This window comes from Falco biarmicus, chromosome 4, assembly GCF_023638135.1.
Source record: "Falco biarmicus isolate bFalBia1 chromosome 4, bFalBia1.pri, whole genome shotgun sequence".
Lineage (NCBI taxonomy): Eukaryota > Metazoa > Chordata > Aves > Falconiformes > Falconidae > Falco > Falco biarmicus.
This window is the reverse complement of record NC_079291.1, coordinates 15,545,666-15,797,865: the sequence shown is the minus strand read 5'-3', so window position 1 is coordinate 15,797,865 and position 252,200 is coordinate 15,545,666. Positions and strand designations below refer to the sequence as shown.

General features: G+C 43.8%; 7 protein-coding genes and 1 long non-coding RNA gene across 24 annotated transcripts; 2 read left to right on the top strand and 6 right to left on the bottom strand.

The window, feature by feature from the left end:
- Positions 1-12,483: 12,483 nt before the first annotated feature.
- Positions 12,484-20,759, bottom strand: CLEC3B (C-type lectin domain family 3 member B). Its single transcript, XM_056338283.1, has 3 exons — positions 20,476-20,759; positions 15,777-15,875; positions 12,484-14,461 (listed from the first exon to the last, which is right to left on the bottom strand). Exons 1-3 carry the CDS (start codon positions 20,579-20,581, stop codon positions 14,061-14,063), a joined length of 606 nt encoding a protein of 201 aa, XP_056194258.1. The 5' UTR covers positions 20,582-20,759; the 3' UTR covers positions 12,484-14,060.
- Positions 20,760-31,475: 10,716 nt separating this feature from the next.
- On the bottom strand, positions 31,476-52,307 carry EXOSC7 (exosome component 7). The gene is made up of 8 exons (XM_056338276.1): positions 52,164-52,307; positions 51,034-51,135; positions 50,514-50,608; positions 45,042-45,207; positions 40,540-40,610; positions 35,814-35,937; positions 34,710-34,865; positions 31,476-31,611 (listed from the first exon to the last, which is right to left on the bottom strand). The coding sequence occupies exons 1-8, from the start codon at positions 52,218-52,220 to the stop codon at positions 31,507-31,509; spliced, it is 876 nt and encodes a 291-aa protein (XP_056194251.1). The 5' UTR covers positions 52,221-52,307; the 3' UTR covers positions 31,476-31,506.
- A 127-nt stretch (positions 52,308-52,434) lies between these two features.
- Positions 52,435-89,050, top strand: ZDHHC3 (zinc finger DHHC-type palmitoyltransferase 3). Of its 5 annotated transcripts, none has more exons than XM_056338279.1 (7): positions 52,435-52,626; positions 66,146-66,475; positions 69,155-69,279; positions 72,456-72,552; positions 74,385-74,466; positions 76,290-76,420; positions 85,015-89,050. In XM_056338279.1, the coding sequence occupies exons 2-7, from the start codon at positions 66,170-66,172 to the stop codon at positions 85,255-85,257; spliced, it is 984 nt and encodes a 327-aa protein (XP_056194254.1). In that variant the 5' UTR covers positions 52,435-52,626; positions 66,146-66,169; the 3' UTR covers positions 85,258-89,050. The 5 variants fall into 5 exon arrangements, with proteins under 5 accessions (XP_056194254.1, XP_056194253.1, XP_056194252.1 ...); XM_056338278.1 differs by lacking the exon at positions 52,435-52,626 and adding an exon at positions 54,286-54,430; XM_056338277.1 differs by lacking the exon at positions 52,435-52,626 and adding an exon at positions 54,463-54,645.
- Positions 52,959-54,138, bottom strand: LOC130149042 (uncharacterized). 2 transcript variants are annotated; one of them, XR_008821760.1, is made up of 3 exons: positions 53,593-54,103; positions 53,306-53,503; positions 52,959-53,196 (listed from the first exon to the last, which is right to left on the bottom strand). It is a non-coding gene; the product is annotated as an uncharacterized LOC130149042 (long non-coding RNA). The 2 variants fall into 2 exon arrangements; XR_008821759.1 differs by having other exon boundaries at positions 53,306-54,138.
- Positions 89,051-90,006: 956 nt separating the features above from the next.
- TGM4 (transglutaminase 4) lies at positions 90,007-112,153 on the bottom strand. 2 transcript variants are annotated; one of them, XM_056334771.1, is made up of 17 exons: positions 111,839-112,153; positions 108,903-109,614; positions 107,157-107,281; positions 104,788-104,987; positions 99,385-99,564; positions 99,142-99,248; positions 98,681-98,810; positions 97,944-98,062; positions 96,387-96,494; positions 95,655-95,829; positions 95,011-95,149; positions 94,647-94,750; positions 94,113-94,364; positions 93,142-93,492; positions 91,305-91,474; positions 90,668-90,804; positions 90,007-90,148 (listed from the first exon to the last, which is right to left on the bottom strand). In XM_056334771.1, exons 3-17 carry the CDS (start codon positions 107,159-107,161, stop codon positions 90,007-90,009), a joined length of 2,319 nt encoding a protein of 772 aa, XP_056190746.1. In that variant the 5' UTR covers positions 107,162-107,281; positions 108,903-109,614; positions 111,839-112,153. The 2 variants fall into 2 exon arrangements, with proteins under 2 accessions (XP_056190746.1, XP_056190747.1); XM_056334772.1 differs by lacking the exon at positions 111,839-112,153 and adding an exon at positions 110,495-111,780.
- A 3,829-nt stretch (positions 112,154-115,982) lies between these two features.
- LOC130147518 (uncharacterized) lies at positions 115,983-123,430 on the bottom strand. The gene is made up of 3 exons (XM_056334773.1): positions 123,148-123,430; positions 118,064-118,210; positions 115,983-117,217 (listed from the first exon to the last, which is right to left on the bottom strand). The coding sequence occupies exons 1-3, from the start codon at positions 123,419-123,421 to the stop codon at positions 116,991-116,993; spliced, it is 648 nt and encodes a 215-aa protein (XP_056190748.1). The 5' UTR covers positions 123,422-123,430; the 3' UTR covers positions 115,983-116,990.
- Positions 123,431-123,978: 548 nt separating this feature from the next.
- KIF15 (kinesin family member 15) lies at positions 123,979-163,640 on the bottom strand. Its single transcript, XM_056334770.1, has 35 exons — positions 163,518-163,640; positions 161,781-161,820; positions 160,286-160,469; positions 159,149-159,225; positions 158,424-158,461; positions 156,818-156,915; positions 156,253-156,432; positions 155,356-155,565; positions 155,148-155,273; positions 153,630-153,752; positions 152,795-152,918; positions 151,083-151,174; positions 148,315-148,524; positions 147,045-147,222; positions 146,475-146,616; positions 144,072-144,213; positions 143,552-143,749; positions 142,556-142,663; positions 141,619-141,724; positions 140,912-141,077; positions 139,380-139,530; positions 138,307-138,392; positions 137,807-137,882; positions 137,452-137,538; positions 136,391-136,495; positions 135,442-135,564; positions 133,850-133,996; positions 132,758-132,862; positions 132,302-132,466; positions 131,747-131,853; positions 128,465-128,537; positions 127,872-127,909; positions 126,064-126,229; positions 125,472-125,603; positions 123,979-125,189 (listed from the first exon to the last, which is right to left on the bottom strand). The coding sequence occupies exons 1-35, from the start codon at positions 163,534-163,536 to the stop codon at positions 125,127-125,129; spliced, it is 4,185 nt and encodes a 1,394-aa protein (XP_056190745.1). The 5' UTR covers positions 163,537-163,640; the 3' UTR covers positions 123,979-125,126.
- Positions 163,641-163,831: 191 nt separating this feature from the next.
- Positions 163,832-231,319, top strand: KIAA1143 (KIAA1143 ortholog). 11 transcript variants are annotated; one of them, XR_008821327.1, is made up of 7 exons: positions 163,832-163,991; positions 165,852-166,011; positions 173,590-173,672; positions 226,506-226,618; positions 226,726-226,882; positions 227,088-227,144; positions 230,369-231,319. XR_008821327.1 is itself a non-coding variant. In XM_056335385.1 (6 exons), exons 1-5 carry the CDS (start codon positions 163,884-163,886, stop codon positions 227,113-227,115), a joined length of 492 nt encoding a protein of 163 aa, XP_056191360.1. In that variant the 5' UTR covers positions 163,832-163,883; the 3' UTR covers positions 227,116-227,144; positions 230,369-231,319. The 11 variants fall into 11 exon arrangements, 10 of the variants coding, with proteins under 10 accessions (XP_056191360.1, XP_056191359.1, XP_056191365.1 ...); XM_056335385.1 differs by lacking the exon at positions 226,726-226,882; XM_056335384.1 differs by lacking the exons at positions 227,088-227,144; positions 230,369-231,319 and having other exon boundaries at positions 226,726-226,926.
- The last annotated feature ends 20,881 nt before the right edge of the window (positions 231,320-252,200 follow it).

Sequence of the window (252,200 nt, the reverse complement as noted above, 5' to 3'; positions counted from 1 at the left end):
TGTTCTAAATTAAAGTGTATGGAATCAGTAAATACTGACTGTTTTCTTGGTTTATTTGGGGGGGGGGGCAAGTTTTAATGCACATAGAAAATGTTTGAAATCCTCACTATGGAGGATCCATGTAATTGCTGGCAATGGATCCTAGGCTAAATTAGTTGGATCTACTCTTGGAAGGCATAGGAAGCTCAGCAAGGATTGGCGAGTCCCTGGGCCTCTCCAAAACTGCCACTTAATATGAATGTAAATGAAAGTACTTAGCATTTGAATCTTTGCTGAGATTGTGCCATCCTGGAGTAGTTCCTATGCAGTGGTCTTTATCTAAAAATTTAAGTTTCTAAGTCTGGTTAACCCTTGATTGCAAGGTGGGGGTCCATAGGCAGACAGCAGTGCAGAAACTCCTGGCCCAAATGAAATTTGCTTTTGAAGAGCAAAGAAAAGTGCGGAGTTTCACTGCCCAGAGCAGCAAAGCTGAAAAGATACTTCTTAGGCTTGAATCGATGAGGTTTGTAAAATCTTGATCTATCAAAACACTCAGCAATTGTTTCATTTTTAAGCACGTATGCGAATAGTCTAGTACAATTTCCAGATAAATCAAGAGTCAAGTTACTAGTCTTGGAATTAGAGCAAAAATTGTAGAGCAGCAGTAAGAAATGAAAAAGTTGGTTTTGTTGTTGTTGACACCAGAGTAATACTGAGACTCTAACTCCTTGACCCTGGATGGTGGTGCTGGAACTCCTGTTACTCTGAAGAAACTATCCAGGGATACCTGTGAGTGTGACAGAATACATTTAAGTACGTGCATGTTGTTGGGCAGGGAGGAAGCAAAATGCTGAAATAAGCCTCATCCATGTGCACATATTCACCAGCCAGCTTCTAATTGTGGGCTGCAGCGTGCACAAAGATGGGAGCAAATCTGTCTCCCCAAAAACTTTGGAGCTGGAAACTAAAAAAAAAAATAATAATTAAACCCCAAACTAATTATAGGATTCATTCCTTTTATTATAAATGGCTTTCTACATCTGACTTGGTGATTGATTTATCTTTCCTAAAGTATAGCTTCCCAGCAATTAAATAAGCATGGGTTACCTAATTTTCTTTGAGGAATTCTGATGTGGAAAACTGATCCAGCCTGCAGGGGCAGTCCTTCTACAGAGACTCAGAAACTTCTGGCATGTTGTTCCATCAACGTAAATGAAGCATGGAAAATGGTTTTAATTAGCAGCACCCCTAACATATGAAAGAGGGTGTTTGTGGTTTGGGCTGTATCCATCTCCTGTATGAAAGAATTGGTATGCTGCTGCACACTAGTCAGGCTTTATGCTTCTGGGCAAGGTGAGTTGTCAAAAACTGAAGGAACTGCTTTGTTTCTTGCTACATTTGTGTCTGAGTGTGTATTTTGTATCAAGATAAATACACATGTCTATATATAACTGCTACAGTCACTCTTAGCCGTCGGAGTGCCATGACATGTCCTGTCGCAGATGCTCTAATAGAGCAACACTCCATCAGCACACACCTTTTTAGACATGAGGCTAGAAAAACAGTCTCACTTTCTGAAAGGTGTTTTCTCAGAAGAAAATTGAGGGGAAACGTTCTGGTGATGTCCTGTCATCTTTGCAGCAAACTATTTTATTTTTTTCTAACTGGAAATTATTTGATTTCAGAAAGTGTTAATTAGAAGAAACAAAATGTTTCATGTAAAATATGTGCTTCCCTTGTTATTATTATTTTTTATTTCATTGTCAGCATAAAGCTGAACTTTGATGTTGCTCAGTGAAGAGGGTGCCTGTCCCACGCAGGTGCAGGTCTGCGCTGGAGGGAATGGTGGTCCGCCGGAGGGCGAGGGGAGTGCCACCTGCCTCTCCTCCCATCAGAGGGAAGAAACAGCGAAGGCGAGCGCAGGAGGGTTAAAGTTTGCTAGATGTGACTGGCTTGAAGGGAGCTGAGCCCTAGCAAGCAGAAAGCCGGCATTTACAGATCTCCTGGATGTATTTTAATTTATTCTGGAAGCTTTTTGTTCTGAGGGTTTTGGGTTTTTTTTCTGGTGTGGTGTTTGGGTGGGTTTTTGTTTGAGTTTGTTTATGGGTGGAGGGTTTTCCAGCTATAGGAAACAAGAGCAGGCTCGTGAAGTGTGCAGAGTTTCAGGGTACATCAGGGTCCCTACAACAACTTTGACCTACCTGCTGTTTTCCCCAGCAAGGGTTAAACACTATTTTTTACCGCAGTGCTTGCACAGCCACAGCCCCTCCGTGCTTGGCTCAATTACACCTAGCTGCTTGGCTTTGAAACCAATTTCCCCCGGAGGCAGGCAGGTCCCAGCACGTCTCCATCAGCCAGCAAGGGCATCGCTGCTGCTGTTGCTGTTGCATGTGACTTTTTCCTCCAGAAATGCAGAATTTCTGAGTGGCCTTAGGCCTCCTGGCAGACCAGGGGTGTTGGAGCTCTCCCACAGGCTTTTCCCGTTCAGACTGACCTTTTCTATGATATTTATCAAAGGCCTTTGGAGTGCTCATGTCTGAATGTTACTCGAGGCCATCACTGGTGCCTGCTGAGGCAGGAAGGGCTGCGTCCTCCAGTGGGGTGGGGTGGGTGAATACTGGGAGAGGTGGGGGGATGCTTCCATTTCAGGGGGTACCTCCTCAAACGCAACAGGGACAGGTGTGGGTGTTCCTTTTTCTCGTGAGCCCTGGGCATGTTTTGCCTGCAGGTGATATTAGGATATCCTGAACCTTTGCCACTTGCCATTATGGGAGAAGTATCCCTGCCTTTGATCTTTATTTAGAGGGCTAAAAAATGAGACAGCCTGCCCACACAGACAGCTTCTTCCCTACATGAGATTAATTGCCACAAAGCATCTGTTAAGTACGTGTGAATAAATCTAGTTTTCTGCACAGAAGGACCTGGCCTTAAATGAAGTATGAACTGCGGGCTCCTGAGCCCATTGTTTTAGCACCTGCTTCAAATTCATCATTGGAAATGCTTTTTATTTAAAAGTTTGTTTGGCTTTTTAAAAAAAAAAATTAAGCAAATTAATGATGCATTTCTCCTCTCAAAACATTACTTTTATTTAATTGCTGGATTCTGGAAAAAGCAACCCAAACTCAAATACACACAGATGTTGTTCTGTAACATATGGTTAACAATAAAGGCAAAAAATGATTGCTCTACAGTTTAAGATGCTAGGTAGAGTTTTGTTCATACTAAACGCCACATTTGCACTTCAGGGCATGATTGCGTGAAGCTTTCAACTTGCAAGACCTGCACATCCACTGGTGCCTTCTCACCCTGTAGGAACTATCAGATTTATGCTACTTAGATAAGTGACATGACTTCCAATGTTCTTAAAAGTGAGGGCTTTAAAGATAAATGCTGGGATAAATGTTTTCGTATAAGAATAATCATCTTAGATGCAAACCCAAAAGCTTGAATCCTTATAGATTTCATGTTTCCATAGTGAAACAAAACTTCTACTTTCTGCCAAATCAAATCTGTTTAGATACTTGGTAATTACTTTCGCAGCTTAATGCTTTGCCAATGCAAAATCTTGAAAAGTTTCCTATGTATGTTTTCCCTTCATTTGTTTCCTTAAGTTAATGAGTGTTTATTTAATAAGTGGTAAACCCTAAAAAGTAAGCAAAAGCATGATGAAATCTTCTAGTATGATTGTTCAGTGAACACTTTAGCTTTGTCTTCTAGAGCAATTAAATAAAAAAGGCAGCAAGCAATTAGATCTTCCTCTTTAATTTCTTTGCTTTGGGTTAACAGGAGAACAAGTTTCTAAATATCTTAAACCAGCCTAGCAAAGCATACAGGTTCATGCAGATGTCTAATATTCCAGAAGACAATTTAATATTTTTCCCAGCTAGTGAAACATTTGAGGAAAATGGGCAATTTATTATGTACTGGTGTATTCTAACATCTGATTTTTGGCTGATCAGTTCTGCAGATCAAACTCCTACACATTTTCCCTAGGTTTTTGTAGCCACCTGTCTGGGTTAAAGGACAAGACACAGCTTCAGCTGAAAGGAGGTGCTGGATTTCTGTGACGTTTCCCGTTGCTGCTCATGGGACGTGAGTCTTAAGGAGTCTGTGCCCGGGTTATAGCTGGGGAGGTGACACTGCTGGAAGTGAGACAACTCAGCCTGGAGAGGCTGAACTATTTGTCAATGAAGTTGCTCCAGGCACCACTGAAGAGCAGATTTTTTTGCCTTAACCCCCTTTCTGGGCTTATACTGCTGTATTTTCATGTCTTGTCTTCCTTTCTCCCCACACTGCCAAACAGCCAAATTCAAGATAGAATTGTCCAGAAACCATTTCTTTGGTGAATGCTCTCTATGAGATGTACAGCCAGCAGCCGCTGCTGGAGTGAAATACTTTTAACCTCTGTGTACTACATATTTCTTACCCTAGCCACACTTGAACCTGCTTGGGTTACAGCAAAGCTGCTGGGTGAGATTTGCTAGTATGGCTGCCACAAAGCTGCTTCAGTGCTGAATGAGGTGGCAGTACCTGACATAGTTGGTTTACGTCTCAAATAGCTGGAGAAGTACTTGGGAAAACGTTAATATATGTAGGAAAACCTCACATTATTCTGGGAACTATTACTCCTCTTGTCATGAACGACCTCTCATATGAGTAATACCTAACTAGACACCAAATTAGATGGAAGTGTGCAGAACAATAAGCCAGGTCCACGGACAAGGCAAAGAATGACGTCGCTACCAATAACCTCTTTTCAAGATATGCTTTATAAAATCTGTAATAGTTTCACTAACATTTACCATAGTAAAAATGTCTCCACCCATTCACACCTTGCTTTAGGTGATGTGATGACTCCATGACTTTCTGCTACTGAGGAACAAAACAGAGCAGCCGTTCCCCTCCCACTTACCTCGAAGTAAATAAGATGATGAGAATAATGCCTTCCTTTGCTCTTGAAGGCTCAGATACTAATTTTAAATTTAATCATTAGAGTGAAGCTTATTGCTTATTCTGAGATTAGATGCTTTCCTGTATGTTTCCTTTTGGGGTAATTTCACCTCATTTTGGTATATCTTATTGTCAACAATTCATAATGTATGCTAAACTTCGCATTGTCTCACGTCATCGTTGTGAGGATGCAGACTCAAGGGGCACCCAGTTTGCTGTGGCAGGAGCTGTGAATGACACTTTTTTTTTTTTCTTCTTTTTTTTTCTTTTTTTTATTCCTGGAAAAATCAACCAGTGTCCCACAGGTGCAGTGGGCAGGCAGGCTGTGCAAAGCTTTTGGGAGTGACAAGAATGGAGCATGCTGCCCCTGGGTGTTCCCAAACCACAAGCTGCTTCTGGTGGTGTTAGCTGAAGTTAGTACCTCTCTGACTACCAAGTCTCCCCTCCTAGCCATGATGTTTAGTTACATCGCTATTCTGCCTAACCTTTGCCAGCACAATATCTTTAGATGACTTTATACAACAGTAGGAATGTGAGATACTAACTTTGTCAACATTGATAGTGGACTCCGGGTTTTGGCTGAGAAACTGATCACATCTAGGTCACAGCCCAGGAATGGGAGGGAGGGGGGAGAGAAGAGGAGCTCTCCTGCACAGCGGGAGAGCGTGTTTCTGCCTTGGTGCTTGTTTCATCTTTCTCTGCAAAGCTGCTGCTGTAATAGCATTTGCTGTGGCTAGTGCTGCTGTTATGCTTGCAGTAAATGTACTAACCCTACTATGAAATAACTGGTACAGCTAATGCATGATGATATAATGGATGAAGAGTGTTGAATTGAGATTTCCAGGTGACCTTAATTTTCACATCCTCCTTTTTTTTTTTCTATCAAGATCCAGAGCTTTACAGCCTTAATGTCTCTTATTTTGTGTGTGTGTGTTGTCTTTCACTGTGCAGAATTCAAACCTGAGGTCCCATAACTGCAATGTCTGTGATACTCAGGTGCCCTCTGCGCCATGAATGATCACAGCCCTAACACAGACATTTCTGGGCGCATGTGGCGCCAGGGTGCTTGATGCCCAGGAGCCTTGTCTTGCCCCAACCTGTGCCTCTAAACCAGCTCCCCATGGCGAAGTTCGCACCGCCTGGTTACCTTTCCCAATGAATAAAGCAGTATCGTGTCTCTGGGGTGTGGCTGTGGCAAAAGGCTGGAACATAGGTGTTATGACCCTGGTAGTCTTCTCAGTTTTCCCTCTCCTTTGACAAAGCTGGATTTTCCCTGCAGCTCTGCTAAGAGCAGCTGGGGAGCGAGTCGATGGGAACTTGTACATGAGATGAGCAGGGGTGAGAGGGGCTGGCTGCTGTGGTGCTGGCCTGTTTTATCTGCCTGGGAAGGCTTGAATTTAACAGAGAACTGGGTTCCTGGACCAGGTATGGCTTAAGACCGCAGGTATGTGTAATTCCTCATTGCTCCTGTTAGCTGAACTCCTAGTGCTGCACTTGTATACCTCAACGCTACACTGAATATCCCAGCTTGCTCTGTGCCGTGGGGATGCAGCTGGAGAAGTAGCTGAATTGTTGCAAAATACAATGTGTGCAGGTAAGTGCTAACATGCCGCAGTTTCCGTGGATGGATAACGGATACGCAGGCTAGAGAACTGTCAGATTATGTGGCGGAGGTTTTTTTAACAGACAATTTTTATGCAACTTCCAAGTCCCCGTGCCTGGAGCAACCAACTTTAATTCCCAACCAACTTTAATTCCCAAGGAGTGTGAATTCAGGGCAATGGGAAAGGGGAAGAAGAGCAGGAAAAGGGAAGGATGTCAGGAAAGGAGCAGTGTCTTCTGCCCTCCGCAGGGGAAGGTGAGAAGGTGGGTGATCACAAGGCAGTATCTCAGCACCATGAGCTCTGTCTCACCTGATGCATCTAGTTCCTGATACTCAAGGCTGTGATTTTTCATGGACTTCCAGGATCATCCAGGCTCCCTGTTAGGACATGAATCAAAGGCTGAACCTTTGGTTTTGGATGCATGCACTGCTCACTGCAGTTTGTCCTCCGGGGCTGTCTGCTCTTTTTAATGGGCATTTATCACCTAATAAAAGTCATGAGGTGGTTTTATATCTGGCTGTGGACACTACCTACAACTGCGGTTCCAGCAGGCTTGAAAATAGGCTACCTGTGTAGGCTGGCATAACAATTCCTGTGAATGTTCAAAAGATGGAAAAATTCTCAGTAATGGTTATTTTTATTTGGTTTTAGGCTTTCCACATTTTATATGTAAGGTGGTTGTTTTTTTTTTCTCCAGTAGCATGCTTTCAGAATTGCTTATTTTTTTCTAGCGATACGCTACAATTACTCGCTGTGTTCACATCCCTTTTTGGTGCACACATTTTAATTTAGGGATTTAAAAAGCGTTGATTGTTGTTCTGCTTCATTTTTTAAGGCAGGTTCTGTTTCCAGGCTGTCAGTCGCTTGCTGTAGGTACATAGCACCCCACCCACACAGCTCCTTCCAGGCCCTCGCTCTTCAAAGGAGCCAATTGTTTAACTGTGTTTATAACCAGTGCTATTTCTGGAGCATTTCCCAAAAGTTGACTCGTTTAAGGTCTGCCCGCTTGAGGGTTTGGCTTGCTGCTCTGATACATTATAGAACAAAGTGCAAGAGCCAGCCTCCATGCATATGCGTGGCAGCATCTCTGTGCTGGTGCATGGGCAGGCGGGACCTGTGGCATCACCCGTCTCCTGGGGTTTGGGTCCCCTGTGTCAATGTGGCTCAGCACTCAGGGGGTTTGGGTTTGAATGCAAGCCTTTTCAGAGACAGAGCAGTGTCCACACTGCACGTGAATCCGGATGAAATTCAAGCTGCCCATGGAGCACCCTGCTCTAACAGTAAAGCAAATCTGACCCTGTGGTTGAGCTGATTCACAACTGCATCTAACCACTTGTGAATTATGTTTGGACTGATCATTTAATATAAAAATACATTTCGTTTGCTTTTGGTTGAATAGCTGTATGAAGTTTCAGCTCTTCTGATCATACTTGGCAGAGCAGCAAAACCTAGTATCTAGAGCTGTGGCAACATTATGGAGAGAAATCCCATCCCATGAGAGGTTATTTTATTGTCTTTCTTGATAACCTTCCTCTGTAGGAAGGCTTTTATACAACAGCCTTTTTTTTTTATACAACATCAGGTCGGTCTCCCCCTGAAATGCCTGGTTTTCTCCTGTGACTGTAGAAGAGGAACCAGTTATGTAGGTAGGAACACTTGCTCGGTGTCTGTGTAGACTGGCTGAGGTTGTCAGGGAGCTCTGCAGATCCCCTGGTTCCACCCCATGCTCAGAGCAAGGTCCCGTGGAGCAGGTTGTCCAGGGCCATGTCCAACCAGCTTTTGAGTATCTCCAAGGGTGGACACTCCACAGCCTCTCTGGGCAACTTGTGCCAGGGTCTGACCACCCTCACAGAGAAAGAGGGTTCTCTACCATCTCTGGAGGTGTTTAAAAAACGCGTAGATGCAGTGCTTAGGGACATAGTTTGGTGGTGGGCTTGGCAATCCTGCATTAACGGTTGGACTTGATGATCTCAAAGGTCTTTTCCAACCTGAATGATTCTATCAGTCTCTTTAAGCAGAATTTCCTGTATTTCAGTTGGTGCCCATGGCTCTGTCTTCCCTACCCACCCACATCAGGCACTTAAACGTGTTGGTAAGACCCCTGAGCCTTCCCTCCTCCAGGCTGAGCAGCCTCAGCTCTCACAAGCTCCTCATACAGCAGCTGCCCCAGTCCCTTCACTATTGGTGTGGCCCTTTGCTGCGCTCACTCCAGTAAGCCTGTGTCCCCCCTGGACTGGGGAGCCCACAACCAGACCTGGAGCTCCAGATGTGGCCTCGTTGATCCTGAGAAACAGGGTACAACACTGAATGCCAGGGACCTGGCTTTGGGGATCCCTGTCAATGGGTGGGATAGAAATAAGGTTACTGATAGTGCAGTGGGAAATTAAGCTGGCCGGGGGGCATTTCTGCAAAGCAGTGGGTGCTGTAGGTTTTATTTCCCCTTTTGTATTTTCCTTTCTATAAGGTGTAGTGCTTCCCAAACAGTGTTTCCTAAACAGAGCTTCTTGGGACGCGCTCTTCATTGCCAGCCTGCAAGGTTGGCAAGCCGCTTGCGCGTTTTGCTCTCTTCAGCAAGTGCAGGGTCAGCTTTCCAACAGGGCTGGAGCGAAAGTGAGTATTTTCTGCGATTAGTTGATGGCCTCACCCCATGGCAGCACGGCTGTTTGTGGGGTTTTGTTTCCTCCCTGGGGTGAGGCTGGACGCTGAGGGCACAGCGCAGGTGAGCAAGCACCAGGTGCTGGGTGGCAGCACCCGTGGCCTGAGCCCCAGCACACGTGTGCGGGCGGGAGGCTGCAGCGAGGTGATGCAGCCGCTGACCTGTTTGCACGGGGCAGGACGGGGCGGTGAGGCTGCTGGCTGCTGGTCGCAGCTCAGATGTTTGGTTTTAGCTGTATTTGCAACAGTTCCTAGCAGTCACCTTTAGACTCCCTCCAGGTACTTCTATACTGGAGATAAAGGGGGTAAACCACTGTTTTTTCACTCTGTACACCACAGGCTGATATTCTTTCATCCCCTGTTTTATCTTCTACCCCCTACGAGATGATTTTTATACTCTCCATCAGCATAGTGACCCCCAGCTGTTTTATACTTACGCTCCCAGTGGCTGTCTGGCTGACCCTTGTTTGTTGATCGTCACAGATCTGTGTTTCTTCTCCACCTATGGTGGCTTGTGAGCTGGGAAAATGTATCTTTATACTTATTCTAGCATTTACCTCCCTTTATTTTTTTTAATACCAAATCCTACATAGATGGCTTTAGTATATTTTAACTCATTTAATTTAGTTTTCATTTTATTTGCAAGAGGTGGGACTGAGAGGTCAGGTACTGAATGAGGTTCACTGCTTATGGAGAAGCGGGACCAAACAATAGAGCCTACAGGAACAGCAAGGCTCAGCGCTGGGGCAGAAGTTCTTCCCTTTTGCGGGGCGTCCTACCGGTGGTCTCATCCCACAGCTGGAGGTGGGAAGTGCCTTCCCCACGTGGCAGGCAGGAGCAGAGGTTTGGGGGCTGTTCCTTGCAAAAGATGACAGGGAGAGGGCACAGCTGATGTGGTGAGAGCCTTGGGTCTGAGTAACCCCCAGGCTGCGTGGCTGGGCATGAAGGGCAGAGGTGTGGGGTTGGGTTGCTTGTTCTGAGTGTGAATCTTCACCCTCTGGCTGCTTGGGGTCCTTTTCCCACGTCACCAAACTCTTGCTATGAATTCACCCAGAACTGCTAAGGACCGAGTCCCACAAAAGCATTCAGGGCTCAAAACAAGCTTTTGACTTGTGACTTCCAAATTCTTACCCACTTTGCCTACCTGGCCCTTTTACTGGTGGAAGCCAAAAGCAACATGGCTGCTGGCCAGGGTGCTGGGTTGTGGTCGTAGTGTGCTGTTCTGGCCCTTGCTGGGAGGGATACTTCAGAAATGTGTTACCCATTTTCTGGTTAACCATTTTACTTTTAACTATTTAGTCTTTGCCGGTACTTCAGGACCTTGGTGAACTGGGGTTGGGGAAATCGGTTGGGTAGATTAGCATAGCTCTGTTGAAGTCAGCTGTGGACAGCATAGCGCTGGGGTAATTCTGTGTGCTCCCCTAGTAACTTTTGTTTATATAAATGTATGCACGTTTCATGCTTCATCTTTCCTCTGCTGTGTTACAGAGCCTCAGGCAGCTGAGCAGCGCCATCAGTAGCACGGGACCTTACATACACAACATCTCCTATTTTAATGACATGAGGTTTGCTGGAGACTGCAGGCATCGCAGTACATTGGTTCAGATGTGATCGCTTCCACATTTCTTTTTCTTGGGGAAGAGCTGAGGTTTCTTTCCATTAGTCTGCATGCCTTCGGTTGTGACCACGCTTTGCGGACAGCAGATGTTGCTCTCTGGCTTGAGTGCCAAAAAGATTTAACGGAAGATCAAAGAAGTGATGCTTGTCCCAGCTCCCAGCAGATGGACCACATCTGCTCTGGGCAGTTCCCATTGAGCCTGTCTGGAGTGGGGACAGACAGTGTCCCCTGTTCAACCCCTGCACCCCATCATTCACTGTGAGCACAAAACATGGGGTTGGCCACAAACAAACAAAAGAATGCTGTGGTAAGCAAGGGTGAGGTATCTTCTAGAATTTCTTTTTCTTTGGCTTTTAAAACAAAATTCGTAATCCATAATGCATAGTAAGAAACAGCATGTAGAATAATACTAAACTCATAAATGCAACCCTGGAACTGCAAGGTCAGTTTTGGCATCCTGGATCCAACAACTACAGCAGGAGCAAAGCCACCCTTTCCTGTGCTCCTCCCAGCTTTAGAAGAGCAAAACATCTATGAAGAATGGTGCTGGCAGGAGTGTAGCTATGTGAAAACAGAGAGCAAGAGAGATACGAGCAAGAAATCTGCTGAGAGCAACTTGTTATTCTCTAGATTTTGACAGATTGAGTCTTCAATGTCCTCTCTGGGAATATCCTTTGGCATCCATCTCCACGGCTGTTTTTCAGACTCACACTCCATGCAGAGATGGTCCCGCTACAGCACCCGCGTCTTCCCCAAAGCTCAGCATTGCCAGGGTCCGTGGCTTTCACATTGCCCCTCTTTAGTTCCCATAGAAGCCCTCTGTTCACTTCTCTGACCACACATTTGTGTTTTAAGACCTTGTGGTTTATGACCAGTCAGGATCAAAGGCAGCAACACTTCCAGCTTTGTATCTCAAAATGTGGAGGGATCATGTGCCAAGGGAACTAGAGGGTTTATATTGAGACAAGCTGGCTTGTAGGGTGTAACTGTGACCTACAGCAAAGAGCTTTGGAAACCTTCAGGATCAGCGACCAGAGTAAAGTTCAGCAAAGGGCTGTCATCTTGTGCAAGAGCAACCTAATTTCACATGCAGTTCTGCAGCAGCTGAAACCTCCCAGACGTGTGTGGAGCACTGTCTTCTTCATGTATGATCTTCTTTCCTTTGTGGGGTGATGAGGAGGAGGAGAGAGAAGTCGTCGCCAACTCAGTGGGGGAAGGAGAGGGATGCTTGGAGATGCTGCAGCTCGGCTTGTTGCAGAGGAGGTGGGAGGCAGCCTGGGAAGCGCTGGCTCTGTGCTGGGACCTGAGGTGCCACCTCCCCCGGCACTGCTACTGCTGCCAAACGGGGGTGAGGGAAGGACTTTTCTTCTGAGCTGGCATGTATCGCAGAGTGACATTTCCTAGCAGCAAGGGGAGGAAGGAAATCTTATTTTCCTATAAAAGGATTCCCTGCCTGTATCCCACATGTGGCATGTGACTGGGATGATAACAGCAAGGGGGGGGTGGGGGATGGGGGGAATCCTATAAACCATATCATAGGGCGGGATAAAGCTCTCGCTTTCTGCTTTTCCCCTCTGCCTTTGATATCTCTGACCTTCTGACAGATCCCTGAAGCTGCTCTGAAGAGAAATGCAAGGAGAAGAAAGCACTCCAATCACATTGACGCAACACCATTCCTTCAGCAAGCTATATATATTTCTTTATTTTATAGTCATTTGAACAGCGGAGAGTTTGGCAATAGTGACAGCCTCGGAAGTGTGCACTCTGCAGGTGTGTGTATGTGCGTGTGTGTGTTTCGAACCTTCCAGCTTGGCTCCCACTCGATGTCTTAGAAGACCCACCGTTACTGTTTTTAAACAAAGCAGCAAATCGAGATACCTCTCCCATGGGCTCCTCAAGAGCATCATGTCCCGAGACCCCCAACCTGGCAGCGCAGGGGACGTGACCCCAACTGGAGGGGCTACTTCCAGGCACTGGACTGCAAAGAACCGCTGATACCTTTCAGCCAACAGCCAGCAAAGCTTCGTTAAGCTGTTGGGGGACCCTGCACTGTTTTCCCATCGTTGCTGTTTATTTCACTTTTTTTTTGTTTCTTTAACCCTTTCCCCAGCAAAAAATTACTGAGGCCAGACCTTCAGCAGGGCATGACTTTATCAGCACAAACAGTACTCGGCAGGTTTGTGTTTGATGAGGACTGTGCCTGGACCAACAAGGACCGGACTATTTCAGCTGGGTTTCCATCACTGCAACAGGTCAGGTGATTCCTAAAGCTGCTGAAATAAGTTGTTCTGGGGTTCATTTTCAATGCACAGTTGTTTTTTATATGGCAGCATATTCCCTAATAGCATTATGTTTCTGTTATTGATATAATATTTTCATCTTCTGTTTCCCAGAATATATTTGACTGACTATGCTGTCGCTGCTTCCCTCATAATGCTGGAGCATAGACCAAGTTTCCGATGGGATTTTTTCTAAATAGCTGGCAGCAGGTCCCGCTCTCCCACTGAAATCAGTGAAACTGGCTTCTGGCAGATGAGAAAAGGACCAGCAAGTGGGGAACACTTCTGGAAAGACACTTGCCTTTTCAGTAAGTTGACCCATGCCTGTTACTTGCTAATTCATTCATGCATATAACAAAACTAGTCGAACAACCCTTTGAGCAGCTGGTAGTTGGCCAATAAGCCCAATTGTGTATCTCAAAGCAAAGCAGGAGTAACTCCCCCTGCTCATGGAGGCAGGACCTTGATCCACAGGGAGCCTGAATCGGGGCACTGTGAGGAACAAGGAGCTCCCATGGATTGCTGCCAGGGCTTATGGGGAAGCAAAACAGAAGAAAGCAAGAACTAGCTGCGCTGGTGTCCCAGCAAAGCTCAGCAAGATGGGAAAGGACATTGCAGAGCAACAGCCCTGGGGGGCAGGCAAGGCGGCTCTCTGCCAGGCTGGACTGCTGTACTGGTTCTTTGCTGAAACAACCGACCTGTCCTAATAAATTCCCTGTGTAAAAAATATGTATTTATAAATCACGCCTTAGTAAGAACGATGCAGCTGCTAACAGGGTTGGATGTGGCCAAACACAATGCTCTAATGCTCTCTAATCCGACACCGAGCCGTGACGACTCTCTCTGCAAAGAGTGACTCTACTTGAACGTGTGTGCGTGTGTGCATACGTACATGTACACATACTTATAGCTTTATCATCCTGCTGCCCAGGGGGGAGCCCCGGGTGGCAGGCGGGCAGGGGGGAGCCCCTGCTGCTACACAATCATGAACTGGCAGACGTAGGGCAGCTGGTCTTTGCACCTCTTGTCAAACCACTTGCCGACGGCAGCCCCTGACAAAGCTGCGCAGTTTTCCAACTTGCCTCCGTCGGGCTGGGTGGTGATTTCAGTCTCCCAGTTCTTGTAGCGGATGGGGCCACCCGTCATGTCGACCCACTTGCCCTCCGCCGCCATGTCATTGAGGCCCAGCCAGATCTCTGCCTCCGAGCCGATGCTCTTGCGCATGTAGTCGTAGAGAGCATCGTTCTCCTCCCCACTCTGCGGGGTGCTGAGCGTGCCGCCCTGCGAAATGCAGTTTTCGCTGGCCTCGTGGTACGACTTGGTCTCCGAAAATGCGAGAAAGCATTTGAGGTGAATTTTGGTGCCTTTCAGGCAGACTGAGAGGTTACCACATGAACAGAACAAAAAGACAGAAAGGGAATTGGTTTTAAAAATGGTGCCTGGGAAGAAGCGGCAGCCACAAACGTGGCGGCCAAACAACAGTTTTCACTGCTTAGGCTGCGCAGCAACCCTCGGCTGTGAGGGGGTCCCGGGGGCCCTCTCCCTCCTGCATCTCCTCCCCATCTGCAAACCGATGGGAAAAATGGACCTCGGGGTGCCCCTGCCCCCCTCCTGGGCTCTGCCACCACTGGAGCAGAGGCACAGCCTGGTTCTCCTGCCCCTTCCCCTGGCCTTGCTCTTCTCTCACGGGTTTGTGGGAGGCAAAGGTGGTGATGGGCACTGCCCAGTGTTGGAGTATTTGGGGGGAAAATCTGCAATGCCAATTCAATCATCTTAATTACGCAGGATGAAAAAAACCCACCTTTTTTTAATAAGCTTTGATCAGAAGTGTTATGCTTGCATAGCTCGAGGTCTTCAGCGGAAATTTCTACTTGCCTCTGACTTTATTGTTAAGAATGGCAATATTTTTTTTTCTTTTAAGCTCTAAATCTTGAGAATGCAGGGTACTGTAGCCAAACAATAACTAATCAGAGCCATGTATTAATATCCAAACCAATTACATCTCAGTGAATGTGAGTTTGGAACTAAAGCCTTGATTTTGCTTTTAAGTGTTCCTTTTCTTTCAAGGAAAAAAATCTCCTTAACTTGCATTTTCATCTCATTTCTGTTTCACGTTCTGCAAATCTCTCTCCCATCAACATCGGTGGAGTTTGCACAGAATAACTGTGGAGCCTGGCTAGAAGATGGACATTTTGGGACCATCCTCTATATGTGTTCAGTGAAGCGTGGTGGGACCGACCTCCAGTGAAGTTCCTTGGGCAACAGCATGGTACGTATAAGAGACCAGGTCACCATTTCACTGGGGACCGGACAAAAGCGTAAGCTACATTTGACTAAAGCACAGACTAATCCATTACCCATACTTCCAACTCATAAATGAAAATTAACATCTGGCTTAGCGTCATAGCACTATCCATAGCTTTACAAAAGGGAAGCTCTAGCACATAAAAGGGGGGAGGGCACGTGCTGCACAACTCAAGTCATTAACTGCTCAAGGGGTTTCACCTGCTTGGAGGAATTGCAATGACCCCGCACTTTGCTTTGATTCCCCCAGCTGCTCTCCCCATGATGGACTCCTTGTTGCAGGGCACTTGGGCATCTCTTGTCGGAACGTGTGGAGAGATAGTAGCCGCTTTATAAGCAGCTCCTCTCTCAAAGCAAAAGCCATGCTGCCTTCAGTGAGTCCTTTACCTGTCTGGAGTGCTTGCTTTTCCTTCAGTAGAGCAACCTCCTGAGAGATGTTGTCAATCATGTCCTTCAGGTCTTCAATCATTTTGAGGCTCACACCATCTGTTGGAGGAATCAAGGGAGGAGCATAAACATTGGTTGCATCCCCAGGGGACACAACCAAAGCTGTTCTTATCAGCAGAACTCCCCATTTCTCTGCCCTCAAAGAAAGACAAACAAAATGAATCCACAAAGTCAACACCTGTTGACTGTCACACACCCATCAGAGTGAGTGCTCACCAGCCTGGTTCCACTGTCAACACAGGGTTCCCAGTTTGGGTTTCGGGTCTTTGCACCCTGTGGGGATTTGTGCTGCAGGGGGTCTCCCCTTGGGCTGCTGCTGCAGTGCTGGGGTGGTGGTCACACATATGAATGTTGCAAGGGGCTCGTCTCTGGAGCCCTTATGTAGGGCACTCACCTGGGGTGGTGCTGCACTGGGGTCAAGCTCCCAAAATGCAGAACACCATCTGATGCTGCTCTGCCTGAGCCGGAGTCCTGCCACACACAAGTGTTTTGTGGGGAACTTCAAGCTGCTGATGAATAGGATTTTTTTTTTCAATTCCTCAAAAACACGCCCTCCCTCTCTCTACTCACAGCACACCTTCCTAGCTTCCCTTCAACACCCTAACGCACGATTTTCTCTGTATGTACTCCTTGCTGTGCCCCTGTCTGTGCTGGCAGGAAAGCGCTTTTCTCGCCAGGCTGATGCTCAGCAGGAAGTGCTGGAGTACCTCCACTAGGTCTGCCCTGCACCACCAGCCACCCCAGCCCTCAGCCCACCAACCACGCCATCCCTCAGGCCATCACAGCTGCCTCCATCTCCCCTCTGCCTTCAGCATCCCCAGTGCAGGTACCCAAAACCTGCTCTCCTGCCATGAGAAGACACCTTTTTGGCTGGGGAGTTGGTTAAGCCAGCTATTAAAGTCCGTGTCTTGCTAGGTGTGTTGCCTCTACAATGGCTCCAACCAGCTATTCATTGGTACTTGGATTTTTCCTGTCTAGAACTAGAAGGACCCTTATGTCTTGGAGACGGTAGGAGATCGAACATTGAGGCATTTGTACTCATTACGCTATCTCTACTGCTCCTATTGCTTTACCTTGCCTGGCATAAGCATCTGGTAGTCCTCACAGGGTGAAAGGGGACAATTTGTCCACGAAGGCAGTAGGATGGGCTTCCTCAAGGGTCAAGGAGATGAGGAGCCAAGGCACCAGACCAGGCAAATGGAGAAGTAGCTTGGATGCTGACCAGTCCAAAGATTACATGGTGCCCTGATTATAAAAAGCCTGAGGAACCAGGAGGAGGGCATTAAGCTGCTTTGCTCATTGCTCAATTAACTTTAATGGGCCCACTTAACACCGAGGCACTAGTTGTTTTGCTGCCTTTGATGAAAACACTTTGTGGGAAACAGCTAATTAATGCCCTTTGTTTTCCACGGAGCTTGTCTGGCAGCAGAAGGGATGTCACTTAGGTTTAAGTAACATCCAAGGGCCACAGCGCTGCCAATTAGTCTTGCTGGGGCAGCTCCTTACCTCGTTCCAGCAGAGTTTGCTGGTGGGTTCCCATCTGGAGGGTCCCTGCCACACAAGGTGACACACCTCCTGAATAACTGCCTAAGGGCCCTGTCCCTTTTCACCACCTCATTCCCAAATCCCGGGCCACAGCATGTTCCTACAGCAGCGCATTCAGTGGGGTGTCCCAGGGAGAACTGGGAGCAGTGGATTTGCACTTCGGCTACAAAGCCAGTACCGCGGCTGCATCAAACAGGAGTTGAGTTTTCTATGTTATTGCCAGAGGGTTTTGCCTCTGTGCTGTCTCTTCCTCAAGGCTTGCCTCCCACAGCCCATGATCGTGGCTACTTATAGCTTGGGTTTCCTGTGCCTGAAGCCAGCGTGGCAGCTGCCAGTGTCGCTCGCGGGAGCTGGAGCGGGTCCTTGGGTGTCTGAGTGTCAGCACTGGGGTTAAGCGTGGGCAGAGACAAGATGAAAAGAAGACTCACAGAAGGATGTGAGTCGCAACAGTCTCTTGGTTTGAAAGCCTAGCCAGTAACATATTGGACGCTGCAAATGGGAGCTCTTGCCTGGTTTTCCTTACTCTAATCATATGCTGAATAACAAACACAGCCCTCTGTACTTCTTTTTGATTATTTAACTACCCCTATATGAAATTTGGATCTATATCTGGGTTGCTTAGCTCAGCTAAGCATCATCTGTTTTATTCCCACCTGAATGGGTTTCTGTCCCCCAGCAGGGTGAGCATCGCTCTGGTTCACAGTATTGGCCATCAGTAGTTCTTGTAACACAAGGCATTTCCACAGATGTCCCAGACAGAGGTCAGGTCCCATATTGCAGTCTGTCCCTGGATCAGAGGAGGGGACCGAATGCACCTGCGGTGGCTTTGTATCACTGTAAGTGTTCACAGGCATCTTCAGGGAAGTGCCATTATACTGAAGTTTTGGGTGGCATCAGGGGTGGAGCCCAAATCAGTCCCTATCCGATGATTTAAGCATCCGGGCTCTGATTTCCATCTCCAATTACCTTAAAAATACACGTGAGTGCTATGCAAAGATGCCCCTAGCACTCCAATGTGACCAAGGGGAGCCCCCCCTGCCCCCCCCCCCCCCCCCAGCTGGGAGGTGCTATCACCTGCCTTCCCTGGACACCCTTCTTAACAAGACTGCTGGAATCCCACCTGTCCCCCAAGACATTGGGGTTCAGGGAGAGTTTGCTGAACTGCTGCATCTGGAAAAATCACTGGAGAGCAATTTGGGGGTGAAAAAACCCAACAGCAGGCAAAGTGAATGTGCTGTCTCAGCATTTCCTAAATGTTGTGGTTTGGCTTTTTCATGTTGAAACAGCACCATTTTTGTTCTGAAGCAGATCCAAATGTAAGCAATAATTACAAAAAAAAGAAGAGAAAAAAAACCAAACAAAAAAAAAGTAAAAAAAACAAAAAGAGAGGAAAAGCTTGGCTTGAATCATTGCTTTCTTTTCTAACATCTGTGGTTTGGCTGAACAGATTAAAAAAAAATAAATCCAGCCAAACACCCCAACCCTCCAGTGGCTTCACCCTGCCCGACCCTCCCGGGTGAAAGGCAGGGGGTGAGCTGGGATGGGGTTGGGGATGGGACAGGACCGGACCATCCTGTCATCGCTCAGGGCAGGAGCAGCTGAGCCCTGGCCCCTGCAGCAGGTGGGCAGGCAGGCTTGGATGTGGCCAGGGGCTGGGGGGTGAAGAGGAGCCTGGCAGGGCAGTTGTAGTGCTTTCCTCCCCCCTTCCCCACCCCCTGGCATTAACCAAGAAACGATGGAAGTTTCCAGTAAAGGCAGGGCAGCTGACCTGCCACGGGGCTGGATGCATCTGGCCAAAAAATGCCAAGTTTGTTTTTTTTTTTTCTCCTTTTCCCCACAGAAAACTTGACCTCTCCTTTGCAAAGCAACTCCTAAGCTCTCAGTAAAAATTGCCACCAGCTGTTGCAGATGGCTTGATTTTTCAGGATACCTCTCCTCAAATGTTTTTAAATCAGAGCCCAATTTTCCTGTCAAAAAGGTGAATTTTCTCCCACCTTCTTGTGACCAATCAGTTACAAACAGCAGCTGCAGTGATACAGAGAGGAAAATAAGATTTCTCTGAGAAACTGATCTCTCTCTTAGTACCTCCAGTAAGTGCAATGCATGTGTACCCTAAATGCACCCAGGGGTGTGTTTTTTTCTCTAGAAAACAGCCACAGACTAAGGATATGGAATAAGCAGCTATGCCATGATTTCATAGAAAGATCTAATGGGAGAAAAAGGAAAAATTTCTCAAGGATGGGATCCAATGAAAACAGACACCGGGTGAGCATAGAGAGCAGCCCGGCCAAGCAAATTCCTGGGATGCTTCTTCACTCTCTGCTTCATTCCAAGCAGGAAAGCGCCTGCCAGAAGCAGTCTAAGCCCATGCAAGTGCAGTCGGACACACCGGGCAGGTGGGCTCACACGCCGCCGGGCTGCAACACAAGCTGCTTCCCGACCTGCCTGCTCCTATAATTAAGGTGCATTCAGTCAGAAAGAGAAAGGCTGGGGCAGCAGCAAAAAAGAAGAAAAAATAAAAAAAACCCAACACCACCAGGGAAAAGAAAACTTAGGCATCTTTTTGTGTGCATTGCCCTCTGATAAGCCTGAGTAGTTGGAGCCTGCGTACAGCTTGACATACACCCGGGGCAAGCCTTTTAAAATGAAGATCGATGTTGGTATTTAATGGGTTATATATTATCTGCCTACTCTTGTCTCCAAATCTACAACAGTTGTCAGTCATCTGCCACTTGCTTCTGTAAAGTTAACGAGGAGGGGTAGGGGGTCATAGAAATGGAGATTTTAGTAGAGGAAAAGTGCGGGGCAAACCTTAGAGGTAACACGGAAAATGCGGTGCCCTCTGAAATTCTGACCAAGATGCTCCATCAGATTTATCGAAGGTACAACTCCCCAAAAAGCATTTCAGTACCCTCACTGCTTTACAGAAGGGCCACACAGTCATTCCCACGGGGCGGTGGTGGGGGAAAGACACTTCATTAGGTTTTAAGATGCCTTTTACAGTTTCATTAAAGCGCTGTTAAATGCCCAAAGGACCAGGCTAATTGCATCCCCCGCAAGGTTTCCTTGTGGGGAAGGTGCCGCCGCTTCTTACCTTTCTTGGAAGCCCCAGGTTTTTGCCGGACTTTGGCAGTTTGCTGGCTGGAGACCTGGGCGAGGGAGAGGATGCAGAGGAGCAGGCAGGCTCCCCGGAGCGCCATGCCGCTGCCGTCGGTGCCGAGCGGAGGTGGAGTGGCTCTGCCCTGCCCGCACAGCCGGCTTCGCACCGCCTGGGATCGCGAATGGCTGTCCCAGAAAGCCGCCCGCTGAGCCCCGGCCAGCGGCAGCCGCCCGGCCCGGGGGGGGCTCCGGCGGCTCCAGCCAAGGCTGAAAACATCCCAGCGGGTTTGCGTTTCTTAGCACACTGATTGTTTTTGTGCGTTTTTTTTTTCTTTAAAAAAAAAAAAAAAAAAAAAGGGAATGAAAGCCTGCTAAGCTAAACATGAGGAAAGGCTGTGAATACAGCTGGAATGATTTCCTAAGTTTCTTTAGCAAAATGCCGTGAGTTTGATCTTGTGTGTCACTGATGGCATCGACACCACAAGGTGTGAAACAGCGTTTGGGCGGCTGAGAGAACAGAAAGGGGCCAGGTGCCCGGGCAGCCCCTCGGCAGGGCTGCCCGCAGGGGATGCTGCCAGCCCCAACAGAGGCAGTGCGGGGGGGACTGAGCAGCCCACTCCTTGCCATGGCACAACTGCATGGAGATGTCTGGTTTGTTCCCACTGCAAGGGGCTGCTGTAATCCCCTCAGCCTGAGCGCAGCCACAGGGGCAAAGGGCTTTTTTTTTTCTAGGGTAGTCCTTGCTCATGGAGTAGGACAGCACTTACCCCTCAGAAAAGCAATTCTACCACGGCCTTGGGGGGGTTGTCCTGCCATCAGTGCTTCTCCATAAGAGATGAGACTGGCGCCTCATTGTCTGCCTCTTCCCATCTCTGTATGAGGTCCCCTCTGGAGGGTGACTCCTGCTGCGGGGACCCCTGTTTCCCTCCTCCCTGCGGGGATGGGAGGCAGGTGCTGGGCAGCTCTGCCTGAGGGCAGCTTCCAACACAATAGGTTTGGATCTCTATTTTTGGAGACAGTCCCCCCCAGAAAGGGGGTTGCTGTGCACAGCTGCCCTGTGGTGTGCACGGCTGTGCCTTTGCTCTCTCCCAGCAACCAAATTTATATTGCAGGATAAGGCTTTGGCCTATGCCCATGTGGGGCAGCTTGGTGGCACTCCCCCTCAGCTGTGGGACCTACCTGGGGCTGGGAGGCAGCAGGGGATGACCTGGTGTTCACCTCCCTTTTCCTTGCACCCTGGGGACAGGGTGGCTTCCAGCCCTGGCTCCAGTCGCCAGTTCTGGGGCAGTTCCAGTGTAAATCGCTCTCCACACAGTGATTCCCATCCTCAGGGTGGAAAACATCTGCATTGGCCATACCGTCCTGTACCCCTGTAGCAATTTTGCAAGGACAGGGGTGGTCAGTGCTGTGGGGCTACTTGGCAGCAGCATCACACTGAGACCTTGGAGGCATCTGGGTGGCACCTTCCAGGGGAGCGAGACTCCTTTGGTGGCAAACACATCCCCACCACCAGACCATGCAGCGGCTTCATGTGCTTTTCATTTTCCAAACCTGCTTTTGGTTCTGTAGTACAGGAAACTAAACAACAGCTCCAGAGGTTTTAAGCAAACCAGAGAGCTGCTCATCATGTTGCTCTTTAACCCTTTCCATTGCCCTGGCTGGCAGCTGGAGGCATTTTGAGTCTGCCTAACCCCACCAGCAGTGAGGAGATCTCAGTTTCTACAACTTTGTTCCAAAAATGATCTGAAAAGGGACAGTGTTTTGGCAGGTCTGGGCAAAAGCAGGGACGAAGAAACCTGGGCGGATGTTTGATCCGCTGCTGCAGATGCCCCGCTAAGAGAAAGGCGGCTCCATCTCCACGCAAAGTGCATTGCATCTGCCTGGCACTGGACCACTTCCCTTCCTCCCCTGGCAGTAGTCACACTTGTGAGAATCAAAACCTAGAGGTGCACTGTGCACTTAGGAAACCCGGCATGCACCAGGGACAATAATCCAAAGTATCTTGTAGCCAGGTGCTGTGGCTTAACCCCAGCAAGCAACTAAATACCATGCAGCCGCTTATTCACTCCCTCACCTCCTCCAGTGGGATGGGGAAGAGAATCTCGAAAAAAACCCCAAAGGTAAAATCTATGGGTTGAAATAAGAACAGTTTAATAAACATACTACTACTACGAATAATAGTAAGAGACAGCAAGATGAGAAAGAGAAATAAAACTCAAGGAAAAAAAATAATCCAACCAAACCAGGTGATGCACAATACAGTTGCTCACCACCCGCTGCCCGGCCAGTCCCAGCAGCAGTCCTGCCCCCCACAACTAAGTCCCCCCAGTTATATACCAAGCATGACATTCTGTGGTATGGAATACTCCTTTGGTCAGCTGGGGTCAGCTGTCCGGGCTGTGTCCCCTCCCAACTCCTTGTGCACCCCCAGCCTCCTCGCTGGCAGGGCCTGGGAAAGTCCTTGACATAATGCAAACACCGCTGTTAGCAACAACTAAACACATCCATGTGTTATCAGCATTATTCTCATTCTAAATCCAAGACGCAGCACTGCACCAGCTACTAGGAAGAAAATTAACTCCGTCCCAGCTGGAACCAGACTACCAGGTCTGTCAAAGTACAGACATTTCATAAGACACAGCGGCTCTGAAAAGCTGGTTGACGCTTCACACCCACCACCTTGGACCAGGCTGAGTATGTGAGGGGTCCTCCCCAGGGCCACCTGAGTGGTTAGGTGACCAAAAATGCTTAGAGATTTGGGTCTTCACTCAGTTTTGGGAACGTTCAGGCTTCTAAGTACCCTTAGAGCTGTAACAGAGAGCTGGGATGAGCTGCACTCGGGACAGGGGGAACAAGTTCCACAAAGAGCCGTTCTCCTTGAGGGCCCCTTGCAGGGTCCCAGCCTGACTTCTTGGAGCAGCCAGGCTGCGCTGAGCAACACTGCAGCCTAAACCAAGGCCACTGCCTGGTGTTTTGGGTGCTGGTCGTTCAGCAGCTGCAACGCAAGTGGGTGAGCCTTTCCTGCAAGAGGGACAGGAACAATCTCAGCAAGCGGAGAAAATTCACGCAGAGAAAGGAGAGAAGGATGGGCATTTTGTAGAACAAAGTGCTCTTGACATTGGCCATTAACCTTAAATCTTTTCTGAAAAATTAAGGCAAGATGCCACCCAGCACAATGTGAACCACTGGAGTTGTGGGAGCATAAAAAGTCCGAGATAAACAGGGGTGTGGCTGGAAAAACAGCTGCCCTTGATTTAGTTTGGCCACAACCGTTTCCCTGCCTTCACTTGTACTGATTAAGGAAAACCCTGCCCTTATAATCCTACCTGAATAGAGCTCCTTTGGAGTCCACGCTCATGAAGCCAAGGAGGAACGGGTTTGATTCTCACTCCCCTTTACCACACACATGTAACCCCGCTCAAATTTAAGCCAGAGAATATGTATTTTGGGGATTTGCTGTTCTTCCGCCTGGACTATCCCAAAATGTAATGAAGCCCAGGAGATGCCAGACAGCTGCATACACATACATCCTCCCTTCTCTTGACACTTGAGTAGCACTTACCTATCCAAAGTACTTTTGGTAACTCGTCACCTCCCAGTTTTCCTTGGCTCCAGATTTGCTTGCCAGCCTTTACTTTGATTCAAGTCCTGCTACGCTGGGGAAAAAAACCCAGAATGTTCCCTTTGCTGCTGCGTGTGAAACGGGTGGCTCTGGTGTGGAGTCTGCCAGCAATCCCTAACCACAGGTGTCTGGGACCTGCCAGTGCATTGCATTTCTCCAGTTCCCCAGCCGAAATGAGAAGGGCTGGGTGGCTTTCCATTAGCGCTTGAAGAACAGGTCTGCAACCAAAGGGACCTCTCCCTGTGCCAGCCAGCAGGTCCTGTGCTGGATGCCACCGTTGTTTTTCTTGAAAGAGAGAAAAAATGAAGAGAAGTAGACTCAAAAAACTTGTCTCGCTGTAACACCTATTCACAGGGAGCTTTACTCCAATTCTGCCCTATGTAGACTGAAAGAAAACCAATCCTTGACACTTTAAAAGCTCTTAAACCCCTGCAAACCCACCTGACAGAAGCAAGCTGAAGTCTTGCTGCAATGAGCCCAGAAGGGGATGCTACAGGGAACGGGCACCTAAAAGCTGGAAGACTCCTGCCGGTCCCCAGCCCGGGCTCCTGCTGAAGCCCCAGGCTGCGGTTCCAGTTAAGTCACAGGACTATGGGTGGTCCCTTTGAAGGTGGCTCTTTGGGCAGACACCACGCTTTCGAGATCCCGATGATTCACACTTCTTATGTAAGGGAGGCGTGGGAGGTGGGAAGAGGTAAGCCTTTCTATTAGATGAACTAACAGAACTGGAAGACAGCAGCAAGGTTTTGGCAACGCGGCCCCTTCCTTCCCCTTCAGGGCTGGAAGAGAAGCAGCAAACATGAGAGCTGAGGAGAACCAGCTGGGAGGCTCGTGGCACATGTAGCCCATCGGAGAGAAAGGGAGCAGGCAGCGGGGGAAAGACAGCAACAGCTAATTCATGGAAGGGTTAATGAGAAGTAGACAGACTGTAATTGTGCCAAGAAACTAGGGCTTTGTCCATGATCTTTTTAAATCTGTGTAATTGTGGATTTTACCTCCCAGCGAAAGCACTTCACTCCCTGGTTTCAAGCCTGGTCTCCTTGTCAGACATGAAGTAGCTCCTCATAGCTATAAGGAAAATTGTTTGAGATAAAAAAACCAAAAAAAGAGGGCAGAAGAACCTATGCTTATGGAAACTGTCCCAGGGCCGCAGGGAAGCAGTCAGAAAAGTTTACGTGGCTTTGGGAAACCCAGTAAGCAGGCTGTGATGCTGAATTTGGAAGGCTTTCAGTTAGCAAAACAGTGGCTGGAATAAGCCCATGAAAGGAAGCTGGATGCTCCTGGCAACGATGCAGACCTGCGATTTCATCCCCAGCCAGGCAAGGAAATGGGCAGCAAGATCAGAGGCTATTTTGATTCAGCTCCTAGGAAATGAGCAGGTATCGCCAAGTGAAGAAATGAAGCAGCACTGCTGCACAATGGCTGGAAAGTGGAAGGGTGGACTAGATAACAGCATTCACACAGTTATTATCAAGATCAGCAGTTACCAGACCTGGCTTTTCAAGGCTGCTACCAGTTCAAAGGCAGGCCACCACGATGCTGAAACGATGCTTGCTTTTTGCCTGCAGCCCCCATCCTCTGGCAAGGCTCCTGCCTCCTCTGCTGGCACTGACAGCAGGAGAGCAAAGGGGAGGCCCAAAGGCATCTTTACATGGGGGGTCATGCAGCCTCAGCCACACCACAGTAACCTTGAAGAAGAATGGGAGAGGAACAGCAGCGGACAGTAAAACATGCTGCAAGGAAGTGCAGCTAACAGAAGAAAATTTCTTCTATTAATTAGCCACTGCCCAAACTTGTGATGGCATCATTCCCGGTTTCCACCAGCATAAACACCACCACAACAGGTTAAAATGAAAAGAGCCAGAGATGCGGATCATTGTTTCTGAGACCAACCGAGAAGAAATGCAATAATAGTTCAGGAAAGGGTGGTATTCATAAGGACAATGATGGGGAAATCCAAGGAGTCAGCACTCTGCCAAAACGTTATCCCCAGCACCAACTTTAGGAAATGGGCTCTGAGCCTAAGCAGGGAGCCTTCCCATCACATCCCATGGGAAGCACGGCTCACATCACTACCCTACATTCACCAGTGGTCTATGGGACTGAAGGATCTGTGCTAAATGAGATCCTTTGGCCTTAAACTGGACCCAAACGTGGGGAACTTGAACTCAGGTGCTATCAACTGCTTAAAATCCTCCTCTTTCCAAAAGGAGCTGCCCCAAAGGACTCGTCCTCCCTTCTGTTTGGAGCATGCGGCTCCTGTGGGCGAGGGGTAAATCTGGCTGTTTTCGCTACTTCGCTTTTCTGCCCATCATCTGTGTCCCGAAGTCCAACCAGCCAAAGGAAAACTGTAGTCAAGTGTCTAAATCTAACACCAAAACTGGAGAAATTCCTAATTGTGTAGGTTTGCCAAGCAGGCTGCACAAAACCGCCTGTCTCGGCACCAGCTCAAGTGAAGTCACCGTTGAAATCGCAGTCAGTATTTTAGAACTGGCAAGCAGATGGCAGTTCTGCCAGCTTATGATCTTGTTGCATGTCATTCTCACCTTTGAGAGACAGGTTTGCTTTCATCTGGCTGTGGATGCTGAATTATGGATTGTAAGAGAATTTCAAGGTCAGTCTCATGAATTCCTGAATTTTTTTAAATTTAGAGAAAAGTCTGTGTGATCAGACAGCAGGAAGGAAGCAATCCATGCCCTTGAAAAGCCTCATCAGATGCAAGCTAGTCTCTCGCTGGGGAAAAGAAAAGGGGCTGGAGTCAAAGCAAGACTTTTCAACCCATAGGTTTCCAACGCTGCAAATAGCAAAACTTACCGTTTGCCAAAACACAGGAAGAATGTGTAGTGAAAGTGCTCCTCTGGAAGGGCAGGCCTGCAGGCTGGTGGCTCCAAGGACCTCCAACACCCGAGCGCAACTGGCTTGGCTGCAGTCCCCACCATGCCAGCTGAGTGGAAGAGGGCCCCTGTACTTCAGAAAGCGGCTGAGATTTAATTTCCTTTTTCCCCTCGGAAGGTATTAGCTAAGGGGCTGCAGTAACCATGATCTTCTCCATCTAAATCAGACAGATCAAATCTCACCTACAAATGATGTGATGTGAAAACTCAGGTGTGCTTGTGCTGCTGCTACTACCCTCATCTTGAGAACAGAATGGCAACAGAGATGTTCACAGAGCTTTTAAGATAACCACAGCCTTATTCAAGTGCTCCAGTCGATGAAACTGAGGCTGAAACCGTCACCAGGGAGTCATTAACAGCAGCACCTTTGAGATCCTAACATCATTTTGCAGGAACAGCAAAAAGGTTTTTATTACTGAACAGTTAGAAATGCAGCTGATCCACGGGGAAAACCGAGGAACCGCAGTCTCTCTGTGGGGAGATGGGCACCAAAGTGCCCTGCTGTGGCTGAGCACTGACACTGGGAGTCTGAGACTTCACAGACAGAGTGAGGGACCAGGCACCTCAAGTGCCAGCCTGAAACCAGTCCCTGGCTGCCGCCTCCCTGCCAGCAGGGAGCAGGCAGGTGACACCTGCCTCTGCCAGGCACAGCTAACAGGCGCATCCCATTTTGCGCGAGAAGGAACAGCGTCCTAGGAGATGAGAGGCTGGGGAGCTGGGAGGAACAGCAGAGGCTGACAGCTAAGAGCTTCAGTCCCACTTGCAGACCTGCTCTTGCACTTTACTCAAGTGTGTTAAAGGAAAGGTGGGAACAAGGCTCTGGGGTAAGGACTGGAGAGCCCAGGTCTCACCGGTCACAGAGTCTCTTCTTGCCCCCTCTCGGTCGCAGTGGCTGCTTGCTACAGGCAAAGTAAACCAGCGCCACAGCAGGGCTGGAGAACATCCTGCTGCTCAAGGAAGCAGTGGCGTCTGCAGAAGCTTAAAAGAAAAGCTGGAGGCAGCTGTAGTAGAAGGTGGTAAATCCCAATTAATTCCTGTTTACAGAAAAAATGCAGAAAATCCGTATTATCTACATCAAATCAAGGCATTAAGACCCCTCGAAGAGACTTGAATGCTTCAGTCTCACGGGAACCATGGGCAAGCTCTGGCTCACACTAACTTGTCTTTACAACAGGCTGTGCTGAAGCAAGTTTTCACAAAGCCTGACTGCAAGTGGCACTGCCCTCTCCTCCCCATTGCCCCCCTGTCCCAGGCAGAACAAGCTCCCCTCTCCTCCCCAAACTACGTAACTGCAATACTGAACTGCTACTAGTTGGAAAACATTTGCTGATGGGATTCCTGGGCTTGGTAAATCTGCTGCGCATCAGCCTGAGGGCAAACACAGATCTGGAGGAACATGAGAAGCAAACCAGCCTGGTCCACCAACCTACAGCCTAGCCCTCCTCCCTCAGGGGGACTGTCCCTGTCAAACAGACCTCTAAGCTGGGGTACACGGGGAAGGAGGAAAAAAAAACCCAACCGTAAATTGCAGCTGGGTGCTTTTTAAGCAACACAAATAGAAGCTCAGCACGACTTGCTAGACTCCTCATCTCTAGTACACAGCTTTCAGCCTCTCGACACTCCCAGCAGAAGCAATTAATTTCTGGGACAAACAGAGAGCTATCCCGCTCCACAGATGTTTCCTCTTAGTTCTACTGGACTGGAGTCAATGAGAACGTGGCAATATCTGCACAGCAACACATGGAACTTTCCACCAGCCCAGATGGGAACAGGAGTAGTCTCAGATGAAGCCTCCATTAAAAAATCTAACTGCTATTTTTGTTTGGGATGGAAGGGAGGGGTTAAAGAAAGCTAAAAAAAAAAAAAAAATAGAAATGGGCAGCACAGCTCTTAACATGCCTGAGAACCACAGCCTCAAAGATTTCTTGGCAGATGTATCAAGTGGAAGAGCTGTAGGCCCTTTTACCCTTGTCGGAGCTTTGTTTATCCATTTGGGACATAAGCTGGTAGCAGCAAACCTCCAGGGGGAGCGGAGACCAACTAACAGCTGTATAATACTTTTGGCCAGGCTCATTATTTATATTTCAGGGGTAGAAGCATCCCCAGTCTGAACTAGGGTCACAATGCAGGCCCAATGCTTTTCCATGCCAACAGATGGGAGGTAGCAAGTGTGGAAGCAACAGGACCGCTTGAAAACTCCCAATTCATTCTGTGCCTGCTTACACACCTGCAGCAGACCTGGGGGGAGGACACGCATGGTTAGAGGAGGCACTGCAGATACTTGCACCACGTTAATTACAGTCATGCTTGCAGGAAGTGCTTGATATCAAGTACTTTGGGACTGAGGTAGCCATTTCTGTATACACAGCTGCTCCACAGGTTGCTCTGTGCTGGCAGCAGACACAGGTGCTCAGGTACCAAGAGTTTGCTTTTTAGGTATCTTGAGCATATACCCTGGATCTCAGATGGGGTAAATATTTGCCATCGTTACTAAAAAGTAAAGGGCAGGCACATATATTTACCTCCACAGAGGTGTCAGTTAAACCTGAAACACACTGAGGTACAGTCCCCCACTCCCCACCCCCACCATTTAAATTGGTAACAATCAATTTAATACGAAAAGAATCTGAAGAGGGGACAAGAAGCATCTTAAATGATGTAACTTGCAAGATGCTTGGAGAACCTTCAGCTGGAAGGCTATGTAGAAACATGCTGTTACTACCATGTTACAAAATTCACCCTGTAAGTAAGTCTGGGCAGCCTTTTTGGTATCCAACCCCAAATCTGTAACAAAACAGGCAACAGCTATTCAGACAATGGCTGTGGTTTAAGACTTGAGATTTAGATTAACCATTTTCTGAAACATTAAAGGATACATGACCAAACAAAAACTGCCTGTGGTAAGTTTAAGGTACTGTAAATGTTCCTCCCTTCCTTTTTAGTTTTTTTTCTACTTTCTTACAAGTAGCTTTGCATGGCAAGAAATGGATCACAGCTACTATAAAGCTGATGTCAGGTTAGTCTTTGCCTCACATAGAATAACTCTACTGGAGTGATTAAAAAGAGTATGTGTAACCATTGTCACTTCTTGGCTGTATTACTACGTACCACTATTGCAACTTAACTAAGCCATTACTTAAGAATACTGAAAAAATCCCACCTCTTCAGAACAGACATTTTGGGTAAGTTTTGTGGGACAATTTATTTATATATATTTATTTAACCTGCCTGCTCATTTTAGTAGTGGCTACACATATCTTAAATACACAGTAGTATTGCAGTCACCTTGAACAACTATATGAATGAGCTCTAGGAAAAGGGCTGAAGAGACTTGGGGACCTTAAGTACACCATATATTTTAATGTGATCATGATTATTAGTTTGAGCCATAATATGTTTTAACCTATAGCTACAACTCTCCTTCAGCAAGTCTTCCCCTTCTCCCCATCAGCACGTTCCAGTCAAAATAACGTTCTTAATCTGATGCCAGGAAATTAAAACAGGAAATTCAGAAAATGCTGCCTGAGTAAGAGCTAAAAAATTCCTGGATTATTGTACTAACTTTTGCCATATTTGTTCCAAACAATGTTTCTAATACTTGCCGCAGAAAAATCAACTTCTTGAAAATCAGCTTTTTCCTCTGACTTCTTCCATCTGTTGTCTCTTCCTACCCTGCCAAACAAACAGCTCTAACTGTCTGCTGGGCCAGCCAGTTGGTGTAAGGAGGGAATCCACTGCTTTGAAGACCTGGTGATACAACTTCATTGCATACCTTATCTGTCATCTTCTGTCTTTCCCTATAAAGGATCATTTCTGACAAGTAATATGCTTTTCCAGCTGAAGTATCAAACTCTTAAAAATTAACTTATTTTCCCTTCTACCTTAGCCACAGTGAGAGGTTTTGGCAAGGTTACTATTGTACCTGCTGGCAAAAGGGATAGGCAGAACACTAGAAAGCAAAGAAATCCTGGCTTAAAATATGAAATAGAAACTTGGGACTATGTTGTATTTATAGTAAAATCTAACCATATTTCATTCAAAGAAAAGTAAGGTAATTTGAAGCAAGGCTTCCACCAAGTGCTGTTCTCATCTGGCTGGTGAACAACAACAGAAAAATGTTAAGAGGCCCAAAACCTGGCTTGTGTTGTACGGAGGACAACCCCATATATGCTTTATAACACCGTAGCTGGTCTGCAGAAGTGCAACACATGCAAACAGAATTAAGTGGAACCTACACCAGTCACTCAGGAAAAGAGACTCAAGCACTTCCCAGGCAATTGCACCAATTGGTGCTGGTGTGCTTCCTGGGTGTGGACGATTACCCATATGGAAAGCATCTCAAATTTGCTTATTTGCATTTAACTGTAGGTTTCTTTAAAATTTTAAGACATTTTAAAGGCCTCTTAGCCAGAAGGATAAAGGTACTGGAACAAAACCCATCCTTTTCCTATATACAAACTGACAAGATTGCACAATCAATTAGAAACAGGTTTGATCATTTAATAAAAACTCATCCTAGAAATCCAACTTTCTGCCGTGAGGTCCCCAAGCTCTCTTCTTCATCCAAAATCTTCTGAAGGGCTATGTGCAAAGACTTGCCTACTCTTTTTCCTGTCTGCAATGAAAAGAAAAAAACCCAAATTTGTGACATATGCTTATTAAGAGGAAAACAACTGTCACAGAACACTTCCTTTTGACAAATATTTTCCCTTTAATGGTTCATATACACCAGCTGGTATAATAAAAATATGATTTTAATTAAGAAAAATAATGGTGCTCAAAGTTCCATTTTAATTTGATTAAGTTTTGGAAAAATGTACACATAAAAGGCAGTGCTCCCATTCATCAGAGAAGTACTCCATGATCATTATACTAGATCTGTGCACCACTGAATCACCCAGGAATTCTAATTAAACTCACATCAGGCACAAGCATACATCCAAATTAGCCAGCACATGCAATAAGAAACAATATGCTAGCTGCCAGAGGACAAGAGACACCTGACCAGCAAAGCAGCCTACTAATCCAAAGTTCATTAAACTCTTCTGAATGTGCTCAGAATCAGCGGAGTTAATTTAGACCAGCTCAACACCCTGTCATGTCACCAGAGAAGCCCAGAACACACACTGCCTGTCTATGTGCAGATTCTTCACTATGATATGCAATTCTGTACTGTCCAAGCATCTTAACGGAGTTAACAGAAGGTTTTATTTACAGAAACAAACTCCAGCAGTGGAAAACCACCAGGATTAGTTCCGACACCAGTGTCCACTCTTCCTACATGCACAACTGTACTGTGGGAAACTACAGAACAGGGAAACACTGGGCAACGCTGAAATGAAGATCTTAAGGCAGTGGTGCCTGTTACAGCTTTCCCAGGGTTTCTCTAAACAAACTGAAATATTGACTCCACATAGAGATTAAGAGAGCCCACCTATCCCTAAAAAGCCAAAGACAGATTACATTAAACTGAGTTTATTAGCTGCTGATCTATGCAACAAAGTCTATGCATGCCATACAGTTGACCACAAAGCTCTCTCATCTGTTGATGACAACTGCCACCACTGTGGCCACACAAACCTTAAAATAAGGCACGTTTCTAATCGAAGAACCAGGTGACAGGATATAGCCTGTAGTACCAAAAGAAATCTGGGAAGAGCGTTGATGCAGCAGGGTAGCTGTCAGCCCTAGACACTGTGAGTCATACTAAATAAAGCGGGGCATGCACAAGAACTGTTACAGCTCTGCACTGGGACGAAGATCACAGCAGCAGTCCAGAGTCCTGACAGGTGATACACTTCGTGCATTCTTCTCAAACGTAGGCCAACACCACGTTAAAGGAAACAGGAACTGTGCAGAGCTTTGGTATTGACACAACACTGCCACCACCTTACTCTTGCTTGCCTCTCTTATGGGACTGGATCATAAGCTCAGTAAAAAAAGCCTAACGCTGGCAGCTTCCCGAAACTTCCCCATGAAGCTGCCTTCCTAAGAGATATGTTCTAGAACATATACAACATATGTCCTAGAACGTATATGTCCTAGATATGTTCTCTACCAGGCAGGGAGAGCTGAACACTCTCTGACCTGCAGCCAAATCATTGGGGAACAAAGGCGTCAAGCAAGGGTTATGCAGCTCCTCCACTGGACGTTCCCAGGTCTTTTTGTTTTACTTGGTATCCTAACCAGGCTGCTGAGTTTAAGGCAGGGTCAAACAGATAATCTCTGACCTTCCAGAAAACATCTTGGTTTCTTCTGATCAGCTTTATCCCTCACTCCTTCAAACTGCTTACCATCCAGGAGGGGAGACTTCTTCCAAAGCAAGTGAGAGACAGCCCAACTCACTGGGTGATCCACTTAAGCTTTTAACTCCTTGCACCAACAAATTCACTAAAGCTCTGAAGCAGAGTAAGACAGTTTCAAGATTTCCCATGGTTACCTGCCATACGCATCTGTGATTAGTGTTTAGATGAGCATTACACAATCCCAAGCACAGCTTTTGAGGGTAGGCTATACAACGGAACTCAGAAGTTCATTTCCTATTTAGAGTTCTATGTAGATGTAACCAATGATCAAAATAGAGACTCCGATCAAAGCTTTGTGCAGATAATTTGCATGAAGGCCAGCTTCTACCACAAACCTGTATCTGACATAAGGACCCATCTCGTCATAACAGCCCCAGAAGCAAAATCTCAAGTCTTCTATGACATTTAATTAGAATTGGACTCAAAATCCATCAAGGAAGATACATCACATGTCCATAAGAAATTTGGTTTCTTTAGGATGCTGTAACACCTCTCTACCCACACTAAGGGGGATAAATGACATCTCCGAATGCAAATAAAAAACCCACTGGTACCACCAAGATTAGCACTCTGGATTGACATCATGAAACAGTGAAGTGCCATATATACTCAGCACGTAATTTCCACTTGAGACCAACTGTCTTCAAACTTGGCTCCAATTTCTGCGTTCCTCACTACAGCTGTGCTGAAATTAGTTCTGGATCTCTAGGAAACTGAGCCAGTTTGAAGTATTTAATTGTCATTCTGAGTCCAAGTTCAGAATCCATTTCTCTCTCATGCTCAAGGCCAAACCCAGGCATGAGAATTTATACTGGAGAACAGATTTAAGAAGAGCCTGAAGAAGGGTTTAAAAAAGAATTCTTATGTGGATGTGAACAACATCCAGATACTAGTATTTTCATGAAGTAGGGGCAGATCAGAAACCCAATAAAGGAGCAAAGAAAACCAACAGCAAAATGAGAACAGTAAACTTATCACAAAACAAATGAGTTGTGCTAGAAGAGAACACCTTGCACTAGCAATTCCAACCACCACCTTTACCTCTACAGGGACATTACCATGTTAGAAGTTTTGCTCTTTCAGTCTTTAAGGTTAACAATGAGAGAGGGAAGATATTCTTTAAAAATACTCTCAAAGTTTATCAACTTAGGTTTTGTAGTCTTACAGCCATGAAGTACTTGACTGAAACAAACGTGAGCACCATACACTTCAGACATCTAGAAGTTCTAGATAAAATCCATTCATATAGATTCTGTTTCAAAGGAACTGTGATGTTCAGTGAGTCCCTTGTGCACCTAATCAAAGCGCCAAGATCTCTGCTCTTAAAGTCCTTACTGCAGCTTTTCATATACCCAAGTTCCAGTTCATCCAGTATCACCCAAGACAGTAACTGCTCAGAACTCCTTACCTCCATCATTTCAAAAATACTCTCAGGATCCAGGCTGCCTTTCCCCATTTTCTTCATAGAAGTGAGGGCGCCTTTACTGGTCACAGAAATAAGCAGGCTGGCCAAAGAGCAGGCTTCTTCCTGAAGGGTAGCATCTACCACATGCCTATATCCAATCTGTAAGTTAGTGACAAAATGACATATTAATTTGCAGTTGTCTAAGCTCTTTATTAAGAAGTTAAACTGTGAGTGGCAGCTCTGTTAGTTATCTACGGCCTCCCATCCTAATATCGTGTGCCCTTTGGTAGTGGTCAGAGACCGACTTGACAGCACAGTATCTGAACAGCCTCTGACCCCAAACTGCGTGTACATACAAAACAGAGATGAGATAAGCATGTGACTATTCATACTGTTTTCCCCTCTGACCATCCTTCCATCTATATGAAACCCCATATTCCCCTGTTTCCCCCCTAACTCCAAGCATGGAATTTCCTCCCTCCTAGGTGAAAATTACACATCCTGAGACTCAGGTGAGCCCTCACTTCAGTGACGGCCTTTCTACTGTTTATGCAACTTGCTTAAAAGAAGTGTCAGACAAATTTTCAGGTAACTAAGCAAATCACTAACGCTTGCAATGAAAAATGCAGCATCCAGCAAATTAACTGTTAGCTGTGTGCTATATACAGAAAAGGAAAAAAAAACCTGTTTGAAAGGGAAGGACAGTATTGCACCATGAAAACAAGAGTTCTGTCCCCAGCAACAAATACTCGTGTAGTAGCTCACACACCCTCTGCGCCTCACAACAATGACCGTTTGTTTTAACATACTGAAGTATCTGCTGCTCTGGATGTTGAGCAAGGAGTAGATGAAAAATAATAAACAACTCTTCTGCATGCAAGAAGATGCATTTTAAGAATGCCTTAAGTAGAAACCTGCAAGTCAGAGGTGGAAAATAGAAACCCTTATTTGGTAAAAGTTCTTAATTAGGAGATCAAAGTTGAACAAGTACATACATTGTAGATGCTGACTATTTCTGTAGCACAAATTCCATCTCTAAGATAAAAAAATAAACATCAGGTGGAGCTGAAGTCTCTAGGTAGAAGGTCAGAAATCTGTCAGGCTTACTTTGCTTAGTGTGATGATGCAGGGCACATCATCCACATTAAGTCGAATACAATCATAAGGGTCATCAGACAGCTCAATCTCTTTAGAGCCTTCCTCATCCTCCAGAACACGCACTTTGGGTATTCTGTGGAAACAAAATGTGTGAAATCATTGCCAGAACAAATAACAAATACAGTTGTCATACAGTCTCAACTCCAGAAAGTACCCTTTCCTCTAAATAAGGCTAAATGTTTAGAAAGAAATCCAGAATGTTATCGAAGTATTAACAACTCACTGAGACTAGGAAGAAAACATTCTAAGCTGGAAGATACTTAGGATAAGTTCATCATATGTACATCATTCAGACAGTTAGAATTTGAACTGGTTTTTACACTAACATATTGGGAGATTCTTTTGGAATGTGCATAAATCAATTCTGAACAATTCTTTGTACACCTGCCTGGATGTACACGACAGAAATTACCAAGACTCCTTTTGCAGTGTGGTTGCCAACCTTGCAAACAACAGCAGAAGTTGTCAGAATCACAGCAACTGCATGTGACATCAGTAGCAAATACAGGTAGTAAAGCCATTCAGGGAAGAATGACACTAAGAAGATTTGGGTTAGAGGGAAAGAAGACATTAGTAAAATCCTTTTTCTTTAGCAAGATATTCTCGTTCTTTAAGAAGCCAGAAGACTCTACTCCTCTAAGGACAGATATCCAAAAGCAACAACCAGGGATAAAAACCCAGGCAGAAATCCAAGAAATGCTTTCTCCTCAATTGTGAGTGATGAGCTCTCTCACAAATGAGCTAGACAGTCTCCTTATCAGCGGTACATATACTGTACTTGTGAGCGCCATTTAACGGGAGTTTTACAGGATGATTTAATGCCGTTTTCTTAGCATAATGAATGAAGTAATTTAAAACAATTTAGTAGAAGACGGTATCTCCAAGCTGCCAGGAATGTCAGCATCTTATAAACGCTCATTTATCCAGGTGCCCATTAGCATGGCGTACCAACTGAGAGACTTTGCTTCACTGGCCAGTAAAACCCAGACACAGCTCAGCCATACTGCTCTCACTTTTACACATTTGCACTTGAAAACATAAAATATTTCAAGACATCCCTAGAAAGTTAACTTCAGTAACCACGTGGAGTGCAACCACAATCTGGTTTTAGATTAGTACTCTTACAGCAGCATTGCATTTCATAACTAGACTCTGGAGGTTACATTCTTTTACGCATTCTGTACCAAATCTCTTTTAAAGAGGAGGAGATAGGGACTGATTTAGTGAACATTTATCCCAACAACACAAAGTGATTTTTGCTGTTCCCTGGAAGAGTACTTTAGTTAGCTGTGGCTAAGAGTCCTAGACGCAAGTACTTCAAAACAGCTAACCCTGCTTCAATGAGAACAAGCTCCCTACAAGAACACTGGCCTGAGCCAAGCCAGAACTGAAACTTTCAGTAGGCAGAACAACTGCGATGTGTACTTTTTCCTGAAATGAAACTCAAAATGCTTTGCAACTCACTAGAAATACATCAAAGCCTATTTTCAAGTTAAAAACATTCTATTAAAAATTGATGGAATTAAATCACAAGGTGACTAATGCTCAAGCTACACAGGACAACGGACAATAGCCTAGACAAGAAGCATCTATGCCAGAGCAGTGTTTAAAAAACAGGAAGATCTTCAAGAAAATCTGTGAGATTAGGCAATTTTTTACCCCATCCTAAAATAGCTATGAAACCAGAGTAATGTTTGGTCTGCAAGAAAAAGCTGCCAGAATTAATACCCGAAAACTGCTTGCAAGGAGCAGTTTTGGCCAAGAACAGATGAGGGAGGTACAGATTAGAACAACTGCAGAGGCAAAAAGACAGCTGAACAGACACAAGCATCATAGTTGCATAAAAAGAGGATATTTACACACAAAAACTAGTCAACAAGAGAGTAGCACAAAACATTTCCAGAAAACTGGAGATTTCCTCTCCAGGCTTGTGAAGATTTATCTGAAGAGCTAGCTTACATGTTTACTTTGCAACTTTTATTTTTCTATTTTGATTCCTGCAGCTAATCAGGGCAGAAATCTGCCAGTACAGCAGTACTTGGTCACATAAAAAGCAATGCTCTTTTCTGTGTGCTGCAGACCCAGATTTGCAGACAACTGCAAAACCAGTTCTACCCTTGCAAGCAGGTATCAGTTCTGCCTCTGCCATGCTGCCCAGGAAAAAAACCACATCTGCAAGGCTACTGTGTTATAATAAACCCCGTAGCTTTTGTAACTTGCCCAGTTTCTGTTGCCTCAGTTGCAAGCAGGCACATTCCACAGGATCAAGTTTAATGCCAAGCCCTGGCACAGCTGCTACTTGCACATTTCGCAGTTATCTACCTCCATTATGGTCAAATCCAGCCTTTAAACACCTTAGAGACACAGTTAAGAAAGTTTGACATTGGCTATCTTTTGCACATGATCTTGATACAGTTTTTAGAACACAATGAACAATACAAAACTCCAAGGATCCAAATGTTCCCCCTAAAACAGTTGTATTGTCATTGTTCCATGCCTGAAGGGGATACAATGAGTCAGGTCAGCATACAAAGGCTTTAAATCCCGTAATTCTTGCACAAAATTCCTTAAGTTATGATTTTGGATTTACTTAGCCCTGAAGAAAAATGTGTCCATAGCTATTGTAAAAATGGTTAGAACAAGATTTTAAGGATGAAGTTGAGGTTCTCAAATGCCTATCTGAATATCTAAGAATCTGTAGCTGCAAATTAAAAATAGCAGCTTGAGCTCGCTGCTCTTTGTTCCAAGGCTGCAATCAAAGCTTACAAAGATCACAGCACTTATAAAAAAACCTTGGTTGTAAACAGATTATGAAAGGCAAGTAAGACTCAAAGAGGGACACACATGTCAAGCAAAGTTCAGAACACTTACTCTGAAGTGATCTTCAAACTGACATCTTGCTTGGACAACAAAATTTTATGGAGAGAGGGCAGCTACTCTAAACAACCTTGTGTCAATCCAGGGAAAACTTAGTAGGTACCAAGGGAAAGGGAGAGGAATAGTGAATGAGGACTACAGGTTTTCACTTTGAATTTCACCTCTTGACTTTCTAAGCTTGTATGAGATCAGACATATTAGTATTCTCCACCCAAATCAACAGACAGGGTTTTTACAGGTTAAAAATCAATAGGCTCTGCATCATGTCATACTGTACCACATTTTGATTTGATATCTGACTTTCACAAGACTGTGGATGCTTGCCCACAGATTAAAGATTATATGAAGGATACAGCTGTCAAAAGAATAAAAATAAAGCAGAATCATTAAAAAAATTACACCCTCCACGTGGCCCATGTTCCCAAAGGAACAGATTTCCTTTTATTTATTTGTTTTAACCACTTTTTATAGGATTTTCTCTCTATTCAGAACTAGAATTCTGAATAAAGAAATAAGAAAAAAAAGACCTACTTATCTTGTAAATAAAGTACGTGCCTTGGATCTGCAAAACAACTCACAGGGGAGCAACTGTTTCAACCATACAACTTTTGCATCCTGGAAGCTCGCACACAGAGACGTAGGCATTTCTTCCCTTTAGCGTACTGTCAAGTCTTTTGTGAGCCATTACACTTGTGCCAGTATTTCTTAATGCTACAAAAACCAATCTACTGTTAAAAGTTACTGTTGAGAACCTGATTAACACAGGAAATTTCTCAGCAGCATGTACAAGCTGCAGTCTCAGATGGATTCTCCCCTTATCTCCTTTTAAAGTTTTTATAACCTGATACACTGCCTGTCTTCAAAAGTGCATTTTACTCTTCTTCTTGCATGTACTTTTTCAGCTCTAGTACTGTGCGCTGATTCCCTGATGAATAAGCCAGAACCATAACAGTGATTTTAGTAGATCTCTAACCTACAGCTGAAGAGCAATTTGAGATTAATTTTTAAAACATTTATGCCTGAGCCTAACTTTTGCACCTCTTCTAGCTACTTTTGCTACGTTAAGTTTTATAACAAAGCCATTCACTAGGTCCTTTCTCAAGGGTGCTACAAAGCTCTGTATTCCCTTTTACCTATAGCTAAAGAAGATAAAAGCATTACAAAAGATATTATTGAATGTTATCGTTAAAACAAACACAGAGCACTTGCAGCATGCGTTCTACTAGATTTTGTTCTTTGATTCTTTGAATTAAAAATCATGGGGCAAAGTTCTTTTGAAGACACATAATTTCCCACTCCCCACAATCTCTCACTACCGTTTATTCCTCGTAGTTTTAAACAGAACTTTAGACCAACAGTTAATGAGAAAGAACATCAGAAGTGGGAAACTGGGGCTAGTTACAAAGCAGTAGTCACGCTGACAGAGTGCTTCTTATTCAGGAGCACTGCATACCAGTAAACACTTTTTATTTTAAACCCACAAGGCCTCCAACTACTTGCAACAAAACCATATGGTTAAGACAATTTTTTTCTGGATCTGGGCTACAGAACAGAAGTTATATTGTGAGCCTGATTGTGCATATAATGCAATACAACACTTAATTATTAAAAACTGAATTAAAGTAACATTAGTTCATGTTACTTACATGCAAATGGACTGCCTTGTATCTGAATGCAAGTTGCCTTAGGTATTTCTTATTTAAATAATTAAGCATTAAAAATGCTTAGCTCACAGAGGATACCTTCTCTTCCACTTCCGATGCCTTTTCACTCCTGTAAAATGAGATCTGTGCTTTACCTTGTGTTAAAGAGAGCTGCCTTCACTGCGATAGAGATTGCATCAAAGAGGTTCCCACCACATTCCAATAACTGGGGAGGAAAAAAAGAATCTCTTTAAAAGAAAATAAGGCTAGTGCCTTTAAACCAAGTCTTTATTTTACTTAAACCTACTTGAAAAGGCACAAAATTAAGAACCAGAACAGGTTTTTTAAAAACAAAGTTGTCTCCAAAGCCTATCTATGAAAAGAAACAACAGATAGGAAATTAAGATTCCAGCCAACTGTATTATACATGCAAAATAAAAGAGTTAACACACTTCATAATAAAGTTGATAATACAATTTAACGATAGAAGCTGAAATGAAACCACCGCCGTTATTACTCTTCTTGTGACAAGGCTCTGAACTAGACTATGAACAGAATATTTTTTTATGAACTCACCACATTCATTCCTCAATGTTAAATCAAGCCAATCCATTTTCTATACTTTATTTTAAAAAGGAGTCTCTTTTGAATATTTTAAAAAGGTGTCTCTTTTGAACATCAGCTGGACAAACCCAATTGGTACAATTGTTTTCAAAGCTGCAAAGCAAATTGTCACCCAGAACATGATATGAAAAGGTAGTTATGGGAGGTATAACTACGAAGGTACATTGTGATTTATTCTCTATTCTTTATGGAAAAGGAGTCATCATCGGGTCTGTCTTGTAGCTGAAAAAGATCTAAGGGAATTCTGATGTCAAAGTCTACTTGATAACACTATCATTTGAATTAAAGTGTGTGGAGGAAATCTAACTTAGTTTCTTCCCATGAAGATTAGAAGAACAGTCAAAGAGAACAGCAGCACCGCACGTAGATAAAAAGGACTCCCATAACCACCAATACCTTCTCTAGGCTGACAGACAACTCAGACACGTATTTGGCCATAGTTTAGTGTTAATTCTCTGACAAGCTCTGCTCTCAGCTGCCAGTACTATTCTCTGAACACAAACATCCCCGGCAAGCATTTGAAACTACTTCAGCAAGAACATATGGATGCTTCTCCATTACATCAATGTATGATGAGAGCAAAACAAGTTTTGCAACACTGATTGCATTCATTGTTCTTCAAAATCTATTTAAAAATGAGATAAACTCCCACACTGGGAGCAATTCGTAAATCAGATACTCTGGAAAGACAGTTTATTTTGATGAAGACTGACTGAATTGTATAAAAAGAATGACCAAAGTTGGGATAGAAAGCTAAATACAAAGGTGATCAGATTATTTCTTTGCAAACAGCTGCTGGATACAGAGGTTAACTTGCTGCTTTCAGTCATATCGGATTTTACTGGATAACACAATAAGCCCCACAGTATCTCTGTTATTAAAACACAATAATGTGATGTGCCTGTACTGTTGCTAGGCTTATGTTCTGGCTGCTGTTCTAAAGCCTTATCTGTATTAGTGGCACCTAAAGGCGAGGAACACAACCTGCATCAAGCACAGTACAACAATTCCTCCACAAAGAAATGAACGCTCTTCTCAGCTGAAGCACCTTGTACTGAGATCCCCCCTGATTTTATTTTTTTTCTTGTTAAGGACTAAGGAAGTTTGCACAGCTCTGAGCTACGGGAAGCAAAGGAGTCTTTAGAAAAGTCTGCTTTTAATTTACTGATATGCAAATGAAAAAGTTATCAGGAGTGGGAAAAGAGAAAATATTGCAGACCTTGCCTTATTTGAAGAAATTTTTCCTCCAAAAGGACAAATTTCTAATGCTTTATTTCCAAACGGGGTAGGGCTGGCAGATGGGGGTGGATAGAGAAGATGAGGAAATCCTCTGAGGGATGCTCAGTAGTGAATTGCTAAAATTTCAACAGAATCTAATGCACACACCCACACCCCCCAACACACAATGTACTGTGATCGGGTGGGGAATGAAAAGAGATTGCACACTATGATCTCCTTGCTCAGCACGGCAGGCTGCTGAGGCAAATTATATGGAGAAGGGTATACATGTATCAAGAACACCCCCAAAAATGTCTAAAAGCTCATTTCTGACATCCATGACTTAGAATAGAAAAGAAATAGAGGGAAACAGAATGGGTGAAAACAGGATTATGATTTTGCAGTACCATGTATCTCCACAAGCTCCTCTTCTAATGTGCAATGCCACTATTATTGAGAAAGAATGCATATATTTTGAAATCGATGTATGTCCATATGTCTGCATCTTTGTGGCATGTATACTTGAAGTTATTTTCTTTCCAGTCTGACTGTACACAACTATAGCACCTCCCAAGTACACTGACCACTAGAAAATACTTAAGAGATTTTTTAATTGATAAAGCTGTATGACTATGTAAAATATACTGTTTCCTCTTTTAAGGTTGCCCATCTCAAATTTTGTTTATACACAGATGCTGAATATAGATGCTTTGATCAAAGTGTGCATGGCTAAATTACATGGCGATGGAGTATCTCCAGGTTCATAACATTTTTTCTGGCTTTTGTCTTTTGGAATGAGAGACTTGAAAGCAGGTATCCTCCCACTTGACCACAAGGCACCAGTATTTTCACTTACAACAGATTTAAGGCTTATTTTCCCTCTAACTTAACTATGCAACACAAACACCACTGAACAATTTCCAGGAATACTGAAGGAAAACATCATCCAAAGGACTCTCAGTAAGCATTGTTATTATATTTAGAATCTGCCTCCTTCAAATGATGAATAATAGGACTTGTACCTTATATTAGCACAAGTGTCATGCTTCCACTATGTACTATGAAAATAGAGTTCTATAGGAATGATTCAGCAAGAGCAACTTCAGGAAAATCTATAGGCATCAAGCACCTACACCAAGTATAAACTAGCACATGTGATATACATGTCTTCTATTTAGAGAAATAAACAGTACAAATACCTCAAAAAAGTGAAAATACAGAGGCCTGGGTTGGAAAAAAAAAGGGGTGGACAGAATAAGAGACAAATGTTAACAGGATCTTGTTCTAACTGTACTGAGAGGCTCTTCAATGGCTCACACACAAAATCCTGCAGAATATGAGATTAAAAAGACTCATCAAGTTTAGAGTCTTAAATATGAACCTAGCACACATTCTTTATTGGCATTGTAAACAAAGCTAAATGTAAAATTAATCACATATCATAAGTCTTGACACTCATAATTCTGATACAACTAGTAGCATAAAGATGTCAAGGCTGGTTTTCTCTGTAGCTGTGGACAATCAACACATTTGTCCAGGAAGAATCAAATAATGACCAGTTATACCTCATATGAAAGCTATACAGAACTGTTTCTGCAGCAGTCAGCTTTACAAAAATCTTCGTTTATGCAGTGTTTATACAGTGTTAAGTGGTAGATTGCTTAAATAAGCACAGCATTTAATATTCTATACCTCTGCTTGTAATTACCTAGGAACTAAAGGCCCTGGTGTGATTTCACAGAACTAGCTCTTCATTCTCATTTAAACTATGCCAAGCTCCATTTAAACTACGCCTTGGTGACTAGGACTGTTAAAGCACTCAGCAGGGGTACAGATTTGATCATTTTGTATGCGGCCTAAGTCATGGTATGTACCATATCTACTATAATTAGGCTAATGCTACTGCTTTTTAAACACCTAATGGACTAATTTTCACATTTGTTTAGGTCTTAGTCTAAATGTTCCTGTTTTGTTTAACAAAACCCTGTTTTGGGGAGGTTTTTTTGGCAATACAGCTTAATATTTTGCAAACCATTTCATAGACAGTGGATTCCTGTGAGCAAGATCCCTCAACATATTTTCAGTTACAAATTTGACAAATAGAAACTCAACTTTGGACTAAAAAGAATTCGAAATAATGCTCAGGAGAGTCTGACTTGCAGAATTCTATTAAATTCCCATGACAGAGTGCTCTAAATGTAGCATAGTTCGGAAATTGAGCTGCTGCATGCATGAGATTTATATGCATAAAATTCAGGTTTCATTTTTTAATGGGAACAAATACTCAGTTTTTCTTCTACATTCAAGACATGTATACAACTTTCATAAAAAAGTGCCTAGGCCAAATGTAACTTCTGCCAGAGAAGTTTCTATTTTACTTTACTGAATTAGTATTGATAACAGTGCAAAGAGGTAGACAGGATGGATTATTATGTTAGGGCTAACATATACCCATACTAACTTACATTCATTAGAATGATACATTTGCTGTTACATCTAGCTTGGAAAAAAGTTTAGCCTTCTTTAGTGGCAGATTCCTTGCCAGTATAAGACCACTGATTTTTAACTGAGACAGATTTTGAGTGTTTTATTAGCTCTGCAGTGGAGCAGTGCCATCAAGAAGAGTCGACAAGGAGCAAACTGGAAATAGCAAGTAACTGTTATAGGTAGATTCAGAAGAAAATGGCCATTCACGCTGTGAAGCATTATATGACATTATGAGAAGCTTTTTTCATATGAAAATTCACATGGTTATGCTAAGTCTGTCAGCACCTTTAAAAACCTCCTTGAATCCTTGTTTCATTTCCTTACTTACCAATACGTCAACATAGAGAACCCAGCAGTGCTCTCTGGGATTAATACAAAGTGATTTCAAGTCTACACTGCTCTCACTGCTAAATACTCTGTAGAGTGTATTTGCTATCTCTGTGCCAAGTTCTTCTCCTCCCCGGCCTTCAAATTCAGGAGTAGCATTTGCAGAACTAGATAAAGAAAGAAAAAATACTTTCACTTCTGAAGCAGCCAATAGCCAAAGAAAATTTCTTAAATATAAAGCATTAGAAATATCTAAGGATTTATTTGTACAAGAATAAGCATCCTATCTGTAAGGAAATTATTTCCAATTTGCACAAGAAAACGTCTTGATACAGATAATACACCAACACTTTGCGACAAACTCTGATATTAATTAAAGACCACTATCTTCAGTCCCCAAGTTACAATACCAAAGTTGGTGAATTCTTAGGGATTATTTCTTAAGCACTGTCATCTTCTACCACCTCACTGCTTTCAAAAATCAAGTGAGAGAAATCTGTACTAAGCTCAGAACAGCTAACAAGGCAACCTGTTAAGAGTTGAATGTTTAATTAATAAGGGGGGGGGTTTAAGAAGAGAAAGATGTGATGATATGACAAGTAGAATATGCATTTATTTTTTAAAAAATTGACATGAATGCCTCACCTTAATGGGTAATTTCTTTACTGAGTGTACCCTCCGCTATCAAGCCATTTACAGGCAGCAGCTCATTATTTTCAGCAACTGCAGCTTATGGAGAGAAGCAACTAAAGAACATTTTTTCCAGAAGGGATCTGACAAAAGCACATGGTCTTCACTTCCTTGATTCCAACACAACAAACTTTGTTTATGAGCAGTCATGCAAGAAAGTCCTTGGGTGCTGTAGTGTCGTACACAGCTAAGAACAGAATTCTAACAACAAAACAGGCCTACAAAAAACCAGCCAACCACACACACACAAAACCAACCAACAAACAAAAAACTCCCACCTCTAAGTCACAACACAATACAGCACAAACATCCAAAGACGCATATACAGCAAAATAACAAATATACTGAACCCAACCTCTGGTTTATAGAGAAGGCAAGAGCATTCTCAAGCTGTGGACCTGTGGCACACATAGTGGATCTCGTTTTTGAATAAACTGGTCAGACCTCCCCCAAATTAATTTCTCCTTACAGAACACAGGAAAGGAGGCAACTCCATAGAAGTAGTTTTGATATGTTCAAAATCTACAATAGCAAAGCTTTGCATTCTCGTGGCTGGGCACCTTCCGGTGCAGATTTCTCATGTATGTTTTGTGTTTATATAACGAACAAAAACCTTAGCTCTTCCAACAGGCACACTGCAGGAATACAAACATACAGCAGAAAACAAAGTCTTGAAATATAATCCCTTCACCTTTAAAACAACAACTGAAGAGTTAATGACTTAAACCAAGTGAGCTGTATCAACAAGACTGCAGAGCCCATAAGCTTACACATAATTACTTATTATTATTATTACTTGTAAGAATTACCTCACAGTAATTCTCCAAACTTACTCTTTTGCAGAACTGATAAAAACTCAGAATGTCAGGAAGAGCTACAGAATTTTACAAAAGTTTTTTTTTGCTGCTACTATAAACAGACAACACTATACATGCTTTAAAAAAAATAAATTACTGCCAATCAAGCACTGACATATGCTTCCAGACTACATGCGCCACATGAATAAGCACCGCAAGTGTGACACACTATATTATTCACAGTTGCATTAACAATGGACAACAATTTTATAAGATAGGACCATATCTAAGTATAATTTAATTCTGGAAATATGCTGAATCGGGTCTTCAGGTTGTATTAAACAAGCGCTTATCCATGGAAGCAGCTTTTATGCAAGTTAAGTAAATCACTCTGTTTCAAATGTTCTGTTTAGTTACACAAGCGCTACGATTGCTCTGGTAAGTTGAAAAGAATTCTACAAACCTCAATCTATACCATATTATTCCTATACAGAAGGTTTCATCAAATGTTGTCTTTTTTAATTATAAATGGATGATTTGACAGTGAACAGAAAGAATGTAAGACTCAATACCATTGCAAGTCTCACTGCATCTTAATTCCATTATTATTTTAACACTTCAGTTCCTTGCAATCAAAGTAGTAAAGTTAGCAGGGTACTATTATAATAACTATATGGTAAATACTGCCACCTAATGCTCACAGACTACTGCAGTAATTTACACTGGGTATAATTTGAAAAGGGGTTGCCTAGCACATTAGTAAGAGAAAACGCCAAAAAACCCTTCTTTTATGGAGCACAGAAAGAACTTGGTAGTGGCCAGGTGGAGCACAGAATTTCTACTCCCAAACAGAAAGGTTCTGAAAGTCTTTAAAGTCACATTTGTGTCACATGGTCTAACAATCAAGACTCCTCCTAAGGCATAATGATACTTCTACCACAGATCTCAAAACCCTTGCTGTTACTAGTCAAAACCTTTCTCTCACTGTAGTTAAGTACTTCTCATCTATTTCTCAGGCCATTAATATACCATAATCTACAATGTAAGTAGTCATAGCAGAAATAAAATAGTTAATTAAACAAAAGCTTACAGCCATTTCCCTGGTATACAAAGACTTCATAACACAGAAGATACTCTTCACTTAAAGCTGTATTTACTTCAAGTAACCAATACCAGATTTCTATTCTTGCACCAAAAGAAACATGTAACCATTTAAAACAAGACGACAGATTTAATGTTTCAGAATCAGCGTAAGTTAGTCACCAAACTATTATTCCACTCTACCAGAAGGCAGCCAGAAAGCATCACGTTTATGATGTATCAGGACTGCCAAGGCAGCCCCAGAAATAGATCTGAATTCAGGTCCAGATGCTGTCTAAGCATATTAATATGATTATGGTGATATTTAAGGTCATGACCCTACAAAGAATTGGGCTAACAAGGGTTTGGTCTACTCAAACTGGTAACTCTACTAACATGGGGTTACTGATTCAGGTCTTTGCCTGGTCAGGCATGTCACCACACCTCCCATCAAAAAGAACATCTCCTTACAGAGTTTGAAACTTTCACTCAAGCATCAGCTGGTATTTGGATCTGAAAACTGATCTTGATCCCATCCATTACAAACAATGCATCTTTAATGGAGGAAGTACCCTAAAAAAACCTGTAAAGACATTTTATTATGTCAGAACTCATTAGTTTGCCTCTGCATAGAACAGTTGCCATGATAATAGGTTTATGGTAGGAGAGAGAGAAGGGGAGAAAGGCTCCTCTCCTGCAGCCACCAGTCAAGTGATACCTTCAGTGACTGCACTGAAACTTGTTTGAAATTAATATTTTTCCCCGCAAAACACAATGGAACAATATCTGAGGATCACCTAAAGGCATGCTGATGTGGCTGTTCTGCAATACTGTCATCTCTCATGATTTGAATAATTGCCTTTCATCTATAAATTTAAGATCCTATCTGATCCAGACTCCCATGCAGGGATCACAAATAGGCCCACTTTCCCAGCTGGAACAAAATCATGTCTGGCCTTCAAAGTGGAGGAACAGATGGTCAGACTTGGACAAATACATTCCTTGCTTCCCTAAATCCACAGACAAAATTTAATGCACTCAAATTCAGATGCCTGCTTTTTGTGCGTGTTATTTCTTACACTTTGAAAATGATAAATCTTTGCCTCAGTCAAAAAACAAACACACCCCTAACAAGTCAGTATTAGAACAGCCCTAAAACATGAGAAAAGCAAGACACCACAGGCTTTCAACATCAACAGCCAGAATGACTCTTCTCCAGTGCTGGTAAGTGACGTAAGGACATCACATAGGACATGGATTTGTTCTGTGATAATTAATTTCTAGTATCACAAATAAGTGCCCCAAAAATCATCTCTTCCAGAGACACACATTAAAGCCTGTCTCAAAATGGGACTAAATGTGCTTCTCAAGATTTTAGGTTAATGACTCCGACCAGAGTGAAGAGAAATGGAATTTTGGAGAAGAGAACTATATACATGATCCAGCAAGCGATTATTTTCAGCAGTACAAGAAACCACAGAGGTTTCAGGAAACAAGCAAATTACGATAGCAAACACTGCAGTCTGAGTTTTTATTACTAGTTTCAACAATATAAAAGCCAAGTAGAACATACAGCAACTTCACCAGGAGATGCAAGGCATCAAACCACGCTCATTTACTACCACCCAGTGGCAGCCTGCAAAAGCATCAGAGTACTGACTCGCAGCCTCTCATTTCCCTTTACACAGAACAAGCTGCCTCCACTTCACATTATGTCTTTGGGATCTTTCTGGAGGCTAGGGGTCACCTTGGACAATACATTACTGCACATCTACTCCCATCTCAGTTAGAAAATACAACCTAACATGAATCTAATGAGTTGGAGTTTTTCTAATGGTTATTTACACATGAAAGAAGTGTCACAGAACTGCAAATTCCCACAGACCACTTCTTTCAGTAAGGAAATGTCCCTGCTGTCAGTAGATTTTCTTTATATAGAAACAACCAGAACAAAGCGGGCACTATTTAGGATATTTCACGCATGAGTTTCATAAAGCAGTCAAGCTCTAATGCCCTCTAATGGCAGGACCATATTTGAGAGTATTGTCTCTTCCTGTCTGACATTTTTTGAACAGTAATCATAGACAAACCACTAATTCACAGGTGAGCCCTTCTCTCTACAAACCGTTAGGTTTCCACAGTTAACTAGTACATCGTGATGTACAGAGGCAGTCTTAGATAAAGCTGCATAATGTGGCAGAGCTAAAAACGTTAAGGCACACATAGCCAGTTAGGTCAGAAAGATTATCAGATATACACCTCCTACTTAGCAGCTCTCATACCTTAGCTTTACTAATGATATATTGGTTTAATGTCCGAGTAGCAACATTTTTTATTTTTAATAAAAATAAAAAAAGTCACATGCAAAAAAGCTAACTTGACAGTGTTTTTACGAGGTTCCCAGACCATTCTATTTCATAAAGAACAGATTTAGGAAGTCTGCAAGACACAGATAACTGCAGTTTCAGACAGCAGACAGTCTGGAAAACACTGAGCTGTCACTATGCTATCTCGGAGCAACCTGAAAACAAGAGCTCTCAGTTTTCTTTTAGCTTCCTTCATAACGCAAGCACTGTGAAGACTGTAGGGCTAAATAATAATTCATTTGTAGCGCAAAGCCAGGAATATGATAAAAAAATTACCATTTTAGTTAATGAAATACGATAACTAAATTTTCTAGTTAACTTTTGCATCTGAAGTTTACAGTCAGGATTTTTCTGTTTTTAAACAAACAGATTTGTACAAAACAACTTCAAACTTTTTCCGCTGCTTTCACACACAAAGTAAAGAACAATGTGTATCAGTCAAATCTTTTTTTCTGGAATACTTAATATTTGAAAGAGATTTTTCTCTATTCTATCATCATAAAAAAGACAACTGACAAGTCAGTCTTCTAGTATACTAACCAGTCCACAAAAAACTCCAGGTAACCTTCATCTGGTTTCTCTAACTTCGGTGTCCCCATTTCAGCTTTTACACCTACCAAGATATCGGTGTGTCCCTGTTAAAACAAAAACATATTGCACAAATGGAATTACAAGCACAGAACTACTCATTTAATTTAAATGCCTACCATAAGCTGATATTTCTACCTTTCAGTTATCTGCACTGATCATTCTATCAGAGCGAACTTAAAAGAATGTAAGTTTTTTAAAAAGAGGAAAGGCTTTAGAAGGACAATATTAAGCCTAAGAAGATTCTTCAAATAGTTACAATACATATTAGCTTTCTCTAGATTAAAAAAACACTCTTAACATCCATGACTACTTCTATTGTTTGGTTCTCGAAACCGCTATTTCTGCAGAGCCTTTATAATATTGCACAGTACATTTATCTTCTTCAGAGTCAACACATGCCAGAAGTAGTTTTGTTTCACTCTAACCAGAAGTTTCATCAGCAAGTTACAGAATCCCTACATTTACCTACCAGCTTTACCCTTGCAGATCCACTTGTGTTTGATACAACATCTGTTTCTACTTCTGCACACCTGTAGTCTTCACAGCCACGACCATCTACACGAAGATCCTCCTAAATATGACAATCAATATATTGTGCTTAAGGGACTCAGTAATGAAAAGAAATACAGTAAGTGATTTTAAAGTTTCCTTTTCCTGTGCCAAACAGCAGTAAAAAGGATATAAAAACAACAGCTCATAGCTGCATCACTAACTTTCACTTAAGAGTACAATAGAGTCTTCTCAAAGGTACTTTTCCATTTGCCTCTCATTTATCTACAACTTATAACAAGCTCTCTGAAGACAGACGTGAACTCCTGCAATACGTCCCTCCAATTTCAAAAGAAAGCTTTAGACTGCAAAAGTGTAAAGGTCTTGGCTTTAAAAGGTACTTTACCTAACACAACATGGGTCTTTCCTGGAACAGTCAAGTTCAGTATTTTTATATCTATGTAATTAGGACCCAGTAGACAAAAATAAGCCCCAGCCTTCCAAATGCTTTCATCTGTTTGTATTTAAAAAACAGATAATATGCACCCTCAGATACTATACAGCTTGTCCCCATAAAACTAGTTTTCTTTGCATTAAAATAGTTTCTGTACTTTGCATAAAGTACAGTCCATTTATCTTTGGCATTTCTCCCCAGACGTCGTTAACGCTTCCTCTTTGGTCCACTCACTGTTCCTTAGCTTAGTGAGAGACTAAAACTCCATACAACAGCAAAATTTTGAGAAAGAGCAAGGGAAGAAGGGCAAAAAAGGAGACCGAAAAATGAAAAAAACAAACCCACGTCCTGTTTTCAGCCTGCTTTCTGTTCAGATGCTCTGTTCTCAGTGTGCTTGCATGATTATTACCCCAGAGATTTGCCCCCAGGCACCAGGTAACGGAAGGCTCTCTTTCTCCTCCCCAGTCTACTCGCTCCCATCCCACCCGCCCTCACAGGGAGCAAGCCCGGAGGAGCGGGGACGGGCCTTGCCTCATGCCTCACCGGGCAACGCTGTCACCGGCCGGTCTGAATGACTTCCCGCTCCCCGGGCCTGATCTGCCGTCTCCACGCCGCCCGGGAACCTCCCACAAGGCGCCCGCCGCCAGTGCCGCTACCTGGACGCCATGTACGATGTAGAGCTTCTCCGCCTCACTCAGCACCACGGACGCCATTCCTCCCGCCGCCGGAAGAACGCCTCCCGCACTTCCGCTTCCGGCACCCGCGAGCCGCCGCCACTGGCAACGGCCGTCGCCACACCAGGGAGGGGGCGGGGCCGACCCCGCGCCTGCACAGTGCTCCGCTCCCGCGCGCCCCGGGCGGGAAAGCTCCCGGGTCGCCATAACTGCCGTTCTGCCCGCCGAGCGGCAGCGGGGTGGGGGTCTCCCCCTTCTTACAGGCGATGCGGGGTGTGCGGCCGTCAGCCTCCCCACGGAAGGCTTTCCCCAGGGAGTAAGGCGCACCGCTGTGGACGTGGCGCCCACTGAGCACCCTGCGTCGCGAGTAACGTCCCCTTCGAGAAGCTGACACTCATGGTAAAACAAAGGGGCAGTGCCGGCTCTCTGTCTGCTCTGTGCCAAGGTAAAAAGCTCCTGAAGGAGGCTGTGGAAATACCCCAGTGCTGGGGAAGGGCTCGCGGAGTGGTAGACCCCGCAAAAAACCCGAGGTTTTTACCTCAGAAAAAGTTCTGAGCGAGGTGCAGTGCCCGGGGCAGGTTGGTGTAGGAGCAGTGAAGAAACCAAATGCTGTCGTGAGGAGAGTGCGGTTGGTGCTGTGCCAGATATCCCTGGGAAAGTAGCATGGAATATATAATTAAAACCTCATACTATATATTAAAAGGTAATTAAGGGGGGATTTTCTGACAGCCTTAATTGAAAGTTTCACAACATTAACCACTTGTTACGTTTCACGCATTTTTGCACAGCTCTTTTATTTTTAAATTTTTAAATTACTTTAAAAGTTGCTGTCTGACTTTGCGCCAGTACTTGCTTGGGTGAGAATGACCTGTGGCTTCCAAGGATTACCCAGTACACTGCTGGAGATTATTCAGGTGCTTCTTGCTCTCCTCTCTGAGACTCCTTGCTCAATTAAACATGCAGTGTCTCTGGCTGTGCCCCCTTGAGCAGGCAATACAACGTAGTGGGAGCAAACCTGAAGAGTGAGAGATGTTCAGGAGGTTTTAGTTGGGGCTAGCTCTGGTCTGGTCCATTAGCAGTTGGAGCTGAGTGGATGCATTTCTGGGATGCATCCCATGGCTTACCTGCATCCAAAAGCAGTCAAGTTTCTGCCGCCAGGGTTGTTGCATGGAGATCACTTACGGCTTCTCAGTGGGGAGAGCCAGCAGTGGAGCCTGACTGAACTGGGAGCCGAGGTTTGGGCAGCTCATCCTCCCTGCTTACCTGAGAGGTGCACAGGGGCAGGCCTCCTTCTCCAGGGGAGTGCCAGGCAAAGGCAGTGCCTGTGGAGGAAAGGGGCCTGGTTTAAATGTGCTTTCCAAAGAACACCTGCTAGTGCTGCCATCCAGCGCAGGTGGACCCTTTGTCTGACCTGCAGCGCAGTTCTTGTGTCCTCACATAGCAGATCTTGTTTACATGCAGGCAGCTGTTTTCCAAAGGCTGGAGAAGCCTGGCTCTGGCTTGTTTTTCCTCAGGGAGGGCAGATGGCATCCCCTTGCTTTAAAAAGCACTAGTGCATTCAAACTCCCTTCTCTGACACAAGGCACCAGCGAAGGTTATCAGACGAAAAGCATGCCAGTTGTGGGGCTGGTTTTTTTTAATAAAAGCAAAGCAATGTCTTTTCCTCTAGCCTTATTGTGGTAAATGGATGACATGCGTTGGCTGAAATAAAGCCAGCCGGAGGGAACCACCGGGAATATAAAAATTCGCACCACATGATTAATGCCCGGTGAGGCCGTAAGCGGCAGACGGAGGGTGTCAAGCGAACTTAACTGCTGCTCTGTCCTTCAGGACGCGGCAGGACTTTGCCTACTTGCAGACCAAAACCACCCGAACTTGTCCGGGGCGCAGAGGCGCGCAGTGAAGCACATCTGTCCCCATGTTTTTTAAAAAAAAAAAAAAATAATTTTTTTTTTCCTCAAAACCCGCATTTCCCTCCCCCGCCGCACGCCCGGGACGTAAAGGCGCACCAGGCACCGGCGCGCCCCGGCCGCACGGGGCTCTGCGGCACCCAGGCGGCTGGGCCGACCCCGCCGGGCGCGGCGCCGCCGCCCGCCCCGGGGCCGGGGGACCCCCCGCGCCGCGCCGCGCCCGGCCGCGGGGCGGGGACGGACCGGGCCGGGCCGGGAAGGCCAAGGGGTGCGCGGCCGCCGCCGCCGCTCACTTCCTGGTTCCTCCCGGCGGCCGCCCCACCTCCTCGCCGAGCCAGCGTAAGGGGCGGCGGGGGGAGGGCGGCGGCGGCGGCGGGGGGTGCCGTGCTGTGCCGTGCCGCTGCGCGGGCTCCCCGGGGCGGATGGGGCGCGGCGCCGCGCGGGGCAGCCTTGGCCGGCGGGTCGCTGCGTGGCGGCGTTGGCGGCGTGCGCTCGCGCGGTGCGGGGGTGGCGGCGGCGGCGGGTTGTGCGGCGGACCGGCGGCGGCCTGTGGGGTAGGTGGTGCGGCTGACAGCGCGGAGGGGGCGCCGTGCCGTGCCGTGCCGTGCCGTGCCGCGCCGCCCCCGCGCGGGCAGGTGCGTGCTGGCGGGCGGGGGGCGGTGGAAGCGGGCCGTCGTTGCCCGCCGCGGGGGGAGCAGAGCGGAGCGGCGCGGCCCGGCCATCCCACCGCGCCGCCAGGGCTGAGGCGGGGGCCGCGCCCGCCGCCTGCGCCGCGCCGCCAAGCGCGCCCCGCGCAGCCCCTCGCCCGGGGCCCCGGGCAGGCGCCGAGTCGCGTCGCGTCCCGCAGCGGCGTCCCCAGGGGCTGTTGGCATCGGTCGGTAAACGGGAGGTGGGCTCCCGCTCGCCCCTCGCCGCCTTCTGATCCGCCGGCTTCCAGCGCTGGGCTGTAAATACTGTGAGGCTAAATATGTTAAATAATACTGGGCTAAATACGTGATGTAGCTTTGCTCCGGGGGCCGTTCAGAGCAGCGTAATGTCCCTTCGGCAGGAAATTTAAACTCGGAGCCTCCAGCAATTTCGTCGGGGTCCTGTGATCTGTTACTGGGTTGCAGTGATGCAAACGGGGTCCTGTAATCAGCCTGTTAATGCGTTGCGGTGATGAAACGTGCCCGTCAGAGAGCGGCTGGACAGTGGAGCGGACCCTCTGCCTTCAGAGGTGGCCGTGGTCACCGGCGTTTGGCTGCGGCTGTCCGATGGGACCGTAGAGCCGTTGCGACTTCTGCATCGGGAGTGATCTGTGTTGAAACCATGGCGCTGCACTGTGGCGGGTTTAGTTGGAATGGATGGAGAGTTATATGTTAATAGGAAGTAATCTGGTCTGTTTTTAAACAGCAGCGTCCAAGTATTACTGGAGTGCTTCTGAAAAGTAATTTTTGAGAAGAAGCAGGAGCTCATGATGGCTCATTAAAAAACAGTTTTCAAGAAAACAGGCTTGGGGGAGGAGGAGGCAGCAGTCTGGTCTCTGATGGCCTCTCCTGCTGCGTGCATGCCAGTGAGGGATGCCAGGTGGACACCAGAGCTTGTTTAGATTTCTTTCCTTTGGTCTTGATTCAGAAAAGATAAACTAAGTTTTTCAGCATGCGACAGAGAGATGGTGTCCCAGGCTCCTGACACAGCAGAGGTGTGTGTGCAATGTCAGATCTGTAGGAATGGGGCCCACATTCAGATGGTTGCTCTGATACAGTGGAATCACAGAGAAGGGACTGGCAGGGTGCAGTGAATGGTGGCATAGTTAGGCTTTAGTGAGTACCATGTTTTTCTTTGCTTAGTAAAAGCAATAAACAAGTCTTTTGTATAGCGTTACAGGCGTTTTGGTGATAAGAGTCAGTATAAGGGGAGCCACATTATTCATATATCTTTAAAAAATGTAGTTCTTCAGCATGCAGTACAGATCAGTACTTCAAACACTATGGTTCTGTCAGCGTAGCAATTAATGCTGCCTCACTGATGCAATAGTGTTTGCCGTTCCAATGGGAGCTGCTTGTGGTAGTAGGTTTTGGCTGACTGAAGGCTCATTGAGATTTAGAAGGTGCAACCCAGAAGCTCTGTGTGGTTATAGGTTTGTAAAAGGACAAATGTAAGGTCTGTCTAAAAGCTAAAATGTTTGTTGTGACATTTAACACCTATTGGGTGTTTTTGTTATGTTTCTGTTTCCTTTTTAGCTTTCATTTTAGGTGGTATAGTCACAGAGTGTGTATTTAACTTTGAAATTGTTTGGTATTAGGCAAAAATATAAAAATTTATTTAACCCTACTGTTGAGACCAGGTTGCAAGAAGACGAATGCTTAATGCCTCAGCAGATGCCGGTCTGCTGTACCCAAGCAGTTGCGAGTCCTTTTGGGGCAGTTTCCTTTATGTCAGCAAAGGGAAGCAACTCAGTCTTCAGCAGTATGTGTGTAGCCTGGGCAATGGTAACTCAGCTTTGGTGAATCTCTTATCTAATTCTTTGGTGAATTTCTTACCTAGTATGAATTTACTTTTCTTGTTGGGTGGGTTGCTGTGTATCTCCAACTGAACAGGAGCTAGCAGTGTTGCATAGTCAAGGCAGTTTAAACCCATGTGTGCATTATTTCAGGAAAACTTGCTCGTGGAGCCATGAAGCTTGCTTGTGCAGGCAGTTCTCATACATCTGTGATGGGGTTTCTCTTCTGTAGAGGAGACTACAAGGGTAGGTGATGAGCACCCACAGTGGTGTTGGTCTGAAAATGGTATGGCTGTAGCTCAGCTAGTCTCTGCAGGTGTTGATTGATTGAGCTCGAAGTTTTCTCTGGTCTCTCTGCAGTGTAGACATGAACTTTTTTTAGGGTGATAAACTGTATTCCAGAATATCTGCCTTCCTGAGAGAAGACAGCAGGTAATATAAAATACAACAAGATTGAAAAAGTTGTTGGCAGTTTTTATTTTCCTTGTTCTGTGCTTAGCTCATTGGAGCAAACCAGATGTGAACAATGGTACCCAGAAGACCATATTTTACTTGTGCATGTAACTAATCTGGAACTTAAGGCTGCATTAGAAAAAATGAGAAGTTAAAGCTTTCCTAATTAAAGCTGCATATTTCCTGGGTTGTGCAGACAATAAGAAAAAACAGCCTGTAACTTGACTGGAACTGCAGTGCAGCAAGTCTGCCAGTAACACTTCACACATTGTCCTTTTGAGAGGGAGTCCAAAAGAGCCAGCCAGCTTGCCTCTGCAGGCAGTGGGTGCCAAAGACCTCCTCATACAGCAGTAGTTCCCAGCTAGAGAGGAGCAACACGTTACAGGCAAGGTGCAGCTAAGGTACTGGCGCTTACTCCACAGGAGCACTGGCAGCTTAATTCTCCTTTCACCTGCTTCTGGCTGTGCCCAGAGGATGGGGTGTGCTTGGGAATGCTTCTGGAGACTGAAGATAGATTTAGCTAGGCTTATAGCCCCTTACCTGTTCACTCCACCAGGTTACAAGGTGACCATACAGGACTGGTGCTGTTATGGGACGGAATAGGAGTGCAAGAAGGAGAAAAAAAAGAACAGAAAAAACCCACCAGCCTAAAGCCGAGAATAGAGATGGAAAAGTCAGGAAGTGAGAAGGAAGGTTACAGCAGCAGAAAGATGTTGGGAGCTGCTGTTCCAAACCTGTAAAAGTAAGTAAAACAGGGACACAGAAAACTGAGTGTTAATACCCGTGGACAACAGAGGAATGTTGAATGGGAGGAAACACAAGGCCCTTGTTGATGTTTTTGCTGCTGGATTGGTGGTAGATAGCATGTTTGTGACGTTCAGCTGTGAGTTTTGCAATAATGAACTGACAGGGGTGACCAGTCTTAAACTTGGTGCAGTGTGCAGAAGTTAAAACAAATGGGCTCGAGTTGAAACAGTAAGAGTGAATAAAGGTAGTGTGAAGTACTATGCTATTTAAAAACACAAAAAAACCCAACCCCAAGACAATGAAACATGTACAGGCCTAGTGGGAAGGCAGTAGTACCATACCATAGATACAGAAAAGGCTATAGCAGGGTGATAAAGGGAGATAGCAATGTGATATACATCTTTGTTCTTTGCAATGACTACTTGAATTACTCATGTCCAATATAGCGTAGAACAGCTAAGCAGCATGCTATGTATATTGCAGTTAGTCTGGTGTCCAATTCTTGGTATTTCGAAGGATAATGAAGTTAATGTTTACACACAGAAATTTTATTTTTTTAAATGGAGACAGGGATCCCTTGTGCTTGCTAATGCAACAGTGAGCAAAACAAGAAATACTTTGTTTGCCAAGTCAGGAGTTCTTTACTACATCTCAAAAGCTTTAACATCCAGCAACTTTGAACCTTCAGGTTTTTCCAGTTCTCTGAAGTAGCAGCATAGGATTCTTCTAGGCTAACACTTAACATCACAAAGGTGTGGATCATGACAGTTGTGATTTTAACTTCAGTCCTTTTTTCGGGATAGAGGTGATGATTTTTTGGTCCCTGTTTTAATGTATGCCCTGTGTATTTTCTGTATTTGGTTTAGGTACCTGCTTAGGTGTAGTATTTAGATTTAAAATCTAAATGCCTTACAGCTTTCATACCTGTATCTCCCCTACCACTATGTGGTAGAGAAGTGTAGGCTACAAGTGGGGGGAGAAAATACGGAGAGTCTGAGTGACTTGTTCATGCTTGTGAAGGTGGGGGCTGTAACAGAAGCAGGTGAGAGCCAAATCCTGGGTTAGACCATCTGAATGAAAAGGTATGTCTGATAGTTAAAGTGCTCTTTCTGCCTTGGAAGATAATATTCAGAATATTTTTTTCTTAGACTAGGATGGTTCTGCCAACTTTAAAGCTATGACTCTTTTGTGCTTCTCTGGAAAATATATTCCTTATACTGTGAAAGCAGTGTAGTTTTTAAAATAGATGCTAAAAATAATGCTAGTTGTATAGACAAACCTTCCCTCTTTCGTTTTTATCTTTCCTTTTCTCTTTTTTCTTGAAGTTGTTACAGGGCAAATTGAGGATTTAAATTCCCTTGATCCAGTGGTTTGCTGTTTTAAGTCCTAAGTCAGCATCAAAATCGCAGAGCTGTCTAGAAGACCAGGACTGCTTCTCCTCTTTTGTCTTCTTCTCTTTTGTCTCTTATAAGGCTGTCTCTTCAGGATAACTGCGGTGCTGTGGGATAGCATGACACATGGGTGAAAGTGATCCCCATTTGTTGTTTCCTGTTTCCCAGTGCAGTCCCATCTGCAAGATTGTCCTTTCCATGCTTATTCCAGCTAGGTGGCAATGCTACAAAGCTCATTTGTATTTATATGTTCAGGATTAATATTTCTCTTTTTACATAGGTTAAGTAGCTCATGTGTATTTAGCCTTTTGAGAAACTGTTAGATTGAAGTGACAGAATTTCACTGTTGCCCTTGCAGCTCGGATAGTTAAAAAATTACCCTAAGTTATTTTGTAATGGTTCACACTTAATGACAGTTTTATAAAGTACGTTCAGTCTCTGATCAAAAGCTTACTAAGATCACTGACTTTGTGGTCAGACCAAGTCAGATCCAAGTCTGACCTTAGTTTCTGTTGCCCTTGTGACCTGTGTCCTGTTCCTAGATGTTGCCCCATTTTTGTCACATAGTGGTCCAGTGTTTATGTACCTTGGACAGTAACTACATTGTCTGTCTCCTCTCCGCTGTGCAGACTGGCAGCTGACAGGCCTTGTAGGTGGGAGTGCAGTCACTTCACTTACCAGACAGACGCTTAAGTCGGTCGTTATTGAATTATAATTTATTTATACAATACATATCCATTAGTTAAACAGAAATTATGTAGACATTAACCAGGAAGCTGTTAAGGTTGCATACCACAAACGTGTTTTCAGTTGAGAAAATGCGGCCTTACTTGCAGTCCTGCCAATGGAATTCCTCTGGCACTGTTGAAGTTGCTTCTTGTTTACACTGATGTAAATGGGAGGAGAATTGTGGGGCTTATGCCTTATATGGCTGCATCTCTTTTGAGCCTGTCACCCTCAGCCCGATCCAGGCCCTCAGGATGGAGTTTCTAGACCTGACAGATGTCTTTGAGGTAATTTCCACCTCCCCATGCTCTCCTTAGGGAGACATTTCCTGTATGTATTCATACTCCTGTTCAAATACATTCTTCAGAAATGCACTACTTCAGTAAATCTTCCTCTCTAATGAGATGCTTCTAATAAAAATAATAAAAGTATTTTAGTGTGATCTGTTTTTCTTTAAGGTGTTGTTCACTCATGGCCTCTTCAAAATAATTAAAAATAAGAAATAAATTATGATTCACTGAAATATTTAATGATGTGAACGGTTTTCTAAACTGTGACTATAAAACAGCATTGTAATATAGCCACTTATTCCCTTCATGTATGGAAAACTGTTATAACTGGGTTACCATCTGGTTTTGTGTGCTCTTTCCCCCTTTTCATGGCAGATAATCCAAGCCTGTGCATTTAGCCTCAGAAAACACAAATTTGTTTTAAGGCTTGTAATTTTTAAAGATTATTTTAAATGGATTTAATAGAATTCACATTCTTATCTCTGTATACCATTTTTCTTCAGTGTGGAAACTGAAGCTGTTGAAATTGCATGACAAGTAGCCAAATGTTTCAGGGGGACCAGAGGTGTTTGAGCCTCTTGCTAAAAGCAAATGTGTAGCTGTTAATGTAGTAGTTGGGCTGAAACTGTGCTCCTTAATGTGGCCTGAATTTCCGGAAGAAAATGGAAAATTACCTGTGTTAGGTATAATTCTGTTACCTGCTCCTAGGGTGGCTGGAATAGGGCTAGCAGTACTGACTGCCCTGTGACATTTTGATCTGAGTCAAGTGTCCTGTCAGCACAGTGTTAAACTCCGTGCTTTATCCGTCCCTATTGCTTTTGCCATTTTCATAGGAGAGGAGGAGGTTTTGACCCGATTGGGTTTGGGGTTGTTTTTATTTGTTTTTTGTTTGATTGTTGGGTTTTTTTTAACCATGTGTGGAGTCCTGAAAATATTCCAATGGAAGTACAACTCTCTATAGCAAATTTAAGCCTGCTAATAATATGCTTTCTTTTTTTAGCTGCCTTTCACCGACCTGTTAAAAATGTCCCATTGACCCTTCAGGGTTTTGTAAACCGGGGGTTGGAAATTGCCATGCTGGTGGATATCTGGATGAATCTGCAGGAGACTGCCAAAGATTCTTAGCATAGCTGGACTGTTTTGTTCCACTCCTGCTGATCAGATAAAGCTTTTTAGGCCTTGCAGGAGCCATTAGGAAAAAAATATATGAATGCTATAAATATTTCCTTATTATCCCTGGTAGAACTTGCTTTCGCAAGTTTTGACAGGCTTGTTGTCAAGATTTGAGCTGTATTGAAAGCGTGGCAGGAGAAGCATAGGTAAATATCCTATTAGTTAGAAAGCACACTTCCTTTCACTTCTGTTGCAAAGGAAGATTAAGTGTGTAGTGTTTTAATTCAATGCAGTTTTACATACAGAAAAACGAAATTAACTTCAAAATGACATCTCTTGCAGGTTCTAGCTAGCTAGCTAGCTATGTGGAGTTTGTTGGTTTTATTTAAAAGGACATCCTGTCCTGTGGATCTAGATTGGCTAGTTTAGCTGTCATGAGTATAACGTGACTGGTTATGTACATTTTCTTCCTTTTGTGATAAAAAGTTAACTTTAGTGTTGTTTGTAAGCTCTCAAAATACTGTTGATGAACTCTGTATGTCATAGAAGCTGCTCCAGAGCATCTCTTTAAAGCTTGTAGTAACTCAAACTAAAAACCTCAGAAAATGCCCATGATCTGCCCTGATCCCATTTCCACCCCTGACCCCCAGTTGTTTTCACATAATTGGCAGAACTTGAAATTCCCTTAGCTCATACCACAAAATGTAACCCTCTTCCCAAACTTCAATGTTAGTGGACTTACAATAGAGGAAATGGTTGCAGTGTACATGGTAATACTGTAGTTTTGCAAGTCATACCTGTGTGCTTGACATCACTAGCATGAATAATTACATGAAAATCAGTGGGGTGATGATGATGATGGCATTAAACTTGGTGTAAGTTTTATAACATCAGAACCTCAGGTAGCTTTCAGGTACACATTGGGTGAAGGCTCACATCATTCGTTAGTTCATTCTTAACACATTCTTTGGCAGTTGCAGGCCATTAAAAAAACGTTTTTGACAGGGCATATGGCAGGTCAAAAGACAGTTACTTGATTTATGTAGGGTGTAATAGCATATTTTAGGTGTTCATTGTAGGAGGAAGTTGATTTTATTTACATTTCTAATTTGTGTATTACCTGTTATTTTATTATTTGCGTAATACCCAGTGCCTTCCAGATAAAAAAGAAGAGGTCTTTGCTCTGACATGTTGTTAAGCTAAATGGATGTGTGTGTCATCACACTTACCTAGTGGCCTCTCTTGTAGCCTGACACCATGATTAAGTCCGTAAGCCCTTTGCCTTCATTGTTTACCTATTGTTTGCTCCAGAGCAGGAGGGACTGACACATTCCACCTGTGTGCTATAAATTAAGCTCATATGCAGCATGGTTGCAGGGCAGACCAGTTAGGGCAAGTTACTGCTTCCTCCCCTCTCCAGTCTTTTTTTTTTTTTGGTTTGTTTGTTATTATTTATATGAAGATACTAGGTTGGACAACATAAACAAAAATAGATGTTTGTGTATGTAGGAACAAGGAATTAAAAAGAAAACTAACTGGGTCATGTAGAAGAGCAGCTGAAACTCTGAACTCCTGTAAGTTGACTCAAGATAATGTACGCTAAACCACATATGTATTTCTCAAATAATGAATGGTGTTTATGTACTGATTTTTCATTTTGTTGCCTGATGATGCCTCTAAAGCAAGCATTAAATAACAAAGTGCATTAAATAACCAATTTGTCTTAATTGGAGGCCTGTGCTCTATCCTCTTAACTGCTTCTTTATTGCACTGCAGAAATGAGTCCCCCGACTTTCAGACTGAGGTGCCTCAAGGCTCCTTCCAGTTTCTCCTTAGTTACACAGCAATAGCTTCCCCCGCCCCAATTTAGCTCAATAATACTACTGAGAGAGAGCACAAGAACTCTTACTGGAGGGAAACCACTTCCTGCATTTGCAAAAGAGATGAATTTTTATTTGACTGCTGAAATGTGCTGTTCAGGACTAAACCCACAGTTTTAATCACTGTGTATTTGTCTGGCTTTCAGTAAGTTTCTACTAATACTGACCTTAAGGTGACTTGTCAGACTAATTCCTCTGTTAAATAGGAGTTTGCTTTTCCTGTCAGTGTTCCATTCCTTTGTTTTGGGAAACAAAACTGCAGGGGGAAAAAAAAGGGTCAGAGTCTAGGCAAAATATCCTCAGTCTGTGTTCAGGACTATCCCAACTTGTTACTGCCCCTGATGTGTCAAGTCTAAGACTTCCTTTTGAAAATCAAAAACCTAAATTACTGTTTTCTTTCTTATTTTTTAATGCAATGTGATGTTACTGTCAACACAGTTGTCAGGCATGAGTTTTTAATTATGCCAGCTTTAATTTGAGCTGCAAACCAACATAACAATTCCAGTAAGATTAGTAGTAGTGAAGGTTAACCTGTTTCCTTGGGGAGGGGAGGGATTGAGTCTTTTTAATACTTGTTAAGTCTGTGTGAATGTATGAATATATAAGTTTCCTTACAGAAATTGTGGAAAAATTGGGGAAAAGGTATGGATTTACTAGTACATATAGATTTGTCTGAATTTATACCACCAGATTGTAAGGGTAGTCACTGTTTCTGAAAATTATGTAGTTTGTCTCCCTAAGTGTCAGGAGTCATGAGACTAAATTATAGCTGTGGTTAAAATACAAAGTAATTACAGTGTGGTATGTGAATTTTGTGAATGGGGAGGAGAGGTTTCTTTGTGTTGTTGTTTTTTTTCTTGCTAAAGTAAATGAGATCCTCGTGCGCATTTTAATCTTGATTTTTCTATTCTGTGTGATGTATGTATAAATATAAGGCTGATATTACATGATACGATAAATACAATTATTTAACATTAATCCATGTGACTCTTCAGATTAATAAAATATCTTAAACTCTCTCACTTAGCAGCACACTAAATGCTCAAAGCTGAAATGTAAGAAAATACCTGATTCTCCTAGTTTAGTTTTCTAACATAACTATATAGATATTATCATAAATGGTCTGCTTCATCCACTTCAGTGCACTTAGAAACTTTGTGCTCCTGGCTTTTGCCTCTCACTGTGGCAATAGCAGTTCCAGTCACCTCTTCCATGTAACTTGCACTAATGCGACAAGCTCATCACTTCTGTGCTTGGATGTAATTAATCATCCTGCTCATTAATAATCTTAATTTTTGGCTGTGAAAGACTAATTGCCCTCTTATGAATTTTGTCCTCTTGAAATAACAGCTAAGAAGCAAACTGTCATCTCCTTCCCTGTCTAGGTAGGTGTAATAGCGTCTCCATTTAGGTTGGGGTTATGCAAAATAGAGCTTTCTCTTGTACTTAACAGAATTTACCTGTAAAAGTTTTGAGAGAATTTTAAGGTCCTAGGTACTTTTGTGATCTTATCACTGTGTTTTCTGTAAAATGTATCCATTTTGTATAGGCAGCAGTGCCACTTTGGTAACAATTAAGCACAGAAAGAGCCTCAGTATGAACTGTTTTGGCGAAAAATCCATTGTGAACAATGTCTTCTTTTCTCTGAATTAGAACTGAAAAATGCACGTGCTTTTTTGCAAAGCACTGAGAATAATCCTTACATGTTGAAATAGAAGGAGGCTGAACCCCCCTTCTGTTCAAGTATATGCAATTCAGTGTATTTGGTAGTAAAGGTATTGTAGCTGATTTTGTAGAAGGTAGGTCTTTATGCAGAGGCTGTAGTGGTTTTGAGCATTTAGAGCGTTGTGCGATTAGTTTGTGAAGAAGTCTTTGGAAGAAGTTGCTGGGTATATAAGAGCCACTTTCAAAGCGTAGCATTCCAGGTGTGCTCTAGCATTGAGCGGTGTATGTTCACAATGCAGATGGATTGATCCCCTGCCAAAATCTTATGAGCACCTTTTTTGTTTTATCAAGTGCCTATGTTTGGTGGAGTTACATTGAAACTATATGCACAGTAAGCACTGTGCATACCTGGAGTAGTACAGTTTCTGGCTCCAAGGTGGACCTTACCCTCTGGGTAGACAAGGTGCCTCCAGAGACAGAGAGGACAGGGAAAGGACATGGCAGCAAATGTCATGTTAGTGCCCTTATTATAGTGGAGTGGAGTTAGTTACCTAGAAGTGCTAAAGGGGGTGGTGCTGTTGAGGGATGGAGCAGAGGTGGTGGGAGAAGCATGGCAAAAGGCCGAAGGAGGAGATGAGAGTGGGAGACGGCTGTTGTTTGGGAAGAGTGTCCTCCAGCCAGGGCTAGAAATTCCTTCCAAGATCTTTGCCTGGATTGCTTCTTCAGCAGTTCCTGCTGTAATTTTGCAGTGGTTTGGTTTTGCACTTTTACCCCAAAGCTGTGGGGCTATAGATAAGGAGAAAGAAACCTCTTCCACTTGCTAAGCTCCCCAGTATGTGTAGGAGAGATGTTTCCCTTCTGCAGGTCCGAAGCAGCAAAAAGGGACCCTGCAACTGTATGACAGGTCTTTCCTTTTTTCCTCCCATGACAGTGTCCAGTTCTTGCTTCAGTTGCTGCTGTGGCAGGGCCTGTTGGCCCCTACCTGATCACTTTCTCTTCGTTAAAATACTTGTTGCCTTTCCTCTGGGGTAGGTGAGAGGTGGGTGGAGGTGGCACGCTGGTAGATTTTATGTGTAATTAAGCAAATCTTAAAAGCACTTAGAGAGTCTTCTGAGTAAGGAGTGTTCTGATAAGCGCAAGAGTCTGGTTTCCAAATCCATTATTTCGTGTTTGATTTATTTAACCTTTTTGCTTTTTCAGCTCACTTTCTGTAATTCGGAATTTCCCACATGATCCCCATGCCATTATGCGAACGGAGGTCTATGTGTCTTGCAAAGCAGTGAACACTGTTTCTGACTTTCTTTCAGATGCAAGTATGGACATAATAGCCTATGATGATTACTCCAGTCCACCACTTCAGAGATATTGAAAGGAAACCTGAATACCTCCAGCCAGAAAAGTGTGTTCCACCTCCTAGCCGCGCTTCCCTGGGAACAATGTGGTTTATTCGAGATGGCTGTGGTATTGCATGTGCTGTCGTTACCTGGATGCTGGTGTTCTATGCCGACTTTGTAGTCCTCCTTGTCATGCTAGTTCCATCAAGAGATTATGTTTATAGCGTCATCAATGGCACACTGTTCAACACCTTGGCTTTCCTCGCTTTGGCTTCACATTTTCGTGCTATGCTGACAGATCCAGTAAGTATATCTCTCTCTGTATGTCTTGGAAAGAAACAGGCGGTGTTTTTCTTGTCTGCTAGATGTTGGGTGACTTAGTTGCCAAGTGAGTGGCAGATTTAAATAACTTTTTTTGTGTCAGCCTGCTGAGTGAGACTGCTGATATGGTATGCTAATTTCTCATCCCACGCGGGTCAGATGCAAAGTCAAGGACACAGCTTTAGATTCCCATTGTGTCAGAAGCTCCTCTTTTTGCACTGGGAAGGAGAGCATTTCTCTCTGACGCTGTATTTTCCCCAGTGGTAGATCTCATGTTTGTGGCTTGTCATGTCTCAGCAAACAGGAAAGCTGGAAAAGCTGGTTTTGGTTGTCTGCCTTGGCAAGTATCGCTTCAGCAGAATGGAACAGAACATGTGTTGTTTTGAAAAGCCATGTTACCATCTCTCATACTAGTGATTTATTTGAGTGTATTGGACCATGCTGAAATAAATACTATGTGAGCATGCTAAGAGCTGACTGTTCTTAGGCAAGTGGGAAGCATCAAAGTTGTAAGATGCCCTTGTATGTCTCCAAAGGACATTGCTTTGTGAGAGATCTGGTCTGTTGCTTTCTCGTCTTTCAGCTAGTAAGATACAGTTTAGTATCATGATGCTTATTCTGAGTGGCCTTTGATGGTTTATTTTGCTTAATAACCTCTGGATAGTAGATCCAGTTTAAAACCCCATCTCCACTAGTTAGTGGAAGGGAAAATAAGTTTAGGCTTCTCTTGGCCCTTTTCTCCTGAGTGTTCTTGTTGCTGTTGGGAATGGTGGTGTACCTCTGATACTCTAATTATTCCTTCCAAATGTCATTTTCTACTTGAAACCTTGTTAGGTGCCATTAAAACTTCAGTGGAATCTTTGTTTCTTAGTTTCCAGCTCTCCCAGAAGCCACAGTGCTGCAGAAATTACTTGATTTGGGGTAATTTCACAGTTTATGGTAAAGACTGATGAATTGCATGCTACTGCTGCTGGGCAGAACTGTAAGCAGTAGCTGAGGCTCTGAAACTTCTGGTTATTGGACTCAGGAATAGAGTCCAATAAAATGCAGCAATTTATACATAGTTTGTATCCTAGGGGTTCTTGTTGTTAATTATTTTATGTTGTGTGGCTTTAATGCTGAGGGACCTTCAGGTCGCTGGAATTATTTTGCAGAGTTAGCAGGAACTCTTGTGAAACAAAAGCTGTATTCTGAAGCAGGCTAGGCAAGCAGTGCTGGAGAAGGAGATATGATCTCTATGTAGAGTAATTGGGAAAAGATATGTTAATTCCTAGCGTGCGGTGGGATTTATGTGTGTGGATGGCAAGAGCCAGTGGGCTTTTGTTTTATTTTTTTGTGAGGAAATCAGCTAAACAAAATGGGGGAGGGAAGATAAAGTGAGGGGATGCAGCAACTTGATCTGGCAGGACAATGTGAGTCAGGGATGAGGAAGCTGCCAGGACAAGGAACCAGGGGCATGTCTAGGATCAGAATAAAACAGAAAGCACTGCTGAGGCAATCAAACAGAATGCTTATTATGAATAAATGAATATCTGAATTCTTCAGAATAGATAGTACGTGTCATGCTCTTCAGGAGCTGCTTCCTATGGCTTTTTGCTAAAAACATTCTTAAGGTTTTGAGATTTGTTGTGTACTGAAGAGAGAGAACATGAGTTGTAGCGTTTTGTGGAACTTGGTCTTGATAATTTTTAAATTGGTCAGGCCTGTTGGGATGTTTTTGTGGAAAAACCCAAAGACTGCTCAAGAAAGCCTTATAATACTGGTTTAATGTGCAGTTCTCTCATTGATGTGTATTATTCCTGTTTATTGCTGTTAGGAGGTTGTAGAGGCGTGTTAAAAAGAGACTGTTCCATCAAAAATCTGTTGAAATACTACATCCCTGTTTTTCAATATAAAAGCCTTACATCCACAGAGGTGCATTTGTGCCAGTGTACCAGCACTGATTTCATACAGCCCATTTCATGACTTTGGGGGTGGTGGTGTGTGTTTTTTCTGAGCAAATTTATCGCCTTAGAAAGGCTGGAAACTTGAACTCAGGCTCCTGCAGCAGCAATATGTTACCTGTTTAAAATCACATATCTTAAAGTGGAAATTGCACAGCTAAGAATGTGTTACCTAGTCTTATTCAGGTGGGAGGGTTCTTAGTGTTCACTGTTTGAATGTTAAACCCTAATTTAAATAACAAATACACAATGGAAGCATAGGTATGAATACACGAGGTGTTTACCAGCAACACTTAGTGCACACAATTGTACTTCAAAAGTAGCTGCTTCTACTGGAATAAAACATCTGCGGTTTCCAGTTTTGATATGAAACACTAGCATGATAGATTTTTTGTTAGAGGTGAAGAGAGGGATTACAAGATAGGATTACAAAAGACTAATTGCTTACGTAAGGATTTATGAATATTTAAAAAAAAATCCACCAAAATTAAAGTATGTGGTTCCATATATTATTATATTGGTTTGTGGTTCCATTATGTTATTCCATATATCATTTTAATTTATCTTCTGAATCTTCTTGCTCTTCTTGAAACCGATTGTAGGGAAGTTGTCATTTCTTTCTCTTCCTTCCCCTCCCCGTAGTTTTAAGTCATCCCATTGTTCTTAGCACTTGTAATGTCCACAGGTTAATATTCTGGTTTGTGTTTTTTTACTGCAGGGTGCTGTACCCAAAGGTAATGCCACAAAGGAGTTCATCGAGAGTTTACAGCTGAAGCCAGGACAGGTGGTTTACAAGTGCCCAAAGTGTTGTAGCATCAAACCTGACAGAGCCCACCACTGCAGGTAGAGTCTTTTCTGAGGACTGCTCTTTTATCAAGACTGCAAGAATTATCTAGTGTGCAGTGATCTAAATTGTTATTGAGTCTGAGACTGGAGTGGTTAAATTGAGAGATTGGCAACAGAATTCAGATGCCAATTAGTGGCAGGCATGTTCAAGCTTCTCTGAAGAAATCTCAGGGCCTTTCTGACAAGTTTTCATCTATAGCGGACTGGGGCCACTTCTTGCAAAATGGGAAATACTTAAAATGAATGCTGCCTTGACTCCAGACCTGTAATTGATATTCTGTAAATTTGCATGTAAATGTGACTTAAAAAGAGACATTATATGCTAGAATGCATAGAAATCCATAAAATGTAATGTCTCTGAAAAGGTCAGTGTCCCTTCCGTTTTTTTTGTTCACAAACCCATCTGTCTAACTGTAGCTTCTGTTTAGAAGTGATTTTTAAGTTAAAACTAAAGGTCAGGTAACCATATATATTTTTAAGAGTTCAGACTTCCACATTTCCATTGAGTACTGTGACTTTTTGTGCTTTGTGATAGATCAGTATGCCTACTGATGTGTCATATCCTTTCTTTTTCTGGTAGGATAAACTTCCCTGAAGAGAGTAGTGAGATTTTTAGTACTAAGGGCAGTGAGCAAAAAAAATAACTACTTCCTAAAATTCTGTTCTGCTTTTACAGCAAGCGAAGCTGCTTTCCAGTAAGTAGTTACTGAGTTTGCACTGGTGTCCCTTCCCGATCTACTCAAAAACCAATACGTACTGAGAGACGAGCTCGTACCAGGATTGCTGCTGATTCATGCAGGGGTCTTGTGGAGAGGGGAAATATGTGGTACTGAACAGAGCAGACTTGTTGTGCTGTTTGCATTTTTCATGTTTATTTTCAGAGCTTTAGTTTGCAAATGGGTTTTTTTGTTGTTTTTTTATTTTAATCAAAATCAGGAGTTGGTTATTCAGCAGGAGCAATGTGATCACGCCTATCACTTATTAATGCTACTGTAAAATCCCCTCTGACACTTCTTCAATTATGAATGAAACTTTGAATCTAAAATGCTGTCTTGCTGATGACTCACAGCTTACGTAAATGGAAAAGACACTTTGGCTAAACACAAAACTTTGTCTCCATGGTCCTTTTTTCTATGCTTTAAGATAACTTTTTGGACATTAAGATTTGGGAAACTGATCCGCTGAGCACTAATGCTGTTGAGACTCTTTAGTCAAACTTTTTTTTTCTGGGGTAGGCAAAGCATCAGCAGGAGATGCTGCTAGCTGGTATGTCTGAGTGACCAGGGTGCTTTTTGATTCATATGCTATTTTGTGAGTCCTCCATGCCCAGCAAACTGTTCCTGCCAGCATTTGGGAGCAGGGTGAGAGTGTCTAAGTATGGGCAGCTCCTGCTGCCTACAGTTTTTAGTCTTAGTTGCTGTGTTTCCTTTTCCACCAGCTAGTTTCACATTCAGCCTGTCATCCAAGTGCTTTTGGTACGCATGCATGGAATGAAACCTCTCCTCTCAACCTCAGCTGCCTCCTTCACAGGCGTGGTCTTTGGCTTGACTGCTTCAGGTTGTCCCTCTGGGGAGCTAGGATCTGGGAGCAGTTGAAGGGGTTGCTTGGGCATTACCTGTTCCAGAGCCCAAGCAAAGTGTGTGCGCGTGTACAGGCAGTAAATTAGACCACACGGAGGCATCCTCCAGCTTCATACCACCAGCCCTGCCTCCCTCCCTTCCCGCCCCCACCCCTGCTTTTTATACAAAGCATGTCATTATCTGGCAGGTAAATTGTTTTTACTGTGCCAACTGATTTTAGTTCCCACATAGCTCAAAAATCATTTCAAGCTGCTTATTCTAGCAAAATGAGGCTTTTTCTGTTTTCCACTGCACCTGGGGCTGGCAGGTAATAGGGTATCCAGGCCTGCTTGAGGAGAAGCAGCTCCTGATCTGGCCTGAGGCAGGGGCCTGCCTGACTGGCCTTTCATTTAGGATCAGGGCTATAGCAACTCATTTTCGTTTCAGGCATGGCATGTATCCTTGGGGATTACCCCCTTCCAGCATGTAGAGTGAGTGCAAGGCTGTTCTGATGGAGATGCTTTCTATTATTTATTTCATACATGCTCATAAGAACACGTTTATGGTTTTGTTTGAGTTTCCCTTAAGCATTTGGGTGTTGAAGTTTATTGTTTATATTAAGGTCAAAGTATTTTTTTGTTATAAGAAGAAAATAAAACTAGCAGAGCCTTCAGTCCTTTCTGTTTCAATGCTGCTGGAATTGTTCTGGATTTGTTGCTTCCTTTCTGGGTCTATTGTTTGTTTTGGGGTTTTTCTTTTTTCATATTTGATTTCTGTGCTTGTTTGTGCAATGTGGTATCAGGAGACTGCCTTTTGTCTCCTATCATATGAGAAAGCAGCACAGAAAAAGACTTCCTTTATTATGTGAGCTGAAGCAGTTACGAAGCAAGAGAGTGATGTTCAGGCAAAGTAATAATGTTTTAATTATTTGACTTCTAGCCACAATGTGCATGCTGGCAAGAATTTTAATTTTCATAGTCTGGTCTTGTGAAGTGCTTTAACATCTAATTTTACTTTGAATGTATATTGTGGTCCTGTCTTTCTGACTGACTGCCACAGCTGTTTTATGCTAGTATGTGGCTTACCTTGATGTCAAGAATCTTTTCTAATGCTTTATTTTATTTTCTTTTTTGCAATTTCCTGCTACCAGCTAATGTTGGTAAATAAACTTTAGTCTGTTATTTGCAACTGTGAAAAATATGTTTTATTCATTACTACTTTTCACATCTTTCTGGGTTTTACTTCTTTTTAATCTGTGGACATTTTCACAGATAAAAAATATCTGTAATTTAATTTAGTTTTAATCTTTTTGATTTCCGTCTGCCTGAATGTATTGTTCAAACCATATTTTGGCAGAACCACGTGTGTGAGTATTACACTAAGGTGTCTTACTTGGTGTTAATTTTTGCAATGGTGATTTGGTATTGTATGGTTAATTTTGAACAGACATAGTCAAGTGAGCAAACCACAAATACAAATGTGGTGACAAGTAAATTTATTTAGGTTCAAATTTCAGCTCTGATTCTTTCCTTTAATTTCTGTGTCCCCCAAACCCCTGTGAAATCTTCTGTTCCTGGAACGAAATGTGCTATAAATAGACCTGTATTCTTTCAGTGTTTGCAAGAGATGTATTCGGAAAATGGATCATCACTGCCCGTGGGTCAATAACTGTGTAGGAGAGAATAACCAGAAGTACTTTGTACTGTTTACAGTAAGTATTTTGCAAGTGGTGTTTGAGGTTGTCCAGTGAACAGTGCTGAAATGCTGCGTGTAGTCTGAGAAGCAGCTCTGAAGGCTGGCTTTCTCTCCTGTATCAGAAGAATTTTATGGGAAATTTTTGCAGGCTTGTGTTTCACTAAGTAGGTAACACACACAACTCAACAATGGGCAAAAGGCATCACAGGAAGTATTTGCCAAGGTTTTTCAAACCTTGGTTTGTGTTGACAGTTGTTTAGCACTTTTTTCATAATGCAAGTAGTTTATTGTGGCGTTGAGCTCTTTGAGGTGTGGGCCATCCTTTTAGACCATACTGTGTGGCTGGTAGGGTCCCAGGCCATATATAGGTTCCTAAACATTGTGGTTGTGTGAGTACCTGTGGGATCAGATAATAAGAGCTATTGGCACGTCTCAAGCAAGGAGTGGTAAGTCTTCCCCTTTGGCAAGAATTATCCGCCTTTTACTTGCAAGTGGTTTATTTTCGTAGTTGAAAACCAAGGAGGTGTTTGACTTTTTGTACTATATCTGTGACATCATGAGTAAGAAAACGGGAGTGTGAACTTGAATACTACATATTTCTGGAAGGGTTGAAATCTGTTTCATCAAAGCAAATATCCCGTGGGAGTAGCATGAACATTACAAGGCTGAGTTTCAGTGATGCTCTGTTTTATTAATAAACCTTTCGAGACGTCTGTAGGTTCGAGGAAGAATGTTCTTGTATTACCAGGTAACAAGAGGGAGATTTTCTGTTAAATGGAGAGGCTTACAGTTCTGTGGTGTGATTTATTAGAATGTGGGTTACAGAACAAAACAAATCCCACTTCTTTCCCTTGAGCAAATGTCTTTTCACCACGAGAGTGAGCCAGGTGTTTTAATCCTATCAAAATGGTTTCTGTTTCTGTTTAAACTGACATCTACTTTCAAGCAGGCTATATTAAGCACTTAGTGTAGTTGAGAGAAACAAAATAAGGGTTGCTGGCTTAATTCTTGGTTATTCTTTTTGAGACCTAAGGAGGTGAAAGAATGGCAGCATGCTCAACTTGGAAGGAAAACCAAAATACTTTCCTGTCACCTTTTACTGCCTCCACAGGGGTTTCTTGTAACAAAATCTCTCTCACATCTTGTATCTGCCAATCTTTGTCAGAGTCTGAGGTTCAGGAGAGTGATCTTTTTTAGCCCTGTCTTGGTGAATTGTAGTGTATGTGTAGCTTTGCATATAATTTAAAGCTTTTTGTTACAAAGCCAAGACCTAGTTTAAACCAAAAAGGATTAAGTACAAAGTATTAAAGCTCGAGAGAAATTTTCCATGCCAGTGTCTGCCTCAGGGAAAAATACTTACTTAAAAAAAAATTAAAAAATCATTTTACTGAAACTCAAGCTGGAAAGTGGGTGAAGTATATTTTGTGGTTAAATTAGCTGTTGTGGGAAACTATAGTGCTCTCAAGTAAGGATGTAAGCTTTGACAATATGATACCTCAGTGTCAGGGTGTTGCTGTGCTCTGGAAGTTGTGCTCTATTGGGTAGAGATAAGGACAGTAAACTTCGTGGAAAGCTGCGCTGGGACACAGGGTTTTGTGTCCAGCTCGGCTTTGAATTAAGCCACCTCCTTCCTGTTCCATCAGAGCTATTAGTAAGGCCAGAGTAAGTCAGTGTAATCTTTGCCTTTGCCAGCTTCAGGGCGTTTTTTTAGGGGGGAAGGGAGGGTTTGTGGGGTTGTTAGGATTTTTTTTAACTCTTAATACTTTGCTTTATTTAAGGTGTTTGGAAAATCAGGCACTCTGGTCTTTAAACTTACCCGATACCTGTATTACATGCTTTATTTTTCAGATGTATATAGCACTGATTTCCTTGCATGCTCTAATTATGGTGGGATTTCACTTCTTGTATTGCTTTGAGGAGGACTGGACAAGTGAGTACTAACAAAATACCTCATTAAAATACCGTATTAGCCTATAAATAAGACTTACAATGTAGTTTGTTTGTAAGACAACCAACCTCTTCCTTTTATGCTGATTTCAGAAGAATGCTATCAGGGCTGTGCTATTCTTTTTTTTTTTTTTTTTTTTTTTAATGATCAATCCTGGAACTTCCTAATTCTTTCTGACCTGCTGGGATGTCTGTCCTGAAAAGTCCTGTTTCAGCTTAAGCCTGATAACTGCCTAGGGAGAAGCTGAGATCTAGGGACACCTAGATAGTATGTGTGCAATAACCTACTGTTGACATGAGCGCAGCACTAATTTCCTGAATGCCAGCACAAGATAAGAAGAATGTGTATGCTTTTTTAAAAAGGGTGATGTGAATCATTCTTGCAAGACTGCCAGGAAAACATGCTAACTCTGATCCAAAAATCCACCCTTACAAGAACAAACAATTCCTTTTCACACACACACCAAAAAAAACCCCAACCCAAACAAGCAAAAAAAAAAAAAAAGCCCAATGCTCACTGTGGAGCAGCCACTGAGTAAATTTTCACAAAGCCAGCTGAGATATGTGTTTAAAAACACAAATGGATATAGGAAATCCTCTGGGTAATGCTGAGTCAAACAGCAAGCTGTCAAAGAATGTGTGTGCAGATGTATGTTCTGCATGTGGATTTTTCTTGAAGAGCATTAGCTTTGTTTTTCTTGGAATTCCAGTTGTATCATTCAATATTATAACTGCTTTTAGTTTATCATACTGCAGAGGATGGGTACATTTGCACATACAAACTGAATTTGATAAGGTTGTTCTGCAGTTCAGAACTTTAAGACAGCTGCCAGCTGTCACTGAGACCATCTGGATTTGACTATAGTGGTTAGGGCCATAGGGGAAGGATACTTCAAAAGTTAGTTTCCTTTGTCCCCTTTCTCAGGGCCTGTTACCTGTTGGGGAGGCACTCTCTCACCTGTCCCAGGTTTAGGTGGCACAACAGAGCTATTATGAGAGATGGATCTGTTGTTCCAGCTACCTTGGATTTGTGCTGATTGTGTTAGCCCCTCATTATGGTGTATCTGTTAAAGCCTAACATCTCATGAGAAAAGTAGGATTTTTTGGTGATACTCATTCTTGGATTTCAGAAAAATGTGGAGATGTTCTGACATTTACACACTCAATGCTGATTTTTGCCCTATAACGTTTTTCTTCATCTTGGTTTTTTCTGCTTCTCTTTTATAGTTACATTCTCAGACTTTTTTTTCAGCTCTTGCTTGAGTTTACACTATGGAGTATGAGGAAAAATAAGATTTTGACTTAATCTGCCCTTCTTTAGGCTATGACTTAGACTAGTTATGAAAGGAAGCATACTCTGGTTTTATGCTACAGAAATAATTTTTCTTGGGTTCTGACCACCAGCTTGAGATTTCTAATGGACTTTATCATTGTGGAAGATCCATTAAGATTAAGGTTTAAGAGAGAAACTGCAGGTGAAATGAGTAGAGTGGAGTCCTAGCCAGTGTGCTGGGGAAACACCTAAGTGGAAAAGAAAGTTGCATTATTCAAGTACTGCAGGGGTGGTTTTAGTTTTGCACTTTAAAAAAAAAAAAAAAAAAAAAACACAAAAACAAAACAAACATGCAGGAATGATCATTTCATTGTTGAATATCCTCAAGAATGTCAGAGCTTTCCTGTGCACCTTTTTGAGAATGGTGATCATGTAATTTGACAGTTTGAGTACGGAAAACTCGTGGCTTAGCAGGTGTTTTGCAGCTACTGCATTACCTGATCTCTTCCAACACTCTTGTTTTCTCTTCACAGAATGCAGTTCCTTCTCTCCACCAACTACAGTGATTCTTCTCATCCTCTTATGTTTTGAGGCTCTCCTATTTCTCATCTTCACCTCGGTTATGTTTGGGACCCAAGTACACTCCATCTGCACTGATGAAACGGTGGGTGTCTCACACGCTCTCTCCTTTACCCTGTCTCTCACTGTTTGTAGAAACAGTGAAGGGCTACAGGGTTTTACCTCGTTGCACAGGGAGTTCAGGTCTGCGTACCCTGTGAGGAAAGATCCAGTGTAATAAACTGTGCTAGGACAGTGCTGGGTTGTGCTCTCTGAAGCTTGCTGGGAGAAGTTGTGTACATCTAGGTATTGGCTGGGATGTTGTGTTGGCGGTACCTCTGATAAGGTAGGCATTGGTAACTGGGATTACTCCATGGAGACTTTTTGTCCCTGTGGACTCGAGAACCTTTTGCCTTTAATGAAGTGCTTTTACATTGGTATTGTCTGAAATTCAGCTGTGTATCCCCTGGTGTCACTATTTACAGCTTTATGTGCTGGAAAGCAAAGATGAGTAGGTGGGGGAGGGAGATATATATATATGTATATATATGCACACACACTTCTTTTAGTCTAGAAGATTTCCAGTTTTAGCTGCTTGTTACACAGCTCAAAAACTCTTGCCAGAGGGAAAAAGAAAAGGGAGTGGAATAGGCTTATGGAAACCTGCTTTGTATAGTCTGCTGCAAAGCCACCATATCATCCCCAATTCAGAGATGTTTGAGTGTGGGAGTCCATAATATATCCCTGCATTTGCCCACGTTCGTAAGGATGGAGCTGGTGACTCCTGGGGATGTTCCCACACTTGTGAATACTGCCAGCCTTCACCAAGCATGCTCAGATATCTGAATTAACTGGAATGGTTGAAGAGAAGTGATAGTCTTAAAAAGAGTGACCACTCTTAGTTCCTCCCCTGCCTCCTTTAGTCTTCTTTCTTGGTCACTTGTTTGCCCATGGCCAGGTGAAGCTAGAATATGTATTTTTGCTGCCATTGGAGAGCTATGACTGTTATAGACTGCAAGAGCTCATTGCTCCTATGTCTTTTGTGCAGTACTGTTTTTTAATGCTTGGCTTCTGCAAGAGGCTGGTGTTCACACTGTGGCTTCTCTGTGTTCAGAGCAAGACTTAAGCTGTTCTTTCTGCTGGGGAGAACCCCAGGAAGAAGTATAATGTCGTACAGAACAACAAGATACTGCTGAGCTTGAGTTTATCAATAGGTGTGTAAATTATCAATGCTGCCTGTGAAATAATCATCTGAATTTCTCAGTCTTTGAAGCCTGTCAAGAATTTTTAGAAGCTGCTTCCTACAGCTGGGTACCCGAATATGTCTCCCGATTTTTCCCTTCTGCTCAGATTCTGGGAACTCATAGATGTTACAGGAACAGTGCCACAATCTAAAATAAAAAATGAAACATGGTCTCCCCTGTTCGGTTGTGAGGCTTCGTTTTTGTTTTCCTTTTTAATATGTACCAATAAGGATTTTGTTCCGTGGATTGTCTCATTGCTGATGTGCTAGCATTGACCTAGCTGTGTCTGGCAAGCAATCTGTTTTGGGCAGAGGATTATTTCCAGGTGAAATTCTTCTTGGTGTGGTCTCTTGCAGTGTTTACTCCACATTCTAGAGACAGGGCTGTGTCTTGCCCTTTCTTACCTTCCTCTTCTAGTCACTGCAAGACCTCATTCCCCATCCTGCGTATGCGCTCCCACCGGGATGGTTCCTTTCTCCCTCAAGGGACCCAGAACCCTAGTGTTTTGCTGTTGTCTCTGGAGGTGACATTTACCAGGGCTCAGCACAACTTTTGCAGCTGACCCATGTTGTGTTGTGCAGAGCTCCCAGAATCGGTAATCTGAGGCATACAGATGTATTACAGAGCATTAATCTGTAGCATGGAAGAGACATGTAGGTCAGGAGAAGCTTACCTTGCAAAAGATCTGAAGTGAAAGAACAGAGTTACCTGCCTGCTGCTGCTGCTACCTGTGGAAGAGTAATGGTCTCCAGTGACTGCACTTCGTTTTGCTTCTGTGGCAACCAGGCCTGGCTTTCCTGGAAGACCAAATTAACTTTGTGGGTTTTAGACACAATACAGATAATTTGTATATTTTTTAAATGATTGACTAGTGAATGTTTCAGCTGATTGCTTGCTGGCTTATTTTTGTTCTCCCTCTAACCTTTACTAAACAATGCCAATGATTTCTCTCAAATTGGTATCTTATTAACCCTTTCTCCCTGCTGTCACCCCATGCATGTTTTAGCAGTGATTCTAATGAACATGAACAGGCACCAAGTAGACTCAGCTACACTGAGCCATGGGCACTTCCTGAACTTGCTTGGTGAATCTGGGAGCATTATAGATTATCTTTGGGTTTGTGGGTTTGTTGGGATTTTGGGTTTTCTTTTTTTGTCTGCAAGCTTATAATGGTTTCCTCTACAATTTTCTATCTGGTTTAGCACATACTCTTTTCAGCCATTAAAGCACATACTTTTGTTTGGTTTTAGGTGCTGGGTTTTCTCTTTTTTTGATTGATATCAGAGGCAATTGGATGGCAGGTCTTAAAAGGTTTATGAAGTATGTAGGCCTGAACAAAATGAAAGTAATTTTATTTTCAAGGAATACTTTCTATCCTTAATATTTTTTTTTTAGCATAAAACAATGAGAAGAAAAAGAAAGGCAGTGTAGATGCATTTTTTATTTTCTTACTCCATCCTTTGGATAAGGGGTAACTGAGAGTAGACCTTTCCCCAGAATCAGAACTACAAAATCTGTTTGACTGAAAATGTGATATTTCTGTTTTCAGGGAATAGAACAGTTGAAAAAGGAAGAGAGAAGATGGGCTAAAAAAACAAAATGGATGAACATGAAAGCAGTATTTGGCCATCCGTTCTCTATAGCATGGCTTAGCCCATTCGCAACACCAGACCAAGGAAAAGCAGACCCATACCAGTATGTGGTCTGAGGAATTCTTGACCAGCATTTTCACTAAAATAGAAATATATTACAGCACTACTGTTAAAATTTTTCCATGAATGTTTAAAACAAAAAGCAAAACAAACTTTTTTATGTCTATTACATGGCTGATAATTGCAGAGAAAAAAAAGCTCTGTATTTCACAATTTTAGATAATTCTGTATCTCTGGCTGAAACTGCTGCTGCTTTTTTTTTTTTATTTTTTTCTTTCTTGGTTTTTTTTTTTTTTTTTTTTAAATCTTGTTAACTTTACTGGCATTTGTTTCTCCCTGCTTTCTGTATGGCGTAACTAATGTGAAGGGGATCCTCTTTCTCTGTTGTTACCCACCCCTTCTGAGTAGATTCTCATGCTGTCTCCTGACTGTGATGAGCTCTGTGAAGACATATGAGTGCCAACAACCCTACACAGCTACCTTTGGACTTCCTGAAGGAGCACACTGCTCTTTCGTAAGTGAACTTGAACGGGGAAGCAGACACTTCACTTACCAAAAGGTGCAAGACAAGAATGCCACACAGCAAGAGAGCCAGTTGACCTGGTGATCGCGTACAGTTAAAGTACTGAAACCAAACATTGCCGACACCAATTCCCACCTCACCCTACCCTCCTTTTTCCTTCCAGCCACAGAAATGATTCCATCTTTTTGGCATTATTTTGTCTGTGCCCTCCCTCGTGTGCAGGAAGTTGTTGCCCTCCTAGGGTAACTGTGGCAGATTTAGAAGACTTTGGATTATTAAATGCCTTACACTTGCAAGAAAGAAATAAATCTAATTTTCAAGTGTTTAGGATAGCAGAATCATCTTGTTTGTATGTATTTGTCTTGGTAAATGACTTAGAGCAATGCCTGCTAAACAGTGTTAACATGAAAAACTGACATGAACGACCTGCTTACTAATACTGATGGGATGTGTAGCTGTACCAGGGTGATTGAGTCTATATTCTTAGCATTGCCCTGATTTAGAGCTTTGTAAATCTTTTTTTATATTAATGCATACATGTGTATATGTGTAAACACATGCACATATGTGTGTAAGTGTTTTAAATTGGGAAATATTTGTGGTAAGGAGCATGCATACTGTTATGAACCGTGCAGTGATGAAAGTGGGAGGGGCAGAAGGCATTCCAAAAACAGGTAGAGCCAAACCGTTCATAACTGCAACTGACAGCCTGTGTTCAGGCAGGAATTTTATTACATTTTTGGATCGTGACTCCCATGGGCTTATCAAATGAATTGCAAACGAAGGAGAAATACAAATCAGCTGTGTCCCTGACTTCCAAGGAATCTTTTCTTTCCTTGATTTAAAATAAAATGGTAATTATTTTTTTGAAAATGACCTGTTTAGACTGCTTCAAAGCCATGGGGGAAGGGAGGGATGTCAGGGAAGGAGAAATTTAATGGATGTCTCATTTTGGAAGTAATGTGAATGCTGCATCTTTTCAATCTGTCAATGCTTCCATATGGAAAACAAATGCAATAAAACTTTTCCAAAAACTTGTTTGCTGTTCTTATTTACTGTCCTCACTTGAAACATTGGGAAAAATCTGTAATGGTTTTCTGAGCTCTCACTTCCATACGCAAGCAGGCAGAAGCATTAATTGACTGTTTAAGTTTAAAATTTAGTTAATCGGTAATATACTGATCTGTTAATCAGTGGGTTTATTTTGCCACTTGGAAGAGGCTGTTAGTAACTGCTCTGCTGTGTAGGTGGGCTATTTCTGTAATCCTGCTTGCTCAGGGTTAGATCATCAGGGGTATGTTGTGGTATCTGCTGCGGGGCTGCACAGGGGGAGCCACAGGCTGCACTTGTGCTTGGGTGGGGAGATTCTGTGAAGGAAATCTGGCCTTTGCATACACGTTTCCTTAAGGAAGAAAAGTTCAGGAAAAGTTTAGCTTTTGTTTTCATAGTGCTGATACTGCTGATAGTGGAATTATTATTATTGCATATAGTGGAATATGTATTATAAATAAATATGTAACTCTGATTTTATATGCAGTGGTGTTTTTCAGAGAATGCTCCCAGCTTAATAGTTAAGGGCTGGCTCTGTGGCCAGGATTAGTTCAGCAGGTGAGACACAGGTGCAGGGGGTAACTTGAACTTTAGAGAATCTGGCCCTAAAGCTGTCTTGACACAAAACCAGATGTATTGAGGGGTGAGGCTTTAGTTACCTAGACAATCAAAGAATGCATCTCTCTATACAGTTCATTGCTTTAAAAATTGTTTCAATTATAAATTGCACTGGTGCACATTCCAGTTTGGGTTTATTTTAGTTACCCTTATTCACTACGCATTTTGGAGGAAGATCAGTTAAGTTGTTCTGGCACTTTGACCATTGTGAAAAAATGTGTGATTACTCAGTTTTTCTTGTTTCAAACAAGTACAAATTTGTTCATTTGTTAAACAGCGTTATATAGTATTTGAGAATTTCAGTCAAACTGGTTTGTACTTTTTAAATGAGGCGTCATCATGGTTTGCAGAAATACCCATTGGTGCCTGTTATGTGTGTGTGTCAGTAACCGGGGGTCCTCGGTTTTATTTGCTCTGTACGACTTGCTGGCACAATTTGATGCTAGTTGAATGATACTAAATGTGGGTCAGTATCAAAACGAGAAAGGCAGACTTGCTGATTTGCTCATAGAAAGTATTTTCTTGGGCAGGACTACCTGATTTCAGGTGCTAGTTCTGTCTGAGCATGGCCAAGAGAAATTGAAGGACAAACTCAATCAGAGGCAGGGTACTTCTTTTCTGAAAAGCGAAGTGGTGCTCCAAGCAGAAATGAGCGCAAGGACGTGCCGTAGGGGAAGTCTGCTTTGATCATGATTTCTGATCGTGGTGCTTCCTGCATCTTCCCCTTGAGAGAGAAATTGTTACAATGCTTCCCTTTTCTGTTCACTCTTTCCTTTTGGATTTGAAAAGTGTATTAAAAGAAATTCATGCATTTCTTCTAACATGCAAGAGCTGTCCCGCAGATTGCTTCTGGGTCAGGCCACGCAGCCCCCCATCTTCCTCTGGCACTGTGCAGGAGCAGATGCTGAGGGCAATAATGGGAGAAACAGGATATATCCTACAGCGTCACAGTGCTAACAGGTCAACCTTACCTTACTCTCCCTGCGTTTGCAACATTTTACCTCTTACTGAAGCAGGATTGTCTGGTATTTTCTGTTTATGTATGTCTTCTATTTTCAGTATTTGTTCAAAGCTATGTCATTTGAAATAGTCAAAGGTGATGCTTTCTGAGCCCCCTTTTTAAGTGCCCTTTTTTTAAGTTGGGTGATGGGAAAGAGAAACAAATGTTGGTTTAATTTGAAATACAAAATTCTCACTGTAAAGTAATGGTGAGAGATTTTGGGTAAATAAATTTTTTTTATTTAGTTTCATTAAACACTAGAAGTTTCATTAAACAGTACTGAAATGTCTTGTGCATTTCTTCCATCTTCTTCAAAAAAATTTTAAGGCAAAACCTCATGCCCTACTGACCGTGGGGCAGGCAGCCAGAATGCGATCCAATTTTTAAAACTCCTGCTCATTTTCAATGCATGCTGCGAAGGCATTACTGAGGTCAGGCTGGGAGGGAGAAAGTATGCCCCTGCCTCCGATTAACTGCTCCCTAATCTGGCATTAGTACAACCTCAGCCTGACCTTGCTTATCGCCTTGGTTAGCAGATACTGTTCAGAGCAGGTGAATGATGTTTCTGGGGGAAGGGAAGAGATGGGTTGCTGCCCAGAAGTGTTCAAGATCCTTATTCCCAGCCTAGATGTAAGCATGGATCGAAACGGATTATGTACGTGACTGAGGGCAGGGTTAAGGCTCGTGCTGCTGGGGAAGGTCTTAAATGCTTGGTGCCTGTTTCTACTGCCCTGTGCTCCTTGTTTTCCTTCTCTCTAGATACTCACGCAATAAATGCTGCAGCCATGGTGCCAGTTTCTTACTAATATATTAGAAGCCTCTGCAGTTTGCTAAGGAACAGCTGACAACCAAAGGTCATCATCTGCTTTAAGCTGCAAAACCGTCTGCCTCCTGGTTGCACAGCCGCAGGGCGCTGGAGCCAGAGTATCCTGCAGGAGAAGCACACGGTAGTGCTAAAAGGCTTTGTGCCAAGGCTCCGCTCTGCTGTGCGTGAGCACTGCTCCTCTCCCAGCTCGCCCAGCGGGGAGGTAAGGACAGGCACTGGCCGCGGCAGAACGAATGAAGTGTTGCATCCCAAGGGGCGAGAGGCTGCAAGGGATTCTCCCTGGAACAGCCAAAACCGCGCATTTGCAAGCTTGGGAGCGGAGCGAAGGGACGTGTGCCTGTGCTTAGCGTTGCAAGGTGCGCGTTTGTCCTTCAAGGCTTGAATTTTTCCCAAAATTGCAACCCTGAAGACTTCAGTTTTAGTATTGCATCATTTCCTTCTGTGAATTCATTGCTGGATTTCTCTTAAGTCAGCATGAGAAACAGGGCATGAATGAAGCTTTGCACGTAATTCTTTGGTTTATGGTGTGTTTTCTCCTGGGCCTGCTCATGCTGACTCAATGTTGTTGCAAGACGAAGCTGCTGCCGTATTAAAATGTCATGTTACTTTATAAGGCTTGCTGTGAGTGCAGCTGTTGCATGTATTCATCCCCCCACCTCCCCCACAAAGCTTTGAAATGTTTTCTGGGTCATTAGGGAAAATCTGCAGAATTAGAATGTGACAAGGTGGATTTTTCATCCAGCTCTTCTAAAACTGCTCTTTTTAAATGGTTTTAACTGAATTTTCTCATTTTTCCTTTCCTTGAGTGTCTCAAAACTTGGATTCGGTGTTCTCGCTTCTCTAAGAACAGGTTTTCTACATGGTCACTTGTGTATCAGCAGCAGTGTGTCATATGCAGCTGTAGATATGACTCCTCTCTTACATGATACAGAAAATGGGCATAAAAGATTGTGCCCTATTTCACATAGCGGTAGCCTTAAAAAAGTAATAAAAAATTCTTAGTTCCTTATTTCTGCATGGAGGAGACTACCAGAAAAGAAGTCAGTGCCTGGATTTGGTGGTTCTGTCATTTAAATACAGTCAAAATGTTTGCTTTACTAAAAGGGATGTTCTTGGAGGGAGAATGAATCAGAATATTGACTGACCAAGGCTGTGGTCCCATTTTGAAGCCTCCGCTTCCACTGTACAGATTTCCTCACCTCTCAGCGAGTATCCATTTTGCATCATGATTTGTCTTTGACAATTCGTTAAATGGAAATCGGGTTCTTAAATATTTGCTCTTAATTGGCACAGAGAAAACTTGTTCTCATGTCAGCTTCTAGTGACAAGCCTAGGTATGGCTGTGGTACGTTCCTGATCACTGGAAAAAAACTGCAGTCTTTTGCCTGTGTCTGAACTATTGTAAAAATGCACGAATAAGGCAAAATGTTAAGTTCTAATTGTATTTTGTTACTCTTTGGAGGGATTCAAAAAGTGGTGGGAGAAGTAGTCCATGTTTCCAAAAGGGATGGCTTTTAAGATGCCGATTCTAACATAAAAATCAGTAGCAGCTGATAGCAAAGTAAGTCCTCAAGATTCAGATTGTCCATTAATTTGGCCTTGGTTTAGGGTTTTGTTGTTAAATTTGGGGTGAAGCTCTCAGTAATGCAGGACGTCTGTCTTGATCGTTAACTAAAACTTGAGTAATGTCCTGGTTATAGGTAGGTAGTTTTACATGTGCTGCAGGAGCTGGTGCTCAAATACCTGCTGTAAATGTGAGACAACCCAAAACTCTTCTCTTCTTGCAGGGTATTGAGCGTCTTAAAAATCAGAAGCCGACCTGGGAGAAGATCAGCGGCTGGGAAGGAATGAAGCTGGCATTTGGTGGTGCCTTCTCCTTGGGCTGGTTCAACCCTTTTTCGAACCTGAATTGCAAGAGCCCAGCACCGGTCGAAGCAGTGGCAGCAGCTCCTGCGTCTGCAATAATGACCCAAGAAGAAATCGAGCAGTTTCTCACTCGAGATGTTGCCATCCAAGTGTTGCACGAATAAGCAAAGCATCCTCCGTGATGTCAGGAGCAGCTTTCAGGTTTTGGTTTTTTTTTAATAACTAATTGTGCTGAAGATTTAAAGGGTTGTTTTTTAACATACTTCTGGTGCATTAAAAAATTCAGGAATATCTATCTGGCAGACAGGTACAGCACTAGCAGAAGCAATGCAAATCTCCAGGGAAAGCTCTGTAAGTTATGAAGTGCATAAGCTCTTTTTTGGACCTGCATCAGCTGCTTTACTGAGCTTTTCTTACTTGGCCGTTAAGGAAAGCTTATAGTTGTCAGACAGATTGGTCCCAGCTCCCAGGAATGTGCAGTCCTAAGGAGTCCGGTTCATCTTTTGCTCTTACAGCCTTTTGGAGGGATAAATGATAAGCCCTGTGCAATGGCCAGTTCAGCCCAGCTCTAAAGGTTTTCTTGAAAAACAAGTCCTGTTTAGCTCATCCCATGGAGGCTGCCTCTGGATTATGGAAGCTGCTGGTGCTCAAGTTGTAGCAGAGGTGGGACATGGGGCTATGGACATAGAGATGGGTGAGCTCACCCTGGGCGTAATTCCTTTGGGCACTGAAGTATCTCCAGGGGTAAATTTTAACCATCTGCACTCATGGGGCTGCCCAAGGCTGGTGGTGCTTGCCTGAGCAGTGTCGGAGCCGGCGGGCTGGTGGTGGTGCCAGGCTGGCAGGAGAGTTTGCTGGTGGCCAGCACAGCTGAGAGCGGGCAGATACTGGCTGGGTTGTTGAGCTGGGGCGGGGGGGGAAGCTTTTCCCCAGGGCTGCAGTTCATTAGCACATAGGATGTGTGGAGCAGCAGCTGCCTGGCCAAACTCTGCAGCCCAGGAAGCAAGCAGCTGGTCTAGGCCAGGCACCAGGGCTGTTCCTGGGGTCGGAGGAGAGAGCAAGGCATGAGCACCCTGCTGATGGAGGTACTGGCTCTCTCCATTTGACTTGTCTAATTTTGATGTCTCTTTTTTTTTTTTTTTTTTTTTTTTCTTGATAGCTAGAATTACTTGAGAATTAATATTGCCGCTTAATCTTACTGGGGTTTAATGTTGTCCTACCAGTACTTGCCATTACGCAGGGTTTCCTTACGCTGATTTTGCAGCCAGCTCCTGGTGAGTGTTGGTGAACCCATAGAAGGAACGTGCATCACTCAAGGGAAGTGTCACTGCTGGTGGCAATAGTTGCAGCGATATCATGCAGGGGTGATGCTCGCCCCTGCATTCAAGAACGCTACAAACACCTGGCATCCTCCAGGTGTCAATGTACTTTTAATTTAGACTGTTTTGCAATATTTTTTTTTTTAATTCCTGTCATCTCCCTTAGCTTTATTGTCAGTAAATTTTGCAGGATATTAGAAGGTGTGCTCCTGGTTTTCCCCCACAGGACATGCCTGACTTTATCTCCCCCTCCCCTGTAACATGGACCAAAGATAATTGCTTCCTCTCAAAAGTAAGAGAAAGGAGTTTGGGGGATGGAAGCATGATTTTGTGAAAGACCTGTATGAAGTTTTTATTCTTTATAGAAGCAATACCAAATGGAATTTGTGCAAGATTTTTATATTATTTTTTTTACCCCTGCAAAAAAAGCATCTTAATATGTATGAATGGTGTGACATTCAGGGCTACTGTGGAAAGATGAGATTCTGTCCTGGACTTGCCCTCTGCCACAGCCGTCCCTTTGACAGATAAAGGGACTGGGAACAGAGTGCCATGACTGTTAGGAGCACAGCTCGGCTAAAACCCAAGGGGTATTTGCAAACAGTCGTCCCATCCCCTGTCCCCTCTGGATGTCTCCTCTTGTCAATGAAAGATAGATTTAGAAAAAATCATTAGGAACTGTGTATTTATAAAAATTTAGGTAAAGGGAAACACCCAGCATTTGGGGGGAATTGAGGTGTCCTCTCATGCCATTTAGACATGAGGTCTTGAGCGTCTTTGCCCTGTGCAGCAGTGTGATAGTGAGGGAAGAAGCTCTCCTACTTCTGCACCAGAATACATTCCTCTCTGTCAGCATCCCACAGGAAAGGGACATCAGGGACACACAGAGATCTGTAAGGGATTTCCTACAGGGAGCAATAGGGATGTCGAAGGAGAAAAAGTAAGAGTGCCCGTTTTAGCTCATGTTTTCTAATTTTGGCTTGCCGTCCAACCTCTGCATCCCGTTAATATCCCTGCCTCCAGTACTGTGGCTGCAGTGGGAATGGCTCTGCGGGGTCCGGGGGGGGGAACTAGTCGATGGCTGGAAATCACCTTGAGGCAGGCAGGTGGGGATCTGAGCCCAGGAGGGACCACCTCGTGATGCTTCTCAGGACACAGACCCCATGTACGTGCGTGCCTTCTGGTGGGCGTGGATGGAGGCGGTGTATTTCCTCCTCTACTCTCAAACCTGGTTCGCCTTACCGTGAGAACAGGTGTCCTTCACTTCTGTTTGCCACCTCTTGTGTTGTTCCTCAGGTGCTGGCATTTCTTGGTGGTTTTTTTAAAAGCTGAAGTGGAAAAGTAGTGTGAAGAGGAGGGTGAGAGACAGAAGAGCTGTCTCCCCTCCTCCCACAGCACAATTTTGGTCCAAGTGAGAGACGGGGGTAAGTCCCTGTGCCTTACGCAGAGCCGTAGGCAGCCAGGCCAGCGCCGGCTCTGGTGCCCCCCAGGACCTGGTGGGGTGATTTCCTATGTCCAGCAAATCGGTTCTTCTGGTGTCTGTTGGCTGTCAGTCTCCCTCGTCCCCCTTTTCTTCCTCCTGCCCTGGGCAAAGTCCCAGTACCCTTTGGTGTATCTCCTCTGTGTCGGTATGGTGTGTCAGCTGTTGGAAATTGCAGAAGTCTTTGTGAGCTGGAAAAATCTTTAACTACAGCTCTAGTATAAACCTTCTTTAATGACTACCTGGTAGCTTGACACCAAACATGATTTTCATGAAATTGGAACCAAACCCGCCATTTCCCTTCCCTCCACGCACTCCTTACCCCTTGTTAAATTGTGCCTTCGTCTTCAGGCCGTGCTGCTATGGTTCCAGCAACTGGCTGGGCCCTGGGGAAGGTGCTCCTGGAGAGCGTGTTTGTGGTGCCATAGATGTGGGGGTGGGGGAGGGTGCTCCCCCTGCACTGCTCAGTGCTGCATGGGCCACTGGAGATCCCATCGCTGCTCCAGCATGAGGTGTTCATACATAATGGGCAGGGTTGTGGCCGATGTAGAAAGTGTTCTTGTATTCTTACTTGGTGTCTTCTATGGCAGGTTTTCTATGCAAGTAAAGAATTTACATCTCTTGAAAAAATATATATTTTGCTATTTATAACTCCTTTTTATGCTATTGTACTTATTAAAGGACCGATGTGCCATCTGCCAAGGACCACCTGCTCCTCCCTTCCCCATGGGCACCACGCACGTGGACCCTGCACCTGCTCTGCCCATGGAGAGGGGCTCCTGCTCCCTGCTGTGCCGCCACAGGAGGTGGCCTTGGGGGGGGACCCAGTGCTGCTGCGGGGTGCTGGGACACCGTGGGCAGAGCAGTGGCAGGGGCCGGGGCAGCCTGACCACCTTCTGTGGCCCAACAGCTGCCTGGGCGCTCCTCTGGGGGTTCCTCGAATCTTTGAAAAGCAAGGGAGTGGTCAAAACCTTTTTTTGCCTTTTTCTTCCTTCTGGTTTGCCTTTTTTTTTTTCCTCTTCCCGTTTTTTTTCCTCCTCTCTTTTTATGGGCTGGCACACGGCCAGGTCTAAGTCACCATTTATTTTTTTCCACTCTACAGTGCTAATGCCTGAATATTTGCCTTTTAAATAAAGAAATAAATAAACCCCTGTATTACTCTGTGGCTCAGTTTCCTCTTTCCTGGCAGAAAGGCTGGAAACCTCACTGCCTGAGCGCTGCTGGCGGCGGTGTGGCGGTGCCACGGGGCAGAGCAGTCCCTTGATGGGGTCAGGGGCTGGGGTGTGCAGTGCAGCACTGGGCTCCAGCTGTGCACAGCTGTTGTCTCCTTCAATGTGACTAATGGAAGGGCTCCAGATGTACACTGCTGTCAAGGTCCTTTCTGTAACCCAGTGTTCAGGGTGGAAGGGGATGGGTAGAGGTTGTACGTTTCTAGGGAGGTACTGGTAATGCTGCTGGAGACAGTGCTGCTTCAAAAAATGCCCCAAACACCCTCCCCCTACCCCAAAATGGGTGGGATAGGAAGATGATGTATGAAAAATGGTGTGTGGGGAGACTGTGCCAGGTTTGCATTTTTTGTTGTCTACAGACAACAAAAATGCACATTCTAGTACGTTCCCCAGCTGGCCAGCTGGGAGGGAGAGGGAATAGTCTAGGATGGATTTGCTTAAAACATTTCTTGAGCTGTGCAGTAGCCTGTGGCACAGTGAGGTCCCTGGGTGGCTGTCCCTGTAGGACCGCAGCACTGCTGGCCCTGGCAGCCAAGCGGCTGCAAAACACCCCAGGCTCGCACCCGCTGCTGGCTGCAGCTGGCACCCTCACAAGCTCTGATCCCTGGCCTGAGGTGGGAATGTCCCCTCGTGAGTTTGGAGCCGCCCCAACCTGGTGATATCATACAACCAAATCACACAGTCCATTTCAACAATTTTTATTGAATCACAATTAACTGCAGTCAACACAACGGTGTCCTTTAAGTCATTCTATTTCCCTTGGCCTAATGGGATTTTTCCTCTTCGAGAGTACTGTAGCAATCGAGGAGGCAAGAAGTGCCCAGGACAGCAATGGTGCTACATGTTTAGTAAGGCCGCTGTTTACGCCCCGCCGCGGCACTGATCCTACTCGGTGATGGTGATGGCCCTCTCTGTAGAGATCCCTTTGATCTGGGTCGAGGTCAGCTTGGCTACTATTTTCTTCTCTCCTAGTCTTGTTGGAGTGCATATTATTTGAGACTTAATGATCCTACCAGGCTTTACATCCCTAAGGGCAAAGGAAACACAAATAGTCCTCGCATGAGTTACGGTTCTTTTTGCCACTTTCAAATCATTTCGCTTAAAGAAATAGCTGCTGCCTCTGTTTAGGGTGGGTGTTTCCCTTCTCCTGTGACCAAAGTGCAGCAAGTGGGGTTCGGCATGGTGGTGCCGGCCGGTGGTCCTGAGGACCTTCCCCAGACCTCCTGGTATTGCTGAAACACTGAATTTGGTTCTGAAGGAAGCAGCTGTGTTCACACTGGCTGGGCAGCACCTGGCATCGCAGCAAGGAGCGCAGGGAGAGTCCCTGTCGTGCCTGAATGCCCTGAGCATACAAACCTCTGCATAGGTCTTTCTGCTGCGTGGACTGTGCCCAAATGTGGCACGGTTTCAAACAGCTTGCAAAGGGCCCCCTTACTCCAAATCCCCTAACTGCTTCTTCAAGAGAAATGAAAAAAAAAAAAGAAAAAAAAAAAGAAACAAAGCAGAGTCCTGCCATGCTCATTTCATACCGGGCTCGTCTCCTTACCCCTCATCAAACGTTGCCATCTTAAACAGGCCCAGGCCCTCCACCAGCAGTTTGCAGTTGTCCAGGGCAGTATTCAGCTCGTTCTTGAAGATGAAGGCACAGGTGAACTCCTTGTTCAGTTTGGCTGTTTCTGGCATCTGGCAGAGGAAGAAAGACAGAAACAAACCCAAATATTGGGGATCAGAGGGGTAATAAAGATGCTGGAGCTGCTGCAGGTTTGCTCCTCACCACCAGCACGGTAGGGGACAAACCCCTCGTATCCTTTCCACCCTCCTGCAGCACTGTGTGCTCTGACACACTGCCTGTTTTCCCAGCTCTTCCCTCTGGTTTCTCAACTTGTTTTTCCTTCAGGAGACAGAGCTGCGGGATCAGAGATGGGCCCTGTACAAACTGTCCTATTCCATCCCCTTCCCGCCAGCAGCCCCTGCCTGCCCGTTTGAGATGGGCCACTCTTCATTTCATGGCTGCTTTCAACCTTCAAATAAAGGCTGAACAGCCAAATAAAATGCCAAGGACTGAGCATCCCAGGAGGCAGCTGTTCCGGAGATGCCACTGGGAATGCTAACACCACCACGGTGTTACAGTGAGCAGGGCTTTAACCCTTGTCCCTGAGGAGCCAGGCTGGCAGCTACCGCACCTGGACGGTGATGGGGGGGTACTCGAAGCTCATTGTCGTCTCCTTGGTGAGCTTGTCATCTGTCCCCTGGACCTCGGCAATGGCGGTGACGTGGATGAGTGCTTCATCTTCCACTGAGGCCAGTGTCTTCATGTATGCGTCGGCCATAATTTTCAGAGGGACCTGCATCTCTGCAGAAGAGAAAACGCAACTCGCTGCTTCATCTGTGCTACATGGTAAGTCTCTTCTCCGAGATAACAAGCAACAGGAAGGAAAAGCAAAGGGAAATGGCCTCAAGTTGCACCAGAGGAGGTTTAGATCAGATACTAAGAAACATTTACTCACTGAAAGGGTGGTCAAGCGTTGGAACAGGCTGCGCAGGGAGGTGGTGGCATCACCATCCCTGGAGGTGTTTAGACCTGTAGACACGGTGCTTAGGGATATGGTTTAGTGGTGGACTTGGCAGTGCTGGGTTAACAGTTGGAATCAATGATAATAAAGGTCTTTTCCAACCTAAACAATTCTATGATTCATCACATGCCCAGGCATGTGGCAAAGTCAGCTCTGGTGGATGGTGTCCCAGGGTGCAGGATGAGATGTATTTGCAGAGACCACCCCGCTTTCAGCTAGACCCAGGGGTCCTTCAGGGCTGTGTCCCTGTGGGTGAAGCCCTGGCTGGGTGGGTGGTACCTGACACACGCAGCCCATGAGAAGGGTGGCTGAGCCCACAGCATCTCCCCACCAAGCTCAGGCTCACATCCAGCATCTCAGCAGCCCTCGTCCCTGGCTGCCCCAGCACTCGGGAGGAGGCAGAGGAGCGTGAGGTTGGGTACGTTTAAACCCACGTCCCCTGGGGTTTCTCGGAGGCACTGCTTGCTATAAAATTAGCAGCTTTCCTTTCACATCAGATTTTGTCTTTAATTGCCTGCACAGACTTCCAGCGGCTCGGAAAAGCCCTGGAGTCAGCAGCACTGGAGCCTGAACATTGCTTTAACTGCAAGGCTTCCTTGCTTCTGGGAATAAAGGAAAAAGAAAGCCTGCCCTTATCCCTTAAATGTATGTAGCTACCTTTGTGTCCTACCCTGCTGCATTTTTACAGCCACAGTATATGTGTGAAAACACTCAGCAATCACCAGGAGCAAAGATTTTTTTTGCAGGAGTGTCTCACACTTGGGATGAGCAAGTGCTATTAATTATTCATCACTCCTTAGTCTCTTGTTTAGCAGATTTCAGTCACATTGCCGGGGATCAGACATGCAACCCAGGTTGCTCAACAGGTTGCTCAAAGATGTGCAACAAACAGCGAACAGCTCTTGGGGTCAGCCAGGCAGGCAGCCGCAAGGCTGAAACCTGCTTGGGTGAAGAATTCAGAAAATGACGCTCACAGCATCACCACCAGCTGATCACCATTAGAGTGGCAAGCACAAGAATGGAAAAAAGCTGACGTTTCCAGCCACCTAAATCCTGTGAGGGATCTGACCCACGCAAGTGCACCCAAAGCCTGTGGTGGCCTCCCTGATGCTTAGGCAGTGAGGATGGGAGGGAGATGCTCCAGCACACCTTGCTCACACCATACAAATGTCTGTCTGCCCACACCGCTGCATTGCTGACCACCTCGCTGAAGCTGCAGCGGGGCCAGGGCCTTCACGCTTTGCTCCCTGCTGTGGTGGGATCCCAGCCTATAGCTGAGGTCCCAGATGCAGTAACAGGAGAGGCAGGCGGGGCAGGCAGTTTCTGCTCCTTGTGCCATACGGTGCCATGCACTGACCTATAGCGGAGTCATTATGAACCAGCTTGGGTGACCCCCCGAGCGCCACCGTGAATAGCCCACAGCACGCAGCAAGCTTTCCGTGCCTACCAGATTTGCCTTCAAGCTTGACGGTCTCCTTGATATGTCCAAGTTTAGCCTGAACTTTCCCAGTATAGGACTGCAGCTGGCAGGAGCTGGTAAGATTGATGGTCCAGCTCCCAGGAGTAGAGGTCTTCACGGTGACAGCCAGTTCAAGGGGATTGCCAGGATACAAAGCCTCTTTATGGATTATCTCAAGCTGGATCCCAGTCTTGGAGACTGCCTCCTGCAGGACCTCAGGCCTGGAGTCCGTGCTGTTACCCATGCGCATAGGTGAACCAAAGCGTGCGCGAGGTGTCATTCCTGAAGGCTGTATGAAGGAGGTAGCTCTCTGCATGGCCTGCCTTTCCTCTTTGGAGCCTAGATGAAGAAAAAAGATGGGTGACAGCTGTGATCTCAGTCTCATCACCCAGAGCCACCTTTGCCTTATTTATGCTTCTGCTTCTGAGCAGAGAGGCTGTCAGGACACTTCCAGCCCCTGCTGAGGAGACCCTCTTGGTTTATGTTACCACCAGATCTAACTGCACAGTTTGGACTGGAAGAATTTCCTGAAGGAGACACTTTTGGAGGATGGATGATCTTAAATTCTCCCACTCCTCACTGGGAAGAGTTTTAACAGTCTAGCACAACACGGCTTGACCTGAGAACCGTGGGGAGGGAATGTGGGGGTTTTTGTGTTTCAAATTTGGTCTGGGGAACAGAAAGATAAAAACGATGAGGAAATGAAGCAATGGTGAGCCTGACCACTAGGTTGGTCACTCAGCCCATTCCTTTCACTGCCTGCAAGCTTGCTTGCATCTGTCCCTAAGGAGCAGCCCATAGGTGTCACTGCGGGCGTGAAGACGCCCGGGAGCAGCGCTGCCTCCCGGCCTTACACCGGGTTGGCCCCTGCATCTGCTGGAGAAAACACCCGTTGTGGGGTGATCTACACGGCCACGGGTCTCCTCTTTGGTACTGCTTTAGAGGATGGGGGCAGTCACCTTCAGGGAACTTGTACTGCGCCGTTATGTCTTCCCGCGTGTTCTGCCCCACGGCTTTTGTGCTGATGTTCAAGCCGATGCACTGGGTCTCCACGCCCATCTTGGTGTACTTCTCCTTGCCATTCACCTTCCTGACAACCCAGTAGACTTTGTCAGCATTCACCTCCGCAAACACAAACTTGCTGTCGAAGGGCAAATACACATCCCCTTCTCGGATAGCCTTCAGCGGGCATGGACCACACTGGAATATACCTAGAAAGCATATTCAACATAATTTGCTTTTTCAAATATGAGCAGAGCCTCCAATTTTTGTTCCACCCTCAGACCCACCCAAGCAGGAATCCTGGTCTTGGCAGTTGACTCTTAGTAGTAAATCTGGGCTGAAATGTCAGGAGCGAGACCTCCGGCATTAGGATGTCACTGCCCAAGTGACATGGGGAACGCATGCTTTGCTGACTGGGGACCATGGTTTCCATACAAAATGTCCCTGCCTCCCTCGGGAGTTGCAGAAGAGCCTTTCTAGGCAAACCCTACCTTGACTTTTCTCCTGAGGGGTTGAATCAATTGCTTGCCAGCCATCAAACCCCACTGGCAGGTCTGGCCTCTTCATCCAGACGTCATTCCACACGTGGAAGTTCCTGTGTTCGTTTGGGTTGGAAAGAAAAGGAGTGAGCTGTTACAGCCAGAGGAGTTGTGATCTCCTCCCTTAACCCTTAAGTAAGGGCAGGTTTAGTGAGGATTTGCATGTAACACTGTGAAACCCCAGGCTTTCTCTCCCTCTCCTGGGTAGCAAACCCAAAGCAGGAGGGAAATTCTCAAAGGAGTTACTGGGGCTGGGAAATGCAGTGCTGCAGGGTGGTGCTGGGGGTTAGAAAGCATTGGTCCCCTTTGGCAGTACCAGACAGAGTCGAAGGATTTATTCTCTAGCTTTTCTCCGAGTTCATTCAGGTAAACGTCAACTCTCAGGTTCTCCTCTGTATCATGTGCTGAGTTGAAGTTACTCACACAGCGGGACGGAATTCCCAAGCAACGCATGACTGCAGCGCAGACAGACAAAACACAGGGTCACAAAATCACTCACCTCTGGGGATCACCTCATCCGACCCCTCTGCCCGCCCGAGGTCCTCCAGAGCAGGCGCCTGGGACCATGTCCAGACAGCTTTTGAATATCTCCAAGGATGGAGACTGTACAACCCCTCTGGGCAACCTGTGCCACTGCTCGGTCACCCTCACAGTGAAAAAAACTTTTTTCCCATGCTCAGACAGAACCTCTTGTGTTTCAGCTTGTGCCCGTAACCTTTGGTCCTGTCACGGGGAATCACTGGGAAGAGCCTGGCTGTTTGCCCCACTCCCTCCTGTCAGCTGTTTATACACATGGATAAGACCCCCTGAGCGTTCCCTTCTCCAGGCTGAGCTGTCCCAGCTCCCTCAGCCTCTCCTTAGGTGACAAACCCTGCCACATCTGACGTTCAGAGGCATGGTAATTTGCCTTATTAGCATAGTAATTAGAACAGCAAAGAAGGGAGATGCTTCACTGTTTACCTGTAGTGAGGACTCCTGAAAAGACCCAACATTGTCCGTAACAGACTGGCTTCTTCGTTCTGTAATAGTCCTGCAGAATTGAGACGCTCCCAATCCAATCCATAGGGGAGGTCCCGTGGCTGTAATTCCCTGACCAGTTCCCCAGCAGGACACCGCTGTCATCATTGGCGTTAACCTGTGGCCACACACATGCAAAGGAGAAAAACACAGGGGTGAGGCTGAATAAGGCTTAAAGCCCAAGGTCTCTGCCCACCCTGTGGCTCCCCAGGTGCTCCACAGCCCTGTGGCACCCAGCGAGGCCACCGGTGCCGGCTGGGGGCTCCCCTGGTTGGAAACCCTCCACCTGGATATCTTGAGGGAGGTGGCACGGCTGCTCGGGGGCAGCCAAAATGCACTCTGCATCCTGTATCTTAAACCCCAGGGCTCCAAGAAGGGTCCCCACCGCAGAGAGCACTTGCCCCCCAGAACGCAACCCTTGTGCTGGCCCTGCCAGCACAGCTGCTGAGGAAGCACAGCCACTGGGGCAGCTGCAGGCTTTGGAGATGGGGAAATGCTGTATCTCACTTGCCTCTTCCCTCCACCCAAAATGCCTCTGGCTCTTTCCTTGTGTTTTCCCGAAGGAACCCATTTCAGATGCATCCTGAAATGGTGTTCAAGGCGCCAGGGAAAGAAGAGCAAGTAAGAAGGAGGAGGGAAAGCTGGAGGTGCAAAGCAGTTCTCAGAGAGGCATACCAAAGCAGACATGGCTCTGGACACAAGCACAGGATCCCTTCTGTAGCTCAGCTTGAGTTTGCTTTTGTCCAGCAGATACATGCAGGCATCCAAGATGAAGTCCTCAAACTGTTTTGGAGAGGAAGTGGAGACTTTTTTATATGCCAGTCTAAAACAGAATCTGCTCAATCACTACAAAGTCTGTCTAAGTACATGGAGGAAACTGACTAGTTCTAACTTCTGAACTTCCTTTATGATAATGAATTTCAAGCCTATGGGGCTTCCCAAAACTGTTCTCTCCAAAGAGAGGCTTAAATGAAACCCCAGCTTGGAAGACAAAAGCCTGTCCCATGTGTCTTGTAGACACAGTTGGAACCTGACCCAGCGATCTCTACTCCTGGTGCATAGTCCTAAGTTGCCAACATCATCTCCTCTACAGCCCTGCAAATTGTTCACAAGTCTAATGAAAACTTAAGAGCACTACAGATATCCAGCCTATTGACATAGCTACAAAATGAACCCCAGGGGAAAAAGAGTACATAAATGCAGATTATTACAGCAAAAGACTCCTAATTAGCAATTGCTGATAAAGCTCCCTGAAGTCCAGTATACAGAGATGTCGAACATCCGATTCAATGAAGCTTGGCAGAATATCAATATCAATTCTCACTGCTCAACAGCAGAATAAATGTAAGGGTAGGAACAGCTCTATGGACAATGCCCTCTAGCCCCTTCGGGGAGACGGCATCAGCGTGAACACTATTTCTGGGCCATCTGCATTCTGCAGCTTGAAATCACAGACTTATAAAACAAAACGAACGAAACAAAAAAAAAAAAAAAGAAAAGAAAAAAAAGGAAAAAAACCCCAGGTTCCAACAATTTTGGTGTGGAAGTCTGTCTGGGTAGGGTGTAGGATGCTCCACTTGGGTGCCCGTGTGCTTTCTATGGAGTGTAAATAAACCTGGCCTGGCATCCATCTCTTATCTCTAGCCCGAGCGAGTTTGCTGTGCCACGCCACTGGAGTTATCCGGGAGGCAGCATCGAGGAGCACCCTTCCTGAGAAGAAGGGCTGATTGTGTCCTGCACCCAACAGTTCACCTCGTAATCGGTGAAGGCACCACTTGAACAATGACAACCTCTGCCGGTGCTTTTCCCCTATTTTTTCCCAATCATGATGCAACAGGTAAACAATCAGACTTTTTTCCCCATCAGCCCTCTCCACGGCTCATGAGCTGTGGTTACCAACAGCTACTGTGTTGCATGAGAGTGGAGAGGACTCCTTAGGGGAATTTTTTCAACCAGAAATGCTCTGTCCCCAGTTTCCATGCCCTTTGCCAGGGGTCTCATGGTCCGACTATAAACCTGCCGTTAAAACCCGTTCTCCAGCTGTGGCTGCGGAAAACACTCAAGCACACAGATTACTCTAAGCAGTGAGCCCTCCCAGTGAAGTGGTGGGATTATTCAAGCGCTTTGAGCCGCTCACAGTTTTGAACTGTTTATAGGTCTGATTCATTGAAATGAATACCTAAGGGAGAAAGAGCAAATAAGGGTAATGCCAACAAGACAACTGTGTTTTACCTGCCCAAAATTCCAGGGTCTACCGTATATGTTGTATGCAGAGCCGACATAGATGTAGCCTGTATCGTTGAGCACATATTCCTTTCTCTGCGCCTCATCAGCCAGGAAGACGACATCATCTGGAGCAAAAAAACCCCTCTCAGATGTTAGGTCATTTGCACACACACTATATGAAGTTTTCCTTGGAAAGCTAAACTTGGGGAGCTGGTGGGCTGTAACATTCACATCAAATGACGACCATGCAGCACTCGCATTTTGGAAGAATTTCCTGCAAGACTAACCTTTCCTTTACTCCTGTGGGTCTATCACTACATGACCACTGTTTTATTTTAGCAAAATGCTTCTTTCTGAGCAAACACTTCAGTGGACTAGACAGACAACAGAGAGAGCTGCGGTGCTGATGCCAACCAACAACACACGGGGGTTTTGTCTTGTTATTTTTTTACCTGGATTTAAAGTCAACTCAGTCCTCTCAGTTAACCTTTATGGTGGCACAGGGAAACAGAGAGGGGTGGCACAGAGATGCCCCTGAACCTGGCACTGGGGACCCCCCAGTGAGGAGCTGGCTCATTGCTACTGCCCAGCTTCCCACAGGCTCTGTGAGGATGCTGCTGAGATGTTTTATGGGGAAAAAGCAATGTATGTGGGAAAGCGAGGAGGAAAAATGTGAGGAAAAGCCCCCCCAGGGACAATCCCTAGCAGCAGTAATTATCACCGCCAGTTGCGGGACCACTCACCTTTGCACCAGGGATTGAATAAAAGGTAGATAGCACTGTTCTCAGGCTCGTAAATGCTAGTCCCAGCCTTCACGTTCAGGATGTATTTTCCCACCAGGGCCTTGGGCGAGCTGGTGATAGACAGCAGGCACTGGGGAGGTGACAAGGAGAGATGGCACAATGGACCCTCCACCACGGCCACAGGCACGGCAGAAGCACTGCTCCACGCGACCGACCGACACGAGTGCCGAACGTGGTGGCCGTGGGGGGCCTTGCAGGGAGGGAGGAGAAGGCGGCGGCAGCATGGGGCACATCCTGCATGCGCAGGGCAGGAACAATGAATGAAACAGGGCAAGGCTTCTGCCCGCCTAAGATTACAGGGCTACAGGAAAGCAGGACAGGGGTATGAGGATTTGCTCTGTAGCTCCCGATGGGCTTGGCATTACTGCCCTCCATGCAGGAGCACCGCCCACGCGCTCTACCTCTTTGCCACTGCTCCTGATGATGGAGATTCGCCACTCATTGGGATCCTGCTCCCACTTCGGGTTCAGTGACATCAGGGTCCCCCTGACTTTCATTGGCTTTTCGCCTAGAAACAAACCCAGCACAAGATGCGGGAGGGCTGCACGAGTCTGCAGTGACTGCGGTGCCACAGGGACGGGCAGCCAGAGGCAGCTGGGGCTCTCCCGCTGTGTCCGATGGCCGCAGAGGGGGGACCTGCTTACCAAAGCCAAAACGCACGGAGAGCTTGTCGGTTGTCCTGGGTGCCCTGTTGAAGCTGACCTGCAGCTGGAAGGCCTGCCCCCGTCGCACCACCAGGTTCTTGATGTTGTACGCATCCGTGTGGTGCAGGCAGGAGTTCTGGCTCTTGAGAAAGTCAATCCCAGTGACTGCCAGACTGGTCTCTGCAAAGCCATTAGCAGAAACGGAGAAAGAAAAGAAAAAGAGAGAGATTGATGGTAAATTGCTCAGTAAATACAGTTTTCCTCTTAATGGAATCCTGTGAATTATCAAAACATCTAAGTGTCCAGTGATCTAGCACAAGGAATCACCACAGGATTGAGGATCACCACAGCTAATGGATGGTGCAATGGTTTATGTAGATATATAAAACGTAAAGTATCGTATAGTAGCATATTGTATTGTATCATATAACAACATTATATTACATTATAAATAATAATATATACTACTACATAGAATATATAACATATAATATATAATGTAGTATCATATCATATACAAATACTCAGCATATGTACAAAGAGATAGAGAGTCATGTTGCTGGGATGGGTTGCAGAGGCCGGCAGCAACCCGCCCCGAGCAGGGATGAGCGCCTGTCTTGCCCTCCGACTGCTTGGTCCCGGGCAGCTGCAGCGTGCCTCCGCCTCCCTCCCTCCCAGCTCAGGGAGTCTTGAGGGATGTCTGGCCTCTGAGGTGGCCCTGGGTGACAGGGAACAAGCGGCCTGGGGGAGCTGGAAGCGATGTAAGGCTTTCTGCCCCTGCCGCAGCCAGGCACCCAGCCAGCCCCCCAGCACCCCTGCGTGCATGCCCTTGGGGCTGCTTCCACAGCAGCCAAAAGGCTGCAAAAAGGATCTCACCGGCCTGGCAGTCCGTGTCTGCTGGGCTATCCTTGCACGCTGCCAGCTGGCCAGCTGCCGTGAGCCAGCTCCACAGCCCACCGTGGGCCAGGAAGATGGCACAACTCCACGTTTTGTTGTAATAGCGAAAGTCTCGCTTCCCCCTCTCAAGTGCAGTGGGGACAGTGCATCTGTATTCCATGACTGCAGCTGCTGCGAGGCAGCCGCGCTCCCCCCAACATCACACATAGGAGCCCGCCAAAGGTCCTGACCGCCTCAGCATCCCTGTGGGCAATGCCTATGGTCCTGCCGTGTCCCTGAGCCCTCTCCTCCTTGTCCCCGTCTGCTCAGCTGCTTTGCTGTGGCACCTTGTTAAAGCCAAAGCTACGAGAGCAACTCCTGTTTGCCGCACGTCTGGGCCACACCAAACGCATGGAGCATCAGCTCTGAGTATTACAAATGGTTCTTTGTTACTGCTGGTATTAAAACAAGTAGAAGTAGTAGTAGTACAGACAGGCGATGGAAGCACTGCTTGCCAAGGTACACTCAGACATCGTGCTCCCAGGCAGCTCCCAGCTAGCAGAGGGCAGCTTAGAAATTCAACCTCACCGTTGGGACTTTTATCTCAGTGTATTCCCCTCTGGTCAAACCTTATATTAGCATTGAACACCTTCTTTGTGATTTTCAAATAATAATTAACAGTAGCTTTAATTGCTCCTTACAAAACATAGCTCGTGCAGTCAAGCCGGGAATAAATCGAATATGCCAAAACTTGGCTCCCCTCAGGTGCCGAGTCCCCCAGTCCCTCTGGGCTGCCAAGGGCCTGCGAAATGGGGCTCTTCAGGACACTGAACCTCATTCTTCATATTTCCCCTTCAAAGATTAGTCCCCAAAAATATCACGATAATCACTGACCAACCTCTTACAGAAGTCTGCATACATAAACCTGTGCAAGGTTTTGTTGATGTATCTTTTTTGCCAAGGACTTGGTTTCTCCTACAACCCAAGTAACCAAAGGAAGGTCTGGGGCTGGGAGCCAGCTGTGTTGCTGAGATGCTGCCTGTTCAGGGGAATGCTAAATGGGGGGGGGGGGGAGGGGGGGGGCGGGGGGAAGAGCACTATAAAGTATAGTATAATATCATATTGTGTAATACAATAAATAGACTATAATAAATTTACTATGACATGACATGACATATGATATGTTATAACATGACATAACATGATATAAAAGAAACACTCAGAGGCCAAGCATCCCTCAGCCTCCCTGGGTGGTACAGCAGGCAGGCAGGGACATGTGGCAGCAGCCCCGGGCTGCCTCGGAGGGCAAGGCAGGCGCTTGTCCCTGCTCCGGGCGGGCTGCTGCAGCACGCTCACCGTGGAGCGATGCCTCCCTCCGTGCCCGCTGGTGCTGCTGCCGTTTGACCTCAGCAGGGTTTTGGACTCCAGCGGGAGTCCCTGCAGGTGCCTCGCTCCCATTCATTCCCAAGACAGCAGCTGATTTGGTAGGACATGGCATTTAAAGCCGCTGTCTCCTAGGCTGCTCTCTGCTCCTGCAACTCCGGATGGGAGCAGGGCTCGGAAGAGCCTCAGCACCTCCGTGCGCAGCGGCTCACAGCTCGGGGCTGCGGCACAGGAGTGGAGCTCTGAGAGGTGCAACCCGGTGATACACCTGAGCAAAGGGAAAGCCCTCAGCTTTCCATGAAGACGGGGATCTGGGGGTCACTACGTCAGGCTTTGGCAGGCTGCCCAGGTGTGACAGGGAGAGCTGGAGCATGCCAGAACGCGGCTGAGCTATACTCCTTTGGAAGGGTTCGACCTGTCTTGTACCTGCCCACTAAATATCCTTGAAGGATAAATTCTATATGAACAGTAGGGAGTAACAATACCTCAAAAGCACTTGCCTCATGAGTGATTCAGACGAAGACATGGGAGAGGCAGGAAATGTAAAACGGCTTATGGTAACAGAAATCGGCCAGTCAAAGGCATAATGGCTGAGGGGATTAATTCACCAAAGGTCTTGACAGACTCACATGGCACCAGGCAACCACGCTAACCGGCGTATCAACAAAAGCCTAACATCAAAGAGGCTGAAATCTGCTGGCAGCTGCTGTAGCATGAGAGGTGCCACAGGCAGGGCCAGATCCAGGGATGGTTGAAATCACCTGCACCCAGCAGCGACTACAGCCTTGAGTAAACTGAACTGACACCCCTGGATCCCCACCAGGTTACTATATCTGTGTATTTCTTCTTAGTAACTATATTTATCTTAATGATAAAATTTATATCTTTTAAAAGATAATACATATTATAAAATATATAATCAATATATATTTATAACTTTACGTCTTTATCATAATTATTAAATATAGCCATATTTATCTTACTTACATAACAAAAACCGTACAGGAAATAGAACTGACCATCGTTATCTTTTGTTAACTGATTTCATTTTTGAGTGCTTTTTGTTTGCTTGCTGCCTGCCAGATACCAACCTCAGGCTGATGTTTTGCACAATGGGGTGTGTGTGCAAAAATTTCAGCTAATATTGTTTAATCCTCTTGAAAAGGATGAAGGGCAAGCCTGTCTTCCTTAGCACTAACAAATTTCCAGTCTCCAAAGCTGCTCAACCTTATTGCTTATGGAAACCCTGGAGCTGGGCTGAGAAGGTACCAGAAAACAGCCCTGATGATGGGAAAGGGCTATGGAGGGATGTGGAAGTTGAACGCATAGGATGGCTCAGGGAAAAGGGCCCTGGGGAATCCATCCTTCCAGCATTTCCTAACTTCGGGACTGCATTTCTATCCTGTGTTTCTGGTCATCACTGATGTTGAGGATGCACAGAGAAAAGCCACTAAAAACAGCTGCCTTGGAAAGTGTCCTGACATTGCAGAGCTTGGTGCCAAAGACCCGTCCACACACAGCACTGCCTACCGATTGCCCTGCACTTATCCCTGTGCAAACAGTCCCGTGATACCCTGTGATAGAGCCGGCATGGTATCCTGAGCCAAGAAATGCCACGGAGCAAGCTGGCTCCATGCAAGATGGCTTTCCCATCACTGCATTCAAAGGGACTTGGCCGCAGCCTGCCACCCCCATCCCCGGGCAGCCCCTGCGTGCCGCTGGCTTCCTGCTCTGCCTCCTGCCTGGGGCACTGGGTTGGGTGCCTGGGTGCCCTGTGCCCGGCTGCCTGCAAGCACTCTGCTTTGCCGACACGGGAATTAACAATTTATAGCAGAGCTGAGCACGCCAAGAACACACCCACCGAGGGACAGAGGCTCAAGCTGCAAGGGGCAGCCCTAGCTGTGCTCGCTTCTGGAGCAGGCCAGAAGCAAACCCAAACACTGAACGCTGCCAGACTTCTATTTTAGAAGAAATTTTAAAGAAGTATTTTTATTTTTATCTCCTAGTGCTATGTTTTATTTCCTGTAGAGCTCCTTCCTGCACTAACCCACCAGCCCCATCGCATTGCTGTCCCCCTGGGGAGGTGTTCAGAGCTCTGAGAGCACAGCGATCACCTGGAACAAAAACAGGGACATGAGGACTTTGCATTGGTAAGGATCTGGGGCCTTTTTTCCATGAGGTTGAGGTGATAGGCTTTAAAAAATATATTAATATGGAGCAGAGTTTTTATAGCATGCCTGGCTTCAGTGGTAATAAGGGCTGCTCAGAAGGACAGGAGGGAAGTGGGGTGAGAACTGTAGTTTTGCAAGAGAAAGCTAAATTTGGACTCCTGCATTTACTTCCCATCCTTGCCCAACCTCCAGGCACTCTCTCACATCCCAGAGACGTCTCATCCACACCCAGAATACGGCAGTGTGAAATGGAGGGGCTTGAAGCAGTGTCAGGACACCCTTCCTCTCCCGATAGCTGCGGAGACCTGCTCCTGGCCCTGCTGCAGGCACCAGCCAGCCCACAGGCAGCTGCTGCAACCTGGGGGCTTGGGGCACCCTGGGCCTGGGCTGGCCCCAGGAGCACAGCCAGCGGTGGTGGTTCAGCAGCTGCTACAGGAGAGACTTGGGTACCTTTCTAAGTAGTGCAGCATCTTCTGACAACAGGGCAGGCAGGACGGCCAAAGGACAGAGCTCAAGTCCAAATAAGTCCCCTTTTCGGTTAACTTCAAAACTTCCGTCAGATGGTACCAGCCATCACTAAAAAGCAATAACCTGCTCAACCTAGTAGACTGAAAGAAAAAGAGTTCCTTTCACCTTAACGTGGAATAAGTTTTAAAGAGCTGCGTTTATTTCCCATTATCACCAATAGAACCTGATGTCTACAGTCTGATGAAAAGTGATGAAAAGTGATGAAAAGTGAGTCGCATTTTTCAGTTGGTTTACCGATCTGTCAAAACCAGAACTTGCACAGCCAGAGCAAACCTATTGCCCCTGAGCAGCAGTGGCATCGAAACCCCTTTCTCCGAGGTGTCACCTATGGCAGTCAGAAGGGTGAGAACCCCCCCACCTCTGCCAGAGCTGCCATCCTCCCTGCGAGAGACCTGCCAAACCGCACATCTAACACAGGTTATTGTGCCGAGTGTTAAAAACTCACCAGCGTTACCGCTCATGGCTCTTGTCAGCGTTTCGACCCGAGGTGCCTGCAGTGCCAGCAGCTTCCAAGCTCCTGAGTAGCCTCTGCCACTCGCTTCTGAGTGTGGTGAAGGAACACGGGCTGCCCTTTTTATCAGTGCCGGGCTCTGAGGTGTCAGCAGGTCCACTGCCAAAGGGGTGGTGTTTAGAGAAAGGAAGTTCCTGTGGCAAAAAAAAAACAAACCCACACAAATGACTACAACTCCCTCTGCACATAGTCAGACCCTGAAAAACAGCGAAACTTAAATCCTGACTTACATGGAAGGTGGATTTACACAATCAGATGACAAGTGGACAGACCCTACACTGACAAACAGTAAAATCACGGGCTAGATGAGTAACAAGAATGCACCTATTCCCTGACACCCAGGTTACTGGGACTGCAACTCGAGGGCCAACTTTACAAGGCAGCCCACAAACATTTAGTCTTTAGGAAAACAGACCTCCTCATTAGGTCTTGTCTCTTTGAAGTTAATGAGATTTTTGTCATCATGTTTGGGACAGAAGCATTTGAAGCTGTGGGCCAAAATCCAGTGTTTACACTTACGGGTTGGAAAGCCCAAGGATTCTAGCACTGGTCCCCTCCCCATGGCATCAGGCAGATGTCAAGGGAGATAGCCTGGCAGGTGGGAAACGGGAGAAATGTCCAGGAGGATCAAGAAAAGTAGTGGATTAGGAGCCGTCTGCCAGATGCTTTTTGCTGACAGCTGTACCAAAGGCGTCTGCCCAGGAGGTGGCTGGACCCCATGTGCCTCCCCATGCTGGTCCTCAGGGTGACCAAAGATGGGGAGATGAGTCTATTCCATGGAGGGGAAAGCTGGTCACACACAGGCCAACAGCGACATGGGAACAGTGGCCAGAAAGAGATACAAACATGTTCCCCCATACCCAGAAGTGAAGTGGGAGCTCAGCCATGGGAGCAGCCTCAGGCCTCAATGCCTCCCTTCGTGGCAGCAGCCCAGGGTCCAGCAAGGCAGGATTCAGTTTGCAAGGCAGGCACACCTAAACGTAGGATCTCCCTAAACAAGATCTCCCTGTGGAAGCCTTCAAAGGCACTGACTTCTCTCCATCAGCTCAGGTAGCTAGGTATTTACTTCAGGAGGACTGTTTCATTTGGTGCTGAAATGTCAGCGTAAGCTAGGTGCTGAGTTGGCAGATCCCTCCCTTTGAGCATGTCACTACTCGCTAGCAGGTGTATGTTGGGTGTCCTTAGTTGAGAGCATCACTAGTGCATCACAGGGCACCGAGGGTTCAGTACACATCTACAATCTTGTGGGACATCTGTAGGAACATCCAAACCGCCAGCGTTCTTAGACAGAGCATCACTCACCATTCAGCATCAGACAATGTGCTGGCAATTACCTATTTCACTACTGAAAAAACCCCACTGTAACCCCAATTTACCTTTCAGCATTGCTTTTACACTGCATGTCTTTCCTCCCAAAGGGTGAAAGACGTTTTTCTTTAGAAACAGCATGGGATGAAGTAAAGTATATGTGGAATGTCAGTACAACAACATAATCAATAACAGATACAATCTGAACGTTTACTATGTATATTACTGGTTTCCACTTAATTGCAGGAACAGAGCAATCCACTTCATCTGAAATCACTGACAGTAGCCTTCTAATCCAGTCCCAACCTGTTATCAGCATATATATCATTCCATGCTTGGTTGGAGGCAGATTAAATTGTGTTGACACAGCAGTTCTACAGGAAAATTTACAGATTTTCGCAAACAGGAACGGGTTCATGTCAGTAACACTTCGTTCCTGAAAAAATTTTGTTAGGTGCGTGCCAGATGGTCAGTGGTGGAAGCAGGGCATGTAGTCACCAGGAACACTCACATTTCCAGTCCTATAGGGTTTCGCAAAAGGCTGATTTCAACTGCATGCACGTTCTGACCCTCACTTTGAACATCAGAATTCAAGGAAAGATTGTAGAAGTTGAATGGGTGTGGGTTCTGCTCTGCCATGAACCTTCTCCACCTTGGAAGGTGGTTGACCTTTTGACTGTTACAGGAATTTTTTGTTTATTACAGCAGACAGCATCTAGCTTTCAGTTCTTTCACTTTGTGCATCTACTGGTTTTCCCTGCTCCCATGATTTTTTTCTATGCACTGGTAGTACCTCGATTCAACGGCACTAAACTTGGCATGTGATACAACACTCTTACATTAACTTTCTCCCCTGGCTCATACAAGTTTTTCCTGCTGGGAGAGGACATCGAACCTTTGTATTTGTAATACCACCTGAGACTGCTCTTCGTAAGGTCTGAGAAAAGAGATTTCAACTTCAACTGCAGGAACATTTTTCAAAGGCATAGTTTTACCTCATTTCATGTTGTCAGCAGGTGATTTCCGTCCTTCCTACAGGCAAATCTCCCTTTGTCTTTGCTGGCCAGAGTGGCTGGCTGTGGTTCAGCAGCATGACTTCTTTTCCTCCTCCTTGGTGAAGCTATGAAAAATACCAGCCCTTTTGATTTTTTTTCCCCAAACAGTCACAACACTTAACACAACAGTTAATCACTTCAATCTATCTCATAAAATTATACTCTTCTAATTAACAGAAACAGGAGATGACATTGTGGATGCCCCATCCTGGCAGTGTTCAAGGCCAGGCTGGATGGGGCTTTGAGCAACCTGGGCTAGTGGAAGGTATCCCTGACCATAGCAGGGGGTTGGAATTAGATGATCTTTAAGGTCCCTTCCAACCCAAACCGTTCTATGGTTCTATAATTCTATGATATATTTTTCACAGGCCGTTTCCAGCCTATTACCAGTAACTTCAGCAACTCACTTCCCAGCTTGCAAAACCAGATACCAGAGGCTATCAGCCTTATCTGCATGTATCTGCTATAAGGAAAGTCACCTTACTAACTGTCATAAGCAGGTAATAAAATGCAAATGAACACCATCATCTTTCTCCAGTGGCTGCTCCTGTTTACAAGCTTGCCCTTTGTTCAGGTTTTGTTTATTTTGTGTATCAAAAATGAAAAAACAAGTCTAGACATCTAAACCATGACCACAGATACCAATACCAAGTAGGAAAGACATGAAGTGCAACCCAGTCCTTAGTTTTACATCATTTACTTGCCACACCATGTCTAGTTATGGAGAAGTTGCCTTTTATAATAACAGTGTATGGTTCTACATTTGTTATAACCATCTAAGGCTTCAAGTTACTTCTGTTTGTTCTATGTCCAATCAGAGTAACACTCAAAGCACAGATCAAAAGCACCAAAGGTTTCCTTTTTGGCACTCTGGAAAGATGAACTTATCCTCCCGGCCACCCTGAGGAGTTGCTCTGAGGTATGGGGGTGAGCGGTGCATCCGCCAAGGTACACGCTACATACAGCCCGTGTCTGGGTCCTGAGGGGCACCACGGCAAGGAGGTCCCTTCCACTGACCACAGCAGGACTGCTCCTGCATGTACCATCTAGTACAAGTTGAGTCCTTTGCGAATCACAGCGTAGGAAATGAAAAGTGATGAGAAGTCTTGGGGGAATAAAAAGAAAAACAACTGCAGACAGATCAGCCAGGGATTCGGTCCGTGTCTTTTGAGCTGGACCTTATTTGGGGTGCTATGTTGGTGTCTCCCCGCCCATCACTTCATTAAGCTTATATCCCAGTCATTAGGAATTTCCTAGTAGTGAGACACGTCTCGTCCACGTAATGATCCTGACACGCCAGTGCTGCTCTTACTCTGAAAGGAGTGTTGATCTGATCACTTCTCACTCACTGCACCAACCATGGGCCATGACAGTGGCCTGTCAGCCATGCCCTGAGGGCATCCCATGTTCCCAGGAGGCAGCTTCTCTCCTGGTCTTACATGAACCAACTTGTGACAGGCAATTGGACATCAGGGGTTGATGCAAAATGGCCAAGCCCAGATTTTAACTGATTCCAAGTCATCTGACCCCAGCTACCTGGTAATGAGTTTCCCAGAGTCAAATACCAGAGACGTGATTGATGTTATAAAATGTCTACGGTAGTTCATTGTTTCCTTCTCACTGAACCTTGAAAGAGGGTTTTTGGACCTAAGTTAAGGATGTAGGTGACCAGCTTTGGGCATTTACCTCCAGAAGAAATGAAAACCACATCACTCTGTGCCCAACCCAGCACCACCCAGGGGTCTGCTCCTGAAAAAAGCAGAGAGAGAAAACAGAGGCCAAAACTGCACATACACCAAATGTAGGCTTATAGCTACTCAAGCAAAAAGTTCTCGTGTAGCACTCTCACTGCCCTGTGTCCTGGTTTCGGCTGGGGTAGAATTGATTTGCTTCTTAGTATCTGCGTTGTACATTTAGCATGAGTGTAACACTGGTAACACACGGATGATGCCGTTGTGGCTGAGCAGTGTCCCTAAGTCAAGGACTTCGCAGTTTCCCACGCCCTGCCAGCGCCGGGAGGGAGCATGGCCAGGACAGCTGACCCGAACTAGCCAAAGGGATATTCCATACCATAGAACGTCACGCTCAGGATATAAACTGGTGCGTGTGTGTGCTGGCTGGGGGCTGCTGATCACTTCTGGGCATTGGGCAGCGGGTGGTGGGCAATTGTTTTTGTGCATCCCTTGATTTTTTTCCCCTCTCTTTCCCTCTCCTCTTCATTATTATAGTTGTTATTAATTTTTTAAAAACTTTATTTCAATTATTAAACTATTCTTATTTGAACCTACGGGGTTTACTTTTTCCTGGTTTTTACCTTTTTCTGATTCTCCTCCCCATCCTGCACCAAGCTGCATGTGTGAGCGAGCGGCTGCATGGCACTTGCTGGCTGGTGTTAAATCTGAAAGAGAAGTCCTGTGGTCATCATAGGAAATTGAGGGTTTAGGCCAGGCCATCTTGGAAAAGATACAGAGCTGCTTTAACAAGCCAAAATGCTGCAACATTAAAATACCTTTCCTGGGTATTTTTCAAGATCCTGTTACGCTTCCCTGGCTGAGATGCAAGAGACAAAATCAGTCCAGATATAGGAATCAACACGTGTGGAAGCTGAGCTTGGGAGTTCAGTGCTATGACTGCTTGACCCTCAACTCTGGTTCAACTGTTGCACCAGAAATGCTGAAATTAGCAAGCTCCAGTGCCGAGATGATTTTTATGTTGAACTAAAATGACTCAAGATAAAATGACTTCTCAGCAAAACAATACTTCAGAATTTTGTGCAACGAAAGAGTATCTCCATCCTGCCACTTCTTCCTCACAGAAGCTTCTTTTTTTTAATTATTATTTTTTTCCTTTAAATTACCACCTTTTTGAACCCAAGGAATCCACCAGCCTCTGCTGCGTCCTGCAGGCAGCAGAGCATTCAGCTCTGCTGAATGACACACTGTAGGATGAGGAAGATCCTCTGGCTTTGAAGCTACTGCTAGCTTCCCTTGTGCCCCGTCCTTGTGGTGGAGGAGAGACAGTCAACGGCTACCCCAGCTTACTTTCTCCACGCAACTCGTGGTCTTCTCAGCCCCTGTTACAAACCACCACCGCCTCTTTCCTACACCGAACAGCCCTAGCTTGCTAACTTGCTCCTCGCACCTTCGTCCCACCCCATCAAGAGACTCAAGATGGGGAGAAGGACCCCTCCACCCTCTGAAGCGTGGTCCTGCAGCCCACAGTGTGTGCTTGGAAAGGGTGCAACAGGGTGGGTGCAGTTACTCCAGGGCTGTACTCACCCTACTGCCATTGACCCAGGAACTAGCTTCGAGTGTGCATGTGTGACCACACTGGCTGATTGCAGTGTGGACATATCTCCACAGACTACACCTAAAGCAAACAGTATGAAAAGGTACGAGGAAAAATAAAGCAAAAGAGGACTGCAAAAAATAAATGGCATGAGCAAGGAAATCAATAGCACAAATATTGAATCAGGGATGAAACAGTCTATCCATATATTAAAACCAGCTTCAGAGAACAAGGAAAATAATGACAGAATACTTTCCTACCTACAGGATATGTGTTTGTTTGCGCATGTCCAAGTGAAAAAATAAATTTGCACACCAGTGTCTTCAAATAACATTTCTTTTCTGCAGGGGTGGTGTAACAGTTTCTCCCATCTGACTGTGTGGGTGTCTATATACATACAGATGTACAGTTTACAGACTATAGGTCTGGTTATGCCATGCTGCATTCCTGCCAGCCAGCAGCGTGACTGAAATTGCTACGTGGTGGGAAGGGAGAACCTTCCTAGACAAGGAGGATTTGCAGGTTCCTGGGGAATCAGCTCCTACGCTGAATGGGAGTAGATCTAAAACATGCTGGGTGCAAAGTCTTTGGGCCCACCCCTGGATATCTGGATGTCGTGTGTGGTGGTCTCCCTGGTATTGTGGGACTGACTGAGGGCAGGGATCTGTGCCTATTTGTCCTGAAAAGCAACCAGACCAGCATACTCAACCCCTCTTTGCAGCATCCAGGCCATTGTCCTTCACAGCAGCACAAGATGCTCTCACCCGGGCAGCTGGAGCAGGTCCATGCCAACCAGGGCTCCTTAGAAAGCCTTTTCATGCGGCACTGGTTCCAGGCAGGGCCATACCCCTGTGAGTTGCCTAACCCTGCAATGTCCTGACATGAACGAGTTATTCAGAATACTTCTCCGAATGAGGAAACAGTCACTTGGCAGCAGATGCAGCATTTGTAATGCCTCATCCTTCCCTGGGGCACTTCTCATTTCTCCCTACGTGTGGCCTTAACTCACTGAAAGCAATTAGGTTTGAAGTCCCAGTTGATGTTTAGACCGTGCAGACACACTGAGAGCATGTCACAGTGCCAAGCAGTTGTTTGACTCTTATCTGTCTCTGCAAAACCAGAGAGGTTCTGCTTCACCAGGGGAGGAGGGGAGCTGCCCACATGGCTGAGGCCAGCCCCAGCTCCCACAGGTGGGATGAAACCACAGCTCCTAGTGACCTCTGAACAAAGCCAGACTGAGCAACGAATTCAAAATGTACGTGAATCTTTGAAAAAGTGGTGGTACCACCTGCCATGCCTCACTTGCTACCACTCTTTCCAACCCTTCCACTTACTTCCGTTGTTGTGGCTTTATCCCCGGGGGTGCCGCGGAGCCTCTGTGCCGTGCAAGACCTGTGCAGGGTTGAGCAGGGTGTGCATCATCTCCCTCCAGCAAAATGTGTCGGAAGCCTGACCCAGGAGCTCCCCAAGCATTAAACCAGCACCAGCAATTCCTCTGGACTCCAAGGGCTGTAGTAGCCGGGGGAGTTGCTTATGAAGCCTTGGCAATTAGTACAGCCACTAACAGCAACTTTTCCTTAAATGTGGAGGAAGAACTCAAACAACTAAGAGGGTTATTAAACAGTCAGAAACCAGAAGGTTTCCTTGAACAGAGTGTCCTGCGTGTGTCACGTGCTGCTGCTGGACATGGGTTACTGCAGTGCTGCACGCAGCTATGGGATAGAGCACTGCAAGGTCCAGGCTTCCCAGTGCTTGGGTCACCCCGTGCTGGGGTGCTGCAGCTGGCCACCATTACCCTGCCCCAGAGCCACCGCCAGCTTCGCACTCAGCAGGTAGTCTCCTCAACCAGCAAAGGTGCGAGTGCAGAAAGCATTTCATGAGCAGCAGCTGAGTACAGCCGGGTGCTTCTCCTTTGGTAACAGTGCATTTGGTTCCAGGCTATGAATACATACACAAGTGTCTCTTACGGTTTCTGTGGTTAGCCAACAAGCCCCTGGAGGCCTAGGTCTGTGTGACGCCTCGAGGAGGAATCTTTCCGTGGCACAGCAGCATTTAATGGGCACCGCCGAGCCTGCAAGCAAAAGGGCAAACCAATTTCAGTTATAGATGGTGTTGCCCATTAAATCCTTCCACGGGTCACAGAAGTCCAACCTCCTGCCCAGATCTGATGGTCACCAACATTACATTGGGTCAGCTGAGGTCTTGTCTAGCTGACCCTCAAGAACTTCCCTGGGTGGAGAGTCTGCTGCTTCTCTGGGCAACTAACTTCCTGGTGACCTTTCTTTGACTGATGCCCAGCTTGAAACTCCCAAGACACAACCTGTGTCTGTTGACTTTTCTTGTTCTGGCCATTTCTACGGAGCAGAGCTTGGCTCCGTTGCCCCTATGACTCCTCTCCAAGCATGTGTCAGCTGCCGTCCAGGTCTCCCTGAGCCTCCCTATCTCCAACAAGCCCACATCCTTCAGCCCCTCCGTGTTAGGGCCTTGCCATCTTGGTATGCTCGTGTCAGACCAGTTTCCCAACAGCTCTCTTGGAACCAAGCTGTCCAGCACTGGAAATGACACCCCAGGTACAGCCACTGACTACATCAGGGCCCTGAGGGTACCACAGGGACTGACTGCCCCTGCCCGACCCTGGGGACCTCCCTGTCCATGCTTCCCATGGCTCAGGACCACATTTCAGATTTTACAGGCAAATCACTGACCTTTTTTTTAATTTTTTTTTTCCCTGGTATTTAAGTATCTAGAAACAGACTTGCCTTAGAAAGGGCACTGAAACACACCTCGCCCAACCAGCCACCTTCTGCCTGAAGCTAGAAGGCATTGTGTTTCTTCCTCAGGACCGCGTTTTCAGAAATGCTGTCTTCTTGCAACCCTTTCCTTTAAAAAGTGAGACAGCGCAACACCACATCCACTTGATTTTTAGAGGCAAAATCCTGGCTCTCCTGAGAAAGCTTTTACCACTGACTTGAGATCACTCAATTTTTCTGCAAGACCAAGCAAGCTGCAGGCACCATGATGTTTGCTGCGGACAAGTGCCCACCCTGCGTAACTCCCCTCTACAGCTCTCGGGCCCCCAAAAGGAAGGCTTGCTGCTGCTCTTCTGCAGGCGGTGAGCGGGAGCAGAGCACATGGCACCAGGATTAGCACCTGTTTATTCATAACTTCATGGGTTTTCTGTGACAGACAAGGTCAGAGCCATGGCACCACTCTTCTGGTGCGCTGAGTCACCATGACTCCCTTCTCTGAGAACACCCCACTGCTTGCAATATTTTAGCAGAATTAAGTGTGTGCATGACATCCTTGAAATGGGATCAGTATTTAAGGTCTCTGAAGGGTTAACACAGGGCACTGAATCAAATTCCTTGAAAAGTTTAAGTTTGCCAGACTCAGCAGAACAATCTACTGATCTTGTTTATCCCATGTATTTCTAGTCATCACCCAGGCAAACATACCATACCTCCAAGTTATTTTGATATATGCTGTGACCATGACGTTGTACAACCCTTTCAAGTTTCAGTGGCTCCTTCTCAATAACAACATGAAATTTCTCAGATATTATGTACAGTTCCTTATCTAATCAGTCAAACCATGCTTTAAGGTTCAACTGCAACTATAATTTCATTTGGCTTTGTTCCCTGTAAACAAGGTATTATTTATCTTAGAAGATAACACTCTTGGACTTTGTTTATACAACAGATTTTTCAATCGTTTCCCACATTAATTCAAGAATACTTACTTCAATCTTCATAAGCAACATTGTGAGCCTTGCTGTTAACCACGTACCTGCTTCTTCTACTGTTTAAAGTGTGACATGGTATTGACCTGGTTGAGGAAAATCTGATGAACAAGATGTGGAGAGATTAGGGTTGTGTTTCAGAATGAGGGGAAGGTGCAGGAAAGAGTCATTACAATCAACACCTAGGAGATATGCAAACAAAAGCATATTTTGATGGAATTTTGAGGGGAAATTTGTGCCTGAGACTCATGTCTAAGAATACACTGGCTCAGGTGTGCAGAAACTCCACGCAAGTTCCTGCGTAAGGATAACCCACCTTCTGCCCTGGTATAACAAGCATGAACTTCAGCCACCTTACAAGGTCTACCACATTTGAACTGGTCACTCTTCAAACACAGCTCACTCATTAGTCTCACACCACTTCTGTGTGTGTGTGTGTGGTCTAAAACATCTGTAAATATTAAATTTTAGCCACTGAATTTTGGACAGTGCTTTAATTTAGAGTCGCTAGCACTCCTTTCTGAGATGACCTCCAGCTGCATTTTGGATGACCACACGTGAACTATATACCAGAAGTGCACTGCTTTGCTACATGGCAATTGCAGCCCTTCTTGCAGCCCTGGCCCCATGCTGACAAGCAACACTGGCACACGTGGGCCAAACCCTGGGCACACAGGGAAGAGGAATTCTGCCAAAGAATGTGCCCTGCTTGGTGATCTTTTCCTCCCACAGGAACTGGTGGGAAACTCGTTTCCATTCCCACCTTCAAGTATTCACAACAGTGAATTTACAGCCCTAGTTTCCGTTCCTCTGCCTTAAGAGTGAGCATCGTCAAGTAGAATGCTGCCCTCACTTTCTGCACCTGTGCAAACACTTCCTAGACCCTTAACCTCCAATGACTGTAATAAAGAAATGTCAGTTCTGAGACAGTCCATAGTAAAGAATTTTCCAAAAGGTTTGTTAGGAGGAGGGGCAACAGCCAGATTAACCAGAGAGGAGAGTCCTGTCCTTCTCCTGCTGTTCGCATGAAGGCAGCCACAGCTTACAGCTGGCTGAGGGCAAATAAATCAGGCTTGCAGCCTTCATTAATTTCTCCATCATATACGAAGATCTAAGGAGACTAGATGTACTTAGAACTGCATAACTCCCGGTTGTCTTCTCTGCAGACATATGAGGGATGCTGGGTCATCGCATCAAGTCCCAGCTTACCAGGCAGCCAGATGCGTCCAACTCTTTCTGTTACTGCTGCTACCTGAATAGCTCCCCAGGTGCAAAGACCCATGCTGCTAAGGAGGAAAGACACTCAGAGCACTCTGCCTTCTCCCCCGCCACATATGCAGCTCCTCTCTTTGGGGGGGAAGACTTACGAGCACACCTAGTTGAGAGGCAAAGGCTTTGCCCTTCCTGGGACAGGGACACAGCTGCCAGATGTGATGAGCTAGAATGGTCTCTCCCAAAGCAGGGGACCTGGAGTAAACAGCCTCTGGCCTCTGCTGGGGACACTGATTTTTTGTCTTTCTGATACAAAGGAGGAAAAGGCACAAACCCAAATCCAGTGGCATTTTCACCCGCTAGCCTATTTTAATGCTTCTGCTGGACATGATACAGATCTGCCAGTCACGACAAACCTGAGAGGTTCTGATAGAGGCTCACAGAAATGTGTTCTTAGGTTTGCTGCACATACCACAACTGTGACTCACTTTCTGTGGTTTCGAGAAGACAGAAGCAACGTGGCAAGCCCAGAGCAAACAAGTGATTATTACCAGCATGATGCATACATTTATAGACATAATTACATTTCTCAATTAGGACTGCATCTAAAAAACTTCCAAGTAAAAACAGATGTGTGGCCTGGGGAAAGAAGTTGATAACTTAGAAATTATGATCTCTTGACACATGCACCGTGTCAACACCTGAACACAGAGTAATCGCTGACCCAAAATTTAGGGTACGTGTGGGTACCAGTGATCTGGCTGATTACATCACACAAATGGGAATCCGCATCATCCATAGGTATACAAAAACCACGCTGCTTGAGAAAGTCCATTCTACCAAATGTTAAAGCAACTGCGAACATAAGTGGGGAGGGGGGATGTGTTGAACATAGACGCTCCTAGTGAAAGCAGCTGACTGTTTTCATGCAGCCTGTTGTGCTGTGCCAAAATTACAGCAGGAATGGTGACCAAAACCCCATCCTGGTTAAGAGTTTAAAGGAAAGAGCAAGAACGTTACAGTGAGTAACGTCAGGAATAGGCAAGTGGAAATTAGAAGCTAGACAAATGGCAAGTTGCAAGGTGTAGGTGACTGACAGGGGAAGCTGGAAGAGTTAATGAAAGGCTCCACAGCCTTACTGGCAGCAGCAGGCATGGGGTCATTTCAAGAGGCCGAGAGGGAAGTCCAGAACAGCACAGCGGAAGTATCAGCTGCCTTCAGCATCTACTCCCGACTGATTTTCTATTTTGGGACAGGTCCTCTTATGGAAAAGTACTTGATACACAGGCACCTTCCACAACCACCATGTTTACTTTCAGCCTTCACCAAATTGGGAAAACTCTGCAGCCGCAGGGTGTGATGAGGAGGCGTGGCTGATAAACCTCTGGCCCCAATTTCTATAATACTGACTCAGAGCAGATCAGCTTCCTCCAAGGCTGCCACTGCCACACACTGACCTGCTCTGAAAGATGTAACCAGTGTGATGTTGCACGTCAGCAGATCAGCAGGTGAGCAAGGGTTAAGCCGGTCTGAGGTCAGCTGGGGACTGGGGACACTGTCATGGGGCAGGCTGGTGAGGGGCAAGGGGCAGTGTGGTGCTGTGTCCCCTCAGCAGCCATCATGCCTCCTTCTTCTCCGCTGGGAGATGCGCCGGCTGGGGCACAGCTGTATGCAGCAGCACAAGGCCACAGAGCATCATGGCAAGGCCGATCCACCACAGAGGCGTCCACGTCTCTCCAAAGAGAAGCTTGCCCAGGATGGCCTGAAGGGAAAGACAGAGACAAAGCTTTACTGGGCTGAGCTGCCTCAAAACCTCCTGCCGCTGCCAGAGCTGTGAGGAATTCTACTGGGAGAGCCAGCCCTAGACAAAACCTGCTGGAGGAAACGCCTGCTGGGACCACCAACAGAAATGGCTGCTGCAGGTGATGCCAGAGATGACCTATTCTACTATACAGCCTGGAAGCACAGCCATATCACAGTCCCAAAGCAGGATTTTAGCATAGAGATGCTAAAGCACACAGAGGTGTGTGATTTGCTAGCTTTCCAGCACCTCTTGGGAGCCAAATCTCCAGGTGACTGGGCAACTCCAGTCAATAAAAAAAGGGCCTCACTAACTTTAGACACCACCATGACTGCAAGTTGCAGCACGGAATCAAGGTGGACAGTTGCTGAGAGTGAAAAGTGAGTAGAAAAAACCTGCAGGTCACAAATGCTCTTGCTGTGACTAAAGGCGGTGCATCTTCACACCCAGCTAGGGTGGCTTTGGCTTGTCATAGGTCAGGTGTTGCAAAGGAAAAGCAAAACAAAGCAAAGCTCCCAGCTCTGGCTCTCACTGGCAATTAGAAAAGTTCAGTAAACCCAGGCACTGCGCTGGGCAGCAGCATCCTTCCTCCTGCACCACCCAGAAAAGTCCTATAGCCTCTGTCATAAACTGTCAGAGCAGCTGAGGCCTGACACAGTCATTTCACATCTGCCTGTAACTCCCCCCCTGTGGCCAGCAATGCCAGTCACACTGGGAAATGAGCTACGACCAGTCACATCCAGCACAACCATTCTCACATCGCTGTGCTCCTCCAGGCTTCAGCACCTGGGGAAGGGATCTACTCACCGAGAAGATGAAGTTGGAGGCTGTCGTTGTCACAGAGGCAGCGGCTGAGGAGGAGGAGAGTCGCAGGGCTTTTGCAAAGACCGTCCACATCACTGCATTGCACGCAAACACCAAGCCAACGCAGCTGACGCGAAGCAGCACAGGCAGCTGTAGGATAAAGGGAAACCCCAGCACATTTTCACTGACCGCTCACTTGCCCTCACTAATTCACAGGCACTTTGGAGAAAAACCCAACAGTGTGGGCTTTTGAAGCTGAATTACAGCTGGTATTACATGAAGAAGAATATATTAAGTCGCAGAAGGAAACAGCCCTGGATGAAGCATCACCCTGGCACGTCCTGCCGTGAGTCCAGCCTCAGACTACAAGCTGAGAAGTGCTGGGACAATGTACAGCAGCTGCCACGCCAGAAGCTGAATTCCAGAAAGCCCTGGTGCACACGCAATGCAGTGAAAAGCCTTCACTCATCACTACCTGCATGGGAAAGTGTCAAATGCAGTCCTGCCAAACACACACCAAAGATGTACATGCTGGTGCTGCATGGTACAGGACCCATCTGTTGTGAATGTGGGCTGAGACCAGCGTGGTCCCAAACCAGTGGTCCTCACCACCTCCCCTGACCTGGCCTGCTTTACTGCTGCAGTGAGGGCAGAGCAGGGTCCTCTGGGAGGAACGAGAGAGCTGAGGGGCATCGTGCCTTGTTTTGCATGCCTGCTGGAGAGCAGATTTACTGAGAGCTCTCTGCTCCAGCATTTAGTGGCAATAAAACTACCCCTCTGAACTCAAGGGCCTTCTAGGTTCTCAAGAAAGATCCCCCTCAGACAACCTGACAAGACATTTAACAGTCTCAGTCTGAAAAAAAGGCACCGTTTTACCTAAAAAGCCTTCACCGTTCCCAGTCCCCCCCCACACCCATAGTTTTAGCTGCTGCAGCCATCTCCCTAGGCCCTGGGTACCATGTGCTTGATGTGAAGACACCAAGGGAGGAGATCACAGGCAGATCACGACTCTCACATAACACTTGGGAAGCACACAAGGGCAAGTGAAGGCAAGGCTTTGCCTACGCCCATGGTGATCATGCCTTCCTAGCCTGTCACCTTTCAGGCCACGGTGGGGTCCATCTCAAAGCAGACGGAAACGTAGGTATGAAGCCACCAACAAACACAGCTGAGAGGCAGCACCTGCCCCGTGGGAATGGCTGTAACTGCAGCCCCCTGCCAGCCACCCAAATCAATGGGGGTCACCAATCGTGTTCTGCTCCCACTCGGAAGAAGAAATTAAGAACTGCAAGCTAGGGGAGGCCACAGGGACCTCTGAAGCAAGTGATGTAGCAAGTACAAAGCTGAAAGGAAAAGGCTGTAAAGCAAATCCCTGCTTGATGGCTGGTGCAAGCTCTCTGAGACTAATCCCATCCCAGAGAGGCACGGTTCAGGTGTTTGGCCTCATTCTGCCCCACTTGTGGCAAAAGTCTCCAACTTTATCAGGGCACCAGTAAATGACAATTCCTACCAGTGAAGCACTTTTGTTTTCCTACCGCTGCCCTGGCAAACCCTAGAAAGAGGAACAGTCATACCCAGCTGCCACCAGTCCTCTAAGGAAGAAACCTTCTGATGTGTTATGCCCCACCGCAGGATGGGGTTTGCTTCCCAGCTTCACCCCCTGCCTGTGTGACCAGGGAGTGAGTTTTACCTTGCTCAGGGCAGGTAAATCCACACACACCTCCAGTGGGTAGGCAGATTTGGGAGTGAAAGATAAGAGGGGAAAACAATTCTCTGTGTTTCACCTAAATTCAGTGTATTTCTGGATCAGAAAGAGCCTACCAAGGTACGCTGCTGGGGGAAAAAAAAGCCTTAAGAAAAAGAGATCTTGTTACTATGTTGTGGTTTAACCCCGGCCGGCAACCAAGCACCACGCAGCCACTTGCTCACTCCCCCTCACCCAGAGGGATGGGGAGAAGAATCGGAAAGGAATGTAAAACTTGAGGGTTGAGATAAGAATAATTTAATAGGTAAAGCAAAAGCTGCGCACGCAAGCAAAGCAAAGCAAGGAATTCATTCACTGCTTCCCATGGGCAGGCAGGTGTTCGGCCATCCCCAGGACAGCAGGGCTCCATCACGCGTAACGGTTACTCGGGAAGAAAAACGCCGTAATGCCAGATGTCCCCCCCCTTCCTTCTTCTCCCCCCAGTTTATATACTCAGCATGATGTCATATGGTCTGGAATACCCCTTTGGCTAGCTTGGGTCACCTGTCCTGGCTGTGTCCCCTCCCAATTTCCCGTGCCCCTCCAGCTCTCTCACTGGCAGAGGCCAAGAAACAAAAAAGTCCTTGATTTGGTATAAACATCACCCAGCAACAACTAAAACCATCAGTGTGCTATCAACATTGTCCTATCAACTAGCTACTAAGAAGAAAATTAACTCTATCCCAACTGAAACCAGGACATACTGTTTTCAACCATCCACCTGAGGGTGTAGAGAGGATGGAGCCCAGGTTCCTCTCTCAGGTGCACTGGGATATGAAAAGAAGCAGCAAATAAATTTTGGAACAAGTGATATTTTGATCTGATACAAGGGAAAACAAAGGTGATCAAACACTGGAACAGAGGTCATGGGCTCTCCAACCTTGGAGGTATTCAAAAATTCACTGGAGAAGGTCATGAACAACCTGTTGCACAGCAGGGGTTGGACTACAGACCTCCAGAGGTCCTGCTTGAGTTGAATTAGTCTATCAGTGGTAGAGCAAAGCTGGTTCCACCATCACAGCAACTATGCTATCTTCGAAAGTGACTCTGAAACCATGGGTTCTTCTTCTGATCTGCTTCTGTTACAGAGACAGGGAAATCAGCTGCAGTGTGCTCTGCCCAGAAGGAAGGCTTTCCAGAGGGAGGTTGAGACCCTCTGCGTAGTGGGCAGAAGAGTGGTCATTGCAATGGCACGCAGAGAGATAAGAACATCTCCAGGTGTTCTCCACAAGGAAGGAGGGAGGTATAAATTCCTCCCCTGCCATGGGCTCAGCCAAGCAAGCCTAGTGAGTCAAGGATTACTGTTCTGATTGCTTTTCTAAGAGGAGATTAATTTTAGTGTACATTTCAGATAATCTAGAATCACACCTGAAGTGGCAGAAGTAATTTTAGGTGAAGTTTGGCAGGGGAGAGGGGAAAGTAAAGGACAACTTTTGTTCACGTGAAATGACCCCTCTTCATCAGGCCACTCTCAGGCTAGGCCATCACAACACATTCTTCTGGCCAGGAAATCTACCTTCATGCTGTCATCAAGTATCCTGCTACCCTACATCATAACCTGTTAGAAGCGTCAATGCACTTCTAACATTTGTCACCACTTTCCACACTGCACAAGCGATGGCTGCTCTCATATTTATTTTTATATTTCTGTAGCTCTTCCTCAAACGCAGAACTCCTTGAGCCTCTGTCACCTCTGCAGAAAAGCCTTTGCAGCCAGCATGCAGGATTTAAAAGGAGCCCTCTGAAACACTCTAGCGTCTACAGTTCAGTGCAATTTAAGCTACTAGGAAGATTATGCCATTTACTTATAACCTGTTTTTTTACAGCTAAACTAATGATTTTTGTTCATAATTACCACCTTGAACGGACCTGAAAGAAGTAACTGAACTAGTTTGTCTAGAACAAAGAAATGGAAACACAGAATCACAGCATGGTTGAGGTTGGAAGGGACCTCTGGAGATCATCTGGTTCAACCTCGCCACTCTTACAGCCAGTTGTCCAGGACCATATCTAGACAGGGTTTGATATCTCCAAGGATGGAGACTCCACCACCTCCCTAGGTAACCTGTACCAGTGCTCAGTCACCCTCACAATGAAAAAAATGTTTCCTGATGTTCAGAGGGAACCCTTGGTGTTTCAGCTGGTGCCCATCACCTCTGGTCCTGTCACTGAGCTCCACTGCAAAAAGCCTGGCCCCCTCCCTTCAGGTATTTATACGTATTGATGAGATCCCTCTGAGCTTTCTCTTCCCCAGGCTGAATAGTCCCAACTCTTTCAGCCTCTCCTCATAGAGGGATGCTCTGGTCCCTTTGCTGGACCCTGTCCAGCAGCTCCATCTCTTTTTCGTACTGGAAAGCCTAGAACTGGACCCAGCACTCCAGCTGCAGCTCCACGAGTTCTGAGTAAAATGGAAGGACCACCTCCCTTGAAATGCTGGTGACAGTCCACCTCAATGATACGACCCTTTGTCATAGAACCTTCAAAAAAACCCACAACCAAACCACCAAAAACCTGACAATAAATGAGCAACATTACTATAAATTTTAAAGGAGAAAAATACTCAGATAACATGCTGTCAACATTTTCAGTAATTCCATGTTCTGCTTTTCTGTCAGCACAGAACGCAACCTTTTGTGGGGGAGATTAGGAGAAGTATCAGGATTTAAGTTTTTTGATTCTCTTTCCTGCCACCCTTTCTGATATATAGGAAAGGATCAACAGGATTGGCAGGTACTGAGTTTTTGCTTTTTTAACCATTTCTAATAATCACACAAGTCTATTTTTTTTTCCTGTTGCAAGGCTAGACTTTTCCAAATCTAGTTCCTCTTTGGGCTGTCCTTTGGGTTTCAAGTCCCAAATACACATTTGCCATATGAATAACAAATCTCCCTGGCAAGTTTTTACAACTCGCACATGCTTTCCGCCTCAGCATCTCCCCATTCACACACAACCTTGTGCACGTCCCTACACCTGCCGTGCCTGCGTGAGAACTCAGTTCTGTATTTTTGAGGTGTAAGGCCAGCGGTCTCACGGAACCTTAAGCACACCCAGGTTTGTGAAACACGGGCGAGATAAAGGTCGTCCCCCGCGGCCGCCCAAGGGAGCTTGCCGGGGGCACGGCCCAGCAGCGCCGCGGCCCCCCGCCCTGCCTCTCGGCTCCCCTCACAGCCAACGGGCAGGACGGGAGGGGGAGAAGGACAACGTTCTTAGCAAAACAGCGGGCTGAGAATAGTGCACTTGAACGTCAAACACCTAACTCCCACTTTTCAAGTAAGACAGACGAAGCCTCTGCGACTGGGCCTGGCTTCACGCATTCCCGTACCGAGCCGCCCTCGCCGCTCACCCGCCCGCTGGCACTCCCACGGCGCTACCCGCCCCCCCGCCCCAGCTAGGCGGCCGGTCCCCCGCCGCGTCACGGCTCGGCTCTCCCGGCGCGCCCCGCTTTCCCGGCACGTCCCGCTGAAGGGAAGTGCTGGGCGCTGCCTGGAACAGCGCCGGGAAGAACCCGCGCGTTTCCTCCCACCGCGGGCTCCGTGAGGAAGGGAGGCCCAGGGGCTGACTAACGCCTGCCGGGGAGGCCGCCCGCTCCCCCAGGGAAGCCGCTTGCGGGCGCCCATTCGTTCCTGCCTTACCGGGCCTCCGGCCGTCTCCCCGCCCGGCCCCAGCGCCAGCTTCGCCGCCGCGGCCGCCGCCGCCCCCAGCAGCCCCGCGGCCACCGCCGCCGCCCCGCCGCTCGCCCGCATGCCGGGCCCGCCGCCGCCGCCAGGAAGCGCCCCGCCGCCGCGCCGCCCTCCGGGGGCCGGCCGTACCGAGCCTCGGGGAGAACGGCGAAGGAAAACGCCGTGGGCAATGCTCGTTTGGCTACAAAGGCTTTAATGTTTACGCCCCGGGTCCTGCTGCAGCCTTACCCGAGGGCGCAGGCCGAGGGGCGCGCAGGCTGCGCAGGGCCGATCGGCCGGGAGGGGCAGGCGCCCGCCCGCACGGAAACGGTCACAGGGCCGGCAGGGGGCCCCGCGCGCGTGTGTGAACCCGCACCGCGGCGGCGACGAACAGCACGCGGGGGACAACAGCTCGGTGGTCCAAGGCAAACTCCTCCCCTCTCAGCTCTTAGCGCGCTTGTAACGTTGCTTCAAATCTCTACTACTGTTTATCTACAGAAAAAACAAAACACCTCTCCAGTTCAAGGCCAGTTTTTCACTTCGATACTTCACATTAAAGTTCAATTGGAAACTTATCTGCAGGATTAGGCAACTTGAAAAATCCATAGATAAGCTAGGGGAAATTCCTCTTCCTCTCAGCCAAATGCAGGAACTCACCAGGTGTTCTGCTCTTTGCTTGACACATCTTTCTCTTCCTTCCCTTTTGCCCCATCCCTTGTAGGCAAAAGCAGTACTGTATCAAGTAGCCATAAATGGAATGATAGGATTACAGACAGTAAAAAGAAAAAAAAAAAGCAGCTAAACACACAACTATTTGATACTGGTACATAAAAATTTTGCTAGCAGAACACAAAACATTAAGTTGTTTTCCAATAAATGTTATATGCAATTACATGAATTTATGTTATACACCTAAACATTCTGCATATTTTCAAATCTAGTTCCTTAACATTTCTAACTTGTTTGATAAGAAACTGTTTGCAAAATACTTAGAATTTCCTACAGTTCTAATATAGAAAATTTCTACAGGTTTATATTGGAGGAAAAAAGGTTTAAAAAGCATTTTTATTTTAAATAGAGAAAGAAAAGAATGTAAAGCCAAAAGATGTTTATAGTACTATTTACAAGTCTATTACTAAATTCACATTCATGCTTTATTGAACAAAACTTCAATATGAAATTATATTTAAGTAACCCAGTAAAAACACCCTGTTTAGCAAAAAAACCTCACAAAACCCAAACCAAAGTAAAGCCTACAAAAAAATTCTATTTTTAAAAGTTCTACTCTGATGGAAAACATAGCATTTCATAAAAGGTAGGAACCTGAATAAAAGCAGAACGGAAAACAAAGATTCAGGTGTGTTCGCAGGGAGAAAGCTTTTTCTTGGCAAGGTATGACAGTTTCAAGGAAGTATCTTCTAGTACCTATACAAAATCAGTTTTTCCAAAATTATATAGGAAGGTGTTAATGTGTCACTGAAAGTTACCCACGTAGCTGGAATGAAATTTTTCATTAAGACTTATTACTAGCAAAAAATCCAGGAACTAAAATACTTGATTATTCTGGGACCACAGCCAAAGTCAGCTGGCTTTTGCTTATTCTGTAGACTTATAAAATATGGCTCTGCAGTTTTGTTTGTGTCATTATAGCTGATCATGATGTCTACATTTCACACTTTTTTGATTCTTTCAAAAAAGCATTTTCAACTCGAAGTTTTTCAGTCTCCTGTAAAACAGAGAACATGGGTGTATTAAGGAAGTGATACTAACGTCTTTCATATTTCTAAATAAGTGATATATACGCTTGTCAAGTGTTTTATACACTGTGGACTTAAGTTAAATGGGGTGATCCTTGTCTGGGGCCTGTGAGGAGACAGACCAGCCATGACCTACACAGCTGCATAAAATCAGGAGGTCCAACAGAAGAGCAAGAATTTTAGTTTTCATGCTCAAAGCTTAGCTCTCTATGTCAGGCCATACTTGACCTGTATTCTACTCTGCCACTTACCTCAGTAAGTTTAGCATAATCTTTCTTCAGTTTCACAAGATAATGAATCTTCTGGTTTAGGTTTTGATGACCAAGTAACTTCCCATTCTCCTCAGCAAGAGAGTCAACTTGCTTCCTCAGCAAGTCCATTTCCTGTAATTAATAAATACAATGTGTACCTCTTAACTGTAGCCTCTCCTCTTTACAGAGGAAACAGCTTCTTTAGTACTATGAGCATGCTTTAAATTTGTTGTAACACATGATGCAAGAATCGGTTCATTCAGTAACACATGATGCAAGAACTGGTTCATTCAGGAAATAGGTATTTGTCTTAGATCTCCTTCGGTACATTAGCTCCCTTCTGGGGGGGGGGTGGAGCAGCACCATTTGATTTGTATTATGAATTGCAACAGTGATTTCCATACCAAGAGTTTCACTAATGCAGGAAACAGCATTACAAATACAACTAAACTGCAAGACTAAACATTTTCAGAGAGAGTCTTTGATTGCTAATTAATTCAGAATATTGTCCAATTAGCAACAGCTCTACCTCTGCTAATCTGTAGATATAGTAAGATTCTACTATAAAGACAAAAAATTATACATATATAACCTTTTCAGTTCTGTCTCTCTCTTCATACATTTCCTCCAGTTTTGATCTAATTTCTTCTTTTTCATGAAATGCTTTGAGCTCCAAGGCTCTTGTTCGTTCCATCTCCAGAGTAATTTCAAGACAAGTATTCTCTTTGATTTTGAGCATATTTTTGGTCTCTTCTAATCTGCCAATATAAAAGAATCATAAAATATTAAAAAACAACATAAGAGGCATACAACTGAATTACTAAGCAAGTCTTGGACATGGAGGCAGACTCCTTTGAAAGTATCCCTTTGAGACTACGTATTTTCCCTAGAACTCAGTGCTAAGAGGAGGAAAAATTCCATTCTGCTTCACAGCCCTTGTGTTTGCAAATTAACTAGGCAGTGTTCCAGAGATGCTTTTCTTTTGGGGAAGTACGCTGTTCCCAATCCAGGACGTACAACTCCACTCATGAAAGAGAATAGAAGCTTCACCTACAAGAACACTTACAAGTAATTCATATCTAAGGCACATACATTTGTCAGATGAACTCTGCTGCTCTTCAGGTTTCCCCTAAATTGCTCGTTTGGCTTTTCCCCCCCCCAATAGCCTTGTTGCTCAGAAACATCTCTGAGCAGCTCGGAGATGGTCTGAGCTCATTTGGTGTGGTAACAGAAGGACTACCTCTTCAGATAGAATTAAAACATTTTCAGCAGATGAGACATCTATCAGGCTCACAGAGTATTAAACCATGCCATCAAACTTAGCAGCCTGTCTACTGATTATATGACCTTTAGTTATTTTGCATGTCTATTCAAATATTGTATAATTTAAAATACTCCTTGTCATCAGTTTTGTTTCACTGAAGCTTGGTGTTTAAGACCTACTATATGAAAACAATATTCATTTGCTGCATTTGTCAAGACATTTTCTTGATGACAAAAGAATCTTTTTCTTTGTACATTATTTATTTGTATGAGACCTTGTAGCACTTATAAAGCTTATTTCAGAGACCAGACAGGTATGAAAAACCAATGCATCAAATAGCAAGATAACCCCTAATCAGGACTGGGATTTCTGGAAATCTTAATATAAATTACTTTTGAAATGACTGAGTGCATAAAAACTATTTTCATCCTTATTTACATATATTAGATAACTCAAATACTGGGAGATTCAGCACTATGAACTCTGAAGCAAAGCAGTACAGATTAGGAAAAGAATAGCAGGAGCAGCATCTTCAAACTAATTTTTATCTACTAATTCAGTGTTTTATTTCTTTATTACTATCCATCCAAGGTGCAGAACACTTGAATTTTGAGGACTTGCACAATAGTGCAAACACAATCTAGGAATCCTCTAATGATAAACAGTTTTCATTATTCAAGCAGAAGCACAAAAATTTAAGATAGCATAAAGCAAGCAAAGAATGAGATTGTTTAAAGTTAGAAAATATTTACAATATTAATAAAAAAATTACCAGTATTTCAATTTAATTTGAAAAGGAACATGCTTAAAATTCACTGCATAGAAAAGAACTCAAAACATAGATAATTGAAAAAAATTCAAAATGTACCTTCCAATTTAAGTTTTTCTATGGTACCACCTATTTCAGAGTATTGTCCTGATACAATGCTGCCCTTTTAGAAAATGTAGTAATAGGTGCTACTACCACCTACTGATGAGAAAGAGTAAGAACTCAATGTGTCTTGCAGAAGTGTAAATATTTCCAGATTAAAACTTTTATACTTTCAGATCTTGGGCTTCTATTGCTCAAGTATGCCTTTCTGGTATTAATGAGTTTAATACAAATCTCCAGTTCAATGAACAATATTTAAACTTACTCTGCTTTGATTTTCAGCATCTCCTCCAATGCTTTATTCTGTAAGAGTTAAAAAAAAAATTCTTAATGTTTAATATATTCTATACATCTAAAATTACGGGTACTAAACTGATACTACGTATCTCATTCCAGATCCTACCAAAACCATCCTACTGCCTAGTAACTCGCATCTCTAATGTTCCCTATAAGTGCATCTTTTTGCTATATGCATGTATTTCCAATTTCATGCCCACACAAGGGACGCACAGCTGCCCATTCATGCACAGCACAGCTCTAAGAGGGGATTCTTTTGTCTGGGAGATTCATGGCAACCTCCACTGCAACATTAACTTGCCTTTGGCAGAGCAGTGACACAAACCTCACTTTCCAGCTCTGTGGAGAAGAGTCTGATTTAGTGATTTGAATCTGGTTTTGCTTATTGTGCAATCTGACACCCAGTTTATTGGTGTTAGAGATGGAAACCTTGTAAGTATCAGGCTGCATCTGTTAGAATTCACTAGAACTCATCGTTTGTTTCACTGCCATGAAATAGCAGAGAACATATTAATACTTCACAGCAGGGAGATAGCAACTGACATGAGAAGGGTAATATACCTTGGCGAGTCGTTCTTGAGCAATCTCCTCCTCTTTCTCTTTAAGGGACTGAACGTCAGGATGTTTCTGATCACTAGGAAATCCAAGAATGAGGAAAGCTTCTCACAAACTGAGGAAACCAGTTGTAAAAACATCTTATCCAGATTAAGCCAGTAAATGTATGTAGCTGTCTTGACACATGTTCGTACTCTGAATACTGAACATCATGAAACAACTCTAGAAGGGTTGAAATGTTTATATTCCAAGAACACCAAGTTTTCCTTTGTTCAGCTATAGAGAAATGATGTTTTAATGAAAACAATTAAAAACGCAATAACTATGCAACTGTACGGTAGACAGCTTTGGGACCGAGATAAATGTTTTATTAGTTCATGATGTTTGTTGTGCATATAGACTGTCAAAAGCAACTCCCTCCTACAAAATCATTGCTCAGTGGTCTTGCCAAGTTGAGAAGGTAAAAGGTTGGAAACTTTTAGTTTTGTTAGTTTTTAATAAACTTGACATTGACTAGAAGCAAACACCATAAGATTAAAATAACCCCAAAATCAACACACCATTGGGTCCAATTCATTCCTGTCATGTGCCATAAAGGAAGAACTTCATTCATTAACAGTTTTTGCAATTTGATGCAAATTTTTGCAAAAAAAATATGCAAAAATTGCAAAAAAGGTCAGTGTTTTCAGCAACTCAAAATCTTTGTCAACATACCTAGCTAGGGTAATTTTATTTTTTGTATCTGGTATGAATAGCCTCAGTCTGAAAGAGTAATGTGTATATGTGCAGGTGGTTTTTTGTTAATGTTAATTAAGTGCCAGCTTAAAAAGTCTAACAACTTCTGAGAACCAAGATAAAAATAACGTATTTTCCTTGTTAAATTTTGGTACCACCCACTTCCAAAATCCACCCAAATCCATCTAGCTTTTAAGTTGTTGGACAAACTGCAACACACTGTTTTACTTATTCTCAGTAAATACTTACATGAACTCTGAAACCTCCAGGTTTAGAATCATTGGTTATGCTCGAGCCTTTCAAATTCTAGTACTGGTCAGCCTGTACACTAGCTCCAAAGCAGTGAACTAAGCCTGCTCCAGCTTAGTGTTACAGAGGTGAAGGCTGACCTTTCCTGTACAGCTTGCTCTTCCCAGCCCCAACGCTCAATAGTAAGAGAGCAGGCACTTGGTCTCATTTTGTATTCTCAAACATTCTCCAATGCAGTCCATAGTCTGTTACATCTCATTACCTTATCACATGTGACACCAGTGACCAAGTCATCTCACTCTCTAGCACTGGGCCACACAGAAGATAATTACTACCTGATGCTGCTGTCATCTGCTCCCATAATGTACGAGGCAAATGTCTCCTGTGACTATTGCCACCTGAGATATTTAAACCTGATTTTTTAGAGAGCATGCAATATAGTATTAGCCTTCCGTCTATTCAAACCAGAACTCCTATCAACAGCAGCCAAGAATTGTTAATGCATATCCAAATTATATCTCAAGGTTCCAAGCTGGGAATACAAGTAAGGAACATAAAAGTAATGCTTTTCTGTGAAAACCTGGATCCAAGTAACCTAGTACATTAACTGCATGAAAAACAGACACAAAATACAGTTTCCCATGGCAAGGTAACCACTTCTTTTTCTGTGATTCCCATTTTCAATTGACAACACACAATTGAAAAAAAGTCTGTTGCAAACTAAGCAGAAGGCCCTAGAGACAATATCATCATTCAATACGCCATCTGATCTGCCCACCTTGTGCACAGAATGTTTTGCACAATGAATCCCTTCATAATTGAAGATTACTGTATAATACATATGAATGCAAGGACAAATTAGAGTTGCATTGATACCTGCAATTACAGCATCTTCTAATCAGAATACTTAATTTTGCAAATTTAATAGTGGTCTTTTATGTTAAATCTTACCAGAAAATCAGTTTTAAAACTGACAATGCTGATACTTCTCGAATAGAGATTAAAGTTTTGGAAAATATTTCTTTATACATTTAACAGGCAAAAAAACATTATACTCCTGTTATCTCAAGCTGGGTTTGAGCATAATCAGCAAGAGCTGATCTGCACACAGAGTCAAGATACTTGTTTATTGAATGTCTGTGCATCGATGGGTGCTAGGCGGTAATCCACAAAGCTAGCACACCTTTTAACACATAGTAAGACTTTTTATATACTTTGAACAACTGATTACAATTGTGTTTAGTCACTTAATTTTCATTGGTTCCTACAAGCCTTGTCTCAGTTTAAGGGTACAGTTTTTTTCACCAGGTATGTTCTGTGGGGAAGGGGCTTTGTTAGTGGGGGGCTTGCTTTGCTAGAGGGTGGATCTTTTAGTATGGTAATTATTAGGACATTTCACACATAGTTCCATAATTTTATGTTTAGTCTTATTAACCATTTTTTTTTTTCCTCTTGAGCTCATCTTGTGTCCCAGCTTGACATATTTATGGTGTCTATTCCTTATCCCAAGGCCACGTTTTGTTAACTGTTTGTAAGGATCAACTAACATCCTGTTCTTCAATTTTCATGTTTTTCCACTATAGATATTTACATATTTCCCCCCCTCTTTTTCTTTAAAGTAAGTAATTCTTTTCACTCCTACCTACCATTAAGTTAGTTTACTAAATTGCTCCTTAAAAATTAATTGTCATTAAATATCAACAGATTTATTTGCTGCCAGTTCAGATTCCTTTTCACAAGATGTAAACCAGCAGATTATTTAATTCTTTACAAAATCAAAACCAAAGGAAAAAAAAACCAAAACAAAAAAGGTAAGCCACAAAAAACTGGCCAAAACAAAGATTTACAGACTACAGTTTGAACCAAATTTCAGGATATCTTGTCTGAGGTATATAGCAGCGTACCATCTTTTCAGAGGAAGTTCATTCCTTATTCTCAAAAACACAAGACTGATAACTGATTCAATTTATTTCTATGTTAAACCTTGTGTTTAATTAATTTGGATATTTCCTGTCTACTGAATCCATAAATGCAGAAGTGATATGGTAATATACAGTACACAGAAATGGCTGTGCATGTAATGATTTTGCATTCTATTTCCATTTCCTTTATAAAACTTTGTTCTATTTAAGAATTTGTGATTTAAAGGCAATGAAGTTTACAAGCCAGTAAATAATTTTCATAGAAAAGGCTGAGTCAATCTCTAATTATATAAGCAATACATAAGATTGTATTTAAAATACCCGTAAATTGATCTTACTCAATTGCTTCACGTTAAGACAGGTTCTTCTTATTTTGCTTTACCTGTTCTTGCTTAGTCTCTGAACTTCTACAAGGCTCTGTAAATTCCTGTTGTTCTCCACCAATATCTGCATTTCCAGACGCAAGTTTTCCAACTCATTTAATTGTTCCTAAGCAAGTGAAATTTGAAACATTTTATTTGAAGACCAAATTGCAATTCCTGTTTTCATTTCCACTTGAACATGGTTTTGAGTAAAATAGAAGATAAAACTATATCAGAAAACAAGCACAGTTCTCTGGCAAAGATCTGCATTACCTTTTCCTTTACAGTTTCATTACAAACTTGATTTACAGTAAGGCAGAACAGTTTCATCAGCAAAAATGACGTTACCATTTGATATTCATGAACATGAAAGAACTCAGTCCTTGGGAAAATGAGATACATGGATATCTCAAGCAAGTTGTCACCATTTGTTACCAGCCTAGGTAAAGAGAAGACCAAGAACTGCTTTCCTGCTTTAATGGACAGACTACTAAGCTAAGCTCAAAAAAATCTGAATTCTGTATTCAGTCTTATTTTAAGCTTACAATTTGCCTGTAGAGATTAACTCATAGTACCTTCAGTCTTAGGATTTCATCATTTTTAGCTCTTCGTTCTTCATTCAGTTCATGTACAAGGTGCTCCAGATTTATTGCAGAAGCCCTCCGATCAGCTATTTCTTGCTCATGAGTTTCCAAGAGCTTTGCCAAATTCACATCAAAACCAGGGGGAGTTCTTGGACACTGGCAAGTTAAAAGAAACAAATCCCACAAACTATTAGTGAAGACTGTTTCCCCTATGTATTGGTTATATGCTTTAATACTTAATTGAATACATATGTTAATACATTTCTGGCAGAAAAATCATCAATGCTACATTTAATTTACAAACAAGGTGACTGGGATTTGACCATTCTCAATACATTGCCGTTTCTGGTCCCAGCCTGAAGCCAGGCTGTGAAGTTTACTAATCCTTTTCCATTAGTTTTAACAGTCTTTACAATGGAAATGTTTCTCAAACACCAGATACCATACCTGAGGAAATGTTACTGAAGATGAGTCTACGAGGCAATCTATTTGCTTCATTTTTATTCCATATTCATTCTTCCTCTTCTCCAGTTCTTCTGTCATTTTGTCCAACTATTAAAATCCCCAATTAGAATTAAATTAGCTTGTAATATATACAAAACAGAAATCTGGCTGCTGCTTTCTTTACTATTTTGAGCAAGCTTAAGTACACCACAAGTTATTTGTGTTTACCTTAGACTTCCTGTTCATAACTTTTTTCTGTATTTCCCTAATAACAGCTAATCATTCAATAGTTGCATGTAACAAGCATTTTTTGAAAGTGTATATACACTATATGCTGTATATGGCGTAGTTAATCTGAATTTTGTTCCTCTTTGTTAGTATTTAATTTTTCTGCCTTGCTAAGACAATCTACCTTTCAAAGGGCTTGCTAGCACAGAAAAAACATTACCAGCTTTGTTGGCAAACATTACTGGTCAAAACATGATTTGATACAAAGATTTTACTGGTATAGATCTAATCAGTTCCCTCAAAGAGAACATGCTAACATGACAAAAGAACTTTTCCTTCTGAAATAACTTACCCTTACTAGAGTTTTTGCCAACACAAGCATATTACTTAGCACTAACAGTTGTGACACCTAGACCTAAAATTCTGACAAAGGTTTAACATAGCTATTTGGTCTGCAAAAGCTCCAAATCACTCTCAGGCTGCATAATTTATAGAGCTCAGTAGTTATCACCATTACAATGATATTGTTTATGGTGAAGTCTTAAGCAGAGGGAAAGGTAATCCCCAAGGTTACGCTGCTTATAACCTCAGGCTGCTCTGTCATCATAGGTACTGAAAATTTTACTCTGCTTTCAGAGTAAACACTTTCATGATCTCTAGACACCATTTCCAAAGCATTTAAAAGTTATCTAGCCTTTTTTCAGAAGCTTTTGAACTACTGCTTGGCTTTTACAGAAAGAAGCACTACTCTTCACCAAGAGTACTGCGTACAAGATGCTCTAGTATTACAAAACCTTTTCCAGAAGTTACAATTAATCACAACTCCTTCCCAAGGAGCTTCTTATCAGAAGAATTTCTGTATTTTACCTGTTCCTTGAGTTCCTGGATTAGAGCGTCTTTCTTTGTTATGTCTTCCTGCGCACACTGAAGCAATGAATCATGTTTCTTCGAGGCCTCTGTCAGTCTTGCCAGCTGATCAGTGGTATGATGCAAGTCTTCACACAGAAGGTCTCTCTAGTTTAAGTCATTGGATGAGTAAAGAAGGGTTAAAGTTATTACTCTAAAGCAGTTGTTTCAAGATGTTTTGTCATTGTTGCCAAGACTGTTAACAGCTACAAGTATCTCCCTTTTTCCTCTACTTTTTCACCATGAATTGTAGCACTGATCTATAAATTTCTTATTTCAGCATGTTTTCCACATCCATTGTCTCAACTGCAGAACAAAAATGAGAACTTTCCCACAATACGGATATTTCCCACAAGTATCTCCCAGATACTTGTGGGAGATACTTGGAAATCAACCACTGTTTTGAAGTACAATGTATACTTAAAAAGAGATACAATTCTTTAAATAAGAAACCAGAAAAGAATGTATAGATTTTAATCCATGCAGAGTTACTGATTAGGTTTTTTTGTGCACCGCTATTCTTTAGATACCTCTGGATTTATTTTAGGATCTAGACTCCCACCCTATCTGATAGATGGGATAACATACCTACACAAGGTGTGTTAACCTAGGAGGAGACAGACAGTACTTAGTATTTTAAGTGCCACCTTGGATTATTTGTTCTTGTCCAGTCAAGAAAGCATGAAGGAAATTAATAAGTGATGTAAAAAGCTGAAGAGGAGAAACCCTGATTTTATCAGGAGTCAGATACATCCAAGGAGAACACTATAGTAAGAATTGGTACTTCAGCTTAAAAAAAAAAGTAACTCAAAGTGATTCATTTGGCAGGTGACTCAGTTTTGGGTTCCAGAATGTCAAATTTAGAGATGATTATTAATGAAGACAGTCTGTTTACTAGACATAGTGGAAATTATTTTAAGGATGGGTTTTGAGAAGCAAGCACTACTCTGGAAGACTTCACTGGTGCTATATGATTGGACTAAGGATATCTAATATGACAAATTAACATGTAGAAATTATTTGTAATGAGAGGCTTGGCGTTTTGACTGATGAACATGTACAAAAATAATGGTGAAAGCAGCAACACGAAAGTTAAAAAAAAAGATACCATCTTAAAAAGCAAAACCACAGATCTTAAATCTGTTTCCAGCAGGTGGAGCTTTTATGTTAAAATTATCAGTAAAGAAATTATGTTACTGAATATAGTAGCAGTAAGTGAAGAAATAATGTTAAACATAATATATTCTTCTACCTATTTTAATTTCTCAGCTGCATCATCTAATGCTGCCATTAAATTCAGCTGGTGATTCCTTAGTGGCCTTAACAAAATTAAACAAGGCTGTTAGCATGGGTTTTTATGACACAGCTTATAAAGTATTTATGTCAAGTAATGTGATAATTTAACAGAATGTCAGGTGTCTCATGGAAAATTTCTTTAAAGACAGCTTAACTGGCTATAGTTTGAACTAAAACAAGGTTAAAATATTTTAAGCAGAACCACATCCAATCAGTCTGTTGAACGAATAATAATATACCGACATTAATGTTTTTACCTCAATGTTATCAGCTATTTGTCTTCTCTCCAAGGCTTCCCTCAGTTCTTCAATCTTCTTTTCCTGATCCTCTACGATTTGTTTGCTTTCTTCTTTTGCAGCCAAAGCATGATTATACTTGCACTACATAAAGCATTAAGTTTTAGATTTTAGGAAAACACATTATCAAAGTCAGTCAGCAAACAATACAAATGTACATCACAAATCTTATAGCTACAGACATTTAAAATCTGTCAATGACTGAAGTCAGAATGATATACCATATTTACTAAATTGTACAAACAATGTTATTAGAAATGAGTTGTCAGAACAATAGAAAAATAGTTAATTTTATGCATTAGCCACCATAATACATATTAACCACTCAAACAGTTATTAAAAAAAGATAACCATATGTAGAAATCTGTCTCATCAACATTTTTTCTGTAGGACCTTTTCAATTCATAGTTCATACATACATGTTCTCTAAAGCATTCTGTGGGTTTCTCTTATCAGTTTGAAAACCAGGCCTATTTTAATAAAGAAGATGCATTTATATTTATTCATAGTTATTCAAACACAGTTTTAGTTCTTTATACTTGTTTTCAGATTTAGAACATACTGATACCAGCCACAAAAATTCACTCCCTCAATTTACAATTCAGGTTCCATTGTTAAGGTCTAAATTGCCAGTTTCTGAGAAAAACTAAATGTAACTGTCAGCTGAGTGTACTTTACAGGATGTGAATAGGTCCCTTTAGAGACACTGCTCTTTACCCACTATGTGGAGAGAGTTCAGTTTTCAAGACAGCCTTAGGCATAAAATGTTCAGAAGATTTCAACATGTCAACACAAAGTTCCCTCCTAAAACACTACAGCAAGTTATGCTGTTAGAGACCCACGATAAGACATGTCATTGCCTTCTACTTTTGCAGAACTATACCATGTCCTTCAAAATGACAGAACATACATTTATATCCTTGAGCTCTCTCGTCAGGCCATCTATGGACTCAGTTTTATGATTAATCAAAGACCTCAGCTCCTGGATCTGTCTCATCAGGTCAGTTACAACTTCCTGCAACATAAAAAAGTTAATACTGATAAAACATATATATATATTTATATATATTTTATTACTGGACTTCCTCTTGTGTGTAATCTGTCAGTCCCAGATTTCAAACAATCATTTGACAATGAGGCCTCAATATGCACATGTAAGGGAGTAACAGGAAATTCATTGTTAAATCGTTGGCTGTTGTTCTAGGCACTTTTTATGTAATGTGTTCATTAGAAGAGAAGACTAGCCCTCTGATTTGGTCTCGGGCTGTAATGGGTTTCTAATAGGAGAATAGAAGTACTATAATTTAAGGTTTTATTTGTTTGCAATGGAGGAAGACATATTCAAGAAATACCGCTGCACTGACAATACCAGATTCTTCTGACCTTATACATGACAAATTTTTGGTTTAGCATGGCAAAAGCAAGACTTACTGCCTCATGCTGGATAGTAAACAGACTATGTGATTTCTTATGCCTGTTTTATACAAAGCATAAATGCTTGTACTATGGGAACTTTTGGTATTTAAGCATTCAAAACACTGGAATAGTCTTTTCATGTAAAAGTGATTTGATTTTTATTAATGAAGATACCCACAGTAACATTCTTACATCTCACCTTTCTCACTTTTCCATTAGCCTATTACAAAATGGCACTGATTGGAAGGCCATATTAATCAGGAGAATTATGCATCATTTATGCATTGAATGTTTTGTCCAGAAGACAACTTTAGCTTGATTTATTTTTTTTTTTTAACCTTCATCTATCTTGCATTTTCTCTGAATGCATACCACTTTCCTACCACCCTGCAAACTCCATGCCAGTAAGAGGTAGGGTTTATTTCACCTACATACACAGCAGGATTGCTTAGAAGCACAGAATTAAGTATCACAGAAAGGCTCTGGGCTTTCAACTCTACTACAGAACACTGTTACCTGCCAAACTGGGTATCAGTGATAGAAATAAGCCCAAACCTTATCTGTATCATTTGTCTTCTTCAAAGAAACAATCATCTCTTCAGCAGCAGCCAGCTCCCGTTCCAACTTACGCAGTTTTGCTTCCTAGAAGAAATAGTAATTGTGAAGGACAGACTTAATTACCTGTGAAGTATATTTTGTAAAGCACATGAAAAAATTGGAAGGATCTAAGCTGTTTACCTTACCAGAAAAATAAAGCAGTAGCTTAACAAAACAACCTGAAACTTGAGAACTCTACATTTATTTTGCTGTTAAATCAACAGCACAGTCAGTTCACCAGAAAAAAAAATGCTATTCATGCACAAGGAAATCCATGAACACATGATTTAGACACTCAGCTCTGCTGTTGTACCTGCTGCTCACACCGTGTCACCATTTCAGAGGACGGTTTCTCCACCTGTGCTTTTTCAGCTACTTTCAAGAGCTCCCTGGAGAACAAAACATTTCTAGTGAGAAATATAATCAGAATTATAGAGCTTTAACAAGAATCAAGTCATTATTCGGATTTGCACTTAAACCCCCCCCCCCCAAAAAAAACTCCCAAAATGAACTGTCACTTTCTCAGTGCTATAAAAAAAGAACAATAATTTAGTTGCTAGCCATACACAGCTATTGGTAGTGGAACTTTATCTTTGACATGACAAATGATAGTTATATTGAAATTAGTCATGCATTAAAATGAAGCGTTGTTTTAAGCTGGATAAAATAAAAAAACCCCATTATGTAATTATCTCCACCCAGCTGGGGAAAAACACCTTTACAAACAGGATCCCCATCTGAATACAAAACCTAGCACAGGACAAAACTAATGAAGTCAGATGAAAATACACCCCACCACTAATTAAAACTCACTTTGAATTGTTTTCTTTGTGTTCTTGTAATTGTAGCGTTAGTTTTTCAATATGTTCTTTTTGTGTTTTCATGAGTTTCAAAAGGGTCTAGAATATCAAAATACACTTTGTTATAACAATTTACAATATAAGGCCTTTTAGAATAATTTCAACCAAAATAAAAATCTAACCAGACTCTTAAGATGATTAAATAAAAGCCTCACAAAACCTTAAATGGAAACAAAGATCTTCAGCTTTGTCCTGGACAAGATAAAAAATTAATCAATGGCAGATGAAAAGAGCAGATTGCTAATAATTTCATACAGCTATAATGTTCCTCAATATCCAAGGCTTTGAAGGGAGAAATTAGAATTTTCAGCTGTAGATTAATTTGGGGGGATTTCAAATATTTCAAATTCTACCCAGCAGTTCAAGATATTAGATTATAAAGAATTTAAAATAATAATTTTCAATCTGTCAGTATTCCTTTAAACACTGAAAAGGAAAACTTACAGCAAAATTCCTGAGCAGGCAGCGTACACTGCAGAACAGCAGGCAAAATCATTTGCAGAAGCCCTTAAGCAAACTTACTGCTGTTTTGCGGTCACTGCAGCCTGACAGGCTTTCAAGGACAGCATCAACTAAATCGCAGGACAGTGATCCACCTCAAAAAGCCATAGATCATTTTAACAAGATCACATCCACTACAAAATTTTTTAAGAAACTACTATGTAAAGATAGAATAAGTAAGCTAGTACAGAGATGAAAGGTCACCAGTGTTTTGATGTTAGGATTCTTTTCCAAAGCAGTTTCTTTATGCATCTACTAATTAACCCATCTCCCTCAACATTTCTTTGATTTCTTCAGCCTAAAAACATACTACTTCACCATGCTACTGGATATTTCTTGTAGCCTGTAGCTGCAAAAATCTTGCACCAAGTTTTTAAAAATATTCTTGCTATGTCTTCCAAATGAAGTCACCAGGAAACCTATTACTGTGGAATCTACTAGCAATGGTACAGTCACAGGAATTAAACAATCTGATTACATGAGTAATTGTATAATAAAGCCCTTTCAAAGCCTTGAGTGTCTTACACAAAGCTCAGTTTTCAGTGCTTCTTCTTCTTGTTTTCTGTCCTCAAGTTGCTGCTTCAGTTGATCTGTCTCAAACTTAGCTACTTCCTGCAAATTGTCATAGTCATCCTGCAGGCTTGCTTTTTCTTCAAGAATCTTTTCATGTTCTAGCCTTTATAAAAAAACAAAACAAAAACAAAACCACCCACAATATTAAGTGTTTGTTTCATAATAAAAATACTCCAGATCAATTGTATTTTACTATCTTAAGATAATATGCAGAGTACAGTTATTTTAGAAAGAAGTGACTGACAAATAACTTTAAGCTCAGAAACCCCAAGTTTATGAAAGATACAGAAAATTTACATGGCATTGGCAGAGAAGGCAGAGTATTCTTTCTGATCCCTAGAAATAATTTACTTCTTACAAAATGCTACAGAAATTGCACTGTATCTTGATATTGTTTATATTATTTTTTTTAAAAAAAAATTTAGCCAGTTATTGGACAAAAGACTGCTAGAATGATCCTCAGTACCTATATCTGTTTAGTTGAGATCTAGGTTATTCACCTCATAAAATCTCTACTCTGGGCAAGTCTGGGTTATTTCCTTCTAAGTTGCTGCCCTGAAAATTTATTTCATTTGAAGTGAAAAGCAAAAGGGGTAAAGAGTTGCTAAACAAGTGTTATGAATCATATTATTAATGGAGAGCCTATAGAAAGAATACCCTCCAAATAGTCAGTACTTCTGCTAACACAGAAGGCATTAATGAAATCACAACATTTAATTTCAATTCCAGGTTCTCAGTGTCACAATGCATCACTCAAAAATGAGTTCAGCTAAGACATGACCTACTGTAATGCAATAATGTAGTTAAGGTTTCCAGGAAAAAGAAAAAATTAAAACCCACACACAAAACCAAAGCCCAACAAAACAAACACTACCACCACCACCTCCCAACATAACTAAATCACACTAATGATTAAAAGCCTCAATGATTTTCATCTCCCAGTAATAATGGCAATTATTGCATACAATGTAGTGACCTTTTCAAGCTTCACTAGTCAAACTTCAGGTTACTTTTATAGTTTCTTTGTGCTTGTATTTTTAGAGCAGCATCATTATGTCACCTGCTTCATGTGACCAAATGGGGAAGTAACAGTTAATTTTTAAGACTCTATTAAAAAAGCCACAAACAAAACCCAACAAAAAACCCAACCAAAAACTACAAACGCCAAGCAAACTATGCCTCTTCATTCACTTCACTTTTCAAGATCAGTAAGTTTATAGGTATATCCTACTTAATGGGAAAATGCTCTAGCAAACCAAAATTAAGGAAGTCTCATTTTATTTTCTTTCTGCCAGTTTCACAGTGTTCCCCCTCATGGCTCTGAAACAGGCATGGAAAGAATCGAGGAAAAAAAAGCGAAGGAAAAACACAAAATAACCTCAAATAAGAGATGTAAAATGTAAAAGTTCACATTCAGAGGAGAAATAAGTCTCTGGATGCATCCAGAAGGGAGATTAAGGCATTTTACCAAGCCACCAACATACCTGACACTGTCCAGCTGGAACTGTACATCCATATGTCTACCAGAAAGCTGACTCATTTCTTTTTCTTGCTTTTCCCTAAAGGCACTATATTCCAATTTTACAGCAGACAGCTCCTTGTCTGCAGACTGAAGGACAATGCGCAAGTCATAGACTTCACTTTTCAATACTGTCAAAACCCAAACAAATATTTTACACGTTATTTGGAAAACTGTGCTAGATACAGGACATGTAATGCTACAGAATGTCCTGGGAAAGTCTCACAAAAGTCAACTTTATCAGTGGAATTTACCTTGAAGGTCACACACACAAAAAGGATTTGTAAATGGAAAAGGTCAATAACACACTAAGAACTAAAGAGAACTGGCAGAATCAAAAACATTCCAGACAATACCACTGCATTTCCATAGATCAATAGAGGATTTCCCCTTTATTTTTAGTTAATATTTTCTTTTAAATACTGTATCCTGTACTCCCTTCAAATTCAGAGTGAAGAGAGAACAGTTTTAAATATTGTACACTGTGCAAGACCAGGCAGGGAAAAGCTATTCTGCAAGTACTAGGGATTTTTTTTCTTTAACAAACAATTTTAAAAAGTGAAATCAGTACAACTAACAAACCCAGTAGTTACTCAGCATGTGCTATTGTTGACTAAAAATGTTAAGACAACTCAAAATTTCACAGGGAACTTCAGCGTTACACAGACTTACTATCAGTCTTGCTTTGACTGTCTTGAAGTTGTTTTTCAAGTGATTTTATCTGTTCAAGAAGCTCCAGGTGCTCTTTACTCCAGTCATTCCTTTCAGATGAAAGAAGCTTGAGAAGGAAAATTTTTAAATTGAAGTAAACATAGGATTGGCTTAGTCACAGAGTTGTAACAATAACGTAACAATGTAGGAGAGAATTTCACCAACTGAGTATAAATACTAGATGCATTTTTCTTTAAATTCACTATTTGGTGAATTTAAAAGCCCTAGAAGTCCAAGAAAAAATTTTTTGACATAACTGAAGACATTTCTTTATCCAAAAATTGCATTTAAAAGCAACCCACAGCTTAGGAGCTGAGATCTACTTTAGAAAAGAGCTACCAGAAATGAGACTGATCTGGGAAGAATAAAGGTCTGATTTCTTTTCTGTTGCATCAAACCTAGTGATTAAGGAAGACTTGTAAACATTTGTTAGAGTAAGGACATTTCAGTTCAGTTCCAACTGAAACAAGCAGTATTTTCAGCATTACAAAGTTTAAATTTCCTTGTGATTATTGCTGTTTTCCAGAAATCATGAAGTTGGTCAAAAGCAAGACCAGACATCTTAAAAGTTTATTTGCTTATATTTAAGATCAAGCAGGCTCAGAATCACAACATTTAAAACACAAACAAAAACTGCAAACCTGTGGTGTTATGTTAAATGAATCTTCCTTGCTCACTGCAGGGGGGTTGGACTACATGACTTTTAAAGGTCCCTTCCAGCTGAAACTATTCTACAATTCTAAGTCCTCGTCTTCCTGCACAGCCCTAAGCTACAATGCTGTGGAAGTTTTCCTAAGTCAAAACGCAGTAACACAGACCTCACTGGATGACACAGTAGTGTGGCGTGGTAGATACCACCTTCACATATATATCTTGCTGTGTTACATTGTTCTCTCACCTCCTGTATTTGTGCAGAATGATGCTCCAGTTTATTAATATGCTGCTGGAGTTTTATATTCTTGCTTTCCTCTTCATCCAGCTTCGTTTGCATTGTTCTCAGTTGCTCCTGTGACACAACAGACAAAAATCAGAGCACACATCTTCAAGTTATTCTCACATGCTATATGGCAGTCTGTGCATATTAAGTATAAAAATGTCAACTACTTTTTTTTTATGACCTGAACCAACAGAAACAGAACACCCGAAAATAAACTGCTACCTTAACAGCTGATTTCTCCTATTGCTAAACTGCCAGAACGCAAGAAAATCATCAAGGAATACAAGGACTGAATGCAATAAACACTTAGTTTTCAGACACATGTTTATTTTGGAGAAATAAGGCTTTAAAAAGTTTTTCAAAATATACACTAGCTAAATTCTTTATAGGATCTCTGCACTATGGTAAGCATCAAAGAAGGTTTTGGCTGTTGTGCCAGGATTTTATATGCGCTGAAGTTAGTTCCAGCTTCGAGACAGTGGTTTAGATAACCATAGCACTCTTCTAAATGACGGAAGATCTTCCCTGCTCATTAGGAGAGATACAAGACAATTAAGGTATAGTGGTGGATAAGCATTATTTGGCATGTTTCTTCAAATAATACAGTATTAGGTACCAAGTCTGGGTATTGTTCCAAATGTTGTTACCAGAGACTTATAAAGAAGCTTCCTCAGAGACAAGTTATCAGGTTAAAACAGTAAAAGTAAATATCCCGTCGTCCATCTTAAACTACTAACGATATTCCACTCTTAAATCTATTTAAGTATTTTCATTGTAAATCCTCTTATGTAAAAATGTATAATTAGAGAACTGTTTAGCAAAGCCTTAAGTATTCATCAAATACTTCAGTTTCCCATGCAAATTAAAATATAGTTGGTGAGGGGGAATTATTTCATGCCAAAACTCGCTTTATTCTGAAGTTACATATACATTTTAGTTTTTATCCAGAACATTCACCTGTGTGACTTTGAGCTCCTCAGTGATGGCCTCATATGCTTGTTCATTCAGCTGTGGGGGAACTGGCTCTTTCAAAATGCCATCCATCACCTCTTCAGAACACTGAATATCTTCAGAATGATAATCTAAGATTTCTGAGCTTATTCGCGGCACTAGGCGAGATCTTAGCTGGTAAGCTTTTGTTGGAGTGGTTATGTTCTGTTATAGAGATCACAAAGCAGTCTTTATTTTAACTGTAAAATGAAATCAAGACTTTGTTATCGTATTTCATAGTCCTATAAGCAGAATAATGAAATAAAGTGCTCAAAGTAGTGAGTTCTAAACCACTACACTTTTTTCAGATTTGTCATCTGATTACAGTAGCAATCATTATGTAAGTATTTCAGAACAAAAAAGCAATCACATATGGATTACAGACCAAAACACTGGTCAGGTTAAGGAATCATACAAATGAAAGTCTATGTTCTCACACAACTCAGGAGTAAGTACGTGTGGTTTATAGATAAACTTATTCTCATACCTTAAGAGTTTCTCTATGTAGCTTATGTAACTGAGAGACTTCCTGGCGCTTGTGTGCTTTGGTGGCCTCCAGAATGTTTTCAAGACGTTGGTTTGCTTTCTGAAGGGATTGAAGCTCTGATTCCAGTTCCATATGCTTTTTCCTGTTTAGAAAGTATTTTTTTTTACTGTCAAAATCACTCCATCAGTAAGAATAAGCTACAGTATTGCCAATGAGCAAACTGAAGCTGAACTCCTGCCCAAACACTGCAATACATTATTTTAAGAGGAAAGCCACCACTGCCATATTAAAAAGTAAAAAAAAAAATTTAAAAAATTAAAAAGCTAAGAAGCTTATTTGTGCTTGCATAATGAAGTGAGCAGATGGATAAGTAAATGTGTCAGAAAAAAATCCATTACAGGGTAAGAAATAAGCCGAGAGCTCTGCAATTCCTTTTATGAGAAAGTGATATCACCCATACCAATATGGTTTTAAGCTTTTAGAAGTTATCGTTATAACTTAACTTCGGCTTGCCAGAATTACAGAAAACCCTTTAAAGAGGTTTTTTTTTTGTAGTGCTCTTAAGATTATTTTGCCCTCTAAGAGTACTTTAACTGAAATCCCACAGTTGAGCTGAAATTTAGTAATAGTTTTCATTAGGTATTTTGCAGAGCTATATGCTGTTACTGTGACAGTTAGCCTTACTGACATAATTGTAGGGTCAAAGTTTACAGACAAAAGGAAACAAGTTTCATCTTTTGGCAGTTTAATGCTATCACTTTCCCTCATGTTTTAATTTAGCATCTGAAACAAAACTTCTGGGACAGTTCTGACTGCTGTCAGACAACAGAAAAATTAGCATACCTAGATTCTATGAAATTGTTAGGTTTTACTCTACTTATTCCATTACAGCATATAGTTACACTTGCATGTAAAATTAAGCATCCAGTTACTCTGAAACTGGGAACAAGTTTATATTTTAGTGAAATCCAGAGGCTTAAAACCACGCTTCTGTTTGAGCGCACTCTACTTAAGAAAATGTCAGTAATGATAGTAAAGCAAGACATGCACAAACCACGGAATACGTAAAATAGGAGTACACTGAATGGGCAGGAAAATGAAGTCATATGCAGATATAAATAAGCCACTGTAACTAATGATATAGAACAATAGATGGACTGCTGAATTGATAAACTCAGTAGATTGTAACATTATGATTTATAAAGTTAATAGGATTTGCTACACAGAAATCCAAGAATAAAACTACAGATTCGTACAATTGCCTGAATGAGCAAATAGGACATTACAAAGCTACTTTGTGAGAAATAAAGAAGTGGGTAGGCAATGGAACTATCTTGTGCTCAATGCTTCTAGATTTACATTCTATATTCACTGAAATCTATAAAAAGCAACAGTGTTAGTTACAAGTTAAAAGTAAATATAATAAAAAAATCAGGTCCCTTTTGCCTTCCAGCTTTACATTGTGTTTGCTGGAAATGCAATTATTTTTCTTTTATTTCCAGTAACATGACCTGAAATTTTCAGAAATGAGGTTGACCGAGGTAAGCCATGTATTACTCGCGTATGAATTTATATACACTGAGGGTATTACTCAGGCCTTTCACATTATCTTGTGCTGCCCTCAAGGAGAACAATGACAATAAATTCTTTGCTACATTAGTAAGGACAAAGTAAACCTGTATCCCATGTTTAGATGCCAAAGCAAATAGAATGAATGAACTACTGACACCATGTCTTTGCTCCAATTTGAATTAAATCTCTGTTCCAGTAACAAGTCTCAAGATAGAGGTATTATTGCCACCTTAAAAATCTCTGGAGACAAAAAATTAACCAACAGGTTAGCCAAAGTTTTCTGGCGAGCTTGGATTCTACATTTATTACATACTGCAATCTTAAAAGGGATTATATTAAAAACTACTGTTGCCCTAAACAAACCCCAAAATACCCACCCAAAACCCATCAATTCTTAGTTCCTGTCACTGCTTCCATTTCTAATATTTCAGTTACTGAGAAATACTCTCTCAACATGGAAACTAAGCCAAACTCTCCCTGTCCCGTTAAACAGGTGCCTATCAGAATTCCAGAGTATGTCCATCTCCTGCATGTTGTGAAGCATTGTTTTGCATCTTAGCATAAGAAGAGTTTTCAGAAAGACAAAGAAATCTGCAACAGTGCAGACATGCTGGAGGCTGCATCATGGTTGTCTCCTAGTCTGGGAGTAACATAATTCAGCAGGAACATATGCTGCTTACACACCATTTTTCTTGACCTGGCCCTCCTCTCTTTCTTGCAAAGAACATAATTCGACTTATATTCAGCATCTGAGACTAACTTTTAAAAATCAATATAAGTAATTATTTAAAGACATTTTATTAAAGACATTTCTATGCTGTTTTGTCTCACTTTGTTAGCTCTTTAAATTCTTCATATTCTTGTTTTGAACTTGCCAGTTCACTTTGAGTCTGTAGCAGGCGTGCTTTCAGCCTTTCAACAGATGCCAGAGAGTTGCCTTCCACTGATATGGTACTGGAATATAAATGATGACCTAAAGAACAAACAAACACCCTGAAATCAGACAGAGTAGCTCAAATATTCTACGTTTTACTAAAATGAAAGCAGTTGTAGGCTTTTGAACAGTACAGCAGTAACTGAGATTGAAGAAAATGGGTATTAGCAACAGTCCACATGAAAACCAGTAGAATAGTTAAAATTATGGCGGTCTTCATAACAACTAAGGACAACAAAATGAGGTTATGGATGGCGTTCACAAAATCAACAAGAATCCAAATTCTCTATTACTGTATTTGCTTGAAGGCCAATGTGAATAAAATGAAATAAATCTGTTTTATCAGTCTTCAGGTACCACTTTGAAGAAAGCAAAAATACATCAAGACAGACAACATTTTCAATGCTATGCTGCATAACAGAAATACAGTAAACTTATTTAGCTAAAAAACATTAGCATATTTGTACCTCCAGTATTTTTCTCTGAGGCTGAAGCTTCCAGAAAAGCTCGTTCTAGTTCTGCAATGGTCTGAGCATCAATTTCTTGAGCTTTTTTAACTGACTGTAAAGAACGAAGTTTTTTATTCTCCTTTCTGAGGTTATGGTTCTCCATGGCATACTTTGCAATTCGTGGGTGTTGTTCCATCTGTGATAAGCAGTATTTTATTCAACAGGTTTTATATTCCAGACAGCACTATACATATCTAGCTGTTGCTCTACTCTTTAATAAGCATTAAATTGTAATGAAAGAGGAAAAAAAGGTATTCTGTACAGTGGTTAAAACTGCCCCATTTTTTTTTTGTTAACTTTGTTACTCCCTTCTGCTCTCGAAAAAAAAGACAGTGATTTTATGTGTTTACTCTTTTACCGGTAATAAAGCAGTAGAAGCTTTTCTTGCTGCTCTTGACATCCCTTTTCAGTTTCAACACTGAGTTTTAGCTTTCCTAACACTGTCCCTGCATGCCATAGTAATGTTTCTATAGTCCTTTAATGATTGTCCTGACTTCTGTACTTTTTCCCTCCCCACCTTCACTTTGGAGCTCAGTCATAAGCTACAGATTCAAGCTGGTCTTCCAATACATCTATTCCTTTTTCCTACTTGTGCTTGGAGGAAACTTTTTAAAGAATCTGCCTTCTCTCTTGAGATGCTCTTTGAGTTTCTTCAAAACTGCCCCACAAATGATACCACACCTGCCAGATACCTAATAACCTGAAACCTCCTCTCCTGAAGCCTTAGGTATGTACTTTGCTACTTGTCTTCCTCAAACAGCTCCAGGACTGTACCACCCCTGATAGGCCCATCTATCATCCATATTATTATTCTTCAGAAACTTGCTGTATTGCTTGCATCCTGCTGTCTTTCCCTTTCAAGAGAGGTCATGGAGGCTAAAGTCTACCATAAGAATGTGGATTTGTGATTTGGAGACTTCCTCAAGTTGCTTAAAGGAGACTTAGTCCTCTACTTAACCCAGATCAGGTGGCTGCAGCAAGCTCCTACCACGACATCACCCTTACTAGCCTTTTTTCTTTGCAGACTCACAAGCTCTAAACCCACCCATTGTGCCTTCCATAGGAAAAACCTCCATGCCTTTGAGATGTTTCTATGAAGGAACCCACCACCAATCCTCTTCTTTCCTGCCCATCTTAAAAAGCCTGTATCTACATAGCACAGAACTCCATTATATGAGCTATTGTCACAAAGGAAAATTTTTCTAGAAATGAAAAACCAAAGACTTGCCTGTTCTCTGAGTGTCTGCAATTCCTCTCTCAATTCATGGAGGAGATCATCTTGCTCTTTTGGCAACAAACTTCCACCAGCCTCTTTATGTAATCTCTCCAAGCGAACAATGTGGTCTTCACGGAATTTAACTATCATTTTATTGGACTGAATAAATTTCTCCTTCTTGGCACACAGATCTTCTAGTTGAGCAATTTTTTCTAGTAAGTTCTTAGAAAGCACATATATAGATTGGTGGCAAAATACTGGTTACACTAGATTAATTCTTAAGGTACACATCACAGACATATGCATACACAGACGAGTCATGCAAAACTTAGTTGACAGTAATTTTGTGAATACAGAGACTATCATTTGCAGATCTGTAGCGAGCAACAGCTTATACCAAGAACCCAAATCACACACTGTTGCAAAAACTTCATCTAGGAAGTCCAGAATGATCTGGTAAACTAAGTATTCAGTTAAGCACATCTGATGTGCTCTTAGAGTGCCAGTTTCAGTTAATTTTCTTTAAAAAACCCCCAAAGATAGGCAATTTTGGCTGATTCAGTACTGCACCATGACATGAACAAAAGCACAATAAGACAGGAATGACTAGCAGGTTTGCTTCAAAAAAGACTGTTAATCCACACGTTCAAAGATGTGCTTAAAATTAAGAACAACAGAAGTTTGTTGTTCTGTTCAATTTTTTTGTTAGAAAATCTCAGTAAACAAACCACCCCCTAAAACAAAACATCTTATGAAAACTACCCTATGGCTTGTCTGAAGTTGAAAGAACAGAATCACTTAGGCTGGAAAAGACCTTTATTATCATTGATTCCAACTGTTAACCTAAGACTGCCAAATCCACCACTAAACCATGTCTCCAAGCACCACATTTACAGGTCTTTCAAATACCTCCAGGGATGGCGATTCAACCACTTCCCTGGGCAGCCTGTTCCAGTGCTTGACAACCCTTTCAGTGAAGGGATTTTTCCTAGTATCCAATCTAAACCTCCCCTGGCACAACTTGAGGCCATTTCCTCTTGTCCCATCACTTTTACTTGGGAGAAGAAACTGACAGCCACCTCACTACAACCACCTTTCAGACAATTGTAGAGAGCGATAAGGTCTCCCCTGAGCCTCCTTTCCTCCAAGGCTAAACAACTCCCATTCCCTCAGCCACCCCACTACAGCTTGTGCTCTAAACCCTTCACCAGCTTCACTGCCCTTCTTTGGACACACTCTAGCACCTTAATGTCTTGTAATGACGGGCCCAAAGTATTTGACCTGCAGTTTACCTAGTCCTGCTGGCCACACTATTTTGGATACAAGCCGGGATGCTATTTGCCTTCTTGGCTACCTGGGCACACAGCCCATTAGTGTTCAGCCAGCTGCCAACAAACACCCCCAGATCCTTCTCTGCTGGGCAGCTTTCCAGTCATTCTTCCCCCAGCCTGTAGCATTGTGTAGGATTGTTGTGACCCAAGTGCAGGACCCAGCACTTCGCTTTGTTGAACCTCATATAATTGGCCTTGGTCCATCAGTCCAGCCTGTCCAGATCCCTCAGGCAGACCAACGCTCCTGTCCAACTTAGTGTCATCTGCAAACTTATCAGGGTGTATGTAATCCTCTCATCCAATCATTGATAAAATATTCAGCAGAACTGGCCCCAGTGCTGAGCCCTGGGAAACACCACTTGAAACCAGCCATCAACAGGACTGACTCCGTTCACAATCACTCTTTGGGCACGGCCATCCAGCCAGTTCTTACCCAGCGAACAGTATACCCATCCAAGACAAGCAGCCAGTTTCTCTAGGAGAATGCTGGAAACCATATCAAAGGCTTCACTAGAGTCCAGGTAGACAACATCCAAAGCCCTTCCCTCATCCACCAAGTGGGTCGCCTTGTCATAGAAGACCAGGTTAGTCAAGTAGGACCTGCTTTCATAAGCTGATGCTGACTGGGGCTGATCGCTTGGTTGTCCTGCATATGCTGCATGATGGCACTCAAGATGATCTGCTCCATAACATTCCCCTGCATTGAGGTCAGATTGTGATACCCTGGATTCTCCTTCTGGCCCTTCTTGTAGAGGGGCACCATATATGCTAACTTCCAGCCAACTGGGACATCTTCAGTTAGTCAGGACTGCTGATAAATGATTGAAAGCAGCTCAGCAAGGACTTTGCCACCTCCCTCAGTACCCTTGGGTGGATCCCATCAGGCCCCACAGGCTTGTGTGTCTAAGCAGTATAGCAGGTCACTGCCCATTTCCTCTTGGATTATGGGGGCTTCATTCTGCTCCCCATCCCTGTTTTCCAGCTTAGGGGGCTGGGTACCCAGAGAACAACTGGTCTTAGCATTAAAGACTGAGGTAAAGAAGGTAGTAAGTACCTCAGACTTTTCCTCATCCTTTGTCGCTATTTTTCCCCCTACATCCAATACAGAATGAAGATTCTCCTTAGCCTTCCTTTCATTGCTAATGTACATACAGAAACATTTTTCTATTGTTTTTTACAGCAGTAGCCAGATTAATTTCTGTTTGGGCTTTGACTTTTCTACTTGTCTTCCTGCATAACCTCATGACATCCTTGCAGTCCTCCTGAGGACTACAGATTTTAGTCAAATGACATTTAAGGTAAGTTTTCTTGTTACCAAGCCTTATTATCTTTGAACAGATTATTTTTTATTCAAAAACAAAGAATAATCATCAAAAGGGTCAGTTTCAACATGCTCACTAGTCTCTCAGAGAGCACAGAGTGCACTTAGAAATATTAGTGCTTTCTTACCTTCTTTTCACCTTCAGATTTCTCCCAAAACAACATTGCTTCAATAAAGTTATTCATGTAATTTATGTTGTTTTTCCCTTTTTCAACAGCACCTGTGGTTTAAGTAAAAAAGCAAATGCCGTATTTATTAAAATACCAGTTAACAGATTCCTACATAAGTTTTCTTTACGCAGCTGTCACATTAAGAACAGTGTAATTCCTCTACAAAGATCATATGCCATACTCTGAGCAAAGAAGTTTAGACAGTAATTCCTAGTCTCCTGCAAGTGCTGATAAAGAAGAGTCAATATACATAACTGTATAATTAACAGTTGTTCAAGCATTAAATGGCTTTACAGTGAACTTATTAAAATAAAACAGTCAGCCTGTTCAGCTGAGTGTATCTATAAAATGCAAAACCCCTCTGAAATTAATTCAGTAACACTAAGCCATTATTGGTATTATTATTAGAGTCTGCACATATTAGAAGTGGACTAACTGGTTTATGAGAAGGAAATTCAGGAAAATAAGCATGAATTATACGGACAATTAGTGATTTCATCTGGAAGGAAAGTGTCCACACAAGGGATTAAAAGGGCTTAACTAGTCCATTTCAGAAATTAATTCAAAATAGTTTTCCTGAATATCCTCACGCAGGTAAGACTACTTATTTATGGAATACTAATCAACATAGTATCTAGGTGCATAAAAACTACTCTTGCAATTTAATATATTAAAAATTTTGTCATATTTTTAAAGTAGTTAGTGACCAGATTTCATATTTGCGCGATCTAATATTACCAACATCATTTTAACTGCACAGACTAAACACAGCTAGAATATATTTAAATTGTGCATAAACCCCTCTCTGTGTTTAAGCATCATCACTTGCTTTCCCTCTGGTCTAAACATTTTTGAGCCCTTTGTCACATAATCATAATCAATTACTTGTTTTTACTGGTTAAATGCGTAAACACTCAACCACAGATGCTTTATATTAGACAAGTCTATCTTCTGTAGTAACTTCTATTGCTATATCTTCTATTTCTTGGCAAGGTCAGGAAAGACTTGACTGAGGAACACAGTAACCATTAGAAGACCAAGTTTACTACCTTGTAATTAAATATTATGAGGTAGCGTATTTCAGTGGGAAGTATAAATAGTAGAAAGCTGTGCTTGGATCTATATTGCAGATACAATAGCCTAGTGCAAAGCTACTGGAAGAAAAAAAAAATAATCACATAAACCCTATTACCATCTTTCAGTAAAAGATTGATATCAATGTAAGGCAAATGTCCTCCTTAGGATCTTCTTGAAGGGGTAAAAAGAGGAAAAAAATCCAGTCCTGAGCTTAAAAAGGATGCAGCATTATCAAACACCTTAGTGCCCTGCCTCTGACCAAAATGCACCAGCAATCACATGCAAACTTCTGGTTACTTAAAGGATTAGGCAGTATACTCATATGAACCAAAAAAAGTACTCTACTTATTAGGTAACACCACATTAGTCCAGTACACAAAGTTATGAGAGGAAGAAAATAAAAACACATTAACAGTTTCTGCAGATTGTTAGATAAAAATACAGGCAATGGGATTCATAAGACTAATCCAGCTTCTGTAGGTCAGTTCCTACAAAAATATTAATTGTTCAGAAACTTAATGAATTGCATAAGGCTCCAACACTGCAAGCTACAAAAGTAGCAAGCTCTCTCTCCCCTCACCCCCAGCTCTTACCTTGTGATACAGAAACATCACGCATGGATGGCGTTGAAGTAAATTGAGCAAGCTGCTCCTTCAGCTTCTTGACCTCAGCTTGCAGCTGGCCCACATTTCCTTGTGTGTCTTCATTTACCACAGCCTTTCATAAATATGTTAAAAGAAAAACAGGAAAAGGTACAAATAAAAATCTTACAGGATAAGAGAAAACTCAAGGACTTCAAAGCAGCAAAACTACTGAGAAATCTTTCCATCTTAGGAAAGGGAGAACTCATAGGAAAATCAATGTTCCATTTACTGAGAAAAACTAAGTTGCACTTTAACTAAAAATAGTAGTTAAAAAAATAATTATGTTTTCTGCAGAATTTTGTCTGGCTCTTGTTAACCAACAAAGCAGTATACATTGAAGACAGTAGCTTCCAGCCAGATGTGAACATACTTTCAAAACCCACTCATGAGAAATTACATTTTGGGTATTAGCATATACAAAAACTAGAGGCACTGAAATATTATTGATTTATTTTTTTTTTTTTACAATTTTAATCTTTAGTACAGATTTATTTTACTTCTTCTAATCAAGTGCTCTGAGAACAAGCAAAGCATGCACACTTATCAGTCATTACCTAGTCTCCAACTGTTGTATTCTATTCATAATCAAAAACTAACGAGTCTTTTTGAAAAGTCATTTATCATAACATTTTAAAATACTAAACTTGCTTTCCTAAATAAGTTATATTCATTTAAATTGAAATACACCTGTGCCTTCACTAATGAAGTGACCCTGTTTGCAGATGTGTAGTTCAAATGACAAGAAATAGTTTGTTGCAGTAAAGACATTGAGTAACTCTCTTACCTTGTTTTTAATCAACTTTGCTCGCTGAGCAAAATTAAGAGTAGATAGTGTTTCACCAAAACACCTGGATCCTGGATGAACATTTGCAATTATACATGTTTTTGCATTACCACCAAGGGAATCCTATTTAAAAACATGGAAGTTAGCCTTATTAACAGCAGGAAGCCATCACCTAAGAGCTACTACGTATCATTTTGAACAAATTGCAGAAGGTATTTCATTTAACAAATCCCCACACTAGGTCATTTTCTGAAGTTTTATTTCAAATGTGAGTATAAAGGATGTAACTGTAAATAAAGACTTTATTTAGGTTTTCAAAACCTTGACTATATTACTTATCAACAATTTGAGATGTTTTTTTCTTATTTTTTTACCCCTGAACAGCAGGGAGAGAAAAAAAAAAAGCCAGAAAAAGAAATCAGGGAATAAGGTAGATATTTCACTTTAATCTTGGTAATTAGCAGACTGGTATTCACGTTATTTTGAATATCAGCTAGCCTGTTGATCATTCCAACCCATTCTCTGGTGGCAACTGCCAAAACAAATCACAAAACAGCTTCTTGACCAAGGATATAAAAGGAAGCTCTCCCTTTTACATGCATGTCTTCAGATATTTCCATCCAGTCAGAACAAGTAGCTGTCAAATCTCTGGAGTTACACCTGAGACTAAAAGTCTAGTGCTACAAAATAGCTCACAAGCCTCAATAGCATTCCCCTTCACTAGCAGAAGTGTTCATGTTTGTGGACTTCTTTGTAGTACAGCCACCTAAAAAAATAACCACTTAAGTAACAGCTCATACAGTTGCAATTCTCTTCCAATTTCTATGTATTTTGGGTTGCACTGGAAAAATAGAACCATGAACCTCTGAAGAACTACAAGATATACACAGAACAGGGATGGAATGATTGGGAAATTTTGCTGCAATCATAACAATACTGTATTGTACATAATATAGCATTTGTGTTACAAGTGCTATATTATAATACAAAAATATATTACAGATTTTATCTATTAGTGTTCATAGATTTTTGGTGAGTGCTGGCATCCAACAAATCTTTGCTTCCACCTTTGTTTTGTCTTCATCTTGAAAATAGCCCATAAACTCTCAGGTAGGAAACTGTCAATTTATCCAATTCTTAACATCATACCAACACTTAGCACTTGTAGGCTAATTCGGGAGATTCTGTCAAATGTTTCAACACAGCTCTAAATACTATGTTGTGATAACAGTGTTTCCCAAGTTATAGGGATGAAAATGTACACTTTTTCTTTAAAACTTGCAAACTTGTAATAGGAGATTACAAGCATAAGTAAGTTTGTCTTTAGCTAACAGCAAGAAACTGGTGGGAAGTCTGTTGAGGAAAAAAGATATTTTTCAAGCTTTCTTCTACCTGCCCAATATTTAAACAAATTTTTAATGTACCCGAGTTCAGCTTTTTACAGTAAAAGTACCAACCCAAGCAAATATTTATTTCTACATCCCAAGCAGCATATAAAATCCAGAAGATATATATTACCCGTAACAGAAAAGTGAGCTTTGAATCCCGGTAACAAATGTGTCTCTGTTTTCCATTGCCCACATCAACAAGTGCTGTGATTACTTGGCCCAGGCAACTTAGTGATCGATTTATGTTACCTGCTTCCTAAAAAGAAAAATAGATTGGTGGATGGAACAGGGCAGTACCTCTGAAAAAAGAAAGATGCCACAGATATTAAAGAACTAACCTTTAACCTCAGTCCTTCTGTATGGGTGTCTTTCTGTCTCTCAGATCCTGCCAAGTCTACCAGGTTAAGAAGGGAAGACCGAATGTTAACAACCTCCGTTGTTTTCTCCATGGATTCCACTGTGATAGTGAAAACTGCATGTGACCTTGAGGATTCTCTGTTCATTGAGGTCGATGCTACACGACGGTTTCTCCAGCCCATAGTTAAGACCTAGGCATGAAAAAGATGTCAAATGATATCAAGTGTCTCAGACAGTACCCTGTAGTTACATACAGGTGACAAGCAGTAGTAAGCATACTTCAGTGCAACAGCTTTCAAAAAATCTCAAGGACAAGGACTTTTACTTTTTTTCCAATAGAAGTATTTTAAAAATGAAAAACACCCCTACAGTCAAGCTTAATAAAAAAATAATTATAATACTCACTTCTTTCCTCCAAGAATGCCATTACTATTTGAAAGCCTAACATATCCAATACTAGTATATGTTAGCAGTACACAAGGAAAAAAATATTTAAAGTCACAGAAGTACTGTGTGTATGTGTTGCATTCATGAAGAAACAAGCCTGACAATTTCTGGAACACACATGCTGCCTAATTAGCAGGATATATAGTTTTCTATTGCCATTTCAGAGACATGGAAGGCAAGCATTAGGGGAAAGATTACTGTAATTGCAATTCATATATTCCAAACTCCAGAACTATGATTTCTTATATGTGTGGGATAGCCAGGAAGCATTGCCTAGAAACAGCTTCTTATACTGTTTTTTGGAGTACAGAGTTAGGGGAAGAGGGAGTCACAGACACTGCAAAAGTAGTATGTGCTTTAATCGAAGAGGATTACTTACCAAATAAGCATCAAGATAAATAGTCCAAACATTAAAAAGTGACAAAAAATACCTGGTATGCTTCAGCAGCAGATGACAACACCTGTTCAACAGCACCATCAACAAAGACTCCCTTCTTGATGTGTTCTCTGAGAAAGAGTCCAGCTGAAGCAGAATCTAGCAAGTCAAATATCTGTTCATTGTAGATTTCAATAAATGAGCATTTGCAGAGAAAACTCTTTCCACTGCCAGCCTGAAAAACACAGTAATTTACTCAAACAGATTTGCTTAGTTAAGTCTGGCATTGTACTGCAATGAGTCTCTTTCTACGCATATCTAAACCTACTAGTTTGCATATATATTCTGCATATTACACATTTCTGATGCTCAGATGACAACCAACATCCAGAAACCTAAATGTATTTTTAGACTCAAAATACAAAGCACATTGGTGCCCGAATAATGTGTAGCATAATTTGGTAGAGTACTAGATTCAAGCATTTCTCCTTGATAAATTTGATGCAACCTGACAATAATTCTGGAAATTTAACTGCTACATACCTGGCTTACCAAACATCCTTAACCAAACTTTAGTCTGAGACATTACGTTCACTGCAATAAGTATAAAATAAGTGTACCTTTTCTTTTTCACGTTCAATAAGAAAAAACAAGTATTCAAAGCTCCGTGGAATGACACCTCTCAGACTGTGAGTGAAATTATCAGAATCAGATGGTCCTAAAGGGATTTTTAATTAAAAAAATTAGTAAGGTTGACCTTTTAAAGATATCATTATAGAAGACTTCAGCAACCATGTTTTAGTCAGTTTATGGCAAAACCACCAAAGAAATGCAATAAAATAAACTTTCAAGATTAAGATAATGTTCCATAATCATATTTATATGTAGTCTAAATCACAGAGTGATCAGGGTTGGAAGGAATCTCTGGAGATCATCTAGACCAGCCCCCTGCTAAAGCAAGTTCTCAAGAGCAGGTTGTACAGTCGTGTCCAGGTGGTATTGAATGTCTCCAGAGGAGACTCCATAACCTCTCTGGGCAGCCTGTACCAGGGCTCCGTCACCCTCAAAGTAGAGATTTTTCCTCACATTCAGATGGAGCTTCCTATGTTGCAGTTTGCGCCCGTTGCCCCTTGTCCTGTCGCTGGGCAGCACTGAAAAGAGCCCGGCCCCATCCTCTTGACATTCACCCTTCAGATATTTGCAGACACTGATAAGATCCCCTCTCAGACTTCCCTTCTCCAGACTGAACAGGCCCAGTTCTCTCGGCCTTCCCTCACAAGGGAGATGCTCCAGTCCCCCATCATCTTCATAGCCCTCCGCTGGACCCCCTCCAGCAGTTCCCTGTTTCTCTTGAACTGGTGAGCCCAGAACTGGACACAGCACTCCAGATAGAGCCTCACCAGGGCAGAGCAGAGAGGGAGGATCCCCTCCCTTGACCTGCTGGCCATGCTCCTCCTGATATGCCCTAGGATCCCATTGGCCTTTATCCTTGTCGAAGTTTATTTTACCTGTCCATAGGTTACCCAAGTCTAAAATAGTATAAACTACTTGTACATGTTTTCTATGGAAGTCCAAATGTGCAAGTATGCCAATACAGATACCTAACCGCAATTTAAGAACCAGGAAGATGGGATGGATTTGCACCCATCCATTTTTTTATGTAGTCCTTGAAAAAATGTCAGCCAAACTGGTTTTGATTATCTCAGTAACTTTCCGATGTCAAGCACAATATTAATGCATTAAAAATCACCACTGTATGAAGAACAAGATTACAAAGGAACCCCTTCATACATAGAGAGGCCTTAAACACCTAGTTGGGTAGGAAGCAGTTATTCTGAAAACCTAAATATATTTTAATATGGAAAACTAGAATATTTTTCTACACATGCAAGGCCTATCAGCCAAAAATGGAAACCAGCAGAATACTCAAAACTTTCTGAAAAATGAGAAAAATTACTGTTTGATTTAAATGAAAAGTTTCTCTCCTCTCTTCTCCAGAAGAAAAACCTACATTTTCAAAAAGACAGATGAGAGTATCTATACATCAGCCTTTTGATATAAAGCAAGAACTACACTGAGTACTACACTGTTTCTTAAACTTTAAGGTTATCTGCAGGAAGACAAAAATCTAAATCATCCCTTGTGTTTGAACAAGACAAGGTTTCAACTCAAGACAAAAAAAACATTTAGAAACCACTGAAAGATTAAGCTCTCTCATGCACTTACCCATCATAGTGAAGGTTTTTCCTGACCCAGTCTGGCCACTAACAAAGAAAAGCAACAACAAAAAGAGTCAGATAAAGCTCTACTCTGGCTGTGATTTTTTTATTAATCTGCATCTTATATGGAGAACTCACAGCTCAAACCAGTAAATTTTGATTAGGTAAGTCCTTCAAGTTAGCATTTTTGACCAACATGCTTACTCAGTTTTCAAAATGAAAAAATATTAAATTAATATAATGATATTCCTACTACTAGTCATGGGTATATTTCTACCTCAAAAACATTTTGAAAGTTAAAATTATTTTTCCTCAGTTTTCCCAGAAGCAGTTAAGACTCACTAAAGAGCTGAGCTGACCAAATATCAAGTTAAAGTTATTTTCATTCCATTTTTCTATGGACATATCAAAACTTACTAGCTTTCTCTTTAACAGTACAATAAAACCTCTAGGTTTTAGACAAACAATAGTAAAATTGAAATGAGTTTACAATCCACATTATTGTCTTTTAAGTATTAGAAGCATAACACCTACAAATAGATTCCTCCAGAAGAGGAATAAGAAGTACTCTTCAATATTGCAAGAACGTTTCTTATGTTGTGTTGCACTAATGAAGCACTTTCAAAGATTACTGTAACATTAAGCAGGCTGTGGCACTTAAAACCTCTACTCCTTATTATCACAGCCACCTCAAATGTTGCAATTGCTATGAAATACCATTAAATGACTTACTATGCAAAGATGGTTCCATTGTAGCCATTCATACAAGATTCAACAATATTTTTGGCCACACTTGAGAAGACTGATTCCTAGGGACAAGGGGAAAAAGAGAAGGCATTTGGCACCACTCATTTAAGTATCTCTATCAGTGTTTTCTATACCATAACTTTATAATGTATAAAATAGATGCATTCCTTAAGGTTAAGACTTGTATCATGAGCCCTGGAGCAAAACAATACATACTAAGTCTTTGTGTCACAAATCACACCCTCTGAAAAAGTTTTATTCCTTGCTAAACTGAAAGAAAAATAATAAAACAGCATCATAGTAACAGCTTTCAAAAATATATATTATATTAATTTTGGTCCAGTGTTTTTGATTGCATTATGTGGTTTATACCATCAGTAGGTCAAAACTGAGCCTATGACATTGATCAAACCTCATTAAGTTTCAACATTTGCCACTAGACAATGGCATTTTCAACAAATCTACACAATAGTTAAGTCTCATCTACTTTCATGTATTTCTCTTAGATCTGCAAGAAGATCCTAGCTACAGCTAACTGTCTACAGTGGGTAGGTTTTTTGGGGATTTTTTTTTAAGCAGAAGCTAAAGGGAATTAAAGTGTTAAAGGAATTAAAGTTATATTCAGAATTTCAAATGCAATATTACAAAAATTAAATTGAAGGATTTTCCTTTCGATATTACCTGTCCCAGATAAACAATGCATCTGTTTAAAAGGCAAATGTATAAAAAGGAAATAGAACAAAGAGAATATAACCTCGTAAGTTCCTAATATACAAATCACATATTTAATATCAGCTACTGACTGCCAGTTATTTTTATATATTTGTATTAACAGGCAGGTTTATCTTCTGTCTACAGTGTTACTGTAACATCAACAAATAGAAACTTCAACTTTAATGCAAACTTTGATTAAAGAAATTAATGGTTAAAAAATACATTAAAACTATTAGAGAAAACAATTTTGTGCAACATTTCTGTATTATAACTACTTATTACCAATCTTACCACTGCAAAAAAATATGACTTAAGGCATTACATCTTTAGAAAGGTTTAGTGTAGTAGTTGGCAAAATGGGGGGTGGGGGTGGGAAAGCAACACTTAAGAGATTCTGAAAGTTATTACCTGTGTTGTTTCCATATTTGCAACATAATCAAAAGTGAAGATCTTTGGCTCAGGCTTTGAATGCAGACGGATAGTATTTGATGAAAGAACAGATAAACACAATCCTTGATCTCCATCAGTTAATGCAGTTCCCTCTGAAGGAGGACGTACCCTCACATAAACTTTGATAGCATCATCTTCAACACTAAATGAGTATTTATGCGTTAGATTATTTTGAAATAGATCTATCAGCTGTTTGACAAAATTAAATCACAAAAATCAGATTAAGCATGTGAACTCATACAAACGTCTCTTCTGAAAATACACTGCTCTTCGCTGTACACATCAATTCACTACAAGCCACAGATTTATTAAAGGTAACAATGTGTCAGATTTAAAACCAAAGAACATGAAGTCACTGGAATTTACAGTTGTTGCATATAACTTTAGCTCTAAAAGAACACATTTCACAGTGAACAAATATAAAACCAGTGTTGCTATAAAGGTTTCAATAGTTTCTAAGACTATGGGCTTCAATCATCCTTCTTACCACTGGAAGTTATAACAGACTTTACAAATTGAGCAGATGATGCTACGTTCCAGCAAGAAAGTTACCAGCATTTTCTTTGCTGTTCACACGAAGGGAAAGAATAATCAATTCTCAATCCGCGAGTCTGATAAAATACAGCAGCACATCTATCTAAAAGCTCCCTAACCCATTTCATCACATTTATGAGTGGATGTACCAGTAAATCTAGTCTGAATAAGTAACTGTGCATGACCATTATGATAAAGCTTTGAGGAGTTCTGGCACAAATACTAATATACCAATACAATACTAAAGAATTAAATTCTTAAATGAAGCAGTAGCAAACTTTGATTTTAATTAATTCTCTCCCAGAAGGAAGTTATAGCATGAAGGTATTATAACTGTTATTGATTTTTCCTTTTGGTAAACAAGAGAAAGGAACAGAATTTTAAAAGTGCTAGGACTTCATGACTAAAACGTGGGGTTGGAGAGTGGCAGAGGAAAGGACTAAAAAAAAGAACAGGAAGCAGCTGAGAAAGGGAAGATTTTATACCAGATTTAAGACACACCATGCTAATTTGCCAAATATGTTTTCATTAAACAGTATTATTCTGAGATGCGGCAGAAACTGTTTGTATTTGGAGAAGGGCTTTTTGTTTTAGCTTAGAACTCCATCACAGAATTGAAGTTCTTTATGGAATGTCACTTCAGAGAAATTCTAGAGTCCAGCTGCAGAGTTAGTGGACAAATGAGAATTTACTACATGGCAGCATTCCAAAACGAACTTGATACTTCAGAACAACACTTTTATTAATAGAATATTTTTTAGAAAACTTTTAAGGAAGGGAGAGAAAGGCAATAATCTTGTGCAGTGAAATACTGAAAGAAAAAACTTTTACATTATTTCACAAAGATATACAAGGTTTTGTTTGCAATCTTTTTGCAATGTGATTCTTCACATATGAGAACCAGTCAATACTACTTTACCTGGGTGAATTCAACGAAGGTAATGCAGAGTCACGTAAATCTAAAAAATAAAAGTGAAACACACAAAAAGTAAACATGATAAAATTATGGCTCAAAACCCCCATTTAAATAGAAAATACCGTAAGCCGTATTGAGGGAGATAAATGGAGAGTCTTATAACTATCAGTTTTATGCGTGAATCAGAATGGCACAAAAACATTTAGTAACTATGTTCCTTTGGCAGAAAGTCTGCTGTTTCTTGCAATGATAAAGCTGCAGTCCTGCAATGTGAGCACACATCCCCTTGTAAATGTATGTGCAATGAGTAGTCTCTGAAATTAACATATATAAGGTTTTCCAAGTGTTTTAGAGGATTAGGAACATAAACATATGTTTAAATAAATAAATTTTAAATACATATTATATAATATATATTATAAATATAATTATATAATTGCATAATCTTTAATATAAATATATAAAGTATACAAAATGCATAATCATATATATAGTATTTAAAATCATAATATTATAATATACATATTATATATAGCATACTATATAGTATATCTACAAATATACATTTATATTTCATTATATATTCCCATTATATTTAAAAGACTGTTAACTCACTGCAGATAAAGCAATACAGCATGAAATAGTTTCACAGATAGGACTGAAAAACCTCAGTTTCCTAAACATGCACAACTGAGGCGCTATATCACTTTCACGAAGCAATATCGAGCACTTAGTAATGCATAAAGCTCTCCTGTATGTATGAGCATCGTTTTGCACAGCTTCACATTTCAAGGAGACGGCACGTACTACCCCACAGGTAGATACTGCAACTTATTTTTTACTTAAGGGTGAATCTGACGTGAAATTATTTCACATAAGTTAGTAAAAATAATAACTAATGTAATCAAATTTTAAAAGTAAAATGACAGGGAAAGATTATTTACCAAAATATTCCAATAATAAATACCTTATTAAGTCTCTAAAAGCACACAGGTTTCATCATAAGAGTATCTCTTTTAGGCCATAAAGATGTGCACAGGTACTAACTTCATTTACATTCACACTACACGAATACCCTGCTGCTGCTATGCAGCCCTACCTGCTTCGATTCACACAATAACATTTGAGAAATGTGCTAGCTCCTAATTCAGTCTTTAAATGCACAACGGTATCAAAACGACCCGGGACAAGAAAAGCTGCACATTTTACAGCTGAAATCAGACCGATAGGTACTTGTACAGCCTGTACCTTGGGAAATGACAGACTCCCGGCTAACCACCCTTAGCTGCCATTTTAAAGGGCTGTTAACTCGCAAAAGACGACAGTTACAACCACCACAGCTAGTTAAAGTTCGATAAAATTACGGAAGACGAACTGATAAAGGCGGGACAGCTGAGAGCAAGCGGCTTTTGTAAAGCCCTGCCGCTCGGGAGGGCTGCTCACGCCTGCCAGCCGCGAGAAGCCCCTGGGGATACCGGGGCCAGGGGTGCCGCCGGGAGCGCTCCCTGCCCCAGCCCCGCCGGGGGGCAGCCGGCTGCCCTGCGCGGCCTCCAGCACCGCAGCCCCAGGGCACCGGCCCGCAGCGAGCCCACACGCCGTTAGCTCTCGCCCCATGGCGATGCCCGCCCCGCAGGGCAGAGCCTCCTCACCGAGCTGCCCCGGCCCCCACCAGCTTCCTGCACAGCAGGAAAACGCCCCGCAGCCCCTGCACGGCCGCACGGCCATGCCGGCCCTCCTCACCTCTAATGCCGGGGGCCATGGCGCTCGCCAGCCCCAGCACCTCTCCGCCCACTGCCTCCCAAAATGGCGGAATGTTTGAATTTAGCGCGAAGAGCCACGGACAACGTCACACGTCACACCCCCCAAAGCCAGCACGGGCGCGGCCATTTCACTCCACATCCGCCCTTCCCCGCTCCGCCTTCTCTCCCGCCATTGGCTGCAAGTGCCTCGGCCCCCGCACGTGACGGCGGAGCTGTGGAAGCCGGGGGGGCGCCCTTGTTCTGTCCCACCGCGGCCGCCGTCCTCTGCCGCCCACTCGGCCCGGAAGCGGGCGGGGAGGCTGGCGGGGGGGGGCGCGGCGGCGCGGCCGGGGCGCGGGCAGCGGCCATGAGCAAACGGAACCAGGTCTCCTACGTGCGGCCGGCCGAGCCCGCCTTTCTCAGCCGCTTCAAGCGGCAGGTTGGGTATCGGGAGGGGCCCACTGTGGAAACCAAGGTAACGGCCTGGTCCTGCGCTCGGGCAGTGCAGCCCTCCCCGCCCCGGGCCGCCTTCGGCCCCCTGCCCGTGGGCTCCAGCCCCGGCCCTGCTGCCTGCGCCTGCGGCCGGGCTTCCCGGGGTGGGAAGGGGCAGCGCCCGCTTCAAGGGGCCTCTAGTGCCACGATGCACCCCCTCGGGCCTAAAGCAAGGGCGGTGGGGAAGCAGTGCTGCAGGGCTTTGTCCCCGTAGGGTGGGGGGGGACAGTAGTTACCGCTTAAAATTAACTGAAACTGTGTTTGTAACTTGTTTTTGCTTCGGTGTTGGGGATTCAAAACAACAAATTGGAGTGCGCCTCCCCATTGCTGCTTATGATAATTGCAGCCGCAGTGACCGTGGTGCCCGGCTGCTCTGTCAGTGCCCGAGCGGTCTGGGGAGGCAGCGGGGAAAGAGCAGTGATGTCCCAGTCCCAAAGCCCAGGCAGGAGAAAGAAAAGTGTTTAAGAGTAAACAAAAATGTATTGGAAGGGAGTTACACGTAATCTTGGTATAGGTGAGCAGACAGACGCTCACGTGTGATGGCTAGGAAGGCAGGATGGGGGCAGTAGGCTTTGAACCAGCTTGTGAAAAGGCAGCCTTTTTGGGGGGGGTACTGTTTTTTTATGTTTACAGTGTGCTTTTGCATGTGTTTCCTGCTAGCTATGGATTTACAAGATGCCTTAAGAAAGAGGCCTGTCATTACTGTAATACATCCAAAGTCCTTGTTTCTTTTTGATGACGGAGGAAGTTTAAATTTGCACTGTAGTTGTACTTGCACAAATGTTTGGATGATCCCACCGTGACCTGCACACAGCTGAAAAATAACCTGGCAAAAGTCCCCCACCAGTGGCTCATTGTTATGGCCTTGTTTTGAATCATGCCACTGTGGGTATACAAGTTATTTGTGAAAATACCTTTGATCACAAAAAATCAGTGTATTGACTTTCACCACTTGCTCCATTTGCCTTTTTTTTGGATTTTTTTTTTGTTTGGTTTTTTTTTCAAGGTTAAATTCTAGTATATTGTGGATCTTAAGCTGAAGAGGCCATTATCACCTAATCTCTCCAGACTGGTCAGTAAAGTAATAGTTACAAGGATTTGTTAAAAAAAGAAATTTCTGATGAGCTAGAATTTATGATAAAATTACGCCGTTAGTGAAGTTAGTACAAACTTTCCAAAAGAAAGAAGATTGCATTTTGTCTGTATCTTGGTAAATTCAATGGATTATGGTAATACTACCTATACTTTTCTGATGAAGTTTTCAGTTCCTTTAATACTGCCAAATGCTATGTTGTTGGACTGAAGTTCCCATGTCAGAAAGTTTGATTTTCATAAAATTGCATAAAATTTCACCCCAATTGATTTTTCTGACTCGGAGCACAAATCTGAGAGAGTGGAAACAGGGACACTCTTGTGTCGGTAATGCTTACAGTGATTTGCTTGGGCAGCTGTAATAACAAAGCCACCATGGACTCCCTTTCTCTTTGCACTGTTTTGAGTACAGCATAGAAGGATCAAATCTGGAGCCACGTATTTAAGATTTTGTTAGTGTTGCATGGCGTACAGTGTTGTACAGTAAAGATAAAGAACAAAAGGAATTACTTCCTTACCTTCCAAGTTCCTGCTCTTTTGGTCTCTAATTGAAAGAGCCCATGCTGTGTTTTTTTCCTAGGGGATGCTGTCTTAGCAATAGAATTGGAGTGTCATTTGGACAAAGTGTGTTGGGGGGGCCTGGCACTTACAGGTGTCTGCTCACTAACCTCATGGCAAAAGTGAATAGCCCACCCTTGGCAGCTGTGATTTGGTGTGATGATCACAATTTCTTTTATTCCTCCCTCTCTAGAGAGAGCAGCTTCCAGTTGCAGATGATGATAGTGAGAATGGCAGTGACAATGAAGATGAGCAGCCTCAAGTGGTGACACTGAAAAAAGGGGACTTAACTGCTGAAGAAGCAATGAAAATTAAACAGCAAATCAAAGAGGCCTTAAAGTCAAATGAATCAGGTGAATTTCAAACTCCTAATTTCTTGCTTTGTATAGCCAAAGGGAGCTTGGTATTTGCTGGTTTCTACTGTTAATGTTACCTTCGATTAGTTGTTTTGGATTTTTCAGCTAAATAATTTGCACTCGTGATTCCTAATCTGAAGTTGTTGAGTACATATCCAAGCTGCCTGGCTTTTTATAGTGTTGCAGTTCTGTGCTTCTTAATAGTGCATCACCGTACCTCCAAATACCACCCTTTTTTGTTTGTTTTTTTTGTTATGGTCTTTCATTGGCCTGGTACACAATCTTTTGACATCACCTATGATAATTTTTGAACTCGTGAATTAGTTCAGCCAAATTTGATGCAGAGTGCATGCCTTAAAGGTAATTGTATGAGTTCATGAAAGAGAGTGTCCAGGCGGAAGGAGGAAACTCAGATTAGTGCTTCAGTGAAAAGAATGGCAGCTGTGTAAGCTCAGTAATGTGTTCACTTAAATTGACTTATCCATGTTATTACTTGCTTAAAATCATCCCCAGTATGTAATGTCACTTGCAAATATATTATGCAAAACTAAATTGATTACGTGAAGATAACAGATGATACAATAGTGCCAACAAACAGCAAGGTGTAGAAAAAAATACTTCTTTGTTACAAAGAATTAGAAAGTGTTACCTAAATTATTTAACAGACTTCTCAAGAATGGAAGGATGGAAGTGGTATGGGAGAGGTTGCTGCAGTTAGACAATAAAGATGTGAAACTATAGCTGATGAATACAGTTATGTTAAGAATTTCTGTCAGTATTCATCATTCAGATATGGTTGATGCAAGTGCTTTGGGAGTCCAAAAACTTCCATCTTCACAAATAGTGTGATGAAATGTAGCTTTATTTTTATGTTTTCCTAACAGAAGACGACAGATTAAAGGTAGTTATTACTGTCTCTAGTTGAAGTGTCTTGAGAAGAATATAGAACTGGAACCTCACAGGTATCAAATATAAAGGTGATTCATGAAAGCTGTGGACCTTTTCCTTGGTTAGCCATTGTGGCTACTTACAAAGGCTGTAAATTGAGTTTAGAGCAGATTGAGGTACTAGCACATGGCTATCAATACAACATCCTCAGCTTCTGGCTTCTTCTGCCATTTGGATTTGAAAATTTAGGTTTGTGCTGTCCCTGTGTAAAAGTATGTGTTAAAAATTAAATGGCAGACATGGTATAAATGAAGAAATAAAGTAATAGTTGTGGGAGAAGATACATTGAGAATCTTACAATTTTGAAGAGCGGATTGATGAAAAATTCTTAATTTTTATAATGTAGGTTAGCTTTAAGCTGAATAAAACTAAATCTGATTTGTTTCTGCAGATAGGTAGGTGTAACCTATGTATATGTCTGGTGTAACCAGGTAGTGGGTTGAGCATTGTTTATATAACTTGAACTCCTCTGAGAAAATGTGTTCCACTTCCAGCTTACTTCCTGCTCTCTTGTTACTGAAATGTAATTCCTTACTTGGTGTTGCAGTTTGTAAAGCTGTCACATAATTTCTTTTAAAAGTGGGATCACCCTCCTAGTGTTGGGAGAAATTTCAACCTGTTGGAAAGAAATGGCATGATTCTTTCTGAGAATTGGTTTCCTTTTCATATAAGCAACTTGAATTTTGAATGATCACAGTAGGAGGGAAAAAATATTTTGTAAGTCTGGGCAAAAAGAAGTAGTTGTCCATGAGAATCTATTGAGGTGGAGTCAATGCTGTGGAAAAAAGTCCAAAAGAGCTACCAAGTTGAATACACAGTATGAAATGGGAGTGTATTTTAATAGAGTAACTGAACTTTGGTGGAAAAAGATATTCCTAAGACGTAATTGTATGTAGTGAGGATGGTGGGATTGAGTTCCTGTAGGACTCTGGCACCTCTGCTTATTACCCCTTCAGTAATAATTTGGATTTGGAGGAAAAAATCCACAGTAATAGGTAGCAGGAGTGTTGAATCATTGGGCTCTAGGGGCTGTTGCCCTCTATTCTACATTATTGTGTTACTCTGCCTTTACTTTCAGCATTAGGTCTTGGCCTTTTTTTTTTTTTTTTTGTTTATAGGAATGAACAGGATTAAGTGCTCTGTTGCTCTGCTGTGGACGGGACACTGAAATTATCAGTGAAGGTGTGGGTGATGCTACAGCCTGCTGAAGGCTTTTTGTCTTTGGCCATCTTTGCACTGTCAGTCTGATGTTTAGATTTAAATTCAGATTTCTAGTCAGAGGCAGGTATTTAGACAGCTGTTTATTTTCAGCTTGATAAAGAGAGTTTTAACTAGCGTGTTTCTTTCTTTTTTTTTGGATAATTGTCAGTTCTGAAAATGGGAAGTATAAAGAAAGTTTGATGCTGCATGGTTTGATTAAATTTCTTGTTACTTTGATTTTTATCCCAGAGTTGAAAGTGAAATTAATTTAATGGGTACTAGACCATAACACATAGCCCAAATCAGATCATTAGTGAAATGACGTGAAGCTGAAAAGGTAGCAGGGAAGTAAATTTTCTAGCTGATAATCTTCCTTTCCACCATGCATCAGTGCTGCTGCACTTTGATAGATCATAAGTAATGTGCTGCTAATCTGTTGTGAATAGAAACTGTTAGTTTTTCAAAACGTGGGAAGTACTCAGTTTGGAGGTTCTGCCCTCTCCTCTTTTATATCTGTAGTGATGGTCTTAATTTGAAAGTCCTTGTCCTCAGGCTTTGGTTTGGGATGTTATTCTAGGATTTTCCATATCTCATTTGCATCCTTTCTCCTTCATTTTCTTCTACAACCAGTTTGACACGGCTACGCTTTTTTTTTTTATTTGAGGCACCAGCAGTTCCTGTGACTTGCATTTTCTTTTACAGATGAGTAACACTTTTGCATTGATTTGGCAAAAATAAGCTGATTAATGTCCTACCTGCGTTAGTTGCTTCTTAAGGCAGAACAAAATTCAGTGAAGCTTGTACGCTGGCTTTTGCCAGTATAGTCGCAGGGAACTTTTTTATTTAGGACTGAACCTTTCCTACATGGGAAAACACCTTCCATATTGAAATACTTTTCTCCATGGAGGCCTTAGAAGCTTTTTTTTTAAAAAAAAGTCATTTGTTTATCAACAGTCGTTTTACTTAGTATTTTTATGCAGCATTTTATAAATTGTTACTGTTGGTTTGGAGATAAAGAAAAATGGTCTTACGAGAAATCAAATTGGCACAAAAGAAAAGATGGCAATTACTGCAAGATACTTTATCCCAGCATTCATTATAATCTATGGAATTGATTTTTCTACCGCTTTTCTAGTTCAGCTGGCCTCTGGGACACTCTGATACATGCAGATGACCAATTTGGCAGAAGGTGTCCTTAGTCATTTGAAGTCTTTTAATATTGTCCTTGTCTCATTCAATATGCTGGGGCTGGGGAGCACGAGAGACAGGAGAGGCAAGGAGAATACGGTCTGTGCTGTCTTGGCTATTGGACCTCTTTCCTTAGCTTAAGCAGCTGTTTTATGAGATATGTATCACAAAGTTCATGCTGCTTTTCATCATGTGAACAGCAGGAATCTAAATCAAAGCTAATTTTACAGTATTTAAGTAACAAAAATTTTCTCAAGTGTCCTCATAAATGATTGAGACTGAATATTTGAGCAAGACTTTTATCTGTGTGATACCAGTGTGCAGAATTCCTGTAGTGAATGCTTCCAAAGGCATGCATAGAAATGGGTGGCCAGAAAATACTAGAAGGAGCATCTGAAACGGCTGACCTGAACTTCTAACCTTAGAAACCACCAAGTAATTTGCCAGGTTATCATAAATTTTTTCCAGCCTGTATCATCAAATACACATATATCTTGAAATACTGTTTGTGCTGCTCCTGTTGTTCCTGTCAGTTTAGTGGCATTTTGTGTTTCCTGTTGTTGCCTCATTGACCCATGTGGACAAGAAAATGTTGGAAAATGGTACTGCTGACTACATAAATGACTACTAAATAAAAAATTAGGTAAACTGAAGAGCAGTGTTTCTTTTTCATACCCTCATTTCTACTTCTCTTGTAATGTATAACTTGCAATTAAAAGAGAAGAAAAAAAAATTCTGAATTTGTGGCTTCATAAATTGATGTCACTTGTGAAGTGAGTTTTCAGCTCGTTGTCTGATTGTGCCCCTCTTACTCAACCAGTGTAAAGGTTTGTGGTCCAGTTAGAAGCAGCAATGACTAAGAACAGTCTGAATTTGAATGGCTAGTGAGTTTTTTGACTCTTATCAGAAGTGGATTGTATTATTTCTCCTGTAAAACTTCTATGTTGGTTGTATTTTGCTTTGTGTGTTTCAGTGTGTTTATCAGAAATCCTGCTTTCCATACTGTGTAATACTGATACAGTCTTTTATCAGGGCTCTGTTTTAAAAACTACCGACACTGCAATTGTTTCTTCAGTCTCTTCTTAGCATTGCTTAATACAAGTCAGTTTTTGGAGGTCATCAATACAAACAAAAAAGACAACTGACACATAAGAGTCTGGGAAAATGAGCAAGGATGAAGTTTTTTTACCAGCTGGAAAAGACAATCTTAACAAATTTCTTGAACGGCTACATCAAATTCTTTCAAAAAGCATAGTCTCTCTCTTCTCCCTCTTTCCACAAGTTGCTAAGGTAAGGCTAGGCTTACTGTGTTTCCTCATCTGCTTCATTCTTGTCAAGCACTGCCAACACATCGTAGCTCTCTGAACTTGGCCTAGGCTTCCTGCTGAATGTCCTTGAGCATATAATGCAGTTTTGACAGTGTTTAACCAGGCCAAGAGCTGAAGTCTTTCCCTTTGATACAGAATGATCTGCAAATAGTATTGAGGCCCTGGAAGTCAGAGCTAAGCTTGCTGCCATTTGGTGGAGTTTTTGAGCTTTGCTCTGTTTATGCACTTTTCTTATTAGGCATTTAAATTCGTATTACAATGATACGTATAAGTTTCTCTATCTGGTAGACAAAATGCAGTTATTTTGTGCAGTTCACAATGTGTGTAGCCGGAGAGTTGGGAGTAAAATTGAAATTTCTGACTTCCATTTATATGATTTATTTTGTGGATATGCTTTCATCACATTTTTAGTGGTTTTGTTTTTCAGTTTATCATTCTAAGAAAATGTAGTAATTGCTCTTTTAAAGAGTGTCCAGTGACAATTTTTTTGATGCTTCTCATGCTTGTGCAGTAGCTGGTTGTCCTATTTTCACAGCTATACTGGTACTATGTACAGTCTGTATGCTGCCTGCCTGCCCTGATTTCAGCTAGGGTAATTTTTTTCCTAGCAGCTGGTGCAGTGCTGTGTTTTGGATTTAGGATGAGAATAATGTTGGTAACACACTGATGTTTTTGTTGTTGCTGAGCAGTGCTTATACTAAGTCAAGGACTTTCCAGTTTCTCAGGCCCTGCCAGCGAGAAGGCTGGAGGGGCACAAGAAGCTGGGAGGGGACGCAGCCAGGACAGCCGACCTGAAGTAGCCATAGGGGTACTCGTTACTCTGTGATGTCATGTTCAGTATATAAACTGGGGCGAAAGCTGGCCAGGGGCTGCTGCTCAGGAACTGGCTAGGCATCGGTTGGTGAGTGGCGAGCAAATTCACTGTGCATCACCTGTTTTGTGCATTCAAATTCTATTATTATTATTATCATCATCATTATTTTCTTCCTTTTCTTTCCCATTAAACTGTCTTTATCTCAGCCCGTGGGTTTTCCCACTTGTACTCTTCCAATTCTCTCCCCCATCCCGCTGGGGAGGGGAATGAGCGAGCAGCTGTGTGGGGCTTAATTGCCAGCTGGGGTTAAACCACAGCGCTGGCTCAAGTACATGCACAGCTGGGTCTGTTCACGAGTGAAATTTTTCTTATAGATGCTTTTTTCCCCCCAGAATTTGGCTTATATTGTGCCTCAGATCTTGTTTAAGTTAGAAGAGCTGGATTTTCAAATAAACATTGTAGTTAAGCAACAATTAGGAAGGGGAATTATTTGATATTAAACTTCCAAGTCAAAAAATGGAGGCCCGTCTTCTGAGAAAAATGATACATAGTGCACTTTGATTGGTTGGGTGTGACATGTTTTCAGAAATAATCGCTTTTCCCTCCCAGAATTTGTGGTAGACACTTCCTAAACTGCTGTATCACATGTACAGCATCTAAACACCCAAGCTTTCCGTGCAGAATTCAAAATGGATCCATTGAGAAGTACGCTTTTCATATCTACAATTTATTATTGCTGGTAGTTCCTTGTAACTGTAATGCTTTTCTAATGCACCACTGCTGAAATACTGCCCTGAAACCTGGGACATTTTCTTCCAACGAAACTACCATTTTCTCCATGGTAGCATTGTCTCATAAACCAGTGCAGAAGCGTGCGTTCTACAGAAGTCATTGACGGAATTGGTGCTTAGTTTTTTAAGCTAGGTTTCTTCTTAAAAAGGGTCTCTGAAACTTGAGGAATTCTAAGTGAAGTTTCCTAATGAAGTTGATGTCTTCATTTGCACCACACAACCCTTAAGACATCAGGTTTAATAGTGGTATTGTTTGGAGTATGCACTGAAGAGTATTTCAGCCAGGGCTGTGTATGATAACGATGAAGTGTTAGTCTTCTGCTATAATGTTTGTATATAGAGGAAAGAATTTGTGCTAAAGACAAAAGATATTTATTGGTTATAATTAAATAGCAAATAGTCTTGTCAAACACATACTTAGTGTTAGGAAATTTCTGTTGAATAATGAATTTAATGAAAGTACTTTAGGAAAAATATCTTGCACAGAACCTATGGCTCTTTAACATCCTGTCACATATACATTACAAAAATTGCAAACTGCTGCAGATGAGCCTTTGTGTCTGATTCATGACTTTACGGTTACAGTTTTTTTTCCAGAAATATTGCCCTGATGCTGTTACTTGTGCAGTAGCTTTCCTCCTCTGCCTAATAATCCTATAAGGGTCTTCTCTTGTTTTTAAAATTATTTGCTTTAGTACATACAGAGGAGCAGAATTAGTCAGTTGGAATAGTTTGGTGATTTTACAGATAAAAATAAACCCTAAAACTTTCATTCTATATGATGACAAAAGGCAGGTTTATGACCATGTGATCTTTTTAGCTGTCTCAGCAGGAGAGGGTATATAAGAAGAAAAAGAAAAGCTTTGTCTTGCATATGTGCCATTTTGTTCTTTAAAAGCAACACCATAATCATGACATAAGTGCATTTGTTGTCATGGACTTTACAAATAGTGCAGTGGAATTAGAGGATCCTGTGAAGTTGTCTTCTCCATATTGATATATGGATGCAGCTGGATTGTGTGGAAAAAAGCTCTACTGCTTAGTCTCTTCTGGTTAGTGGGAACCCATTTCTAATGGAACTGCAGAACTATCTTCCAGGGCTGGTTGCCGTGGGGCAGATATGTGTGCATGAAGGACATTAATTGATACAGACTTTGTGGCCATAAAAATATATTTTCATGATTGTGGTATTCTATCAGAGGTCTTGCTGGTCTTTGTTCTGGGGAAAAAGAAAAAAAAATAGTGAAGGTCTGTAGAATGTGTGAACACGTGCAGATGAGTTCTGATTTTACTCTCTTTGTTATAGATGGTGAACCAGAACCTGTGGATGGAAAAATTATGTTCAGGAAACCAGCCAAACGTTCATCAGAGAAGTTTTTGGACTTCAATGTAAGTTCAAGTAAGAAGATGAAAGAGGCAAAGAAAACTAAGAGAGAAGCAGCTACTCAGAGTACAGCTAAGCAAATAAAAAATAGCAGTCTTCTCTCATTTGATGATGAGGAAAATGATGATTAGGAGTTGTGATTTTTTTTATATATATTTTAATTACTCTTCTAGGGATCTGAGTAAGATTGAAGGTTTTCCTAGAAAATGAAGCATGATATCTGAGTCTTCTCTTACTTTGTTATAGTCCAACAAGAGAAACATAATATAAAACTAGCAAGAGCTAAGTCTTTGCAGTTTAGATGGAACTGTACAAACAGTATGTCATGTCTTTATTTTAAAAGAGAATTTAACCATGTATGTAAAAGCTATTTGAGGTCACAAATGAGTAGCAAAATATACGTGTACATGTCCATTCTATATAAATTTTCAATCAATACATTTTAAAATGTCCTCCATTACAAAAAATGTATTTCCTCTCTATATACTGGCCTTAGTTGACAGTTGTGTGTTTTTACTTGTTACTGTTGGCTTGACATTCAGGAGAGAGAAACCCGATTGCTGTGAAATACAGTTTGAAGTTTTCTGTCTCATAGCTTAACAGAAGTTTGCACAACTTTTGCATATGTGGTTTGGCAGATGGGCTCTGCAAAGAGCTATTGCAGTAAGCGAGCCTGCAGTTGCTAAAATCACGTAGTCTTAATCCTGTCTTTGGTGAATGCAGTCTAAGAAGCATCAAATTCATTTGAATTGATTGTGCTAGGAAGATATTAAAATTTTGGTTATAGTTGATGCAAAAGTAAGATGTCTAAATCCTTGGAGATTGTGCACTTTGTTTATCACACTGATGGGCTCAGTGTTTGGTGGTGGGTTGGTTTTCTTTAAAGTACATTTGTTCCACTTGGCTACCTATGTGTTCATAATTATTTGGGATCTCAAACAGCTTATTATTAAAAAATGCATTTCATTTTTAAGCGGTGGAAAAGCATTATTTTGGTTTTCTTCAAGTAGGAAATTGTAAACAGAAAATTTAAGTTAAGAAATGTTATAGTTGTGATACAAAGTTTTAAATTTTTTCAGTTGCCTATGTATAGTACACTGGAAGTGACCGTTTTTGTACCATTTATGTAACAGGATGTGCTGGAATTGAAAATAACACTGAGAGCTGGTGGGAGTGGGGAGAACAAGGTGGTGGAAATGGGACTAGTGACTTTTAAATTATTTGGAATTATGGTGTGTTCTTTAACCATACATAAGAAAGACCTGAGACTGCTACAGAATTACAGGGTATGAGGCAATGAAACCAGTTCTTCTGCTGTGTGACAGGACATGCAAAATTATTTGGGCTGTAAAGCTTCATTGAGGAGCAAATTTGAAGTTGCTGTGTGAAACAGCTGGTTTTAGTTTGTTAATCTGGTATTAAGCAATAAATTATGTTTTATTTAAGTTGTCCAAAGATATTTTAATGAAAATTTCAGTACATAAAATGGGATTTTTTTGGTCACCTGATAATGAAGCCGCTTGTGACTGCTACCTGTCTCTTGTCTGTACCAAGTTCCTGCAGCATGGGATCATAGGCAAGTTCGCATACTATTTCACAGTAATTGTGTGAGTGTGTGTTACCCTGATTTTGAAAATGAATAGGTCTGTGGTCCTTTCAGAAAATTTAAACCAGACCTATAAATGGATATTAAAGTCTTGTAGCACTGGTCTGATACTAGAACTGCCAGAGAGGTGCAGTGTGACCACCTGATTATTCCCATGAGGATGTTACATTTGTAAATGCATGATTTGCCTGTATTCTGCATATATAAAAAAGGAAATCAAATGTAGGAAGAAGAAATACAGAATCAAATACTGCCAGGGAGTAATCTTTCCATTTATTTTGTATACTTAAAACTTCTTTCAATTCATTAAAAAAAACTTATATATACACTTGAGAGAGATCTTGCAGCATTATGGTATACTGAAGGAATATTTGGGCATATTTCAACAACTGAGTAAATGCTCTGACCTGCTGAGACTCATCTGAAAGAATGGATTAACAATTGACTGCTTAAACTTTTCTGGTTCTCTTAGTCAGCATAAAAATATACTTGCTTTACATTTTTCTTGCACAGCCCGAAAGCTTCTTCACTTTAGCTGAGGCAGTTTAGGAGACATGGCTATCAAGAGATAAATGCTTGCCAAGGATCAGAGGGATTTGGATTTACCTTAAAATTAGAGAGGGCCTCCCAAATATGCAGCTTATTTGGCACGTTCAAAATAAGATTGAGGTCTTGTCTGAATCTGTTTAGTAGCTGCATTTAAACAAAAAATACTATTTCTAGTGAAAGACTTGGAAGAGTGAAGTCCAGTTAACACAGGGTTACCTCAGAATACTGGGTGCAGTACTTTTGCTTAATCATGCTCCTTGCCCTACAACTTTATGACAAATGTCTGGAATGCAAATAAATTAGTTGGGTTTATTTGGAATATAATGAGAGGTATGTTGTTCTTCAGGCAGCACAGCAGGGGAAAGAAAGGTGGATACGGAAACCCAGTTTCTTTCCTTTGTTCCGACTGTGATTTGTAGTGTTCTGACCAGGAGGAGACCTTTGTATGCATTGCATTTCACTCCCAGTTCACCTAAGAATAACTAATTGGATATATTTCTTAAGAGGTGTGAGTGATGCACAAAAGCATTTTAGTCAAGTAGTCATTTGAAAATTCAGTGTTCTTAATGTGACACACCAGGAAAATCACACACGCCATCAACTCACCGTGAAACCTGTGACTCAAGAGAACAATTACTTGTTCATTTAGGAAAGAAATGTGAAACTGTCTTAAGCAATCGCCTGCCTGAAGCAGTGAGCCATGGAAAAATAATAACTGCAAGAACTTTATAATAAAGGGGAAGCTAAAGTTAGTACATGGAACATGGGACTAGGACTGGAATGGACAACTCTCCTGGCTTTTTCTTTCTCTCTTCCCTGCCCCCACCCCCAGTTCTTTTCCTCTCCTGTTGTGGGGGCTGTATATATGTGTGTGGGGGGGGGGGTTGTGGAGCTTGCTCAGCTAAGCATGAGAGAAACTCTGTGGAGAAGCAAGGTGAAAGTAACAGAGGCTTGTTACCTACTATGGGAAATCTTGTGCAGTTTTTATGAAAATCTTTGCAATTTCTCAGTTCATTAAGACTCCAAAACATTTATCAATGATGGTGTTAGCACATGTTCTTAGCTGAACAGTAAGCTGAAACAAACCTGGTGAACTGTAGTAGAATTGCAGCAGTGGATGCTTATCGTGGAGGCTTTTTACATTGCAAAGGTGCTTGGTTGTCATCAGGAAAGGTGAGATGTTCTGTCACCTTTCTTTTAGAAGAAATAGGATCTTTCCCTAAATGATAGGAACAAAGGTGAATTGTCAAGATTGCTTCATTATGAGATAGAAATTGCAAAGACAAGGGACAGAATGGGCAAGAAAATGCATGTGTGGGTAGATGCCCCAGGAATTTCCTACCCTTGGTTGTATTTCTAGCCTGTCTGGTAGAGTTAATTTTTTTTCTTAAATAAAAACAAATTTGTTGTATTGCAAATGTTCATTTAATTAGCCTAAACAGGAAGGGATGAGTCAGAATTCTATTCTGATAGTTTTTGTGTCCGGCACTTTCCAGGAAATATCATTTGGAGGATCAAAAGCTGTGTTTTGCAGACACTGAGCACAAGAAGCCTGTATTTAGCTGTTTTAATTACACATTTTTTAAGTTTCATCACAGGACTTTATGTCTTCTTTTACTGTGCTTCAGTATATAATCCTGTTAAAAAGCACAGATTTATAATGAAACAGGAAGCAGCAGTGTCATCGTTTCAGCTGATTGTTTTCCTTGTGCTGTAGTGTATTAACTAAGTAATGCTTCACTTGGCTGTGTAGAGCCAATTGCATTCTCAAGGACGTCAGGCATGCCTGAAGATGAGTCATTACCTTTGGTACAGCACAAAAAGTATGATATGCAGTCTCAGCAAGTGTTTGTCCATTGAAGTTGGTCAATAACCTATAGCACTCTGTCCTGGCAAGATGCCATAAATCAATCCTTTGTGCATTCGGCAGACAGAAAGGCTGGTGTATCAGCTGCCTCTTCAGTATCATCCCTTTATTCCCATTGCTAGAGCAAGGTGTTCATCTGCAAAGAGGTTTTTTGTGTTGTATACCTCCCCTTCCGCCCCACTGCCCTGAGAGTATTCCAGACGCAGCAGTTGCATGGGTAGCTATTAAAACCAGGGGAGAGACACCACAGGGTTTTACGTGAGTGACTGCAGCCTCCTATAGACTTTGTCAAGATTTTGAGAACCTATACAATCTCAGAGTCAGCCCCTGCAAAGTAATTTCCTCCTGGGGAAAATGGATGGGAACGGTAAGGAAAATTACACAAGACAATTTTACAGTGTTTACCCCGCTATCACTTCTTATTTGTTGTTGGAGGTAAAGCAACAGCTGGCAAAAGCAGTTTTTCTTCTATCAGGAGATGTAAAGCGGCTTTGGTGCCATTCCAGTCCATATGGCAAAGGATTCCTTTTCCTAGACTCCCATGGCAGTCCTCAGTGCAATGCCTGATTAGTTAAGGCCATGGGCAAGAGGGAACTACCTTGTAATAGGCAGAAGTTATTAGAGGAAGGTGTTGTCAAGCCTCTGTGGGGTAACGGTGATCACTGCGCACTTCTAGTTTTGATGTCATGAAAGAGTTGTTCCCTTAGGGACAATACAGTAACAACGAACTTTAAAAGGGCAGATTATAAAACTATGAGGAAAATGGTTAACAGCAGGCTGAAGGGCAAAGAGAAATACTTAAAAACCATAGAGATCTGCCTGGAGGCTATTTAAGAACGTTGTATTAGAGGCACAGATGGTTTGTATACCTCTGAGCAAAAACATAGCGTATGAGGAAGAATGAAACTCACAGGGTTACGTGGGAGAAAAGCGTGAGTATAGAAAGGTTGAAAACATCCTTTAAAGATGACGACTGTCTGAATGACAGACTAGGAAATGCTATCAGGAGAGTGGAAGAAGCTGGAAAGTGTCAATGCTAAGGAAAAGACTATAGCAGCTGCTGACTTGGGATCCTCAGGATGAAACACTAAAAGAAGTTGTTCTAATAATGTCCTGAGCACTTTGCCTTTGAAAACTTGGCTACTCCAAATGAGACTTTACCAGAAAAACAAGCATGCTTTTAAATCAGAGTTAGCTAGCACAAGCCAAAATCTCAATAAAGCCAAAGCATCTGCAGATTTAATATGTGACTTGGCCAAATTCAAGAGTAAAGGAGCCCCTTCAAGTGTAGTTTCTTTATATTAGGACATTGATTTCACCTTGTGTTAGATTCGGTGCCAAAAATGATGGTTTCAATCTTTGCCAAAGAAGGTAGAGATAAAAAAAATAAAATCAAACATTCCTAAAACCTCTTAATTTTAGTAAAATCAAGAACACCTACATTTGTTCCAGTACGGCTTTGGACTGAGAGGAAGACTTATCTGAGAAGGGTGTAGTGAGGTTTGCAGAGCTTTTTTACACCAATGTGTAATTGGACAGATGTGGAATTTTGTTGTCATTTACCTGAGAACAGGAACACACTGATTAGAAATAAAAGGGGAAGATCTCAACTATCACAGATCTGATGATGTGTAAGTGTCCTTTTGAAATCAGTGAAAGTTATTTTCTGTTTTAAAACCAAGGAAAGGCAGAGGAAGGTTGGAACAACTATTTTGGCGATAAAAACTTGATGCATACAGCCTCAGTGGGACTAGAGCCCTGGCATCAAGGCTGTTTTATTCTGCCCTGTTAAATTGAAACAAACAATTCAGCTGCCTGAGTCTCTTCTCCTGTGACATGCCAACCATCTTGAGAGAAGAGATTAAGCATTGTTCTGATCAGTGCTGCAGCAGCAGCAGCAGTTCTATAATTGAAGAGCTGTATAAAATCTATGGAGCACTGAGAAAAGCTTAAATCAATTTTATGATTTTCATAAATTATTGCAGGCAGACTATGTTTGTGTAGAAAGCCAGTGACATTTGAGCTGTCTATCCAATGGACAAGAACATTCAGAATAGGGATTTTCAAAGGCATCTGTGGGAATTACGTGTTTGAGTTTGATGGGAGTTAGAAGACTTGTTTCTTTGAGCTACTTAGTATTCCACTATTAAGTTTTAATCCTGCCAAAGTGTTTTAAATACTTGGTAAAACTCAAAATTAGTGGGGGGTCAAATACAGAGCAATTTTAAAGTTTCAGTTAAATGCTTAATGTGCTTATAAACTAGTGGGTGGGTAACTTGTAATTCTATTTCAGGTGAAAAAGTACTTGAAGAGTTAAACATTTTCTTACCATAGTGTATTTTCGGCTTGTTGTTTAGGCCCCGTTACTGTGAGGAACCTTGTTGTGTCTCTGCTTGAGGCTGTACCTGCAAATTACTCCAGCTGCTACAGGGAAGGATCTGCCTGTAGAGCAGAAAGAGAAACAATACCTGGTGCCTCATAGCACATTTCAAGATTATATATTAAGACAAATACAATTCCATACATTACAGATATGACTAGAGATTGAACTTGCCTTTCAGACAACTAACCAAGGTGGAGCTGATAAGATACGGTTCCCATTTCATCCTAATTTGGGTGTTATTGGTGATTGAAGGAGCCTTCCACTCACTGGGCATTATGCCCATCAGGATACAGATAGGTTGGAGACTTTTAATCTTGTCAGGATGCCTCTGAGCTACAATATTCGGTGTTTAATTTTCTGTATTTTAAACTGCTCCAACTCTAAAACGAAATCATTGTGTTTCAGATTATTGCAGACTGCATATGCTAAATGTGGTACTAATGGGAAGAACCGTTGCTGAATTCATGTGTACTGGATGGGCAGCTTGGGCTGGGTTATTTTCTGATGTTACTCCGTTGCTCTCAGTGAAATGACGTCAATAGGTACATGAGCTCCTTACTAAACCTGAACAAAGCAGTCCGAGGCAAATAGGTTTAAATTCAAAGAAGTCAAGCATTGAGCACTCCAGGATCTTGCCACTGAATTCCTATAGCCGGCAATATACAAAAATGATGGGAGGGACTGACTCAATGGTCATTATTCTGCAGGAAGGGATCTGTGACTGCTGTGAATTAAAAAGCGAACACAGGCCATGGTGTGGAGGAAAGCTAATGCAGTTTTGGCTCTATAAATGATGTGTCATGGAGAAGAAATGTGAAGTAATCTTACCCTACTTACTGTCTGCTTCAGACCTTAGCTGGAGTAATGTGTCTACTTTTGTGCACTATACTTCAAAAAAGAAAGATGTAGACCAATTGGAAAGTCCAACAGAAAGTAGTGGTATTGATCAGAAGTCTGGAAAACATGACCTGTGAGGACAGATTGAAAGAAGTGGGTTTATACATCTAGAGAAAGGAGATGCAGGCGAGGGAATAAGAATGTGATACCAGTCTTCAGATATGTAAAGCTTGCTGCAAAGAGGAAAGTAATAAATTGTTCTCTGTGTCCACTGGGAATACAAAAAGAACTAATGGATTTAAATTGCAGCAAAGGAGATTTAAGGAACACATTAGGACAGGCTTTCTAGCTGTAACAGTAGTGAAGTACTGAAACAGATTGCCCGGGGAGGTTGTGGGATCTTCATTGCCAGACATTTTTAAGAACAGGTTAGACAAACATCTGTCAGGAATGATTTGGGTATAATTGATCCTGCCTTAGGGCAGAGGGCTGGACTAGATGACCTCGCAAGATCCCTTCCAGCCCTGTTTTCTGTGGTTCTCTCATTAGGAAGGCTGAGTGATATTCCTAGGACCTTACCATTCCTTTTAAAAGGAAAAACATGCTATAGCAATGCCAAGAGTCAGATTTAAACTGACAATATCTGGGAAAATTTAAAGCTTAAGGTTGATATCCCACCCTTAATTATTAACACTTGAATGCATTTAGTACAGTTGGACTTGTTCACGGGCTAAATACTTGGAGGTTACGCAACTGTGAGTCTTTTATGACCAGACTGTGATCTTTTTAATAGCCTGGGATTCTGTTTCTTCTAATGTGTATTAATCTCACATATTGCAACTTCCATTTTGTCATTTGAGTGAGTAGCTGGCAGTGGTCTTTAGCATCTAACATAGTCCACGTGGGGTCACTCTCGCATGCCATCACACATTTGGCCATGTGCTGTGCTTCCAGTCACGCCAAAGCTCGTTCTTCCACTCCAATTTATCATGATGCTGGTGCTCAGCTTCATTATGTGGCTGCGTTTAAATCACTAATACCGCTGTTAATGTGCTTTGTACCCTCCTCCTCATTCTCAGACACTGGATATTCCTCCTGCTGCTTTCTGCTCACATGTTCTTTTATTCCTGTTGATAAATTCCATTTTCATCTGTCTTTTGCTGCTTTCCCTTCAATATGTGCTTGTGTTGCAAACTGTGGTTCAGCAGTTTAGCAATTGGATTGCATCCAAATATTACCAAATGCCACATCTTTTAATATCAGGCAGAGCAGCTTGAATTTTCTTCCTTGGAGCACTGTAAGACACGCTGGCATGTTTTCTGTGCAAATGCCCAAAAAAAGTAGTTTTAACAAAAGATGGGGGTGTGTGAAGCAAGCTGAAATGTCTGCATTCCCAGAATTTTATTTTTTCCCTGATTTCAGGTTTTAGTTCATGACCCAGCTGCTGATTTATGTAACTCAGTGGAACTATGCCAGTTTTGAGCAGCCAGGAATTTGGCACTGTCACTTTTGTGACTGGTAGTACCTTGGTGTTCAGCAGCGTGACCCCTTATGTTTTTCTCCCCAAATGCCATGTCTGCCCATTGATGATCACAGTATTGCCAAGGCCTCAGGTTCTAAAAAAAATGATGTGCAACCGTTAAGTAGGGATATAATAGATATACATTCGCAGACGTGTGTGTATATATATATATGTATGTATGTATGTATGTATTATATATTCAATTTTAGTTTGAATTTGGCCCTTCAGCAGTTACGGCTTTTTGAGCTTTTCTCTACAGCTACATGGAGAATGGAAACTAAAGTAAAAAATAAAGACAAAAACAGAATAAAGCTGGGCTTTTCACATAATTGCATAATGCTTCCAGAAGCTGAGACTTGAAAAAATTCAACATATACCATGAAATCTGGAAACATTATGGCTGGATATTTGGCCATTAAATTGTTTTACAGCATTTAGCAGAGGGAAGGATGCTATCAGTTGTTTTTCAAAATGGTGAACGGCTCATCAGGATGCTGCAAGACACCTTTTGTTCTACGTATCCGCTATTTCCTTGTAACAGGCTGACCATATTCACAGAAGCTGTGGGTACTGCATGTGGTTTGCCATAGAGGACTTCCCTTGATCACTGTGGGCTTTGGATCAGTCGAGTAGCTTTTGCCATGTTTGCTCATCTATTTCACTCAAGATTTGTCCTTCACATGTTTTGGAGAGAGAGAGAGAGAGAGACAAACAACGCGGATGCTCTGGTGCGGCCAGATCACAGCTACCTTCCTTGTCTTTGCTGCGCGTTCTTTGTGTGTATTTCCCAGCTTCTGCTGTGGTTGTGTATGTGGCGGATAAAGTGCGTCTCCAGGTCAGTGCTCCAGACGCGCTGTGCACCTGTGTGACCCCTGAGTTTCAACTTAAGATACATTGGCTCAGCACAGGTTTTTGTCTGAGGGCAGTTTTCCCCCATGTCACCTGTTTCTACTTTGTGCTTTGCCTTGCTCAGAACACTCGACTTCCCTCCCCCGTGGGTAGTCTGTGGCAAGGGATCACATGACCTTGAAATGCAATTTCATTTTGCCTACTGGTTAATGCTGAGATTTAGAGGAAGGTAAACCTTGTTATCCAGACACTGCAATGGGGATAATTTTCTGCTCTTGTCACGTTTCCTGCATAAGGCTGCTTCTTAATGTCTTGTTTTCCCATATTGGCAGTTCGCCATATACCATAGCATGAGGAGAATAAACCTTTTTCCTACCATTTTTGTGTCTAACTTGCCTATTTACATATGGTGGTCATTTTTTTGGATTGCTAGTCCCCCAGTGCATTTTCCTTGTACCTCTTGGGCCATTTGCCATTGAGTACTTCTTACCTCCTAGAACCCCGGCACTGAGGCTAACATGTCACCCAGCAAATCCTCCCTGCAGGGAAGGAAGGGGCCTGTTCACTGCACCTCCCGAGCAGAACCAGCGTGAGCATTTGCCATGTGAGACTGTTTCTCACATTCAGTGAGTTAAGGTGTTTGCATCTTATCGCATCTCTGCCAGCCTCCTGTGTTGCCCTCTTTTGCCCTCAGCTTTGGGTTGTCACAGGCAGAGGCCAAAAGTGCCTGTGAATGGCACTCCACCATTCCTGCAGCTCCTCTGCACCTCTGAGGAGTTCAGAGAGTCCATGGTGGCAGCAACAGCAGCTGGATTTGGGTTTTGAGTGAGTTAAGAGGCTTTTATGTGTGATGCTAACTTTCTTACGGCACCTTTCACTACCTCAGAGCCTGTGTGGGATCTAATAAGCAAGTGCTTTTATCTCAGGTGTTGGCTTTTGTGTAGTCATTCGGTATCACATGCACAAATATATACCCATGGATCTCATTGAGCTGTGTGGTTTAGAAAGCCAGTTCCTGGGTGATGGGTTTGAAGGGACAACACTGCTGTATTACGAGTTTATACAGCACCTACCCCAGAGGAGCCCTAATCTGTGCTACAGACTCTGGGGTGCTACTTTAGTACAAAAAATAATAGTAATTTGTAAATGAATCGGGGAGATTTAAAAATCAATTTTCTTCAGTAAACACCAATTATTGAAATGGTTGGTTATCGCTGAGGACTGGGCGTGTAAAATGCTTAAAGATACAGAATTGGTTTCTATAAACATTTAATTCTTTTATCAATAATTTTTATAAGCAGGCTTCTTTCTACACTCTCCCTTTTGCAAAAACTCTCCCCTCTGTTATATACTGAGCTTATTTGCCTCCTGGATAGTTGCAGATTTGTTGGTATACAAATTAATTTTGTTATTGACTAGAATGAACATTTGGAGAATAAGAATGCCATTGCTATTCATACCTAAAGGTAATCAATACAGGAACAGAGGAATAAATGTTTTCTAACTGAGTAAGCATCCTCTCTAGCCTTATTTCCTTCTCCTGAAACCCACAGGACTGTAGCCTAGCTGCCGTACATGTGAACAGAGCGGTGAGAGGCAACAGCATTTAGATCTTGTAACCAAAGAAGGATCACGAGAGAAACTTCTCTCCTGGTCTTGGCTCTTGCCATGCTGCAGCTCAGCAGTCACTCACTCTGCCAACCCATACCTACTCTTTGACTTGCAGTGGCAATAATTATTTGTCCATCATCAATTTATTACCTGAGAAACAGTGAAGAAATCAATCCTTACGTGAAGCAGTTTGTCATCTGCTTGGGCACGGCAGACAGCAGTCTGTGCCTGCAGTGTTTGAGTGAGAAGATGCGAGGGGATATTACAACAGTGTGACTTGCGTCCACCTGGGATCTGGCTGTGAAATTAGTATTATTAGCTAATTTAAATTAGAAATTAGTGTTCTTAGAAATACTAAATTAGAAATTAGTATTATTATTCGTCAAAAGCGAAGGAAAGGGGAAAGAATAGCAAAAAGTGGCGGGGTTTGCTCTGTTCTTGGCCTGTTCTGCTGGCCAGTACCAGCTACTCCAGACCGACTGCTGGTGCCGTTTGTGGTGGTTCCAGGAGATTTGCGCTCGCGTGTAGCCAGGTTCTGCCTTAATGTACGCCTGAAATCAGTCAGGGGCTAACAGAACGGCAGAGCTAAATTTTGCAGAGCTTCAACCAGCTGGGCCTTTGACAGGGTTTGCCGGGGAAGCGCCGAGTGCGAGGGCGGCGCTGCCGGTGCCCGTCCGCCTCAGGCCGCGCCCCGCCGTGCCGAAGCGATCAGGGGGCTCGCTGGGGCCTCGTCCCCTCGGCTCTGTCGGCGGAGCGGGCCCCGCGCTTGCCGGCTGCTCCAGCCAGCCCGCTTCCACCCACCGAGGCGCTCTCCCGGCCCGGGTCGCTGCCGGGGCGCCGCGGGCCGTGCGGCTGCAGCGCGGCGGCTGGCCGGCAGGTGGCGGCCGCGCCTCAGGCAGCGGCGCGGCGCGGCGCGGGGCGGGGCGGGGCGGGGCGGGGCGGGCGGCGCGGCGGGCCCTGCCCGCGGTCCCGGGGGCCAGCGCCGGCCCTGCCGTTGCGCACGGGCCCCGCCGCCTGGCGCTGCAGGAGCGCGGCTGGGCGCGGAGCGGAGCGGAGCCTGCGCCCGCGCCCCGCCGCCCTCCCCGCCCGCCCTTTCATCGCGGCAGGGGGCCCGGCCGGGCGGCAGCGCCGTTTGCCTTGGGGCTGTCAGCAGGAGAGCTGGGTGGGCAGAGATGGGGTTTGGGTTGGTTAGGGTTTGTTACTATTACTGTTTTCCTTATTCCCCCCCCGCCTTCCCTTTTTTCCTCTTTCCCTTCTCCCTCTCCTGCGTACCTAGCGTAGCACCTGCTGCTGGGGTTTAGATTTCTTGCGGGGTGAGCGAGGGACAGAGTAGTGCGAGGGCCAGGCGCGGAGCCGGCCGGCGGTGCGAGCTGTGCTTGCTGGGCAGCCGGCGGGGGGGCGGCCCCGCGGGCACCTGCCGCTCCCCGGTGGCCGCCGGACCCTCCCGCTGGCCGCGGGTCCCCCTCTGTGCCCCCCGCAGCCGTGTTGGCCCCTGCCGTGCGCTGTGCCACCGTGGGCCGGCTGGACTGCGGGCCCGGGGGCCCTGCGGAGTGTCGGGGCCTCGCAGGGAGGGTGAGGATGGGGATGGGGGCAGGGATGAGGCACACCGGGGCTTGCGTGCTGCTCTGGCCGTGAGCCACCACAACCCAGGGCTAGAGGCCTAGCGGGTGGGCAATTGGCTGGGAACGGGTGGGAGACTGACTGCAAGGTGTATGGGGGACTGCTTGCGGGGCACCCCAAAAAAACACCAAAAATAGGGCTTAGCAAGACAGCCTTAAAATTAAATGAAGAGAAAACATAGTGGGAAAGATTCCCCTTTACGCTGTGGGGTAGTGGTTATGGGCTGTGCCTTGCAATCACTATACACAGAGGTGGAAGTTCAGTTATGTGAGAAGTCTCGGCTGGGTTCAGTGGCAGCCTCCGTAACAGCCCCCCGGGGTGCGGGGGAGGCAGAGCCCAATTCCGTGTGCGGCTGTTGAAACTTCAGCGTCATCAGTGTCTGAATCTTGCGATTTCTCTGCGATGTGGTTGGCTCTATTTGCAGCGCCTGACCTGCCATCTATTCACATTATTTATCACTTATCCCCCAGCGCAGAAGTGCCCAGAACTTTATTAAGCAAAACAAACTAGGAGTTTAATATTTAAGCTGAAGTGCAATCTGTAATGCAAAAGGAGAGGCCCTAGTAAGGTGCAATTTCTAATATGTCATATGGTGCAGAAGAGTTCAGTTCAATTAACTAATATTTGTGGAACTGCAGAGTAAATTGTCCAACTACTGGGTGTTTGATACAGGGCTATTTAATCATTAGACCTTGTATACTTACACTAAACCTGTATGCATAGGCAATGTCTTAGAAAGGCACTGTGTGCTGGACACATAAAAGTCATTCTGGAGGTGAGTTAGGTTTTCTGATATCTCTGAATCTGACCTGCTACAGGAATAGGATCCACGCACACATCAGATGATGGAACTTGCACAAGATGATATGGAACAGGAGCTCATTTAAATGTATCTGCCATTTGGTGGCTGCCTGACTACTCACAGCTGCTCCCGAGTGCCAGTCTCCTTTTTGAAATGAGGATGGTAAGACAGCTGGCCTTTTAAAAACATGATGAAACCCGCTGATGAGCATGCATTTTCACATCCCATTTTCTCTTTGTTTTGTAATTGCATTTTTAAATAGAAGTGGGCAACAACGGCGATTTTGAGCTAAACCCTTGGGGTTGTGGACTTAGGTGGGAAGCTGGTCCTGTGTCCACAAGGTCCACCTTTCTTTCTTAAAATACCAGTTCCGTAACCCTGAATGGTTTTTGGAGATCTCTGTAGACTTAACTGTATAAAACCAGGGGGTGAACAAGCCATTTTGTTTCTCTAGCAAATACACACATCTCTATTATTAAACATGAACATCTGAAGTCAAGCATCAAAATTCTTATTTGGCATCTGAATATCTATTCTCTGTACTCTCACCTTTTTTTAGGTTGTAGCTTTTTAGCTTTCTTAGGCAGAGACCAGTCCTTTCTCCATGACAACTTCCAACTTCTCAGCAGGGTACAACAGTGCAGGGTGTGAGGAAGGTAAAGCAGACCATCTCACCTGCACTGGGGTTCATTTGCTGCAGCAGAGCAATTTCTTTAAGCACCATCTCTCTTGAGGTTTTTTTGAGGCATTGAAGCACAGATTCCCCAGCCCCATAGTTGGCTGCTATGCTCCTGCTGATGTGGTTCTGCAAAGACAACAGTGAGACACATACCAAAGAGCGGGGAGGAGGGGGGGAGAAACATGATCTTGTCCTTAAACACCTTTATTCCATCCCACCTTCAATTCCCTGCACTGGGAAGTGTCATTTCTGTACAGGCTGGCTGGGAGGGAGGGAGGGAGACAGCAGTAAGCCGGACACCAAAGCAGCAGAGCCATCACTGCTCATTATTACTCAAGAAGAATAGATCCAGTGGGAAGAGCTATGCTGTTGCCACTGAAGCTGTGCAGGCCAGGGATGATGCCATGGCCGCGGCACTGGGATCTCGCTTAAAGCTCTCCTCTCTCTTCCATCCTGGGGGACTGCTCACCTTGCTGGCAACCTCCAGTTGGACGTCTCTATAGCCCCGGTGACGACAGGGGACTCCTAAGTGCAAATTATTACAAATACATGGGTATAAATACATATTAAGAATTACAGAAAGTAATGCTACTGACAATTAAATTGGCAACCCCATCTGCGGTGCAGCTGACCAGGGTTAGTTTCACTTCATTTCGGCAGCTGTGTCCACACTGTCTTGTGGTGAAACTTAAGTTCCCCTTTGCCGGTCAGGCAGGCAGCGAGCCTGTGAGTGTAACTCTTTGAAGCCAGGCCTCTTTACGTGGCTAAGCACATCCAACATGCTCCGGTGCCACCAGACACACATGGGGAGTCCGGCCACGAGCTATCTGTGGGGGCAGCGGAGCTCACTGTAACTGAAGCCACTCCAGAAGCTGCTCGTTCAGAGAGGTCCAGATGAAACCAGAGAGGCTGTTTACTCCATGCAAAATAGAGGTTTAAAAGCTCAGGCTCTGTTGGTCATATCACGGATATTGCTCTATTTCAGGAAGTCTGAACGTGGGGCGGTTGTCCCCCCCTCCCAGTGGGGGATCACAAACAGGTGCCAGGGTTTTATGGCCATCCGGGCCTTCTCAGGTTGCTAAATGGGTGGGGGAATCCCTTCCAGATCCTGCCCAGCTGAGAAGGGGATTCCAGGGGGTTCCTGCTGTGGAAAGGGCTGACAACCCAGCTCTGCTCTAATTATAGCATCAGAAGGAGGCAACGTTAGAGGTGCAGGTGATGGAGGGTACGCACTGCCCCCTTCCTTTCTCAAGGAAGTACCCTCTGTTCTTTGCACCCTGTTGTAGCAGCTCAGGAGCACTGAGAGCTTAAGAGCTCCTGGTGCCCGAACTAAAAAATGAAACAAAGAGTTAGAAAAGGTTGATTCAGTTTCTTGCACGACAATCTCCACCCTTCAGACTGCAGGATAAGTGTTTGCAGAATGAGACCCTTCAGTGAAACACACGCTTTGAATTTGAAGCCCAAACTTCTCCCACCATATGCAAAGACTTTGTCATCACACTGGTCCTTGTCATCGCATCTGCTTGATCAAAGCGTTCCTGGACAGAAAATGGGGGTTGCAATTGCCAAGCAGAAAAATAATAGTAGCTGTGTGCCTTATCCAAGCCTGTCGTTGCTCTTATGGCCGCACTCACAATAGGTGCCACCTTTGCCTGCAGAGCCAGTATTTAACACCTTTGTTTATGAAAGCTCCAGATAACCTCCTCTGCAGGAGGTGCTACAGAAAAGCAAGAGTCTCTCCTAGCTTATTCAAACAGAGCCCCGGGGTTTCTGAGGAAGGTACAGGCAGCCCTGTCCAGGAATTAATAGTCCCACTATCCCTTGCCTATTTGTCAAAACTTAATTTTGTTTAATGGGGTTTTTAAATCTGCGCAGTCTTTTCCACATCCTTTCTCCTCCACCCTGTCGTAGTTCATTCCTGGACTATAAGCATTTGCACTGACCAAATGTATCGGTGGATTTTAAAAAAATGGAACAGGTACTTTACATGTAATTAATTTAGTGATTTGCTCAGCTGCTGATTCACGTGCATAACCTCAATTAACATTAATGGGAGTTATGTAGGCATGTCAAGGGCAGAATAGACCCCTAATAATCTAACATGGAATGTTATTACATTACTGCTGTAATTATATCCTGCGCACACATCATTTCTACTTTGCTTCATGAACTGCTCTTCAAATGCAGTGGCTACTCATCTGTTATGCTGTATGCGTTAATGCTGAGGTTACGCTAAGCATTATCCTTCCTTCTTCATTGTTCTGCTGCCCGTCCACAAAAGATACACATAGCTAAACAAGTAACCAGCCAGTTGGCATTTCACACAGCTACAAGTTTTGATTTTTGAAGGTGATATTGGAAGCCAGAAACAATCAAAAAACAACAGACCTCAGCAGAACAGCATGTCATCTCTCCTTCAGCATTTTATTTTTATTTATTTTTAATTGGAATCTGAGCAAGCGCTGCTGAGACACCTTTAGCCTCATGGTCAAAGAAAGTTGAGCGTACACAAATTGTGCTTTTCAAGGAGGTGTTGAAACAATTCTGCTGTTCCAGAGGTTTTTTTGGTCTTTGTTAAACACTTCCTCTTTCGGGGGGGTGGGGGGGTGGGGGGTGGGTAGAAAGGGGAGGGGAGTGGTCCTACCCTGGTGCACTAAGTGGATGTTACTGGAAAGAAACAGAGGAAAATGAACCTTACCTAACCGGTGTAAATAGCAATTTTCAGATGATAAAGCTTAACACAGCTGACTCAGTCTGTTCTGTCTCATTCTGTCCAGTGAAGCTGCTGTATCTGGACAATTGCTTTCCAATTTCAGCTGTGGGGCATATTGTGTCTCTGTGTTTGTACCACCACTCTCTGAACTGTCACATACATTTCAGTGTTTTTGTCTTGAGGCTCTCTCCTGCACTTCTGCAGAAGATAAGGCCTAATACATCACTGAGTATGTGGGCTACTGTTCAAACCAGCGTATTTGTAGCAGCATAGTATATCCCTGCAAGTAATTGTCAGCTCCCTGTGGCCATCCTGCCGTAACAATCTTGCCTAGTACCTTGGATGTTATACTACTGTGGATTCAGAGGTACACACAGTACACCTGCACCTTTACAGGATCACACAGCTAAGCCAAGCAGTTCAGGTTAGCTTGACAATTAAGGGATAGTGAAAAGCAGCGAGTCCTTAATGCTGACTGACAACATGGCACTGCTCGATGAAAAGGGAAAAGAAGCACTTGCAAAAACTCAACGTTGTGAAAGAGCCAAAGCCCCTGAATTAACACACTTTTTATGCGATCGCCATCAGGCAGGCAGCGTGTTCTGGGCTGAAGGTACTGGCTGATGCCAACATCCACCAATCTCTTATTGAGGAATCCTGTTTTACTACTTCTGTTTCTGTAGGCCCTAATGTTTGTTAAAGTGTTTGCTAAAACAGAGCTCTGTTTCCAAGGTAACAGCTACCTAACTTTATTACTAAAACTGCACTAATTCAAACAGGGATCTGAACAAACAGATTCATGTTAATTTCAAGCCCCATTAAAAACACAAGGAAAAAAAATCGATGTTTGCCAAATGGAAAAAGAAAAGAAATCAATAAAGAAATTTTATTTTCAGCCTTTTAAGTGGGGTTTTGTAAACAACGGAGGGTAAAAAAGTAAAACTACATGAGAGCAGTACACAGCATCCTTGTAAGATGTACTGTAAACAGAAGAACAAAAAGATTCGATGATAACGTAGGAATAATTATTAGGGCTGTAAAACCTTGAGAAACAGAGGCACAGAAGTGGAATGACCTGTCTCAAGCCATGTACTGTCAGGTCTCCTAACATCTTGCCTGATGCCCCTGGGGTGTGACTCAAAAGTGATGAGCAAAAGCCTCAGAGAAGAGCAAAGGTGTGATTGTGTCACGTCCTACATTACTCTGAGTAGTGTGGGCGACAGCAGCTGTGCCTGTGTTACTGCTGGGGCTCAAACATTTGCTAGCAACCAACATACAAACATTCCAGGGATCCTGGTTGTGTGGTTTGATTCCTAATATGTGCCAAAGCCCCGCTGCCCCCGTTTTCCCTGCCGTCGTTACTCTTGCCAGCAGAGAGGCAGGTAGGCTGGCACGTGCTAGGGGCACAGATGCAGTCTGGGCACAGCCGGGTGGCATGCTGGCACGGTGACAGCTGGGGCTATCAGGTGGCATGTGCTGCTCAAAGGGGTCTTGGGGACGGGGTATCCCTTGTGGTTGAGACACCGGCTGAGCACTTGGGAGGGCTGCATCCATCTCCTCCTTGCTCAGCCTCCATGCTACCCCCCTATCTTGATTTCCTGATGCCATTTAAAGCGTAAACACATATTTATGGGCAGCTCATCAGAAAGCAGCCAGGCTCAGAGGACACCGAGTGAGCCATTTTGAAATCAGGCTTTTGCATGGTAACTCAGCCACTTCACGTGACATTTATCTGATCCCAGCAGCCCTGGTTCCTTTCCAACGAAGGCTGCCTTGGCAGGTTCATGAGTTTTGAAGCTGTTGTTAGAAAAAGGTTTCTGCAATGAGTAACAATGACTTTTCCCCTTCACTGGGCCATATCTTTTCCAATTTCCCACTGTTAATAAATATTCTCATTTCCAAAATCTGGATGGAGGAGAAAGGTAGGTATAAAGAGATATTTTTTCTAAATTCTCCACAGGAGTGTATCCCCTAGACAAAATACTGTTTGGTTGTTTAAAAGAGTGAAAATAAGTGACCCTAGCCTTGAAGTGCCTGAAGTGCAGGTAGTGGGAATTCCTGATAGAAATCTGTTCTTCAAGGTCCAAGTTATTTCATTATTTTCAAGAACAGGATGTCTCATTCCTTTCTCTAAAACATTTACTACTGATTACTGTCCCTCTCCTCAAGACGTGAAATTTTAGATAGATGTGTGACAGCAGATTTTATCTTCCCAACTAGAAAACAGTACGGGTAATGTCACATACTTGCCCCTTGGCAAAGCTCTACCGTGTGAATAACACATCACCTAACTGTATAGGGCTCTCAAAAAAAAGAAGGTAGGGCACAGAGTATGTAGCCAGTGCTTATACACCAAGCATCTACTTTTTAGTCTTTACCTTCTTGGTACCTGTAAAGAAAAAATCTGAGAGTGAGAAGATGAAAGGCAAAATCTGATAAGGCCTATCTGGTAAAGAAACAGTGTAAATGGGAGAAAACCAATCTACGGCACAATGCAGTAGTTATTTGTAGTTCTCTTCCTAAGGATAACTAATGATTGGAATGCCTTTCAGAACACAGTAAAAGACATTTGAAAGAAGGGACTGATGACAACAGAAGCCTCTGGCAGCATTTGAGATGATTTTTGTCAGGACAGCTGGTTTCTCCTCTCATTAGTCTTTTGGAGACGCACCCTCTATTCAAACAGCACATGATACCCCTTTTCCTCCCCTCCTCTCCCCCTTCTCTAGCCACCTCGCTAGTATGACATTGTTTGCCCCATATTATAAATGGTATTTACGTTAAATCTTCTTTGATTCAGTTACTTCACCTTGGCATCCCATCAGCTGGCAAACACAAGTAATGAAGTGAAGGGAACATAGTTAAGTTGATATCTTAAATGCACACAAATCCCACATGCTGTGGCAACAACAAAATGAATAACAAACACACTGCATGCAAATCCTCTTAAATTCCTTTTTTTCAATTCCAGCCTTGCATACAACAGGAGGAACATCTTAAAAAATAATCCTGTAATATTCCTGAACTAACAGCATTGGCATGAGGCACAGGATGGTCTTACGCTTCTCTGCATATCTCAGACAATCACAGCTGCTGCTAGTAAATTAATGGCTGCAAGGGGGTTGGGAGAGGGAGAAGGAGGAGAAAAAAGGGAAATGGAAAGCCTCGTAGGTGGCCTTGTCTCTGCCAAAACTAAATATTTTCATTGGAGCTTTTTGCATTCAACAATTGGCAGCTTTATCCAGAGGCCTTAGACAGAAAAATTCTTACTGTTTTAAGAGTGACTGCTAATGGGATGCAGCACTATCTGCTAATGTATATGAATTAATATCTAGTTAATAATAGAATTGTTTTCTCCTAAAGTGTCTTTCTTCTTTCTTTTCTTGTAAGTTCTTGTCTGTTGGGTCTGCCCACTTCCCTTTGCCCTAGAAATTAAACCTTGGTACTTTCTTTATGCAAGATTTATGCTAGAAACGTTGGCTGGTATTTCATTGTCAGTCAGGGTGTGATTCTGCTGTGACATTTCCAGCTATATTTTTATGGCAGCTGCAGTTAAACCAACATCAAGCATAAAAACAAACATTTTTTCTTCCCTTCCAGAGTTCATTTACATCAGTGAACCAGACTAAAAGGTGCACTACCCAAAACACTTTTGGTTGGCATTACTTACATCTGCCCTAGAGGGCTTTGCTGGGATGGATATAGCTGGGCTGCCAGTAGCTCAGATGTGTGTGTGTGTGTGTGTGTGTCTGTACATGTGTGCACAGAGGGCAGCTGAAGTGCAGAGTGAATCGTGAAAGTAAAAAGAGTTCTAATATGCAGCCTGTTATTCTGGTGTTTGGATGAAAAATGCCAAGTGCTGAAGTCTGGAGGAAAATTAGCAGGGCATCCTGACGTGTTCAAGACCAGCTGACTCACGCTGTCAGTTGGATTCAGTGGAGGTGGCTGAAGAGGTTGCTGACTTCTGCCTGCCTGCTTCACCTCAGCCAGAGCTTATTGCACATTGTATTGTAGCAGGCCATGATAGAAGAACTGACCTGGTTGGTCTTCTGCTGCCCCAGGTAACAACCTACCATATTAATTTGATTCAGAGAAATTGTTCCAGACAAATGCTTTGTTTGTGACAGTCCTGTAAAAGGTCTGATTTTCGCTGTCAAAGCTTCTAGCTTGCTCTGGACTTTTCCATTTGGATTGGAAGGATGAATAGAGCATGCAGGAAGAGTACTATTAAGCTAGAAAGTGATTTGTTAGCCACAGTCAGTATTTTAATCAGCAACAACAGTTATCCTTGTGGCTGAAGCCCTTAGTGCTAATAATCAATGGCCAATGGCTTATTTCTTCACCTACCTCCCACCTTAATGAAAGCAAAGCTCACAAAATCAGTGATGAAGGGACATAGGAGGAAAGGAGAAAAAAACCAAAAGGAGATGCCAGGCAGGTCTTGTGGTCTTGAGGGATCCCAGTGAGGCAGAGGGAGAACAGTAGCGATGGAGGCATGCAGAGCCCCAGGATACAGGAGACTAGAAAGATCCTGAGTAGGAGTGAATGGGAATGTGTAATCCAGTGAGGTCCCATAATTATGAATCCCTAATCTCAGTGTGTAGAGTATGGTGGGAGTCCCTCATTTACTCACTTAAAGGTACTTTTCCCTCTTCTCAGAAGAGGCTCAGAGGTGATGCCAGCAATTCAGGACCGTTCAGCTGCAATGCCTTTTCCACTGGAAACTTTTCCTAGTTTCCTGGGAATGTCCTCTGTCCCCCTTTTCCCTCTCTGGCACACAGCCTTTGCATTGTTAAATATTGGTGCATTCTCATTCTGCAAGGTTCTCTGCCACTTGAATTTCTTTGGCCTTACACATTGTTTTCTCTTCAGTGCTTGCTTTCAACCTCTCTGGACCCAGGGGGAGAGAGGAATGGGGGAGACTGATGTAAATTAACCATCTACTGTAAATCAGTATAATTCCACTGACTACAATGAAGCTGCACTGAATTACAGTAGCTGAGAACCTGCTTTGTTGTGTCTCCTTCTTCTGTGTGTTTTATATTGCCTGTGTGGGAAAAAAAAAAACCCACAGAAAAACCCCAACAGAAAAACACTCCACCAAAACTCCAGTTGTCTCTGTGTTGCTCTCCTAAAAGATGCAGCTGTATGCTAATAGTCTACTTTTCTAGCAGGAAATAGAAAGGGCTATAGCATGCTTTGATAAACCAGGAAGCAGGCTCTGATGCTAGTGTGCAAGGAGAGAAACATACGGAGTTTTTTTCCCCCTCTTCTCTCCCTTGCATCAATTTCACACTCCTTTAGTTCTCTTGACCTCCATGGAGTCCCTCCTAATTTACAGCGCCATAAACAAAATCAGAACGATGCCCTCTGAAATGTGCAGAATTGTTTTCGGCTTGCACTGAAGAACACGGCGTATTCCAGGGACTTGCAAAGGCGTCGCTCTACTTGGTGAGTTTCTTGCATTATGCACCTCCCATGCTTCTGCTGCTCTTACTGGCATGTTTTATTTGGATTCATAAGAAAGATGCATACAGCGATGCAATCACATGGCCTGCTGCTTTGGAAGAATCTGAGGGACTTGTTTTCTGCAATATTTTCTTTTAAACGAACAGTTGGAAGTTGCATGGTCATGGCTGGAGCAACAGTCAAGCTCTTGACTGTGCCAATACCCTGAGGGTGGGTTTAGAGTTGCCGTTCTGCTGATTAATTTCATGCCATGGGTGGACTGGAAGCACTTTATTTTGCCCTGCGCCTCCCTATGCCTCAGTGCACGTCCAAGGTGTGCCATTAATCAGTCCGACTGTATGGGCAGTTCCATCTTACTGCTTAATTAAGACTCGTCAGTAATTTATTTGAGATTAATACCTATTTATATGGAGCTGAAGTTTCATCTGTTTGGGGGATGAGTTATTGAACTGCATTATGTGAAGTAAATCAATAAAATATTACTGGAAATGAGAATGACTCTCTTTCCCTTGCACTTCAGTCCTTTCACTAAGCTCACAGACAAAACTTACTTAAGGGAGGTGTTTACGTTTGCACTCGGCTTCCCATTTTCCAGCTAGACATGATGTCTGGTAATATCTCTGATCACCTTGGTCTCATTACCTGAATCGTAAAGTTCAGATGTGAGGGAGTGCTGCTAGGAATAAGAGGTGCTTTTAATCAGTCACAGGGTAGTGGCCCTGTTGCGATATGACCCAGAGCCCAGTCTCTCCAGGGGTTACTGCAAAACCAACACCCTCAAAGTGGTCTCACATTTCTATTAAAGGAGTGCTTTGTATCACCGTATATAGATGTTATTCATGAGGAACAACAGAGAGGTCATACAACTTGTTTACCAAATGCAAATAGCTTCCCCTTGATATCATGTCTTAATACTATTCCAGTGCTGAGGAAGACTTTTTCTGGCCACATAGCCTGCTTGTGGTGACTTCCCTGGAATGGAGATGTCTGAGCAAGACACTTCTCTCACCAGAGGCACCTTGCCAGGAAAGCACCAGGTAGTCTTGAAAAACAGAGCTAGCCTTTCCGCCTCTTCTTGCATGTCATGTCTTCCTCTCCTACTAAGCTTCACCTTCTGGGATGGATCTGACATATGGCCTCTCTCTAAAAAGACATACCGTTTTACCTTGGTGGATGGCTCATTACTTTCCACTCCCCGTTTTCCTGGTCTTCACCCAGCTTCACCCAAGTGAGAAGTGCAGAGGCTTTGCCCATTTCTCCATTCTGTGAAAAAATGTTTACTTCTAATACCATTTGGTTAACAACCTGCCACAGAAGGTTTCCAAGAAACTGGAACCTTATTTTCTCTGTAGTAACTGTTCCTATCTGCAACAATCTTTTCTAACATGTGACCAGAGTCAGGTTGCAGAGACGCGGAAGGGTCTGGCATTCACTGACTCAAGTGGCTGCTGTAGCAAGTGCTAGGAGAGGGGGAAACACTAACGTTGAGTGAGGGATGGACTTCAGTTCAGAGGTGTTCGCTGAGATGGCAGAGTTCATCTCTAGCCTGGAGCTTCTGTTGGTTTGAAAAAAAACCCATCCCCTTCTAAAGTTTTGGAAAAAGAAGAGGGCTTTTCTTTTACATGTATGTAATTTAGAGTCTTTTGACTAGACCCTAAAGCAAGGACAACCTTCACCTCTGACCAGCTTCTCACCCTGTCCCTTTTTCTCTTCATTGCTTCTTTTAGCTTCGCTGCCGTCATCACTGAAAAGCCTCCTGAATGCTCGTACCATAGGGGAGAGTTCATCACAGAGCAAAGAAATGGGATGCTCCCTCCACAGCAGGTGCTGTTTAAAGCAAGGGTTAATGCGCTCCTCTGGCCTCAGCTGAACCCAGTTTCAGAGCACCCCGTGCCCCAGCTGCCCTTTTCCATGCTGCTAAACATTATTCCCACTTTGTATCTGCCAGCATAACTGCAGGTTGGAGGTGCTCCCTAACCCAGTTCTGTCACCGTAATCTGGGTCAGCCTCAACACTTCCAGCACTGCATTTATTTTTGTAGCTCTCATAACTTCAACAGTTGGGTTAGAGAGCCCTTTCATGTGCAATTATGCTGACAAAATTGAGGAGGAAGCGAGCTCCAGAGGGGTCTTAGTGGAGCAGCGTGGGGGTACAGGACAGCAGGCTGACCATTCCCCAAAACACCCAATAAACAAACCTGGGGAGGGACGGCCCACATCAGTTTTTTGGCATCTTGAGACTTTTGTCCTTTCTTGGTAATGAGAGTGGGTGGGAAGTGTACAGATTTAGAATTTCGTTCCTAAATTCATGATGGGCTTGCATGTTAATGAAGGACAGGTTCCTTAGCTAAACTCTTTCTGCCTTGGCACAGCTGTTCTTCTCTAGCTGAAGTTACTGATTTGGGATTCAGCCTTGCAGTGAGCTGTGTAGGGTGCAGGTATCAAGCTACAAAAGAAAGGGGCCTTATGGTTTCTCAGGTATGCCTTCAAGTTGGCTGAACTCATGCATGGGCATCAAACTAGTGAGAAAGTTGATGAGCTCAACTTCCATGGAAACAGCACAGCAGCAGATGGATTTGCTGAGGAATGTAATCATTGGTGAATGCTAGGATTTTTCATTTAATATCAAACAGGAGAAAGCTAAATAAGTTTGGAGCTGAACTTCCCTGAAGTTTAGTAGAGGAGCAGGGAGGAACTGTTCATGTCACAGGTTTTGGTCTGTCTCCTTTTTGATATTTAACTGTTGGCAAAAGTCACCAGTGAAAGAAAGAAAAGAAATCGTCTGGACACTTTGTTTTATTATTAGCTAAATTTGATATTTTCCTAGCTGCTCTTCCGACCCTTCCTGCCTCCATTTCCATCCACTTCACTGAGATTATTCTATATGCTAGAGCTGTTTCTGTACAAAAAAAAAGCCAACTACAAAATCTTTAGACATTTGCCCCTGGAAAAGAAGTACGCTGTAAATAATATACAAGAGTAAGAGCCTCATGAGGATCTAAGTCCAAGCAGTTGTCACTAACTGGGAACTGAATATAATACCTCTAATACCTTGAAAACAAACCAGCCCTGCCAGTCCCAGTGCCTGTCACCTCTTCAGTAATACCTGATCACTGGAGCAGGCTTGGCAATTCAAGGAAAGCTGTCCTTTGCCCCATGAGAAACTGGCATGCAGAAGCGCCTACACTGCCAACTTGGTGTCCAACTTAGGACACTGGAGTCACTAACCATTTTACACACAGTTGGAAGCAGCTTTTATATGGCTTCCACCTCCCCAGGCTTTTTGACCTCTCTCTTGAGCTTCTCCCTTTATTCAACATAATGAAAATGTCAAGACTGTTCTTAGACCCACTCGCCTGGGCACATTCATCTCCCGAGTGAAAACAAGTTTGTTTGTGGCTGTGGGTGCAATATATATTTATTGAACTATCTCCATAGATACCAGTGGTTCCTTTTTCAATTCAGCCTTAACTAACTCCATGTAGTGGTGGAAATGAAGCAGCCAGTGTAAATAAATAGATGTTTTGTGTCTGTGGTTTAGATCACTTAAGCTGTCTTTTACAGCTGAGGTAGAGAGTTAGAAACTGACTGCGGTGGAAAATCTTAACCATCTGCTTGCACCGCAGTACACGGGCAGCTCCAGAGTAAGGATATTCACAGAGGACGGTGCCCAAGTAGTTGCATGAGTTTAGATTCACACTTTGGTTTATAGCAGTGTAATTTTCCTGTAGAGCCAAGCTTTGAAATAGTAAAGTGAATTTGTTCTCAGATTTATATCTGTTGTTTAATACACATACATGCATATATTTATACCCTATGAGGTGATCATATACCCATGTGGTAAGCTGCCAAAGCGGGTGCTAAATTGCACTTAATCTAACTTTCATCTTTGATCACTTCAGTCTTTGGCCTTGGTAGCTTACGCAGAATTTTCCTCGACAACAACTTCTAGGCTGTGAATTCCCCTGGGATTACGTAGCTGGAAGTCTCAACTCAAATTAGAAGAAATTTATCTATTTGTAAATGAGAACATATATCTGAGATTTCATACCTTATCCAATTTCCTTTAAGCTTCTCCACATTGACCAACAGCAAAAATTTCCTTTTCAAATACAAAATCCAGTTTCCACTCAAAAATCAACCATCCAATCAATCAATTAGTCTGCTGGCTGGTTTTGCTGTATTTACAATATTTAGTTCCCCAAACAGTGACAGCTGTAAGAAGCAAATATCAATATATATCATTATGAGTGCTTGAAAGGAAGGCTTTCTGTTACCGGATGGCTGAGATATCCTCCTTTCCAGAGGAATACAGCAAGTGTTTCCAACCGTGGCAGATTGGAAAAACAAGATTTTAAAGTTATGACACTGACTGACAGAACTGCTGTTTTAGGGAGTTGCTTAGACATTTTAAAATGCACCATTTGTATTTCTTTTCCCTCCTAGGTCTCTGCTAGGGCAAATTAGCAGTATAGGGAGAGGGATTAAGAAAGCAGACTTTATTAAAGTCTCAGAGTTAGGGTTTGTGCCTGTAAATCCTTTGGCATAAACAAGAGGCAGTGGTGTGGCACAGTAAAAATCCAAGTGTCAGTCATGCCAGGGTTACTAATATGACTCACTTGTGGCCTCGTTAGTCATGAGTGGAGCAGGCATCCCAAATTCGTGGCAATAACAACTTCATGCCACCCCAGCAAATAAGGAATCCTCTATAGATATCCTCAGGTAGAGAGAGAAACCCTGGTTCTTTGCTGGTGTAAGCCACCTGAGCTCTGCTGAGGACTGACAAGTGATGCCCGTTCTTCTTAGCTGAGCATCTGACCCACATTTGCTATTCATTATTACCCTGTTGTTTTGGGAGGCAGCAAGAGTTCTTCTTGCGGCTCTGAACAAAGTGTTTCCTTGTAATCTCACCGGACTGGGGATGTCTCCAAATAGTCTTTGGGAACTTTATAAAAAATGCAGCCTCTGCCCCAGCAACAGGATTTTCTACAGGTGAAAGTGATACCATCTTTGGACACTGGTGTTCCCTAAATAAAGGGATCACACAAGTAATCCTAACACACACATTTACCACTTGAGTGGTTAGATTCTGAAAGGGTGGTAATTAAAAAAGGAAATATTTAGGTTAGTAGGCCTAGATTTCTATAAAAGGTCCTTGCTTCCCCTTCTCCAGTCTGGGCATGTGGCAGATTTTGCTGCCCTGTCCCTGTCCCTGTGCCTCTATAGCAACATTCATTTGGGATGAGGAAGAAATGATGCTGTCAAGCTGCTCGCTCTAATTTAATTTCCTGGCATGTGGCGTTTTCCTTTGTGAGAGTGACACTGAGACTGGTGCGGATGCTATGGTGTACTTCGCCCCGACAGCTGAGGGAGGGGCTGTGCACTTTGGCAGCCAGCTGAGAGCGGCATAAGGGTGGCTGTGCAGCCCACCCGAGGAGAGGACTGATCTGGATGGAAAACCATCTCTACTTTTTTGGTAGGAGCAGTGTCCATGTGGATTAGGTCCCTGCTCCAGCTGACCTCGCTGCCTCACGTGCTAGCAGAAGGGAGGCAAGACAGACACTGGGCTAAGGGCAGGGCCTTCCACCGCTTTTGGTGGCTGTCTGCATGTGGGTCAGCTGGGTCTAAGAGCCAAAACACACTGTGAGGAGTAAGCGGTCATAAAGATTTGACAAATTTTGGTCAATGCTTGGACTGAAGATTGAAGAACCTGACAGCACAGTGTTTATTAGATGTTCAAAAGTCCTGCTGGCATGGCAGCGGGTTGGACCATCCTGACATTTGGATAAAAAAACCCTAACCCACAAGCAGAGGAAAGGCTTTTTCATGTCTCGTTATCTTGCAGCAAAAATGGGCAAGAAAATCCATTTGTCTCCTGCATCTTGTCTATATGCCTCTATATATTTGTTTCAAAATTCAAATTTTCATCAAAAAGCTCATCATAGGGTGGTGCTGGTTGGGAGTCCTGCTTGCTGCACAAAACCTCCATGCCGTCCTCGAAGAGCAGTCTGCCTTTCCAGCTCCCTGGTGCTCAGCCTGCTCGCTGGCCCCAGGCGGTGAGCCACAGTCGGGTCTGCTGGGCTGGGGCCAGCAGGGTGCCTGCGGGGCCACCACAGCCCCTGGCCCTGAGCCTGCCTCCGCTGCCTCAGCAGCAGCAGTGCTGCTTCTGGGTGAAATGTGAGTTTCAGGTTTCATGGGGTGCTCTTAGGCCCGAGATAAAATGGCATGGCTGGGGCTTCCTTTCAACAGGAGCTGCGGTGCTGGCTGGCGAACGTGCATTTGATGGGCCACATGTGGCTCCCGGGTGCATCTGGTGCTGCTGCACGTGGTGCTCAGTGAAAACCCCCAGCAAGGCTGAAGCATGGCAGCCAAATGTGTCCTTGCCTCCTTCCCTCTGCTCTGTACTGCACCATGGGGCAGGGAGGGAGGGCCAAAAGCAGCAGAGGAGACAGTGCCGAGCACCTCGAGCCTCCTCCCTGCTGAAAAAAAGGAGCTTCCTAAAGACAACAAACTGGTGTTGCAATATTCCTTGCAAATCCCAGGATGTTTAAGGTGCTCTCAAGATGGTTGAATATCGGGCTGATGATACTTTAATGCCTGTGGTCAGAAAGGTCAGATGTTTTCAGCTGAAGATGATAGGCTGATCATATGGATGAGTGGAAAGTGAGCCATGAAAGACCTGGACCAGAAGAGTTTTTTAGGTGTTTAGTGAGAGGTAAAAGTAATTCCCTCTCCCTAGGGCAGAGGAGCTCATGGATGCAATTACCAGTGGTGAGTATGTGGCAGTGTGCCAGCTCAGTTTGGGCAGGCTGGCATGCTGCCACATGGAAGAGGGTTAGCCTGTCAGCGAGTCTGCAGGTTGCATCCCAGGATGTGCAAGTGTCCAGCGAGGTGCCTGGTGGAGCAGTCACCCATGTACCTACATGACCTGAAAGAGGTATCACTTTGCTTTGTATGTGCACACTTCCATGGGACAATAGAAGCCAAGAGAAAAAAAAAAATAGGAAGAAAAAAAGGAAAGCAGAAAGCGTTATGAGGTTTCTGGTTAGTCTGGCCCAGTACTAAATGAAAAACCATGGTAAAATATTCATTATTTGTGGGAAGTTATAGTTATATCATGCTTTAACAGGGAAAAGAGGGAAAACGGTATTCTTGGACGCTGTTGAAAGCAGGCTGACATCCCTACTGCTGTTGTCTGTGGTTCCTGCATCCCCCAGGTGCTCTTGGTACACAGAAGCTGCAATGATTCCCATGGAGCTGTATTGGGTCCTTTGGAGCCAGGCCAATTCATGCCAAGTTTTTCGTACTGTTCATGTAACTTGCAGATCTAAGGCTTCATTTCTGATGAACCTGCTGCATGAAAAGCAGTGTATCAATGGTGGTGTGAAGATTGCTTTGCTGCTGGGGAAGTTCACAGAGAGTTGCTTACTCTGGCTTGCACACCCTGGGCTGACCCAGGGCACACCCACTTCACATCTCTGAAGCTACAGCAGATGCTTCATGCTTTAGAGTTCATTCATGCTTTGCCAAAAGACCACATCCAGGCTCTAATGATAATAGACTTTTAGTGCAATTATTTCAGTTCCAGAATATAACTCCACGTTGGTGGTTGATGTGGTTCTTCCTCATGCCTTGTAGGTGGGGAGAGATGGGGAGAAAGAAGAAGAAACACACAACAGGTTCCTTTATTTAGGGTTGTACTGTGAATTAACATTGAGGCAGGTTCCTAGTGATGGACCTGAGACAGAGGTGCAGTCACTGGTGGAGCTCAATGATGCCCGTCCACTCTGCCCTCAGCCCTCCCCCCCGACAGAGGGCTGAGCATCCTCTGTTGAGGTCAGTCTGTGGCCATCAGCATTCCCAAGGCTGAATACTGACACGGTGGTAATTGGATCTCATCAGGCTGCTCACAAAGGAGTTCTTCTTTGTAGCAATTATCACTGGGGGGGACAAGATGGGACACACACACACACCCCCCCATCAAACCTGAGGCAGGGCATTAAAGTAAGTGCTGATAAGTTGGCAGATGCTGCCGGATCAATGGCCGTATCATGGCAGGGAAAGCAGCGACAGCCCTCTCGGAGCCATCAGTCACTGTTGTTTTGGGTAAATGCCAGCAAACAGAGCGAGAGGGGAGGTGGGGGAGGGAGACACCAGCCTGCTGGGCCACTTTTAATTACTTCAGGTCACATCAGACAGAGAACTGCCCACCGCGATAGATCAGTCCCGCTCAGAGGGCTTGCACGCAACCCGGGGTAGCAATCAGGACTTATGTTCACGCAGCCCCTTTTATCCAGAAAAAAACCACCACAACTCAAAGCACTGCCACAGCCAAGTGACAGGCAGAAGCATATTGTGCACATCTATGCGTCCCCGTGCCGTGCAGGGCTCCCCTGGGCTGGAGCGGCGAGGGGCATCTGTCTGACAGCGCGCGCAGTGGCACTACACAACTTTCCGGGCAAGAGGGAGGGGAGGCTCGGCTCGATGGTGTGATGGCTTCCCTGGACAGGAGCCAGAGCATTAGCACATCTGAGGTAGGGCTCATGTGTCTCCACATGGTTCAAATTGTTTGTCACAGCCTCCGGAAGGGGATCTTGCCGTCGCCTCACTATTTTTCTCCTTAGCAGTCGCCCTCTTCGAAGTCATCAGTGGGGCTTGTGGCAGCATAAGTGCTCTGCGAAGCTTAATTTATGTGGGGGCTTTTGCACCAGCAGCAAGGTGTTGTTGGGGGAATCATCGCTGCCTTTCTGTACTTCGCTGCCACTATGAATTCCTTACAAGTTCTTAAAAAAAAATAATAAATAAAATACTGCCCCCATATGAGTAGCTTTATGGCTGAATTCATCACTGCCATATATGAAACTCATACAAGCCTTGGTTTCTTCACACACAGCAGTCTCCTGTTGACTTCACTGGGAACTGCATTTGCATTCAGGTTGCAAGGTCAGGTTGTTAATTATGCAAACTCACCTGGGCCTCCTGAGCTCAGCACAAATTCAAATGGACGTGCCCTGATGAAACTATGTCCTGCATTGCCCTGCCATAGATTCCAAAACACTACTTTCCCTGGTGGAAACAGCATTTGGTGCTTCTAGAAGACTCTGTTGGTGTGTGGCTCCCCTTACTTTCTTCTCAGTGACGATCCTGATGTGAGGGCTTCTGTCCCTGCCTCTCTGCTTCTCCTTCAGCAAAGCTGATCTGATTGCTTGTGCCTCTGGGCTTTTGACTGTATCAGTGACCTGATCCAGGCTCAAATAATAAAAAAAAGGCAGGGCTGGTTTTACAGTGTAAACAATTTTACCCAGAGATGATGCAGAGATGCAAAAAAACAGAGGGAAGAAGGGTAAAAATTATTTAAACCGAAATTTTCCACCATAATGTTAAATTGCAGTGGGAATCAAAATTAAAGGGCTCATCAGCCATGCCAATGCAGACTAGCAGAATTAGGCATTGTTTCTGTTTCAAATCAAAGGTGTGTATAGTCCAGGGGTACCAGTCCAGCTTATATAAAGGAGAAGCCTTCATTATAAATCCAAGAGGCCACTTTAATGAGCTGGTTTAATCTGACGTAGTTTGACTAATTGTGAAGAATTTGGCACAGGCGCTGCCGTGCTGCCTGGGCGATGCTATGTGGCAGTGTGCTGTACCCCCCACAGCACCCGCGTGCCCCTGGGTGCCAGTGCCTTGTGTGGCCGTGTGCCCCACAGCTGCTGCAGGGGTGCCTGGACCAGCAGCCTTCTCACTTGCCCCATTTGACTGGGGTGGTTTTATCTGCTCTCCCTATTCTCCTCGTTTTCTCCAGCTGGCTGGCTCCAGCTAATAGCTTTGGATAGAGGGGTTTCAGGAGTGGGCAGCTCGTTCCTGAAACATAGCAGCTCTGAATTACTACCAACATGACATTCTCTCACCTGAGTTGTGGAGTTTTCCTCCTGTGATATTCCTAACAGTGTCTTCTTGTGCTACTCTATCATGCAGGGGGACAGCCTTTCTGCTATAAACACACTGGTTCCCCCTGTCCCCAAACACCTTTTAACTCCAACAAGGTTGAAGCTCATAATTCATTTTTTTCTTAGGCTGTCAGGCTGGTGCAAACAGAGCGATAGAAAAAGAAGAAATTTTAGTGCCCCCCTAGACTTCCCGTGTAACTTCAGGATGGTTATTGTAATGGCAGAGCTGAACTAATACAGTAGAAAAGTTGTTTTCAAATATTCATTGTTTTCGTTGAATTATTTGCATTCAAATGTTCCAAATGGTTACTGCTCAACAACAACTCATTCTTCATTTACTTATTTGTTTGCTATTTGAACATCTACCTAAAGGGACTTTTCTGGCACAAATATTAGGGGAATGGCTGTTCTTTGTAACAATGCCCCTGTTCAGCTGCAAGCAGAAGTATTTGAGCATGTTCCTCGTTGTTTGCCAACTGCTCTTCTTCATCTGTTATTGCTATTACTGCTATGGCTATGGAGTCAGAAGGTGTCAGGCAGGATACAATCACTGCATGTCTGACCTGGGTCAGAGCCGTTCTGACCTGCTGAGTTAGGTGATGTTCTGAATCAGGATCTAGAAGGCATTATACAACTGTAGGGGAAGAAGGATCCGCTGTGAAGATCTCCCAGGTGAGAACTCACCTGCTTGTACAGGTTCCAACATCAGACCAGGGAAAAGACTTGATACCAATTGGTGGGAAGAATACTTAGGGGAAGAAGAGCATGTACAAGCAATCACAGATACAAAGGCTAAAATCAAATTAATTAAGTCAAATCAGGGAAAAAACCCCTTAAAAATCAGCAATTGATATAAGTAGTCCTGGGGGTAAAAGAGGCTTGGAGGAGGAGGAGGGGAGATTGTTAGTGCATGCGAGGACACTGAGAAAGTGATTGGAGTCTTTCCAGTGGAATACAAATATTTTCCACTTGTGAGTTGAAAATTCACATAGGTACTCCAATCTGCAGGGTGTTCATCGGTTGTTGTCCCAGTTTCTCTGGTAAATTTATGCCACAAAAAACCCCAAAACATTTGTCATCCTTCTTTCTCACAGTCTCTGCCTCAGATAAGGGGGAAGGATGGCCTTCAGATTTTTCTCCTCTGCCCCCTCTCCTGTTCGCTGCAAGTGTCTGTCCAGCTTGGGGCTTCCGAAGATGCACATCTCTCTCCTTGCGGGGCACGAGACAGGCATTTCAGTCTTTGTGCTCTGGGCTGCCAGAGCCATAATATTTTTTCCAGAAGTGCTAAATTCTTTCCAAAAGTATTTAAAACAAGCAAACAACTTCTTTCTGCTGAGCGCTTTCTGTATTACATAGGACCAGTGGCAGCTTTTTAATGACAAATATTTCCTAAGGTTTCTGTTCACGCTTGGACACAGCAATTGCATACAGAAACTGCATTATGCATACATTGAACCATGCATAACAGCACCTGCTGCTGCTCCTGCTGCTCCTAAAGAGAGAGCAAGTAATCTCTTTAATTATTGGAGAAGAATTAAGGCTTTGATTTGTCTTATTGCAGAAACATAGGTATTTCCCCCCTGCAGGCTGGGGAGGAGAGGCTCTTTGCCTTCCTGTTCTGCTGCAAGAGGGGCATAAACCGTCAGGTGGGTGGCCCCCGCTGGCAGCACCCGAAGGGTCCAGGCATCGACAAAGTACCCCTCCATTATCTATATGAGATTTGACACCCATGGGTTTTATCCCACACTGGCAGCACTACGTGCAAGGCAGAGGGGCTGGTTTGCTCCCTGGAGCTGCAGTGGAAGTGATTCCCTCAGGTGCCATGGGTGGCAGAGGGGGACAGGCGGAGGGCAGAGTTAGGCTCTCTCTGGGAGCAAGGCAAATGCAAATGGCAGCAGGATTGTCTGGGCGCTGCTGGAGCCCGCTTGTCTGCAGGCGTGGTGCACGTTCTGGGCGCACCGGGGAACCACAGGACCACCGGCGCGTCGGCTGTCTCCAGCAAAGTGATGGGCTTGTCATCAAGCCAGCACATCTGCTTCTTTTGCCTGGGAGGAAGAGGTGGTGAATCAGGGCTAGAAAATAATCATGGGGTAGTTGTCTTGATAAGGATGTTGTAGCATGTTATTAGGAGGACCTTGCTGGCCACAGGCTGCAAAGTCAAGCTCTGAGGGGGGGCGCAGGGAGTTAGAGGAGCTCTTGCAGGACTTGAGAGGGTCTGTTGCTAGTCGTCGTCCCCTCCCCCCAGTTAAAGCTGGACCTGCCTGGGCTGTACTGGTCTCCTCTCAAATACTATCAACATTTGGTTAGCCTCCTTTTCTCAACTCGCCTCTCAATCTCTTTACTCCCCCCTTCCAGACCCTTGCCTCCTTGTCAGTGTTAAAGCAAGAGGAGTGCAGGCATGGAAGAGAGCAAAAAAGATCCTTTCCATCCTTTCAGCTCCCCGCTGCCCTCCCCTCCCTCCCTCCCTTCCCACAAAGGAGCTGCAAGTATTCCTCTGCACCACAAAAAGGACCTGCCAAAGGGTCTAGGACAGAAAGGGTTAAACTCAGACAAGCACTAGCTCCAACACAGTTAATCCATATAAAGCTCATGGATTTCTCTGCAGTGATCTTTGTGGTTGTCATTTGCATTTTTTTCCTTTTGTGAAATCTTTTCTTCTTTCCTTTTACACTCGTATGCATGCAGAAATTAGCATATTGTACCGAGAGTGGGAGATGTAAGAAGCCGACCCCCTGCTGTTCAGCGGATTGTGCAATCTGCAGGCGGCATCAATTTTTCAGCAGTTTTCTCATTTCTCATTACAGTCAGGGCACCGCACAGCTCCCGATTCAACACAATCCCTAGTGGTCCTACAGACAAGCATATGGGCTGTCAAATATCCGTACTGCTACTTTCATAGCATTAATATCCTTGTTTATGCTTCCACCGTAATTAATCCTGGTATTAATATAGTTTGGGCTTAGCTTTACTAATTATGTATGGGCTAGCAGGATAATTGTGTCAGCAGACTCTGGCGCTGCTACTTGACAGCAGTTTGCTAACCTTAGGAGTGGCGCATAAACACTTTGGCCGATCCTGCCTTGGAAACAAGGAAGGCGAAGAGACGAGGAGGAGGGTGGATATGGCGAATCTATGTCTGATAACTATAAATAGTGTTTTTAAAATAGGGAAATTTCACAAGCACAATAAAGTTGTCCTCGGGTATCAAACTCCATGGTTGTCATAGTGATGTGTGCATTATTAAGAGGGTGTTGTTCACTCTGGCATCTAATCTTATAATGAGGACAGCTCATTATCGGCCCAACGAGAGGTGCTTTCCCCACTGACCGCATTGCAGCTTGGTGGGTGCTTGGGGCTGAGAGGAACTTTTTCCCCGTGCTCCTTCCTTGCCCTCCATCCCACCCCACCCCGAATAACCTCGGCTAGCTCTCAGTGTGGCGCACCGCTGTGCAGGACTGATGGACAGCCAGCGCTAGGCAAGCCATCTCCTGATTTTCCTGGGGTTTTGAGCGTGCCTGTGACTTTAATGGGTACAAAAAATTACGCTCTGGCCACTTTAGTCTCTTAGGCTCTCCATGGCCCTCGTGTTCATTAACATTGCAGACTGGGAGTTTAAAACGAGCCGTTGGTTTGCTTTTATTTCTGCACCTGTTTCTGCTGCCTGACTGTTCCCAGCAAATATCCTTTGCGGGGTCAATGATGCCCCTTCGCGCCAGGCGCATGGCTTAATGGAACTTCCTTTGCTTATCATTAGCCACTTTGCATTTTTATAGAGCACTATTAAGCAGGATGCAGGCTTGCTTTTAATTCCCTTCTGAGGTTTGTACACAGCGGTCGCATCCCTCCCCCGCTCCCCAAACAATCCAATTATCACAGTTTGTCACACAGGCGCGGGTGACCCACTCACCACCTGCTCCGCTGGCGGGCCCAATCCTCTGGGATGGCAGCCAGGCATGGGAGTTTGAGTTTTGCCTCAGTGGGACCCTTTACATGGCTTTAAAAATCATATATCTGCTTTTGTCGGCAAAACCAAATCCAGACCTGAAATCAGCTGTGAAATTGCATTGTTTGAAGATCTGGGATATGAAAATGGCTTAAAAGAATGTCGTTCTTCTCTCTCCCCCTCTTTTTTTTTTCTCTCTCTTTTTTTTTTTTTTTTTTTTTTTTTTTTTTACCCCAGAAATGGATTGATGTCTAGACAGGCAACCTGTGTATTGTTCCAGCCAAGTTCGGTGAACCTGGCAACATAAGGATTGCTAAAACACAGAACCAGTCCTAACACCAGGAATGTTCTCCCAGGTCTCCTTCCCCCCAGGCAGAGACTGCAGTTAGACATGACAGAGCTGTGTGCTCTCCATGCCCTCAGACCCTGGCATTTTCTTTGCCCAGCAGCAGGGCTTTGGGAAAGGTAGAGCCCGGTCTGAGAGGCAAACGCGTAGCCTCACGGACAGCATGGCACTGGGCTCATGTGCCCTAAGAGCTGCTGAATCCACAGCTTGGGTGATTCGCCGAGGGTGAGCTGTGATCTGCACAACAAAGAGACAGATCATCCAAGTTCTCCACTAAGCATTAACAAGAGATCTCTTCTTAGAGAGACTTCTGTGTGTTTACAATATGCGTAGGGCTTCTCCATGGCTTCCTTCCAGTTGTGTTTTCTTTTTTCTTTTGGCCATTGTATTTTAACTGAAAGTACTGGTGTCCCTCCAGTAAGAGTTTCATACTGTATGTTCTCTTTGTCACACAAAAATCAAAGGGAATTTTGCAGGTGGCTGGGATAAATAAATAAAACAAGGGGCTGGCAGAGACCCTCAAGGTATAGCTAGAAGGTCCTGGATTACTCTGTCAGTCCACAGGAGAAATCCTCCGGCCCCAAAGCAGTCATCTCCAAGGAAAATCTTTGTGTTTATGTTTTTAGAGTCCAGAGGGGATTTGGATGGACTGTGGAACTGTATGAACTGTTTACCTTTCCACCAAATTCCAAAATTCCAAATTCTGAGATCCAGATCATCTGAAAGTTATGTGGTGTTTAAATGCTGGACATTCTTTTCAGTTCCATGTTGTTTGAAGGCCGAGAGTCGGTAACAGGGAGCAAAATAAGAGAAATGTTTTAAATATGTGTGACTAGTAAATGGATTGACATTTTGTCTTGTATTTCAAAAGGCTTTTTCTACTGGGAAATTAGTCTCTACTCATAGCGTTGTGATAATCCGCTTATAGTCCAGTTCATCAATATCTTAAGTACCCACATGCTTTTCCTCTACAACAAAGTAACTTTGTCATTTACGTGCTGGTTGTCAACCATCTCAAGTGAATTGCCGAGCAGAATATGGGTGAGTTTTAGCCAGCTGTGCATACTTTAATAGCATAGACTAGACAGGGCTATCAGTAAATATATTTTCCAGTTACCAGGAGCTTGTTAGACCCCTCGGAGTACAACTACATTGCTCTCTACCCTCAGGAACTTGCAAGCAGACACTGTAGGGGAAGGAAGAGGCTTGGAGGAACATAGGCAACAGCATGAGTGGCTGCTCAGCAAAGGTCCTTTGGTAGGATGGAGAGGAAACAAATTGACAGGATAAGTGATAAGCATCTTTTGTTTGTTTCATTCCTGATCAGCTACATCAGCCTGCAAACTTGGTCCTTTTGGATTCCCTGAAATAGTGGAACAAGTAAGTCCTCAGTTTTTCATGCTGGTAACTCAAATATGACAGAAACTGCTCAGATTGCTGTGTTTTGAGTAGAAATGGGGAGGATGAATCTACTGATAACTAAAATACAACCTGAGACCCAGAAAGTGCCTAAACTGCTGACAGGCAGAAGCTGAGAGAGCGTATCAGGGAAAGGTCATTGTTCAGAAACCCTGTTTCTGTTCTTTCTAAACATCTGCTTCTGACCACTGTCCGAGAGGCTACTGGGCTAGACAAACCCTTGTTCTGATGCATTATGATCTTTCTTAATCCATTTTAGGATGTACTGTTGCATTCCCACTGCTTTCTGGCTTTGTGGCATTCCCTCTGCTGCAGGTAGCACTGCAGATGCCCAAGCAGAGATCAAGGCCCTTGCTCTCCAGCTCTGTAAGTCAAGAGGATGAAAATTCATTTCATCCCCCGTGGGGACAAATAACTAATGAGGAATGCCGCTAAGAGCTTGCCCTGTTACTCTAGGGTCTTGTAAAGGAATCCTAGGAAACTGGGGTGAGTATTAGCTTGCTTTCCATCACTGCCCTGGGTTACTACAAGGGAGACACAGGGGAGCAGAAACAAATGGAGCATGGGATTTTTTATTAGCGCATGAGGGCTGAAACTACTACTCATGGTGTATAGTTTGAGTCAGTGAAGATCTAGGTTACCTGCTGCACCTATATTCACCATTCATAAATATCTGACAGCAATTACACTTAGTGATGCCGTTGGAAATCAGAATTGTTATGTCCTCCCTGAGTTTGTAAAAGGATCTTTTCAACTTTAAAAGCCCGAATTAGCAAACCAATTGTTCATATGTGTTATTTTAAACACTTGCTTTAATCCAGCCCCATTCCTCTAAGCGTACCTCAAGCTGAACAAGTAGGAGAGTGTTTTGCTCAGCTGGACCTGGGTGAGTTTTCTAAGCACTGTTAGGAATCGAACAGCTGGACTTATTTTAATATATCCAAGACTGTCATGTCTTTGTAAGGAATCCGGACTCTGTTAAAGTGCTGGTTAATGAAGTCAGTTGTAGGAGGAGAATTCCAATTTTTGAGCAGTTTCTGAGTTTTTCCATTTGTTTTCATTCCTCCCTTCCAACTTGGTGATGGTGGTGGATGAGGAGGTGCCCAGCTGGGAAATGGAAGGGCAGCCAGGTTATTGGGTTATTGACTCCTGTCCAGAGCTGTGGATGACCCCGAGTTTTCCTTCCCAAGGGCCTAGCAGAAGGTAAGCAGGGCTGCTCAGCACCCCATTTAGCAATATATAGTTTGCCCTTTTTTGATGTACACTGAATAGGTGAGCTCACCCACCTTTTTTTTTCACCACTACACGACAAGATTTGTCACACAGCAGGAGTTAATCAAGTCTGTGGCAGCACCCCAGTATTTTCTCTCTCATGGAACTTTTCTCATGGAAGGTAATTTGCCTTAAAGCATTTGTGCTTCAGCAAAGCGGGGAAGTCACCAAAAATGTCCCTTCGGCAATTCCTGCTCTAAGCATCTGGACCCTTTTCAGGTGATGTCAGTAAGGGTAGCGAGGGCCTGGGTACCACTTTATCCTTTGGTCTCTGTGGCACAGAAGGCTCTTGGTGATGAGGACCCACTCCTGCACAAGCCCCCAGTTGTGCCAGGGGTGAACTGAGAGATCTGGTCTTTCACTCCAAAGAGAAGAGGTCAAGATGGAAGAAGCAGGTCTCTGATGAATTGCATGCTACAGGAGATCCACATTCTGCCAGTTGCGTGATTATATGCTGGGACATGATTTTTTAATGGAGAGGAAAACCAGACATTTTGACAGGACTGAGTTTTGCTCAGGGCTATCTATGTGCTGCTCTCACTGAAGATTCTTGGCCAAATTTGACCCTGGTTTAAGAAGACACAAGTCTGCTGGGGCGTGATGGAGCCGGGTTTGATACTGAGGTGCAGCTGAAGACAAATATTGCATGCTGTCTCCTGTCAGAGCAGCGTGAGGAGCCCTGTGAGAACCTGGTTATGAAATACGACTGCTGCCCTGTGCTTGTTTGGCTGGTGAGTATGCAGATTTAAAGAAAAAAGTTGTGGTTCTCCAATTGATCTTGAATTCCAGGGCTCTTCTTTTAAGCTTGTCTTGTTGAATACACTCCCTGTGAATAAACTGTTATTGGGGATTTACCTGTTCTGAGCATCAGAAAATCTCGAAGAATGTTTAACTTTCATGGGCATAGCATTTTTTGAAATATAAGTAAACAGAGAAAGAAAGGAAAAAATACCAAATGGAGTAATCTGTAATAGCATTTCACCTCCTCCAATACAAGAGGAGAAAAACTTCACAAAGTTCTTGGATGGGGATCTTACCAGAAGGAATCATGCCAGTGCAGGATGACATTTTCTTCCCTTTGGGGATGGTGCTAGATAGAGCTTTGGAAAGCACTAGTGCCCTAGGTGCTGCAGCATTGTCATCATAGAGTTATGGATGGAAATTCTTTCCCTTTGTTCAAAGGTACTTTTGTTTGAAATGCCTACACTGGTGCTGAATCATCTCTCTGGAAGACTTCAGTTCAAGGCTGAGGCTGTGTTGAAAGGGGCACTGTAGTTAGATGCAGGTGAGCTCAGCTGAACTGCAGAAGGGTAAATATCTCACCCATATTAGCACTTGGCCCATACTAGAGGGAAAGTTAGATTAGGTGATTTGATAATCAAATCTAACCAGCTTCTACTTTACTAATAGGAGACAGCAGGGTTGTGAGTTAATGCCAAAATGTCAACAATGACATCTTCCTCAGAAGACCTCAAGAAATACTGGAAAGAGGTTCTAGTTCCGCAGACTAGGTTTCACATACTCTGCACATGTGAGGCAGTCCCACTGAAGTCATAGCGGTCATTCTTGTATTTGGCCCAGATGTGTTTAGCTGCTTTGGTGGACTATAAGTGTAACATTATCATGAGATGGAGTTTGCATGCATTTCATGGAAGAAAAAATGGCCAAGTCCCTTATGACCTCAAAGAATGGGAAAGAGAATGGTTTGGGAATATGACCGGGCTCTTCCCCATGCAAGGGCTACTGTATAACGGTGCCAGCGAAGCCTCTCGCCAGCTCGTGTGGTAGTTACAGTTCTCTATAGGTAGTCCCACCTAACTGTTTCATTTAACTGACCTGAGCTAAAGGATCCTGCAATAATGGTACTGCGCAGTAACACCCTTCATTTATCCATTAAACTCACTGAATGTTGCCAGCTTCACCTTACTCAGCATGGCTTTGGTACCCTGTAGAGCTGTATGGGAAGCTCATTATATATATATATATATATATATATATAAACTTATATAAACTATATAAGCTATATAAGCTATCATCTCCTGAGAGGTTCAAAGGTCACTGGGCAGTGGCTAGTGGCTAGCTGCCAGCTATGGTAGCTAAACGAAGTCATTCTGTCTCTTCCAACAAAACTGACTCTACCACCTAATTCCCTCCATCACTGAGCAGCCAGTCACTGAAAATTAATTTAAGCCTTGCCTGTCTCTGCGGCACCCAAAATGAAGGTGTAGAAGGCAAAGCTGTTCGCTACCATTGCACGTAGCAGCCTGTTTCCTCCTTGGTTTTGAGAGAGTGCTTCTTTGGGTTTTTTTAGGAAAAGTTAAATATGACAAAAGGGTGTGGAAAAAAATTGAAATCAAGCTGCGTGCAATGAACAAGGAAATAATTCTGAGAAACACAGCAATTTAGATATTAAAATCTTCTTTCTCCATGAGAAACCCCCCCACCATTAAATCAGGCTCAGGTACCTTTGCAGAAGATGATTGCCAGTTCAGGATCTGTTCAATGTGGAGAAGTACAAATGTACCATTTTTAATCATGATAAATAACTTCTCTTTTATCAAATCATCTCTGCTGGAAATAGTTTCACTCTGTGCTGTAACGATAATTTGCGCACTTATCATTTGGTACCTTCCCAAGACAAGCAGTCAGCCATGGGATGTAATTTAACAACTTATCAACCACAGGTTCATCCAGCCTTTTCCAGCCAAAAGGGCATTTCACACTATTTAAGAGACTTCACCATATATTGCCATCAATTTAAGATTTCACCAGCCCCTAGTCATTAAAATTTTCCACTCAGCACTTCACTTTATAACCCGGGGATGTGGCTGCTGAACAGCACCAGCAGGCCCACTGAATTATCTGCTCTGTGCAGGTGATGGGATAATTACCAAAAGGATGCAAATCACTAAGTATCAAAGGGAGCAATCATGATTAGCTGTACGTGTCATGTACAGAGGTTGGAAAGGCATGGTGAGGGAAAAAAAAGGGGTATCTGTGGCATGCTAATCCCCCTCCTTGTGTGTTTTCAGCTGGAGGTCTCTCTGGGGTTGTGTCTGTGGAGTGCTCGGGGGGGAGGGGGTCAGGTATCTGGCTCGGTGTGTTGCACACGCTGTCTCTGTTGAATCTGCAGTGGAGAGGCACGAAAGGTTAGCAAGGTCCCACATTTCACTTCCCTGCAAACGGGTGTGGCAGGTCCAGGTCTGGAAGAGCCCTGGCTTCAAGGTCAGAGCACATCTTCATGACTACCGCAAAGGTGTGTGCTATGTTGTTAAAGCCGGGTACGTGGGAGTTGTGTTCAAGAGGAGCAGGCAGTTATTTTGGTCCTAGCACATGAGACCATTAGTGCACAGGCTTTCCTTCATCTTGTGCATCTCCCTAAATCCCTCTGGGGCTTGCAGCAGACCAAGAACTGGCTCAGCAGCTCCTTTGCTGCTTTCTCTGGTTGCCCTCTGCCAGAGGCACCTGGAGAACTTGTCTGTTACTTGGCAAGGCAAGGGGAAAAGACCATGTGGAGAGGCAGACTCTTCCCAGTAAAGAAATCCATCCTGCAGAGTTATACGGGCTGGTGTTTTGTGGCAAAGGCAAGTAGATGTTGATGGAGGAGGATGGCAGGTGATGTCTTGGGGCTGACAGCAGGAGTGAGGTCTAGTGGATCTGCTGATGTATGTTAAGATCTGCTTGTGCTGTGCAGGAGCTGCAGACAGAGGCAGTTCACAAAGAGCCTGCAGGGAATTTACTGATGTCATCGTGGTGGTGGTGGCAGATATACAAGAAACTGGCTCTTGCCTTTACTCCGTGGTCAAAGACGTGAAATGGGATGACTGAGGAAATCCTTTTAAAAAGCTAAATTTTTAATAAGATTTTATTTATTTTTTTTTAGATATTCTTCATTATTTGCAGCCTCTGCAAATTATGTCTCTGGGGGTGCAGTGCTAGGCACACCACTACACAACTCAGTACGGCTGGCAGGCGGCTAGCACGTAGCTGGGAACCCCCTTTTTAGAAAGTGCTCTTTGGTCCCTCCTTTGCATTATGATCACAGCCTGGCTGTGTGCTTGCTCTCCTGCTCTCATACCTCCTCCCTGGTGGAAGGATGGGGAATTGGCTGGTGCTACGGAGAGGATTTGCTAGAGGAGCACTGGGTGCAGGAGAGCGCTTCCCTGTGTTTAGGGTACAGTGCTTTGGGTGAATTGGCATGGGGTTTGGGATCCCCTCTCTGCTGAGAACACCTGCTTGTGGGAGTGTGAGTTCTGCTTGGATGGCAGGCTCAAGCCAAAAGAAGTTAGAGGGAGTACTGGATGGGACTTACCCACCTGAAGAAGGTTTTCCCTGTCCCAGATTTCTGCAGCAGTGACCTTAGGCTTCCATTACAGTCAGCATACACATAACAGGCTTGGGTCACAGAAACACAGTCACAGAAGGGTCAGGGTTGGAAGGGACCTCTAGAGGTCATCTCGTCCACCAACCTGCTAAAGGATTCTCTCAAGCAGGTTGAACACAGTCACATCCAGGTGGGTTTTGAATGTCTCCAGAGAAGGAGACTCCACAACCTCCCTGTGGCAGACTTCTGTGATGCAACGTGAATAGTGAGATGAGTCCTACTTATTCCCATTGGGATAGATTTTATGAGACTGGGGACCACCCCGGCCTTTCCAGCAGCCTTACTCTGACAGCCCTACCAGCTCTTACCGGCCTTGTTGTTATTTTAAAAAAAAGCACCAGTACAGTGCTTTCTGGCCTCCTGACAAACCCGATCAAGCCTGGCTGGCTATTGGAGCCATAGATGATTCCCCAAACGTCTGCTAAAGCCTCACTGCAGCATCCCCTACTACTCCCAGGACCTGTGCTACCCAGGAAGGCTGCTTCCTTCCTCTTCCTGCACATTAAATATACACATTAAAATGAATTCTAGGTGTATTTTTTCCAGTCATTTTTAATATCGGGGTGACTTTTGAGCAGATCATTGTGCATGGTAACTCATCCAGACCTGTTAAAGCAAAAGCTTACAGTGCATCACAATCTAATTAAAAAAGTTGCAGGATTCCCAAGCCTCCTACCGCTGCTGTGGTGCGGGAAGGCATGCAGAACTGAGAGCTGAACTGCCTGGTGGCACGCAGCACCCATGTCCCCGGGGTCCCCAGCACCTCTTTTAGTCATGGCGTCGGCTTTTTTCCTCGGTGCACCTCACCTCTCTTAAGGCTCTGCCGCCTCACACGTAAGCAGTGCCTGGTGTTTTTACAGTTGGGTACAAGCTGTAGCAATCAAGGAGGGGGTGAGTAAGAGGGCTGGCCGTGCTCCAGCTGTTTGCCACTGGCACACACTAACATGCTGATTTGGGGACCGTCTGACTGTTTGCTGCCATTGCCCTCTGTGGTGACATTTACTGCTGGGTGCTGGAAGATGTGTGGGCTAAAGCGCCGCCTCACCAGAGTCCAGCGAGTCCCTTTCATTGTTTTGCTAGCCAACAAAGCGACCCTGCCATTGAATTGGTAAAATGCCGCTCACCTGCTTGAGAAAGCAGGAAAAGCCCAACTACCAACTGTAATGAGTATATTCCTGGGTTTACACCTGTGTAAACATGAGAAGTGAGACCAGGCTTCGTGTGACAGTGCTGGGAGAAAAGTTATGGCTGAGAGAAGACTTTAAAAAGATGGCGATGAGAACAGTGCTCTGCCTTTGCAGCCAGGATCATTATCTCTCATTGCCGTAACTTTAGGGTAGGCTGCTCGCATCTGTGTAGCTATTCATCTTCCAGATGGCTTACAGGTGCTATACAGGACTGGCATTAATGTCTGCTTGCATAAGGTATTAGGGAAGGAACATTTACTTGAAAAAAGAACAAAAACAACTTCTCAAAATGCAGGATGACTCTGCTGCCACGTTATTAAAATGCAGAGATTGGTCAGTGGATTTTTTGAGCCAGAACCAGATTTTCAAACGCTGTTCACTGAAGAAGGGGGCTAGGCTTTGAGGAGGTGCCCCTTCTCACCTGGGTAGGTAACCTCCGGGGCAGGGTCTTCGCCAACACTGGGCACTTTGCATCACTTGGGGGGCTCCTCGCAGCCAGAGTGTCTGTTTTACAGACGCTAGTGGGTATTTTTGAAGTCTGATCTCAATTGTATGTCTTCTTAAAATACGTCTGTGGTGTTCTTCGGTGAGGTGTGGAGACCTGGGGACATCGCTGGAGAGCCTGGGGGAAGGCTCTCCACTGAGCACAGCTTCCCCAGCCCGGAGGCTCTCCCCATGCTTTTTGTCCGCCCATGTGAATGAGGATATTGTTGCACAAGCTCGCGGTCCTGGGCTGTATTTTGGATTTGTAGAGGGGACTCCTGCTGACTACGCTGCAATGATGGTGTTCAGTCTTAGAGACTTTATGGGGGGAGTGTGTGTATTTTTTGCCAGAAGTCCTGCAGGAAACCTAACGTTTTCTTGTGGCTCTCAGCCTCCTGGGAGCTGCGTTAGGACTCATGGACCTGCTCTGCTCCTGAGCGAGCACAGCGCAGGGCACTCCCTCCCACCTGCTCTGTGTTTAGTGTCCACTGAGCAGCTTTGTACGTGCAGTGGATGAGGCCCCCCTGTCCAGCCAGCCGCACTCGCCTCCACAGCCCAGGGCAGGGCAAGTCAGCGTGTCCCCCGGTGGCAGGAGACCCCGGGCTGCACCAGCGCATCGCCTGTTTGTGGGTGGCAGCTGCGTGTGGAAAGGCTACAGCAACAGGGCATGCAGAGACATTTTCATTCTATAAAACCTCGCAGTTGCTGGCAATCAGTGAATTCGGGAACTTCACAAGCCAGAGGCTGCAGCCAGATCCCCATGTTTAATATCTGCCAGTGGGCCCAGTCTCCACGAATTTGTCTAATCCCATTTTTTAACTTTTTTATAATTCTGATCTTTGCAACATCCTGTGGTGATGCTTGCATCTTTACTTGTTTTAAACCTGATGTCTGAACATACCGTTGGATGGTCATTTCCCTTCCTGCCAAAGCCACTCGGCTTCACCTCATTCCTTCAAAGAGGACTCTGATGCAGCACCATAAATCATTATGGCCAGAAAATATCCTTTTGAATCCCACAATATAATTTCAAAGCTCTGGACTGTGTGTGGTCTTTTAAATACAAAATGTGCACTTAAAAAATTGAAGGGTATTTTTTTCCCCCCAAGTGGTCTGGAAAGGAGCAGATTGTCCTTGGACTGTTTGCAGAAGCCAGAGTTCAGTATCTGTCGTTCGTTTGTCTTCTCCTCACCTCCAGGACTGATGATATCCTGGAAGGCAGGAGTGGGACAGGGTTTGGAGGGGCTGGGGCAAGTGGCGAGGTTTTGAAATTGCTAGCAGTGATGTTTTCACATCCAAAAGATCTCTTTTCTCCCATCTCTCAGATTTTTCGTGCTCATTTTTTACTTTCTTTGACCAGAGGCCAGCAAACATTGAGCAATGCATATATATTTTGCAGAACAAAACTAAAGATTGGTTTCTGGTACAGGGCAGATGCAGTCTTAGGGCATTATTAAAGTATCTATATCAACCCTGCATGACAGAAGGGAGGAACCAATGCTGCAACTAGCTATGCAGAAACAATCCATTTCCAAAGCTAAAAAAAAAGAAAGAAACAAACAAAAAAGCAAAACTTCCACCTTTTGAAAAAGAAAGAAAAGAAAGTGAAAAGGAATCTGAGCAACTTTCAATTTGGTGAGCATTTTTTGAGATCTGAAATAAAGTGCTACAGGGATCTCAGGATAGAGCAAACCGTGGTTCACTAGCCAGAGATTTCAGTAAAAGACTGAAATTCAGTGACCTCTGTGCTCCTGAATGTGTTGAAAGATTAAGAGCCTGATCCTGTGCTACCTGGAGATAGTGGGACTATTGACTTGGTCAAACAAGGGTCAGCCCTAAATAAAGGATTTAGGTCCCCAGCAAAGCAGAAGTGCTGTCTATAGGGTATGGGCAAAAAAACTTTGTCTAGTCAAGCAGATCCTGTTGTCCTGGCAAGAAGTCAGAGCTCATTCCTGCAGGGAATATCCCTTTCCTTGCTTCAGGAGAGCAGTTTCCCAGGGAGCGCGGCTGCCCAGGAGAATAGCCATTTGCAGCAGGCATGGAAGTCTGTATCTACTACAACCATCCCACTATGGTGAATCCACATTTTATTTCTACCTAAGTCATCTGCTGCACACCCTTTTAAACCAATGAAGGGGGCCATGAAATTTGCCCTTGCGTGGATGGAGTACAGCATAGCGAGCAGCTCAGAGGAGCTGGGCAGGGAATGCTGTAGCTGCCTGCCTATTCCAAAAGGGAGCAAAGTCCTTTTCTCTGATACGCCACACTGGACCCTGACGGTAGCGGGCTATTAATAACAGCAGGTCACTCCAGGAGAATGCATGGGAAGGATGAAGCTTACAGCATACGGGTTTGCACATCGAGGGATGCAGCAGTTAGTTAGCCAGAGGCTGGCTTCATCTGGGTCTCTCTTTCTGAGCTCACAGGCTTTGTCCTCATAAATATGTGTGCTTCTAACAGGCTGTACCAGTGGTTTTGGTCACTTTGGGACTTCAGCCTTGAGTTGTGCAAAACTATGGACATGAACTGTGCAAAACTGCCTATAATGATTTGTTAAACCAAGAAAGAAAAAAGAAAGAAATGTCACCATCCTGACATCTAGCCTGGTGCATGAGTTTGCCCTGAAGACAGCCATGTGTACACTTCTCTCTGTGACAGAGAATCTAAGTTAATTTATTTGCTGAGCTATTTTTTATGCCAAGGATAACAAACCAAAGGGCTTCCCACCCAGCACTGATTCTGTATAGTGCTGTCATGAATGTGGACTGAATTTGCAGAACATGATCTTTATTGTGTTTAGTAATATCTAGATTAACAGTTGAGGTGACAGGCCATATAATCCATAACATGCAAATTATACATCAACATAGTCTCACCAAAATGGATTCCCCTGTGTAATGGTTGAGTAGCATAGATGGGCATTAGAAGTGAATATGGCTCTCTGATAGAAGGCAAAGCCCACCCTCGCCCCCTTTTTAATAGAAATGGATCTGAAAATGACATTAGTTTTACTGCTGTCCTTAAGGCTAAAAGGAGAGGCACATGTGACTCTTTGGTCTTTCAATTAAAATGAACTTTATTGCAAAACGTTTGCTCTTTTGTTGTCTTGCCAGCTGGGTGGCTTCAGGAGCTTGAATAATACATGTGCGGCATTGTATAGTAATTGTTCCCTGTCCTCAAAAACGCACAGAATATGAATTCATAGATTGTTTGTGCAGCTGACAGTGGCTTTGAGCATCTCCAGAGTTAGAAACGGACTGAACACAGTGCAGACTACTTGTATACAGCTTCAGTGAATCCAGATTTTATATTTATCCTGAGCTTGAGTTGGCAAAAAAAAAATACATCAGCCTCAAGCCTACTGCAAAGGGTACAGCAAACTGGAAGGGTGTGAAGCCCAGATTCATCCTGGCTACCCTTAAATAAAGGGAAATCTAATAAAAGTGCCTGATTCAAGAGCACCACCCAAGCTATAGCACCTACAGCCAGTGGAAGTGAGACCACTCTAGCAGGCAATGAGAGTGGGATGAATCACCCTGCAGGACCTGTTTATCTGTCTTGGGAGAAGAAAAATAGTGCTTTTAGGGTGACTAGTCAGTGATGCAAAGTACAGGTAGTGTGTGGGTTGACACGCACCTGGGCCTGTGTGTCTGAAAGTGTTCAGGTCCAGCCAGAGCGGACCACAAAGCTAGGGAAGTTTCAGAGTGGCTGTTGTTGTACGGCTAGGACTGCTCCGACCTGGGAGGAAGAGCAGCCTCACAGCTGGAGGGGAGAAGGAAAGAGGGAAAACAGCGAGGTAAAGGCAGAGGAGCAACTGGGAATTATGAAGGTGAGTAAAGGAAGGAAAAAAGCACAAAAAAAGCTAGAGCAAAGAAACTGAAAAGGACACAACTCTGCACTAAGAACACTTTATAGTGGTGTGTGTATCTGCAAGCCTGCTCTGAGCAGTGTGTTTGTTCCTCTCTCAGCAGAATGCATTGGTGCTTCAGTTCCTCACCGCTGAGCGGCTCTAATGAACACCCCTCTGTAATCTCCTAAACACCTCCCATGGCTTAACATATTTGTAAAGGTTTGTTTAGAAATGAATAGATCTGCCCTAACTTCAAAATACATCAGTGGCAGGTAGCCTCAGGACCCCCTGTATCTTAAACGAATCCCTGGTGGCAAGCCAGATTTAACTGTACACAAAAGCAATGTTGGTTTCTTTTTTTTAGGGCACCGCCTTTACATTCAGCTAGAGGAGCTGCAGCCATCTACAGCACATTGCCCCGATGTGAGCCCAAAAGGAACAAAGGCGTTTTCTTACAGATGCATTCGTCCCTGCGCATCGTGGGTGCAGGCGTCAGCTTCGGCGCTGAAAAGCATTTATATTTGATTACTCTTCTTTTAAAAGAATGTCACTCTCAGAGAGAATTTCACTGCCTCGGGGCACAAGGAAAGGATTGTTTTGGCTGTTTTGAATTGAGCATTGGCTTTTTGCGTGTCAGGGTACTCTGCTTCAGTTTCCCATTTGTGGGCTCTTTGCCCTCGTGCTGGTGTCTGTCAGCAGACCTCCCTGGTAGTAGGGTAATAGTGGAGTGGATTAGTGCCATCTTTCAGAGGGCTTGAAACTTTGACAGAGTATTTCTTTCTCTGAAACAATGAAGTCATGGCTGCAGTGAGGTCCTGAAGACCTGGCAGGTATTCATGGTACAAAAACTGGACATTGACATCTCGTTCCTAAATCTTATTCTGACCATGTGAACACAAGTGCTTCATGAAGGATTCCTTTAGGATGGACTTCGCATGCAAAGGAGTGAATTTTGCATGGAGAGACCAACTTCTGCTGCCTCTGAGCATCAGGGATAGGCGAGGTGTGGGAGGGACCGGCACTGAAGGACCTGCAGCCTGTCTGCTCTTGGCTGCTTGACAGCCCTCGAGGGTCACTGTCTCTGGAGTGTGGTTTGGAGCCATCCCGGGTCACATTTCGAATGAGGGGCTACAGGAATCTCCTGTGCAGTTCCCTCACTTCTCTAGAGCTCAGATCTGAATCCCAGAGATCTGAGGCTTTGAAGAAACTACCACCCATGTGCAACCGCATAAATCCACAAGGTTACTGAACTTAAGAAAGCTGCTGCTGCTTATCTGTGATGGGAGGTGGTTGCTTCAGAGTGAGGATTTGCTTATGCAGAGTCACTGAGGAAGACTTAATCTGAATTAACTAAATGTGTGAATTCAAAGTGGATTAGCAATGCCACATAAATGGATGGATTCCTTAAATTCTTCTTTTTTGAATTTAAATGGTCCTAATTTGTTTCAGTGTAATTATGAAAGAGAACATTATACAGGTCTTTAATGAGATATAACTTACTGACCGTAAAAGTTAGTCTGGGTTAATTTTCTTGTGTCTCCCAGCAGGGGTGAGATTGGAATACAGTCCTGAATTTTTCTTTTGTAGGAAAGTTGTATTGTCTTTACTGGGGATTTTAGTAACTGATTCTGGTAATGTAGGAATCTGTTTTTATTATGATTATACCATTTTTAATCTTAGGATATAAAAGCTCTGAATAAGCAATTAATTAATCCTCACCATGTCCCTGTGAGGCTGGTAAAAGCTTTGTAACAATTGCTTCGTTTGTTGCTGTGCTATGTCTGCTTTTAGTGTGGAATACAGCAAGGCAAAGCAGTGCTACAAGATATGGGAGGGAAGATGAGTATCAAGCCTTTTTGAATGCATGGGAGGAATTAAGCAAGAAAAGAAATGTTACTACCCAGCTTAGAATTTGGTCAAACCACCATGATGCACTCACTAGAAAATGTCAGGGGAGCTTTAGCAATCAGGGCATCTGCTTTATGTCTAACCAAATCCACAGCACGTATAACGGTACCACACACAGTGAGTGCACTGTGGTGGGGAGTGGCTTAATAGCAGGGTGTAAATGTCAAGGATTAAAAATAATTTATCTGATTTCCTTTTATTTGGAAATAGGATTTATCTTTTTTAAATTACATTGCTTAAAAAAAACCACACAAAAAACCAAAACCAAAAACAAAAAAACCCAAACCCTCTGAGATCATGACTGCTCTCTGAAGGCTGACTCTTCATTTCCTTAACCTGCTCCGTCGGTGTTGCAGCGCAACGTAGTACTCCTCACAGTCCCTTCTCTGTACCAGCAGCTTCTTTCTTTTCTTCAGTGGACAGTTTATTTTCTACTCAATGCTAAGTGTCATGTTTGTCTTTTACTTCTTTAAACGAGAGCAAGCACTGTGGTTTTGTTCTGCTCCTTTTCCAGTGTCTTTTTGCTGATCTTCTCTGCATGTATCTGAAAGGTCAGGTAAACAAATCAATACAGAAAAGGACCTCCTGCCCCTTTTAACCTAACCTGTAGGAGGGAGGGAAGGGAAATTGCCAATTACATGAAAGGAAGCTTTAAATATGCGTGAAAAAAGCACAGTGGGAGTGAGGGTTTGGAAGGACAGGTGTCGACAAGACCGGGCTCTGCAGTTCACAGGGTGCCTTTATGAACTCATGGTCTTCTCCACAACAGCGTATACAGGCAGGTCCACAGAGCTGAAAGGCACCGCATGAAGAGGTACTGTAGCAGGGAATGGGCCTCTTGTTTCAGCATCACTGACCATGAAGGTCTCTGCAAGGGAGATGCTGGTGCACTGGAAGCTGGACTGTGACTCACCGCATGATTTGAAGGCTAGAAAATGCTGACCGCTGTCTTCTACTAGCTGTGTTTGCTTCAGTACTTTCTGGTTACCACTATCTTATTTCCAGTCCTCCAGCTCCTTCTTCTGCAGGTAACCACCATGTACATTGCAGAGCATCTGGAGGCAGGAATCATACCTGCACAGCAGCTACACTTCTGCTGCACCATCACTGGAGCAGTGAGGCCTATGACTGAGTTTTTGTCTAAACTCAAGCCTGAATACTACAGCCGAGTTTACTAATCGTGGCCTCTGTTCCCAACACCTAGCCTCAAGCATTCAGCTGAGAGTCCTCCACGAGGAGAGTGCTCCTGGGAGCTTCCTCGGCAGTGGGTGGAGGAGGAGATAGCTCTCCCTTTCCTTTCCAGCGATGAAGAGTTCTAGATTGATCGTATAGGGCCTTCATGCAAGTGTCTTGTGTTAGATGCTAAAAATTCAGGCCTTAATATCTTAATTTATTTTAGTTTTTAAACATCTGCTTTTGAATTTAGCCTTGATTGATCTATCAGGTGCAAGACGCTTGAATACCCTGCTCAGGTACCTTCCTTTCCCCCCAGCTTCACCCCAGGTGCCATTTTAAGAACTACTTTTCACTTGCTACTTAGCTGGCAAATACCACAGTGTGGAAAAGTGGCTAATGGCTCTGCCTTCCTTCCAGCATCAAGGTCAGCGCATGGAGAAGCGCAGAAAGCAAGGTCAGCCACTCCTTTCAAACCCAGGAACTTCAAACAGTGGCCACCCATCCTGGGTGAAAAGCAACACTTCACACAGGTATCAGCAGTGGCTTCTGCACCCCCCCCCACTGACTCTCTGCATTACATTTTTCTTACTGAACCAGCAGTAGAGACCAAACTCTCTCTTCCTTCATATATCTACAGATATAACCCTCTTGCAGGGGAAAACAACGGTGGCTGTATGTCTCAGGAAGATCTGCGTTTATGCTGCTGCGCGTGGGATGGTGGTACACATCCTGCATGCTGGTAGAGTGTCAGTCACCAGCGTAAAGAGAGAGAAGCAGGGCACAGAAACAATAAAGTAAATGTTTTCTCTTCCTAAGATGGCCTGTTGTACTACTGAAACTGCTTCATTAAAAGCTGTTAAAAAATAAAGTTTGCATCTTGTCTGCAGTAAAAGCCTTTTGCAAAAAGCAGCTGTTAGAAAAACAACGTTCTTTTGCAGATGCTAAACACAGAAGCCCACAGAATAGATGTTTTTCAGTCTTCGCTTTTCTTCATTACAGTTTGGGTCTGTTATTGCCCTTCAGCTGACTGTGGAAAGAAGACTGTCTTCTGGAAAGGTCTGTATGGATAAGCTGCTGACATCTGTGGTAAGGTTGCTGTGCCTCTTCATACACTGTTTTCATATAAAGAATAAACTGTATGACTCAAAAAAAAAATATTCTTACACTGAAATGCCCTGTGTTGTCAGAAAAGTGAGCCCAAGATTTATATTCACAGAAATTGGTCCATTAGACTGGGCAGAGAGCAATTTGCCTGTAGATGCCTTTAAGTAAGAACATGAACACTTTACTAGGGAGAAGGAACAAATTTTAAGACAGGACAGGACCATGAGTTTGGTTTCCTGTGCAGCTCCAGGCAGCTCTGCTCTTCTTTCAGGTCTTTGGAAGGCTTCAAAATGCTGCTAATAAGGAATTATTAATATTTAGGCCCCTCACAATGCTGTCACATTAAGATGTCTTAATGGGCCCTCCTTATGGGGGGAGCAGGCAGATTCTGGTCCCAGTGGTGTAAGCTTATGCATGGAATTCCATGCAATGGAATTCCTCTAGAAAAATCCACATATAATGGAAATGAAGCATTTTAAAAGCAATATATTTTTATGCTGGTTTGCTGCTCCTGTCCTTTAGCATAAAAAATTGTTTGGGATTCTCAGGTTGGTGTGAAATGCCTGGTCAGAAAGATATCTAATCAATCGCATTCATGTTGTTATGGGAATTTCCCTCTTGCAGTCCAATGTTCCTCAGGAAATGATACTGAACAGCTCAGCATCTCTCTGAGGTGTTGGTATGGTCACCCATCTGTAACTTGCCTGGAAGCGTTTTGCAGACCTTTTGAGGTTTAGTCGCTGAAAACATCATACAATGATGTTTCACATGAACTTCTGCTCATTTTTATCTCTCACCGGAGGCAGCAATGCTGAAGCAGTAACACACACCCCCAGGACTCCTTGCCTGATATGTGCTCTAAGCGGTCAAGACGTGGTGCTTACCTTCTCCTCAACCACAAAAAGAGGAGGATCTGGCTTACTAAGTCTTGAGCAATGAAAATCAGAGCAATGGGCTGTAATGAAGTAGATTGATGACAGAAAAGTAATTAACATGTAAAAGTTAATTGTTGCAGGCATTACATGTGGACTGAGCTGTTTTATGCGGAGACAAGCATGGCTTTTTGCTGGGATATGGCAGGGTACAGAACGCTGCAGCCTTATGCAGCATGCTTCACACCACAGCTATGCATTTATTCTGATGATCTGATAACTTGGCAGGCAGTTACCCACACCGCTCTGTGCCGTTTAACTTGCACCATGTGCTGAAGTGCTTGTGCTATGACACAGCCCTGAGCATCCCATCTCTAAGTCGTAATAGCAAGCATGACGAAAAATCATCTTCATCTCTCCTCTTTTCCTGTTTTGACTCAGACTGCTGAAAATTTGGCACCAGATTCCAAAAGCTAATCAAGCCCTTGTCTTCTGTAGTTTACTCACAATTTTCCTTTAGAAAAATGCAACCAAGAGCAACCCATAAGGCAAGATGTAAAATTCTGCTGAAATCACATGTGAGGTGAGCCTGCAGAATTGTGATTTCGATACCTTTGGTGGTTTGATGTAAGGCTTTAGCTTAAGCCACCAATAGAAATATTCTGTGTGTATGTGTGTATGCATAACCCAATTGTATTTTTACTGCCCACAAACTCACACATACAATTAGACAGAGCAAGCTGTCACTGCCTGTAAGTCTGGGTTCAGGAAACAGATGTGCCTGTATCTTGCAGTGTCCTCAGATCTCTAAAAGAGATAAACTGCAAAGATCCAGAAGGAAAAGTTACATAAAAAGTGAATCTCCAGTATTCCCAAAAAAGGCATGAACAAATGGTACAAATATTTACTCCAAAATCCTTCTATGCAGCCATTTCTAATCTGCAGTAAAAGAATTGTGCTTGCTTATATCATAACAGAGAATGCTGAAAATTTTGTGGGTGGCAAATAAACCTAGTAAGTGAATATCAGCCATCTTCTGTGAAATCCTTGCAATGGCAAAACCTGTACGGGACCGCCATGCCTTTGGGTTAGATAGCTCCTTCATGGAACAGAAATGACAAAGCTCTGAGTAGCTTATTGGAGGGTATGGAAAAGGCCTTTCATGGGTGACTAGTTTTTTAAATTCCTAAAAACACCAAACAGTTCTGAAACACACCTAGTCATTGCTGGGACACTTGTTTATACATAGCCATGTATTTGCTTACACAGGGGAGATAAACTAAGACCTCTTTTTGGAGCCCTCTTTCCCTGGCAGACTGTTGGGGTACAGATACGATAGAACCTAGATGTGAGCCACCCATGGTTTGAGGTTTAATTCTGCAAACCATAAATCTCCTATTTGACCTTTCCAAAGAGCATCTTCCAATGTTACCTCATGCCAGGTTCCCCCTTGTGCTGGCAGGGGTGCCCAACCGAGGTGTGCAAAGGGCACTGCTATCACCACGCGACTGCTATCGTGTTGGGTGGTCTAGTGCTTCAGCCCTGCACCAAGCAGTGGGGGTGGGAAGGGAAAGGTGCCAGCTGGAGGAACTGTTGCTCCATCAGCCCTGCTGCTAAATTTTCACCTAGGGCTAAGCTAGTTCCCTTGGAAAACCTAAAATTCCAAGAGGTAATGCAGGACAGCACTTAGCTTCTCTAATATGTGAGCAATGTTGGGTACCACCTGCATTCTCTCTCTGCATTAGTAATAGTAGTAGCAATAATGATAATAATGATATTAATATTAATAATGGTGCACTTCAAGCCCAGTTGGTGCCCTTCATTCTGGGTTAGAACTAAAATAAGCATCATCTAGTTTTTGTGTTTGTCCAGTCCTGGGTTTCTGAGGGCTGTTTGTAAGTCTTCCTGAGGCAGTAGCTTGAATCCCTAAGAAGAGAAATTGTATTTGCTTGTTCTCATGCCACCTCTGTGACTAATCCAAGACATCCCCTAAAATAGCACTTGGTGTATCTTCTGGATGGTGTGTATGCATAACCCAATTGTATTTTTACTGCCCACAAACTTCTGGTTACTAAAAGGTAGTGAGAAGCGGAGGAGGCTCTGCAGAAGGCAAGCGCTTCAGTCCCAGTGCTGTGAGTCGCTTCATGTGGTCCTGGGGTGTATCCCTCTGGAAGGGCCAGAGCCTGGCAGTGGAGAGGCAGTGTCCTGAATTCCAGCGCAGATGCCTCTGCTATCATTACTCCCTATAATCAGTGTCACACCATGCCCTTGTTGCTGATTTTTCCTCCTTATTTTATTATACAGGCCCCTTTCTGTCTGCAGGCAAGTTGGGCAACGAGCTTTCCGGCAATGATAGCAGGCGACAGTATTTACTGCAGGGAGCAGAGCTGTCAGTTTGGGAACACATGGGAAGAGTGCAGGGAAAAGGAGGCCAGCCTCAGTGTCTGCCTCAGCTTCACTCAGGCTGGGCTGAGCCTGCCAAAGCCTTAGAGGTCTGCGTGGGTCATGGGGACTCTGAAGAAGACAGCCATGAAGAAATCTGGGAGGCATTAAAAAAGTAAGTCTGTGCATGGTCACCCAGCAGTGCTAAGGACTGGCTGACTCCAGAAACTGAGGCCAAATGCGTGGGAATGAAGTGCTAGTGAGATTAAATTTGGGTTTACAAACTCCAGCCAGCATCAACAGGAGCAGCCGTGGAAGCAACAGGCAGGGTTCTGCTGCACAGAATGTCTAAGGCAGGGAAGCCCAGCCCTCTTGCTTGCTGGATGATGGAGCCCGAGTATGTCACCGCCAGGAGTGTCGATCCAGCACAGCCTGGTCCCTGGGGGCGAGTCCACTTCCATCGGCATCCCAGGAGTGCTCACTCACTGGCCGTCTGTCAGAAGCTGTGAAGGATTGGGAGCTGGGTGCACATGGAGCGATTTCAAGTATCTGGGATGATGCCCAGGCTTCTTGAGCAGAGAAAACACACTACTGCTAAAGCCGGTGTTGGGTCCGTACGTAACTTACTACTGGAGGAAAGCCCAGCAGTTTTGCAGGTCGATGATGTCTTTAGAGCTGGGAAGAAAGCTTGAGCTGGGCTTAGAGATTTTATTTTCTAACTGTAACCTTGCTTTGCTTTGACTTCACCCGAACAACAAAATTTGTTGTGTCACTCCTTATAACCTGCTTTCTTGGGGGAAAGAGAGTCTTACTCTTAGGCAAATGGTGCCATACAGCCTTTGAGGGGAATAAAAAGGTGGTTTGTAAATTGAACTGCTTTGGAGGCCTGATTGTTAACCACTTCACTTGATTTTGGCATCCCCCTTCTTGAAACCTGAACACACACACACACATGCATGCACACGGACACACACAAACTTTGAATAATGATGGTGCTTCTGGGTTGTAAAACACCTGCTAGCAACTTTATTGACAATGCAAATGTCCCAATCTCAGTCAGGTTCAGACTTTGGCAGTTGCTTTTCATTCACGCTGGCAAATGCAGGAACAGAATGGGAACCTGATAATTAAAATCCCTGGAAGGCATTCCTTGCCCTCCATGACTTGAGGGAAGTCTGTGAACACTACATCCAATACCCCTTGTTATGCTGGCTCAGAAACAGAACTGACAGTGTGGGGTGTGGCTCTGAGCTGTGGCTCTGAGGACTAAATTTTACTCTGACACTGGAAAAATGACGCAACTGTGGATTTATGTGGGTGAGGTTATGTTCTGTCTGAGACCTCTGTAGTTCCATAAATTGGAGAAGATGTTGGAAGAATAAATTTTGAGGGGAATGGGATCACTTCACCTTGATCCTGAAACCTGGGTTAAGACTAAAAAAGCACAGCGATCGATTCCTAATATTGCAGAATAACCTAAGCAGATGAGACGTCCTCCTCATTTCTGCACTATGCAGAAAAGAAACAAACAAAGGCAGCTCCCAAGAACATTACTTTTTGCCTAAAGTTTACCAAACCCTTGAAAAAAGAGGTATAAGAAATCGATGAATACAAAGCAAAATTCTTTGGGAAAGAGGAAAGAACTGGAGCCAATGACACTGTTTTCCAGCCCTTAGATGTACTCAGGCTGTCCTTCCTGCAACACTTGGCTGTGACATTTCAGCGATCAAGTAATATCATCGCATGGAAGTGGCATGACAGGCCTCTTATCACACACGAGCGATGTGTGTTGTCCGCATAAACAGGCTTATCACGTGTCTCACAATAGATGCTGGCGCAGGGGTGCCAGTTTTTCTCTCCTTTGCAGTAAAGCAATACTAATCCCACAAAAGACCTTGCATGAACCTTACGAGTCAGTCAAAACTGGTTTTGTGTGGAGTAGCTGCTACTTGTTTTGTTTGACTTGTTTGGGTTTTGTTTTTAATTTTAATTCGTATTCCTGTTCCAACATGAGTTGCAGAAGTTGCCTAGAAACCATCTTGTGTCAGCTCACTCATCCAGGACACACGGCTCCCCATATGCAGGCAGAGAGATAAGCTTAACTTCCTAATTTTTTAAAGAAATGCAATTAAACCCCCCTCCCCACACTTCCCCCTCTCATGGATGTGATATCTGAGAATTCAGGGTAAAAAAAAAAAAAAATACATCACTGAATCAGAAGAGTCTGGTGCGCATATTGCATGGGGGTGTGTGGATGGAGAAGGTGCTCTTGAGGCGATGGCAGAGTCAGAGCCACGTTTGCCCCCACTAGAAGGTCCAGCAGGCTTCTGGTGGGCCCTCCACTGCTTCTGGTGACACAAAGCAGCCACAGACTTAGTATGACCGAGCTTTGCACTTTTGCCTCTCTGCTTGTCAAAATGCCAGTTACTTCCTTGCCATGTGTCCTGTCTGAAATCTCCTCTCGGCTCTCCCTGTCTCCCATAGTAGTTGTGACCCACTGCTCTCCTGTAGCCAGTATGAGGGTTAAATGTTGGGATGGTCAAAAAATCGATGGGCTTGCCTGTATTCTTCCAGGGTAACATCACCTTATGTCTGATAAATCCAGAGAAGCTGGTAGCACTAAACACAGATCTCATGGTGGAAACATCCCATACAAGTAGAGCTCAGAAAATAAAGGGTTTGTCTGGGCTCTGGCTCAGCTAGAAGAATTTGGGTTTTGAATCAAATCCCAAAGGTTTTATTAGGCTATCTGGGAAAATACCAAACCGGAAAAATAATTTTGGGTTGACCTGTAACATTTTATTTAGAAAATACTTATTTTGGGGTGCCTAGACTTTTTGCATGTTTTGGGATGCTTTTAAAATGAGAAATGTCATCTCAGAAAGAAGTGTTGGAAGGAATTAAATGCTTCTTAAGTTGACAATGAATGTTTCAACACTGGAAAAAAAAATTGCTCCCTTTGTGGGACTTGAAACAATAACATTTGGATTGAATTTGCCAGTGCTTCTGCTCTTCCCAAAAGTGCACTTTCTGGCAAGGTTTGCTATGCCTTGGCCATTTTTTATGTGTATACACATAATAAGTGAAGGTTTTAAGGACAAATGTGAACACCTGCACAGTAGGAGGACCTGGATTGCTACTTCCAAATGTAATTTACTACCAATTTGGACCTGTCTTTCCTCATTCCTTCCTCTCTTGCTTAACGTCTCTCTCCTGCTGCTGTTGCTTTTCTGACACAGTGCTTTAACCTGTTCCCCATACAATGGGCTTTCCCACCAGTGCTCTCCAGGCTGACAGAAGATGTGGTTTGCCCTCCCACATCTTTCACCTCCAGAGGCCACACCGGGATGTGGCTTGCATGAAGGAGGCTATTAAAGAAAAAGCAAATTGAAAGCTGCACTGCACTGCTGGTGGGGTGGAGGGCTGTGCTTCTCGGGACCAGAGCTCATGAGCCCCTCGCTCACCATTCAGGCAGAGGAGGCAGAAGCCTCCAAGCTGACATCTGAGCAGTGTGGTCCAGTGCTGTTCAAAGTAGCAGCCTTCTGGTGTAAATGGCTGTTGACCGACTGACTGACCTTCATGTTTTAAGCCAGCTTCTATCCTTGCCAGGCAGAAGCCTGAATCTGTTAGTAGTGGGACAGCATGCAAAGTTTTCATTTAGAGATGCTGGCTGGGATTGTATGGTTGAGGATTTCTGAAAGCCTTGGGAGCTTGGGTGGTTTGGAGTGGAAAGGGCGAGTGCCTGGGCATGGTATGGATTGTTAATATGAGCTCTGATCCTTTTTCCCTGAGAGTTTTAGCAGGTGCTAGGGTCAGAAGGGAGGGGAACTAAGACAGCTTTAACCATTGGGACTTGGTGTTTATCTGTGACTCTCAGAAACCGTGAGTAGACTTTGATCACTGCCAAGTAATAAAGTTGACTTGGTTCTCCCTGTGGAGGCTGGCTCCCACTGACTTCAGAGTTGATGGGCAGCCCTTCATGAGGATGGCAGAGAAGGTCTTTCTCAATGGATGCCCTAGGGAATGTACTGTATTGGATTTTCTGGGTGAGTCTGAAGAAATGTAAGGGATCCTTTGTTTACACCTTCCTCTCCCCTGAGTGTGGTAAGAGCTATGTGTACGTGGCTGAGGCCTCTAAGTCTGTATTTGTGGCTACTGATTGTATCCACCTTCTACAAGGTGACACACAAGCTCTGAAAGGCACATGAGATTTACTCACATGGTAGGCATCATGCAGCAAGACATTGTTGTTTGGAAGAGGGTTGCTAAATCCTCTTGCAGATTTAAATGCACACATTGTTCATGGCAATGCAAGCCATCATATAGGTCTTGAACACTGACCTAAAGAAACATTTCCAATAGAGATAACTAATTTCCTGGAAATTAGAGCACATCACAGATTTTTATCTGAAGTCATGCAGAATATCATTGTCCTGATGATCTAATGGACTGAAGATGATTTCTAATTGCAGGGGCAATGGTACTACTATCACTGAATAAATGTTCAGTTCCTCTGACCTCAAGGAATTCAAAGTCCTTTAAGGCTGAGTTTTATTTCAGCAATTCAAGGATAAAAAGCATTCTGGGGGACATTTGAAAGAAATCTTTGTATGTTACTGCAAGAAAAATACAGGTTAAATCTGCCAAAAAGTCCCAATTTCGCTCTGCAAAGGAAATTTAAATCCATATGCAAAAAACTTGATCTGGAGCAGTAAAAGCTCAAGTGCTTTCTTGGAGGGTGGTGTGGCTCTGGTGTCAGTGTAGGGTAGCCTCCCTGTGAGTTACAGCCAGCAGAAGGGGGGTCTTGCTAGTCTAGAGGTTAGGCAACATTTGAAAGGGGCGTAAGGTGTTTTTGAGCACAAACTGAGCAACGCTTTAGGGATCTCCTAACCCTCCAGTTAATGCAATGAGTTGCCAATCTTTTTTATTTCACCTGCATAGCCAGTTATTTCTGGCAATCTGGAACGCTTGCTTCAGACAGTGAATTGGGCAGCAAAGCAGAGCAATGTGAAGGAGGGTACGACCTGGCTTAGAGCCGTTTCGAGTTACCTGAAAGTTCCTGTTGTATTGGTGGTAATCCCAAGCATGCCTTGTCTAACTCGCACTGGATCAAAGCAAAGTGTTCAGTTCAGCTGTCTTAAGTAAGTCTCCAGTTAGTGCAGCTCTGTAAGGTGACCTGCCTGTGGAGAGACCTGTCCTAAGGTAGGTCAGAAGGGATGAACTGCCTCTTGGAAGTGTCACGTTCTCCCTCCGTTGCTCCTAGACAAAACTCAGGCAGCTCATTTAGGCTGGGTACAGGTGGAGCTAATAAGCCACGAGGGACTGAGTGCCCTTTGTTTGCCACCAGTGCTCTGACCATAGGCCGTGGCGTGTTATCATCCAGTGCTGATGAGCCAGCACTGATGCTGGTAGTTGGTGCATGACCTATCAGGCAGATGCGGAAATGACTGATCTGTTGAGTGGACCCTGCCAAAAGATCATATAAGATATATATAGATAGATAGATAGATATAAAATATATTATTATATATCTATATATGTAATATATAGGTATAATAAGATTATATAGACTTGTATGAACTTAAAGAAATCATTACCAGCTTGGCTCAGTTGCAAGCTAATTTTCTCAGATACAGCCTGGGCATACACAAAATTTTCATTTTTAACTGTACAGGGATGTTGAACAGAGAACTGGCAGAAATGGCTAAGTATCACAGAGACCCAATCTTTATTTTTAACACAAAGCATTTAATGGATATTGTTGTCAATCTCCTGCAAATTCACTTCATACTCAAAGTGCTGCAAGTTTTAGAGGTGTGAATGCATTAATCACAGGTAAAGAGGTTTGAGTTCCAGTTTGCAGCTGAAGGAGGGAGCTGGTATCTGAATATCAAGGAGTGGCTGGTGCTTCCCTAGTACGAAGAGCTGTCCCTTGCAGCTGTTTTCTGTGTGTTCCTCAGTTTCCTCCCAGTGATCTGTCCTTGGTTTTCCAGGCTATATTAGTGTCTCCTGTAGAAGTTAATCAAGTTTCAAGGCAGAGTCGAGCCCTCATGGAACAGGTTTTCCTTGAGAAGAACCAATACACAGAAGAGCCGCAAAACACAAATGGGAGGCTAATTGCAATCATTGAAATTTGGCACTCTCTGCTGTTTTGGAGTGGAAGAAAAGCCATTGTATTTCATAAATGTAGTAAAACAAGTGCCATTTTGTTTTTATTATACTGTAGCATATCTGCATACCCAAACCAGGCCTCTGCTGAATCTGTGGATGCTGGGGCTGTTAGGTTGCGCTGCTATAGTTTCTAAATAAGCAGTCAGCTAATGAGGTTCTTTGGTATAAACTCACGTGCCTTTTGCTGCATCTTGCAGCTTCCCCTACAGCAGTAGTTAAAAGTTGTAGTTGCTTTATTCTCTTGTTTTGTTGGCATGGAGCACTCTGGTTACTATCAAAGTGGTGAAGTTCAGAGAGAGACCACAGTGCAAGATTCAAGCGCTAAAAATAAATAACAGGTCATATGCCCAAGACATTGGGCATGATTTCCACTGAAGTCAAATGCAGCTCAGCCTCATTGCACAGGTCGGTCTGCAGGAATGCTTGTATCCAGCTTAGTGGCCATAAATTGTGCAGTCAAATATGAATTTAATAAATGTTCAGGAATGTGCTTCACAAAGCTCTGACTAAACACATCCTCCTACATGGTTCTGTTTCGGCAGCTGTCTCCTATGTCTCCCAGCCCCACAAAAACACCTGAGTAAGGTGTCTGTTGGCTTGGACTCGGCAACCTAGCCATAAATCCCTAGCTGCCATTCCTGTGCTGAAAGCTGTCAAGGGGCTGCTGGAGGAAAAATTATCCCTAGCCTCAGCCTTGCCTTCTGTCTAGACATATTCTCCTTACCTGGCATGCTGTGGAAGCGAGGAGGTACACCAGGGTGTTCACTGATGCTGCGTCTGGGAATCACGATAAATAGAAAATGTCTGAGAGCTGAAACTCAGCTTAGCACAACAGCCACACAGCACCTGCAGCCTCGGAAGCTGGGCTGAAAGATAAGTGCATTTTTACACACGCTGTTTAAGGTTGTTACCAGCCTCCTCATTACTGGAGGTGGTTTAGGTAGTGAAATAAAACGCAGGTGGTCCGGCCCTAACAAACAGTGGGTCAGATACATGGCTGGGGTGTACTGGGGTGGATAGATTGTACCCGCAGCATCTGGGAGCAGAGGAGGAGATAGCAAATGTACAGCTGTGGACTGAAGCCTGCACTGAGTGAGGTCTGCATTTAGATGAAATATTCCCTTAGCAATATCAGGGCTGCTGTTGTGGACTCTAAATGGGATCCTGTGATGAGCCCAATCTTTGATGGTATTGGATTAACATCACTTCTCATTCCAGCTTATTATGTGTCCTGCAGTACCTGTCATGTCTCTCTGCCATCTACAGCAAATAATGACTCCGGCAATTATGAAGGCTTTGTGTGCCTGCAGATCAGAAATACTATCGTGCAAAGGGCAGATTTTCCCCATCTCAGCACTGCACATTCTTCCTTCACATAGTGATTTGGCCCTTTTCGTCTCCCTTCTCCTCTGCACCCGCTAGTTTGTGAAACAGCGAAAGCTTTACAGAAGAGACGAAAATGAGAGGCAGCTTCACCTCCTATCTTTCCCATTTTTCTGTCCGACCCTCTTCCTTCTCTCTGGAGCCAGAACAGAATTCAGTATTAAACATGCAAGTTCTGCTTTGCTCAGGGTCTGATCAAAAGTCCGCTAAAATCAATGGGAAAATTCCTGCAGGCTTTGCTGTTCTCTAGATTATTTCCAGCTCCCATCTGGCTATGTCGCTTTGGCTGTATGGGCATGCAGAGTGGCTGTGGGAGCTCGGAGGGGGGGATTTTGGCAAAGCTGCTCACAAAACGGAGCCTTGTCTCCCTGCATGAAGCGTGAGGCTCTTCAGTTTTCCACTTGGTCCGAATCTGCGATTCATCTGCTTTCCCATGCTCTCGCTCACACTGTAACGTGCCGTCAGCCAGGCGCGGGGCTGAGTGTGAGGCAGTTGTGAGCATGTTTTTTCTTGGTGTCCCTTTTTTCTCTCATCTTTGGTTGCTCCCTGGTCCTCCCTTCCTCCTCACCTCAAGCCTGCCATCCCAGAACAGTGGTACTCCACTGCCCTGCCTCCGGTGCATCCTCCACCTCTGCTGAAATGGCTGTTAGGTGGCTGCTCCCTAAGATGGTTGTGAAATCCAAATCAGAGCTTGCTTTGCCCTCCTGTCCAGATACACCTTCCACCATCCCTGCAGTACTGCCACATCATTGATTGCATCCTCACAAAACAGTCTTGAAACCACAGATGGAGGCAGAGCGACAGGGGCACGTGGGAAGGGTCTGCCTGGAAAGAAAGCATCGGAGGTAATTCTTTGCATTTGACACACATGGCTTCAGCATGGGAGCTTTGGTTTGGCAAAAATATGGAAATAATAACAGTACTTTTGATCTTCAAAGTGCTCTTCATTCACTAACTAATGAGTGTAATGTTAGGCTTTACAAATTGGTCATACTCTGAAAATACATTTGGTAGCAAACACCAAGGGTCAAGCTTTCTGCTACTGAAATGGCTTTGAAACATCAGCGCCAATTTCATGGTGTAAAAATTAAGGACCAAAGTCTGTTCTAAGGGTACAACATCTTCTTTAGTCAATGGGAATTGCATGCCCATTAATGAGAGCCGAATGAGACCCTAATTAATTTCAGGCTTGCCACATATATTCTTCCATTTTAAAACGCATGATTACTGGCAACATCTGCTCTCACATGTGAACAGACCTGAGCTTTGAAATATACGAATATTGGTCCTAATATAAGACTTAATATACCAACATTTCTCACATTGGTTTCTGTGGCATCCTTTGCTAGTGGAGGGACAATGACCCAAAAGTACCCAGCCAGCTCCTGTTGTACAATATCCTGTGCACACACCCCAACACACACACAGGGTCAGCTGTAGCTTTGCAGATGCCCAGGGGTACCCGGGAATGAGCCTGGGATGTTGAATCCTTGGGTCCCCCATGCAAGTCAGGGATCTAACAAGAGAAAGCTGCACGAGTTTTGCTGTTGATGTATGGATGATGTGGCCGTGGCTCCACTCATTCCAGCCAGGATTATGGGATGGGAGGGCTGGGAGCTTTTTCCAAGAGTAAGACCAGAGTCACAGCCATGCAAGATCAGTACGAAGGAAGCTAATTGCAAGGTATCAAGGTTGAATAATTCAGCTCTGAAAAATGCAAGGTCCCTGCCCAGCATCAGCGATGGAGCTAGGTAAAAGCTGGCTCATGGCAAGCAGGACCTAGATCTGCTGCATTACAGAGCTGCAGGCGCTGATTCCCAATCCTCTTGGGTGAGAGGCAGATCAGCGTTGTGTTTGTGTTTTCAAGATTAAGTATCTCAAATCATAAATGTCAATAGAATTATGAAGTACATTGAAAGCTTCCAAGTTATTTAAAATTAAATAACAACCCTGTAATGCAGCCAAGCCAAGTACTGCTCAGATCCATTCGACCCTTGCAGGAGGCAAAGGAGGCTTTCAATTTCTTTGTTCAATCACTTCATTAAATTCCAATTCTTCTTAAAAGGAAATTCCTCTTGGCAATCCTTATCCTCTCCCACTTACTTCTGATACAAGTCCCCTTTGTCTGCACTCAGATTTCTCATGCTTTCTATGCTTACCCACCTTCCTACATGCCAGAGACTTGTGGGTTGATTAGCATTGATAACATGCAGCTGTGGCCTTGCCACGATGGCAGTGGGTTGTTTGGCATGGATGATGTGCAGCTGTTGCTCATTCCTGCTAAGTAGTTAAATAGCACCAAGGGTGGTGGGAGAGGTGGTTGGATGGGGGAAGAGCATCTCTCTGTCTCTCTCTCTGTCTCTCTCTCTGTCTCTCTCTCTGTCTCTCTCTCTGTCTCTCTCTCTGTCTCTCTCTCTGTCTCTCTCTCTGTCTCTCTCTCGTCTCGTCTCGTCTCGTCTCGTCTCGTCTCGTCTCGTCTCGTCTCGTCTCGTCTCGTCTCGTCTCGTCTCGTCTCGTCTCGTCTCGTCTCGTCTCGTCTCGTCTCGTCTCGTCTCGTCTCGTCTCGTCTCGTCTCGTCTCGTCTCGTCTCGTCTCGTCTCGTCTCGTCTCGTCTCGTCTCGTCTCGTCTCGTCTCGTCTCGTCTCGTCTCGTCTCGTCTCGTCTCGTCTCGTCTCGTCTCGTCTCGTCTCGTCTCGTCTCGTCTCGTCTCGTCTCGTCTCGTCTCGTCTCGTCTCGTCTCGTCTCGTCTCGTCTCGTCTCGTCTCGTCTCGTCTCGTCTCGTCTCGTCTCGTCTCGTCTCGTCTCGTCTCGTCTCGTCTCGTCTCGTCTCGTCTCGTCTCGTCTCGTCTCGTCTCGTCTCGTCTCGTCTCGTCTCGTCTCGTCTCGTCTCGTCTCGTCTCGTCTCGTCTCGTCTCGTCTCGTCTCGTCTCGTCTCGTCTCGTCTCGTCTCGTCTCGTCTCGTCTCGTCTCGTCTCGTCTCGTCTCGTCTCGTCTCGTCTCGTCTCGTCTCGTCTCGTCTCGTCTCGTCTCGTCTCGTCTCGTCTCGTCTCGTCTCGTCTCGTCTCGTCTCGTCTCGTCTCGTCTCGTCTCGTCTCGTCTCGTCTCGTCTCGTCTCGTCTCGTCTCGTCTCGTCTCGTCTCGTCTCGTCTCGTCTCGTCTCGTCTCGTCTCGTCTCGTCTCGTCTCGTCTCGTCTCGTCTCGTCTCGTCTCGTCTCGTCTCGTCTCGTCTCGTCTCGTCTCGTCTCGTCTCGTCTCGTCTCGTCTCGTCTCGTCTCGTCTCGTCTCGTCTCGTCTCGTCTCGTCTCGTCTCGTCTCGTCTCGTCTCGTCTCGTCTCGTCTCGTCTCGTCTCGTCTCGTCTCGTCTCGTCTCGTCTCGTCTCGTCTCGTCTCGTCTCGTCTCGTCTCGTCTCGTCTCGTCTCGTCTCGTCTCGTCTCGTCTCGTCTCGTCTCGTCTCGTCTCGTCTCGTCTCGTCTCGTCTCGTCTCGTCTCGTCTCGTCTCGTCTCGTCTCGTCTCGTCTCGTCTCGTCTCGTCTCGTCTCGTCTCGTCTCGTCTCGTCTCGTCTCGTCTCGTCTCGTCTCGTCTCGTCTCGTCTCGTCTCGTCTCGTCTCGTCTCGTCTCGTCTCGTCTCGTCTCGTCTCGTCTCGTCTCGTCTCGTCTCGTCTCGTCTCGTCTCGTCTCGTCTCGTCTCGTCTCGTCTCGTCTCGTCTCGTCTCGTCTCGTCTCGTCTCGTCTCGTCTCGTCTCGTCTCGTCTCGTCTCGTCTCGTCTCGTCTCGTCTCGTCTCGTCTCGTCTCGTCTCGTCTCGTCTCGTCTCGTCTCGTCTCGTCTCGTCTCGTCTCGTCTCGTCTCGTCTCGTCTCGTCTCGTCTCGTCTCGTCTCGTCTCGTCTCGTCTCGTCTCGTCTCGTCTCGTCTCGTCTCGTCTCGTCTCGTCTCGTCTCGTCTCGTCTCGTCTCGTCTCGTCTCGTCTCGTCTCGTCTCGTCTCGTCTCGTCTCGTCTCGTCTCGTCTCGTCTCGTCTCGTCTCGTCTCGTCTCGTCTCGTCTCGTCTCGTCTCGTCTCGTCTCGTCTCGTCTCGTCTCGTCTCGTCTCGTCTCGTCTCGTCTCGTCTCGTCTCGTCTCGTCTCGTCTCGTCTCGTCTCGTCTCGTCTCGTCTCGTCTCGTCTCGTCTCGTCTCGTCTCGTCTCGTCTCGTCTCGTCTCGTCTCGTCTCGTCTCGTCTCGTCTCGTCTCGTCTCGTCTCGTCTCGTCTCGTCTCGTCTCGTCTCGTCTCGTCTCGTCTCGTCTCGTCTCGTCTCGTCTCGTCTCGTCTCGTCTCGTCTCGTCTCGTCTCGTCTCGTCTCGTCTCGTCTCGTCTCGTCTCGTCTCGTCTCGTCTCGTCTCGTCTCGTCTCGTCTCGTCTCGTCTCGTCTCGTCTCGTCTCGTCTCGTCTCGTCTCGTCTCGTCTCGTCTCGTCTCGTCTCGTCTCGTCTCGTCTCGTCTCGTCTCGTCTCGTCTCGTCTCGTCTCGTCTCGTCTCGTCTCGTCTCGTCTCGTCTCGTCTCGTCTCGTCTCGTCTCGTCTCGTCTCGTCTCGTCTCGTCTCGTCTCGTCTCGTCTCGTCTCGTCTCGTCTCGTCTCGTCTCGTCTCGTCTCGTCTCGTCTCGTCTCGTCTCGTCTCGTCTCGTCTCGTCTCGTCTCGTCTCGTCTCGTCTCGTCTCGTCTCGTCTCGTCTCGTCTCGTCTCGTCTCGTCTCGTCTCGTCTCGTCTCGTCTCGTCTCGTCTCGTCTCGTCTCGTCTCGTCTCGTCTCGTCTCGTCTCGTCTCGTCTCGTCTCGTCTCGTCTCGTCTCGTCTCGTCTCGTCTCGTCTCGTCTCGTCTCGTCTCGTCTCGTCTCGTCTCGTCTCGTCTCGTCTCGTCTCGTCTCGTCTCGTCTCGTCTCGTCTCGTCTCGTCTCGTCTCGTCTCGTCTCGTCTCGTCTCGTCTCGTCTCGTCTCGTCTCGTCTCGTCTCGTCTCGTCTCGTCTCGTCTCGTCTCGTCTCGTCTCGTCTCGTCTCGTCTCGTCTCGTCTCGTCTCGTCTCGTCTCGTCTCGTCTCGTCTCGTCTCGTCTCGTCTCGTCTCGTCTCGTCTCGTCTCGTCTCGTCTCGTCTCGTCTCGTCTCGTCTCGTCTCGTCTCGTCTCGTCTCGTCTCGTCTCGTCTCGTCTCGTCTCGTCTTCAGTCTTGTCGAGACAGCATGGACAGTAGAAGCCGTGTTGCAGCCTGATAGCTTGCTTGTGCTGCAACAGTTTGTGCCCTGTGTGAGGCTGACAGAGTTGGACTGTGAGTGCAACAAGGGTGTACCTTTTTTCCTGTACTTTTCCCTCTGAGGACATGTATGGTATTACCATATTCTGTGGTGAGACCCAACAGGCTGTGGCTCGACCCGAGTGTGCGCTTTTATGCATGGGCTTCATTAGCTTTCCCTCTACCATTCTTTCACAGGTACTCAGGGAAAGGAAAAAGCAGAAGATGCTGTAGACCAGAGTCACAAAAATAAACCATAGGTCCTGAAGCATGCCATGTTTCTCTTTCTAAAAGAAGTTCTGGTCACAGCTGGAGTTGCCTTATGCTTTGACTTGTGCTCGAAACAGCTTGTATGGGCAGTGGGCTTTGTGGGCCCTAATGTGTTTTTGTTTCTGCTGGGCCATCCCACCAGCACATGGCTGTGCTGCTTGGGGTTATTTTCTTTTATAATCTCTTTCTAGGCTTTCACGGAGTTTTGTGTCTTGGAGGATCTTTCTTGGGCTGGATAGATTACTCAAATGTGCTTGGTCCAGCTCCTGTTCTGGCTTAATTTATCTCTAGCTGTGAGGGTTTCTGACTAGAAAAGGTACCCTATAGATTAACCAATTCTTACTGAATGAGGCACAGGGGCTGACATACAGCAAAGGAGCTGGGATCCCCATGTGCAAGGCTCACCATTAATACCGATGCAGAAGGGGCTTACTCACAGTATCCGCCTGAAGGGCTCTGGCCACCAGCGGGGTTGGTCCTCCTAGGAATGAAAAGCATGGGTTTGCCCATTCTCCGAAGCTAGCAAAAGGGTGTAGGCTGTGTAGCTCTTTGCCCATGGGCTTCCACACTACCATACCCATGGGGAGAAAGGGTCAGTGTTACACCTTGCTTTGGACACTATTAGTGAAGAAAAATCAGATCAGCCATTGGCATGGGAGAATATGTGCAGTTCTATAGAAATCACAACACAACCTGTGGGGCTTACAGCTCTCTCCATTAAGACAGGCATTCCTAATGGCTTTGGGCAGCAGTTTTGCAATGGCCAATGAACTTAGATATCTTGGAAAGGCTGGACGTGTGGCTGACTTAGCAAACTGCTCCCAGGACCAGTACCTGAGGCATGGGGTTTGTCGAATTCATGTCTCAATGTGGTACCTGGCTTTCAGTAGTTCAGTGCAAGTTACAGATCCCTCAAAGTTTGTCTGTGCTAGTCCCAAATGTCTTTCAAAAACTAAAGCTTTATGACTTGGATGCATGCTGAGGTTAACCTGAGGTTTCTACCAAACATTTCACCTGTCCTCGGTGCCCTCACATCTGTGCTAAATATGTTCAAAGGTTTGCCAGTGCCAGACAAAAGTTAAATATGACATCAAGGGCTCAACATACTCCTGATACTCCAGAAACTCTATTCCCCCATGCCATAGGAGAACATATTTTATTGGCTTATAATGTGTGGCCCACAACATACATTTCACTGGCCTAAATTTGCCCATTAGAAGCCAACAGTGTAAGTAAATCTACCCAGGTCACTGCGGTATTTCTGAGAGGTGATGCTTTAGTTCTCTTAGCACGTCTAGAAAAAGTCCTCGTGATTGCCCTGCAGGGAGATGGTGTATGAGCCATACTAGCTGCTGAAAGAAGTGGTCCCAGGACTGTTCCAACTGGCTGATCTAGTGACATGAAAGTGGTGTTGTTTACACGCTCTGGAGAGCTTCAGAATGCAAGGAAGATGGATGGTTATTCTTCTTGTGCCCACTTACACAATATATTTGATCTTGTCACCTGCCCTGTGTGAACTGCCTTCTTTAGAAGTCAGCATTAATGATGCAGATCAAATCTAGATGCTGTCACTTATTGCACTTGCTCCAACAGCCTTTGTTAAAAAAAAGAATAAAGTCTTTTTGACTTTAAAAAGTGGAGGCAATATTACTTTTGTAAAACTGTTAGGAGAGGTTCTAAGGACTAGAAAAGTGCTTCATCGGAAGAATGTATTAGCAAATGTTACTTGATCACAGGGACATCTGTATCCTTGGCAGGAGACGTAGAAAACAGACCTGTCATCAGCTTATATTCCTCATACATTGGCATCACTTGTTCTCACAGTGATCTGGCCTTGCTTCTTGGCCTTCAAGGATCCTTAAAAAAAAAGTGCTGCTTGATAAGTGTACCTTTAGCAGATTGCAGTCAAGGCCCGTTACCACCTTCCCCCTCTTCTTCCCACAGTCTATCCCCTTATCATTACCACCCAAACGCATAGTCTCTTCACTAGACTTTCTCAGCTGGAACTGAAACAGATTTGAACCAAGCTGTCCAACTCCTCCGGCACTTAGGCTGCCCACCATGCCTGTCTAGCCAGGTGTCAACTATGACTCCAGTGCCAGACCAAGGATCTGCCTACCACTGTGTCCTGCTCCCAACAGTGGCCAGGTGTGGGTGCCTGGGGAAGACTTCAAGCATGTCAAACATGCATCTCCTGAGTGCGCGCCCAGCCTTCAACTATCTGCAGGGTATTCCTGAATCAAATGTGGTTTCTATGTATTAGTAACAACCAAAGTATTTCTCTTCCATGAGCTCGCCTGCTATCCCTTTGAATACCTGTTCCAGCTGTTGACTTGACGACCTGTTCCAGCTGTTGGCCCAGATTACATATTCTCTCCTTGTTGTCCCCCGCTGGTTGTCATAACTTTCTTCCCACATCCTTGTCATCAATTCCTACCACTGTGTAACTTTAACAGATCTGTGTAACTTTCTATCAATTGTGCAACGATTAAAGGTCTTGGGAAATTTTTAAAAAAATATTTTTAATATTAGTATGTTCTTAGGTTTATTATTTTATTATTATTAAGCTGGAGAATGTACACATTTGAGTTTGGAAGTAATCAGATTGTTCAAACTGAGTAAAAAAGTGAATGTGATAACTATCCTTAGTGTGGGGAAAGGCTGGGACAGCCATGTGTGCTTGGGAGTAGTGACCTTCTCGCCTCCATCAGCAGGAACTGGAACAGTTTGCCCTCGGTCTGCCTGTCTCTGGCTTGCTAAATGTTCCAATGCTCCATGCAGAGTGGGCCTGCCTGAATGTACAAATAGCATTGGCCACCCTGAAACTGCGCCTTTTTTTTTTTTTTTTAAATCACCAGCCAATAAACGATTCACCAGCCAGAAATATCATAAGCACCTACCACAACAGCACCGGTTGCTCCTGGGTGTCTTGTCTTGGAGTTTACAGCAGAGCCATTAACTGGTGGTCTTACAGTGGAGGAGGTGGTGGATATGTACCTTTGTCCAGGCAGGGTGTGATTTCCACCAGGGCATGTCTGATCAGGGTTGGGCTGCCAAGTTCTGCCTAGCCCAGGGGGAACTCTTCCTTCTCCTGCAGGAACCTGGAGTCCACCACTCTGCAACAGCACTAATAATAGCAAATGGACACGGCTTGCAAACAATTAGGAGGCTGAAATGTGTTTGCCCAGAGTGTTTGCCAAATAGTTATGAATACAGATGAGGTTTGTTTAAAACAGAACCTTGCTTGCAAACAAACTGTGAATGGTGAAGGCTGAAATCTCTAAAATTATTTGTGACAAATAGCTTGGTCACTTCTAAGAGCCTCTGTCTAACTCTTGCACAGATGGGAGTCACTCCTTTCCAGAGTAAACAGAGCAGCTGGGCATGCTCTCCAGTTACCAGACTGGAAGAATGCAGTATGTCTTCTGTGAGTATTTGCTCTGACTTAAAAATATGCTTGCTTCATCTGTGTTCACACCTCTCTTGCATTCATGAGCTGTGAACATACAAACAGTCCAGATTTACTCCTCTCGATACCTACTGAAAGCAAAATTAAACCTCATTATTTGCAAATGGAATAATAGATTTCAACGTGGGATCCTGTTTTCAGAAAGCTCTCGCAGGTCTCTGGAACAAAGGCTATGAAGTGAGCCAGACATGGGTGTGCCAGTCTTCTGTAAATAAAAACATGCATGTGCATAAGTAGGTCTAACAAGCACTCAGACAGAATTAACTGTAAGATCTGTATCTTGCCAACAAATCTGTCTAGCTGCTGAAGTTTGGCTTGTGGGGTGGTTTTTTTTTGTTGTTGTGTGTTTTTGTTTTGGTTTTTTTTGTTTTGTTTTTTTTTTTAAGTAGCAGTGCCTCAGGCAAAGGTATGTGTGGCCCAGAGAGGAAAAGCTGAAAATGGTCTGTATAAAACTTGCAGTCACACCTTACCTGCCTCCTGTCCCTAGGCAGTGAAAGCCACCAAGACTCTGCAAAACCTCCTCCTGATTACAAGATTCGTGCTTATCCAGGCAGGAAACTAACACTTCCATGGGACTTGGGTGGCCCATTGCTACTGAAGAGGACATTTGCAATAAATTGTTGGCAGTCCTTTCCTAAAAGCAGGAAAAATACCTGTAGCTTCAAATAAACCTGGAAGGCTGCAATTTGCCAGAGGCTGGTGAATGATGAGTGTTTAGTCTTGTCGGGTAACATGTTTCTGGCCAGCGGTACCCTCTCTTTAAGCATGCAGAGCAAGAGGGAAAGCTCATTTCTTCATTGCCTGCTAAATCAGTGCATTGATGGAGAGGACATACCTGCTGGTTGGTGGAGGGATAACTGATCCAAACCACTCATTTGGACAGGCTCAGGAAGATGGCAGAAGTAGATGCTGCTGGTTTCTTGTGTCCCGTGTAACTGTGCTGCCTCTTCTTAGACCTCCCAAAAATGACACCGGAGCAAAATAATGACTGATGCGGTTCCCTGGGTGCCTAACCCCTGTGACTCAGCTGATGGGTGCAGTGCTGCTCTGCGTGGGAGACTTGCTATCTCTCTGCTCTGGAGTCTGCCTCTCGGTTTGTACAACCTGCCTGGCTTCCCAGCTCCCAGCTCTGTGCACTGGTGGTGACTGAAAATTTGCCTTGTGTATGTCCGTGTATTGTGTGTGCATCAACATACTGAGACACACAAGTCATAAAAGAGGGCTCCTGCAGGTACAAAGTTGAAAGTTAGGAAATGCTGTGAGTGACTGTTCACGTCCAGATTTTGCTCCCCTGTGCCTCCGTCCTGGGCTAAAAATCAGGCAGTGGTCCTGTGGAAAAATACAGCATTTCATTGACATGTGTATGCGGAAGACAGGATATTCTGGGAAAGTTGGTATTTCCCAAGTCCCAAGTGTCTGACTTCATAACTTCCTTGACATTCCTGCAGGGGAAGTTTTTTGCATGCAGTTTCCCATTGGCAAACAACAGCCTTCAAGTCAGGCCTGAGAGCAGCTGCCATGGCAAAGCCCTTGTTCCTCTGTGTCCTGGTTTTGGCTGGGATGGAGTTCATTTTCTTCTTAGTAGCTGGTACATCGCTGTGTTTTGAATTTAGTATGAGAATAATGTTGATAACACGCTGATGGTTGAGTTGTTGCTGAGTAGTGCTTGCTCTAGATCAAGGACTTTTCAGTTTCCCAAGCTCTGCCAGTGAGCAGGTGCGCAAGAAGCCAGGAGGGAGCGTGGCCAGGACAGCTGACCCGAACTAGCCAAAGGGATATTCCATACCATAGAATGTTGTGCACAGTATATAAACTGGGGGGAGGTGGCTGGGAGCCACTGATCACTGCTGGGGGGACTGGCTGGGCATCGGTCAGCAGGGGGTGAGCAACTGTATTGTGCACCACTTGTTTTTTTCTTTTGGATTTTATTCCTCTCTCCCTCTCTCTTACTTTCTTTACAATTGTTGCTGTTGTTGTTGTTATATTTTATTTCAATTATTACATTGTTCTTATATCAACCCATTAGTTTTACCTTTTTCCTGATTCTCCTCCCCATCCAGCTATGGGAAGGGGAGTGAGTGCGTGGCTGCGTGGTCCTTAGTTACTGGCTGGGGTTAAACCATGATGCTTCTGCTTCCACCCTTTGCTTGTTTTCCTCCCCGATGCTTTCCTCTTCCCTTGTCTCCAGAATCCCCAGTGCAATGTGTGGCAATGGTGTTTAAGCCTCTAGAAGGGGCACTAGTTTGCTGTGGGGTATTTTGGTTCAGTGCTGAAAGGTTTCTGAGGCATACTCTGGGGAGGATGGGGAAGAACAGTGGGGGAGGGGGTGAGAGGGAGCAGAAAGGTTATTCGTTTATAATGCTTTATTTACTGGAACAAAATTGGGATAGCAGTTCGTAAGTCTAGGAAAAGGCATGGCTTTAGCCTGAGGGCTCTACCTGCTGCATTTGAGATCTGCTGCAAATAATAGTAATCTCCAAGCATTTCAAGAAACCTTCACAAATTGTTTATTATGCAAAATGTTAGGCAGCCTAAATACAGAAGTAACAGCCTGAATGATTGTGCCTCAAACTGCTTTTTACACCTGTTTCTTAACCAACATTTATGTGCTCCAAGCAAAAGTGTTCTTTGCCCTCTGCCTTACCTTGGCTGGTTTATCAGCTTCTAGGGAAACCAACTGGCCACTTGTGCACCATAAAGTGTCCATTTTGGTGGCCCCAGTGAAATGGGTCCATGTTTTGTGTTCTGTCACGAGGTAAGATGGCTATTGGGGCAGGAAGTATTCTCGGAAGTCAGTGCTGGCTTGGTATGGCTGGGCATTGGGGTAGCGATGGAAACCTGCTCTCCAAGGCTGGCTGGTAGGAGCTTTGAGTGCCATTGCCTGTGTCCAGCCAGGAGGAGGTGAGCAGGAAAGGTCAGCACTGATGATGATCTGTAAACCACCTCGAGGAGATGGGAAGATGCATAAAAATAAGGTGGTGGGGCTGGTGCAGTAGGGGAAACAAGCTGCTCTGGAGGAGCTTGAGAGGCAAACGCCTTTGCATTCAGCAATATATGGAGTCAGGAAAAAGTGTCTGGAGAGCCTAAAATGGAGCCTGGGAGATGAACTAAATGAAGCACGTGGCTGGCTGTTGTGCCAGGCAGGACCGGCATCTGGACCTCCTCCTTTCCTCACTCTCTTCTCTCTCATCTCACAGCTTCTACTGCTCCTTGTTGGCAAGTTGTGCTTTTTCCCAGTGGGTAGTCCACAGCAGGTTCCACCAGCATCCTCCTGACTGCATCTCTTCTTTCAAAGGCTGTACCCAGGCAAGTCTGTGAAATACTTCATCACAAGGCTGCAGATAGCATGTACCTGTGCAGAAATGGGTTACAGCTGAGAAGAAACACCACTATAAGACATCAGAAGGTCAAGGCTGTCAGAAAAGATAGTAGCATGGAAATGACTTGTATTAGGTAAGTCCTGTGGCCTCTCCAGTCCAGTGTTGTATCTGATGTGAAATGCTTGTGGACATAAGTGAAAAACCCTTGCAGGTACATATGGAGTCTTCTCAAGAGGTGAGTCTTCTCCTCATGTCTGTTATTGACATTGTGTAACCGTGGGGCATGGGCTTTTTATTGCTCCTGAAACTCTCTTATTATTTAGTTGTGCATATGAAGATTTCATAATACGAGTCATGAGAGACCTGTGGCCTTGATGGCTGTGAGCTCCATGGGTACGTGTGTGTTTTCTTGTCTCTATTCTGCTCCCTGACAGATTCTTTCAATGATGTTTGCATTGGAATATGAGAGGAAATTCCACATAGCTTTTAAATACTATTTATTTATGTTCTCTGCTTTTCTTTCTCTGCCTGCTTTGGGTTCCCTCTGCCTCATCCTTGATTTACTGCTGGCCACCCTGTCTTCCTGAAGTGATGCGGTTTTCTGGTTTGCCTTCTGCATGGTTTGCTCCAACATGTGCTTGCTGGCCTGGCATTTTGACCGCTACTGTGCTGTTCGTTCTCACTTTTGGCAAGCTGTTGCAAAGTTTTCTTACTCTCTGGATGTTACTAGAGCACTGTGCATCATGCAATGTTTCCCACCTTATGGCTTCTTCAGGGGAAAAAAACTACCTTCAGCATTTCCCAGTATTTCTGAGGGGTTTTCTACAGGTGGAAATGCATGCTCCATGGGAAGCTAGATTTCTACTCTGTCCTAATGCCCTGTGACATCTTTTCATGCTCCCTAGAAGTTACTCCTCACAAGGCACTCATGGGCTCTGTGAGGTGAAAAACACCGGACCCTTTTACCTGAGTACTTTCCTTCTACGTTGCTGGCTCTTGGCTAAGCCACAGTTTGGGCTTAAAGTTTCCAGCTGGAGCTGGATTTGGTATTACTGCTTGTGAACCGGTCTGTAGCACAAACACACCAGTTCCACCAGATGCTGGGAGCAAGAATGTGGGCCTGAGTAAGGGCAGGGAGTATTTAAGCATGGCTCAGAGCTTGGCCTATGTGTGTATGGGATTGCAGGCAGCAAAATGGGAATAGTGAGCCTGGAGCTGCGAAGATGCTTAGGGTGAGCGAGTTCAGCCATACCCTGTGCACAAATGCAACAAATACACAGAATCTGGGGAGAGCAACAAAACTTCATTTCCACACTCCTTCTCTGTGCTAAGTCCCCCTGGAAGCAGACCTTAACTTTTGCCTTACTGCCCTATAGCATGTGAACCATGGTAAAACCCCTGCTTGCTTTTCCTGGGACATGGTTCACATCCATTTTGAGCCATGTGGGATTCCAGCATATTTCTAGACCTATGATCTTGTCTATTATATCTGGTCTTCTTCCATCCTTTCACTGACAGACAGTCCCCACTTCACATCTTGAATTCCAGCTGCCTGGAAAACAATCAGCAAATAAACATTGGAGGAAATATGGGGAAAAAAACAACCCCTGTCTAGCAGTTGGGCTTGCTGCCTCCAGGCAGGTGCAGGCTGCATGTGAACAGCAGCAATTCACTCAGCAGTGCTTTTGGAAGCAAGGAGCTGACGGCACTGGGAAAGCTGAGTGATGTGATGGGTCTGGGGCCAGGGAAGCATCGCGTGTGGATGCCAAGTAGACAGCTGAATTTTAGACACTGCTAATTTTAGTTCAGCACGATTTGCTTCACTGAGCTCTCCTGATGCACTGAATGCTGTCATTCAGGTTAATCATAATTCTTTGCAAGAC

What these genes read in the sequence shown, in the direction of transcription:
- LOC130147518 (XM_056334773.1), bottom strand. Translation starts at nt 123,421, where the DNA reads ATGGGCGCCCGCAAGCGGCTTCCCTGGGGGAGCGGGCGGCCTCCCCGG. An exon ending in GTGGGAGTGCCAGCGGGCGG is followed by an intron (nt 118,211 to 123,147) that starts GTGAGCGGCGAG and finishes TTTATCCTACAG; the next exon opens with CTGCCTGTGCTGCTTCGCGT. An exon ending in CCTCCAACTTCATCTTCTCG is followed by an intron (nt 117,218 to 118,063) that starts GTGAGTAGATCC and finishes CTTTCCCTTCAG; the next exon opens with GCCATCCTGGGCAAGCTTCT.
- KIF15 (XM_056334770.1), bottom strand. An exon ending in TGATGTTTCTGTATCACAAG is followed by an intron (nt 151,175 to 152,794) that starts GTAAGAGCTGGG and finishes CTTAAACCACAG; the next exon opens with GTGCTGTTGAAAAAGGGAAA. An exon ending in CACAAAGAAAACAATTCAAA is followed by an intron (nt 137,883 to 138,306) that starts GTGAGTTTTAAT and finishes TTTGTTCTCCAG; the next exon opens with GGAGCTCTTGAAAGTAGCTG.
- KIAA1143 (XM_056335384.1), top strand. Translation starts at nt 163,884, where the DNA reads ATGAGCAAACGGAACCAGGTCTCCTACGTGCGGCCGGCCGAGCCCGCC. An exon ending in CTTAAAGTCAAATGAATCAG is followed by an intron (nt 166,012 to 173,589) that starts GTGAATTTCAAA and finishes TCTTTGTTATAG; the next exon opens with ATGGTGAACCAGAACCTGTG. An exon ending in AAAAGCAACACTTCACACAG is followed by an intron (nt 226,619 to 226,725) that starts GTATCAGCAGTG and finishes ATATATCTACAG; the next exon opens with ATATAACCCTCTTGCAGGGG.
- CLEC3B (XM_056338283.1), bottom strand. Translation starts at nt 20,581, where the DNA reads ATGGCGCTCCGGGGAGCCTGCCTGCTCCTCTGCATCCTCTCCCTCGCC. An exon ending in ACCTGGGGCTTCCAAGAAAG is followed by an intron (nt 15,876 to 20,475) that starts GTAAGAAGCGGC and finishes TTCCTCCAACAG; the next exon opens with ATGGTGTGAGCCTCAAAATG. An exon ending in AAAGCAAGCACTCCAGACAG is followed by an intron (nt 14,462 to 15,776) that starts GTAAAGGACTCA and finishes GTAACCTCTCAG; the next exon opens with TCTGCCTGAAAGGCACCAAA.
- ZDHHC3 (XM_056338279.1), top strand. Translation starts at nt 66,170, where the DNA reads ATGATGATTACTCCAGTCCACCACTTCAGAGATATTGAAAGGAAACCT. An exon ending in GACAGAGCCCACCACTGCAG is followed by an intron (nt 69,280 to 72,455) that starts GTAGAGTCTTTT and finishes GTATTCTTTCAG; the next exon opens with TGTTTGCAAGAGATGTATTC. An exon ending in CTTTGAGGAGGACTGGACAA is followed by an intron (nt 74,467 to 76,289) that starts GTGAGTACTAAC and finishes TTCTCTTCACAG; the next exon opens with AATGCAGTTCCTTCTCTCCA.
- EXOSC7 (XM_056338276.1), bottom strand. Translation starts at nt 52,220, where the DNA reads ATGGCGTCCGTGGTGCTGAGTGAGGCGGAGAAGCTCTACATCGTACAT. An exon ending in GCAGCTCTCTTTAACACAAG is followed by an intron (nt 35,938 to 40,539) that starts GTAAAGCACAGA and finishes TTGTTTCCACAG; the next exon opens with AATACCCAAAGTGCGTGTTC. An exon ending in GCATCATCACACTAAGCAAA is followed by an intron (nt 34,866 to 35,813) that starts GTAAGCCTGACA and finishes ACTAACTTACAG; the next exon opens with ATTGGATATAGGCATGTGGT.
- TGM4 (XM_056334771.1), bottom strand. An exon ending in ACCCCCCCATCACCGTCCAG is followed by an intron (nt 90,805 to 91,304) that starts GTGCGGTAGCTG and finishes TTCCTCTGCCAG; the next exon opens with ATGCCAGAAACAGCCAAACT. An exon ending in ATGGCAACGTTTGATGAGGG is followed by an intron (nt 90,149 to 90,667) that starts GTAAGGAGACGA and finishes CTTTGCCCTTAG; the next exon opens with GGATGTAAAGCCTGGTAGGA.